The sequence below is a fragment of the Saccoglossus kowalevskii genome, chromosome 14, assembly GCF_978046115.1.
Source record: "Saccoglossus kowalevskii chromosome 14, keSacKowa6.1, whole genome shotgun sequence".
Classification (NCBI taxonomy): domain Eukaryota; kingdom Metazoa; phylum Hemichordata; class Enteropneusta; family Harrimaniidae; genus Saccoglossus; species Saccoglossus kowalevskii.
Genome location: NC_140654.1, coordinates 32,673,524 through 32,919,316, shown reverse-complemented (window position 1 = coordinate 32,919,316; position 245,793 = coordinate 32,673,524). Strand labels below are relative to the sequence as shown.

Sequence of the window (245,793 nt, the reverse complement as noted above, 5' to 3'; positions counted from 1 at the left end):
TGTATAATAAGGGGTACACTTTTATTTCTCCTGGGATTTCCGCCGTGTCGTCTGATCAAATCGATTACTTTACCCTTCCTAGTGAACGTGTTTGCTGACCCGCGCCACAATTCATACAGGTTATTTTCATTCATAACCTATCTCTGTAAATATTCGAATGTTTCTATAGCAACCCCCAACAGAAGTGATGGTCCATCCCTAAACTAGCTGCGAAGGCCGCTAGGGAGTCGCATACTTTGTCGCATTTGTGCGCCCTCAGTCGACACGCATGAGTGAGCAACTAATACTTTGTGGCGTTGTACGACAATAGTTTAGATATCGCCGCGGGTGTATGAAGTAACTCAGGTGGAATCCGATTACTGACATCTTACTTACACCATTATTTGTAGCGAATTGCAGAGCATTGAAAGTGTGTAAATCAAGACAAGTGTCATTGTATGTGCGTTGTTTAGACGATATTCATTGTCGAATACTAGGTACGGCAACCGAGGAGGGTCACGACTACCCCTTTTCGTTTGCCATTCTATTATTTGCTTTTACATTTAAAATTTAATTTCAATTGGCATTTTCACTGAGATTTTGACTTAAATTAAAATTGTGACTTACATTTCTATTCAAAAGTCTATTTGCACTGAAATTTTGACTTGAATTTTTTTGCATTGAGAAATGATTGAGACTTGCATTTAGAATTATACTTGTATTGGAATTTTGACTTGTATTTCAAAGTTCATTTGCATTGGGATTTGATTTGTGTTTGAATTTAAAAAAAGTCATTTGCATTGGGATTTGATTTGTGTTTGAATTTAAAAAAAGTCATTTGCATTGAGATTTTACCGTAACTAGCATTTGAATTTTCACTTTCATTGGGATTTTGACTTGCATTTGCATTTAAAACTTTATTTGCATTGAGATTTTGACTTGTATTTGCATTTAAAAGTTCATTTGCATTGAGATTTTGACTTGTATTTGCATTTAAAAGTTCATTTGCATTGGGATTTTGACTTGTATTTGCATTTAAAAGTTCGTTTGCATTGAGATTTTGACTTGTATTTGCATTTAAAAGTTCATTTGCATTGGGATTTTGACTTGTATTTCGACTCTCATTTGCATTTTCACTTTCACTTGCACTGGGATTTTGGCCTGCATTGTGATTTTGACTTGCATTTTCATTTGTTGCGCTTTGACCCTTGACCCCTGATCCATGACCTATACAGCTCGACCAATAGGGGAGTTCCATTTTCGCACCTCAGAGTAGCGAAGCGTATTCGTGTTATCTATATTATTACTGTGCTGGTTATGGATGCAAAACTATTAGGTACAGGTGAGTTAACATAATTTTTTATCGTGAGCGCATTTCAAGAATACACGCTTATATTGATGGCGAGTTTGATGCATTGTACTTATTTGAAATTCATAGACAAGGCTGCCAGCCGTATAGCCCTGCGTACAGTGCTGTGTGTAAGGGGACGCGTTCGGTTGATAGTGGGGACATCTATCAACCGAACGCGTCCCCGTACACACAGCACTGTACGCAGGGCTACCAGCCGTAATGTGAAGTACTTGGATGAATCCGCCAGTGTTGGAGAGTGTTATGTTACAATCGACAGGCAATACGTTAAATACGAACGGAGTATATCAACAATATTTCAGTGATATTTAGTCCATTCTTAAATTAATACTACTATAATATGTATAAAGATTTAGTGGTGACGGTGGCCAGTCGACTGTGCCCGGAGAATGGGTAGTAATGCAAAATTACCGGTAACATTTATTATTGATTTTACGCCCTCTGGTGTCAAGATTATCAAAATACTACATTTACGTGTATATTATGAAGTGTTATCACGTAATGAATATGTTGATGCTTTTGACCGTTGCCGTTAAATGTAACTAATAAGAACACTGGCATGTTCGGTATCAAGTCACTTGGAATAAATTTGAAATACAACATATTTTTTTTTTATTTCAGACATGGAAGATTATTTACGAACACTTGTGGAGCGCGGTAAAGACAACATGACACTGTTGTTGTATTTGCAAAAAGATTACTGTGTTTCCTGGAGGTAATAAATGTTTATGGGTTTTACTGCTAGACATTGGATTGTTTTATCTTTAAGTTAGTATGTCTAAATGTTAGAAATGTGTAATCATTTACTCTGCACATAAAGAATAATCTTTGTTTCTCTTCAATTCTTAATAATTGTTTTTAGTCTTAGTACATTAAAAAGACGCTTGAAAGATTGGAATATTAAAAGGCATGGAGAATATACACCTGATAATGTTCGAAGAGCAGTGCAAGTAAGCATAGTTTTTCATCATAATAATTTAAACAATCATATGATGTATGAGGTCGGATAAAATAATGTTATACTAAACAAACTACATTTTGTACTTTATTATAATTGAGTATAGTTTGACACAGCATATGAATGTTTTGTTTTTTTTTCAGAAAGAATTGCAAACAGCTAGAAAACTTGTTGGAATAAAAAGAATGTACCAGCGATTGAGACAACATCACCATATGCTAGTTAAAAGGTATCTTCATTCATGACATATGATGTTGACATCCATAATATTGTGTCTAGTATATAGATATGAAAATTGTTGTTCCATGTAACTGTTCATTGTTTTCCTAATGTTATATCGTATTTTCAAAATAATGATATTGCTGCATTTAATTGTTTCACAGAGATCAAGTTGAAGCTATCATGGTGGAGCAGAACTATAGTGCGATGCTTAAAAGACGCTGTGGCAGATTACAGATAGGGGAAAGGCGACGTTTTTTTTCAAAGGTAACTAAATACAAGTAATTTACTGGTTGCTACCAATGCATTTCATAAAAAATGCTTTCTTAAAAAAATCACATTTATTCCATATCAAACATTATAACTTAATTATGCTATTAAATTGCATGTTCTACTGTTTGAACACATAGTAATTTTAGGCATCTGGTATACCTTTTATATTCTTTGTAGGGACCAAACTGGTCTTGGCATTTAGACGGCTATGACAAATTGCTTGGATATAAACGGAATAAATTTCCCTTTGCAGTACATGGATGCATTGATTCCTTTTCAAGAAAAATCTTGTGGATGAGAGTACACCTTTCTAACAAAAGCCCAAATCGTATTGCACTCTATTTTTGGGAAACTGTAATTGCAGAAAATGGTAATTGATTTGTTTTATTGAAATTAACATAATGATAATATGGCATCTTGATAGAAAATAATCTCTTGTTCATCTACACTAATTGATGTGACATGGATAGTTATTAGACAGTTTTAACTTTTTAAAGCTACAAAGCTGATATCAGTGATATCATAAATGCATTCCTAGTTTATCCAAGAAGAACACGGTCTGATGCCGGAACAGAAGTTGGTCTACTTGCTCAATGTCAGATGTTTCTGCATCGAAATACGGATGTCAAGGATGTACATGTATACGGGTCTTCAATAACCAATCAAGTAAGCAACTTAGTTATTTCCTCACCAGTATATATCACATTTTTTTTGTATATGATTGTTCGTGTGTAAATCTTACTGTTATGAACCATGAGAAATTGAATGACTAATGCTTGTGTATATTATAAACATTAAGCATGGAATACACAATTTACAATTCTAGTAGATAGCTGTAAAGAACTGCTTATTAATCATGTGCAATAATTGCAGAGACATAACATTATATTCAGACAGACAGCTTGAATGAAAAATGTACCATCATGTGTCATCATACTACACCTACTATCATAATAATAGTACATCATTATGAGAAACTAAATAAGTGTTTATAATGGATGGTCACATGTGACATTTGTGTGATTACCGGTATATTGGTAAGCACAGAATCATTCTGAGACATTGTATGATAAATTTATAAAGCATGTGCTTTGAACAGTGTCTTTTCTATTTATCTTTCTTTATAATTAAATTATGGTTAAAGCTGTTTCATGATACTTATCAGGGTCTAGAAAGCAGATATCACCACCAACAATAATTGAAAAAAAAGGATTAATAATTTTCTGTTTTCTAATGCCTGGGAGCACACCTGTATGTGATTTATCCATAAACAGGGTTGTTTTAATTTATTTTACTTCACACTATTTTAACAGTGTATAGAAAGCTGGTGGGCACAGCTAAGAAAATACAATGCTCAATATTGGATAGATGAATTCAAGGTGAGATTATACTAAAAATTGTTGTATGTATGCAAGGGGTAGGTGACTAGTTTAATACCATTATAGTGATTGCTGTTTAAAATAGAATGCAACTTGCGCATTTTTTACATGTGTACATATTTTAACAAATATAACACTGGCACTATTTTGTGTTAAAATATGTATACAATTAATCATTGTTAGTTTTTAATTAATAGTTTATGGGTTTTTTTTGCCCCATTGTTAATCTGTTTTTGAGAAAGTGTTAAATAATATATGCATAAACGGGTGAGCAGAATTGTTCCACGAGTTCAGAAAGTATGAAACCATTACCAATCAATGTAGTACTTTAGACAAATCCACAAAGTATTTTATGAATTGTTTGTTGGAACACTTGTTTGATAAGAAAACAGGTTTTTCAATCATTGAAGTTTTATTTACATTTACAAATTCACAGTTTTTGTGAAATAGTTTGTCTCAACAGAAAAAAAAATCTACTTGGCATCAACAATTGGCTACTATGACAATATTTTTTACCCTAGGCCAACAATCCAAATTGTGATATATTATGATATATCTGTACCAAAGTGGTAAAATTCACAGTTATGCAGTTATCATTTATTTAATGACACCCTACCAAATAATTAAATATCACACTCATCACCTGTAGGACCTGGAATGCAGTGAACTTTATGACCCTGATATCAGCAACGACAGGTATGATGCATTATGTTGCTTTTTTCGGCTCCTAAGTGTCTCCAATTTCATTCAACAATGTGTAAATTGTAGAAGTGTCTGTATGAAATTTGTATTACTGTGTGTCCTAATCATGATGTAAACATTATGTAGGTAGAAGCTTTGGTTGCTGTGATAACTGGTTTATGGCTGCAGGTATACATGCCTTTATCTTACTACCTAAATTATTATAATTACCTATACAAATCATTCTGCAGCTTTCCTCTGTCAGTCAATTTGAACACATCTTGAAACAGTCTATGTATCTTGCTGTTTTCCTCTTAGAATGTGCCTCACAGCTGTATATATGCCTTTGATTAAGAAAGAGTTGGATGATTTTGTAGATGAATGGAACACACATCGTATACGTAAACAAAATAGAGTCCTAAGACCTTGTGGTATTCCTGAGGACATATATAATTTCCCTGAGAATCATGGTGAATATGAACTATTATAATAATACAATTGAGTACCGGTATATTTTTAAAAAGCAATACGACTTTATTCTGGGCATGGGAACTGTTATATATGCAATGTCAGTTGACATATTGTTCAATATATAGGAAGGAGATATATCTGATAAGTGGACCTGGAATATAAGATTTATTAAAAGACTGTAGTCATTTTCATTTAATTTGTTATGAGCACAGATTCAAAACATAGTAGAGCAGTGATTTGCATAAAAGAAATTGTCTATTTTGAAATTATGTTGCTCTCATTATCTGAAACTACAAGAGTTATTAAAATTAATATAGTTCAAGGCATATTGTGTAAAACCAGCAATAACTTTAGATATTGGCGTATTTTGTGATACTGCTTGCAAGGACCAATCAGATTACCACTACTTAATACTCTGAAATTCCAATAATTGATTCATACAGGCACCACATATTATCGATTACCTTTATTTATTTTAGGGGGAATTGAATGTGGTTTCAAACCTCGTCAGTCAGACATTGATGAAATTGAAAGAAGACACAATTTTTATGAACATACAGATGGTTATCTACCGGAAGATTTTAGAGAGAAAGTTAAACAATTAAATTTGGATGTTAACATTTCAAATGCAAGAGAATGTTATCTTGAACTTAGAGATCATTTTGCGTCAACATGTACATAGATAGTATAAACCATTAGCCATGGTTTTACCTTCAAATTCAACAGAATGCTGATTTAAGCACATATTGTGGTGAAAATACTTCAAAATCTGTCTAAAATTATTTGTTTTTAGTATTAGTGAACAGTATGTAAACTTTCTTAGTTCACTGTCAATCTATATTTTTTAAACCTGAAGATTTCTAAAATACCAATTTTGACTGGTTACAATAAAGTGGTATATATATATAGTCATCTGAAACTGAAGTGACTTTCGGCGAGTAGCAGTTTTTTGTAAAGTTTGATTCACCATCAGTCAAAATTAGTTTAAACTGATCACAGGATTTAATCAGGTATATTTTTATCAGTCTGCAGTAGTGGACACAGTTTAATATTTATTTGTTTACAGTTTTTAAAATTAGTTTACTTCAGATGGCAGTTACCTAGTTTAACTATTCAAAACTGAATTACAGTGTTCATGTATGGTCATCGAATCAGTCATTTCATTTTTGTGTCAATCTTATAAAGCCACTATACCCTAATCTGATCATTTCAAGTTGATTATATTTATTGACAGAAGTTTATTTCCCATGTATTAATTGCCAGTGATTAAAGTCGATATTACTGAAATCTCCAATATGATTAATTCATGTACAAATTCTGTCCTTCACTTGTGTTCCAGAATGTTAGCCTATTAATAAACAATATATCTTGTGACTATGCCACATTTCTTTATAGCTAATTTACCTACTATTGGTTGGTGTTATGTTTACACAATGACTAGTAAGGGTGCAGTTTAGTGTACGACAAGTCATTGTCAATGACATAGTCCCTGTCTAGTTTTTATACTCTTAATTGTAAACAATGAAAGATGTTGATAGAATATAATTAATGTTGCTGAAGGTCAAATGAAAACAAATCAATGTTTTGGACTCATTCAGCAGAGACTTAAAAACAGTGCAGGTTAACATACATGTATTCCACACAAGTCACAATAAGGTAGCAATAAAATAAGGGATTTATTCTAACCAAGTTTGACACGCTATTTAATAACAAATTACAACAGTTTGTAGGTGTACTTCTGAGATCAATAAACAAACACATTCACTTGCATGAACAATTTATTTCAATGAATATGTAACACATTAAAATGGAGTTTGTTTAAACAAATGTGTCATTTTATTCATGTAATACTATGAGTATGTATCTCGTATATAAAACAAATTCCATAACAATTTCAGCGATATTTCCAACATTTGATGTGGTAAAATGTTTTAGAATATATAACATATCAGGAACTGGACTTAAAATAAAATTACACAGTCCCCATTAAATTTTTGAAAGTTCTCTTTGTGCTTGTCATATAAAAGTGGAGGGGTTGTCGCGAGCATGTCCTTGAAACTAGAGTTTCTAGTGGCGTATACAACAGATTGTTTATTTACATCAAATTCGAACATGTGTTGTGTAACGACCCCTCCGGTTTAAGACATAGCAAAGAAAAAACATAGATCACAAGTAAAAGCATGTCCAAGTTGTCACATTTTAAACAAACAAGATGGCCGCCAGTCAGCCATATTTGATCAAATTGAATTGACATGTACATGTATACATTTATGACATGCTAAATATCAATGAAAATGATACATGGGTGACAGAGATATAGTAATAAGGCCAAAAATAAAAACAGTCGTTATTCTGCCATCTTTGATCTGATTATGAAACAATTTGACATGTATGATGTATGTGCCAAATACGAATGAAAATGGTACATAAATCTTGGAAATATAGTAGTAAGGCCAAAAAATCAGATGGCTGTCAATCGGCCATCCTTGATCCGATTTTGGAACAAATTGTCATGGACATGTATCCTAACATGTATAAAGTATGTGCCAAATTTGAATGAAAACTGACAAAGCATTCCAAGATACCACATTTAAAAAAAAAAACAAGATGCCTGCCAGTCATCCATCTTTGATATAATTGCGAAAGAAATTGTCATGGACATGTATTCTAACATCTACCAAGTTTGAATGAAAACTGACAAAGCATGTCCAAAATACATCATTTTCAAAAAACAAGATGGCTGCCAGTCGGCCATTTTGAATCAAATCGCTAAACCACTGCATGTGCATATTTCCCACATAAAGTACTAGGCACATGCAAAGAATGAACTGAATCGGTCCAAAGGATTCTGAAGTATGACTCCGGACAGACGGACACATGCATGGACGCACAGACGGAGACCGAATTATAAGTCCCCGTTTTCAGACTTCGTCCGAACGGGACTAATAATAGAAACATATGGGTATGTGTTTAGTAGTTATTTGGTTCTCAGTATTGTATTTGAAAGGTACAAAGGTTGGAAAATGCACATTTTGAACAGTTAAAGAGTTATTTAGAAAATGAAATCAAAGACTTTCTAATGCAGAGTGTACTAGAGGCAACAAAAACATGGTAAAGAAATAAACAATAAGTTTGTCAGCTGAGATTTGTTTACTTCTGTAAAACCATTTACAAAGGTCAGCCTTTGTCGGTCAGCCATTTTGGATTAGATATTGCAACAAAAATGCATGAACAATTTTCCAATATAATGTCTAATGTGTGAATTTGAACTTGATCGTTCCATTCTACAGTTTTGGACTGTATCCAAAAGCTGTAAATCGGGTAATTATTATGCAAATTGATAATAAACCTTCACAGACCTCAATCACAAACTTATGTCTGTAGGTTATACCCTAGCAACTATACACTGACTTTTATTGGCAGATGAGGCAATTAACATGCATAGTTTCAACACAAATTTAATCACATATGTGGAGTGGAGCACTATAGTTTTGTTGAAATTCAATGATTGTGAATGGTTCTTCAGATCCAGGCACCAGTGTAAATCAGGCGTCAAGTAATAAAGATTTGTTCCGTTGTACTGAGAACTCAATCAACGATCTTATCTGGACTTCGGAAACCCTGCTTTGAAAAATAATATGTGTATAAATAAGAATCTTTATCTTTATTTTGCTTGTAGCATGTTGAATGAATTAAAAATAACAGTCCCGTCATTCTATTTGATTCATCACAATTTAGCAGGTATATCATATACAAAAATTGAGGCCATTCCTATATAGCAATTTTTTTTTTAAATTTAAACCACAGTTCAAATGAAATAATATAAATGACCGAAAGCTTATATTATAGATTGTATCCTATGCTATGATTTTCTTTCTGGACATTGATGTTATTACACTTTCGACAAATGTTTATGTTACCATGTGTTTAGAAAGCAGGGCAAACTGTATACTGCTACAAACCCACAATCTCTCTGATATGAGACAAACATGCTAGCCTCTGTACCATTGTTAACATATGGTATTTATATGATGAGCATGAAATTGATCTAGGTATGGAAACTGCAAGAAACAGTTCTTGATCTTTATAAACAATTGTGACTCATGCTAGTCATTCAACTTTTACATTTGAAGGTGTAATAAGATTTAACCCTTACGGCAATAGTGCCATTAAGTTTTAAAGGTGTACATGGTACACAATAATTTGCAAGTATATTTGAGAAAAGTTCTGAACAATAAATCATTCCATTTTGCCCAAATTCAAAAAAGAAGACATGTACAACATACAATCATCACTGTCAATTTTACAAGTGTTTATTGATTACCAGGTACATTATGGGACTGAGCTGCATAGAAGAACCAATTAAATGCTCAATGCTGGTTGGGGGTGATCAGGAATGCAATAACTTAACACACAGCTCTATAACACATAATCAAAATATTATAATAAAACATAATACAATCATGAGAAGTACTTACAATAATGTTTGACTCACAGTCCAAACCTTCACCTTTTAATTGCTCATCAATAAGATCCACAAGTGGCTCCATGTCTGTAGAAATAGATAGGTAAAGTAGTAATAACCGACCTAACCGCAGACAATTTGTAAACATACAAATAGATAATCGTAACAAATAGTTTTAATCTAATCACAAATGAGAAACAAGAAATATAACATAATAAACAAGTCATTGAAAATGACATACTGGTAGTCCCTGTTAAATTTTTGAAAGTTCTCTTTGTGCTCGACATATTAAAGCGGAGGGGTTGTCGCAAGCGTGTCCTTGAAACTTGAGTCCTAAGTGGCATATACAACAGATTGTTTATTTACATCAAATTCAAACACGTGTTGCGTGACAACTCCTCAGGTTTAGGACATAGCAAAGAAAAACATAGATCACAAGTGAAAATAAAACAATTTGAGGTGCATGTCTATGTTATTTGTTCTAAAATTACTCAAATCTTTTTATGAAGTTTTAACAATTCAGTGAAAAACTAGAGACTATCTGTTTTTGTGTGATAAAAATAGACATTTGGAAAGTTGAAAGGAAATTAAACTAAAAATGGATATTTTTAATTTTTTACAAATGATTTTTCATCAGTATTTGTTTATATTTTTTTAAAAATGTGCTGACAACACTTTTAAAAGTCTATAGAAATAACGTATATCAATCTGATTAAGTAAAATTTTATCTTAATATACTGGGAGTTTTTGAAGATGCAAGATGGATAAAAACAAATATAAATGCAATAAAAAACATGCCGTACAATACAACTGATTGTAATGAGATTGACTAAAGTTCAATTTGAAAAAAATGTTGACATCTTATGATAGTATACAATATTTTTGTAGGGGAGTGATATGAATCTAGGTAACTTACTCTACATGTAGAAATATCCAGTCCTATAGGACTGGCAGTGTAAAGTCCTATAGGAATTGTATAGTCCTATAAGACTTATGATCTCACACACCAGTCCTATAGGACTGGCAGTGTAAAGTCCTATAGGAATTGTATAGTCCTATAAGACTTATGATCTCACACACCAGTCCTATAGGACTGGCAGTGTAAAGTCCTATAGGAATTGTATAGTCCTAAAAGACTTATGATCTCACACGCCTGTCCTATAGGACTGGCAGTGTAAAGTCCTATAGGAATTGTATAGTCCTATAAGACTTATGATCTCACACACCAGTCCTATAGGACTGGCAGTGTAAAGTCTTATAGGAATTGTATAGTCCTATAAGACTTATGATCTCACATGCCTGTCCTATAGGACTGGCAGTGTAAAGTCCTATAGGAATTGTATAGTCCTATGAGACTTATGATCTCACACACCAGTCCTATAGGACTGGCAGTGTAAAGTCCTATAGGAATTGTATAGTCCTATAGGACTTATGATCTCACACGCCTGTCCTATAGGACTGGCAGTGTAAAGTCCTATAGGAATTGTATAGTCCTATAGGACTTATGATCTCACACACCAGTCCTATAGGACTGGCAGTGTAAAGTCCTATAGGAATTGTATAGTCCTATAGGACTTATGATCTCACACACCAGTCCTATAGGACTGGCAGTGTAAAGTCCTATAGGACTTGTTGATTCCTATAGGAATTTACATAAAGTCCTATAGGACTATACATGTCCTATAGGATTTCATGAAAAGTCCTATAGGATTTTTTAAAATCCTATAAGATTATAAAAATCCTATAGGAAACTTTTGTAAGGGATAGTCACTTATAAATAGTGAAAGTGTATCCAACCATGGAGGTATAAACTGTTTATACCTCCATGATGAACATAATCTCATCTTTATTTCCTGTACTACCAGAATAATGCATTTTCAGAGCTAGGGTGATTTACATATGTACAATGTCAACATTAGCAGATTACTAGTGTACATGTATGTATAGCTTCTGTTACTCACTTTTATAAAGACATAAATGAACTAAATATACCTTTCAGTTTCAAGAGTCTGCAATAGCTGTTGCAGGTATGCTCCTGGCAAAAATTGTTTAAAGCTTGTTGTGACATGTTGTCACATCCAAAGTACCTAGCATAAAAAAATTTAACAATTATTTTGATTGTAACTATTGTGGTTGCATATTCTAGAAATGAGTGAATGGAATGGCAAGGTATAATTCTGAGAGGCAAAATATGTTAATTTACAAGGTTATATATTGTAGTGCTAAACTATGAAATACAATATGAGGTTATTACGAGGATACCTCAAAGTATGCAAGAAGACAGTACAGTGCAACAGCATACTGTCTGAGTGCATACTTTGAGGTATCTTCAAAATAACCTTATTATTATACATCTTTTACTTCCTAAGATACATCATGGGAATGCAGAAATCCAAAAACAGAATCTGCTAACTTCTTTGTGTGGATCGAGTCCAGCCAAACCCCGGTGGCAGCCATGTTTGTTTTTATTATTAGAGGACGCTTACGCGCGCAATCATACCATATTTGGAATTCACATTTCCATATATATGGAAGGATGAAAATACCCTGTAAAATACCGCAAAATTACAACACGCTGTAAATTATGGCGTTACGGTGACAGATGTATAATAATATGTAATATAACTGATGAACAGTATAAGCAGAGTACTGTGACTTAATGCTTAGCACATATTATTTTGGTTATGTAATAATAATAAAATAATAATTTAGTGTAGATTTTGCGAGTGAAAATATATATAAAAAAAAAGTACTATAACTATATGTAAATAATCAAATATGTGTTTAACCTTAAAACTTTTGGGAACCCAACAAGAAGTAAACAAAAATATTTTAATAACTTCACTATACATAATGAGATAGTGACGGTACAAAACATAAGCTTACAGTTCTTGTGTTTCCAAATCACCAACTTCCCAAGTTGCCATTGAAATGTCAGTCAGTGAGAGACCAACGCCTGTAACAAAACATTAACATGTCAGTCTGTACTATTTGTTCTATTAAAGAAATATAGGACAATAAAATACTACCAAGATTTGAAAAGGCGTCAAGCAGTGTTCAGCAACATACAATCATCTACACATCATGATTCATTAATAAATTTAAAAATAAAACAAACCTTGCAGATCAGCCACCATCAATTTACGGTTGTACTTATGATATACAAAATGGCAAAAAGCTGATATTTTTTTGCCATGCTCTGTCTCAATTAAATCTTTGTATACTCTTCCGTCATTATTCATGTACTTAACAAATTTTCCTTTTAATTTTTCTTCTAACACGTACACATGATGACTATTGTTGTCTTGTATCATATAACATGGAATGATTCTGATAAGAAACATTAACAACAATGTGTTCAGTAAATAACATTAAAAAAATCTACATTATCATCACTTTTCATTCATGTTCACAACTTGTAATGACAACATTTCACATCTTTGAGTGGACGCCAGAATATGTTGCATGATGTGTTTATGAAAATTTTAAATAAATTGATCAGTAAAGGTAAGTCTGACACTAGAACCATTAAGATTTTCAGGAAATTAATCACAACAAAGTTTACAACATGAAGATAATACTGCATATGGTACTTGTAATACAATTACTGAATGTATATCACATCTCATTTGATAATACCTTGGCGCTTCTCCAAACTCTTTTGGGATGACGTCTTTGAAATTTAAAGACAACATTCTTGCTGACATTTGAGATTGCACTTCCTGTATGAAAAAGAATATGATCAAAATTAGATCCCATTCCACAGCCAATTAATTTTAAGAGCTGAAAAACTTTCCTAATAATAACAAAAAAAAGTTAATGACTAGATATATGATAATTTAATTGAGAAAATAATGGTTACAATTCACTATATTATTAAAAAGTTACACTTAGTAGTATAGCTAAAAACCAGCAATACAGGAAAAAGTCTTTACCTTTTTAGTCATAGAGATGATAGCTTCATTCTTCGATTTTGATAAATGCGGCTTATAGTGGATTTCATACATTGTTCTTATTGTTGAATCCTTGTAAGTCTTAACCACATAGGCCAGAGTTGTGTCCAACACATTTGATGACAACAAGTCACAGTTATAACAGTTTCTCATTCCCCCTTCTCCAATTAAGGAAGTTACTCTGTATTTGATGGGAAAGGAGGTTTCCTTCCATTTTATCCCATCAGATGTTATTTGCACTAAATACAGGGAACCAGTAGAATCTAGTGATAAAATATTCAAAAACAAACATACAAGTTAATTCACACTTCCATATACTGTAAAATGCTTTATGTTTGCTTTTAATTTTTTTTCATTATTTTCACTAAATTATTTTCATAAAATTCAGCGAATATACCTTTTTTCCTATATTTTACATTCAGCAAAATCAATGAAAATAAACTGTATACTAAAATAAAGTAGTTAAAATTTATTATATTATATCTACTATATGCTCTCCACCATCTATATTAATGCTAGGAACTGGCATGCAAATGATAATATAATAAATGTAGCAGATTTAACAATAATCACTATATAGGTCTCTCTTTATGTATCTATAGCCTTGTTCACACTTGCTGACAAATGGAGGGCACTTAAGACTACTTTGTACATATTTCTTATCAGTGGGCTGAATCTCTATTCTGTTCAGCATCATATGTGGTAATTTATGTTTTACATGGCTTTCACACCTTTTCACCTAAACATTGGGTTGCTATCAGGGATAATTCCCAGTGTTTAACACAGAACTCAGGGTTAAGACTAGCCTTCTCACTCTGAGCTATTGGGAAAATCTTAATAATTAAAAGTAAATGAAAAAGAAATTATATTTCATTACATGACCTGATAAAGAATGTAATAACTAGTATTCTAAATCAACATTTTACTTACAGTTTTTCTCAAGAGGAGTACATTGCAGGCTTTTGCCAAACTGCATGAAATGAGTTAACCCTACTGCATAACAAAACAGTAATTCAATTTTAAATTTAGAACAATTTTCTTCTGTTTAACAGCTGCATGCTCCAAATAATTATAATAATAAACAATAACAAAATTGATTACTAAAATATATTAACTGATAATCCAACTATATGAAATAAAATCTGCAATAATGTTTATAAAATGACATAAAGCCGATCTGGATGTGAGTGAAACATGCAGAAAAAAATGAAATTGGTTTGCAGGTACTCAGTAAAAACAACAATTTATGTGAAACTTATAAAATAGTAAATTACGTTACCAATTTGAGTTCGAGCCAAATTAAATTGTTAAACTACTGAACATGTTACTGCACATATGTGCAATGCATTATGGGAGAGGAATGTTTTCAGTATATAATGGAAAATGAAATATCATAATGAATAACTTAATTATTTTTTTTTTTTTGCATCTTGATGGTTTGAACCCATAATAATGAGCATAAAAATATAATGGGAGTAGTAAGTATGAAAAAGATGACATAACAACAGGGGAAAACATACTGTATTCACTTATACCCAAGCTTTCAGATGATGTATAGGTTATTATAAATGACAGATCAATTTTTAACTCAGGTTTTCCCCTGTTGCTACATTAATAGCTTTTCAGAGAATAGCAATTTGATTAGTCTTTCAATGTACTGGTACACTAAGTTGCATTCCAACTTTGTATTCAATGCAGAACACATCTTACTTAGATACTGAAGGGGAAGTTTAATTTTAGTAGGGATTACCGGTAATATTTGAGATACCATATATTCACAGGACTCTAAAATCACAGGTTTGTGATAGAAACAATACATTTTAATGTTCATTAAATTAAAATACGGTAGTCAGTGAAGCTAGCAAGCATTGAAAATAGTTGTGAATCACCAAATCAAACATACCAAGAATTTTCATTATTGTATGCACACAACAGTGTTTATAATACATCAGAAAAATCTTCTAAATTTGATTTCAGGATTCTGTTGGACAATATTTCTCATGGATTGTACAAAATTCAAAGTTATTATCAATGCTAACAGGCGTCAGTGAGAGGGTTTCTACAAATCATACAAAGTGATAATGCAATATATATAGATATCTCTTGGTGCACCTTGTTCTATTTATGCAAGCATCTGAGGTATCGTGTAATGGCAATGATTTGATTCTAGTTGCTCAGATTTTGCGCTCCAACTTCGTTTAATAATCCAAGCTCAAGTTAAAGCTCAGGATGGTGCTCAGGTTTACTCTGAGCAAGCTCAAGTGGAAGATCATTACATAACTGAACATCTGGGTGTCTACATCCATGATCATGATCGATCATGTTTTGACCATCAATGACTACAATTGTTGACTATAATCATAACCGAGAATGATCTGATTCCAGAAACACGCATGGTCATTGATGGTAAAACAAAATCTCCATATTGTTATGTGAGCAGCAAACATGATCCTTCATGGTCTGCTAACATTTATAGTTGTTTTGTTCCTGTCCCTGTATTGTCTAGCTAGTGTCTTTGGACTGGCTATAATCCAAATAAATTATGGCTTACTTGATGACTTTGGTACATCTTCACTAAGAACAGCTCTCTTGACATCTGCAATACAACAAGTTCATTAGTACTTTGGTGAGATAAACACCAGACATGCCAAAGAAAAGGATACATTATATGTGAAAGAAAACAATTCATGCAGTATTGCAAAGTTAGTGTGGTTATTATGACAGCCGATACAATACAAAACATTATGTCTTCATGACTATTATGGTAGACACTTATATGAAAGACATGCTATTCAAACTTGAGCCAATTTTCTGAATGAGATCAGTCAAGTCATGCCAAAAATACAGCCCTGAAACAGAATCCATAAAAACCAAATAGTGAATGCTGACTTTTCAGGACAAGAATAACCACATCTTAATATTATAAATAGTTTAGGCCATCCACAATGTGATTCCATGCTTTATTTAGATGAGGCATTGTGCATTGATTGTTGCCTCTTCACCAATTGTTCTGTTCTGCTTAATTTGTTTTATGGTTTAATTTAACTTACGTGATAATTGTTCTATTTCCAGTGATTTGGTGTTGGATCTTCTTTTCACACCTAAATAATTTACCACAACTTAGCTTATTCCTTTTACACATTCATCTAAACTTCATCATTATGTATTATGTATATGCAATGTTGGTTTAGAATAATGTAATAATAAAAGAGAATTGCCTGTTATTTTCTTCCCAAAGCATTTCAAATTGAATAGTATTTGTTCTGCTCACCTCAATGTACTTTATTCACAATAATAAGATCAGGACAAAATAAAAACATTCTTACCGTGAGTTTGACTTAAATGTAACAGCTGTGCTGAAGCTGAATGTTCTGTAAGCGGAAACAAAAATAATCAAAATGAAATTTTATCTTGAAAGCTATTACATACAAAATAAGGCAAGTTTCATGGAACATTTATGCTATACTCATTGAATTTATGCTATACTCACCGTTTTCAACCACATATGGATTATTGCTATTAACTTCAGAACTTGTGGGTTGAAAAAGAAAAATGTATTAGATTTAATATCCAATGAGACAATAAAGATTTTTATGATTGATCTTGAATAAAAGTCAAATTTTCAAACGTGCCCCAAATAATATCATTATTTAAATCAAATGAATATTGCTGCACACATTACTTATAACTATATAGTTAATACCTTAATAAATCATCATCATCGTCATCTTCATCTTCATCTACATCTTTTGATTCCTGAAATTGAATAACATGAATGTTACTCAAAAGTAAAAGGTTAGCTTCTCAATATGAAATTTTGTTATTTTAGGGTCATCAAAAAAAGGCAATGAACACCTTGCAATTGACAAATGTATGATGTAGGTTTAAATACATGAATGACCATCAAAATTATTTCCCTCAGAAAATACCTTCTTGGAGTGGTTTTTGTTCATGTAAAACATTATATTACCTTATAAAAATGAAAACAAGTTTTCCCCTGTATTTGATAATCTTCAGTGAATTCTGGTCCTAAGACCCCACCCATAATTTTACATGAGGTACCGGTAATTTGAGGAATATGAAAGTAATCACAGCAGCTTGATTTTACATTTTCTACTGTTAATGGCTGATTGAATGGGACCTATAAACAGAACATGAATATTAGTGCCTGTTATATATAGCATATATAGCATAAAAATAAAAACATTTTAAATAAACAATATGACAGACTGAATGAATGAAATAGTGAATGAGGTCTGACTGCTAGCATTAATAAAAGTTTAAAATCTATAGTTCCAAAAAAACCTTGAACCTGGTGCATTTTTACAAAACAGATACAAGCCAGACATTTTGAATCAGAACATGAATATGTGTAACACAATGTATGTATACACAACCACAATAAGTTAAAGCAAGCCTGCGAATAATATTCATTAACAAATTTGCAATGATTTAGTCATTTAAAATCAGATTTGTGAAACAAATTCACATGCATTATATACCAAATGTACCAAATTTGAATTAAATTTGTCCATACAGTTCCAGTATGATTGATCAATAAATTTTCAACATTATAAACTGCTAGTGTTCACCCATCATAGAACAAAAGTGCATACTGTGAGATGTATGAATGATGTTTAAATGTGATTGGCCCATATATACACTCAGAAATAGCATGTCTTAAAAACAACATTTTGAATCTGTTCTGAACAAACAGATGGACACCAAAACACACCTTCCTGATTTGCACCTGACAGGGACAAAAATATCACAAAATAAAAATCTTAAATGTATGGTGACACTGCCTGATAAAAAGTTTAAGTATATTTTCCAGTACAGGGCCTATTAAATTCCAGTGATTAAGTGAATAAAATTAGAGTTACACTGTATGTTGAAGTGACCAGTGACTAAACTGAAAATAAACATAGTAAAAAAAATTAATTGTTGATATGTGTGAACTACTTCTTTCTCACATGAAACTAATGGTAATAATATAGTGCACAAAAAATATAAATCGACCAAAAAAATAAAATAATTAAACTTACCAAGACCTTCAAACCTGGGCATTTGCGGTACTTTGACCCATCGAACATCAACTTTGTGATTGTCAGAGTCTAAAACAAAAGAAAATAAGGTACTAGTATATATTGTCATTGGTGGTTTAAACTGTCAACAGTCATGTACATCCAAGTATGACTTTGACTGTAGGCAAATCAAAACTAGCTTCCTATATATTGGATGACTGAAAAAATCTACAGTTTGTATTTAAATACTATTGCTTAACATTAACTGAAAGTTTTATCTATGCCAGATCATTAACATATAAACTAATTTGACCACTGAAGCATCTTACATATATGTCTTTTTTTTCTGCCAAAACTGTTGGTTTACCAAAAATCTAAAGGAAGACACACCAAATATGAAAGCATCTCAAATAGTTGTTTTAAATAGTCATTTAGGCCAGACTTTTTTTATTCCTTGTTTCTCAAGTTTTTATGAGGCAATTTTTTTGAGGAGGGCGAAAAAAAAAAAAAATTAATTCTTTTTTTTCATTAGATTTGTGTGATTCTCAAAGAATTGTAAATGAGATCATTGATCGGAGAGAAGAAATGAAATAAAATGTTATTCCATGTATAACCTTGTTTCTCATCTGCGCGAGACTTCGGTACTTTGATCATGATACTCCCACGCAAATGCAACTTGGATTTGTTAAGCGGCGAGCGGTAAAAATTACACTGAAATAAAATTTTATTTTTATTTCATTTTCGGCTCCTGTTCATTCGGCGGGTTCGCGAAATATGGGATAATAAAAGTCTGGCCTTATGAAGAATTTTGTTCCACAACAGCCAACATCTAGTTGAGCTAAAACAGTTACTAAATCTACTACATCAGATGTTTCTGGACACATTAGTGCTTATAATTACTAATTACCTTTGGACATTTCACAAGTTCTCGCTGACATGGTCTTCGTTTGGCTAAGTTTTTGGCCCGAATATTTTTTTGCTTATTTGCAATATCTCCCCATGTTTCTAGAATAATAATTAAAGAAAGCTTAGAAAGAACTCCGGTGTGCTGAGAGTATTGGAGATACATTAAAATTAATTCAAAATTTAAGATTTGCTTTTCAAACAAGAAGCTTGGCAACCAATTTGAAATTGCTATTTGAAATGCATAGCATGAAAAAAATGTGATTCACATTAATTATCAAAATTTATAATACATACAGAAAATACATTTGATTGTTCATCCATGGTTTTTAGTTTAATTAGTTCCAGAGCACCTCTGCAATGAATTCAATTTGGTAAATCTGTTTTTTTAGATATAAGAAATAGGCTAATAATAGATAATCAATATGCATGTTTATCAACATTAAACAAATCATGGATTACTTCAACGGACCAAATGAATTATTATACAAATTAAGCAATTATTATGCTTAGATTTAGGTCTGTATATTGTTTCAAGGTACACATGTACAAAGTTTCATTATAATGTGATGATTAATCCTAACTAAATTAGTGGAAAGCTGAAAAGTAAATTAGGTAAATATTATAGATTTATATAAACCTAAAACTAATTTGATCATCACATTGTGTTAGAGTAAATATGTACCAAGATTCATGAATTAAGACAAGTCATTGTCAATGACACGTCCCCGTTCCGTTCATATTTGAGTGACATATACATTCAAAGCAGATCATGACCGAAATGCACCTGCATATGTACAACACATTGTGCTAAATCTGAACAAAATCCATCCATGCATGACTGAGATCCGGTTCTGGAATTGTGAAAATACGTGATTTTGATGCATTTTCGGCCTTAAAATGGCCATCATTCCGCTATTGTTAAGCAGATCATGAAACAAATGCACATATCTATTTGTGACATGATGTACCATGTGTGTGTGAAGTTTGAACTTGATCAATCCAGACATGTCTTGGATACGGATCCAGAACTGAATTCTTTAACAAAATGGCCGCCAGTCGGCCATTTCGAACTTGATCCGAAAAAAAAAGACGTGCATCAAGGTCCTATTATGTTTAATGTATGTACCAAATTTGAACAAAATCCATCCATGCATAACTGAGATACGGGTCCGGAATGGTAAAAATGTGCGATTTCAATGCATTTTCGGCCTTAAAGCGGCCCCCATTTGGCTATCGTTAATGAGATCATGAAACAAATGCACATACATATTTGTGACATGATGTACCTTGTGTGTGTGAAGTTTGAACTTGATCAATCCAGACATGTCTCGGATACGGATCCAGAACTGAATTCTTTAAAACAAAATGGCCGCCAGTCGGCTATTTCGAACTTGATGCGAAAAAAAAATGACGTGCATCAAGGTCCTATTATGTTTAATGTATGTACCAAATTTGAATGAAATTTGTCCATGCATAACTGAGATCTGGGTCCGGAATGGTGAAAATGTGCGATTTCAATGCATTTTCGGCCTTAAAGCGGCCCCCATTTGGCTATCGTTAATGAGATCATGAAACAAATGCACATACATATTTGTGACATGATGTACCTTGTGTGTGTGAAGTTTGAACTTGATCAATCCAGACATGTCTCAGATACGGATCCAGAACTGAATTCTTTAAAACAAAATGGCCGCCAGTCGGCTATTTCGAACTTGATCCGAAAAAAAAAATGACGTGCATCAAGGTCCTATTATGTTTAATGTATGTACCAAATTTGAATGAAATCCGTCCATGCATAACTGAGATCCGGGTCCGGAATGGTGAAAATGTGCGATTTCAATGCATTTTCGGCCTTAAAGTGGCCGCCATTTGGCTATCGTTAATGAGATCATGAAACAAATGCACATACATATTTGTGACATGATGTACCTTGTGTGTGTGAAGTTTGAACTCGATCAATCCAAGCATGTCTCAGATACGGATCCAGAACTGAATTCTTTAAAACAAAATGGCCGCCAGTCAGCCATTTCGAACCCGATCCAAAAAAAAAAATGACGTGCATCAAGGTCCTATTATGTTTAATGTATGTACCAAATTTGAACAAAATCCGTCCATGCATAACTGAGATCCGGGTCCGGAATGGTGAAAATGTGCGATTTTGATGCATTTTCGGCCTTAAAATGGCCGCTATTCGGCTATTGTTAATCGGATCATGAAAAAAATGCATGTGCATATGTCCCATATAATGTGTGATGTATGAGTGAAGTTTGAACTTAATCGGTCCATGCATGTTCGAGATACAGGTGATCACGGACGCACGGACGCACGGACGCACGGACGCACACAGGGCAAAACATAAGTCCCCGTTTTCGGACTGCGTCCGAACGGGGACTAATAAGTACTGTCACAGACCATCTATGTACAAAGTTTCATTGAAATGTGGTTAGAACCAAAACTTATGATTTATTATGCAAATTAGGTAATTAATATTATCTGATTCTAACTCAAAACTGAACGGGTCTGTGCATTGTTCTGGAGCATCAATGTACCAAATTCCATTGAAATGGAATTAATTAGTACATGTGATATTAGTGTAAAAGCCAAAAATTAACTAATTATGCAAATTAGTTGATAAATATGCACACAGGTCTTTGGATTGTTCTAGGGCATCTATGTACCAAGTTTCATTGAAGTGTAATGATGTAATAGTACCTGAAATATCAAAAGCTGATTAATTATGCAAATTACGTAATTATTATTTCACATATCTGTCTGTGCATTGTTCTATGTATCTATGTACCAAGTTTCATTGAGATGTGATGATCAGTATCTGAGATATCAGTGGAAAAGCCGAAAATTGACTAATGATTATGCAAATTAGGTTAATTATATGCATGGATTTGTACCCAAAACTGATCAAATCTGTGCATTAGTCCAGATCATCTATGTACCAAGTTTCATCAAAATCTAATGAATGGCTCTTTAGATATCAGTGGATAAATTATGAATGATTATGCTAATTAGGGAATTAATATGAACAGATTTTAACCCCAAACTAATCAGGTTTGTACATTGTCCTAGAGTATCTTTGTACTACGTTTCATTGAAATGGAATAATTAGTACTTTAGATATCAGTGTGATAGCTTAGAATTGGTTAATTATGCAAATTAGATAATTAATATGTACAGATTAATCAGGTTTGTCTATTGTCCTACAGCATCCATGTACAAAGTTTCATTGAAATGTGATGATTAGTACTTGAGATATCAGTGTGAAAGTTGAAAATTAATTAATTAATATGCATAAATACTCACCATCCATCATTCCTGCAGATGTAGTTGTAGATGTAGCACCAGAAGATACTGTACAAAAAATAAACATTTTTACTATTACTGTCTTTTAGGTAAAATTATACAATTAGTATTATGTTTAATGCTTATAATATTCAAACCAAAGCTCCCAAATACATGCAATGCCGGGTATGTATTTGAAGAGCAGCAGTTTGAGTGAGAATGTTAAACCTTGGTCATTTGTATGATGCATATCTTTTTTGTGAAAGATATTTTTTTTTTATTTTAAAAAACTTTGAAAAATAATATTTTGCAGCTTACAAAAAGAACTGGGAAACTCACCGATTTTTTTCCCTGGTGTATGGTGATTAACTCCATGGCCACAAACAACACACTCTGTTGGAATGGCCACATTATTTTCATAGGCTTTGCATCGGCATTTTTTACATGACCCAGCACACTAATAAATACGAACAGACATATTGCACCACATAATTATCGATAGCCAAATAAAGTGTCTTTGAAATTACAAAGGACAAAAACCTGAAGTGTAATATACTTTTGTAAAGATATATTCATGAACTTACATGATCTCTCGCCACACATTCGCAAGTTCTACATCTATTAGATGCGGCACTTTTTCTGTACTGATTGCAGCCACATCCACACCCACCACGAGGGATACCCTCATGGTCCAAATCCATAATACTATGAAGCAAAACAAAATTAATCTAGTTGAAGTTGCATGTTGGAATATTTCCCAAAACTTAAAATAAAATATACAGTACTAGACTCAATAAAAGACATTAGATAACATAAAAAAAATGTTTATATTCATGATAACATCCAAAACCCCTTAACATATTGTGTATTAATTCATCATTCTGAGCATAATATTGAGAGTGATTTGTAGGTCAAGGTTAATAAACAATATTTGCAGATTTACTTATATAGAATCAACACGTTTGAAAGAACAGACAGAGCTGTAACAAAGGCAACATATTATTTTGGGATGGAATACAATGACCATGATTGGTATGATATTGTAAATGCCCAATTCATGAGTTATTGTGGGTTTCCTTAAATTTTTTGCCTACACAAAATTAATTATAATAATAAATATACATTGTATGTATCATTGTATTGAAATTTAAACAAATGTTGGCACAAGCGTGAAATACTCTATATCTATATCAGTTAATCATTATATGACAACACATAAATTATCATTTTGTGTACATCCACACTCGTACATCTATAGTATTGCTGCATTTCTAAGCTTGCCAAATGAGGGCGCTATATATGAATTGTAAATATGAATATATGAATTGTAAACTATTGAACACAGGAAATAGTAAATAAATAGTACAAATCACAGTTTTTCAACGGTAAAGATAAAATTTCGCACCAATTACGCCCATTTAACATCGGAGTGGCGGTTTACTTTATAGTAATATTATTGGCCTACAATGTCTTCGTCGGGGCCGTTTACCGGCTGTTGACGTGTTGACCAACATACCCAGCCTTATATAATACTTATTCAAATAATAAGTTGCAGATCTGGGTTTCTGAGATCACAGTCACCCTAGTAGAGTGACTGTTCTGAGATTGAACACGAAGCAGACTTGAATGTCATTTTCAGTTCATTTTGTTATCGCCGGCAGGGTAAATTATAGTTTTGAACGTCGTGGGATTATTGCCACACCAGATGAATCCCGACATACACGATCTGTCAATCACGCAACGATGGAATGGACAAAATAACTACCGCAACAATAACAAATAAAACAAGAGAAAAAAACACGGAAACACAAGAAACGACAAGTGAAAGCAAGAGCTACAGAACGGCAACCATGTACATTGGTTTCTGGCTTCATCAACTGTTATTACATAGATCGTCTCGTTATAAAAATAAATAATCGATTCAGCCTCAAATGGCGTGCACTCGTATTTGTACTCTCGCGACAACAAAATTGTGTTAACTCACCTATACCTAATCCAGAACAGTGGTTTACATACACAACACGAACACGTTTTACCAATCTTCAAAATGGAACTCGCCGATTGGTCGAACTGTATAGGTTAGGGGTCAGGGGTGAAAGTGCAACAAATGAAAATTCAAACGCAAATGCAAGTCAAAATCTCAATGCAGGTCAAAATCTCAATGCAAGTGCATGTGAAAGTTAAAATACAAATGCAATTCAAAATGCAAATGAACTTTTTCAAAATGCAAATACAAGTAAAAATCTTAATGCAGATGAATTTTTAAATGCAAATACAAGTCAAAATCCCAATGCAAATGAACTTTTAAATGCAAATACAAGTCAAAATCCCAATGCAAATGAACTTTTAAATGCAAATACAAGTCAAAATCTAAATGTAAATTAAGTTTTAAATGCAAATACAAGTCAAAATCCTAATGCAAGTAAAATGTTAAATGCAAATGAACTTTTAAATGCAAATACAAGTCAAAATCTAAATGTAAATTAAGTTTTAAATGCAAATACAAGTCAAAATCTAAATGTAAATTAAGTTTAAATGCAAATACAAGTCAAAATCTAATGCAAGTAAAATGTTAAATGCAAATAAACTTTTAAATGCAAATACAAGTCAAAATCCCAATGCAAATGAACTTTTAAATGCAAATACAAGTTAAAATTTTAATTTAAGTCAAAATCTCATGAAAATGGTAATTGAAATCAAATTTTAAATGCAAAAACAAATAATTGTATGGTAAATGAAAAGGTTTAGTCGTGACCCTCCTCGGTTGCCGTACCGTAGCTATCACCGAGGTAAATACTCTCTCACTCCTCGGTTATTATCACTGATTTGTTGTCACCGGAGTGATTCACGTCCCAAATTTTGGGCGTCTCTTATAAATAAATAACCTATTCTATTTTTGGCCTCGAGCTTTTTTTGCTCTATTTTCAAGGACGCAGGTCGTTTGGATCGGACTGTTCCAATTATATCGAGTTCGTAACATTGTTTTTTGCTGAATATATATGTTCCAATCAAGTTTTTCGATATGTATAACAATTTCTTACTGGAACGTCTCCAAAATTTGGCAATACCACCAGCCGAAAATTAACTTCCCGTTCAAATCATCTTTGATTGTAGCAAATAACTGTACGTAAAACACACTCTCGAACTTGACAACATTCACTTTCAGACAACTAAGCAAATAGATGGAAATACCAGTTACATCACTCATGACGATTGATGATTCGATTGCTTACCGGGATAGATGTATTTAATGTCCATTGCTATGCAATGTAAAATCACATCGATGCTGTGGACGGCGACGGCTGAAAGATTGTTCTGGTTCTGCGGCTCTCCCGGCACGGGCAACTGACTTTTAGCTGTTTAACTATTCTGACGTTTTCTTGACCGCATTTTGTATATATTAGTCGGACACTGACAAGTAATTAAGTGTTATAAACGGTCCTGGATATAGTCATAATGGTACTCTGAATCACTGGTAGGTCCTGAAAATAGCGTCATTATATAGCACGTTATTCACATTACAATCATATGCTCACAAATAATCCGATATTTATGCTGGAGAATACAGTACTGGACAACGTCAAGTACACAATGTAGTCAAATTAGTAAGAAAAGATACTATGGACCCAATGGTAGACATAAAAATGTAACTACAAAATAAATGTCAGTGAATACAATATTTTTTTACAAAATCCTGCAGCCAACATGGACAAGTTGAGAATCCCTAATATTGCTAAATCGATAGTTGTGAACTTTAAATCTCATTTATATGGTTTCCGCATGAAGTTACACAGATAGGGAAAAGTGTATCATTATAGCAAAGAAAATATTGATTTGTTTTGTCTAGGTTATATAATAAATTCTCTAAATTTCCATGGCTATTGTTGTGAGTATACTTGCATGTATTAAAATATGTCCACATTATATCTAATTGGTGGTGGGAATTGCCAAGCCAGTTTATACAATTGTGAATAAATATTTTCGTAAATAACAATGACCGCGAAAACGCCATCGAGAAGTGTCACTGATGGAATAATGAGGATAAATCTCCAAAGGATGGTATTCCCAAATAAAACCAGTTGTTAAAGACACATAACACTTTAATTCTCAACAACGATAAAAGGACCAATTACTGTGACAAAGCCCTACTCCCCGCGAAAACTACCCACTACAAAATCCAATTACATAATGTCGGATATTAAGCTTTTTCTTTGGAAATAGCGACAATATTCCCCATGTTTGCAAACGTGGCTATAGTCATGGCATGCTAAACAAATGATCATTGGAATGCAGAATATAGTATAAAAACAGATTAGATTATATAAGATAATCCTATTCATTTCTCACACTGGAAGAGTGTTAGCAAAAATGAAAAGGCGTCCATCGATACATGTTTTTAAACAAAATGTATTCACGAAGTTATCAGGTCAATGTGGACCGAATGAAATAAAACACTACATTGCGTATCAAACGTTATACGCGTTATAAAAGTATTCATTCAAAATAAATGTTAAATTCAAATTGACCAATCTTAAAATAGTATTGTGACATCAACAATAGTTCTAGACAAATGTTCAACGTTATCCAATCAACAAGAACCTTACTATGTATTTTGAATATATGAGCATGCGCAGTTGCCATGTCGCGTGAAGACTTGCCCGCGCATCATTGACATTGATAATATTAAGCTCTTGAGCCAATCACTATTGAATATTTGAATTTAACGTTCTTAAGCAAAGCTCTGGTTTTGTGCTTTTCACTGTACAAGTTTTGTCATCCAAAGACGTGCGTAGGATATTCATATTTCAAGTAAGGATAATCAGTCCGAGGATCGATCAAGTAATCGTCACTCAAGAAGCGCGAAGCATATGTGCGAGGCAGAATTTTAAACGTCAAACAAAGAAGCTGCTTTCTGATTCGTCTGTCAGTTAAGTGTTATGGCTGGTTGGCCAATCAGGCACAATCACATTGACTCGATAATCGTCATGGGGGGGGGGACTGTCTACATGTTACCATGACAACGTCCTAGTTTCACATATTTAACATAATGAAAACCGGCGCGCATTTAAATTCATGCGAGTTACTCCAAAGTGACCAAGTGGCGATTTCATGATTCTCAGTAAATTTGGGTCCATAGCCTGCATGTCACAGACGTCAGTCATTTCGTCCTGCTCTTCTATCGTGTACTGTACTTCATCTAGCATATCACGGTGTGCTTCGCAGCTCTGTTCCAAACGAAGACGTTGAATTTCACGATGAATATTCATGAGTTGACGGGCTAGGCTTTGGTCTTGTGTCCTCATGTCAACCTGTAAAAAGAAATTACATTTTATTTAATTGTCGATAATTATAATTCCTGTGATACTAAAAACGATTGTGATCAACTAAAAAACTTGATTTGAAAATTGTAAAGGCCCAGGATGCAACAATATGTTGGTGGAGTTGTTGAGTAATAGCCCGCGCGAGTTCTGTGAAATGTTAGTGAAATTGTTCATTCAATTACTCATCGCTGGTGTTTCCACGTATGAATGGGCAATCGGTTTGATCGTATTCCTTTATAAGAAGGCAGATCGAGATGATATTAATAATTATAGGGAATCACATTATTGCTGGGTAAAATATTTGCCTCCATTATTTACATCTTGAACAGATTTAAACAAATGTGTTCAGAAAACTACCGTCTATTATATGCAAACATGCCGGGTTCCGTAAATCATACAGTACAGTTTATAACATGTTTTAGGCTATCATCGGCAGATTATATGTCTGGTAACAAATTATTTTGAAATAAACCAGTGGGATTTAACTTTAGTGCGTTTCCTACACCGCCATCTTTCAACAAAAGCAAACAAATAGGAAATAAATACCAATTCACGTCTCAGCCAACTGAGGGCGTTGTCTATTTCTGCTTTCCTTTCTTGGTGTGATTTTCCGATAACGTCGTCTGACGAGTTATAATAAGCTAATGATGGCTTCTCGAGCTTTGATCTCCATTCGATATAAGATGGTCGTCTTGTTTGCAATTTCAACCTGGTTGTCATGGCTTTTAATTCCGTCATTTCGTCCATAGTATCATCTTCTTCGCTGCTTTCGGTGATGGTGGTGATTGGTGATGACGTCATCGTCTTTGTTAAATTAATTGCTTACTTATTATCGCAAAGTTTAATTTCGTAATCTCGGTCGTTCTGAAAAAAAAAATGAAAATTGGTTAATCATGTTAACATTATAAGTATTATTATAAACCAACAACTTTACATCGTTTTTCTCTAGAACCCGAACTATGTTTTTTTTTTCAAAAGTTACGGTTTAATTAAGCAATAACCCCCGCCGAAGGCGGGTATACCACGAGATATTGCACAATTCACGACATATATGCACGAGCCGCAGGCGAGTGCATATATGGAGTGAATTGTGCAATATCAAGTGGTATACCCAACTTCGGCAGGGGTTATTGCTATTATATTATACCAGTATATTGACAATTCGATAAAACTTGTAAAAAAAGAGTTTACTTTCATCTACTGAAAGATCATGATTATGGCCCTTGAACATGAATATTTATAAGAATAGTATGTAGTTGTACGCTGAATGCATACAAAAATTACATGCGCAACACAGTTCAAATTGAATACAAACTAATATTTATTCCACATGAAAAAAAAACATATCCACGTTGAATAGAGCAGCGTAAACACACAAATTAGCATAACAAAGGATGACCTTTCTGACCTTTTACTGACGCACAACGCGATTTGAAATACAAGGTCGTGTACAGTTTGGATCATTTAAACAACGGATTTTCCACGTTTTCATTCCGGTTTTTGTACAATTTGGACTGTAATTTGCCCATTGAAAGTACAGTTGTGAAATAAACCGGTTTTGTGACTCATCATACTACTTGTAACTGTGGATATTTGACGTTCAGCGGGACGCGGCGGGACGCGGTGTATCACGTACGGCGACCGGCACAGCGACCTCAGTTCCAATATCTGACCTGGATAACTTTGGTATAACCAAAGTTTTGTGATAGTATGACTGACAAGTTTTGTCGTTGTTCTGGGGTAAGTTTGATGGTGTAAGATCGGATTTTCGCATCGTTTTTGTGACACGTACATGATATGCCTTGTCTCAACTAAGGCCGAAAGACTTTGCACGCCGTCGCTCTAATACAGTGGTTGGTGTACACTGGGCACAAATCTGTAGCTTTCGAAATTACCTTCATCATCTCCTGTAATTTATTTACCCATAGTGAAGAAATACAATATCATATATCGTCGTCGAATCCTGCGTTGTCCCGTGTTTTTTGAAACAGATGGCAATTACCCGGGTGCACTATCACGGGGAAAATCTTTTCCTCTAGGGGTTCTCCACACGTGTCAGGGGGGGGGGAACTCGTCTCGTCTCTCTATCTCGTCCCCTTGAGGTACGGGATCGGGAAAGTCACTTAAGCTTTACAGTCAAATAAGACACACACAACGAAATACGTTTCAGCTCTCGTCTTAGTCGATCTGTGGAGCACTCTATAAGACACAGCGCCCTGGGGGGAAATCCCCAGGACTATCACAAGGCTGACCCAAGACTCTTTTAGACTGCGTCAAGGCTCGCCCCAAGTCTCTCCAGGACTCGACTCGACTCTCCAGGACTGCACTCTCTCTTGCTGTGCTCCCCAAGACCAACTCAAACTCTCTTTATTCATTTTCAAAACTCTAACCAATTACAAAACAGTAAAAAGACTCTAGGGCGTAACCTTCAATCATAAAGCCAATCAAACTAAGTACTGAATACGTCATATCTTTTGATTAATCGTTCACTACATTAATAACTATGAATATCAACTGTCAGAATCGCGACGGTTATCTGGTAATTAGTTCCAAATCACTGAGCCACGTTCCGTCCAAAACTTCAAATAGGCCTAAACGATGACAGACATAACACAGCAATTCAGCTAATAATCAACTAATTAAGTCGGTTAACAGATACGCAAAAACAAATTCATGACAGCACTGCAATTTTGTCAGCTGCCGCTACCGGACACCCGTTGTTATTGGTGGCATACATTTTTGCCTGTGACTCATAGTTTTTTTTGCATTTTTATGTCATTAAATCCTTCAATTATATCTTGTACTTAAAGATCATGTTTTCTTTGTTGGAAGTTCGCAATCCATCTCAAAGTAACAACACTGAGAACATAGCGTTCTGGCGTTCGTGTAGGCACCTCACGGTGTTAAGGGACGGTGGTTTAGGTTTGTGTGGCGAACGACAATCACCCAGCGACCGACGCTCACAACTTGGATCCCACCATTAACAAAAAGCAATATTATAGTTATATAACTTTTCAGATGTTTTTAATTCAGTATTTTTTTCAATATTCTTCTAAATTTCAACCACTATATTTCCCTAAAAATCAAATAATACCGGTTTTATGTATTTCCGTATTAAACCTGTAGTCAATTCATGTTCCAGAGCCACTTGGTTTAGCCGTGCATTATCAGCCAATATATCATGGATTGCATATGCACATTTTGTGTTTGGACCAATCAAATCAATGGATTAACACCATCAATATACTGGTATAATATAATTATCAATATTTACTATTCAGATTTCTGGTTTAAAAATAAACACAGTCTCACGAATAATACCAAGTTAGAATTGGTCTCGGAAGTCCAATCACACTGACTTAGAATAACATGTTAAGGGGAATGTAATTTCCAGCTTTTCTGTATTCAACTTAGTATATTATTTTGCGTTGTCAACTATTTTGATTTTCGAACAAGGCATTATGGGTAAAACAAAACAACACGACATCTGTTGCAAATGATTAAGGACATGATTTTATCCGTAAGTTCAAGTATGTATATTACTCGTGTATTTAATTATATTAATGAAAATTAGACAGATGGAACGACAAAAAACGTAAATATATTACGAAAAAAACGAAAACTAAAACTTAAATAAATAAAAATGGTCATTTTGGTCGTTGTCCTATGTTTGCGATCAGCATGTTATACATTGTCTCTGTCCGTCCGTCTGCCTGTGTGTATGTATGTCTGTATGTATGTCTATACGTGCGTAATATCTTTCCGTGATTTGTTTTTTCGTCTGGACCGATTACGTTCAAACCTGACAGGCAGATCACACATCTTGCCAATCAGCCTACCGACTTGTACATTGTATGAGCTACTCTTGTCGATAAATTATATAAAATATACGAAGTATTGAGCATTTGGTAGCAAAATTTTAAAAATGCAAAAATGTTCATTTCAGTTATCATGTTGCTAGGGCAACCATTTAAGTGTATGGTTGGCACCGGTGTGCTACCATGTTCTTAAAGCGGGAGGTTCGCCACCTGCGCACGCGCGGGAATTGGGTCACGACGACGATAACAACACACGCTAAAAACGCCAAGGCTCATGGGTAGACGCTTGTTGGTAAACAATAACACACTATGGCCATCTGACGCATGCGCAGGTGACGACTCCCCCGTTTTAACTTCCAACAAATTTAAAGTATTACTTCAGAAGTTATAAATGAAATCGTGTATGAACATCACGGTTAGCATATGTTTAAATGTGATACGAGTACAGCGTGGTATTCATACATCATTAGTTTCGTTGTATTAACACCACGAACAACATATGTTTAGTTACAATTCTGCAATTGTCTTTATCAATCTAGTTAGCGGGTTAGTCACGTGGTCGTGGGGGTAATTAGCCTTTGCCGTCCTTCCAAACAATCACACTTTGATCTCAGATGTTTTAACAAAGACATGTCATGCTTTCGTCGGCTGAATGGTCATTTGTAACTTGTACAGTCTGTGGGTTTTCCACGACATCAGAAGTATTGGCGTCATTAAGGCGTCTGCGCTGGAGGCGATAATGAATTAAATTTGAAAAACGTTGTGTAGTTCACACATTCTACGTAGTACTCAGACTGCTCAGTAAATTTATCAGGGGTTGATAGTAAGGCACCGTGAGTAATCAGGCGTTACTGTCTGTACTGTAAGATCTCAAACAAGGAAACCATTGTTAATTCTTATAAACTGCAATACATATATATATCTACTTATACACACTATGAGGTCAGGTACAATTAAGATTACATTAGAGTATATTTATTATTAAGTAAAATATTAACTACATTCTGTACGCAAAAATGGCCTAGTAAGGGGTGCCTGGCGATGTAATCACCCAAAGATGTTCGCTCGCTCAGTCGTGTAACGCACTCTGTATGTTTGACGTAATCGTCAGTAAAGTCATCAGTCTGTCGACAAGTCGCGGTTGTGGTTCCACGAAAGAAATACTTGTTTGCTACAACATTACACGGTATACACCCTTACTGTCACATATAATGTGTACAAAATACATAACCCTTGTTTAAAACAATCGTTAAACTCGATTTCTTATACTCCTACTAGAGAATTTAACGACTCGCATCATATTTAAATTGTAACATGTCGTTCGGACATAGCATCGATGATAACTCAGTTATACTCACCCGACGTATGGTGTCGTGACGTAGTGTTCACGTGACGGGGTGCCAGGTGAGTCGTATCACTGACGACAAAGGCGTGTATCGCAAGGTAAATTCTACAAACAGTGCGTTCTATAAGTACACACAAGTATTCATATAGAAACGTTTTAACTACTAATAGTCAGGAATTAATTGTATTTTGTCTGAGAGCATACGAGATAAAAGACAAACTGGTGGTATTGGTGTGACATGCCAGTACAACGTTCAAGGCTATTCAGTCTGCTCTAAAAAAACAATATAGAACCGGCAGGCGACGCGAAACCATCTTTCATGTCGACGTGCTTACTATAGATTTCCCGTCATGCATCACACAGGTTATTATCAAATTCACATTCCATCAAATTCACAATAATAATGGATATTTCATTATGTGCGGTATTTCAACTTGTCAACGTATTTGAAATATTACAGTGTTTAAACTACAATCTGACAGATCATGTGGAGAACTGTTTCCATAGTAACACCTCGCAGTTCGCATAATGAAACACTACCACGCCACTCTGTGGACAACAAGTGCCAGAGTAGTACGACATATAAATATGCTTCGACTTTTACATGTAAAATATTCCATGTACGCAGAAATTATAGTTTACTATCGTACATGCATTTGAAAGATTTATTGATTCATTTTTACATTTCCCATACATTAGACAATAGTAAATGTATATGAGAAATAATGTATGTACTCATCGTCATCATGTTGTTATCGTTGTCCTTGTATTATTACATTCCCCAACATTTATTTTGTTTATATCTACACAGACTCAGGTAATAATATATTACAAGATCTAGGCCAAGTTCGCTTAATGCCTGGCATGAACATTTTTAATAATATTGGTGAACTTGTAACTCTTCTTTTGTGGTCACAATAAGTATAACAATTTGTATCTGATCTTCTTCAAACTAAAAAATAATATTCATCACTATAAAATATCCACCAAGTTTAATTTTAGAGTGACTAGCATGTATTCTTTTCAAAATATACGTGAAAATTTAGCTAAACTAAAATAATCTGTTAGACGCAGTGAAGATTAAAATGGGGACATTTGTGCTGCTGATCATAAGAAACCAGATATTCTTTTTTTAATTTAATATAATTCACAACGAAAACAATTATGATAGTTAAGATGTGTATATTTCAAAGACAGTACGCTCTGTTTTGACTTACATTTATGCAATGAAAAATTCAGCATTGCGCCAAATATCAGGTCACGTGATCGAAACAAAATATCCAAAAGGTTAGTAGACATATTTTGTTGAAAAATACTGTATAACTTGTATATCTTTTCATTTTTACGGGAAATAAGGTGTTACCAATATTATTTTGATATAGTATAATTACACATACAAATATGAACACATTTGACAATGCAAACAAGCCATTGGCATTTCATTCTGTCAAAGTTATAGTTCCAACCGAATAGCCACCTGTCATTTCGTCGGTGCAACGCTGTTATTATAACGACGTTTAGAATGAGTTGACGCTTCATATGTACCACACGAGGGCATAGCGCATTGTGCTGTGGAACCAGGGACCTGGTCCGTTGCTCCTCGTTAACCCAACAAACGCCACTTGTGTTGATCACATTATAGTCATAAATGTCCTAGCCATGAACGTGCTCTTCATTTCTATATAGGGTGTTAGACCCACGCCTTGGGACAGCAATCTCCGGGAAAGCACGATTTAGTAGTGAATGGTGTATTTTACTAAATCACGTGGTAGACAATTACTACTACTATAAATAGTTCCAACAACACAGAGCGTGATTAATGGTCGCTGAAACAGATTAGAACACGAACCTCGATTTACAGGGAAACCAAGTGATTCGTATAAGCTTTTCTAAGCGAGTAGACTTCACGTCAATAATTAATAATTAAAACATCATTAGTATATTTTACAGAAATTTGCAAGTTGCAGCATTTTCGGTGCTTCGCTTCAGTGGCTCGGGCTGCTCATGTCACCACGGTGAATCGCTTCAATACGACACGACATGCGTTTACCTCCGCGTTGAAAAGTCATTATGTACCCCTGTACCCCGAGGTCCATGGCATTTGTTTCATTTAACATTTCTACGTGTGTTTAGCTGCCTATTAATTTTAGAACAGTCCTTATACATATACATTTGACTCTTTTTTGGTCCACCACCACCACCACCACCACCACCACCACCGCCGCCGCCGCCACCGCCACCGCCGCAACCACCACCACCACCACCACCGCCACCGCCACCACCGCCACCACCACCACCGCAACCACCACCACCACCACCACCACCACCACCACCACATTTGTTGGGGTTTGAGTTATTGAGGTTGATTACTGTTCATATTTTGTGCTCGATCCATTGTAAATTTGCCATTTTTACCCGACGTTTAGGGGAGACAGTACCATCGTATCCATAACTATTTACACAAAGACAGAATGAAATCCAGACCATTTAACAATCAAACTAGTGACACCTTTAGATCGCCTGGCATAATTTCAATCGCTTTTGGACAACGTAATTCAATGTATCTGAAAACCAAATAAAGATATCGAGACACGTGCACAAACTTAAACATCGCTGGCATCATACAACGCCATGTCAACATTTGTCACAACACATACCTTTCAATAAGCAATCTGTAAATTTAAACTCCTCGATATAGGTGCCTTTCAGCGTAATAATGTGTTCCGTGTGTTTGTAAACGTCGCATTCAAACACACTAAGTTAAGTGATAGAAAGTATACACTCGTACTCTACGGTTGAATTGACCCAATGTGACCTCATGACGTCACAAAATTGACACTTGGTAACAACACTATATTGCAAAAAAAAAACGTATAACACAGTGCGGTGCAATGTCAACTTAGAGAGCTATTGAGATTATTGTTGATTGCGTGTGACATATCACAGTAATACTGGGTATTTTGACTGAAACACGATTCCATATATCTGTGCAGCATTTCCAGGATCGTCGATGATCAACAATTAAACAGAATTAAGTTGTTGATAGGTGGACTAGATTCTTTGTATCTACATATCTATATATTCACGTATAAATGGTGTACTCGTTGGCGACGTCGACTGGCTTGTATTCATAGGGCTAACACAGGTAACACAATATTTCCCTCGTTCCTGATGTGGACTGGCTTATCCATATAGCTAACATCGGTGTCAATGGTGCACTACAGTTCGATCATTGTTCTACCGAACGGCATAGCAACGCATATATGAACTAAAAATAATAAAAGCATGTGTTCCTTACTCGCTACATGGGGGTTTATAGTTCCATGCTCGCTATAACGGATTTCGTTTCAGATGGTGCTCATTTGGATTTTTGGTGGGATACTAGTAGTACGAAGTCTGTTGAAAACTGGACCAAAAATGATCGACGTTGGGGTGCTTTGGGGTTCAGAATTGTTTTGTTTGTTTGCCCCGAAATGATTAAATGTTTGTTAGTGGCGACAACGGGGCTAACAAAATTTGGCGAGCCTCAAAAATTGATGTCAAAACCGTGGCGCATACATACACAACTTTAGAGTAGAAGTACGAATGTCAACGCGTGTAACTAAACGGTATCCATACCATACACAGGGACAGAACCATGGATTTAATATTGTGGGTTAAGAATCGCACTGACACGAGCCGCCAAACAAACAATTCGGTTTACGATAAATCATAATTAACTTAAGGAGTATCAAAATGAATTTGGGATTCAAATACTGACAGTTATCCCTATCGCCACTTAGAGAATCACTCTGTCAACTACTCTATCTGTATTTGTAGAGTAAATGTTCAGAAACGTGGATAAGTACGGTTTGCGACCAGAATAGGTTGCTGTACAACAATATCGTCTTGAAAAACAATTGTATATAGCAGGGTACCGTGACCGTCTCTGTAACTGTGGTTGTCATGGTAATAGCATATGTGGTTACAAATTATGTAAATAATACCGATAATACCGGTATGTACTTGGCACAGCAAGATTAGCGTGACGCGACTGTTACGTCACTAAAATTGAAACCAGGGTTTTAACGTTTACGCATTCATATCGATATACGCTTCGACATAACTGTACTATTTAGGAACCCGTCAAAATGTAACAAATACGTATTGCATAGGAATAATAGCGGTTTGTATCATCATATTTTAAAACTAGTTTTTTTGTATTATTTAAATTTCTTAAAAACGTATTGATTCCAATATGCTAACCACAATAATATAAGGCGTTTTTTACATACAGTAAATTGCAACATAAATTCGGTGTATGTTAAAAACGCAGCCTGGATTATTAAAGCAGAAAATATATATATATATAACATCGTGAATATAAGACAGTTCTGGACCCATAGAGGGGAAAGAAAGGCCACTTGTTTAAAACGCAACGACATCTGATAATCGACTGTCGGTTCTAAAAATAGGTATAACGATTTTATAACATCTGCTGAGGCCTAGTATTCTAATATCGAACGTCGCTAACTAATGCATGCTAGAAATTGGCGCGACTACACGGTGGTAAGTTCTGGCGCGTTGTGGTCGCCACCGATGCTCCGAGTCGGTGGCCAAATTACCATGGAGGCATTTGATTTTGACATAGTAAACGCACCCAGAAAACAACACTTTATAAATTATATTACTTGCACATGAGAAACGAAAACAATTATTTTCATGATGTCTATATCTCATCAGGCAAGTTTATAATATTGAAAAAGAGCGTGGTGATAGGGGAGGCAAATTAGCGAAGCTAATCATTCAACATGCTGTGACGTTGACTATACTCCTTTTCTTTTTTTTTCTTTTTACTTTATATTCGTATTTTTATAATTATCTCGTTACCATGGTTTTTGTGTAGAAATTTTACTCTTTTGATAGGATAATTCTATGTATTTATCTGTGTGGTTAACGTATAAATAAAATAAAATAAAATAAAATAAAATAAAATAAAATAAAATAAAATAAAATAAAATAAAATAAAATAAAATAAAATAAAATAAAAAATAAAATAAAATAAAATAAAATAAAGTATTACTTGCACTTTACCATTTTTATGCTGAAAGGTGACTTTAAAATATTTGATATAAAACTACTCGATCCAAAGAGATATCAGCGTCTAGAGGTAGCTACATAATGATTAAAAATGCATTTTCAAAACATCCATGCACTGTAAAATACATTAATTTCTCTTGGAATTAATTTTCGCCATTTTCACCGAAGGAATAATTCAGTGAAAATAAAATCCAGTCAATATGCCTTTTTTTCTATACTTTACATCATGATTCAACTCATAAAAAATCAGTGGAAATTAAATTCCATACAAAACATCCAAAAAAAATTTTCAGCGAAAATTTATTCCAGCTAAAATAAAATATTTTACAATAACCTTTTAATCTATCTATGGTGCAAATTCATTGTTCGTGGCATTTGGTGCGACATTTCAATGTGTTTTCCAAAACCAAATTGTGGGTAAACATCTTCCATTGTACATTTACACACGGTTAGTAACCGTGATTTACATAACGAGGCCGAGTAACGAAAGACAGTGTATTTGAATTGCATGGTTTAACATAACAAAGAGCCTTGAATGGTTAGTTCAGCATTATTCACGCGATACGCCATAGTATTTGAAACTTTCAAGTTGATTTTAGAAGATGGACTACCATTTGTCCACGGAATAAGATTCATCATAGTTCAGATACTTGTATAAAAAGAGTGATTATAATAGTATACATTGTATAATAAAGTAGCTTCGTTTCTTCGCGGCCAAATACAAATAAACTTGTTATAGCGTTTTCACGGAAACTGTCGTGACTATTCAATATATCGTCTTGTAAAACTGTTGTGAGCTTTTGTCAAAGCTAAAAAATCCGTAACCTAATTTTCTAAGCGAATAAGTTGAGAAAATACAGAAAAAGCGACAACGAAACACGAATTATTTGTTTTACTTTTATACTTAGAAATATTACAATGTATTAATCAGTGCTACTTCGGTGCTTACTATGTTGTGCAAAAGGTGCAAATTGGGGGGGGGGCTCGAACTTGTTTGGCGGTGATAGGTTAGTATCTATTGTTATGTAAATATAACAATGAAGGGATAATCCATTATCAAAGATTACTGTTTCACAGTATTCACTGACTTTTACAAATAAGACACAATAAACAATCAAATGCACGTTACAAGTACATCTAAGCCTTTTCAGAGGCAAACATGATGAATACCATAGGAGCTATAGTTTGTTTTAATGTCTCAAACACTCATTTGAGTTAGCTTTCCAAAGACATTCAGATGTTTTAATCTAATTATAACTCCATAGGAGTTGCATATAGTGTGATACATTTAAGAGTTTGGACATGAACGCACTAACGTGTTAATACGTCCATGGTTTAGCGGAACGGTTTTATGTATTAAAAAACCCTACAGTTACACACCCACGATATGTGATTCTCATATATCGTGGTAATGGAACTGACCCAGGCATGTCCACAAAACTGGCCAATATACGGGACTGCCTGGGGATACTAAAATAATCAATGGGCACCATGTGTTCAATAATCAAACAAGATAAAAGAAAAAATGCTAAAAATTGCGGAAAATATCAAATATCACTACCGCTTAGGGCTTACCAATAAAAGGGACATTTATGTTCATTGCACCGGTGTGTATCATTGTTACGTAGCGAACCCAAACACGGAGTTATCCAGTAATGTATAAGAGATAAATAGAACACGGATTCTATAAACCTCTGTTTTTTAGTCGAATTTCTGGTTGATTAAAGCGAAGTCAATAAAGTCAAAAACACATACCAAGGAATAAGTCTAGTAAATGTCTGCATGGCGCCATGTAAGCATAGATAGATAGTGCAAGATTAATATTATGAAAAATCAAGTATTTACCAAATCTGCTGTTTTCAATATGGCAACTCAGAATGGAGGACAGTTCTTCATAAATCTATCGATATTGTGATACTTTACACATGAAAGAAAACCGTCGTTACACCCTGAAGATATTTTGAACATATCCACTACTGACGTTTCTAATGACGTCATCACATCATATTCAAAGTATTAGTTTACACTAGAGCTTATTGGGATAGTTCAATGACCACTGGGCGAATTGTGAAGAAGACTGCTAATTACGGGAATAAATCTATATAAGAACATCCATCATCCTTGGAGTAGCATACTCATAAAAAGAATCAGCATTGTACTTCACAACGAATTGTGCTTTACATTGTTTGACTGCAAAATCAACCGCGTATTGGGTGCATGCGTGCAGGTTTAGTAGAAACCATTAACAATATCAGAAAGTGTTTTATAAAAACCTACGTAAAACCTGGCTTTATTTTTGTTTATTTTTGAAAAAATCGTCTTATGACAAAACATATCAGGTAACAGTTGTGACGTCTGCGTGTTACAATATTACCCGTGAATTGGAAAACATTGCATACATGTTTGCAGAAAACAATATAAATGAGTATATGTTGCATAGGGGTAAACATAGTTTAAAATAACTGACTCGTTTGATACACAGGCTTTCCTATCACATAATAAAATAGTGTAAATTCATCGGAACTTCCCCTTCCTCAGTTGTCCCAGATGGTAACATGGCACTCTTACCTTCGCAACTAGTGTATATTTTCAGTTCATTTAACGCATAGAGATGCTGGCGATTGTTCGGCTCGTGACGGTGTGTACACCCTGCGTTCCGTTACCTAGATTGGTCTCACTATTACCACTATGTCAATAGACGCCTAGTTTCAGTGGTCAACAGTCACATACAAATGTTGTTTTACAAACTTAAACAATAGTCTGAGTTGTTCACATCAATGTATTTGTTGATAGAAAGAGGAAGAATACTAATTAGTTTGACAACTCTTCGATACCATTGCTGGGGGGCAATTAAACCTTTGTATATTCTTGTTCAGAAGCGACGGGGATCTCGGAGTAAAGAATTCGGCACCAGTGCTTGTGATTCACCTGACAATTGAGAGTGAACTATTCATTCAAAAGAATTGTTAAGTTCATTATATAACAACATAGTGATAAAACGACATTCCGTTTGTGTGTTTTGAAAATGCGTCTATTCTCACGATGATATCAAACTCGGAGTCTCTCGTGAGTTGTTTTACAAGTAAATCAGAAGCGCATGCGCATTTATGTCTTTTCATTATTTTATCGAATATATACTGCTATTTTTTTATTAAAATAACGTGTTTTTTCATTTTACGATAAATCAAGATATATTGCTCATCTGAACATACATTAACAGAATTATTTTGACAAGCTCAAAGTTCTCCATGTTCTCTCTTCAATAGTCACTGGCAGTAAAAAGCAGTGTGGTATAACAGACTCAATAAAACCAAGATTATACCTGGTACTGCCCACAACTATTACATTTTGTATTTACGGTTATAAGAACTCGATGTAAGTTAATAACCATGGTTATCATTCTGAGTGCCAGATCATTCTCGCTCGGCAGAGTGATTTTCTCTGTTTTAAATATTTATAAATAACAGTCATAAAAACAAATGACCAATCAGTGCGAGTCTTAGAATCAGGACAACGATCGTTTACCTTTACATGTATTTTGATTGGTTCCTTGTGTAAAAGGGGACATGGTGATTGGTTAATTTGCAAGCTACTGAAGCAATGCAAGCAATGGCAACAATCAGATCAAAATCGTCACATGATGTCGAGATAAGTTCTATAAATAAATGCACGGGAAATCTGCATCGTTGGATCTTATATTGATGCCATAGTAACACGTTAAATGTATAACGTTGATTGAATCATAAATCTTCATCGAGACAGTAAAGATTTATAGTCTAATATACACTAATCCCGTACATAAGAGAAAAGGGGCTTACAACATCAAATAAATAGTGTTATACATCGCACTTCGAGATCAAGGGATTACTTTTATTAAGCCTGATTTGTACTAGCGTTGATGGATGTAATTACTTGGAAACAAATTGACCTTTCACGGTGTACTCCATATCAGGCACTACACGTGTAAATAGGATAAATGAGGATTCGTAGATTCGATGTAGGGCTTCTTTAAAATGAAGAATTTCATGACTTAGGTAGCCCGGATGTAATTATTTAAACAGGGAATGACGTAAGTGCATGACGTGTTAAAAATATACTAGTAATCTTCGATCATCGTAGTTTTAAAAATGTTGAATGAATGTAACGTAAAAACACTCGTCAGAGATCCATCATATTTACAGTGAATGGCAGAGCGCTGTATCTTGGTTTATAAATATATTTATAACAATTTATGAATCGGCTTTTATTCAAATTCAAATAATTAATAATAATTAATAATGGTTGGCTCGAGAGCTGCACACTATCTACGCCCATAATGTGTGTGCTAGCCTTCAAATGACATGACAACTGCGATGGCCCACTGGCACTTTTTTTAAAATGAAGGGGTTGCTGATTGGATGATGTTGACGTAGCCAACCAGTCATTTTGATTTATATATTTTTTTATTGATAAAACGTTATAATATCCCTAGCTCATGCCTTTCACTGAGACATAATAATGTGTTCTTTATCAAGTTATTCGTTTTAAAGACACTCACTGTTTTTCGGATTTATGTATATCATACAATTGCATATATGATTGAATGAAGTGTCTGAGCCGAACATTTTAAAATAGATTAGTACTAAATTACATTTAAAGATAAGACTAATGCAACTATAAAAATTGTGACTAAACATTGACAAATAATAATTTTGAAAATAGCATGCAAATTCGGCTAATTTTCCGTTTGTTTCTGGTCACTCAGCAGGAAATTCATTTTGAAATAGCTTCATCGCCTCATGTCCGATTTGTTTCCCATTTTCAAATACCCATCTCTCTGTAATCTGTTTCTGCATTCTTATATACCGAACATTTGGAATAAACGTAAAACATACATAAACAGGTAATTTATGCAAAACATAAATATTGTGTCTGGCTTACGTATCTAAATGAGGGCCATAAATAAATAAATAAATAAACGCTGCTCGGACTGATAAATATGATACATTTTGTATATAGAAGATAATATTTGGTAATCGTAGTCCTAAATAACTATTAAAAATAGCTAGACGTTTTGAGTAATGGCTCTTTATCGATAGCATAAATTCTTACCCGATGACATTAGTAAGATAGCAGCAAATAGAAAAATCGTAATTGTAGTTTATAAATAAATAAACGCTGTTCGGACTGATAAATATGATATATAGAAGATAATATTTGGTAATCGTAGTCAAAGCCAAAAAAAAAATTATTATTATTTGTTATTTGTTTTATTATTATTTGTTGTTTGTTCTATTGTGGATTTTTTTACGTTCCTATGTTCTACCTGTACGTTATAACACTTTCTTCTATGCTATCGATAAAGAGCCATTGCTCGAAACGTCTAGCTATTTTTAATAGTTATTTAGGACTACGATTACCAAATATTATCTTCTATATATCATAAATGAGGGCCAGTATGCACTAATGCCAATCCCATTTTCATCTCCGTGAAAAAGTGTTTTAAATAATAAGTTTTCATGAATCGGATTTAAAGCGTTCAGGTTAATTTATTTTGACCAAAATGCTGTTTTTAGACAAGAATCAATCCCATTTTATGAATTATCTAAATCAACCACATTTTTGACAAGGTCAAACAAACGTCTGGGTAGCATTTACGACATGTTATATATCAGATTCAGTAAATACCTCCCAGCCGTGTGACATTCTTAATTGTCAGTGGTAAATATTGCATTTTATTCTTAAAAATATATTTCTGACACCGTGTCCTAGCCTAATCTATGAAATACTAGTAAGTTGGATTGGTACATGTACAATCAAAGCGGTTAGGACAGTCTGCCGCCCTCAACGTCGCATATTTAAAAACCCGGAAGTGGCAATCAGCTGTTGTGTGCGCACTGTTTGGTTCCAAACGTAGATAATACATAATTCACTCCCGAATTTCAGTTCTTGTTTATGATTCTTTCAATGATTTAGACCAAATTCAGTCACCGGCGATGTCGTCCCGCAATAGCTGGGAAGTTGCACGGAGGAAAATAGCGGCGTTTCCAAGGCTACTGGCGGAGTGTTCCAAAGAGGCAAGTCACGTGTACTAGTATATGAAAACTTGGGACCTGGATGTTTCTTTTCTCCTTTGACTTTTTTTTTGGGCTTTTCACCAATCCTAACAATCCCTATCAATCCTTACATTCTCTATCAATCCCCATTTCTGTGTGTTGGACCGTTTGTATCACTGTTCAGTGTCAGACGATAGACGACAGACGACCGATTAGTATTATTTTAGTGGTCTGAGGACGTTGACCTCGCAAGGTTCATACCAAGCTCACCATTGAAATTTAAAGGGCGGTAGTCGTCGCGCCACGCATGCGCGAGATATATGGTCTCAAATTAACAAAGATGGCCACTTTGACTGTTGCGCAGATCAACGAGTACAAACTGAGACATTAACAAGCTTTAATTAGATAATTTTTAGGTGATTGGAAGGTATCGAAGAAGTCACTGGCGGTATTCAGTGCAAGTCACGCCCAGGTCAACCCTCATACTTGTGATTTTCATTTGAAGAGCGCATTGGACTATGGGAAAATCATGTTTATCAACACAAATGTCACACATGCGCAGTGCAATGACCACTGCACTATAAGCTTTTGGATTCAAGTTGAGTATGTGATCACTTGTGTCAGCAAACACTGGGACTATATGCTGTCATTCTGCAATTTCTTATATAACAGACTAAGTGAACTTTTTTGTGTGGAGTCCGGTCGAACCCTGGTGGCAGCCATGTTTGTTTTTATTATTAGAAGATGCTTACGCGCATCATTTAAAATTAGCATTCCCTAATATGGTAGGATGAAAATACCCAATGCAATACCACAAAATTATGGCACGCTGTAACTTATGGCGATATGGTGAGAGATGTATAATGAATCTACTTATTCGATTTCGGGAAAAAATGGGTTAATTAGAGTTTTCCTCAAAATCACATGACATGATTTCAATCCACTGATTAATTGTTAGAATATTTACTTAAATTGTTGTTGAAGCAGTATTTTCTGGCAGTTGGTCTAAAAATATATGATCCAGAACTCTGTAGTAATATAAAGCAGACGTACACGTTTCGTTCTTGCGCTTCACATTTTAATTTATTGTATTTCTGTGGTGTATACATGTGTATCATATTGGCTTACTTAAGTGAGAGAGGCATGTCTATTGTTAAAATAAATCATATTTTAATGGTCTGTTCCAGTATAAATGCAATATTAGGTACTTTTGTTGATGGTGCAATTTAATTGATCTAATGACACAAATATTGTGTTTTTAAATCTGCAATTTTGTATATTTTACATTGTTCAAAATATTATTTTAACTTGTTATCTGTGACATAATTTTAAAACTTATAAACGTAATTTACAAAATTATTATGTATTTGTATTTTAGGGGTCTGTTTATGCAAAATGTGTTTCGAGGAAAGAACATTTACAGAAAAATGACTGCAGCAAAGAATTTCAGGAATTTTACACCTGTATTCAAAAGCATGTAAGTCAGATATATTGTTGACTCCCATGTGCGAAGCACATAATGGGAGTCTTTGCAGTTAGTATGTACAGTTTAGCTGTTCTATGACTGTTCCACTGATATCTAAAGAACTACTCATTGGATTTTGATGAAACTTGGTACATAGATACTCTGAACATATGCACAGATTTGATTAGTTTTTAGTAAAAATCTGTGCATATTAATTACCTAATTTGCATGATAATTATTCAATTTTCAGCGGTTCCATGACTGTTCCACTGATATCTAAACAACCACTCATTGGATTTTGATGAAACTATGTACATAGATTCTCTGAACTAATGCTAGGTTTTGATTAGTTTTTGGTAATAATCCGTGGATACTAATTACCTAATTTGCATAATGATTAGTAAATTTTCAGTTTTTCCACTGATATCTCAAGTAGATGTCATATGACACTGCACAGACCTGATAGTTTTTATGGTAATATCAGTACATATTAATTACCTAATTTGCATAATTAATTAATTTTCAGCATTTGATATAAGTAGTGAGCATTACATTTCAATGAAACTTGGTACTTACATACTCAAGGACTATGCAGAGATTTGTTTCCGATAAATATTTGTGCATATTAATCACCTAATTTGCATAATTAGATAATTTTCAGCTTTTCCACGGGTACCTAAAGTACTAATCACATTTCAATGAATCTAGAATTATGCAGAGACCCAATTAGTTTTCTGTAAATATTTGTGCATATTAATCACCTAATTTGCATAATTAACCAATTTCCAACTTTCACACTGATATCTCAGGTACTAATCATCACATATCAATGAATGTTTGTACATGGATGCTGTAGGACAATAGACAGACCTGGATAATTGTGGGTTAAAATCTGTACTTATTAATTACCTAATTTGCATAATTAACCAATTTTAAGCTTTCACACTGATATCTAAAGTACTAATTATTCCATTTCAATGAAACTTAGTACAAAGATGCTCTAGGACAATGTACAAACCTAATTAGTCTGGGGTAAAAATCTGTTCATATTAATTCCCTAATATTTCATAATATTTTGGTTATTATCACATTTCAATTAAACTTGGAAACATAGATTTTCTGTTACATTGCGGAGACCTCATTAGTTTTACACTCAAATCTGTTCATATTTATTTTCTGATTTGCATAATTAGTTTTCAGCTAAGTAATTTCAAATTATATTTAATGTGTCTCCAATACTCTCAGCATATGGGAGTTCTTTCTAAGCTTTTTTTGATTTTTTATTCTTTGTCACCATTTTAGATATGCCATAATATTTTACTATTAGAGCAATTTACAGTATATTTGATGATAATTGAGCATTGCTCGTAAAAAAAGATATAATAACTGGCTTTCACTTGTCTTCCTTGACCTTTACTATCAGTAGATAACAAGTTACATGGAAACATTATTGACAGGAAGAGAATTAATTTATGCTCTTTTCCAACAGGCCAAGAAAACAGCGTAACATGATAGTAATGAAGTGTATACTGTGATTCATGTGTGTACAAGACTGCTGCAAGTCTGATGAAACAGAAAAAAACAAGTTTATTTCAAGTTTTGTAACACATAGAACTGTAATCAAATGTTATGAAGCCTTGCTTGTTCAGCTAGCGCCCTCTAGTGTCAGAATTGTTAAAACTTATACAGTATTACTGGTAATAATGACTTTTACAAGGGTTCAAAGCATGGTGCCAACCATTAATTAGGCTAATCAAATTTTTATTTTTGTTTGATTACGCCATGTAACATTTTGTTATAACCTGTTTTTTTAGGCATTATTAAAAAAACAAAAACATTTGAAATGTAATTCGTACCAACTTTTGTGATTTTAGATATGATCATGTTTTGACATCCTTGGGAATTATGAAACATGTACTTTTCCAAATGACAAATTAATCTTGTCATTGTTATAAAAAAGTTGCATGGCATAGCTTAAAATCACTCTTTACCTACTGGTAAGAAGTACATAGGTGATTTTTTGTGTTGATATTTGTGTCTCAGAATTCACTACCATGATTTCAATGATCTATGATGAGAGCAATACTACTGGTATATGGCTTTTAAAGAATGATAGCAGACATTATTATCACGCTGTACGGAATGATAGCATTTATTCTTAATTGTTTTGTATATCATTTTGTATTGATTATAATAAATGTTGAGTTGATATCTGATCTGAATGTTGTTTCTATGTTGAGTTGATATCTGATCTGAATGTTGCTTCTGTGTTGAAGTGATACCTGATCTAAATGTTGTTTCTATGTTGAGGTGATATCTGATCTGAATGTTGCTTCTGTGTTGAGGTGATATCTGATCTGAATGTTGCTTCTGTGTTGAGGTGATATCTGATCTGAATGTTGTTTCTATGTTGAGGTGATATCTGATCTGAATGTTGCTTGTGTGTTGAGTTGTTACCTGATCTGAATGTTGTTTCTATGTTGAGTTGATACCTGATCTGAATGCTGCTTCTATGTTGAGTTGATACCTGATCTGAATGATGTTTCTATGTTGAGTTGATATCTGATCTGAATGTTTCTATGTTGAGGTGATATCTGATCTGAATGTTGTTTCTATGTTGAGGTGATACTGTCTGAATGTTGTTTCTATGTTGAGGTGATATCTGATCTGAATGTTGTTTCTATGTTGAGTTGATACATGATCTGAATTTTGTTTCTATGTTGAGGTGATACTATCTGAGTGTTGTTTCTATGTTGAGGTGATACCTAATCTGAATGTTTCTGTGTTGTTTTGATATCTGATCTGAATGTTGCTTCTATGTTGAGTTGATACCTTATCTGAATGTTGTTTCTATGTTGAGTTGATATCTGATCTGAATGTTGTTTCTATGTTGAGTTGACATCTGATCTAAATGTTGTTTCTATGTTGAGTTGATACCTGATCTGAATGTTGTTTCTATGTTGAGGTGATACTATCTGAATGTTGTTTCTATGTTGACGTGATACCTAATCTGAATGTTTCTTTGTTGATTTGATATCTGATCTGAATGTTGCTTCTATGTTGAAGTGATACCTGGTCTGAATGTTTCTATGTTGAGGTGATATCTGACGTGAATGTTGCTTCTATGTTGAAGTGATACCTGGTCTGAATGTTTCTATGTTGAGGTGATATCTGATCTGAATGTTGTTTCTATGTTGAGTTGATACCTGATCTGAATGTTGCTTCCATGTTGAGTTGATACCTGGTCTGATTGTTTCTATGTTGAGGTGGTATCTGATCTGAATGCTTCTATGTTGAGGTGATATCTGATCTGAATGTTGTTTCTATGTTGAGTTGATATCTGATCTGAATGTTGTTTCTATGTTGAGTTGATACCTGATCTGAATGTTGCTTCTATGTTGAGTTGATAGCTGATCTCAATGTTGTTTCTATGTTGAGGTAATATCTGATCTGAATGTTGTTTCTATGTTGAAGTGATACCTGATCTGAATGTTTCTATGTTGAGGTAATATCTGATCTGAATGTTGTTTCTATGTTGAGTTGATATCTGATCTGAATGTTGTTTCTATGTTGAGTTGATACCTGATCTAAATGTTGTTTCTATTTGGAGGTGATATCTGATCCGAATGTTGTTTCTATGTTGAAGTGATATCTGATCTGAATGTTGTTTCTATGTTGAGGTGATATCTGATCTGAATGTTGCTTCTGTGTTGAGGTGATATCTGATCTGAATGTTGTTTCTATGTTGAGGTGATATCTGATCTGAATGTTGCTTCTGTGTTGAGTTGTTACCTGATCTGAATGTTTCTATGTTGAGTTGATACCTGATCTGAATGCTGCTTCTATGTTGAGTTGATACCTGATCTGAATGTTGTTTCTATGTTGAGTTGATATCTGATCTGAATGTTTTTATGTTGAGGTGATATCTGATCTGAATGTTGTTTCTATGTTGAGGTTATACCTAATCTGAATGTTTCTGTGATGTTTTGATATCTGATCTGAATGTTGCTTCTATGTTGAGTTGATACCTTATCTGAATGTTGTTTCTATGTTAAGTTGATACCTCATCTGAATGTTGTTTCTATGTTGAGGTGACATCTGATCTGAATGTTGTTTCTATGTTGAGGTGATATTATCTGAATGTTGTTTCTGTGTTGACGTGATACCTAATCTGAATGTTTCTATGTTGAGGTGATATCTGATCTGAATGTTGTTTCTATGTTGAGGTGATATCTGATCTGAATGTTGTTTTTATGTTGAGGTGATATCTGATCTGAATGTTTCTTTGTTGAGGTGATATCTGATCTGAATGTTGTTTCTATGTTGAGTTGATACCTTATCTGAATGTTGTTTCTATGTTGAGTTGATACCTGATCTGAATGTTGCTTCTATGTTGAGTTGATAGCTGATCTCAATGTTGTTTCTATGTTGAGGTGATATCTGATCTGAATGTTGTTTCTATAGTTGAAGTGATACCTGATCTGAATGTTTCTATGTTGAGGTGATATCTGATCTGAATGTTGTTTCTATGTTGAGTTGATATCTGATCTGAATGTTGTTTCTATGTTGAGTTGATACCTGATCTAAATGTTGTTTCTATTTGGAGGTGATATCTGATCCGAATGTTGTTTCTATGTTGAAGTGATATATGATCTGAATGTTTCTATGTTGAGGTGATATCTGATCTGAATGTTGTTTCTATGTTGAGTTGATATCTGATCTGAATGTTGTTTCTATGTTGAGGTGATATCTGATCTGAATGTTGTTTCTATGTTGAGTTGATACCTTATCTGAATGTTGTTTCTATGTTGAGTTGATATCTGATCTGAATGTTGTTTCTATGTTGAGTTGATACCTGATCTGAATGTTGCCTCTATGTTGAGTTTATAGCTGATCTCAATGTTGTTTCTATGTTGAGGTGATATCTGATCTGAATGTTGTTTCTATGTTGAAGTGATACCTGATCTGAATGTTTCTATGTTGAGGTGATATCTGATCTGATTGTTGTTTCTATGTTGAGTTGATATCTGATCTGAATGTTGTTTCTATGTTGAGTTGATACCTGATCTAAATGTTGTTTCTATTTTGAGGTGATATCTGATCCGAATGTTGTTTCTATGTTGAAGTGATATCTGATCTGAATGTTTCTATGTTGAGGTGATATCTGATCTGAATGTTGTTTCTATGTTGAGTTGATACCTGATCTGAATGTTGTTTCTATGTTGAGTTGATATCTGATCTGAATGTTGTTTCTATGTTGAGTTGATACCTGATCTGAATGTTGTTTCTATGTTGAGTTGATACCTGATCTGAATGTTGCTTCTATGTTGAGTTGATATCTGGTCTGAATGTTTCTATGTTGAGGTGATATCTGATCTGAATGTTTCTATGTTGAGGTGATATCTGATCTGAATGTTGTTTCTATGTTGAGTTGATACCGGATCTGAATGTTGTTTCTATGTTAAGTTGATATCTGACCTGAATGTTGTTTCTATGTTGAGTTGATACCTGATCTGAATGTTGTTTCTATGTTGAGTTGATACCTGATCTGAATGTTGCTTCTATGTTGAGTTGATATCTGATCTGAATGTTGTTTCTATGTTGAGTTGATACCTGATCTGAATGTTGTTTCTATGTTGAGTTGATACCTGATCTGAATGTTGCTTCTATGTTGAGTTGATACCTGGTCTGAATGTTTCTATGTTGAGGTGATATCTGATCTGAATGTTTCTATGTTGAGGTGATATCTGATCTGAATGTTGTTTCTATGTTGAGTTGATACCGGATCTGAATGTTGTTTCTATGTTAAGTTGATATCTGACCTGAATGTTGTTTCTATGTTGATTTGATACCTGATCTGAATGTTGTTTCTATGTTGAGTTGATACCTGATCTGAATGTTGCTTCTATGTTGAGTTGATACCTGGTCTGAATGTTTTTATGTTGAGGTGATTTGTGATCTGAATGTTGTTTCTATGTTGAGTTGATATCTGATCTGAATGTTGTTTCTTTGTTGAGTTGATACCTGATCTGAATGTTGTTTCTATGTTGAGTTGATACCTGATCTGAATGTTGCTTCTATGTTGAGTTGATACCTGGTCTGAATGTTTCTATGTTGAGGTGATATCTGATCTGAATGTTTCTATGTTGAGGTGATATCTGATCTGAATGTTGTTTCTATGTTGAATTGATACCTGGGCTGAATGTTTCTATGTTGAGAGTTGATATCTGATCTGAATGTTTCTATGTTGAGGTGATATCTGATCTGAATGTTGTTTCTATGTTGAGTTAATACGTGGTCTGAATGTTTCTATGTTGAGTTGATACCTGATCTGAATGTTTCTATGTTGAGTTGATATCTGATCTGAATGTTTCTAAGTTTGGGATTAGGATATTTACAGAACTACTACAAATATGTTCACTTCGTATCCCTAAATATTACACTGTATGCAAATTATTCTAGAACCCTCTTAATCCAGATTTAATTGCATGCAAATTATTCTAGAACCCTCTTAATCCAGATTTAATTGTATGCAAATTATTCTAGAACCATCTTAATCCAGATTTAATTGCATGCAAATTATTCTAGAACCCTCTTAATGCAGATTTAATTGCATGCAAATTATTCTAGAACCCTCTTAATCCAGATTTAATTGCATGAAAATTATTCTAGAACCCTTTTAATCCAGATTTAATTGCATGAACATTTGTTAAAGTATGTCCCCTGGACTAAAGCTGAAAAATGTATACGTGTATGTCATGTTGTGTTCATCTTCACATCTAGGGGTGTGCGTTGTGTGACGTGTTGCTAGCAAGAATAGCGCCCCTCGGCGGTAATATTATACATTCGCCCCTTAGTCACTACGACATGTCGGAGAAAAAAACTCACAGAATTTGATGCAGTTATCATGACTTTGAGATATTTATATGTTTTGTGGATTTTTTATGAAACGCAAATTGACCGAGCAATCAAAATAACTATGACTAGTATCGAAGTCAAAAATACAAATATATTCTCTGATGGAGGAAATAAAAATGGAAAACTTGCTTCTCGCCATGATGACAAAATATTTCTCTTTGCAACAGCTAATATGAGATTGGTCTGGGAGATAGTGTACAAATTGAGAAATAATACGTATTTGGGAGGTCTATTGTATTACGATTTTGTTCTACAGGAGCCTTCCACTGGCAGTTTACGTTTACGTCACGTCACGTCGGGTGTGGAATGACGCCCTCAGTCGATTACATTTCGACACATTCCTTTTAATTTGTTTGCGTTGATTTGAGAAATACTTGAAAAATTAATTTAAGATAACTTACGATGTTCGCACCAGAAAAACTCCTCCTGGCATAAGTTGCGCCCTTGGTTAAAAATAATGATGTCACAATACTGTGTTCATGTAAGCATTTCCTTTCTTTACAATAGGTGTAAACATGGCGGCCACCTTAATGCTTCTGGAGGAAGTTACCAGGGGGGTTGCATGACGCAATTGGTTGAAATAATCGTCTTATTTGCATAAATTAATATTCATGAGCAATGGAAAACTCGTCTTTTCAGTAAAATGCGCCAAAATGCTTTCCGATAGCATACATGATAGTTCTAAATTGACTGATTTTATCGTTACGAGCTGAAAAAGAATCGAAAAACTAATGTAAAGACGTTTTTTTAAGACACGTTTTTGATCATACTCCAGCAATTTGTTGAAAGTAACCACAAGTTTTTTTTCTTTACTGTGATCATAGCAAATTACGAAATTCATGGAGAATGCAGAGGCACGTTTATATTTCACTCTAGTACTATTGCTCAAAATTACTCAAAATGTTTTTAATGACTTTTATCAGTGACAAGTTACCTAATTAGTATGCATTTGGAGAAAGCACAGCATGCGCAGTTTGAAATGAAACAATTTCGAACGCAATAAAATCACGCTTAGAACTCGAAATCCAGCAATAAATTGTGGCGTCAAACTGGCTGTCGGTTGAATTGTTTTGCAATAGACATAATTTTAGAGCCTGTATTTTTCTATGAATTGTTTCTAAGTTTTGTTGAGGATTATTCTGTAAAGAAATTGTTAAACTTATTTCGTCTGTTCGTAAAAGGGACGTTGTAGCTTTGACGATGGGCTATGGACGACTGACATAGAAATGTTCCATTCATATCGGATGGCGCCCTCTCGTGCCAATCCCACCCTGGAAGTTACATTATGTTTAAAGTGGTAGTGTATGTATATTAATTACATAATTTACATAGATTAGCCAATGTTTGCTGTTCATCAGATGTTGCCAGTACTACTTCAACGAAACATGGTAGCCTCGTTATAACTGTAGCCTCGTTATAACAAACTCTTTGGGGGACATACAATTAGTTTGTTATAGTGAAATGTTCACTATAATGAAGCTCATAATACATTGGGTTTGTTGTGAGCGGGAGACACGTGTTCATTATATCAGGAAGTTCATTATAACGGTGTTCATTATATTGAGGTTACATAAACGTTCATAACAGAAGGACTAATTCAGATATTGTTGGTTTAAGCTGATATTGCTATGCACGAACGGAGAACAAAATAAAAATACAGGGGTTATCAGTAAAATCTACTTGTGTAGTTTATGTATGGAACTTATTGGTTTATGAGAGCTCCTCAAAGTATTATGTTAAAAGCTATTCAAAATAATTGTTTGGTTTCATCTCGTCAATTGATGCGAAATGCCAACCAAATAAAACCAAATAGAAATTATCAATAAAAAATCAGCAGTGTCTGTCTTGACTATTTGGCGGGGTGCAGAAACGTTGCCGCATCGTTTGTTTTATGTTACTTAAACTTATTTTCGCAGTGGCGGCGGCACGGGGGCAGAGGGGCGGTCGTCCCCTCGAAAAAAATGTTGGAGGCGTCGCCCTTCCAAAGTCAAGCTAAAACCCTTTGTGACAGCAAAATGTGCCCCTTAAAGTGCAGGAAATAGCGTTTCAGAGGGTCTAGATTTCGGCGCGAGGTCTGGTGAACAGATCTTGCTCCCATGCAAACTTCGTGCCGGCGCCTCTGTTTCGCAAGTGATATTACAGCCCCCAGTTACATGCTATATATCATTGCGTTGAATATTCAATACTTTGTTGAACATAAATTTACACTAATGTAGTGTTTATTACAGACCAGACACTATACTTCATAAGTAATATTTTTAATGTATTTTTCGAGTCTGTTCAGTTATATTCATGTAAATCCAATCCAAACACAAGAATCACCATCGTTATTGTTATTTTTGGAAGTCGTGAAAATGGTGATAATAAAAATATTTTATATAATGTAATGTAAAACAGCATCAGTATATTTATCACTCAATTTTATTTGTAGATCAATAAAAATAAATCATCCAGGGAAATCAGACGCAGTTCGGAACTCAAGAATAAATGTGTTATATTGTTAGTTTTCAATAATTATTTTTTTCCTCATTGCCATGGCATTAAAAAGTATGTAAAATTCTTGATTATGAACCAATATTCAAATTGTCATGAATTCCCCGTGTTCATATTTAACATTGATCATTTATATGTATATATTTTTCATTCACTCTCATTTAATTAGGTCGAAGGAAATTTTAATTTTTCGATTTCGTTGGCAAGTGATTTCCGAGTAAATTGTTGTTGAGGGGGTACTAAAGACAACATTGGATTTGTCAACATTTGTTCAACACAACTTAAACTTATTTTCATTCATAAACTTGTATTTGAAATTTCATTTCAATCATACTTTTTTCATTTTAATTAAGCTCTACGAAAGTGGGTGGGGTGGGGGTGCAGATACTATCGACTCTGACGACCGTCAGCTCACTAGCGTTTTCTTGCTGTCATGGAATATTTGTTTAAGAATTATTTGTTGCCTTTAATAGCAAGGAATCAAAATAAATGACTTTCTCTATTGTATATTCTTTTGTTATGCAAATGTTCATGTGGCTTTATACATTATTCCATGTAAATAACGGACATGGGCCAACTAGTGCGCCCTCTTAGAACAAAACTGTGATTTTGTCAGCTTTGCTTCGACTTCTGGAAAGCAAATCTCAAAATTCATAAAAAGAGGACATAATATCGAATTTATCGGAATTAAACCCATCCAGAGATTAACCCAGCCCAGCTAGTATTCTGTTTTATGTGGTTCGATACATTATAAATATACGGGTAATAAATGGTTGTCAACTGATAAAGACATTAACATTTGCGCACGATCAAAGTGAAGGTTTAAATGCTATAAATAGACACATTAGCAGAATTTTGAATAGATTTACAAAAGCCCAAATAAATGTTTACGAGAAGATTTCATGTGAGGGACGAAGAATACGACATCTCGTTACACAGGGTCAAATCAGATCACTTAGCTGTTATATGCCCAAACGGTCACAGTGTTATGGTTAACAGTGCATTAATAAATTAATCAAGTATGCATGAGGAAAACAAATGGATCAGTTAGTTTATAACGTACACCAGTAATACCATACAATAGTCCCTCACAGGACGTGCGTCACTACCCAGTTCAGAGAAATGGCATCACCCATAGCGGAGATAAACGCCACCCTCTATTGACAACAGATAGAATTTGGAATAGACTTTTGTGAAAGCTGGTTATTAGTGCTTTCATCGATGCTAATATTCTTTATATCCGTCATTCTCGTGACACTCCTGTCCTCGCAATCCGTCCTTTCATATCATTCTCTGTAGTATGCCGAGTTACCCGTTGTAATATGTATTTGGCATTTGCTCGAATGGATAGAACATGGTCGTCGCCAAGTCGTCTATGATGTGTCTTACATATAAACACGGTTCGCACTAAACAGTGTGTTGTCAACAACGGGGAAAATGTCGCTACCATTATTGAATACACCCGTTAGCTACGAGTCGGAGAAGCCGCCAGGAATCACCGAGAAATCTGGCACTATCGTCAGACGCGATAAAACTCAGGAGACCGTGCTTGATGACCGATTGAAATTAAGTCGACTGCCAACCATTGTCAGCATACAGGAAGCTACAAAAAACGATTTATATAGTTCTGATATTTTGGACACGAATTTACAAAAAGCGATACGGCGAGCAAGAGAGCGGATCGCGCGAGGAGAGCTACCCTACGAAGCCGAGGAATGGAGACTTCCTGGGGCACCATTACCCGCCAGACCGGATTATTCACGTGCCTGTCCACGGTTTATCCGTCCTCCTTTCACATCAAGCAGAAATCGCAATAGACATCATAATGTTGAAGACACATATGGTGTAGCATCTTCGGTAAGTTTATGTGTTACTATGGCAAACGATATTAACGCAATTTGGTAAAACAGTATTGTTGGTGAGAATATGTAAGAACGTATAATGTAGATTGAATACTTGAAACAATAATATTGAACTTGGCTGGTTATCTTTAATGACAATGCATTCAGCTTATTTTTAACGCTTGACTTCAGTTTGTTCATATATACCCTAGGGTTTGACCTGTGACCTACAGTGTCCTCCCTTGTTCCTAACAAACACCTGAAAATAAACATCAGGACTTTATTCGCATAGATCCCAGTATAGTCCCATGGTTTTGGTCACGATAACGATCAACAATGAACGCAAACAGTTATGTTGACGTCGCTGCTTTGCTAGACTGGCTAAACGTGGTTTGAAGGACAATTACAATCTAACTGTGTAAGCATCGGAACAGGTGCGTTTAAGCACCGGCCTCGGTTGTCGGAAACCTTGTTGCGGGAAATCAAACACATTTGTCGGTGTTTTACGCGATTTCCGTTAATACTGTGCCCAACCTGTTTAACAGTCATTGATTGTGAAGGGTGATTTCCGCTAGGTTAAACTACTATACAAACAACCAATCACTTTGCTTGATATTTCCAATTAGAGTGTTTCTAAATCAGAGCTTGTGTGTAAATTATTTTGCTATTAGCACAAGGCGGGAAACAGTTATGCGACACGGTTGCCCGTAACGATAGCCTGGGCGTCGTCCGTTTCGTGTCGAGTGGACGGTCGTTACTATAGTTATATTTAAGTCAATCGTCACTCGGGATGCATTGTCCAATTATATAACAAAGTAAGGCATGTTACTAGCAATATTGACATCGACGCTGTGACAATAAGAACGTTCAGTACTGCTATGACAATACAGTGAAGAGGCATACCCTTAAAGTCGTACTTAACGTTACAATGCTGCCAAGTGACGCGTTCGGATCCCACGGGGTTACTACATATGTCCGATTACAGGACAGATCATATCACAGTGTATGCGGCCTTATCTATACATTTAGTACGTATCTCGGCATTTATCAACAATTTAAGATCATTTTAATATTTTATTGACTTTTCAACTTGATCAGAAATCGATATCGACTTCACTGTGTTTGCGGTGTGTCCGCTGGACTAGATTATAATACAACAATCTCTAGGCATTCTCTCCACTATCATCACTGTATATATGGTGTGATTGTTCTGAACCCTGGGTTGTCACCATGGCAACGTGTGGTAGAATCGCGTGTACAGTTAATTGTTACGTTGAGCAATGACCCGGAACTCAACTTTGAAAGCCCTTTCCGTAATTGAAGTAAATCCTACAATAAGCATGCTTATATCATTAATCTGTAGTTTAGGGGGGTGTCCGGTGGGTAGGAGGATGTCCGGCGGGTATGGGGTGGATGATAAGCTTCTATGGATATGTGATATGAAAAGACAAAAATATTTAAAATTAGGTCTCGTTAAATAGGACTTATTTTCGGTCAGTGTATTATACTTTCAGAGCGTTGAGTAACCCGGCATGTAGCTGGCAATGCCGGAGAGACGGTTTGGTTTACATTGTGGAATGTCGACGAGACAGGTCTCTCCGCGTGTACAGACTATTTACAGAACCACATACCAATACACTTAATTTACCATCAAATATTGCGCTCTACTCCAGTATATGTTTGCTTTGCAGGTTAGCTTTTATACTGTCTTCAAACACAGCGTGTGTTGGCCAGTGTTGAAATGCATACATCGTATGTTTGTTTGCTTCACAGTTGTGCCGACGTGACAGTTATATTAATGTATTGAATAAAAGCTGGTCGAACCAATCCGTGTTGGTAGACTTCTGTTCAAATAAATCTATTAACGAATATATCACGATCGCATTCAGTTAAAACAAGATGGCTTCCCTGTATATGGAACATCCATCAAGGTAGAGTATATGAGAGGACGTCGTCTTGTTTTCATCATTTCGTCTCTATTGAAACAATGACAATCTGTCTGAGAAAAAAATTAACTGCATCACTGCACGTTCGTTTGAATGTACGCGAAAAGAGTACGGTCATTATGCTAAAATTACATAAAATATTCATTACAAGTAATCAATTTAGTATTTCATATATTAGTAGCATCCGTTGCTATAGCAACCGGTATGTGATTGATAAACATGTTTGCCGAGAGAAGACAGCGGATGAGAAGAACCTCTGTTAATTTCCCTTTTTATATTTGACCTGTATTCAATCGAATCCTCCATTAGTCATACGAACGGATTAACTGGCTTAGCGTCAATCACGGTTTATCCCGGCAACAAAATGAAGACTTGTGCGCTTGGGATCGGCCATTTACTTGATAGGTGAATAAGCTCGTAACATAAATAGTTCAAATGTGTTCTTGGGGTGTGTTGAATCTCGGCGTGGTCAATCGTATTAAGACGACAAAAAAAGCTTCCTACACGTCTATCAAACGAATAATCAAATAAAAGAAGTCCATTTAAACACAATGTAAAAACAAACAGTTTCACTGAACGAGGGATTCAGCGATAGTGTCTCATAAAACAAATGTGCTGAATGGGAATGGCCACAATAATATCAAATGCAGAGTTATTATATGCTTTATCTAATCCGAAATGATTATCGTAAGTTGCCATGGCAACATGATTTGTTGTCATTTGTGGCCATTATCGTGATTTGTTGGGCATGTTGAAAGCGTAATGACGTGTACTACAATGCATGTATTATATTTAAACATACATCTACGCACTCTTTTTAACGGCGAGATTTTGTTGAACAATAAACGTCGTCTGCATTTTAATGTCTCGGGATGAAAGCAGTGAAAATATAGACGCGGTAAATGGCATTCGAGACAAGTGTACGGCATATGTGAAGTGACGGTTATTGCTTCTTGGGAGCTCAGAAAATTTACTGGGTTTATTAATATCAGATTTGGCATTGCAGAGTTTTAATATCATTGGTTTATGAAGAAAACATTATATTGTGGAATTAGAATTTAATTGGGTTTTAATTTAGAGAATTTACTATATCAGTTAAATAAGCAAAAATCAAAACAGTAGAATTGTACACTCCGGAATGAATATTTTTGTTATATCATCATTTATAAATATTTATGAATGATGGTTAAAGTAAAAAAACGGCTTGAATAACTTACTAGAATCACAGTGCCTTAGAGAATGTACATCACTCGTATATAGTATCTTTCCATACATGTATGTTATTATTATTGAGATAAACCCCCAAAACGATCCAACAACGACCCGTCTATTTTTGGACTTGCATGAAGCGAAACATCTTCCGAGAATGTTTTATAAATATATCATAAATTGAAAAAAATGGCATGCCTTCATGAAACTGAGCGTAAACCAATAATATATTTTACACTCATTGTATACGTCGTATTGTTCCCATATCGAACAGGACTCTGGTTGGTTAAATCATTTCAAGTTGTTTGTTATAAATCCAGTAATTAATAATCCCGGTGATTAATGCATTCATTAATAGCGAGTTGTACGATGCATCCCACTGCATATATATCCGGTCCTGTGGGTTGGCCTCTGCTCTTAATTGATGTCCAATAGGGATGAATTACGGAGTTAAGACCCCGGGGTTAAGCCACTAAAGCAATAACACGACACGAGTCTATATCAAACGTATTTCCTTCTTCCGTTGTTATAATATTGTAACGTAGATACAAGTACCACATAATTAATTACGTGAACTACTACAGCTTGATAGCAATGATTAATGAGCAGCTATACGTTACGAAGTCACGCAATGTATTCATTATTCGCTGGATTTTAATTTCTCTATTTTCGTTAATAAGTGAAATTTGCTAAATTAAATCCTGGTGAACTTGTAGAATATTAACTCATTGGTTTACCTGTCAAGGTCGTGAACTTAAAACCCAGTACAATTGCTCACAACGTCAAAATAGTGAAAATAAATGGTTTTACAGTATGTATAGAGATGGCTATATTTCTTTGTGTCACTGGGATTTGTACGACCTGGTCTGAGTAATGTATGACAAATTGTAGTCATGTTAATCGAACACTATAAACCGATGACATATGTTATACATACCATACTAGAGATGGTACGGAGACAACAATAATATGCAGCATGTAGGATGCAATGAACCTCGTCAGTTCTAATAAATGTCATCTATTATTTATATAACATATGTGATGAAGACAACATCTTAATTACCTGACGTCCCGATTTCAAATTATTAATTTATAATATTATCACCTCAAACAGAATGACGTCAGTCTGACGTATCTGTTGGATTATATGCCATTATATGCAATCAAATGGTTCGTATGGCGAGAAATAATGAATTCATGGAATATATTTTATATGCTTCGTTTTCTGAACTGTTTACATATGTCCAGTGTAATGTTTGTTTGGTACACTCGACTTGCATGGTTACATCGGGTTGTTCTTTTCTCTCGTGGACGGTGCATTCAAATGTCGCAGAGAATTATTTACAGACACAATGAACGTCTTCCATTGGAAATGTTCAATTGTACTTTTAATTTCGCTTGAGTTGATTCAATTGTTACAATTAACTCAGAAAATGCTTCATTGATCTACAGTCTTGTCACTAAGCAACGCGGTCAATGCAATTTCAATTGCTTCATGAAATGGCGCGTGGAAATAAGGTGACGTCAGCGATGACGTTTGTAGCTGATAAATCTTATTCAAAGTGATGTAAACAAAGTTTATTAACTTATTCTTCGCATTGTGTCATGATCTATGTTTATACACAGTCCCTCTATCCTCTATCTATAGGGGAATGTGGTTTATACACAGTCCCTCTATCCTCTATCTATAGGGGAATGTGGTTTATACACAGTCCCTCTATCCTCTATCTATAGGGGAATGTGGTTTATACACAGTCCCTCTATCCTCTATCTATAGGGGAATGTGGTTTATACAACTATTGGGTGTCCATACATGTCTGGGTGAGATCGACGCCCGCCGTGGAGATGTCACCAATAAGCTAGAGGAATGCCGGATATTAAACATCAAACTTGGTCCTTGCTATTTGCAGCCAAGACAAACCCATTGCACCGATCACACACAGTTAGCTACATCAATGTACATTATGATTAATTCGATTAGGTATTCCAGTGGATTCGGAATAACCGTGGATGCCCTTTTTCTAATGGCGAGAGCTGACTGAGTGTAGTCCCTGATTAATGTATTCGCCTGGGAACCCACACTGCTCATGCTACACCCCGGAGCATCCAATGTGTAAGATAACGGCGAGATATCGATCGTATCCGTATTAAATACACCCCTGAAATTATCTTACGGCATTTTCCAAGTCTTGGCTACTTTTACACGTAACATTACTCTCTTTATTTCGATAATAATAAATGGAATCCGAATTGTTTTGTTCACCAGTCCCTCTGTCCCTCAGGAGTTCATGTCGTGTTGAAAATAATGGTATCAGAATAATACGGTCACATGAAAGGTTCTTACTTGGATTCAATTAAATGAAACTGCAGACCACATAAGCAGCTTATGCATGCATTGAATAAAACGAACAAGAAAGAGCAGTACAATTATTTAAGATTGGACTAATATAACTCGTACCGTGGTGGCTAAAACCGTATATATAATCCCTAGCGGTCAATAATGAACACAACTGTCCGCGGGACAATAAAATAAAACAACTGCGCAATTCACTTAGACTACCTACAGGCACACCTGTTTGTGTTGTCGCTCGGCTGTTTTATTTTGTTTGTTCTTTTTTTACTGTTATTTTGTTTCCAGGTCATTTCTTTTGACTTAAACTCTCGGTTGCTGGACAATAACTGGTGATTGCACTCGTTTTTATTTACTGGCAGTCGACGGGGTGTATCTTGTTATGGGACCACACAATACACGAGACACACACCCTTAGTATTAACTAGGTTCGTTGAACAGGTCTGAGTCACGTGTCTCGGACTTATTTATTATTTGTACAAAGCGTCCGTCCTCTATCTATTCTAACTGCTGTGTGAGAATGTAAATTTGCCGATGTTTCTGCTACTTAAATACAAGTACATGGAAATGTTCGGAAATGACGTGTTTTAACGTGAATGTTACCGCTAGTTTGATTTAGTGCAAAGGTCATTCATTCTTTTGGTAGAATGACAACAGTGTCAACTAAAAGAATGACCATTGTCTTTTAGAGATACATACACACAAGGGAGGGAAGAAAACTTGTCAAGTGGTTTTCATGTGTATGGTTACCAAGGACGCTATTTAGACTGGTTGCTGGGGGATCACCACGTGATATGGATGGCCAAGGGTCACCCTTCCTACACACTAAGGTGTGGTTGTTTACCTGGCACTAGTTAAAGTCGTATAGAGAAAATAATCGAGGTGATTTATTATTAGGAAGTCGGTAACTACGACTAGATAAGCTTGAAAATAGTCCTTGAATGTTACTTACATATTACATGATTGACTTGGTGACAATTACGTATAAGCACCGGTATTTTGCTCACTACTACAAGGGTATAAATAAAGTAAAATATACCGAGGTGGAATTTGTTAGATATACGACAAGGTTGCCTTGGGTTACATCACAATACCTCTATCTCGAGCGATGTGTTCACATTACTGCGATTAGAACAGTGAATTCCTCCAATATTCATGTAGTTATGATATACTGTTAAATAATAAAGTACAATTGAGTAGGCATAACAGGACACAGTACTGCCTGTACATACGTAGTGTCCTCTACAGCTGCCCGACTAAACTTACACTCCCATGGACGACAAACATCTGTAAACCAGCATTGTGCATATAAAATCAATGAGTTCACGTTTTATTTTTAAAAAAAAATATCTAAGCCATAAAATTACAAGTGTAACAATGAAGCTAGATCTACAAAAATAATGGAAAGTCGATCCAGCTGAATGAAGGTGAACATTTCTAATTACAATTATGCCTAAATATATTATCTGTTAGCAAAACCATGCATATATGGACCTAAATGTTGTGTACAATTTAACATAAAATGACCATGGTAGTGATGATACAAGCGTGTATGCATGGGTGCCTACAACACAATGTAAATCCTGATTTAACCCATGTTAATTGCCTTCGTTAAATCGTACTTGCCTTGAATACTTACTGCACCAGTTATCAAAACACTACAAAGTCGATATGTCGACCACATAGACTCATTCCTATGCGTCTATTAATCACCAGAATCGTAAGTAAAATGCACTAAAACACCATTGCTTATCTTTGGTCAATCCAGAAAATATAGTAAAATACACCACAGGTAACCTTTGGTCAATTTCATGGTTAAAAGTAAGATACAACACAAGACAAATTGTGTCAATGCAGAGAATTAAGTAAAAATACACCACGGGTATATATGGTTAACTCAAAGCATATGTAATAATACTGGTCTCTTTGGTCAATCAATAACATTTAAATGAATTGGATTAATTGAATTTCTTAATCCTAAAAGTGTTAGTAGACATTGTCAGTAAAACGATATTTCTTTCCACATTATCCACGTGCAAGTACAGGAGTAGTTAGAACTCACATATGTATTATGTATAGTGCTGGTAACAATCAGGAACAAAACTTAACTAAAAGCGAAAATATGACAGGGTGTGTTGGTGGTAAAGAATGTATGTATGGTTGTACAGACCCTGCTCACGAAAATACGCATGGAATCAAATACTGATTTATAATGGCAAACCTCAATTTTTTATATTGAAGATTTTGGTATCTCGTGTCACTTCGTACAACGCGTTCTCACATACCAAGGGAAAGTAAAGTACGATGACCTATGTGAACCAGTCAATGAAAGTAACAATAATGAGATTTATACTTTCCCGTTGGCTTAGTTCGTAATGTCTGCCCAATACAACATGTGTGTCCAATAGATTGGATAATTGTGAACACATCGTTGGTTATATTTGGGTGTCTTACAGTAACCATGGTACCAGCCATATTGCCATAATAATGAAATTCTTTTCACATCATCATAGCAGTATCTCACAGTGACCGTCATAATTTAGAATGCGTGACCGTGTTGCATATATTTTTGCGAGGAGGCGTCGGTAAATGTAAGCACCATGGAGTACGACTCATAGTTGTGTACCGTGTTAATGATAGGTGCCGTCATCTATTCTCGGGGCGGACATTCGGGCATTTCACCTAGCAACCATCACGGTGAAAACAAAGGCCGAAAACTCTCGGAAAACGGTTCATTGGCCCCTGCGTGTTTAACATCTATAAATTTGGTTGTTCAGGATTACTACAAAGTTAGGTTTGTGTTGTTTTCTGCACGGAATTTAGCTATTTTCACCGACGTAGCTTCGCTTTCGAAAATAACAAGAAGTTCTTCCTAAAAATTACGCATTGATTATCGGCGAATCACACGTATGTCATCACAAGGATACCATACACAGCTACGTAGCGATTGGGTGTTGGATGCAATATCTGAATACGCTAATGTTCAACTGCTACGTTATCGTCCTCATTTGGTATATAATAAGTTCAAATATTCTAAATTGGCGATAAATCAACTATCTTCAAATTAACTAATTAACTCATTATATGAATCGAATTATTAGTTTTTGTTACACTCATATTTCGCCACTTGGTGGCGCTACGTTCTGGTCTATTCTCCACCCGTTTCATGTAAAACGTTCCGGTTCAGAGTTACCGTGCCGTGAGTTATAATTATCGTTTGCCTTTACTTAAGATTTACATTTTAACGGAATTAATATTGGTAACACAACGAGAATGTTGTGAGGGCGTAGTCCAAAACAATTCTCCGTTCGTCCGTGATACACCCCGGCTGCTTAGATTTAGTATCGGATAATGCACAAGTAGGGCGCAATCATTTACACGAATGTCCTGTTTTCAAGTTTGACTAATTTTCTAAAGTGAAAACTCTTCGTTCTAAGACTTTATTAAGATTTAACGTATTAACGTGAATGCAATCGATAGACGGTATAGTTAACCTATTCTCTCTTTTTTTTTTATTTTAGGCGCCCGCTGAATTGGAATCAGCCGTTGGGGGCGTTACGTTCCTGCCACCACTCGGGGAAGACATGTGAGTTTTCTATTTTAAAAAAATATCATGAATCACTGACTATGGTATATTTACGTTTAGGTAACGAACTATAACACAGCGGCATAATTGGGTCACCAAGGGTCAATTACTTGTGATAAAAAGTCGAAACCTACGGTATAGTACACAGAAATTTCTCGGTTCGTTACGTAGTGAAGAATCTGTCACTGGTTGCAGACAGTTATTCACCATTACAGAATAATACAATTAATATTTGATTTGTTCACATATCTCGGATTACTGAGTTCCCTTTGATTTTTGGGCAGCGTGTCGAATTGGAAACAACCTGCACGGCTCCACGCGCTGACATGTCTTGTGTTGAATGACATTGTCATGACGTTTTTAACACTCAACAATTGGCCGTATCTGTACATGAATCTGGCAGTTAGACAATATGGGTAGCTTAGATGTAGTAATATTATTATTATTCGTGACCAAATGAATAATTTTTAAACTACTGAGTGCAATAACTCGCGTCTAAAGAGTGACATTTAATCATAAGTTTCATAATGGCGAGCGGACTGTCAATAGTAGGAAAAAAAGTTGAATTCCAGACACCGACATACTCTCCAAGACGCAACAGGTACGTAATAGACCGGCGGATGTAAAAGGACATATTTTGTGACAGTTGTGTCTGTTTCATAAGTCGAACAACGAAATCATGTTAATTGTGGAGAATTGTTGTTATTCGTGCTGATTTCGTCGAAGAATTTTTCAATTTTTTAAGGTTCGGGTGTAGTAATTTTAATGTCAAGCAGTTTCGTGTGCAACCATCGTGTGCAACGACGAACATTTGAGGTCGAATCGTCGTGCCTGGAAGAAAATAGTCCACAAAAAATATAGGATATTAATGACTATTAGCTTTACCAGAACACAGATAAGCTTAAGGTTCTGTAAATTAGTTTTCAATTAAAACGTACAAATTGAACTTCAGTCACGTTAACATAGTTTTACTTACAGTTTCAAAAAAAGTATTAGGTATAGTCATATGAATTTTTATTTTACTGAATTTGCCGTATTCAAAAAATAGGTTGGGTCGACAACTTTCCCGTTGTTTGAGCTATGCCAGCGGTAAGCCAACACCAGCCAGACATTGTTTCTGGAAGTTACCAACATTTCGTAAATATTTGCAGATTAGTCATAGACATAGTCATGACTGGTACTCTACGACGATTACAATTGACATTACACACATTATCACTCACACTACATACAAATTTATTATGAATTCACTGCAAATGCAATGATTTCCTATCTAAATATATTTTGATTATATTGGTTTATACTCATGTATATGCATTTGTATTGTATATTGAGTCGGATAATTACTATTTTGAATGTTTGTTTCATTTCAGATTTTTTGAAACCTTGGATAATTTTCCAACACTCTATCCCTTTCCTGTTGATGATTTTAAGACTATTGGTCGTCTACCTAAACAGAAAGTCTACTTGCCATTCGTGGACACAGCGGTGCTGCATCCCAAATTTGTTACCTCAATAGAAATTCGTGACAAGCAATATGAGATCCCCACGTTTTGCTACGGTTGCCGAGGCTTTGTCGATCCGTTCCACGAACACGATGGCGAGCATAAATCGAAAGACGACAAGGAAGAAATAGGGGACATTCATCTTCCACCTGGATTATGCTACGCGTGCGCTCTAAGTAATGTCCCACAGTAAGTATATTCGTTGTCATAACAACCATTGATTATTTTAAATCTGTATGCTCTTTACGACCCATCTTTTGCGACTTATAAATCGCAATGCATCATGGTCAGCGTTAACCTACTGTGAAACAAACACATAGTTCCTTTATTTTGTTAGTTGTTGAGTACACGGCATTATTTGACCCTTGTACATGCTGCCAAGTTCAGCGTGTTTGTGCGTTTGTACACCCTGAAAGTTGACATGAAATTGACACGTGACATATGTATGTAGCACCTGTACAGTACATGGTGGTGTGTTAATTTCAACTCCGTCTCTGCCGGTTACAGTTTTTACCAGTTTTTCGGGGTTTTGAAACGGATAATGGCCTCCCAACTAATTGTTCGTGGTTCAAATATGGTCATTGCACCACCTCGGTAGGTAGGACTCATGGCAAAGTATGTTGTAAACTATGGGGGGGGGGGTAAAAAAGATATCGTTGTAGGCTGCTGGGTCGTATAATCGTGACTTCGTACCGTACTTGGTTAATAAACACGTTGTACGATTGTTATGCGACCGTGAAATCGAGCATATCTTGCGATCACGAAGAGACACCTACTCATCTGTAACTTTATTTTATCGATTTAAACGAAAGATTTGGTCACAAAGCCTAATTACTTTGAGAGTTATGTTCTTCCTCCATGGTTGAAGTATGTCTACAGAGACAACATTATTTCGTGTATCTGAAACAAAGATTTGATTTGATTCATTTTATCTTTTCTAGTTTTCATCATGAACGACCTGTCAGAGTTGGTGGCGGTTTTTCGTATTTCCGACGAGACAAACCCATAGATTTTGGTATCCACATAACGCCACCATCACGTAAGCCTGTACCGGCACCTACACTAGTCCGTTATCAACGTAAGCAAAACACTACATACTCAAATATATCATGTAAAAAAAAAACTATTTTGTCCTCAATCTTTCTACAATTGTTATATCGTTGGTTGTTTTCTGTCATGCTGTGATGCAAGATAACAACAGTAATTCTCTCTTTAGTTGACCAGGGCAGTTACCAAGACAACGGACAAGGTGGTGTACAAGTAGATAAATTACAGGAACCCGCTCGCCATCCACCTACTGTAGCCAGAGAAGTGCCTCCAAGGTTCCCACAGTTTTTACTTGACGAAAACGCACAACCTAAGATATATGAAGGTTAGTTAGGTCACAATGATTACAAAGTAAATGGCGTATTAAACATGTATTTTCTATTCAGCAGTAATTTCTGAATTTATCGGTCGTTTTGAAAATATCATAGAACATTCTATCTGACCTAGTGTGTTGCCAATCACGTTGTATACAATACTTGCCAAATACAACTGTATATAGTACAGGGTAAATTAAAACATATGCATACTTATGTACGTACGTAAACAAATATAATAACATAAAGTTAAGAAATCATGATTTGCTTAAACTTAACTTTTGTATTATTATTGTTAATTCCCCGGACGTTCTCAGCTGTTTGCTACGCATGCTCCAAAGGTGATCATTCTATTTTCAAATCTCCTACGTTATGTGTCGTCATATAGTGACGTATCTGTTCTATCGTGACGCCATGTGTTATGATTAGTAAATATATAAATAAGTTAAAATAAATAAGATAAGATAAATAGGTTTCAGTGTTACATAGCTTTGTCTGACATTAACCTTGGCTGTATTTGTTTTTACCACGTGAGCAAAGATGCGGTTTCAGTAGTACCAATATTTCCGGTTTCCATGGACTAGTTAAGTATCAAGCTTACCGAACTAAATCATTATTGCGCTATTTTGAGTTGCGGCTATTGCTCCTATATTCACTGAAACGTGTTCTAAAAAATGTCCATTATAGAAGGAGGTATTGTTTCCGTGTGAATTAGACTGTAGTCGCATCTATGCTTGTATTCGTCACTGATTGAGAGAATTGTGAGTACTTACTCACAATTTTTATCATCCAAAACAATGTCAACTTATTTTCTTAAAACATAACAAGCCACAAACTAATGACAAGGCAATGTCATATTTTTTGAGTCACGATACATTCCGTTATAATACAGTGTTTCTCTGTGTAATGCACGTTTTTGTCGTTCTTTAAAAAGGTGACATCTTTCTTCAGTGTTTTGTGAATTGTACATCAACGCATGTATTAATACATTTTATTCTATTTTTTGTAAAAGTATGAAATTTATTTCAAGATAACATAAATATTTTAATTATGTATTGACAGCTGCGAATGAATATTATGTAAAACTTGCAATGACGTTCAGTTGTCAAGTTTGTAATTTCAGTACCACGTGATATGTATGTCGAAGTACGTCATCAAATTCTTCATTTTATTTACACACAATAACAATTTACTCGGCAGGTAATGTTTGAATCAAAATTTAATGCACGGCGACTTTGACATTGCCGGGTATGCACGGCGACTTTGACATTGCCGGGTATGCACGGCGACTTTGACATTGCCGGGTATGCACGGCGACTTTGACATTGCCGGGTATGCACGTCGACTTTGACATTGCCGGGTATGCACGGCGACTTTGACATTGCCGGGTATGCACGGCGACTTTGACATTGCCGGGTATGCACGTCGACTTTGACATTGCTGGGTATGCACGCCGACTTTGACATTGCCGGGTATGCACGGCGACTTTGACATTGCCGGGTATGCACGCCGACTTTGACATTGCCGGGTATGCACGCCGACTTTGACATTGCCGGGTATGCACGGCGACTTTGACATTGCCGGGTATGCACGTCGACTTTGACATTGCCGGGTATGCACGTCGACTTTGACATTGCCGGGTATGCACGGCGACTTTGACATTGCCGGGTATGCACGGCGACTTTGACATTGCCGGGTATGCACGGCGACTTTGACATTGCCGGGTATGCACGCCGACTTTGACATTGCCGGGTATGCACGTCGACTTTGACATTGCCGGGTATGCACGTCGACTTTGACATTGCCGGGTATGCACGGCGACTTTGACATTGCCGGGTATGCACGCCGACTTTGACATTGCCGGGTATGCACGGCGACTTTGACATTGCCGGGTATGCACGTCGACTTTGACATTGCCGGGTATGCACGGCGACTTTGACATTGCCGGGTATGCACGGCGACTTTGACATTGCCGGGTATGCACGGCGACTTTGACATTGCCGGGTATGCACGCCGACTTTGACATTGCCGGGTATGCACGTCGACTTTGACATTGCCGGGTATGCACGTCGACTTTGACATTGCCGGGTATGCACGTCGACTTTGACATTGCCGGGTATGCATGGCGACTTTGACATTGCCGGGTATGCACGTCGACTTTGACATTGCTGGGTATGCACGCCGACTTTGACATTGCCGGGTATGCACGTCGACTTTGACATTGCCGGGTATGCACGTCGACTTTGACATTGCCGGGTATGCACGTCGACTTTGACATTGCCGGGTATGCACGGCGACTTTGACATTGCCGGGTATGCACGTCGACTTTGACATTGCCGGGTATGCACGGCGACTTTGACATTGCCGGGTATGCACGGCGACTTTGACATTGCCGGGTATGCACGGCGACTTTGACATTGCCGGGTATGCACGTCGACTTTGACATTGCCGGGTATGCACGCCGACTTTGACATTGCCGGGTATGCACGCCGACTTTGACATTGCCGGGTATGCACGTCGACTTTGACATTGCCGGGTATGCACGTCGACTTTGACATTGCCGGGTATGCACGCCGACTTTGACATTGCCGGGTATGCACGGCGACTTTGACATTGCCGGGTATGCACGTCGACTTTGACATTGCCGGGTATGCACGGCGACTTTGACATTGCCGGGTATGCACGGCGACTTTGACATTGTCGGGTATGCACGGAATGGGGCAACATATCACGTGCACCACAAACCCCCACCAATGGTCTATATGAATGTATCTGTTCAACAGTTCGGCCGTTCTATTTGATGACGTACTTCAGTGATTTCAGTGAGCTGATGGGTAAATTAAATTGAATTTTAAATTTTTAAATATTTTCTTCAATAACTTTATTTTCAGCTGCTAAAGATCTTCGTGACTTTCGAGGAGAGGCGAATTCTGACAACTCCGAATCGGGCTTGGGCACTTCCCCGAATAGTGAAGGTTGAAATGTGACAATATATTTTACTTGTTGATAAGCTTTTCCAATAAATTCGCACACACCTCGACGATGACAAAAACGACGACAAGTACATTCTTTATCGCCAATTAAAACAGATTCTTTTGTTGAAATGATCTTAGCTAATGTATTGAATCGTACATGCGAATGATTCAATTCGCAAGAAACTATTTAGTTGACTACGAAAAGACATTGTCCAGTATATTTATATTGCAACAGTTAAAAAACAATACTCAAATCTTTGATAAATTCAATCTGACGATTATAGCTTACCGGGTTATGGAAACTATTTTGCCTGGTTTCTGATAGGAACTTTATCAGAGTGTGTCGACTGATTGGAAGAGCTCATCTTATGTTTCATTATACACTTTTATCCCAGCTATCTTAGTAATAATGGTGTGTGGTGTAGTATATGGGATTTAATCAAGGTTCCTAGGAAATATAATAAAGTTGTGTCAAGTCATATTCAAACTGTATTAACCCGTCTCCATAGTAACCAGTTATGTAAAAGTCCGTGTTTCACTGTGAATTACGTAATCATTAATCATAATAGATTCTAACTACTGGTCTGTACCCCCCTCGTAACATATATAGTTAGTTGATTCGATACATCTGTGACGACATGCGTAGTATGATGCGCATTGGGAAAGTGGCTTTATAATTTAATATACATGTTCTCGGGCATGCGTAGAATCATACCAATTCCAGACACAACCACCATGTGGCATTATAACCCAATTCATATGGTGGCGCTACTAACTGTGTAATATTATATGTTTATGTTTGTTTCCAGTTTGTGTGAAATATTGTCCTTGCTTAAAATTGTGAATGGGAAATATATAATTCGTTCTCACATTATTTGTGATTGCCGTGTCCATATATGGTTGCTATGACGACAATACTGCATCGTCGTTTACATGGTGTACGAAACAATTTGTCATCATACTAAGAAACCTTTTTTTGTTTCACTTTTTAATCAGATGTTAAACGATATTTTGATATGTTGAGAGAAGAGCAGGAAAAACCGAGAGTGGAGCCAACGCCAACACCTGAACCAACTCCACCAAAGCCCAAGCTTTGGAAAGGTAGGTTTGAACAAATAGTTTGTGTACTACAAGAATGGCTAAACTCGTTTTCCGCTTCAACAATTCCTGAAATTTATACGCAGTTGTTTTTGCTTTAATTACTCATTCCTTTAATAACTTGCATTTATTGACCTGACATTAAACCCCGTGATACGCTTCTAACCTACTGGTATAACCCATTTGTCGCGCGTCCTCTGTAGTCAACAACATCAATATTCCAAAGAGGGCGTGCTTCAATTGAATTTACCAATCATTTTCCATGTCGCTTTCTTCCTTTTGTGTTTCCCATCTCAGACGACATCGTGGATTCAGGATTATTCAATAAGGAAAAACGCAAAGGATTGTACAAAGGTTTAAAAGCTAATTTAGTATTGTTTAATGAAGTAATATAACACTTACATGTTCATAACATTACATCTATTCACTATGTACTGTAAATGTCATATTTCCTCGAACTAATAACATTTTATTCATTTTTAATTTATTAATTTGTTAATTGCACTCATTCACCAGAAAATGGCCATTGGAGATTCTTCTCTCTGATTGCTAAATTTAGTAACACATTCTATTCGTTATAGTATCCAAATAGAGGCACGTTGTGATCTGCATATTCGGGGCCGCAAATTATCGGCGAATACGAAACATTTGCCCAATAAATTTAATAACAGAAAACGTCATAATATCGATTTTAGAAAGAAAACATTGAATTATGGGAAAGTGTCAGAAATGATCAAGCGTATCGTTATACCGAGAACGTAACGATGGTAACTAACTTCATATCTCCAATGGCTTTCCCTTATATTAAGATATTCACTTTATATTATACTAGTGAACTGCATTGTTATGATTCTGTTAATTGTTCACTATTCATTCTACAGTACCCCGTTATTCTTGTTTTAACGTTTGGAGCAGTACGCCAGTCTTTTCTGAACGTGAATGTGCTTGTCCCGTAATCCGTTTTAGTTGATTATGTTCGACAGTTGTAGACATTCGTTTGTATTTCAGTATAAATTGTTTTATGCAAATTAAAGTATAGACGTTTGTCCACAACCGCCAACCGTAATTATGGGATCCCTCGAATGATTGTCAGAAATTAATATAACATCGAATATGTACATTACCGATTCTAACGTGTGTTATACTTTTACAAGTGTGGAATTGTTATTTCCAGATTTGTTTTTATTTTAGTTATATTCGGTGGACATTCAGGAGTATTTACAGTTATCCAGCGGTGGTCCGCTACTCATCGCGACACAAATATTGTGGTGTTTTACATGTATTTGGCACATACAATACAAAACATTACGTCCCCCCGACAATACGCCATTCTCACAACTAGAGATATCGCCAGTCTGGCGAAATATGCTTAGTTTGTCACTGTTGAGTGGACAGTCTAAAGACAGAATAAAATAAAATAAAACAAAATATGTCTATACTTTTTGGTGAAATTGACATGGTTTTTGAAGAAGAAAAAAACGGTTTTTAAAGGTGTTTTGATTATACTTTTGTCTGTCTTTTATCTACACTTTTATGGCGAGTTGCTCCAGTAGAATTTATTTCTATTTCACTTTATCATCAGCACTGAACCCAACTACAGTGTTTAATCATGCATGTCGTTCATTTTTAAATAAGGGCGCACTTATATCATGACAGATTTTAATGTTGGCTTCTTAATTATCATATTATACTAAAATATTATTCAATCCTCATCCAACAGCACCAAAACTTTTTGTTTTGAAAAAGAAGGAAAAAACGTTTACGGAAGCAGTCGATCCTTTCAGTAAAGACCGACAGCTGAACATTCCGAAATACAAAGCGTTCGAACTTAAGAAAAGCGACAAAGAAACTACGAAAGCTATTGATTTCCAGGGTAATAGGGGCGATTGGACTCCTCCTCCGAAGTGGGAACCTAAAAAACGGGAGACGAAGCCTCCAACAGTGCCATTAGAAAGGCCACATCGAACAGAGAAGCTGTATACACCCCCGCCACCACCAAAGCCTAGGCCAAAGAAAGCACCACCACCACCACCACCACCTCCACAACCTAAACAAAAAACAAAACCGCCGCCACCGCCTGCAAAAGAGAAACCAGTGATCATTCCACAACCGGTGAAGAGGTGATATAAATTTACTGTTAAATGGTTATAGTTTAAGGGCGGCAGTCGTCGTGCCGCGTCATGTTCGATACGGGACTTATAGCTACGTATACAACGCGTGTAAAATACATTGTTTATTTACATGAAATTCGAACACGCGCTGCGCGTCGACCACCGCTACAGTTTTTATAGCAATATTGCTTCTAAATGGTTACGAAACATCGAGAACTGATCAATGCCATTATTTTATTTCAGTCCTGAGCCGCGTCCAGAATCCCCGGATTCCGGTGTAGAGAGCGTACCACCAGGTAAATCGTTTCTAATTCATATTAAAGTGTGATGCCAGAGAGTCGGGATGGTGGGGGTCAACTTTTAAATGAGTCGAATCTTTTTGATCTTGTGCCAATACATCAGATTGCTTCCAGTAATATTGCCAGTACTGAGTAAGTTAGCATATTTTGCGACGAGTTACGAAAGTGTGACGGCAGTTTGTATCTTATCTGTCATTGGGTAGGAACAATGCGCCTATATATTAAGCGATTTGGTTTCTCGGTACGTTTGTATTGTATCATTTACATCATAGTGTCTCTCTTTAAACATATGTCTATTGTAGATGTAGTTACTAGTACTAACACTTGCACTCTCTAATCTCCCACAATAATATCCTAGTACAACTATCGTCGTCAGCTTTGTTTCTAAAGCTGTCTACACCATCGCTATGGCAACAAACTCCGTCACTGGAGAAGGAATCTGATATGGAAGGTACACGCACTATAGCTTTTTTTCTTGTGAAAGCATCGTAACATATTTGTTTGCTATAATTATGTGCATGCCCAGAATAGTCCAACCGTTTCAACATTTCATCGCAGATTTTCGCACCTTGTCTGGCGGATCACGGGGAAGGTCGTCCGTATCGCCATTCTCTTCGTCACTGGCAAGCCCTTCCCCTAAATACCCATGGACGCACCATAATGCAACCAATAAGCACAGAATTAACTCGGCATCAGACGACAACGATAATTTAGAAAGCGATCTGGACAACATATCAGAAGAATCGTATAATAAACACGATGGCAACAACTTTGTCAAAGGTTTCTTGTGTTGTCTATAGCATGTGCATGATGTAATGTGTTGTATGTCACGTGTTGCATGTCACGTGGGTTGCCTACCACTAAACTCTTTAATTTTGTATCGTAGCACGTTGTAATACATTGCATGACATTACTGTAAAGCAGACTTGCCTATATATATATATTTAAAAGCATGGGTTTTATTGATTTATTTCTTGCTGGTAACTATGGTTACACCTCTGCAGCGTGATTGTGTCTGCTATTGTCCTTTTATATTCCAGTAATACATCAGCTTATGTCAATATGCTGCAGTTTGTGGCGATATGCTGCAGTGTGTGACGATATGCTGCAGTTTGTGGCGATATGATGCAACGTATGGCGAAACGCTGCAATGTGTGGCGACATGCTGCAATGTGTGGCGTCATGTTGCAATGTGTGGCGACATGCTGCAATGTGTGGCGACATGTTGCAGTGGGTGGCGATACGCTGCAATGTGTGGTGATATGCTGCAATGTGTGGCGATATGTTGCAATATGTAATGATATGCTGTAGTTTGTGGCGACATGCCGCAATGTGTGGCGATATGTTGCAATGTGTGGTGATATGTTGCAATGTGTAGTGATATGCTGCAGAGTGTGGCAACATGCTGCAATGTGTGGCGATATGTTGTAATGTGTGGCGATAAGCTGCAGTGTGTGGCGGTATGTTGCAATATGTAGTGATATGCTGCAGTTTGTGGCGACATGCTGCAGAGTGTGACGACATGCTGCAATGTGTGTCGATATGTTGTAATGTGTAGTGACATGTTGCAGTGGGTGGCGATATGTTGCAATGTGTAGCGATATGTTGCAGTGTGTGTCGATATGCTGCAGTGTGTGGCGATATGCTGCAGCGTATGGCGATATACTTCACTGTGTGGCGATATGTTGCAGTATATGCCGACACGCTGCAATGTGTGCTGATATGTTGCAGTGTGTGGCGATATGCTGCAGAGTGTGGTAATATGTTGCAGTGTGTGGCGATATGCTGCAGTGTGTGGCGATATGTTGCAGTGTGTGGCGGTATGTTGCGGTGTGTGGCGATATGATGCAGCGTGTGGTGGTATGTTGCAGTGTGTGGCAATATGTTACAGTGTGTGGCGATATGTTGCAGTGTGTGGCAATATGTTGCTGTGTGTGGCGATATGCTGCAGTATGTGGCGATATGCTGCAGTTTGTAGCGCGGCGCCGCAGTATGTGACGATATGCTGCAGTGTGTGGCGATATGCTGCAATGTATGGCGATATGCTGCAGTGTGTGGTGATATGCCGCAGTGTGTGGCGATATGCCGCAATGTATGGCGATATGCTGCAGTGTGTGGTGATATGCCGCAGTGTGTGGCGATATGCCGCAATGTATGGCGATATGCTGCAGTGTGTGGCGATATGCCGCAGTGTGTGGTGATGCGCCGTACGGTACTGTTTTCCTTGCCTTTCACTGTGTGTATGTATCTTTTTGCTGTCATCGTTGTGTCAATAAAGTCACTGGAATATATGAGAACCGAGACTTGTTAATAGCCCCTCTCCAAAAAACACACCTAAACTGTGGTTAGTAAAATAAATAATTGGCATATTCAGCTATATGTGTGTGATGACTTATTCACCCATATCTGTGCGGTGACACATTCAGCCTGAGGCATCATGTGTGAGGTGACTTACTCTACTTTGCATAATTTACTGTTTGACAAATGACACAATTTAACATGTTTCAAGCTATGCAACACAACATGTTTGTTGCATAGTGTTGCATATCACCGTGGTCAAACGTAGCAAAGTTAATTTAGTATCGCTTTCCCAACAGCGCCAACTCCGAGGAAAGTACCTCCGCCAAAACCTAGAACACCTACTCCGCCTCCACCGCCAAGGGAGCCGACCCCGCCACCTCCGCCCTCACCATCTCCGCCACCAAGGGAGCCGACTCCACAACCCGAACCAGGTAAGTTTTTTTTTCAAAAGGTCAATGGTTTTCTTTTTAATTTGAGTTTTGACTTTCATATTGCGAGGCTAGCCGAATGGCATTTGTCTGTGATATATTCTCTATCATAATTTGTTTACACATTGACTTTCGCTTCCTATACATTACACATCACGTGATATAGCATTGATTCTTACGTTTACTCAGTGTCGTCATTATATTCTATATCGATCTCTCCACTGCATCTTAACAATGACAGAAGTGACGTCACGTTGATAACGAGTCTGAAATAAACACAGAGTAATATTTTTGTCATTCCTTAGTTTCGACTAGTTCGTCACTTTTCACATTTAAATATCACAACACGCAAGGCAACACTGTGTCTAATTAGACAGTCTTATCAACGGGATGTCTGGCGTACTACTTTGACTACGGCGCATTCTTACACTACTAACAACCTCTATACATCTGTGTACGATCACTTCGCTTTGCCATCTAGAAATCAAGCACAAACGCTCAAAGCTGCGTCGTAAGAAAAAAACTGCAATTTTGCAGAACGATGCCAAAGTGGATGACGCTGTTAAAGATGACGTCATTGACACAGAACCTACTGTTGCGATCAAACTTAAAAAGAAAAAAGAGTTTGTAAAACGGGTCGGTGGTAAACCCAGGGGTAAGAAACAACTCATCGTTTCCGATCGGTGTTGTTAAAAATAAGTATGACGCCCTTACGCATGTCACCCTGTAATTTCATTCCACGTTGTTACTGTATAATTATGACAGTAATTGAATTCCAGTTACTTAAATGACCACGTCCAATTTTCTTTACATGTTTGCACCTGGGTTAAGATTTTATTAATCGTCATTTTAAGACATGTTGGATCTCTTTGATTGCTGATTACCAATCACCATGGTAACACCTCTAAGTAGACAACAAAAAGTTTATACCATAAAACACACGTGGTCATGATGTCACTCGAAACTTAGTTGCTGTCGTAATGTGATTCCCGGTGACCATAGTTTCCTATTGGATGTTGGTGTCGTAATGTGATTCCCGGTGACCATAGTTTCCTATTGGATGTTGGTGTCGTAATGTGATTCCCGGTGACCATAGTTTCCTATTGGATGTTGCTGTCGTAATGTGATTCCCGGTGACCATAGTTTCCTATTGGATGTTGGTGGCGTACTACTGGTAAAGGCTAATTTCCATCAGCAAGCATTGGATACAAATAAACACTCTCTGTACTCCAAAAAATGGTGACAATTCTATCGAAACACACGACATGTAATTGCCATGGAAACTATCATGCCACAGTGCAACTGCTATGGCGGTCATGTACCTGTCATTGCAATGATGCAACTACCATGGCAACCGTGAGACTGTCATGGCAACTGTACAGCTGTCATGGCAATTATCATTTCATTGACATCATGGATTGATTACGGCGTGATAACGTGTAACATTGAATTAATACAAAGGGTCGGAAAGTGTCTTAATACTCAATCACGTGACATGAAATATTACCTTTCGGCCCCTAACCTGGCATTCCATCTCAGATACGTGTTCTGATGAAAGGCACTGAAAAGGCAGAACTGAGATTAGAGTTACTTATGAAGGGATCTAAGGAAACCTTACCGATGTTAAGTAGTCTTTACCTGTAGTATCGCTTTAGTATTACAAGATATGTTAGTGTGTTACTGTGCACATCGTAATGAGTGTTCACTGTTGTAATCACTGCCAGAAAAAAAACATTAAATCGAGTATATGTGGTGTCAACCCTGGTTTGTATAGTTACGGCATGTAACCAAGGTAACGAGGTGTAAAGGAGCAACATAATAACGCCCCTTTCAGCCAATATGGGATAATACTGTTACGTGTATATATAATGTATAGTTGCTAAGAATCCATATGTTGTCTGGTTGCTAAGTGTTCATATGTTCTCTGGTTGCTAAATATTCATATGCTCCCTGGTTGCTAAGTGTTCATATACTCTCTGGTTGCTAAGTAGTCATATGCTCTCTGGTTGCTAAGTAGTCATATGTTGTCTAGTTGCTAAGTATTCATATGCTCTCTGATTGTTAAATATTCATATGCTCTCTGATTGTTAAATATTCATATGCTCTCTGGTTGCTAAGTGTTCATATACTCTCTGGTTTCTAAGTACTCATATGTTGTCTAGTTGCTAAATATTCATATGCTCTCTGGTTGCTAAGTATTTATATGCTCTCTGGTTGCTAAATATTCATATGCTCTCTGGTTGCTAAGTATTCATATGCTCTCTGGTTGCTAAATATTCATATACTCTCTGGTTGCTGAGTATCCATATGCTCTCTGGTTGCTAAGTGTTCATATACTCTCTGGTTTCTAAGTACTCATATGTTGTCTAGTTGCTAAATATTCATATGCTCTCTGGTTGCTAAGTATTCATATCCTCTCTGGTTGCTAAATATTCATATGCTCTCTGGTTGCTAAGTATTCATATGCTCTCTGGTTGCTAAATATGCATATGCTCTCTGGTTGTTAAATATTCATATGCTCTCTGGTTGCTAAATATTCATATGCTCTCTGGTTGCTAAGTATTCATATACTCTCTGGTTGCTAAGTAGTCATATGCTCTCTGGTTGCTAAGTACTCATATGTTGTCTAGTTGCTAAATATTCATATGCTCTCTGGTTGCTAAGTATTTATATGCTCTCTGGTTGCTAAATATTCATATGCTCTCTGGTTGCTAAATATTCATATGCTCTCTGGTTGCTAAATATTCATATGCTCTCTGGTTGCTAAGTATTCATATGCTCTCTGGTTGCTAAGTAGTCATATGCTCTCTGGTTGCTAAGTGTTCATATGCTCTCTGGTTGCTAAATAGTCATATGCTCTCTGGTTGCTAAGTGTTCATATGCTCTCTGGTTGCTAAGTGTTCATATGCTCTCTGGTTGCTAAATATTCATATGCTCTCTGGTTGCTAAATATTCATATGCTCTCTGGTTGCTAAATATTCATATGCTCTCTGGTTGCTAAGTGTTCATATACTCTCTGGTTGCTAAGTAGTCATATGTTGTCTAGTTGCTAAGTAGTCATATGCTCTCTGGTTGCTAAATATTCATATGCTCTCTGGTTGCTAAATATTCATATGCTCTCTGGTTGCTAAGTGTTCATATACTCTCTGGTTGCTAAGTAGTCATATGCTCTCTGGTTTCTAAGTACTCATATGTTGTCTAGTTGCTAAGTATTCATATGCTCTCTGGTTGCTAAATATTCATATGCTCTCTGGTTGCTAAGTATTTATATGCTCTCTGGTTGCTAAATATGCATATGCTCTCTGGTTGCTAAGTATTCATATGCTCTCTGGTTGCTAAGTGTTCATATACTCTCTGGTTGCTAAGTAGTCATATGCTCTCTGGTTGCTAAGTAGTCATATGCTCTCTGGTTTCTAAGTATTCATATGTTGTCTGGTTGCTAAGTATTCATATGCTCTCTGGTTGCTAAATATGCATATGCTCTCTGGTTGCTAAGTATTCATATGCTCTCTGGTTGCTAAGTGTTCATATACTCTCTGGTTGCTAAGTAGTCATATGCTCTCTGGTTTCTAAGTACTCATATGTTGTCTAGTTGCTAAGTAGTCATATGCTCTCTGGTTGCTAAATATGCATATGCTCTCTGGTTGCTAAATATTCATATGCTCTCTGGTTGCTAAGTATTCATATGCTCTCTGGTTGCTAAGTATTTATATGCTCTCTGGTTGCTAAATATGCATATGCTCTCTGGTTGCTAAGTATTCATATGCTCTCTGGTTGCTAAGTGTTCATATACTCTCTGGTTGCTAAGTAGTCATATGCTCTCTGGTTGCTAAGTGTTCATATGCTCTCTGGTTGCTAAGTGTTTATATGCTCTCTGGTTGCTAAGTGTTCATATACTCTCTGGTTGCTAAGTAGTCATATGCTCTCTGGTTGCTAAGTAGTCATATGCTCTCTGGTTGCTAAGTATTTATATGCTCTCTGGTTGCTAAATATCTATATGCTCTCTGGTTGCTAAGTATTCATATCCTCTCTGGTTGCTAAGTGTTCATATACTCTCTGGTTGCTAAGTAGTCATATGCTCTCTGGTTTCTAAGTACTCATATGTTGTCTAGTTGCTAAGTATTTATATGCTCTCTGGTTGTTAAATATTCATATGCTCTCTGGTTGCTAAGTGTTCATATACTCAGAACTGAGATTAGAGTTACTTGTGAGGGGATCTAAGGAAACCTTACCGATGTCAAGTAGTCTTTACCTGTAGTATCGCTTTAATATTACAAGATATGTTAGTGTGTTACTGTGCACATCGTAATGAGTGTTCACTGCAGTATTAAGTGTTGTAATCACTGCCAGAAACAAACATTAAATCGAGTATATGTGGTGTTAACCCTGGTTTGTATAGTTACGACATGTAACCAAGGTAACAAGGTGTAAAGGAGCAACATAATAACGCCCCTTTCAGCCAATATGGGATAATACTGTTACGTATATATATAATGTATAGTTGCTAAGAATCCATATGTTTCTGATTGCAAAGTATTCATATGTTCTCTGGTTGTTAAATATTCATATCCTCTCTGGTTGCTAAGTATTCATATCCTCTCTGGTTGCTAAGTATTCATATGTTCTCTGGTTTCAAAGTATTCATATGTTGTCTGGTTGCTAAGTATTCATATGCTCTCTGGTTTCTAAGTTCTCATATGTTGTCTGGTTGCTAAGTATTCATATGCTCTCTGGTTGTTAAATATCTATATGCTCTCTGGTTGCTAAGTATTCATATCCTCTCTGGTTGCTAAGTGTTCATATACTCTCTGGTTGCTAAGTAGACATATGCTCTCTGGTTGCTAAGTATTCATATGTTGTCTGGTTTCTAACTACTCATATGTTGTCTGGTTGCTAAGTATTCATATGCTCTCTGGTTGTTAAGTATTCATATGCTCTCTGGTTGCTAAGTATTCATATGCTCTCTGGTTGCTAAGTGTTCATATACTCTCTGGTTGCTAAGTATTCATATGTTCTCTGGTTGTTAAATATTCATATGCTCTTTGGTTGCTAAGTATTCATATGCTCTCTGGTTGCTAAGTATTCATATGCTCTCTGGTTGCTAAGTGTTCATATACTTTCTGGTTGCTAAGTATTTATATGCTCTCTGGTTTCTAAGTATTCATATGTTGTCTGGTTGCTAAGTATTCATATGCTCTCTGGTTGTTAAATATTCATATGCTCTCTGGTTGCTAAGTATTCATATGCTCTCTGGTTGCTAAGTATTCATATGCTCTCTGGTTGCTAATTGTTCATATACTCTCTGGTTGCTGAGTATTCATATGCTCTCTGGTTGCTAAGTATCCATATACTCTCTGGTTGCTAAGTATTCATATGCTCTCTGGTTGCTAAGTGTTCATATACTCTCTGGTTGCTGAGTATTCATATGCTATCTGGTTTCTAAGTATTCATATGCTCTCTGGTTGCTAAGTATTCATATGCTCTCTGGTTGCTAAGTGTTCATATACTTTCTGGTTGCTAAGTATTTGTATGCGCTCTGGTTTCTAAGTATTCATATGTTGTCTGGTTGCTAAGTATTCATATGCTCTCTGGTTGTTAAATATTCATATGCTCTCTGGTTGCTAAGTATTCATATGCTCTCTGGTTGCTAAGTATTAATATGCTCTCTGGTTGCTAAGTATTCATATACTCTCTGGTTGCTGAGTATCCATATGCTATCTGGTTTCTAAGTATTCATATGCTCTCTGGTTGCTAAGTATTCATATGCTCTCTGGTTGCTAAGTATTCATATACTCTCTGTTTGCTAAGTGTTCATATACTCTCTGGTTGCTAAGTATTCATATGCTCTCTGGTTGCTAAGTATTCATATACTCTCTGGTTGCTAAGTGTTCATATACTCTCTGGTTGCTAAGTATTCATATGCTCTCTGGTTGCTAAGTATTCATATACTCTCTGGTTGCTAAGTATTCATATGCTCTCTGGTTTCTAAGTATTCATATGCTCTCTGGTTGCTAAGTATGAATATAATCTCTGGTTGCTAAGTATTCATATGTTCTCTGGTTGCTAAGTATCCATATACTCTCTGGTTGCTAAGTATTCATATGCTCTCTGGTTGCTAAGTGTTCATATACTCTCTGGTTGCTGAGTATTCATATGCTATCTGGTTTCTAAGTATTCATATGCTCTCTGGTTGCTAAGTATTCATATGCTCTCTGGTTGCTAAGTATTCATATGCTCTCTGGTTGCTAAGTGTTCATATACTTTCTGGTTGCTAAGTATTTGTATGCGCTCTGGTTTCTAAGTATTCATATGTTGTCTGGTTGCTAAGTATTCATATGCTTTCTGGTTGTTAAATATTCATATGCTCTCTGGTTGCTAAGTATTCATATGCTCTCTGGTTGCTAAGTATTCATATGCTCTCTGGTTGCTAAGTATTCATATGCTCTCTGGTTGCTAAGTATTCATATGCTCTCTGGTTGCTAAGTATTCATATGCTCTCTGGTTGCTAATTGTTCATATACTCTCTGGTTGCTGAGTATTCATATGCTCTCTGGTTGTTAAATATTCATATCCTCTCTGGTTGCTAAGTATCCATATACTCTCTGGTTGCTAAGTATTCATATGCTCTCTGGTTGCTAAGTGTTCATATACTCTCTGGTTGCTGAGTATTCATATGCTATCTGGTTTCTAAGTATTCATATGCTCTCTGGTTGCTAAGTATTCATATGCTCTCTGGTTGCTAAGTGTTCATATACTTTCTGGTTGCTAAGTATTTGTATGCGCTCTGGTTTCTAAGTATTCATATGTTGTCTGGTTGCTAAGTATTCATATGCTCTCTGGTTGTTAAATATTCATATGCTCTCTGGTTGCTAAGTATTCATATGCTCTCTGGTTGCTAAGTATTAATATGCTCTCTGGTTGCTAAGTATTCATATACTCTCTGGTTGCTGAGTATCCATATGCTATCTGGTTTCTAAGTATTCATATGCTCTCTGGTTGCTAAGTATTCATATGCTCTCTGGTTGCTAAGTATTCATATACTCTCTGTTTGCTAAGTGTTCATATACTCTCTGGTTGCTAAGTATTCATATGCTCTCTGGTTTCTAAGTATTCATATGCTCTCTGGTTGCTAAGTATTCATATGCTCTCTGGTTGCTAAGTATTCATATACTCTCTGTTTGCTAAGTGTTCATATACTCTCTGGTTGCTGAGTATTCATATGCTCTCTGGTTTCTAAGTATTCATATGCTCTCTGGTTGCTAAGTATTCATATGCTCTCTGGTTGCTAAGTATTCATATACTCTCTGTTTGCTAAATGTTCATATACTCTCTGGTTGCTAAGTATTCATATGCTCTCTGGTTGCTAAGTATTCATATACTCTCTGGTTGCTAAGTGTTCATATACTCTCTGGTTGCTAAGTATTCATATGCTCTCTGGTTGCTAAGTATTCATATACTCTCTGGTTGCTAAGTATTCATATGCTCTCTGGTTTCTAAGTATTCATATGCTCTCTGGTTGCTAAGTATGAATATAATCTCTGGTTGCTAAGTATTCATATGTTCTCTGGTTGCTAAGTATCCATATACTCTCTGGTTGCTAAGTATTCATATGCTCTCTGGTTGCTAAGTGTTCATATACTCTCTGGTTGCTGAGTATTCATATGCTATCTGGTTGCTGAGTATCCATATGCTATCTGGTTTCTAAGTATTCATATGCTCTCTGGTTGCTAAGTATTCATATGCTCTCTGGTTGCTAAGTATTCATATGCTCTCTGGTTGCTAAGTGTTCATATACTTTCTGGTTGCTAAGTATTTGTATGCGCTCTGGTTTCTAAGTATTCATATGTTGTCTGGTTGCTAAGTATTCATATGCTATCTGGTTGCTAAGTATTCATATGCTCTCTGGTTGCTAAGTATTCATATACTCTCTGTTTGCTAAGTGTTCATATACTCTCTGGTTGCTAAGTATTCATATGCTCTCTGGTTGCTAAGTATTCATATACTCTCTGGTTGCTAAGTGTTCATATACTCTCTGGTTGCTAAGTATTCATATGCTCTCTGGTTGCTAAGTATTCATATACTCTCTGGTTGCTAAGTATTCATATGCTCTCTGGTTTCTAAGTATTCATATGCTCTCTGGTTGCTAAGTATGAATATAATCTCTGGTTGCTAAGTATTCATATGTTCTCTGGTTGCTAAGTATCCATATACTCTCTGGTTGCTAAGTATTCATATGCTCTCTGGTTGCTAAGTGTTCATATACTCTCTGGTTGCTGAGTATTCATATGCTATCTGGTTGCTGAGTATCCATATGCTATCTGGTTTCTAAGTATTCATATGCTCTCTGGTTGCTAAGTATTCATATGCTCTCTGGTTGCTAAGTATTCATATGCTCTCTGGTTGCTAAGTGTTCATATACTTTCTGGTTGCTAAGTATTTGTATGCGCTCTGGTTTCTAAGTATTCATATGTTGTCTGGTTGCTAAGTATTCATATGCTCTCTGGTTGTTAAATATTCATATGCTCTCTGGTTGCTAAGTATTCATATGCTCTCTGGTTGCTAAGTATTAATATGCTCTCTGGTTGCTAAGTATTCATATACTCTCTGTTTGCTAAGTGTTCATATACTCTCTGGTTGCTGAGTATCCATATGCTCTCTGGTTTCTAAGTATTCATATGCTCTCTGGTTGCTAAGTATTCATATGCTCTCTGGTTGCTAAGTATTCATATGCTCTCTGGTTGCTAAGTGTTCATATACTCTCTGGTTGCTGAGTATCCATATGCTATCTGGTTGCTAAGTATCCATATGCTATCTGGTTGCTGAGTATCCATATGCTATCTGGTTGCTGAATATTCATATGCTCTCTGGTTGCTGAGTATTAATATGCTCTCTGGTTGCTAAGTATTCATATGCTCTCTGGTTGCTAAGTATTAATATGCTCTCTGGTTGCTAAGTATTCATATACTCTCTGGTTGCTGAGTATCCATATGCTATCTGGTTTCTAAGTATTCATATGCTCTCTGGTTGCTAAGTGTTCATATACTTTCTGGTTTCTAAGTATTCATATGCTCTCTGGTTTCTAAGTATTCATATGCTCTCTGGTTGCTAAGTATGAATATAATCTCTGGTTGCTAAGTATTCATATGTTCTCTGGTTTCTAAGTACTCATACGTTGTCTGGTTGCTAAGTGTTCATATACTCTCTGGTTGCTGAGTATTCATTCTTCTAATCATCATTTTCACATTATATTAGAACCATCGCCTCCTCCAAAGGAACCAACACCCCCTCCCCCATCACCAACGCCGCCGCCTCCAGGTGAGTAAACATATAACAATCATTCGCTTCCATTTTCTAACCTTCTCAATTCATGTTTCCATGGCAATCATCAGTTTACACATCATCTGCTATATCCATTGAAACTAGCTCAACCTCATTTAAGTCAGCCTAATCGACATTAATGCTAACATTGTCATTCTTGCACATATCAGTTGAGGAACCGCCGCCAAAAAAGAAATCCGAACCTAAACCCAAGAAAGTGAGAGAGCCGAAAAAGAAAAAGGAAATTGTGAAAAAAGAAAGAAAACCCCCTCCGCCAAAAGAAAAGGTAATATATCATAGTTGCGTCTGTTACAAATCGTCCCTGGTTATACAGTAGCGAAATTAAGTTGGTAAGTGTAATCGTGTTCTTTTGTACGGGTAAGCAGCGATACGTCAATACGAGGTCAATACTTTGACGCCAGATGTGACAACCCATGTTTAACTCAAGGTGATGCCGGGGGCAAACGCAGGCCATATCATATAAAGCGGCCAACCTCAGAGGACCAATACAGCGGAGTTGAATATAGTGCAATTTAGAGAAACACCCGTATTTAGAAAAGTTCCATTGCGATCGTCGTATAGATTTGAGGTTTTCTTTCAGCGATTCGAATTGTACTCGTCGTGAATAGAGCATTTGGGCATTATATTCACGAACGTGACAATGCAATCACAGTATTGCACTCAAGTCGCCATATAGACAATGTTTACTCTTTAGCAGATCTCAATAACTGCACAAACACAACAGTGCGTCTGTATCGGCTAAATGTTGTTTTACAAAGAACACTGATTTGAATTGGTAGACGGTGACATACTAGTATATCGAACAGCATAGTGCACAGTGTCAATGTCGCCGAAGTCCATTGGACGCTTGATGTAGGCAGAAAGCGGTTGGTGAAATTGTATGTAAATGTACTACTTAGTGACTGCTGTATTATCCTCATCAGGCTTTTAATTCAAACTTTATAGGAACCTGAACCACCACCACCACCGCCAAAGGAGCCAACACCGCCACCTCCTACTCCACCTCCGCCAACACCACCACCGGTTGTCGTACCACCTTTACCGGTAGAACTACCGCCGTTGCCGCAAACAAAAATACCAGCTTCACCGGAGCCTGAGCCAGAATCGGAACCGGAGCCAGAATCAGAAACTCCCCCACCGGAGGAACCAGAGGAGCCGGAGAGTGAGTTGGCGAAACTACCACCGCCACCACAAGTAAATGCTCCTATAAAGTGGAAGAGACGACCCAAGTAAGTGTGGGAATCACAGTGTCCTCTCATTCGGCGAGCTTCTGACAAAATTCACTTGTTATATAGTTTGCTATCCGTTGTTACAGTCGTGATTAATGCTGCTGTTTATACCGTAAATATCGGGTTTGTGTACCGAGTTATGAGGTAATTACAGTTAAAGAGACCTTCATGACGTAGATATGTTCTGTGGCTCTTTTTGTCAAGTTGTCAGGAAATCCACTGAGAAACTGTTCGAAGGTCACTGACACATACGATAATCAGCTCAAACGAGCCGAAATATTGTCTCGGGTGTTGAGTTTCGTTGTCTCCTTTTTTGAATCACTGCGCTTTTGTTTTCAGAGGGCCAAAACGGAAATGGCGCGGAATGAACCAGCCCGTACCACTGCCTAGACCCGAGGAATCTGAAGAGAGGCTTGCTATGAGGGACCCCTTGGACTACTTGGCAAAGTACTGCATTGTACAGTAAGTATGTAGTTTAGTGTATGGGAAAGCTTATCCTTAAATCATTTACTATTTTCAGCATAATTTAAATGCTACCGAGCAAATCACTGCTAGTAAATGAAATTCGATCAACTTCTTGAAGAATTACGAAAAGTTGCTTGGGGCGATTGTACTATGCATTGTTGAATTGATCAGTATTTAATTGTGAATATTGAGTCACATATGTTGTAGATTTCCATAAGAGATCGTAGAATGCATATTTTATGTTTAGATGTCGTTGTTTGTGCAAAGGACTTCTGATCTTAGCCGTTTTAAGAATTTGTTTATCGTCTGCGCATTGAAGCGCAACTGACAAGTTATTTGCCACCGAGCTGCAGCAATTCGGCAATGAATCTTTTCAAAATAGCGACATCGCCCAAGGGAACATTGTGAATACTCCATTCGAATAGAAAACGTACAACTGTGGAAATACCAGCTTAGGTTGAGTCAGCCATATAAATATGTTAAGTCTACTTCTTACAGCAAAGAAAGATTACCGGCTTACCAACGTGTTTTTAATGATGTCATGAAAAAGAAAGGCTATCGACCTGACCAACTATTGCCAACAGATCACCCGCCTCCCCCTCGGCCATTGCGTCATCGTAGAACCACTGGACTTCAGGACTACGTCGAAGATCAGCATACCGCTCCGGGGACAACGGTAGATGGAGATTACGAAACAATTAAAGGAACGTTCGCGCCACCAACGGTGACGGAGACACCTGGCTCATACGTCAGTCCACTTTCAATTACGTTAACCAAAGCCCCGGATGAAGACGGACGAGCAGACGGCACAGAAAGTCCCACCAGTGATTTGGGGACTCTCAGTCGTTCATCTAGTTTTGTGGGCTCCACTTCGGTGAGTAGAACATTATATTTGGTGAAAGTTTGTTTTGCATCTTTTTACAAAACTATTCCATAAGTCAGGGTACTTATAGTAGTAGAATTGTACGGAACTGATCCATACTTTCCAATCATGAACACCACTGTTAACTTTAGTGTCGTTGATGGCGGTAAACACGAGACGGTAATGCTAGTAGAGAAGAACATCATATGTTTTCGTACTGAAACCATTTGATACAAGTGATCCTGTCTGTAGATATCACGTGACATCCACGTACCTTAATAATCTATTGTGTGGATTTAATTTAAATATTTAATTTGGAAGACATTAAATTCCAATTGCCATGTCCTATCCTTGTTTCGCGAAGCACGTGACTGTCTCGCAATATATTATTTTACAAAACAAAATATGAACGTTTTACTGAAACTAAACATATTGATTGTATTAAAAGTTCGATGCCGACGATCACTATAGTCGAGTCAACTATATCATGAATAGCAACAGGGAAAAAGTTGCCAATCTGAAAAACAAAGTTCGGAGACTAGAAGGTGAGTACAAATAATTTCATTTAATTTGTTTTCCAATTTAAATTTTAGCCGATATGGTCATATACACATATATGGCATGAATGTGTATGGGTTTTGACTAACCGGTAACCAGTGACAATGAGCAGTGCTAACACTTCCAATACTAGCATTCTCTAAATAGTATTAGTACTCAAAATCATGAGTGTTTGCAGTGAGAACTCGTCCTGTTCTGTTCCCACCAGGTCAGAGAATACGTATCCTTGCCAGAGCAGCCAGGGAAGAATTTCCTGACATTTTACGTGATGATTACGCACCTCCAGTGAAAAAGGGGAAAGATGGTAAAAAGGGAGCAAAAAAAGCTGATAAAACAAAAGGTACGTTTAATTCTTTTTCGCTGTAATTTTACCAGTTTCTGTACTATGATGTTGTAGACCACGAACGCTTACACAATTGTGTGTGTCAACTGTGGTCGACCACTAAAAGAAGAATGTTTAGATAGGGTTGTGCAAATACCAATAGTACATGATAGACGTTGCATGCATGGACGAACTAGTACTAGTACTAGTACTAGTACGTCCATGTTACATGTGACATGTGTTCTTGTGTGTTTTTATTTCAGAAAAGAGCGGTCACTCACATGGTCCGAGCAGTCGTGGTAAGGTGATGTTCCTACCAGACCCCGTACAAACGGCCATGTCTCTTGACAATGCGGATGATGGCGTTCCGGCGAAGTCAAAACTCGATGCCAAATCTGACGAATTTGTAGTCAACAGATTACAGCCAAATCAACTAGCGATGGTGAGTTAACATTAAGCGGGGGAGTCGTCACCTGCGCATGCGTCAGATGGCCATAGCGTGTCATTGTTTACAACCAAGCGTATGTCAATGAGCCATTGCGTTTTAGCGTGTGTTGTTATCGTCGCTTGGAACTCAATTCCCGCGCGTGCGCAGGTGACGACCCTCCCGCTTTAAAGCAAAGCTTTACAATGTCCTCTGAAATTGTTGATCGCTGCTGTTGACGTTATGAGTGTCTAATTAATGTATTGATGAATAAATTAGGTTTTTGTTAATTGTGAAGATTAAATATTTCAGAAACAACTTTAGCGTTAAAATGACAATATAGCATGACAGTTTGCTGTGCCTACTGACTGTAAACAAGCATGTCGCACGCGCGTGTCAAATGTGTTTACGTCAACTGTGATTGACATCTAGACTCGCACGTTATAATTAGCATAAAAACCCGCATACAAATTTGCTGCGATCTGAGGGGCGCGGCAGAATAAACTATAAAACAATGATATTGACACAGCGGGGGAATTGCCGGTTATTAATAAATAACTTGTTTTTGCACTTGTATTGTTCACGCTATGTGGTTCTCGGTTGTAGTAATATGGTGTACATTTCCGTATAGTGATCAGTAACAAGAAATGCTAGTATCCTACTTTGTATTTATACAGTATTGACATAGGTTCAACAATTCTGTGATATCTGCTAACTCAAAAACATGAATAATTAAAACGTAACAATTTGCACGATGTTTAGTTAGAAAACACCAAATGTATCGGCCACATGTGAACGCACGAGTGCCTTTAGATGGACTTGACAATTGAGTGACGCACTCCGCCTCTGTTCATGACATGTTTGTTTTTAATTGTTAATGTCATTTATTTGTCATTAGTTGGAAACAATTCCAGATGTAGAAAGAATAGACTTGGAAATGGAAAGGGCTGTGGAAAAAGTCGTCGAGGCCGAGAACAGAATTGTAGAGTTGAAAGGTAGGACACGTTCATGTGTAAGAAGTTCTATCGAGAAATATCACAGTATTCTGCTGGTTGTTCACATAACACGTCATTTTGTCAGTGATGTGCCCATTAAATATTGTGTGTAATATTATAAAGTAACTTTTTCTTCAGTAACGCAATTGCTTTCATTCATTCATTCATTCAGAGATACGATCGGTCACATCGAAAGTACTAGTAGAATTAAAACGACATGAAGATGACGTCAGACCTGCCAAATCTCCGGATTTTAGAAGAAAGCAAAGTCCAAAATATAAGAAGATGAACCCAGTAACGGTACGTATTGGTGGATCTCGAAGTTTTGGAGATTTAATTACGAAGCTGATCAAATAAAACGCTCGAAATTCTGTGTGAGCTTACAATTGGGTATGACCTTAATGTCTGACCTAATTACGATTACGATTAGTTATCATAGATATATTCTTATTTGAATTACAGGACTTAGAAATGGACATAAGTGAGGTGGAGCCTGCACTTCGTCAAGTTAACAGTTATCTTATAACGGAAAAAGAGTGTGAATACGTATATCATGCAAGTATTGTTCTGTTATTATATTGTTTATATATAAGCTGACGTTTATTGTGCATATTTGAATACATATGCACGACCTCAGAGAACATTGTTTTAATGACAGACATTATTTACATTACGGTCTATCATTGTGGAAACTAAAATGCCACGTAATGTTTAACAGTCTTTCTCAAAATCAGATTTAAATGGGCATTTTTTATCCGGTTAAAATATTAATGTCATAAAAATAGAATATTTCGACGAATGAATAAATAATTAACATCCCGAAGTGTCCGTTTCATTTAGCTGACGTGATTCGTTATTTTATTATTCAACAGATATTGGAATTACCACAACGTGCAAAGCTCAACTTCAAATTGTTTACCGTGGTAGCAGCGTTATCGGAAAAAGTTTCCAGACTTGAGTAAGTTTCGTTATTTCACATGATTTATTCTGTTATTTGTTATTTATCCAAATAATAGTGGCACTCTTTGAGAAAAGAATATATGAAGATTGTTGTGTTATTCTTTGACACTTCATCTGCTTTATTTCAGTCCCTTTGTCCGAAAACTTATCAATAAATTGGATTTTGACGCACTAGACGTAAAACTTGATCATGCTAAGGTAAGTACTCGATATGATAAGTAAAAGAGTCACTGTGTGGGTGGGACAAGTGTCATGAATATATTTTTTTTTAAATCCTATATTTATCTAATGAAATTTATCACCAAATGAATCCATTTTAAAGTTTTAGTTATCCTTTAGGGCGGCACATTCTTTAGATGACCACGTGATACGAACACCATTAGTAACAGTATTGATGGAGTTCAATGATAACTAGCACAATGTATTGAAGCGTAGCATTAATTATAAAAGTAAGTAATCACTGTATGTATGTGATGCCGGTTGTAACCGTGCTTCATGTGTGTGTATATTGCAGGCGCTTTTCCGATTATTAGAAAGTGAAGAAGACGATGTTGATTTCCGTCCAGGTGAAGTCAGTGTACGAAGTCTGGCAATAGAGTGCGCAGCCGGTGGCATTACTAGAGAGCATACGCAATTTGTAAGTAAAAGTATAGCGCCATCTATCGACAGGACGCATCATTCAATATAGCTAATAAACAGCCCACTTTCCCGGTAGGAGTGAGACTCGGGGTGTAAACGCTCGTCTTTTTCATGGTGCAAATACAAACGTGTAAGTTTGGTGACATTCGGTAAAGGGGAATCTCATTTTTGTCACATCGATTGGTATACCCCCAAGCACAATCGCGTGTAAGTTTATGTTACCCCTTCAAACGGTAATAACCAAGCATGGTGGTCGTCGCGCCATGCGAAGATGCACAGACCAACGCACAGATCAACGAGTACAAACTGAAACGTCGCCAAGCTTTAAATAAGTAATTTCTTTGGTGATTGGAGATATCGAAGGTCAAAACTCGTACTCTTGATTTACAGTAGAAGAGCGCATTGGATTATGGGAAAATTAATGTTTATCAACACAAATGTTGTACTGGCACATGCGCGACGCGACGACCACCGCCCTTTAACCATGATGAGCTTGAATCAGGCATACATGTAGTTGCTTTCTGTCGAATGTTGGCTAATTTTTCGTGTATCGTTTTGATATCATCGCCATGCCAAATATAATTTATTACTGTTATCTGATACTAGTTCTTTTTTTTCTGCAGATTGTAGACAAATTTAACAGAGAAGGAAAGAACTTCGTGGATTTTCTTGACTATCTAACTTACGTGCCATTATTTATAGAAATTCATGATAATATATGCAAAGATCCTCTTAACTTGGATCGTACGAGGTAAAGCCAAAAAACCTTCCTAACTTGTATCGTACGAGGTAAAGCCAAAAAACCTTCCTAACTTGGTTCGTACGAGGTAAAGCCCAAAAACCTTCCTAACTTGGTTCGTACGAGGTAAAGCCAAAAAACCTTCCTAACTTGGTTCGTACGAGGTAAAGCCAAAAAACCTTCCTAACTTGGTTCGTACGAGGTAAAGCCAAAAAACCTTCCTAACTTGGTTCGTACGAGGTAAAGCCAAAAAACTCTCCTAACTTGGTTTGTACGAGGTAAAGCCAAAAAACTCTCCTAACTTGGTACGTACGAGGTAAAGCCAAAAAACTCTCCTAACTTGGTTCGTACGAGGTAAAGCCAAAAAACCCTCCTAACTTGGTTCGTACGAGGTAAAGCCAAAAAACCCTCCTAACTTGGTTCGTACGAGGTAAAGCCAAAAAACTCTCCTAACTTGGTTCGTACGAGGTAAAGCCAAAAAACTCTCCTAACTTGGTTCATACGAGGTAAAGCCAAAAAACTCTCCTAACTTGGTTCGTATGAGGTAAAGCCAAAAAACTCTCCTAACTTGGTTCGTACGAGGTAAAGCCAAACAACCCTCCTAACTTGGTTCGTACGAGGTAAAGCCAAAAAACCCTCCTAACTTGGTTCGTACGAGGTAAAGCCAAAAAACTCTCCTAACTTGGTTCGTACGAGGTAAAGCCAAAAAACTCTCCTAACTTGGTTCGTACAAGGTAAAGCCAAAAAACTCTCCTAACTTGGTTCATACAAGGTAAAGCCAAAAAACTCTCCTAACTTGGTTCGTACGAGGTAAAGCCAAAAAACCCTCCTAACTTGGATCGTACGAGGTAAAGCCAAAAAACCTTCCTAACTTGGTTTGTACGAGGTAAAGCCAAAAACCTTCCTAACTTGGTTCGTACGAGGTAAAGCCAAAAAACCTTCCTAACTTGGATCGTACGAGGTAAAGCCAAAAAACTCTCCTAACTTGGTTCGTACGAGGTAAAGCCAAAAAACTCTCCTAACTTGGTTCGTACGAGGTAAAGCCAAAAAACCCTCCTAACTTGGTTCGTACGAGGTAAAGCCAAAAAACCTTCCTAACTTGGTTCGTACGAGGTAAAGCCAAAAAACCTTCCTAACTTGTATCGTACGAGGTAAAGCCAAAAAACCCTCCTAACTTGGTTCGTACGAGGTAAAGCCAAAAAACCTTCCTAACTTGGTTCGTACGAGGTAAAGCCAAAAAACCCTCCTAACTTGGTTCGTACGAGGTAAAGCCAAAAAACCTTCCTAACTTGTATTGTACGAGGTAAAGCCAAAAAACCCTCCTAACTTGGTTCGTACGAGGTAAAGCCAAAAAACCTTCCTAACTTGGTTCGTACGAGGTAAAGCCAAAAAACTCTCCTAACTTGGTTCGTACGAGGTAAAGCCAAAAAACCTTCCTAACTTGGTTCGTACGAGGTAAAGCCAAAAAACCTTCCTAACTTGGTTCGTACGAGGTAAAGCCAAAAAACCTTCCTAACTTGTATCGTACGAGGTAAAGCCAAAAAACCCTCCTAACTTGGTTCGTACGAGGTAAAGCCAAAAAACTCTCCTAACTTGGTTCGTACGAGGTAAAGCCAAAAAGATGGTGGAGGCTGTACAGATGATATAAACCACCAGTACTATTGTAACGTTTTGATTGCATCCATAGAATATAATTGTATTTAGAAGATAGTTCATTGGTTAATTACAACTGCATATGCAAATATATGTAAATAATACTGTGGAAATATTATAAGTTGGGAAACCCACTATCAGGTGTCTGCAGATGTAAATTTACAGTGGTTTATCGACATACTAGTATAACGAAACAAACTCTTACGTATTAAAATCGCAATATTAGTGTAATCTCATTTCAAGATAAGTTATTTTTAACATAAACAGATTAATTAAATTATATGAAAAGACAATGTTTGCAATAGCTATGCAGCATCCGGACACGTTCAGAGTGGTGATTTTATGAGGGACTGCTTCTATGAAGCATTTCGTGCATAATTTATTGTACACACCCTGGGCGACATATTTTCTAAGGTTTTTGTATCTACATTTTCCAGAAAAAACAGCCATAGTCTACGTTATCCCATATAAGTTCTCTGTTTTCCCATATACAAATATCATTCCTCTGTATTCCATATAAAGATATCATAGTCTTCTATTACCATATAAGGATGTCATAGTATTTTTAATTTCTAGCGAGAGGAAAAAATCACACATATTTACATTTACAAATGTCGTGTATTTGCAGAGGTTATTTATTTCTCAACATTTATTTAAATTAAAAGTGTTATTTTGGTAATCATATCTGACATTCGTGCAAAAATAATATGTAAATATTTGGTAGTAATAATTGTATCATGTGATAGATTCTGACCAATCAGTACCGATCCAAGCCATTGCAATTCTAACTTTAATATTCTGTCACATTAAATCGTCCATTCATTTTCTGTCCGCCATGCTTTCTATTGGCCACAAAATTATTTACCTGTAGCCACAGAAATGGTGACATTATGTGCACAATATCTTTTCAGCAATTATTTCAAATCGATTTTTGTATTTACTAATTCAAACATTTGTATTACAGCACTCGGTCATTAAAATAGCTATTATAAAACATTTTTACATATTGTAAGATTGATGAACGGTTTTCATTGTAAATAAATTTGGCCAACTTTGCCATCGTAGCTGGAGACAGCGCCCTCTATTGGAAGCGAGAGAAATTATGTATGACGTCATGAATATGAATTAGGTTATGAACCAACACTGAATTATATATATTGTAAATAAACACTAGCGGCACTAATTTATTTTTATATTATCTGTATATCATAGTGTTGCATTTACTGAAATAAAGCGAGGCAGTTAAAATAGAGTTCTCTTGTTCATCTTGTGTAAAAGGCTTACTAGTATTACAAGTGTGTCGTCAGTTTATCAGCCGTGAGTATATTGAAAGTGTCGACGCCCCCAGAAGCTTTTCACGTATTAGCTGTGATGGGTTGCGTTAATGTGATAAGTTGTGGACCTGTGCCTTGAGACCGATGTCTGGTGAACTGAAAAAAAGTTGTATCGAAGTGTTTCTGTGATCTACGATATTGGCGAATACACCATTCATTGTTAGTTAGTGTACGTATATATCTTAGAGAACGTTTTCTAAGTTCTATGGTGTACGTCATTTTCAGAGTGGCTGTATGAATGTTTATTACAGTCCACAGTCAATACGCAATAAGAAACAATCGTTGATTGTTGTGTCTGTAGTATTGTGATGTGTAACATGTTATAGCTCTTATGTACTGTGGTTTTGGCAATACTGCAGTGTTTGTATGTGAACTTGGACTAGTTCGAGCTGGTTGCAGATTGGTTCGAGCTGGTTTCGGACTAGTTCGAGCTGGTTGCGGACTGGTTCGAGCTGGTTGCGGACTGGTTCGAGCTAGTTTCGGACTGGTTCGAGCTGGTTGCGGACTGGTTCGAGCTGGTTGCAGACTGCTTCGAGCTGGTTGCGGACTGGTTCGAGCTGGTTGCGGGCTAGTTTGAGCTGGTTGGGGACCGGTTCGAGCTGGTTGCGGACTGGTTCGAGCTGGTTGCGGACTGGTTCGAGCTGGTTGACAATAGAGGCGAGTGCTAATCAATGTATATTATATAATAGTGTGAGAATGCACTCTCGGTATAAATGTGCGATTGCGATTCCTTGTGCGTTCTCATTTCCATCAATAGGACGCCATCACTCGACATAAACGGGAAGAAGGCATAAATTAGCTCGTTGCAATGCATGAGACAGAACAATTATTCAAAATACGTGAATTATTAGAACAGAAAAGAGAAATGTTACATATAACTCGCGTAATAGTAAATAGATAGGACATACAGAAATAAAATGAAATTCGTTCTTTATATATATGTATCTCCCAATGTCCTGCAGTAGCGGCATATCCTATTATGTACAGGTTATTATACCTACCTACTTCAGTGCAATTGTATATTAAAGTAGAAATACTCAGCTTCAATACTTCTATTTTTATAACAGAGTTAAAGATACAATAGGTTCGGACGGATGAGGAGGTTATTATTTTTTCATGCAAATGTTGGTGTGAATTACCCAACATTTTCTAGGCAAATATAGACAGAAGAAGCACGTCAGTGTTACCTACACCTCTCCAAAGCCAGGAAGAGAAAGCAATTGCTTAACGTAATGTTAGCAGGTTCGGAGTTCGTTAGCGGGAATGATGGGTAAAGCGTGTGTACGTTATCAAAGGAATGAGTGACGTTATCTAGGTTGAATTGAGGTATTTTGTAAGGCTTTGAGTGTACTCGGGAATCGCATAAGTGATATTCTGGTGGTTTTACAATAATCGTTGTATGTATGTCGTTTTCATCATTTATAATATAACATACACCCAATGTTTCACGTTCCATGGCCGAATATTACATCAGCACAGAGCGGTGAGCCGTTGCTTTCCTCACGAATGTCCGATCGTCGCCCCTCTTCTCGTCGTCCACCATTGTGGGATGTATCATACTACGTCGTCCATTTGCGTAGTATCATACGAAATGATTTGCGCCCGCAGTGACTGATTAAGAAGTGAATACAATTTGTGTAGCAATGATTGAGCAATGATCTCAGACTGGTGACAGTGTTATGCCATGTTTACAATGATTGAGCAATGATCTCAGACTGGTGACAGTGTTATGCCATGTTTACAATGATTGAACAATGATCTCAGACTGGTGACAGTGTTATGCCATGTTTACAATGATTGAGCAATGATCTCAGACTGGTGACAGTGTTATGCCATGTTTACAATGATTGAGCAATGATCTCAGACTGGTGACAGTGTTATGTCATGTTTACAATGATTGTACAATGATCTCAGACTGGTGACAGTGTTATGCCATGTTTACAATGATTGAGCAATGATCTCAGACTGGTGACAGTGTTATGTCATGTTTACAATGATTGTACAATGATCTCAGACTGGTGACAGTGTTATGCCATGTTTACAATGATTGAGCAATGATCTCAGACTGGTGACAGTGTTATGTCATGTTTACAATGATTGTACAATGATCTCAGACTGGTGACAGTGTTATGCCATGTTTACAATGATTGAGCAATGATCTCAGACTGGTGACAGTGTTATGTCATGTTTACAATGATTGTACAATGATCTCAGACTGGTGACAGTGTTATGCCATGTTTACAATGATTGAGCAATGATCTCAGACTGGTGACAGTGTTATGCCATGTTTACAATGATTGTACAATGATCTCAGACTGGTGACAGTGTTATGCCATGTTTACAATGATTGAGCAATGATCTCAGACTGGTGACAGTGTTATGTCATGTTTACAATGATTGTACAATGATCTCAGACTGGTGACAGTGTTATGCCATGTTTACAATGATTGAGCAATGATCTCACACTGGTGACAGTGTTATGCCATGTTTACAATGATTGAGCAATGATCTCAGACTGGTGACAGTGTTATGCCATGTTTACAATGATTGAACAATGATCTCAGACTGGTGACAGTGTTATGCCATGTTTACAATGATCGAGCAATGATCTCAGACTGGTGACAGTGTTATGCCATGTTTACATTGTAAATTACTCTCGAATTCAGTGTAATCCGGAATTGCACAAGTACAGAATCAAAAAACATAAACCGCTTCGCAAAGAAAATAAATCCCAGTTTTCTAATTAATGTTTTTAGTTGAAATAACCCTGATTTATTTAGTCCAGTTTCTCAAACTCTGCCTCTAATAAGTCCAAAATATTTATACCGTGCTACTATTTTGACAGCCTGAGGCTCCTCGTCATATGACCATTTTTTCATACTTCTACCGTAAATACCTTCATCTACGGAGGACAAAAATCTGAACAACATTTGTGCAGTTGATTTACAGGAAGTTGACTCTGAAGATGTATAGCCGCGTCAGAAAATATTACCAGTTGATAAATTCTTTCAGACCAATGTTACATTCTTATCTGGAATGATGATACAGTTTTAATCTCCATTTGAGAGTGAGTATCACGAGGTTTTCTTAACAATATGCATTAATAATATCATAGTCACAATAGAATCAAACAAATCAATGAGGTAATCATCAGGTAATCAACATCATTTCTGATGATAAAGACCAAATTTTGTGTAACTGCAGTTATCACCATATACTAGATCGAAAGGCAGGATGTTTGCATAATATCTCAATATGGAAAATCAAATTTAAAAAAGAAAAAAACCTCTGCTCGAGTAACAAATTTCATGGATCAAAGTTGGTCAGGACCAACAAATAAGAAAAGCCATATTTCATATAGTAGCTTATCACATATAACAAATGATCGTAATTGATCTACTTCCACTATGATATAACCACAGTCATCTGCAATTATTATACTACAGAGGATTTGTGTATACTATAACTATCACTTCTATTATATATATACTTTTATCAGCCTGCATGGTATCCGATGAGCATGTACGCTGTACTTACACATGGATTTAGTAATATTGCTGTTAGATTCTTCATACTGTAAATAAAATCGGGCTGTAATTCATCATTAATAATCCAAAACACTAATACCCATGTGCAGGGATTATTGTTGTACGTACCAATAACCGGTAGCCATGAGTATTAGTAGATAATTGTATATACACGTTCATCGAACGTAAACTCAGAAGTGTGACACAAGAACATTGTTTTCATGTCATGACGGATACATCATAATAGCAAACAGTATGAAACAACAATATTAAAATGCACATGTATTCGTCCATATGGCATCTTTAATAATGTGAACATCTAGTTCAACTTCAGACAGACAATGAACAACATCCTTTTCAAGGACAAAGAAATGATTCACGGTGTTATTTTCATTTGGAGATGTAATGGCAATTATTTGAGAGTTAATATTGTTATTCTATTAACAATTGTGTTTTCAAGATTAAAAATACAAGAAAATATACAAAACATTGTTGTGGACGGAGGCAATACGAAATCCAATGTATTGTTGTGCTCATAACGCTGAGACACGCGCGTTGTGTATTTTCGCCCTCTATTTCCCTGTAGCTTCAATCCTCCAATCTGTCGACGAAGCATGCGCACTTCTATAACTCGAGAATCATATACACCTGCAATGCAAATATTGTGTTAAAATAGACTGGCGGAAATCGTGTAATCAGTTTCTATGGCAACGGAAGTTAATTAAGTACGCCAAGTAGACAGGACATTGTCGAATTCTCCATTTATATACAGCGCATTTATAGCAAATCAATATTACAGCGCGGTAATAAATGCGTGTTGTGTCAGGTTGAGTGACGACTCAGGGTCGTTTAAGACTACCTGGACACTGACAAGGTACCATTGAAAAATGGGAACGATGTTAAACAACAGTAGTGATGCGCTTCTTCGATACTTCAAATCTTAACGTATATGATACTGGAGTAAAATAACCCATTTATTTATATCAACCGTTGGTTGCTAGGTTGGATTAATTTGAGCTCTTGAGCCTACTGCTTTGTGTCATCGACTTCGTTCGCCAGACACTAAAATGTGATAGCTTTGACATTGTCATAGTGTCTATATGCGCTGCTAACATTAAGTGCCTGTTCTCGTTTTAGAACCTACTTAACGTCAATTATTGTACATACAACACACAGTAGATTCGTTTTATTGACGTTGTCGTCGTCATGTAGATACGAGTCATGTCTGCTCTCTCCGTCCGTTTAAATCTAGCAAGCCCCCTTTTTGATTAAACCGGAGACTTGGTAAATTGTGTTTAGAGATAATAACCTAGGTTACAATATGTCGCATATAAGCCTGACATATCATTTATTTTTTTCAATAAAGAACATTGTCGTCGTGTTTCATTTAATTATTTCGTTGGTGCACAACAATACATAAAACTATGCAGTTATTGTTATGACAATTCTTTCAACCCCTTGACCTCTTAGGCTAGGTATTATTGATTCATTTGTTGCAATTATTGAACTAATTTATTTATTTTTGATAATAAATACATTTTCTTTATGTTTAAGATTAACATAACACGATATACGTAAATCTATTTTCTTTATGTTCGTCAGTACATATTTTACAGTGTTGTTATTACCAAAAATAAAGTGTAGTTTTGTCCGTTCCTGGCAGATTTGTTATTACAATTAGCTCTGTTTGGGCGAGCCAGTTGCTCAATTCTATACATGTTTTGTCACCGCACCTTACCCCTGAAGTCACAGCATATGAACTCATTGTTTGCATATGGTTAGTCGTCATGGCTACACCGGTACATTGTTCTGCTGGCGGCGTTTGTGTCTGTCTGTCAAGCTCACTGTATACATACATCGCGATCACAGTCCTGCATTTATCTTGGAGACCGTTCTGTGTTCGAATGTCGCGTTTTGGATCTGGAGACCGACTAATGTATTAGTTTGTAGGTTACAGTCAAGATCGCCCATGCAAACGACTGCTACGCTGCGAGCAAGGCAACGTAACCACATAACATTACTCAAAAGTTAAAGAGTACTTTGTTGTGAGTACTTTTGTTCCTTTTCACGGATCGATTTTCTATTTCCAACATGGCCGTTCAGCAGTTACCTGATCAACCGCAGCCGTTCGCTGTGATTTCCGAAAAATGGCAGAACCGTTTGAGTCTTCCGTCTCTTGGAGAAGACGATAGATACAGTTTTGGCAAAGTTTACGAAGAAGCCTTATTTCAGCTCATACACAAACATTTAGAGCTCGATACAAGCGATCGGTTCGCGTATGTCGGTCCTGGGCGAGGTAGTCTTGCTCAAAAGATTAAGGAAAAGTTTTGCTTACTGGAACCAATGGTGAATGTATTTCCCGGAAAAACACATTATGAAGAAACACCAAATCAACGAATGTTGCCGTTTAAGATTGCACACGTCGGCGCGGAGGAGTATTTTCGTGAACTGGCGGCAGAAGATGATTCCGACAAGATACCGACATTCGATAAAATCTTACTCCGAGACGCAATGGAACACTTCACAAACCCACATGAGACTTTCGTATCTATGATGAAAAAGCTGTCCCAATTTGGAAAATTGCTGATTATCCATCGACCTGGGCCAATGAATACGTTGCCGTTTTTCAGCACAGCTAACGAGAGATTCAACGACAACGATGCGGGTTCCGAACCGTACATCAATATCATTCGCCATCTGCAGGCTATCAACGTCGACGTACAGTGGGAAATAGAAATAGTCCCAATTGTCGTACCGAAAGTCAAGTGGCTGTCCATGTTGTCTGAGAAATTCCCGCCGCAAATGGAGATTGTAAGCAATTATCAGATTTCCAGTGGAGTACGTGAACTCACCGAGGGAATGTTCAAATACCAGGGCGACCACGTCGAATTTTTTGATAGATTACTTTTTATCACGGCCTCTCACCCACTTGTTGATTGTGGCTACCCGAGTATACAACGCGCTGGCCAGGCAGCACACACCCCATACCCAGGACTGATGGACCTTAAATTTAGTCTTAAAGTAACGCCAGACATTCAATCATACGTTCAAAAAAGACAGAAAGAAGAGAAATCAATTAACGGACCTCTGTCATAGTTTCGGAGATTCCGTACGCGATGCAATACTATGTGTTAAAATATAGCTTGAAACCTTATCGGAAATGCGTAAATTTAGCCTTGATGACTTGTGGTTCAGAACACAGGGTGAAATCAATGTAAACAATATAGGGTCACGTGTCTGCAATAGTAGTTGCTTACATGTAACGCTAGTGTCAGCGAAAATATACGTGGAGTTATGCAGGTGGTTTGCATCAATATTTACGAGTTTAATTTTCATCGATTCTGTTGTATTTGTTATATATTCGAAATCGCGTTCACAATAGCCCTCAATCGATCACTGGTCTCTAAAAGCGGACAAAGGTCATTCTTATCTTGTTCTTAAGACTGTCTTTATTCTTTGCTGTTATTTGACCGCTATTCAAATTGAACATAATACATTGCAGCCATTCTCCGCTCGACTGCCGACCCCGATGTGTTTGATGTACCACACCGATGTCTACGTATTGTTGAGGTGAGCAGTAAGGGTCCAATATCCAATGTCGAATACACAGTCAGTTTGGTTGACACTTTATCGTTTATGTTTCAACTTTTCACGTGACGTGAGAGGTCAGCCGCTGACACAACGTATCAACTGTTGACATGGTTACCTTAGTATAAATATACTAAGTTGGTTAAATAATAACACGTAACCAGGTAGTATGTGTGACATCATAATATATTGATAGACACGTGACACTGATGTAACGTTGTTTCAATTTCCATAGCAACAATTCATGAATGATTTGAGTACATAATTTAATTCTGATGTTCAACAATTAGCATCGTATCTGTCACGTGACACCCTATTCAGCAATAATTCTGACAAGAAACAAGTATTGTAAAGTGACCCAAATCATCCAAAACAATTTTCTGTAGTATATTATTTAGTTCATTAGAGGTAACTGTGATCTTAATTTCTATAAAAACAAAGTTGGTATTCATGTCACGTACACACTTTGCATATGTGTGTATGTTCCCATGCTAATTGCATCACCATGATATCGTACTTTCATGTTTTGTATTTCGGATTTTGACTAGAATGGGATATAACTGTAGCTTGCATATTGAATGTCTAAGCGTGACCATGTGACCACCACAATTTTCCCAACTCATATTTAGTGCAATATTTTCCTTAATAAATGTATTCACTGTGAACCAAATATAAATAATTTACCACTGGCTACAAGTTTTGATCAAATCGAAAGAAACATAGTACGATGTCTTATTTTGTGGAAGGTGAAAACAGTTGATATTCAAAGGGTCAAAGGTCAGATCGTGCAGCCGTCGATAATATACAGAACAAGTAGACAGCTAAATATATACCGACTGTAATCACATGTCGATATACCCATATATGGACCACATGTTACAATCTATCACTCATTGTTCTGTTTCAAATAATACTCTTTTGGAGGAAGTTACCCATGACAGCACGATGTCACATTACTATTTAATTCAAAGCATGCAATGTAAACGTGTTTGATTGCGTGTTTATTCAGAAATTAAACAAGTGTATTTAGCTGTGTCGGATATATCGTATGTTTTGATTCATGCATGCTGATACAGCCAGGTTCTTCGAATAATATTTTGTTTTTACTGTCACGTGATACTGAAATAAATTACTTTAATTATAAACTTTTTATTATATATTGGTTTATTTTAATATTTGGGAAGGGGGCTTACAGTCGATGTTTTTGTTTCTGTAGATCACATTATTTAGTATTTACAAATAACGATGACTATTCAGAGACCCAGTGGAAGTGATAGCTTAAGAACACTGTACTTCGTGTAGCCTGCTATAATCATGTGATTTGGTCATGTGATTCACACCGGAAATATATTATAAACATAGTATAGGTAGAATGGTCCATAAAAGTAGCATATTTGAAAATACCGTAAGGTGTGCCCGTGATTATTTTCACATAATACAATATAATACCCTACCGAAATGTACCCCCCCCCCCCCACACATACAGACGCACATAAACTCGAGCAGATATCTGGTTTAAGTAGACACGTTATGGAAAGTGTATCAAGATATAATATCATTATACATTCCCTGTCTTCAAATACAACTTGAATAAATGGAATTGTTCGAGAGAGGTAAACAACTAAGGCCCCGATGGAGACACTTAGTAGGGTCGCCAGTTTTCAATGAGAAGGGAGCATTTTTTATCAGGTATCAGAGTCCGTAAATTGATGTTTTTCTTTGTTTCTCGAAATTTCAGGTTACAAGTTCAGAATAAAAGTGGTTGTATTTGGACGTCCTTCCTTTATTCGAGTATCAACAAAATAAGTTACTTTAGATTTAAACTCCTCGACCTTCTTTTTTCCAGATTAAGTATAAATAGGGATTGAAGTTTCTCCGAAAAGAGCATATATCGTAAGGGCGTTGGTAATCCCCCCTCCCGCAAAGAGTGCCACCTCTCGGACTGTAGCAAAGCTGTCATTTTCAAGTCAAAATAAGAAGATGCTTTAATTATTTCGTCACAAGCCCGTATTTGGACGCAATGGCATGGCAAATTGGTGAAATCCGTCACGTTTATATTTAAAATAGACGCTATTGTCATCTTTTAGTGCTGTACAAAGTGAAAATATACTGTGATGTTAGGGGTGACGGTAGTTGAAATGTGTCAGAAAGCATTCAAAGAACGTACATTCAGCGTATTCAAATTGACGACCTAGATTTCAATGAAACCCAGCTTACTACCAGAGTGTTTAATGTTGTCAATATCAGTGAGTGGGATTGATTCAGTTTAATTGGGAGTAAATTATATTTATTTAAATGTTGTACTGTTTGGTATTGGATTCAATTTAAATTAGGTAATAACAGAACTACGTCATCGTCTATGAAGAATCTAATGGTGGCGTGAGACCTGTATGACAACTTGAACATCTCTCCGAGGGCGCTGTTAATACAAATTGAAGTCACTGTTATTATACTATGTTCATACTAATATACGAATATATTTGTTTCTGTTTGACAGATTTAGACCATTCTTTATCTTATAATATAAAATATAGTCTATAAATAATAAATACCCGTACACCGTTTATATATTCAATATACTAGCAGTTTACGATACTGATGTGTGTGTCCTTTATCAACACGGTGTGGGTCGGTTGGCACGAAAAACTACTATACAGAAACTCCCTTCATCATTCTCTCCGTCGATTTGGCGATACCCTTGGCCAGCTGTCTGCAATTACGGTCGATTTCTTTGAAGATAGTTTTGGCGGAGTCCGATTTAAAGGAATAGACGGCTCGTTGGGATGTTCTTTGAAACTTTGATATCTCCACGGTCAATACGTCATCAGTGAGTGAGTGACGTATAATGTTTTGTAACGGTAACACGTACTCATCCCGGTCATCGGTGTAGGTCATATGAGATGACGTCACTTTTATTCGACCTGATAATGGAATAAATGTTAATATCAGTACAACATGCATATCAACAACGGTAGGTCATATGAGATGACGTCACTTTTATTCGACCTGATAATGGAATAAATGTTAATATCAGTACAACATGCATATCAACAACGTTAACGTTGAACAAATTATTAATAGTGTTGTTTATTTTAAACAAAACAGTGTCTCTTTTGAACGCATGCGCACTTGCTTTAAAATACTAGTAAATATATATTTGTAAATAGTTCCAAATATTCTATTATACTCATGTGTTACCGTGCCCGATATGTACGTACAGTTTAGTTTTAATAAAGGCATTTATTGTGTCTTTACATGTTATTTAGTTGTAGAGGTCCCTTTTCCGTCACGGTGAATACTAATGAAGGGGCTGTGAAGTCAGGTAGTACGGTAAAACCTAGCGACATCGTGTGGGTCAAACTGACAGTACGCAACATGATCTTTCCCATTATATACGGCTGACATAGTGTCCAAAATAAATCATCCCGACCTAAATTTTAATATTTATTGATGTACAATATAAAGTGGCACATGAGATGTCCGAACATTCATAATGATGGAATTATGGGCCGCCGCACTTACGTTTTGCGCGCGTACGCGTGCGCAGTCAGAAACCTGGTGTAACCGAAGATACACTTACAGTCTTGATCGCTGTGGCTTAAATTTCACTACAACAAGTTTATGCATAAATTAACACCAAGGCTAGTTGTCTGTACGATTGTTGTAACACTGTTCAACCAAAAACAATGCCCCGACGGCGTTTTGAAGATAAACACATCGTCAATCATTTGCAAAAATTTCAAAACAAAAGGTCTAGGAGCTATTTTTTTAAAGTTCTGGGATGTGTACTAAAAAGAAGCTGAGATACTTGCTAATTTGCATAATAACCATTCACTCAGTAAGAAGTTTGCTAATGCTCATAATTAAAATGGCTGTAACAGTTCCAAATTTAAATGTATTATCGTTTTGTTAAAAGTTAAATAAAGTGCATAATATGGAGATCCCGTCATTTCTTTTTTTCACCATGTTTCTTTTTATTATTATTTATGAACAGCCTTGCTAAGCATTCAAAAGAGAGAATGTTTGCACCGGTTATCTATATTTTAAAATCGTTTTTTGAGTATGTTCCACTATTAACAATTCTACAAAATTTTAACAGTCTATATCCAAGACTGTTTAGATAATAAAAAGCAAAAAAAAAAAAATCCACCCAAGAGCCCACGAACCTGCATGTCACATTAAATGTACGTGTCCCTGTAATAAAACAACTTATAAGCAACGTGTTCATACCAGGCTGTAATCTAGTGCTGATCAATGAGAGGCATGTCATAAGACGATCACAAGCTGGTTGAAAACATTTGAACATATGACGTCACAGTACGACGGCCTGTACATCGGATTGTAATTCTATGAATATGGTTGTCGATTTGAAAGCTATATTATAAACTAAAGATACTCAAACATGTGTTTTCAATTCTTGTTTCACGTCCGTTATTTGTAAATTATGTCATTAACAACCTACTGCATCCTATTGAAACTTATTTTTTGTGCTAATGCTGGTGATATCAAAGAAATAGGTGTCAAAAATAATGTCTGTTCTATTTATTATAGGTTGCTACGTGACTGTCCTTGTCAAGGCTGGGGTAATTTGCGATGCCAGCAAGTTGACAATGAAATTGCCAACATTGGGAATCAAGGCAACTGTGCAGGTTTAAACTGAAGGAAAGGAAACGCACTGGATGTATCGGAAATAACCAGACAAAATACTAGTAGTGTATGATTGTTAGACATGTACGTTCTAGTGATCAATGGGTAAAAGTGGGTATGGCGTGAAGGAAGAAAATCAATAGGATGTTAAATTATGACGCAGTGGAAAACGTTGTCAGGAAGAATTGTTTTGAGACGAAGCTTGGCATTATGCGTGTAGTTGAAATGTGTTTTTATGCAGGACTAACTCTTCGTTTTCGATGACGAGTGTACTCGATCTGAATAGTAATATTACACTGTACTTGGGAGCGATGCCAGTGTGGGTCGTTGTCATCACGGTATACTTGGCATAATCCTTTGATAGTGGACGCCCTACAAATTAACCCTTTTCGGCTAAGTACGCTGTAAACACGTTAATTTACGCTGTCACTTTCAATGCATAAGGCCATTGAATAGCTAGTGTGTGACGCCGACTTAATGAAATATTGTCGCCTGGTATTGACGAACTGATTTAGAAAGCTATTCGAATAATTGTGGTCTACTAAATAAATTATGTTTTGGGGATCAACACAATACATTAACCTCAAATAGCTATCAGACTTAGACATCGCTTAGGTGGTAGCACACATTCATAATATTAACCATGATCGTTATATTTTGATACATGGTGGTATTCAATGCAGGTCTACATGGCAATTCAATGTTATATGTGAACCAATACCAATATCTTATAGTGGAATAGTAGAATGGTAGTATTCACGATTCATTGACATAGTTGTGTTATTTGGGGAGTACAGCGCAGCGTCAGTCTGTAAGCGTGATAAAACAGGTGTCGAAATAAATCAAATATGACTTGATGTGTACGTTAATCAACAGTCTGTGTCCCCAGGTCTGTCTAAACTATTTTTGCAAAGGTTTTGTGACACCATTGAAACGTCACATTAAACCGACCACGCTTGACAATAATCCATTTTCAGTGGATGCTGCCTAGAACCGAATTTAGTTGTCTAGGCAACGACAATCAAGGAATTCATATTGAAATTAAATAAAAGGATGAAATGTATTACGCATGTATATGTCTCCCGTAGCTTACCTGTTGCCTGGACCAACTGGTCGTTATCTTTGTCTAGTATATGGACCTTATACCAATCAGTTCTCGCTCTAGCTTTACTACTTCCTGCACCCATGTTATCAAGCTGATGGGAACAACAAGTAGTAAGACAAACAAAAGCGACACTTGAATAAACTGAAACTGTGACACTGTTTGTGTTTTTAAAACGTAACCCGATACCAAGTGTTATACAAAAAAGGGCCATAGCTTGTCTCAAGTAGTCGTTTACAGTTGATTAACTGCGGTGCATGTCAGAAGAATCATCGAGCTAAATGCTCCATGCACGAATAAACAGTTTTCAGAAACTGGCATTTAGGTCAGTTACTCTGTTCCCTCGACAAACAAGACCAAAGTTAGGAGAAATCGCTAATATTAGCCTGATATTGTTCTTTTAGTGCATCATCGTACGTATGTGTTAACACACGGGCAGCACCTGTTAAACGACAAATCCTTTCAATTAGTGGTTTAATAAATAAACACGGGTTTAACGTGTTTTTTTTCTTTCGTCCGTCGTCGATAAAAAAATATACTTGTCAATTAGAGAAAAAAGATCACATTTTTACATACCTTTAAAATTACATCTTTAAAAAAAATCAACACGACGAACACACTGAGCCCTCACGCCGCTCTCGTTTGAACTTTGGACAAACAAATGGGCAACGGTGCGGTATGTTAATCGTTATTCCATTCCTCTGCTAAGTGAAACAATTGCGCATGCGTGTTAAAGAATCCGGAAGTAGGCTTCGAGGTCAAGCTAAGTGACTGCATGTGAGTCAGTGTGATATTTGTGTCGTTGTGGTAGATCTCTACTTCGGTGTGTGACGAGTTGCTGTAAAATCAAGACTATAACTTGAAGACTAATATTTGAAAATGCAGGTAGGTATCTGTGCAGACGTTTTATCCAGCGATTCAACTAATCATGTCGTTCAGAGGCCACGATCGGCACCCGATCAACTTTAATAGTCGGAGTACGGCGATATTTACTATTTCAGAAATGACCATATATGGGTATGGGTAGAACAGTCTTGGGCCGGCAATGTCACTATCAAACATATAAGATATAAATAATAATAATTGGCTTATGTTCGCATATAATTTTACTCACATATATTTACTTTTTATTTTTTGTGAAATCAAGATACTAATTACTATACCACCTCGGGATATTATAATATGTGTGAATTAATTAATTGACTCCACCTGCAAAACTCAGGACAACAAAAATATAAAATCAATCACAGGGATAATCAATTAGCAACTTAGATTTAGATATTTTATCAAATGTGTGTTTTTGCCCATATTTGGTGAGTGGGATATTGCATGACTTATGTTATTAATAATTAATAATTGTACTAGAACAATGTCGGTGACAGTATTCAAATATTATTGTATCTTTGGAAAAAAAGAACCTTTCTATCAGTTGTTGGGAATAATTAAAAATTTGAAAAGTAATACATGTAGAAGTAATCAAAAGAAAAATTGTTGTGAAGCTTCTGTTTACAAAACTTGCAATGCTTTTGATCATTTCCTTATCTCTATTTTCATAATGAATTGGGGATTTTAGCAGGAAATGCAATATCTGTCAGGATTTGTTGTTTGTCTATATGATATTTAGGACAAAGTAGCAATCTCATGTTTATGATGTGTTGATACTTATTCTAGGATCCCAATGCAGACACCGAGTGGAATGATATTTTACGCTCCAAAGGAATAATACCACCAAAAGAAGCAGAAGTCACAGAAGATGAAGTTGTGAATTTAGTAGAAGAAGCAATCCAAAACAAAACAAATCCTGGTATGTTGTCCTAATAAGGAAATTTCTGTATGACAATAGAATTGTTATTGAAAGGAATGTGAATCACTGGCCAAACATCATTCACTTAAAGATGGTTTTAAAGTTTTTTGCTTTGTTCGTATGGTCATGTATGTATCATTATTAAAGGGCAGTGGTCATCACGTCTGATATGTTCGATAGGGCACTCATAGTGCTGTACACAACATTTGTAAAATACATAGTGTGTTTAATATAAGGTTATTACGAGTCTGAGTATATTTCAGAAAGGCTGTACTGTACATTGTTTGTATTGGTTGATGTGTAGCGCATACAGTCTTATTTGTTGCCTCCGTCATTGTTCATATGGACTAATAATCTACCATATTTGAACATCCCATCCCGTCTCTAATTGAAGCACATATAAACCTAAAATCGCATTTGTTAAAATTAAAATATAACTTATTTTGACCATAAAGACACTTGTACTGGTAATTTGGGTAAGCACATATGCTACTAATAGCTAATAATACAGTGGCATTCATCAACAGATCTACTACCGGTAATAACACTATGTCATAGTATTTTTTATTTTCAGTTGTTAAATGAATAATGAGAATTTATTTTAATTTAGTGAAATCTTATGATGATATGACATTGGATGAATTAGCTGAATTTGAAGACGAAGAAGATGAAAGAATTTTAGAAGAATACAGGTAAAACAATATTTACATGTCAGAGAAGGTTTAGTCTATATCAGTCTCAGTATCACATATTGTTTTTGTGAGATCTTACTGTAATTTTTATTTATAATTTAACACGTCGTCATCTGAAAGTCTCCATGAATAGCCTAAATGAATGTGAAAAAACAGGGTCAGTGTTGACAGGGCTTTTATGTAAGCACAAGTGATACTAAGATGTATCACATACCAATTCCATGTGATATTTTTAATGTCACATATTTTACAAGCAATTTGATTGGTCGTTGCACATAATATTTCACAAGAGATTGTGTGAAAATTTGGGAGTGTGATGCTATAATTATTTTTTAGTCACAGGCGATAACTGTAAAACTGTGTAAAGACATTCTTGTATGACATTCACAGATATTTATGGTATCTGTTATATTTTATCATAGGCGACAGAGAATGGCTGAAATGAAAGCATTTCAAATGAATGCTGTTTATGGTGATGTTAGAGAGATTAGTGCACAGGATTATGTGGATCAAGTAAATAAAGCCGGTGATGGAGTTTATGTCATTCTGCATTTATACAAGTCAGGGTAAGTGAACACAATCAGCTGATTGGGTTTTACAGTATCTGCAAATTTGTTTCATCTGCTGGCTTACTGATGCAACACAGCTGTATTATCAGCCAATTAGATGATGATATTGCTGGTTAGGTGTTTGTAACAAATTCACAGCTACAGTGAAGTGTCATAGTTATTACAACACATGTAAATAGTTGTATATGTTGCATGAGACACAAAGTATGACCAATCGACTGCTCAATTAAAGATGTTAAATTCAAGTTTTTATCAAACCGCAAAAGTTCTCCTTCCACTTGCATGAAACTTTGAAATGTGGTATGGATTTGTAATATTGCAACTCATTTCTGTGTACATCATAAATGATATATTGAAACAAATTTACAAGCAAAAACTGTTACATGTATTCACTTTTACAACTTTTCATCAACTCATACATATCTGGATAATTGTCCGTAATTCAGATTACATGTACATCAAGTAAAGACAATCAAAACAGTTTAGTACATCAAACATTATTCACAACAATCAAAGTTAAATATTAATGTGAATACCCCTTTGACCTCCATCACTCTAAGTCTAACAATGTGTTATTACACATTTCAGTAAGATTGCATTTTCTAAGACAGGCTTTTATTGTTATGTTAGGTTCACATAATCCTTGGTGCATAGTAAAATTTTGCACCAAAATAAACATTGTTGACAGGAACATGTTAAATCAAAGGGAGACAGACATGTTGAATATAAATAGAATCTGCAATTACCTTTCAATTTATTTTATCTAATCATATTGTGATGATTTGCCTAGGTACATTATCATATCGATATCATAACATCATTATATCATCATCATTATACAGACACTATTCCCGTAACCTATCATAGCGCCCTCTTGAGTTTTATATTATCGAATGTAGTTTTATATTGTTTAGTGAGTCCGCCATGTTAGGCGAATAAATTTCTTCCTGTTAAAGTGTTATCACCGTATTGTTTATTGTGACCACTGCCCATCACACATATAATTGACAATGGCAAAATTATACAAACAAAATGTGTGTTTAGTGCATTGTATATTGCTAGGAAATGTGCACATTTAACTGAGAGGCACACTCTTGTGTTCACTTTGTTAAAAAATCTGTGTTTTATTGATGCTTGTCCTTGTGTTTGTTTGTTCGCAGGATTCCTCTTTGTTCACTCATAAATGACTATCTAATTCAACTTGCAAGTAAGTTTCCAACAGTCAAGTTTTTAAAGAGCATCTCAACTAATTGTATACCCAACTATCCAGACAAGAATTTACCAACCATATTTGTCTACCTCAATGGTGATATGAAAACACAGTGGGTTGGACCATTTGAATTTGGTGGAATTAATTTGACTATAGATGGTAGGTATCAAATTTGTTTTTTCGATCAAAAAACACCTTCTAATAAGTCTAGCGCCCTCTATAGTACCGTTAAAGTCCTAATATAAACCGCATACGTAATAGTAACCGCACCCCCAATTCTGGCTTCGGGGTTAAAGATTTCTTAACAAAAATTGAAAACTTGAAAAGTACCTATTACTAACCGCACCCCAATTCAACAAGACCGTGACTGACTTCATTGTTTCAACCAGCTGTTCCAAAACGGCATTGTTCCTAATCCTATTCATTTGTTTCGACAACATGCCTAAAAATATTCACACCTATTTATTGTTCAGCGGTGATAAGATGTCAGACAGGCAATGAAACTGCTTTTGTTCTGGCGGCGACCTCTGTCAATACTCTTTCTGAATACGTCTCTGTTTCGTAAGTTTTAGACAATGGGCTTTTATCACCGTAAAAGTGTTAAACTGAGCATTGAAGAATAATTTATCTTTCGAAAACAAATAATTTCTTGATTTAAAAAAAAAATCATGCCGTTTTCCCATGGAAATCAAAGGCAAAAGATCGCACTACATTATCGGTAAATCTCTTCCGTGTTGCGTTCACCATGAGGTCGCTGAACTGTCATTAACATATTTAAATGAGCTATGTAACTTAGACACGTGGGCACCATCCAGCATTTTGATTGGTTAATTGGCGACTTGACCAATCCGGTCAATAATACGTCACGTGAGCATTCAAAAATATGGCGGATATCGTATCGGCTGTTTACATGTGACTGAAATCATTCGCTTACGGGGAAACTAAGTTGAGTTTTACTTGCATTTTGTAACAATTCAACGAATTTATTTTTTGTGCGTTATTGTAATCACTACTAAATAATAATCACCAATATCAACACTTCGAAAACAAGTAAGTTATTCACTTGTGACCCGCAGCATGGCCGGATCGAGCTACCGTTATGTGATCATTTGCTACTAAGCAGTGCATTCGTGTTTTTATTTGAAACTTCTGTTAGAATATAGTTTTCGTTACCAAGAAAATTAAAAAAATAAATGCATATTACATTAAAAATACTGAGTATTTTTTGTATCATGTGGAATTTTTTTTTGATTGACTGTAATTTTTCAACATTTCGTAACGCCTATTTTAGAACCAAAATAAGGCCTTCTTCCCCGACGCCTATTCAAGAGATTGTTCGGTGTATTGTTTGTTTTGTGCATGTGTTGTGGACAAAAAATGACCATGCCCATTTAGTGATTGCAATATGTACGTAATAGAAACCGCACACCGAACTTGAGCTTTTGATCCCAATTTTTAAATTGATACATTGTAATATAAACCGCGGTTTATAATAGGACTTTAACGGTACTTCTTGATCCCCCTTTCATGAATCTAACGCCCTCTAGCACTTCCTGTTTCAGAATGAGACCAGTAGGTAGTGAACCTCTTCTGTATACCCGGTAATCACAGTAGCAGTACGAGTCATCATAAAATGATATTTGACTTTAAGACACTACATACTGGATTCTGCCGTAAATTCGCTCAGGGCCGTTAAAAGGCAGTTCAGGTTTATTAAAAAAAATAAAATGGGACCGAGAAACCGCCAAGGGTGATTTTTCGGCAGTTTCTAAGGTGTTATTTTAATCTTTTCTGATGCCTAAAAGTTTTGCCGTAGTCATTGACGTCTATTCAAGAGTATTGGTGTTTATTGCGACTAGCATGAATGGGTAAGCTTCGTTTCGACAATAAGCTGATATCGCTGTAAATAACATTAAATTATTCTTCAAATGCTCAGTTTATCTTTTGAAAACAAATAATTTTTTTATTTAAAAACAAATCATGCCACTTTCCCATCAAAATCTAAGCCAAAAGATCGTACAACAACATCGGCAAATCTCTTCCGTGCTGCGTTCAATAACATTAACATATTTAAATGTGCTATGGTAATTTGAACACGTTGGCATCATCCATCGTTTTCATTGGTTAATTATTGGTTTAACCTGTCAGGTCAACGAACATCATCTAGGGTCAAAACATTGTGGATATTTATTTCTACAGCATCGAGCAGAAAATTCTTTTACGATGGAATAAGTTGAATTTTTTTGCATTTCATAACAACTCAACGAATTTATTTTTTGCATGTTACTATAATCACTACTAGGTAATAATCAACAATTGTAGAACGCAGCATGACCAGATTGTGCTACTGCGATCATTCGCTACTAAGCAATGCAGTTGTGTTCATTGTTATTTGAACTTCTTTTAGAATATACTTTCGTTACTAATAAAATGAAACAAAATAATTGTATTTGGCGCACAAGGTTCCTTAATCGTTAGTCTACTTTTTAATCCAGCTAGAAAAAAATGTATACAATCTTAGATTAGCTTCTGCAATAGTTTCTTTTGTTTTAGGTGGTCCAACTGCCGGTGTTGAAAATGAAAATATAAGTCCCCTAAAAAAAATAGTTGATGATAATTTTTTTTAAATTTGAACCCCAAATAAGGGCCCACCAGCCATGAAACCGCCCAGGACGATTTTTCAGGTGGGCGAATTTACGGCAGAATCCAGTATAACACTATATGTTTGATTTCTGTCTCCCAGCTCTGTATGTATTAGTGTTCACACAAATAATTGTCTTTTCTACCTAAGATATCAATAACTATGCATGTATGTATTATTATAATTAACTTTGATTGCTATCAGTGTTTGTCAACATCAATGTTTACTGATAATCTAATCTCTATTTGTCAGTTGATATTAATTAATCAAAATAATAATTATACCAAATCAAAATCAATATTCAGCGAACAAGTGTTGCTGATATTCTTATAGTGTTTCATAAATTGGAGAATAAATTCTGTTTTAAGAAATAAAATGCTCAAAATGGTATCTAACCTAATTTAATGTATCTTATCCATGACATGGGTTGTTTCTATATGTAAATTTATGCTAATGATATGCAGAGCTGTAACAATGTACCAAATGCTGCTGTAAAGAAGAATGTTGATTTTTGGTTTTTAGTAAAACTGTGAATAATATGTTATATTTGTATCTTTTTTTCACTTAGAATTGGAATGGAAACTATCAGAAGCTGGAGCTGTGAAGTCATCTTTAGAAAGTGAACCCAAACCACAGACACGATCTACATTCTCAGTTCAGAACAAAACAAATGAATCTGATGAATCTGATGATGATTGGTAGACCCCCCCCCCTAAGATTCTGCTGCCCTCGTCTGACAATTTGTTTGTCTGTCACTTTCTGCATGCTTGCGTCCATATCATAATAGATGCATATAAGTCACACTTGACTTCAAAATTGTGGTTTGATTATGTTCATAAAAAGAAAATATTAGATTACATTCTAAAGTAAAAGTCAAATTAATGAAACATTTAACAAAAAAGTTTAGTTTTTTGTCAACATGTGTCACTTGAAAACCATCACCTGCTTGTGAACTGTGTGAAATGGAAAAATGTTTATTGCAAATTCTGCTGTTTTCTGTTGATCAAAATCAATTGAGAGAGATAGTATTTCTTTAATGCATGTGTATCACATTTGCTCTATTAGAAGCTTATCTCCAATAGAAGCACACTTGAACCAAAAATTGTTGTATAGTGGATCTGTAAATTATTTTGACCATAGACACACATGGCCTGCTGACACTGGTGTTTACCATTAATTTTGGCCATCCTTGAAGGCTTTCTGCTGCCGATGTGTTAACTAACAGAAACGCATACATTACTAATAAAGCAAATTTCATACTCATTAAATGTTCAACATTGAACTCAGATCTTGTTGCAGTATTCAATAATCTTAATACAAAAAAAAAAAACCACACCATTTTTCAAACTTCCCTGTTAAGAGACACAAACTGAAACCTTTGTTTTTTAGTCTTACATAGATATGCTAATTTGCCAGCATTCCTATAGACTTATTACATTTTGTGCAGATATAGACTGTAAGAAATTCCATGTTTTCTTTCAAATCACCTGTTGTTTAGAAAGTTACACAGCACTCACTGGATCTAATCCTCTTGAAGCATTGTTTTTTTACTGCGATCACAAGGTTTCAAATTCACTGATATTCCAGTAAAACTATCTGTGCTTTTATAATTTTGCTGAAATTCAGAAATACCAGAAAAAATAGCAAAATTAAAAACAAAGTGAATAAGTAAAATAATTACAGTAAACATATATTCTGACATTGCACATTTTATTATGAATGCAACTATAGGAACTCTGCGTAAAAACGACAGACACCCACAATATTCTATTTCATAGATTCCAGAGTTTCTTTTTATTATTTTACATTTATTTTAAAACATTCTTCATACAAGTTGTTTAATTCTAATTAAAATGCAACAGTGTGTTTTATTGACGTGTCATCTCTGTAAAAGTGACGTGTATAGCGTCATCTAGTGGCACTTTTCGATTTCAACATGTTTAGGTCAACTTGTTTTTGTTAAAAACATTAACTGAAACGTTAGTCTTAAGTGTATGTATATTTATCTTTTTCATGTTTCCAAGAATTCAAAGTTTTTTTTACAGAAATATCAGAAATTGAAATTTGTGAATTGTTTGTTTTGTTATATAACAAATAAATGTGACATACCAAATTACTGATTTGTGTAATTTTGTATTTGAACGCATTGCTTGTACGGAAGATTACTGTCAAAATAAACTTTCACTATTCAAAGGAAAAAAGATGACTCAATCCAAGTGATTTATTTCATGTGGTGGTTAGTGCGCCACCAACGACATCCATTCGAATGAACTGGAAGTCGGCAATGGAAGTATGTTAACATTTTACTCTGATTTGAACTAATCGTTACGAACGAAGTCGGGACTTTCCGTTTACATTCTAGCCGTAATCATGGTGCTGAAGGACGTGTGAATCCACTGTGCTACGTCTATTACGTAAGTACGCCACTTTTCTCTGCATTATTTTATGTTGAATTGTGGTGCATACTATATTTATACGAGACTCCAACATGGCGTACCATCGTCATGCTTTTGTACCTTGTGCGACTACACATAACTCGTGATCACCACTACAGCCGTTGTGTACGCTGTAAAAAACCCATTCAGCGTATCGTTTCCAGTTTGACCAACATTCATCCAGGTTAGAGCGTGTGAATGTGAAAGAAAGGTTCTCAGTGTTTACATTTTCGTTTCCCGGGTCTCCTTTGCGTGGAATATTACCATTGATGATCTGCCCCTTGCCGGACAGCACGGGGTCATGTAATTATTAATTTACATATAATTACATATATCCTTTCAAAGAAGGCCATTTCACGAATGACCCCCCCAAAAAAACTAGAACACATGCCGTTCGATTAGTAATATATGGATAATTTCCTCGTGCCATTCTCGGGGGCCGTGTACCGGTAATGCGTGACAGTGTTGCGCTTATACGACGTAATGAATACTGTCTCTTAAACGGGTTGGTGTACTACATAAATGTCAATAAACCGCGTTTTGTATGACCTCATTTTCAACTCGGTGGTTTACTGTAAAAGTACTTTATTTTCACTCGATATTTATTTCCGCAAGGGGGGGGGGGTGTCAGTGAAATACCTTTCCTCCTATATTTTACATTCAACTCACTAAAATTCAGTAAAAATGACCTTCATTCAAAACAGCCAAAATGTATTTTCATTGAAAATTAGAATAAAGTATTTTACTATAGTTATTCCTATGTTCATATATCAGTCTTTCTTTCCTTACAATTTAAAATTTTATTTTACAAATAAATTACTGTAGAACACTTTATTTTCATTGACAATTAATTTCACTGTTACGCTGTTTTCACTGGGTCTTAGCATGAACTTGGCAGGGGAAAAATAAGTTATTCTACTGTAGTACATGTTCACATGGATTTAATTTAGCAAATTGTACTTGGCGAAATTACAAACCAGTAAATAACTAATGCACTTACAGTACTATATTTTTTTGTTTTTGTTGCAAGAGGGATATAACCTTTTCAAACATTTATGTTTGTGTTAAAATTACCCCTTGGTATGTATTTCTCTAATCCTTGCTGTGTATGGAATATTAAAGATCTTGCTAGCAGAAAGTAAAATCTTATTTTGCCTTGCTTGTAATCAAATAAGATAAAGGTAAATAAGGTAAATACTCGTTTGACCCTTGTCATTGTTATATGTATTACAATTCTCAGGACCTCAATAATTGAAAATTCTGTTTTTAAACATTGCCCCCACCCCCTTCTCGATTTTATTTTGCAAATGACCTATTGAAACATTATTTTTCGTCTTTGAACTTGCTTTAAAATGACAAATTTGATTTAAAATCTGTGTTTTTTTTTTATTCTAACTGTACCGTAAAGCATTGCTCTGTAGTCTCATGAATATACAAAGATGGGTAGCGATGGTTTTAGATTTGTAATATCCATCATATCTAAATCTGATCAAGGGAAAAAGCTGTCATGTAACTTGAAAGTCTTGCATTGAATCAAGATGTTTGGGCATGTTTTTTTGATTTGTTTGAATTATTATTAAGTGTATCTAAATTTCTTAAAAACTGCATCAAATTTTTCATCATACAGACTGCTGGTTAATATCAAATGTGACTGTACATTTTAGCTTTCATATTTTCCATATGTCTGTAATTCTCCCATTTTTGGACATTTTCTGGCACCGTCTTGTACTGTCTCTTTTTTGTTCCAGATTTTATTAATTGACATGTGGGTGCCCCATGTTTCGTGTTATTTGAAAAATAATGCAAATACGCCATTTTAATTTTTTTAACATTTTTTTTTTACACAGTTGTAAGTTATAAAGTGTTACACATTGAGAGGAAGGCGCGACATTGCACTTTTTAACGTTATCCGATATTATCGTCTAAAAATGTCTAAGTTAGACAGGTTTGTCTGGGCAACTATTGGGACAGTTCGTTTTTCTCCGATATTATCGATAATATCGTCTAACAATGTCTAATAATGTCTAAAAATGTCGTTTTTCTCCGATATTATCAATAATATCGTGTAACAATGTCTAAAAATGTCTAAGTTAGATAGGTCTGTCTGGGCAACTATTGGGACAGTTTGTTTGTCTCCGATATTATCGATAATATCGACTAACATTGTCTAACATTGTCTAAAAATGTGTAAGTTAGACAGTTCTGTCTGGGCAACTATTGGGACAGTTCGTTCTCAGATATTATCGATAAAATGTCTAAGTTAGACATCTCTGCCAACATTTCATTAGATTTTATTAGACTTCATGCACATTGATTGACCAAAACTAGACTGTCTATATAGTGCATTACATAAAAAATCTGATGAAAACCATACCTGCCTACTCACAATATTGTTTTTCCTACGAGGATAGTATTCAAATTTTGTTGGCATATTAGATATGAAAAATAGTGATTTACTGAACAAAATATTATTATATTAATTGTATTGTAAGCAACCAGTCAGACATGTATTATATTTAATGTTCTATTTGTTTTATTTTTAGCACATTCACTTACCTTTAGAATTGGGTCATATGATACAATAAATTAAATTAGTATGCGTTTTTTAAAGCTTTTCTTGTAACCTGACCTTGCCTAGATTTTATTCAGCTATCATTGGATCACTGTTATGTTAACCTTATCTCATTTACCTTGTTGCATCATCTCAAGGTTGAAAACACAGAGTTAAGACCAGTCATCTGACTCTGACTCTGACCTAAACTAACTGACCGGATTAGCCTGTTCACACTTGTTACCGGGTCGAGAACAGGTTATTCTGTTCACACTTGTTCCCCAGTTAAATTAACTTTAGGTAGAACCCTGTGTTTTGCTACTTACTATTTGTGAATAACACATTAATGTCAAGATATCAGGTGACCAACTTTAACATTAATAATACATGTATTACAAATTAAGTTACTTTTTAGTATTCAAACAATATTTATCATCACTTAATATTATTATAAATTCATTTGACTACATTGACCTCTGTTTCATAGGGTATATATGTGTCTTGTTGATTGACCCCACTAAAAGATCTGTCATTTCATTTGATTACAGTGTATATGTATGGCTTTTGTTAAAATGACAAAGTCAGTATAAACATTCACTTACTTTGTATGTGCAAGAAAACACGGATATACAACTGAGTGTTCCTTTCATATAGCCTTTGTTATAATCCCCTGCCCAATTAACACCTTTCAGGGAATGACCACAGAGTTATATCAACACCAATGTTACATTCTAACCTGTTCCAGTAGCCAAACATTGCTGCCACAATGTAGCTACACGAAATGAGCCAATCTTGTGTTTAGAATATAATCAGAATAATATGAGTTTATTACAATTATACTGCAAGGTATGCACAGAGACAGTACAGCAAGGTATGCACAGAGACAGTACAGCAAGGTATGCACAGAGACAGTACAGCAAGGTATGCACAGAGACAGTACAGCAAGGTATGCACAGAGACAGTACAGCAAGGTATGCACAGAGACAGTACAGCAAGGTATGCACAGAGACAGTACAGCAAGGTATGCACAGAGACAGTACAGCAAGGTATGCACAGAGACAGTACAGCAAGGTATGCACAGAGACAGTACAGCAAGGTATGCACAGAGACAGTACAGCAAGGTATGCACAGAGACAGTACAGCAAGGTATGCACAGAGACAGTACAGCAAGGTATGCACAGAGACAGTACAGCAAGGTATGCACAGAGACAGTACAGCAAGGTATGCACAGAGACAGTACAGCAAGGTATGCACAGAGACAGTACAGCAAGGTATGCACAGAGACAGTACAGCAAGGTATGCACAGAGACAGTACAGCAAGGTATGCACAGAGACAGTACAGCAAGGTATGCACAGAGACAGTACAGCAAGGTATGCACAGAGACAGTACAGCAAGGTATGCACAGAGACAGTACAGCAAGGTATGCACAGAGACAGTACAGCAAGGTATGCACAGAGACAGTACAGCAAGGTATGCACAGAGACAGTACAGCAAGGTATGCACAGAGACAGTACAGCAAGGTATGCACAGAGACAGTACAGCAAGGTATGCACAGAGACAGTACAGCAAGGTATGCACAGAGACAGTACAGCAAGGTATGCACAGAGACAGTACAGCAAGGTATGCACAGAGACAGTACAGCAAGGTATGCACAGAGACAGTACAGCAAGGTATGCACAGAGACAGTACAGCAAGGTATGCACAGAGACAGTACAGCAAGGTATGCACAGAGACAGTACAGCAAGGTATGCACAGAGACAGTACAGCAAGGTATGCACAGAGACAGTACAGCAAGGTATGCACAGAGACAGTACAGCAAGGTATGCACAGAGACAGTACAGCAAGGTATGCACAGAGACAGTACAGCAAGGGTCACGGCGGAGATCAATCAGACTGTGTACTGTCTGAGTACATACTTTGTGGAATCCTTGTAATAACCTTATTATTATACATCTTTTTCTCCCAAAGATAAATCCAACCTGATAGCAGGTTGTTTTTATTAGAGGGCACTTACATGCGTAATCTGTCTATATTTGGAATTTGCATTTCCTAATATGGTAGAATGAAAATACCCAGTGTAATAAAAAAATTATGGCACGCTGTACTTATGGCGATACAGGGACAGATGTATAATAAATAAATTACATTTTATTAAAACTGAAAACTCAGTTCAATCTATTGATACAAGTGAAACCGAAAATTCTGACAGTAACAGTTTTTATACCATTATGAAAACAGAATTGGAAAACAAAATGGGAGAGTTTTTTCTATAAGGAAACAAAACTGCCTTAAAGTAAAAACCAATGCCCTGTCAAACTTTGTATTATTACTACAGATTGTATTTCTAAGAATGCAATGAAGATTATTATTATAAAAATTGGATTTTCCATTTTAGAAGTGATGTATTCTAGTTCACCCGATATACTGTAATAAATGTGAATAACTTATCAAACATATAAAAGCATATAAAGGTAATACCTACACTTGCAAGGTCAAAACTTCTTTTTTGTTTTACCGTATTACCCCGGACATGCGCCCAGGGGCCTGAACGTACAAAATCGGGAAAAATTGGGGGTGGGCGCTTACCCGAGGTCCACCCCAAAAAAGATTTAAAAAAGTTGTTTTTGTGATCGTATTATAAGGTCAAATAAAGGAATGCTTTCGTACACTTTGTACTACATGTACATGTACTTATTTCTTGATTTATGCGAGGTTTCAATAAACGTGAGCACTCGGTCAAGAACTGTGGGAACATAGGGTCTAATTTCATGAATAAAACTTGTTTTATGTCAGCGAATGAAGTTGTATTACTCACTGAAATTGGCTACAAAGTATGGTAAGTATTGTAATCAATGCACAGTTACTTTTTTAGTAACCGTGATCAGTGCAAGTCGAAACGGCCGGAAAAAACTACCACTTGTAATCCAAGATGGCGATGACCTCATTAGCATAATTCGCATCGTAATTACTGAAGAATAGCAGACAGGGTTATGAAACAAATAAACCTTTTATTACTGATGTGAAATGTTTACAAACTATTGTGAATACATAAACATATCCAAATGGTGATACATAAAAAACAGACTGAAAATAAACTCTGGTCGACCTCATTAACATGATTTATTCACACACCCACACACTTGACAAAATTACAAAAATCACGATGATGCAACAAATTCCCATCGTCGGCATGCCTCATTATGGTTATCGTAATGGACTTGAGGTCAGCTAAATGTTTTTCCTTCAACGACAGAAAAATAATCCACATGACGGTAATGCCATAGCTGTGATGAAGGATGGAAAGAAAGTAGCAAGTTTACGACGTGATGTCTCAAAAGTGCTAGCTCCCGTTATGGATTCACAGTCAGAGAAATGCTACGTTTTGAAACCAAAGCTAAGTGCTTCAAACCACTCACCAAGGTATGGATTATCGCAATATTCCAATATTGGATTCATCGTGAATGAAGAGAAAGCAGAACGTGTGCGCCACATGCTGCGTGGTTCATCTTATGTCGTTAAGTTCCAATGAGTTTTTATGTAAAAACACAAACAAAACGGCCCTTTTCAGGGCCACCACGCACTCCAAAAAGAGAACTACCGTAACAAGCACACTATTTAAATAAATCAAACGCGTTCGTTTTTGACAAATAAAACTTTATTGTTGACCCCGTTCTTGGCTAAAAATCACCCTGGGCGTTTAACCGAGGATGTCCCCAACATGTAACTTTTGTGAAAACAGGGGGGTGGGCGCGTGCCCGGGGTAATACGGTAAGTCCTTTTAATGTGACTGCAAAAAGTCCAGTCTAGGTACATGTAATACCTAAAACTGTTTCAGATGTTACCGGTAAATCCACCAGGTATAAGCATTAATGGGATTAACTGTACTGTAGATTATAATATACTGTTACTATATATACATACTGTGGAATACTTTATTTTAGCTTGGAAGTAATTTTCGCTATTTTTGCTGAAGAAATATTTCAGTGAAAATAAAATCCAGCGAATATACCTTTTTACCTATATTTTACATTCAACTCATCAAAAATCAGTGAAAATAAATTCCATACTAAACACCCTAAAAGTCTATTCAGTGAAAATTAATTCTAGTGTCTTACAGTAGTATACTTGCATACAGGAAGTTGGATTTTCCTTTGTTCAAAACATCAGTGTTTTCTTTAGATGAACGACCAAAAACACAACATGTCAACATGTGATTTTTTCACTATATGTGCAAGTACACAAATACAATTTTGAGATATGATCAACAATTTTCCCCAGTAGAACCAATGGTAACTGGCTCAAAACACGCCCTTTTCATGGAGGTTTGACATATTCATTGTTTGATTACCATACTTTTTCATCACGATTTTGTGAATTGAAGTCTAAAATTAAATCATATGGAAAGTTACAAATCAAACAATAAGTTTTAATGGTAGCTAGCCTCTCTGTTGGTGATCTAGTGAACCTTCAGACAGACGTAAATCATTTAATATGTTCTACACGTGTACTTAGTAGCAGGTGTTAAAGTCAGGTGGGATCCATCAATAATTGTCTTGTATAGCAATAAAAACCATGCTACTGTAAAAATCTTTATTTTAGCTGGAATTAATTTTCGCTGAAGAGACTTTAAATGTTTTGTATCAAATTTATTTTCTCTGATTTGAATCACCGAGTTGAATGCAAAATTGAAAAAAAAGTATATAATCGCTGAATTGTATTTTCACTGAATCATCACTGTAGTGAAAATAGCGGAAATAAATTCCAAGCAATATTCCAATCACATACTGTATATACAGATAATTTGTTTGTTTTAAAAATATTAAGATATAGTGTTACAGTCTTAGATCATGTCTAGAGTTGAATAGGGCAGACATGCATGTACTACCGGTAATCCCAAAACTCCTTAGGAAATAGAATTTGTAAACAATGCTCACATAATGAAAACTCAGACCTTGATATTCTGTAAACAGATTTATGTTCAGTGTTCAAAGTTTAAGGATTGAGAAATTACAAATTTCCCTATCATGCAAAATTGAAGAAAATTATCTGTAGAGAAATTAAAGCAGCTTGTACTGTACAAAATAGTGTCAGCTAATTTACATAACAATATAATATGTTAATTACCCATATTATATTCATTATTATGCTAAATTGTTTTAATTGTTGATCAAAAATTAAACACTTAGAAATCCCTATCAGGGGAGAACCCTGTTACTTAAAGGGGAACCGCTCAATCCTTTGGATGGCACCAAGTGCTCATGGGTAATTAACTCCGCCTCTGTCCACTGAGTATAAAATGAATGCTTATCTTTCCCCCTGTACCGCTAATCCCACAAAACAACAACTGATATAAACATCCTAAGTAAGAACGGATTACAATTTGCTTGTTTAAATATAACATAGCAATTGAATTTCAAACAAATACAGAGCAGTCTTCATGTGCCATGATTTGAAACATCGCGCACTCGGTAATGTATGCATCGTCGGAAAAATATGGCATGGAACTAATTCAAGTTGATGATGGCCAACAAGAAAAGGCAGCAGTCCACCGGCTGCACATGACCAGATTGTCGCGAAGAAAATCCGCCGACTCAAGTTTATTTGTCTGTTTCGGTTGCATCGGTCTATTGACGATACTGATCTCGTATACAATAAACCTGAGAACGAAACTTCCTATGCACATTCTGTATACATACAACTCCCCCAGACTACTAATATAACAAGTGTGAAAACACGAAGTCAAAGACTTCGGTTTTCATATTTTCATCACAAATCTGTAAACAGAACGTGTATTTACTATTGCCCTCAAATTTCCATATAATATTGACTAATTGGTAGAGGCGACAATGAAAAAGTTTACTGTATATTATAAGTACAGGTTATTACACGGTAATTCCCGTGATAAAATATCAAAATCATCACTAAAGAAAAGTTGCCGCAACATCACAGGCTTATCTTGTAACCTGTTTACGACACTCGTGTGGAACGTGTATTTACTATTTCCCTCAAATTTCCATATAATATTGACTAATTGGTAGAGGCAACAATGAAAAAGTTTACTGTATATTATAAGTACAGGTTATTACACGGAAATTCTCGTGATAAAATATCAAAATCATTAGTAAAGAAAAGTTGCCGCAACATCACAGGCTTATCTTGTAACCTGTTTAAGACACTCGTGTGGAAAATCAAAATGTACAGCCTTGTCTTCCGTGAAGCCTAGTTCGTATGTACACAGGTGGTATCGGCTTGTATCTTGTGTGAGATTTGAGTTTTGGTGGGTGAACGTCGGGTTGACTCTACAGTCAAAATCAAATGAGCGGTGAGGAGGAGAGGAGCGTTCTGTCAAAACAATTTTACCGTAGACTCAATTTTAAGGACCAATCTGCAGCGTTGTATTTATTATAAAATCAACGTTGTTTCAACCCAGCGTTACATCATAGACCCTCAACAAAGGGATAGGAAACAACATGAGACAACAAAAGATGTTTATTAATCAAGTGTACGCTGTTGTTTTGCATACTAATTATCTTGTCGTGTGCTTGACATCCGGATGACGTCATCAGCTGCGTGTACGTCCTGTCTCCTTATCAGTCTAGTCGATGCGACATATATGTTTGTCCACCCATTTTTTCCACAATCACCTACGCGACGCCTATAAAATTGACCAACAAATGTTTATTACCCGGTAGGTGTTTGCAGTCGCAATGATTGGCTGTATTTTGATAAATAGTGTGTAACTTTTCGGAAAAAAAACTTTTGATGAGCGTCTCGTTGCGACCGTGTTGTCAAGCTTGACTTCCGCTGTCGCCATGTTTACTATTTGACACGAGTTGAGGCGCTGCGTTGTCCACCCATTTTTCTCCCATCCATGAGTTCGACATCAATAAAACTAAAATATATGATGTCTGTATGTCCCCGTGCTCGCATTGACATGCGGCATTATTACAAATGTTTGGCAATTTTCTGAAAAAACGGCTGTCATTCTCCCTGGTGTCTCAATGTATACAGGGGTGTTTTATTTCAATCGCCATTTTGACCGTCGATGCGACATATATGCTTGTCCACCCATTTTTTCCACAATCACCTACGCGACGCCTATAAAATTTATCAAAAAATATTTATTAGGTGTTTGCGATCGCATTAATAGGTGGTATTTTGGTAAATAATGTGTAACCTTTAGAAAAAATGACTTAAATTAGCGACCGTGTGCTGACTTCCGCCATCGCCATGTTTATTTACTATTTGACATGATTTGAGACGTTGCGTTGTCCATCCATTTTATCCACATGCATGAGGTCGACATCAATTTAAAAAGTGTTTTTTTTTTGTATGAGTCCTTGTGCTTGCATTGACATGCAACATTTATTACAAACTCGAAAAACTCCTCGTCATCGCTAAAATATTCCCAAGCATTCTGATCGACCTCCATTTTGAAAATGACGCATGTAGCTATTTAGCATAATCTCGTTCTCGCGAAACCCCGTAAATCGTGAGAATTGACCTAATTACCATAATCGCGTTTGGGATTTTGCGAGATTTTTCGTGACCAGACGATAGGTTTACTAGTTAGTTTATTTGCGTTGTACACAGTTATGTAAACTCGCACTAATGTGTTTTTAATTATGCAAAGCAACATCGTACAAAGAAAATAGCCTTGTTTCCTATCCCTTTGTTGAGGGTCTATGGTTACATCCAGCAGGCAAAGCTAGCTGGGTGACAGTTAAAGTCTGTGCAACAACAACGCCGCTGTCAGACGTGGAAAAGTCTGTGCAACAACAACGCCACTGTCAGACGTGGAATGTATGAAAACACACTGGACAATGTTTGATAGACGCAATGCATGGAAAGATGGGTGATACCTCCAGCGTAAACAAAACCTGATGCGTGTTGAAGGCGTCGTTGTAACAAGACGAGAAGTAATGCTGGACTGTGTCGTTAGACTGGTTCGGTCAATGTACCCCAATCCACCTAGTTTACAGTATATGGGGAATTTGTGGGAGTAAGCCTACAACGCAAATGAGTCTGTGTCTCTGACACCAGCAACAAACGGCCCTTTTCAGGGCCAAAATGAGAATCCAAAATTAGAATATAAATACACACACACTCGATTTAATTTTCTTGACATACATCTGGTATATACGAAAAGTGGTATCAAAAAAAAAAAACATTGTCTTGAATATAAATACACACATACACTCGATTAAACTTTTATATATGCGACGTATGAACGAAAATGATCTATTGTAAAAGTTTGTGTTAATACATTTACCTGAATTACCTGGTACTTGTGATTATCCCAATCCCAGAGACACCCTGTATACCATGTACCACTCAGTAATAAAGTACATGTACAGTTTGTGTTAATACCTGAATTACCTGGTACCTATGATTATCCCAATCCCAGAGACACCCTGTATACCATGTACCACTCAGTAATAAAGTACATGTACAGTTTGTGTTAATACCTGAATTACCTGGTACCTATGATTATCCCAATCCCAGAGACACCCTGTATACCATGTACCACTCAGTAATAAAGTACATGTACAGTTTGTGTTAATACCTGAATTACCTGGTACCTATGATTATCCCAATCCCAGAGACACCCTGTATACCATGTACCACTCAGTAATAAAGAACATGTACAGTTTGTGTTAATACCTGAATTACCTGGTACAAAATGTACCTATGATTGTCCCAATCCCAGAGACACCCTGTATACCATGTAGCACTGAGTAATAAAGTACATGTACAGTTTGTGTTAATACCTGAATTACGTGGTACTTGTGATTATCCCAATCCTAGATATACCCTGTATACCATGTACCACTCAGTAATAAAGTACATGTACAGTTTGTGTTAATACCTGAATTACCTGGTACCTATGATTATCCCAATCCCAGAGACACCCTGTATACATGTAGCACTCAGTAATAAAGTACATGTACAGTTTGTGTTAATACCTGAATTACCTGGTACCTATGATTATCCCAATCCCAGAGACACCCTGTATACCATGTACCACTCAGTAATAAAGTACATGTACAGTTTGTGTTAATACCTGAATTACCTGGTACTTGTGATTATCCCAATCCTAGATATACCCTGTATACCATGTACCACTCAGTAATAAAGTACATGTACAGTTTGTGTTAATACCTGAATTACCTGGTACCTATGATTATCCCAATCCCAGAGACACCCTGTATACCATGTACCACTCAGTAATAAAGTACATGTACAGTTTGTGTTAATACCTAAATTACCTGGTACCTATGATTATCCCAATCCCAGAGACACCCTGTATACCATGTAGCACTGAGTAATAAAGTACATGTACAGTTTGTGTTAATACCTGAATTACCTGGTACCTATGATTATCCCAATCCCAGAGACACCCTGTATACCATGTAGCACTCAGTAATAAAGTACATGTACAGTTTGTGTTAATACCTGAATTACGTGGTACTTGTGATTATCCCAATCCTAGATATACCCTGTATACCATGTACCACTCAGTAATAAAGTACATGTACAGTTTGTGTTAATACCTGAATTACCTGGTACCTATGATTATCCCAATCCCAGAGACACCCTGTATACCATGTAGCACTCAGTAATAAAGTACATGTACAGTTTGTGTTAATACCTGAATTACCTGGTACCTATGATTATCCCAATCCCAGAGACACCCTGTATACCATGTACCACTCAGTAATAAAGTACATGTACAGTTTGTGTTAATACCTGAATTACCTGGTACTTGTGATTATCCCAATCCTAGATATACCCTGTATACCATGTACCACTCAGTAATAAAGTACATGTACAGTTTGTGTTAATACCTGAATTACCTGGTACCTATGATTATCCCAATCCCAGAGACAACCTGTATACCATGTACCACTCAGTAATAAAGTACATGTACAGTTTGTGTTAATACCTAAATTACCTGGTACCTATGATTATCCCAATCCCAGAGACACCCTGTATACCATGTAGCACTGAGTAATAAAGTACATGTACAGTTTGTGTTAATACCTGAATTACCTGGTACCTATGATTATCCCAATCCCAGAGACACCCTGTATACCATGTAGCACTAAGTAATAAAGTACATGTACAGTTTGTGTTAATACCTGAATTACCTGGTACCTATGATTATCCCAATCCCAGAGACACCCTGTATACCATGTACCACTCAGTAATAAAGTACATGTACAGTTTGTGTTAATACCTAAATTACCTGGTACCTATGATTATCCCAAACCCAGACACCCTGTATACCATGTACCACTCAGTAATAAAGTACATGTACAGTTTGTGTTAATACCTAAATTACCTGGTACCTATGATTATCCCAATCCTAGAGACACCCTGTATACCATGTACCACTCAGTAATAAAGTACATGTACAGTTTGTGTTAATACCTGAATTACCTGGTACCTATGATTATCCCAATCCCAGAGACACCCTGTATACCATGTAGCACTCAGTAATAAAGTACATGTACAGTTTGTGTTAATACCTGAATTACCTGGTACCTATGATTATCCCAATCCCAGAGACACCCTGTATACCATGTACCACTCAGTAATAAAGTACATGTACAGTTTGTGTTAATACCTAAATTACCTGGTACCTATGGTTATCCCAATCCCAGAGACACCCTGTATACCATGTACCACTCAGTAATAAAGTACATGTACAGTTTGTGTTAATACCTAAATTACCTGGTACCTATGGTTATCCCAATCCCAGAGACACCCTGTATACCATGTACCACTCAGTAATAAAGTACATGTACAGTTTGTGTTAATACCTGAATTACCTGGTACCTATGATTATCCCAATCCCAGAGACACCCTGTATACCATGTAGCACTCAGTAATAAAGTACATGTACAGTTTGTGTTAATACCTAAATTACCTGGTACCTATGATTATCCCAATCCCAGAGACACCCTGTATACCATGTAGCACTCAGTAATAAAGTACATGTACAGTTTGTGTTAATACCTGAATTACCTGGTACCTATGATTATCCCAATCCCAGAGACACCCTGTATACCATGTAGCACTCAGTAATAAAGTACATGTACAGTTTGTGTTAATACCTGAATTACCTGGTACCTATGATTATCCCAATCCTAGATATACCCTGTATACCATGTAGCACTCAGTAATAAAGTACATGTACAGTTTGTGTTAATACCTAAATTACCTGGTACCTATGATTATCCCAATCCCAGAGACACCCTGTATACCATGTAGCACTCAGTAATAAAGTACATGTACAGTTTGTGCTAATACCTGAATTACCTGGTACCTATGATTATCCCAATCCTAGATATACCCTGTATACCATGTACCACTCAGTAATAAAGTACATGTACAGTTTGTGTTAATACCTGAATTACCTGGTACCTATGATTATCCCAAACCCAGACACCCTGTATACCATGTACCACTGAGTAATAAAGTACATGTACAGTTTGTGTTAATACCTGAATTACCTGGTACTTGTGATTATCCCAATCCCAGAGACACCCTGTATACCATGTACCACTCAGTAATAAAGTACATGTACAGTTTGTGTTAATACCTGAATTACCTGGTACCTATGATTATCCCAATCCCAGAGACACCCTGTATACCATGTACCACTCAGTAATAAAGTACATGTACAGTTTGTGTTTAATACCTGAATTACCTGGTACTTGTGATTATCCCAATCCTAGATATACCCTGTATACCATGTACCACTCAGTAATAAAGTACATGTACAGTTTGTGTTAATACCTGAATTACCTGGTACCTATGATTATCCCAAACCCAGACACCCTGTATACCATGTACCACTCAGTAATAAAGTACATGTACAGTTTGTGTTAATACCTGAATTACCTGGTACTTGTGATTATCCCAATCCCAGAGACACCCTGTATACCATGTACCACTCAGTAATAAAGTACATGTACAGTTTGTGTTAATACCTGAATTACCTGGTACCTATGATTATCCCAATCCTAGATATACCTGTATACCATGTACCACTCAGTAATAAAGTACATGTACAGTTTGTGTTAATACCTAAATTACCTGGTACCTATGATTATCCCAATCCCAGAGACACCCTGTATACCATGTAGCACTGAGGTAACACAATGTAACATACATGTACATACCGTACTTATCCGGGTAAGAGCCCATGCCTGGACAAACGCCCATCCCCCACTTTTGACACAATAAAGAAGTTGAGGTCATATCTGGGCACACGCCCAGGGGGTCTTTTTCTACACAAAACAAAAAAAAAACTATTTTCTATTCGTTGACTGTGGTTGTATTAACAGTTGACTTTCTTGAAGTTTGTCGTGATACTTATAAAAATTGTTAATTTACGTAAAACAAGGGGTGAACGCAAAATAGCTGTGACAGCTTTCTGCCTTCAGGGCAGCGCGTTCACCGCTGATTTTTTTCAGAATCATAACAGTCAGCAAGTCTATAAAAATAAATATTAAAGCAGAAACAGTATTTCTCTTTGAAATATGTCGTGGCCCTAAAAAGGGCCGGCCGTTTGGTTTGTGCTTCCTTAGAAACGATTCAAGCAAATCGTATAAGGAGAGCCGCTAAGCAAGTGTCGCACTCGTTGGGCTTTAGCGTCGTCGACAATGAAAACAATGTTGCAATATTGTAGCAACCCGTACTTGGGAGAATGGTTGAAATCACGTTATTTTGGCTTTATAAATAGTTTGTAGCAGCTTGCGAATCCATAACTGGGGCCAGCAATTTTGCAATGTCACGCCATAGACTGCCAACTTTTTTACCATCTTTTATCACCGCTATTGCATTTCTGTCACGAAAACTATTATTCTGTCCATGGATAAAAAAAAACTTCCTATTTCAAGTCCACCGCGATATCCATATAGTGAGACATTCCAACCGCATTTTCACCGTGATTAATAAGCGTCGAGTCTGATAAGAAAGCAATGTCACGATTTGACCTTTATGATGAAAAGCAGATGCATAAAGGTCAAAGATGATTGCTAGACAGTAAACAAAAGCATCGTATGCCATCGCAGCAGAGCGACCCCATTTTTCTTGTCTCTTTATTATGATTAGATATGAATGAAAAGTGCCAAGCTGACAGACTGCAAAATCTGTTGATTAAAAGTGCTCAGTCCAAATTGTGTGGGACGATATCGACGAACTTCACGAATAAGTTGTAGGGATTTTGTTGGACAATTGAGGGTTTAGAGTTTGACAAAGATGGCAATGAACGTACAAATAAAGATCTGAGAAGTTTTTTTCAAACAGCTATGAATTTTTATAATTTTTACTGTTTAAATTTGTAAATTATTATTGATCTTGCATGACGGTTGATTCATAATTTGTCGAGACCGGAAATCATTTTACGCAGTTTAACCCCTGACATTTTAATTCATTTTGAGTTCACGCGTATTGGGTGTGTTTGTCGGCGGGAAAATCCTAATTCAAATGATTCCTCACTGTCGATTTTTATTACTAGGGTATTTCTGGTTTATTTGTCACATTATAAGCAATACATTATTTTTGTTTTACTTCTAATGTTGCATATTGTTCATTTATTTCCGTTGCATGTTTTCATTTGCCGTTCTATTCCCTGCCGCAGTTCGATCTGCGTGTTGTCAATTTTCGCAAATTTTCGGGGTGTTTTTGCCGGGGATCTCCTGGCAAACGCCCACCCCTTCTTTTTGGCAATTTTCCATGTTCAGGACCCTGGGCTTATACCCGAATAAATACGGTAATTTATTGAGTTCATTGTCTGACAGGATTATTATTGCAAACATGTACAGGATGTACATGACATATACAGTAGCAATATGTCTACTGCTCGTTTATCTTTGTCCCATGTTATATTCAGGAGATTATTTTAAGTGACACATTTCATTTTGAGTTCATTTCAAGTTTGGTATTCAAGTTTATTAAAGTGACATGCCCAAGTCATGCTGTATAGCTAGTTTGTATACATCATTACCTTGCATATTTTAATGTAAAATTTATTCAAGGTATCAAATTAGTAGTCATAGAGAAGTTAAAAATGACAGTATTTTATTACTATTCTTTGTCTGACAAGTATTGGTTGCTAGTTAATATTCATCATAATAGCTGCCTGTAGCTATAATTTTTATGGTTTTCTCATTTTCGTTATTGTCACTGTCAAACACTTTGATTGTTTCTGAACTTGGCATTACTATCACTCAGTTGGTTTTCCAGTTATATAAAGTATAAAGTACATAAAATAAAATATCCTGGGTTTGTTACTAGGTTTGGCTCAGTTGACATTACTTTATAATAAGAGATAAATTAAAAAAAATCATGTCACTATACTCTACTCTGCCCACCTTCATAAAGTTAACCTCATCTTCCATTTTATTATTCGATGTCGCCAATCATACATAAATCTCCATTGTAGGAGGCAATGGTAAAAATTCTAACACTGACAAAATACACTAAAATATAACCATCAATTTAAAAAAAAAATAGGCTGGTGACCAAACATATTTTCATTCATTTTATTTATCAAACACACATTGTTTTATTTATTCTTTTCTTTGTCATTAACAAAGCGCCCTCTATTGCATGAAGCTTTCAATGTCTCAAACCACAATTCATGGCTTATCTCCTGTATGACCTACTGTACCTATATTTGGGTTCACTACTACTGGATTCTGTCGTAAATTCGCCCATGGCCGTTGAACAGCAGTTTTTAAAGTTTTTTTTTTTAAATATTTTGGCGTAATTTTTCAGACATTTCAATGTTTTCTGACGCCTAAAATAGTCTATTAAGTTTTTAAACACATGTGGTTTCTATAGTTTTCAAAAGAAAAAAAGTCATTTGATCACATTGACATCACTTCATTTTGTGTGTGATAACTCATGAACATGCTGTGAAATGTAAATAAAAATTAACAAATTTGATTTATTGCCTTTAGTACTTACTGTAATGTCAAAAGCTTCTGAGGCATGCTCTTAATTTTTCCTCAAAAAGGGGGATGGTGGTTAAAAGTGTTTGTGTAGGTGGTGATCTTAAATTATTGTTAGTCTTTGTTTGAATGCAGTCTAAAATTGGCCTTGCATACATGATTGCATCTGACGTCTGTCTGTCTGTCTGTCCGTCTGTCCGTCCGTCTGTCCGTCCGTCTGTCCAGATCTGTATCTTGCACATATCTTGGCTGATCACATTCAATTTTCACACACATATCATTTAATATCTTGGGGGCTACATCTTATTCAAGATGGCCAAAATGCAGCCATTTTAATTTTAAGAATTCATCAAAATTAAGCACTTCTGCCATTTTGGTATCAAATCTGTACATGACTACAGTATATGGATAGATTTGATGCAAACTAATAATATAATAATTGAAATCACTTTACAAAGAATTAAGGTAGCGGGACTATTATTTGCATACTTGTTTTCATCTTCTAATTGTGACTAAATGACTACAAATAGACCCAGAAAAGTATATATTTTTAGAATCGCCAGACTTCAAGCTTTTCACAAGTGTATTTTGCATGCCCGTATCTGCATTCTACGACGCGTTACTCAATCAAAGGTGGAAAATTACTTTTTCTGTAAAAAAAAAATTGCGCATTTATGCTGGCGATAAGAAGTATTTTTTTCACTTTTCCTAGTTGTTCAATAGTCTGGTAAATTGAATGTGTCTGGTTAGTTTTATTCAAGGTCTGTTTTACCATGTGTAGGGACATCCAAATGTGTAAGGCTATTGGAAACCAAAAAAATAAAGGAATGGGATAGCTATAATTGGATAAATTCGGCATATGAAAACACCAAAATCAATGATTTTTTTCAATGGCTGTGTGACCTTGTGTCTGACACATTCATATGCAAATGACTAATCTGTGAAACAAACAGGGGCGGAGACAAACCACTCAAATGTTTGGAAACACTCATTGTGTGTCAGATAGCTACTGATAACACATCCTAACATTGCTTTGTCTTGAGTTTATCTTTGAAACTTATAGGCACACAGATTAAACCTGTGTTGTTGATTTTGGAAAACACTACTTGCTTCCCTTCAGAAAATCTACATTTTAACCAACTTACATGACATTCTATGTTATATTGACTTTATCATATGAAAGTTTATGGTGCATTTCATCAATTAATAAATAAATGTGAAAATCGTAATTTTCAACACAAATAATAGTCTCGCTACCTTAATGTAGCAATGCTACAGAAACTGAAATAAAATGAAAATTGCTTATCCTAATTTAATCTCGTAACTGCAATGCTATGAATACATGTATGTTCCATAGATCATGGGTTGCTCACACAATTTCAGGGATATCATTGATGAATACTGTGCAAAGGTTTGCTGCATAGATATAGCATGTTGTCATGGAGATGAACATTGATAGATAGTATTGATTTACACCAAATAATTAAGCCTATTGTGCTTTTATTCTACACACTCAGTGCAAGGTGGTGTCATGCCTAAACAGAGATATTGGAAGAAATCAGGCACAAAGAGAAAGGTGTGTTGGGTTGTTGTTTCTTTGCTCAGATCAATTCTGAGTGAACTTTGTAGGAAATAAGGTCAGAAAAGACATGAATAAGTAATAATAATAAGTTTGAATATTAACATGTAATGTAATCAGTGAAGGTTGATTAGTTCTAATCATTTCATCAATGTTAGTAGTACATGTATACATTGACTTACTTACATTGTTGTTTACAAACAAGCCATCCCTACATTGCTCTGAAATTAATTTCTGTTATTGAAATAGATGTATTTGCCTTTCACGTAGTAATGCCGTATTTATCCGGCTAAGAGCCCATGCCTAGACAAATGCCCACCCCCCACTTTTGATAAAATAAAGGAGTTGAGGTCATATCCTAGCAAACGCCCAGGGGTGTTTTTTCTACACTTGTAATAAAATTAAAAAACAATAGCCTATTGTTGTTCATTGTTTTAACAGTTTACTTCCTTGCAGTCTGTTGTGATTCTGATAAAAAAAATTGAAAAATAAATGTCAATTGCATAAAAAGAGGAGTGAACGCGAAATAGCTATGACATAAATAGAGCAGCGGGTTCACCACTGTTACGTAGTTTACATTTATTTTTTCTAGATTTTTTATCAGAAACATAACAGCAAGCGAGTAAAAAAATTTATATTAAAGGAGAAACTGTAGTTCTTTTTAGCTCCGCTGTCGACTTTGTCGAGCGGAGCTTATCATACGAGTGATTGTCTGTCGTCGTCCGTGTCAATGTTTTACTTTTTCGACTTCTTCTTGAAAACTACAAGCCTGAATGCTTTGATACTTGGTGTATATGTACCTTGGGTAGACCTCTCAGAGGTTTGTTCATTTCATCTTGATATCTTCAATTCTCTAATTTTGGTGAATATTTTTGTCATTTTTGGTAAAAAGTGATATTTTCGACTTCTTGTAAAAACCGCAAGTGCAATTGCTTTGATATTACATATATAGGTACTACATGTGGACCTCTCTCAGATTTGTTCATTTTGTAATGATATCTTTAATTCTCTAATTTTGGTGAATATTTTTGTCATTTTTGGTAAAAAGTGATATTTTCGACTTCTTGTTAAAAACCGCAAGTCCAATTGCTTTGATACTACATATATAGATACTACATGTGGACCTCTCTCAGATTAGTTCATTTCGTGATGATATCTTCAATTCTCTAATTTTGGTGAATATTTTTGTCATTTTTGGTAAAAAGTGATATTTTCGACTTCTTGTTAAAAACCGCAAGTCCGATTGCTTTGATATTAAATATATAGGTACTACATGTGGACCTCTCTCAGATTTGTTCATTTTGTGATGATATCTTCAATTCTCTAATTTATGGTGAATATTTTTGTCATTTTTGGTAAAAAGTGATATTTTCTACTTCTTGTTAAAAACTGCAAGTCCAATTGCTTTGATACTACATATATAGGTACTACATGTGGACCTCTCTCAGATTTGTTCATTTCGTGATGATATCTTCAATTCTCTAATTTTGGTGAATATTTTTTCATTTTTGTTAAAAAGTGATATTTTCTTCTTGTTAAAAAGCACAATCATTTATGGTGAAAAATGATATTTTTGAATTCTTGTTGAAAACAGCAAGTCGCTTTGCATTGATACTATGCATATTGTTCATTTTCTAATGACATCTTCTGTTCTTTAATTGAAATGTGCATTGCTAACAGCGGAGCTATCTCAGCCGAGAGGCTGCTTGTTTTGAAATATGTCGTGGCCCTGAAAGGGGCAGTTTATGTTTCCTTATAGAAATGATTCAAACAAACCTTACAGTATATCAAGAGCCGCGAAGCAAGTGTCGCACTCGTTCGACTTCAGCGTTGCCGATAATGAAACCAATGTTGCAATATTGTAGCAACACGTACCTGGGAGAGTGGTTTAAAGCACGTTGTTTTGGCTTTATAAAATATTTGCGAATCCATAACTGGGCCAGTAATTTTGCAATGTCACGCCAAAGACTGCCAACTTTTTCACCATCTTTTACCACAGGATATTCTTCTGTCGTTTGAAAAAAATCTTCCTATTTCAAGCCCACCGCGATATCCATATAACTTGCTGAATGGTAACTTTCATCTAATTGATGAACGAACGCCTAGTCTGATAAAAAAGCAATGTTGAATTTACCTCAATGATGAAACACTAGTAGTGATGTCATTCTTAGCCAATCGGTAAAGTGAATGCTTAAAGGTCAAAAATGTTTGCCAGACGGTAAACAAAAGCATTGTGCGAGTCGTTTGCCGCGACCCCATTTTTCGTGTCTCTTTATTCTGATTAGACGTGAATTAAAAGTTCCAAGCTACCAGACAGCGAAATCCGTGGATTAAATGTGCTAAGTCCAAATTGTGTGAGACGACATCGACGAACTTCAAGACGAAGCTTTAGAGATTTTGTTTGATCGCGACAGTGACACCGACTTGGAATTTCAGTGTTTTGAATTTTACGAAGATAGCAATGAACCACAGTCACTCAACACCGATCTTAGATGTGTTTGTTTTTTCTAACAACTATGAACTTTTGTAATTTTACTGCGTAAATTATTATTGATCCTGTATGGCTGTTGATCCGGTATTTGTCAAAACCGGGAAATAATTGACGCGTATGGAGCGTGTTTGTCGACAGGGATATTCTAATTCAAATGAATCTTCACTTTCGATTTTTATTATTTCTGTTTTTTTGTCACATTCTAAGCAATAAATTATTTCTTGTTACACTTCTAATGCTGCATATTGTTCATTTATTTTTGTTGCATGTTTTTATTTGCCGTTTTACTCCATGTCGCAGTTCGATCTGTGTGTTGCCAATTTTCGCGATTTTTCAGGTTTTTTTGCTGGAGATATCCGGACAAACGCCCACCCCTTCTTTTTGGCAATTTCCCATGTTCAAGACCCTGGGCTCTTACCCGGATAAATACGGTATTATTTTGATCTGCTGTATTCTAAATGAGTGATGACTTCACAACTAAACACAGTTGTCTATTTGCTTATACGTACACTTGATGACATTTTGATGTCACCTTATAACTGGAGGGCATGATGTACCATATATACTGTATATATAAGTTTAAACAAATAAAAATGCTCACATGAATGTTGTCAAATTTGTGAGTTCAGTACAGTGGCGTGAACATTGCTACAATCGCGCACTGTACAGGAAGTCTATTCTGGGCTATTACCATTGTCAAATTTCGTAGAGTCTAGGACTATTCGTACGGGAGACAATCCAATTAGGCATTTTTTGATTGGCAAAATCCTTTATTGGAACAAAAAATTTTATATATTCACCAAAAAATTATGCTATGTTACTGAAAATGCAACATGGAATAAGAAATGTGAGTGGACCAAATCTTTTATCTAGGATTTTCTTGGTTTTAATAGAGACAGTTTTTTTTCATATGACCAACAAATTCATGTATTGTTATCAATATTAATCATTTTCAGAAATTGTAATTTTAATTGAATGTGCAATATGGTAATTTTATACCCATAATATTCTTATAATTGTACAGAGACTTGGCCATTTACCCCACAAATTTAGAAATGAAACCTTTATAGAGCTTATTGTAACGTCATTGCATCGTTCATGGCAAGGCAGCTCAGTCAAGTTAATCCCGGTCAAAGCTCTGAGCTGGTACAACATTTCAACCCTGCCTACAGAATCTTGCATTAGTGAAAATAGATTCTTCTGCTATCTTGTGAGTAAAATGAGTTCACAGTATCAATCACATCTCTATTGCACCGTTTTTAGTTCCTGTTCGAACAATGTCGGCAAATTAGGACTTATAATTTCACCTCTGTGCATCTCTCAAATCAACCTTAAAAGTTGTCTTCTGTTCAAAATGGCTGACTTGGCGCATGGAGTCTGGAACAGCCACTGGTGGTGCTGTATACAATCAAAACCTATAATTGGGGCTTGGCTACGCCCAGACTTGAATGTAAAGGCCAGAAATAGTTATTAAATTTTGAGTTTAGTATGATAAAAAGCGTGTGGGTCAAGACCGTATATACGTGATTTCGGCGTTGCATACTAAATGCTTTCTATTAATAATTTCACTTTCAAATAATATTCATGAGTTATGTCTTTGTCTAACCTTGTTAAAGGTTATTAGCATATTGTGTACACAGTGCGCATACTTCAGCCCCCGTTTCGTATTTCACAACAAATTTGTCATCACACTTAAGTCAACTGCAATTAACGTTTTATGTATTAAGTGACATTCAGCACCGTCAATGAAGTTTGTCAGTCAAACCTGATTGACGGTGCTGAACATTGTGTATGTATTCAAAGCCTACACATAAGCAACGCTACCAGATATATACACAAGGTAACTAGCCACCCAAACCCAGCGACTGCATGCGTAGCAAAAAATTTGTACACACTCCGACCATGTCATACTCTGTAATATGCAATTACAATTCTGGTTCTCTGATAACTCTGGTTGTATTTGTGTGTACATACACATACACATACAAGGGCTTTGTCAGGTTAATCACTTGTCTATAATAAATTGTTCCTGATACATATATAGGCCAGTTGCAGGAATGGTTTGCTTTTACTTATCCTATTGGTTGTACTATGATATTTTGTATACCGACTTTGTTGTTTGTTAATTTTGTAATTTTTATCCCCATAGAACTTTGAAGATATGGAAAAGAAAAAAGAAAGAAATACAAGTATCCCCAGAGACTTGACTGCTAGAACTGTTTCTCAAGCTGATGATCCAGAAACACAAGAAGTGAAACAAGAGGCGAAGATCTCAGTAACAGAAAATGTAGCAGAAAAAGACATCGATGAAAGTGATAAGATTAGAAAAGAGACTGATAAAGCTGAGGAAAATAAGAATAAAATGGAAATTGGCAAAATGGGAGATAATACCAACCCATCTGATCGAACAGGAAGAATGCGTCATGGAAATAATAATAACACATCTGACCGAACGGCAAGACAACGCCAAACAGGTAATACCAACCCTACTGATCGAACAGTAAGACAACGCCAAGGAGATAATATTAACGCCACTGAACGAACGGCAAGACAGCGGCAAGGAGATAATACCAACGCCACTGATCGAACGGCAAAACAGCGGCAAGGAGATAATACCAACGCCACTGATCGAACGGCAAGACAGCGCCAAGGAGATAATAATACCAACCTCACTGATCGACCAGGAAAACAACGACAGACAGGAACTCCTAATAAATCCAAAAAAAAAATAATTGGCAAAACTGGTATTGTCTTTGAAGTTGGTACAAAAATTGAAGCAATGGATTACATGAAAACTTGGTAAGTCTGGGTTCTATATTAGTCAGTGTTCTCCACAATCCAAAACAGCTGGTGGGTGGCCTAATTAGCATAAATGTGCATATTAATTTGCATATCATTTACATACAACATTCTAGCATTTATGATATGAACTGCAATACACACTAAGTTATTTACTATTCTTTTTTTAATTTAATTGGAACATGTTACAATCTTTTGAAATACAAACAGATTGGTCAATACCAATATTAATGATATATCAATGTAAAGTTTGAAATTGGTGATTTATACGTTCTCAAAATATTCTGCGTTCATGAAATGCAATTCGAGTAACGAAGAGCAAGTACAAAACATAACTGAGTTTAGATGTAGAAAATATACGAGGTGATTTGTCCCCTAAGCCAAAACGGGCGGTTTGTCAAAATAAAACCCACAATTTTTTTTTTGTGTTTACAACATTTTTTTATTGGGCTTCTTTAATGAAGTTACATAGCATATAAAACTTATGAAACCTTAGTATTTTCTAAGTGTACATTATGTGATACAAGGAATCAAGGGGGACCACTTCTTGTAATGTGCCTCTTGTTTATTATTTTGTCTTGCAATTTGTCTTTCAATTTCAAAATATCTTTTCAGCAAATGCTTGAAATTTAGGTAGTTTGGCACTGTTTTTTTGAATTTTGAGAAATAGATATGTTTTCTAGCAAGTAGACTTATAAAGTTCACTTGCCAACTATATTCAGGATTCCCCAATATCAAACAAAGTTTATTTGGCACACTACTGAGCTGAAGTGCTTCCCCTAGATTTACAAAGATATCTTGCCATAGGGACACCACATACTTACATAACATAAAGAGGTGTTCAAGCGTTTCTGGGTGATCATTGCAAAAGGTACATTTTTCTTCTGGGAAGCGTTGTGGGTTAATTTTGTGCAGTTGATAATTAGTGTACAGAATATTGTGTAACAGTTTGAATTGAAATTCTCTGGTTTTCGTGTCTGTTGTTAAGTTGATGACCATTTTATACATTTGGTTCCATTCTATTACATCAGTGAATCTATTTTCAATTATTGACTGACTTCTGGGTTTCATAAAAATTCTGTTGATTAGCTCTCCTTTTAAAGATTTTCTTGTTATATTTTCTAGGTGAATTTGTTTATTTTCAACTCTAATTGTTATTTCTTTACGTTCCAGATTACTTGCCAGTTTTAATTCTTCTGGGATAGTGTTACACAATCCAATCCATTTTAGTTTGTCAATCATTGTTAGACCTCTCCTCTGAAAATCAACCCAAGGTTTCATTCTTTTACCACTGTATAGATCAGATATGTATCTAATTCCTAGTTCATCAAACTTGCGGTAATATATTGATTTTCCCCCAATTTTGATTAATTTATTGTTCCATAAAATCTGATCTATTCCTCTATGCTCGTTTATTTCTTGCCATATGTTTAAACAATCTAAAATAAATTCCGTAAATTTCACTGAGAGCAGTCTGGCTGAGAAGTTGCATTTTAATAATATGTACCCTCCAATTTTATTAATTTTGTCTTGTACAAAGAATTTCCAGGGATGGTGTATTTCGTCATTTATTAAACGTTTTATCCAAAGAATCCTTTGAGTTTTCTTTGTGATGAATATATCTAACATTCCTATGCCCCCACTGCCCACCTCCCCTATCATAGTTTTTCTTGCTATTCGGTCTGTACCTTCCCATATAAAATTGTATATTAGTTTTTGAACTTGTTTCAAAACATTATTTTGCACGTATGTATTAGATAGAATATATGTAAATTGAGATAACCCAAATGTTTTGATTATTTGAATCTTCCCAAACAGGGAGAGTTTTCTACACTTCCATAGATTAAGGATTCTTTTCAGATTTCTTAGGGGTTTTTCTATATTTTTTTCTCTCATTTCCACTCTATCGTATGAATAGTATACTCCTACAATCTTAATAGGCGAGGTGGGCCACTTTACCCCGAATTTCTCATCTTTTTTGTTTCTCCATTTTCCCAGCCAGACCGCTTCCGTTTTTTCTTTGTTTATTTTCAACCCAGAGCATGTCTGAAATTTTTTCATCTTGCTTAATAAAACTTCCACAGATTTACAGTCAGAGAGACAGCATGTCATATCATCCGCAAATGCGGATTCCTTAACATGCTGCCCTGCCACTGAAATACCAATAATATTTTTGTCTTCCCTTATTGCAATAAGTAATGTTTCCAGTACCAATATAAATAAAGCTGGCGACAAAGGGTCCCCTTGTCTCACCCCTCTTTGGACTTCAAAATATCCCGTGCTATAACCATTATTCATTATGCTGCTTTGAATGTTTGTGTACATTACTTTGACCCATCTACAGAAATTTTCCCCAAATCCAAATTTTTCTAAAACATGTAAAAGAAATTTCCAATTGACGGTGTCGAAGGCCTTTTCAAAGTCTATTGCCAACAAGATGCCAGGCAAACCCTGCTCCAGTGTATAGTTGTAAATTTCGTCTATCAGTCTTATATAATCTCCTGCAATTCTTCCCTTCACAAAAGCAACCTGAGATAAACCAATTATCTCCGGCAAGATTTGTTCAACTCTTTTTGCTAAACACATTAAAAGTGTGATTGGCCGCCAGTTTTTAAGTTGCTGTTGGTCTCTCCCTTGTTTTTCAATTAAAGTTATTATACCTTGACGTTGTGAGACTGAGAATTCCCCTTTATGGTACCCAGAATTTAGGGAATCAACAACCATTTTTCCCACTATGGGCCAAAAGGTCTTGTAGAACTCTGAAGTCAATCCATCATTTCCCGGGCTCTTATTTTTTGGAAGTGATTTCAACACATTGAATACCTCCCCAATGGATAGTAGTCCCTCACAAACATTTTTTGATTTTTCCTCCAGTTTGGGTATTTTGTCATTTAAAAATTCCTGCAGGTTTGGGTTCTCTTTAGTGATTGCCCTATAGAGATCTTCATAAAATGATTTTATTTCCAGAAGTACCTCTTTATGATTTTCTATAGTTCTATTGTTCTTTTTAAGTCGCGTTATAACCGATCTACTTTTTTTTGTTTTTAATAAACCCAGGAAGTATTTATTATTCTTTTCGCCTTTTTCATACCAGCTTGCTCTAGATCTAATTATTTGCCCTTCTGTGATGTAGTTGTATTCTTTTTCTAGTTCATGTCTGGCTTCCTCTAAATTATTTTCAGTTGGGGTGTTGCAACATAATTTTTCCAGGAGTATAATTTCCTTTTCACATTCTTTAATTTTATCTTTACGGCTTTTGGCCTTTTTTTTACAGTATTTTATAGAGAATTCTCTTGTTTTATATTTTATGTAGTCCCAAATAAGTCCCTTGTCCTTGTTTTCTACTTCCATTTTCCACACTGAAATTTTTTCTGTTAAACTTTTTACAAAGACTTCGTCATTTACAAGGCTAGCATTGAATTTCCAGTGTGATGGACCTCGATTTAATTCGACTAAGTTAAGTATAAGTTGAACTGCAGAATGGTCTGATTGCACTCCTGGAATAATCTCAACTTTATTCACCAGGCTTTGCAGGTCATTCGATATGAAAATGTAATCTAGCCTACTTTGTATTACATAAGGTTTACCTCTCCGCCATGTGAATCGCTTGTACCTCTGGGTTCAATAGACGCCAGATATCTACTACATTGTATTTTTCCATAATGTCGTTCATTTGGTTTGCTGATTTTTGCCAAAATTTGGGGTTACCTCCTCCTCTATCTAATTTTAAGTTCATTGCAAAATTTAGATCCCCTCCCCAAATTATCTCGCTTTGTGGTTCAAAGGGATTGTCCAACAGCAACTGGTCAATTTGTGACAAAAAGTGGTTATGTTCTATTTCTCTGTTAGGAGCATATGTGTTTAAAATTATAAAGGATCTTCCACCAAAACCCACAATTTTTGTATTTGTGGCATCAGTACTCACCCGTGCCGACGGACTATACGATACATTTACACATGTACAATCACATAGTGTTTTCACACGTTGTTTTGGAATTAAAGAAAAAATGCTAGCAATGTTCTCGAACGATGATTCAGCATAAAAAATCGATAAATTGAAAAAGTAAGTGCGAAAAACAATTAAAATATGTATTCAATTACAAATACTTGTGGTAAACTAATCCGGCAGCCATGTTTGATAATTTATTAGTCCCCGTTCGGACGAATTCCGAAAACGGGGACTTATAATTCGGTCTCTGTCCGTCCGTCCGTCCATCCGTCCGTCTGTGCGTCCGTGCGTCCGTCCGGAGTCATATCTCAGAATCCCTTGGACCGATTCCGTTCATTCTTTGTATGTGCCTAGTACTTTATGTGGGACATATGCACATGCAGTGGTTCAGCGATTTGATTCAAAATGGCCGACTGGCAGCCATCTTGCTTTTTGAAAATGTTGTATTTTGGACATGCTTTGTCCGTTTTCATTCAAACTTGGTACATAGATTATACATGTTAGGATACATGTCCTGACCGTTCGTGAGTTCCTGAGTCTGTCTGTCCGTCCATCCGTGTGTCCGTATGTCCATGCGTCAGTCTGTCTAGAGTCATATTTCAGAATCCTGTTGACCAATTCCCTTCATTCTTTGCATGTGCCTAGCACCTTATGTGGGACATATGCATATGCAGTGGTTGAGCGATTCGATTCAAAATGGCCGACTGGCAGCCATCTTGTTTTTTGAAAATGTTGTATTTTGGACATGCTTTGTCAGTTTTCATTCAAACTTGGTACATAGATTATACATGTTAGGATACATGTTCATGACGATTTATTTTGCAATTGGATCAAAGATAGTTGACTGGCAGGCATCTTGTTTTTTATGCGGTATCTTGGACGTGCTCTGTCAGTTTTCATTCAAATTTGGCACATGCATGTTTATACATGTTAGGATGCATGTCCATGACAATTTGTTTCAAAATCTGGTCAAAGCTGGCTGATTGACAGCCATCTGACTTTTTGGCCTTACTACTATATTTCCACAATTTATGTACCATTTTCATTCATATTTGGCACATACATCATACATATCAGTTTGTTTCATAATCAGATCAAAGATGGCCGAATTACAGCTGTTTTAATTTGTTGCCATATTACTACTACACAGAACACGTGTTTTGATGAAAATAAACAATCTGTTGTATACGCCACTTGGAACTCAAGTTTCAAGAACACGCTCACGACAACCCCTCCGCTTTAATATGATGAGCACAAAGAGAACTTTCAAACATTTAACGGGGACTGTGTCATTTTCAATGACTTGTTTAGTTTATACATGTAATTTATCTGTGATGCTTGAACATTTTGCTTGTTGGAACAATTATTTCACTCATTGTGATCTAAATTGTGAGTTAATTGCCGAAATATGTCTCGTATTAGTATTTAAATATTCTACAAAAAGTAAGTTAAAATTAGTAATGATGATTATCTCTTGATGTGAAAGTAAAAGCCATCTAAAAGCCAGCTCATCCTGTATTATGTCTCCATGGATACAAAATATGAAAAACACAATAGCATTGTTGAGTGATTAACCATGTGTATGTGAATATCAAAATACTTTTATAAATATTAAGAGTGCTGAAAGTTTGACTTTGAGTGGTAGTAGTGACACACTTGAAATGCTCAGTTTCACAAAAGTCTTTGGAACTTTTTAAAATTTTGTCAATAGATGTGATATTACTGTGTGTGGTTTTCTGTATTAATATATAAAACACTAAGGGTAAAAAAAATGCCATGTTTATGTCCCTTTTAGGTGGGAGTGAAAGAAAAACAGATTTGAACATGTTAAGATAGCGTACAGGGGCTAAGTCCTCTTGATGGGGTATAAACACTTTTGTAACTATTGAGTAAGACTTGTATCAGGTGTGGGTAATTTTATGCAAGTATTTAGCCTCCTGGGAAAGGGCAACACTGGTAACCATTTGAAATTCAGTACGACATCAACTGTATATTTATGATATTTCATTTCTAAGTAGGTAGCCGTAATTTTCAGGCTGTTTAGTTTGTTATACTGCCCTGTATACAGTATTTGAAATATATTGCTAGATGGTTAGTGGTCTCGATTTGTAAACAATTAGTACTCAATTGAAAAGACAAACCAAAACATTGCCTATCTGCGAATCACTGTTACCGTACTCTAGTTAGTGCATTATCCAGGTGCAGAAAAAACAAACCAAAACATTTCCTATCTGCGAATCACTGTTACCATACTCTAGTTACTGCATTATCCAGGTGCAGAAAAGACAAACCAAAACATTGCCTATCCGCGAATCACTGTTACCGTACTCTAGTTAGTGCATTATCCAGTGGCTGTTATATTCACGTTTCTTGCAAAACGATATTTACTTATCTCGTAAAAACGCTTGTGTAGCAACTTTTTTTCTACTGAGAACCTCATACAATTATACCAAAATATGCAATTCTCTGACAATGTTTTAATGAAACTGTATTGTTAAATCAGTGTTAATCTCTACATCAGATTTATTTACATATTTAATCAATGTTAATTCCATTATCATTCATTGCTGTAATTTTAGCATGTGTTCTATTCCACTCTCTTCTCCAGGTATCCATCCAAGATAGTCTATGTTGATGAAGAGGAAAGTGAGGTTCTAATACATTTTGAAGGATGGAATCAACGGTATGATGAATGGCTTCCATTTGATTCTAAGAGAATTCGTCCAATACATAGAACATCTACAAGAAAAGAGACTGTACAACATACTCGTGATGTGGTCAAGGTTGGTGTACCATAAAATACATAAATCAATCAATCAATCATACTCATCTCTGCTATATATCATAATTCATCATACACAACAGACCCCTTATCAAACACATTGATGTGCTTACTGGCGCTTTGAGAAATCAGAAACTTATGTTGAGAATATTGAACATAAACCTGAGAAGCACTGGCTCATTACATTCACATTAAGTTATTGCTGAAATTGATATTCAAATTTGTGTACCTTGTCGATTTAATAACAATATACACCGTAATTGTTCTATTAGAACTCCATCTCCATTGGAAGTGCATGGTTATTTTAATATGACATATTTTCACACCTCCATCCATCCATCCATCATCCATTTGGGTGTAAAAGAAGTATGTACTGGCTAGTTACAAAAAGCATGTAGATACTGACTGTGCATTGGGTATATTCAGACAATTATGAATTATTGTTATAATGGCAATAATTTGCAATTAGCATATTGACTGGTTTGACCTACAGCTTCTAAGTTTCATTGGGTGATTAGGTACCATCAGTGTATTCTCTTCAGAATACAAACAGGATGGGGTTATCGTCATAGTGTTCAGTTTTACCACACTGCAACAGTCAGTATCCCAGCTACCACAGTGGTTCATTTTCGCTCTCGTTAACTGAATTCAAAATTGAATACTCTTGTTCAGTTGTATCACATTGTTGATGCAATAAGAGTTTTCTAGAAGAATATTTGTGTGCATTATGTACTTTTAACGAGTATATTAATCATCACAATTTCTGTTTGGAAGAATTATGCTTGTACAATACAAGTGTTATTGTTATAAATTAATATGTAAATTGTTACCAGTACAATGGTTTAAATCTTTGAGAAGAACACTACTTAACTGTTGATAATATATTACAGGAGTATAAGGCAGGTGATGTGGTGCTAGCAAGATGGTCAGATTGTAAGTTCTATCCAGCAAAAATACTGAGTGTCAAAGCAAGTGGCTCATATGGTGTTGTATTCTACGATGGATTACAGAAAGTTATACTGCCTCTCAATGTGAAAACATTGCCTGAGGAAATGATGGAGGAATCTGAGGTAATCACCGATGGTTTGGTTTTGTTAATAAAAATATGTTTTTACAAAACTGTCAATGTTTGAGTGACACACTGTGTAGTCAGTAGAACACGACATAGTTCTGTATGAATGAGTATGTCCATTCAATGGTTACTCTGAGAGAACAACATTGTCCAGCTCAAACTTTACAAAATAGGTGAATCAAAAACACCGTTTTCAATATGTCTAGCTCAAACTTCACAAAATAGGTAAAACAAAAACACCATTTTCAATTTGTCGAACTCAAACTTTACAAAATAGGTGAATCAAAAACACCTTTTTCAATTTGTCCAACTCAAACTTTACAAAATAGGTGAATCAAAAACACAGTTTTCAATTTGTCCAACTCAAACTTTACAAAATAGGTGAAACAAAAACACCGTTTTCAATTTGTCCAATCAAACTTTACAAAATAGGTGAATCAAAAACACTGATTTCAATCTTTCTACCTTGTATCAAATTGGTGCACATTTATTGTGCTTTGCCAATAAACAATTGACATTCACCAGAATTGCATTAAAGTGACTCCCCTCACAGATGGAAAATAGCATACAAATTTGCTGATGTTGTATTTATTTATTTCATACCACACACAGGTAACAACAAATTATCGTGTTTGTTTTAAAAATGTGACATAATTATTGATTTAATAATAGACTTTTAGGATTATTCACCCAGTACAAAATATTTTTTCTGGAGTAGTCAGAAAACAAAACAAAAAATGGGTTGTTTGGAACTATTTCCATCAGAATTTGTTTTAAAGTATTCGTCAAAACTTTTCAGTATTATGGGACAACTCTAAAAAAAAAACTATCTTATAAGTACATATTATTTTTTCAGTATTTGTACTTGAACGAAACTTTGTGATATTACATAATCTTTTTATATAGGAGTCAATTGCTCATAACTCACCATTTGTATGGGTGTTAAACACATTTTTTGTGTGTGTGAAAAGTATGTTAGTTTTTGTAAGCAACCGCATCAAATCAAACCGGGGATAAGTTTTAATGATACCCAATAATAGGAGGTACATGTACAGACAGAATTGAATATTGTCTTGTGTTACATGTACTTTCATTATTATAATATTGGCTTATGTCAAAGTCCTTCCGTATTTGACCAACTTCAATGGTGCCCATGCTTCGTTAACCCCCCCCCCCCCCCATGTGTAGGTTTTTTTTATGGGGGGGGGGCTCTGTGTTCCAAATTTGTATCATTTGTAGACATTGATTTAACATTTCTGAATAATCAAATAACATAGCTATTGTGAATATTGACTACTGTCAAACTACTATTTGACTTGATTCTGTTGACGTCTGTAAAGGTCATAAAATATTACTTCCACACTCTGTTTATCTAAAATTGCAAAAGAAATCACACCATTTTTTCACCAAAATCATTGCCAACAAATCATGCTTCAACATGGGTAATTCAATTTTGAATTGCATTAACAATAACACCGTTGACAATATTCATCAGAATTGATTTCCCACAGTGCATTGCCTATATGCTCCGTAACATGTGAATTTGGCTCAAACTTTCATAAAAATCCTATCATACGGTTTTACATATGTAGTCTAGGGAATAGTAGGTATGCTGAAAATACTGTAATATGGGTAATGTGATATTGTGATGTAAAGTGAGACTAGTATGATGCTGTTATGAATCTATCATTGTTAGATTGCAAACTATTTGACATTCATATGTGTAATAATAAAGTTTCTTTTCTGTGTTATTTATTATTATGCTATATCAATTACTTTTCTTTTTTTGTGTACCCATCTTTAGAAATACATGTACTAATAGCAGAATTCTTTTCACCTGTGATCTTAACTACAATGTGCTATTAGTGTAGAACTTGGTTGATTTAAAATATTGTCATTATAAATGGTGTTCCTATGGTAATACTAATACATCTATACTACAGATTTTGGCAGGAATTAGTGCACACAATATTATTTTTAATATATGCATGGTCCTAAAAGCTCACTCATCCTGGTTGGTAATGAGATATTTTTGCCTGATAACGGTAATAAAAATTATGCTCACTATGCTTAAAGTTGCATTTCCACTTTTTAAGACATCACTCCCAGAACAAGATTAAATACATAAAACAAGTTAGAATGAGACTGTTTTTGCTAAAAATATGTTTATATTAAAAGTAGATATCCTGTTCTCACTTTCCCATTCATTTCACCCGTACTGGATGGTCTTAGCCTGTAGACAAACATACATACAATGTAATAACATTCAAGGATGAACAAAATGTAGCTTAATTTAGGGGAACTGCTTAAATATTCTGCAGTTACTTTCTCCCTGTCCATCCACAATCTCAATATGTCAAGGTGTTTATATATGTCAGGATATGGTACATCATAGATTTGCAAAGTGGAAATGCAACTTTACCTGTTCTTGAACTTTAACAACAAATAATTGAAAACTTATACCCCCGGAGGTCATGCATTGCATTGAAATTATACCCCACTGATTCTATAACTCACTATCCCAGATCATCAAAAAATACAAAAAATTCATTTGTCAGCGAAATAAAATTCAGCTTACACAATATACCAAGAAATGAGAAACATTTCCAATCTACGCTGTGGAAATAAGAACATTTCATAGTAAAATTGAACTTGTATGTACACTCACCATTTCTGCTTCACTGTAGTGAAAATTCTGATGAAATTCTATGAGCAATGTCATATAATGACTGACAATGTTGAGAACTATTTATCGGAAGTGTTTACACTTGTACTCCGGCAGAAAAAAGTGATAGAAGCAGTCATCCCATGCAATTATGCTGTACTGAAGACAAAATCATTTCACTGGGCTGTATGCAGCTAATAATGTATGATTTGTCAAATTCATGATGCATTTATTTCATAAATGATGTTGTATGTTGCAGCAAATTCATGATGCCATTAATGTGTAATGCAGCAAATCATGATGCATCTAGTTTATGGTGCTGTTTATGTATGCTGCAGCTAACATAATAAAGCTAATGTATTATGCGGTTGATGTGTAAGACAGCAAATTCATGATGATTCTATATATTATGCAGCTAATATAATGTAGATGCATATAATAATATAATTGAATGTATTTGCATCAAATTAATGAAGCTATCCACTTTTTTTTCTCTGCTTATTTGGCTATATTTTGCACCTTCATGAAAAGGTAATCCTGAATTACTCTTAGCTCTTTTTTCTCTCTGCATTATGCTGGAATAATTAATAATTAAGTATGGAATAATTAATAACTATATTATGTGGAGATTATGCTGAGTACATTATCTGATTCTCTGGCATAGTTGACTCAATTTAAAATTTTAGAATTCATCACTTCTGTAAATATGATTTATCCAACCTATAAAAACAAATTTAGAATTCATCACTTCTGTAAATATGATTTATCCAACCTATAAAAATAAATTTAGAATTCATCACTTCTGTAAATATGATTTATCCAACCTTTAAAAACAAATTTAGAATTCATCACTTCTGTAAATATGATTTATCCAACCTATAAAAACAAATTTAGAAAAATGTTATAAACATGTTATAGAAAATAAAATTATATAAAACAACAGTAAACAGTAAGTTTATGGCTGAGTGAATCTGCAGCTTCAGGATTGTAAAATCGAAATAATACCAAAAAAAATATCCAGCATTAAATTGTAGTTCTCTACAGTTATTTTTATTTCAATTTTGCTTTCTTCACGTATCTTGATTCAACCAAATAGTTGAGGTGTTAAAACGTCGCCTTGAAGCCCTATTCAATATTTAGTATTCACATGCAAATAAGCTGAAAGAATTCAAGATTTGCGTTACTGAGCATGCTCTGTGACCTTTGTGCAGTGTTTAATGAATAAATTATCTCAAAATGGCTGCTTGGATTTCGTGAAACTGTGAGAATGGCAGGCAGTGAACTTTCACCTTGGTTTATGGAAGTACTGAAGCTTTGTTCTTATTAATATTTAGAGAAAACTGCTGTTATCATACTTTTCTTTGTCTTGACAGTGTTCAAATATTTGCACATTACAGCCCTGGCTAAGTTTAAAGTGTTTATTAGCCGCAAGTTACCACGGCTTGGGCGACTTGTACATGTTTATGATTTTTTGGGTGTATATTGGTCAAGTATTCTTGTTTATATATTTTTAGTATTTGTTTACCTTGCTGCATTAATTTATATAGTATTATTGATATATGCTTTCCCATGTAATCAACTAAACCAAAAGGTGCAGTCACGGAACTGGTCGATTACTGACTTTTATTGTTGTCAACTTTCCCTATTGTTAAAAATACAACTAAACAATCTGATTTATTACAATATTTGCCTACTTTTTTATGGTTTCAAACATGTATGTTATTATATGTCAGTGGATATACTTTCATCCATTCTGATTGTTTCCTTAAAGAATTTACTTGTGGTAAAGTGTCTGCAATTCTCTGACTTGAAAATTGAAAAATTACTGTTGTCAAGTACAATGTACTACACGGTTTTGAAATTCTTAAAAATGCCTTGTTTTACTTGATGTAGAATTAGCTCATAATTTTCTAAAAAGATTTCTCATGTTTGTGTACGATATTTAGACAAAGACACTACTTGTCTTTGATTTACTGTCACTGATGAAATCTATATTATGATGATTGCTCTGTTGATTTTAACCACAACTTTCTATAACACAACTGTGCTGTGTGTAATTATGAAAATTAATGTATACATTTTCCGAAAGATCAGATATCAACAAAAATGGGTCAACATGTCTTGTTGCATGGTGTTCTCTGAGTTCACAGTAGAGAGTCTCAACAAATACAGCATCAAGAAATCTAATGTTTGTGTCTATTAGAAAACAATGCAGACACTTCAAATAATCTATTGGGCAAACAATGTAAGAAAGCATCTGTTTTTCCATATCTAAACTTCAAGAAGATGTATACCTTGATGTGGATGCGAGTTGAGTGCCAAAAATAATTTGATTTTGTAATTGTGTAAAATGGGAGTAATTGCTGGAGTCACACATTGACATAAACTAGATTGTCTAGGCTTAAGGTTTTGTTTGTATGATTACATAATGTCACAGTTAATCTTTGATTCTATCTGTATTAGTCTGTATTATTATTGTGGCTTTCATTATGAACACTACCTGATATGGAGGGAAACATAAACTAAGGAATCAATATTCAAATTGATTTTGTATACGATTGCTGCACTACATTTCTGCTATAAAATGTTTCAGATTCCAGTATCTGTAAATGCCATATATTATTTCCATTGTACAGTGTTTCTAATGATATTTGTCTTACAAAGTCTAACATTCCAGATCTTAGATGTGAAATTTGACTCTGACTATTGAGATCTCAACTTGTGCATTTTTTGCAGGCGTTGTTTAAGGATGTGCCATGTGATGTCGACAAGGAACGACCAAGAAGTGGTACTCCAAAAAAAAGATTAGGCAGCAGAGATTTTGAGGGTAAAAAAAGTAAATTATCTAATAAAGGTAGTGTATTGTGTTACGCATGTACTTGCTATTCTGTATCTCCAATGTTTCTACTCTCTATCTGTATAGTCAATATTTGTTATCTACCGTCATCCCGGCCTGGACTGCATTAATTCTGCTACCAGACTTGTCTGTGATAAAGGCACAAGTAATGCTTAGCTCGTGTAATTTATGTAATCTCTGTTCTAGCTCTGATAACATAGGTATTGATAGAGCAGTTGCCTATGTATACTATATTCATCTGTACCATGCTTTACTGCTTAGATACATAATCTTTCCTGCATTTCTGTATGTGATTATTTTCTCAATTCTTTCTTGTTTATATATTCAGGTGATAAAGATGCAGAGAGTAAGAAACGTAAAACTCAAAGTCCATCTTCAAATTCAACACCAGCATTTCAAGCTAAGAAAGCTAGATTGGATCAAATAACTGGTAAATTGGTATTTAAAGCAACAACATCTCCTGCAAAGAAGTCAACATTCAAAGTGAAGAGTGAACGTTTGAGTCAGATAACTGGAAAACTGGCCCACAAGGCAAAGGTAGTTTATAAGTACACAATGCATTACAGTAATTGAACAAATTCAATATGATGTATGTATGGGAACACCAACCCTTGCCATGAGGCTTGTGTAATAACTGGGCTATTGTAGACATGACTCTATTTTATTTTTATCCAACTAGACTCAGCAAGCTGTAAGAAGTGACAAAAAGTCTAGACATATTCATCGGCAGCAGCAACAGCAGCAGCAACAACAGCAACAGCAACAGCAACAACAGCAGCAACAACAGCAACAGCAACAACAACAACAACAGCAGCAGCAGCAACTACTCCTACTACAGCAACATTATGAGCAAGAACAGTTAACTGATTTACCACAAGAGCATCCAGGACATCAACATGGCTCAGTCATTGCGTCATTATTGACACAAGGTGCCTATGCTGGAAATACAGCTGCTGTCAGCCAATCAACATCTAGCAGTGGGGAAGGTTTATATTCTCAATCATCCATGTGTGGTCCATTGACGTCAACGGGACATATGTGTATATCACCACCACAGTCTCCATATGGTACACATTATGCAATGCCACAGTCATTGTCACCATCTGCAGGATTTCATCATCTTCCTCATACAGGTATGTATCATTTGACCTGCTATAGTTAGCAATCTAGTTGTGATTCATATTCAATTCTGACTTCAGGGTTGATGTACAAATTACTTGATCCATTGTGGTCCAGATTCATATTCAATTCTGACTTCAGGGTTGATGTACGAATTACTTGATCCAATGTGGTTCAGATTCGTTTTCAATTCTGACTTCAGGGTTGATGTACGAATTACTTGATCCAATGTGGTTCAGATTCGTTTTCAATTCCGAATCCAGGGTTGATGTACAAATTACTTAATCCATTGTGGTCCAGATTCATATTCAATTCTGACTTCAGGGTTGATGTACGAATTACTTGATCCAATGTGGTCCAGATTCGTTTTCAATTCTGACTTCAGGGTTGATGTATGAATTACTTAATCCAATGTGGTCCAGATTCGTATTCAATTCTGACTTCAGGGTTGATGTACGAATTACTTAATCCAATGTGGTCCAGATTCGTTTTCAATTCTGACTTCAGGGTTGATGTACGAATTACTTGATCCAATGTGGTCCAGATTCGTTTTCATTTGTGACTTCAGGGTTGATGTACGAATTACTTGATCCAATGTGGTCCAGATTCGTATTCAATTGTGACTTCAGGGTTGATGTACGAATTACTTGATCCAATGTGCTCCAGATTCGTATTCAATTGTGACTTCAGGGTTGATGTACGAATTACTTGATCCAATGTGATCCAGATTCGTATTCAATTCTGACTTCAGGGTTGATGTACGAATTACTTGATCCAATGTGGTCCAGATTCGTATTCAATTCTGACTTCAGGGTTGATGTACGAATAACTTGATCCAATGTGGTCCAGATTCGTATTCAATTGTGACTTCAGGGTTGATGTACGAATTACTTGATCCATTGTGGTCCAGATTCGTATTCAATTCTGACTACAGAGTTGAGAAACTGACAATATTCCTGCATTCACTGGTAACATTGTTTTTCACATCTCATCCAAATCTTAACCCTGGGCTTCAGCATCTTTAGTTGGAGTTTTTTTTTAGGTTAAAAAATGTTTAACTTCACCATCATTGATCCTACCCTCAACCATATAGTTTCACTGGCATTTAATTTTTCTATTTTGAAGGTATTCCCTGGTTTTTAAGTTCACACAATTATCAGGGAAAAGTTTTGAGCATATTCACTGTGTTTTATAATTTTACAAATTTGTCAAGGAAAAGTTAGTTTAGTTTAGGACAAATTGTTACTCTACTTGTTCACGTAGATTTAATTTAGTGGATTTTACTTACCAGCAAAAATAGTGAAATTAATAATTAATGCATTTGCAGTATATAGTTGTATCAGTAAGTGATGTTAACACTGAAGGCAAATTGTAATTCAGATCTTCAGCACAATGTGAGTGGAATTATTTTCAAAGGCAACCAAACTGCCATTGGTAAATTATGCTTTCACTGTCTGTTTTTCTGTAAAAAGTCTACAAGCTTGGAACCCTATAATGATTTAAATAACATGGAAATGTTTTCTGATGTGTCTACATGCCACCACACTCCTTTTGTGTAGGAGCATTGGTGATCAACTTTATTGTGCTAAGGGTTGCAATCTTTACAAGACATGTATGCTATATTCTTTAAAATCCAGAATTTAAAACAATCACAGCTATAAATACCGATAGATTAATTAGCAGGAAATGATAAAAGTATAAAACAGTGGTGGTCTAGGGTGTAATTTAGATTTGACAGATTGGTGGATACAAATCTACTGACAAAGTAATCTGATCATATTGGCAATATTTAATTCTACTTACAATTAAAAACTTCCATGCTGTGGTGTGACTTGATGTGCCCATCCTTACATGTAACTCACTATGCCTCATAACATATAAGCTTTATCACTATCACAAATATACCCAGGTACAGTACTGATGATAAACCCACCCTCCCACAGTTGTACCACCAATGTCTCCCAGGTACAGTACTGATGATAAACCCACCCTCCCACAGTTGTGTACCACCAATGACTCCCAGGTACAGTACTGATGATAAACCCCATCCTCCCACAGTTGTACCACCAATGTCTCCCAGGTACAGTACTGATGATAAACCCACCCTCCCACAGTTGTACCACCAATGTCTCCCAGTTACAGTACTGATGATAAACCCACCCTCCCACAGTTGTACCACCAATGTCTCCCAGGTACAGTACTGATGATAAACCCACCCTCCCACAGTTGTACCACCAATGACTCCCAGTTACAGTACTGATGATAAACCCCATCCTCCCACAGTTGTGTACCACCAATGTCTCCCAGTTACAGTACTGATGATAAACCCACCCTCCCACAGTTGTACCACCAATGACTCCCAGTTACAGTACTGATGATAAACCCCACCCTCCCACAGTTGTACCACCAATGACTCCCAGGTACAGTACTGATGATAAACCCCACCCTCCCACAGTTGTACCACCAATGACTCTCAGGTACAGTACAGAATATAAACCCCATCCTCCCACAGTTGTACCACCAATGTCTCCCAGTTACAGTACTGATGATAAACCCACCCTCCCACAGTTGTACCACCAATGTCTCCCAGTTACAGTACTGATGATAAACCCACCTTCCCACAGTTGTACCACCAATGACTCTCAGGTACAGTACAGAATATAAACCCCATCCTCCCACAGTTGTACCACCAATGTCTCCCAGTTACAGTACTGATGATAAACCCCACCCTCCCACAGTTTTACCACCAATGTCTCCCAGTTACAGTACTGATGATAAACCCACCCTCCCACAGTTGTACCACCAATGTCTCCCAGGTACAGTACTGATGATAAACCTCACCCTCCCACAGTTGTACCACTAATGTCTCCCAGTTACAGTACAGAATATAAACCCACCCTCCCACAGTTGTACCACCAATGACTCCCAGGTACAGTACTGATGATAAACCCCACCCTCCCACAGTTGTACCACCAATGACTCCCAGGTACAGTACTGATGATAAACCCCACCCTCCCACAGTTGTACCACCAATGTCTCCCAGGTACAGTACTGATGATAAACCCATCCTCCCACAGTTGTACCACCAATGACTCCCAGGTACAGTACTGATGATAAACCCCACCCTCCCACAGTTGTACCACCAATGTCTCCCAGGTACAGTACTGATGATAAACCCATCCTCCCACAGTTGTACCACCAATGACTCCCAGGTACAGTACTGATGATAAACCCCACCCTCCCACAGTTGTACCACCAATGACTCCCAGGTACAGTACTGATGATAAACCCCACCCTCCCACAGTTGTACCACCAATGTCTCCCAGTTACAGTACTGATGATAAACCCCACCCTCTCACAGTTGTACCACTAATGACTCTCAGGTACAGTACTGATGATAAACCCACCCTCCCACAGTTGTACCACCAATGACTCTCAGGTACAGTACAGAATATAAACCCACCCTCCCACAGTTGTACCACCAATGACTCCCAGTTACAGTACTGATGATAAACCCCATCCTCCCACAGTTGTACCACCAATGACTCTCAGGTACAGTACAGAATATAAACCCACCCTCCCGCAGTTGTACCACCAATGACTCCCAGTTACAGTACTGATGATAAACACCACCCTCCCACAGTTGTACCACCAATGACTCCCAGGTACAGTACTGATGATAAACCCCACCCTCCCACAGTTGTACCACCAATGACTCCCAGGTACAGTACAGAATATAAACCCACCCTCCCACAGTTGTACCACCAATGTCTCCCAGTTACAGTACTGATGATAAACCCACCCTCCCACAGTTGTACCACCAATGACTCCCAGGTACAGTACTGATGATAAACCCACCCTCCCACAGTTGTACCACCAATGACTCCCAGGTACAGTACTGATGATAAACCCCACCCTCCCACAGTTGTACCACCAATGACTCCCAGGTACAGTACTGATGATAAACCTCACCCTCCCACAGTTGTACCACCAATGACTCCCAGGTACAGTAATGATGATAAACCCCACCCTCCCACAGTTGTACCGCCAATGTCTTCCAGTTATAGTAATGATGATAAACCCCACCCTCCCACAGTTGTACCGCCAATGTCTTCCAGTTATAGTACTGATGATAAACCCCACCCTCCCACAGTTGTACCACCAATGACTCCCAGTTACAGTACTGATGATAAGCCCACCCTCCCACAGTTGTACCACCAATGACTCCCAGGTACAGTACTGATGATAAACCCCACCCTCCCACAGTTGTACCACCAATGACTCCCAGGTACAGTACTGATGATAAACCCCACCCTCCCATAGTTGTACCACCAATGTCTCCCAGGTACAGTACTGATGATAAGCCCACCCTCCCACAGTTGTACCACCAATGACTCCCAGGTACAGTACTGATGATAAACCCCACCCTCCCACAGTTGTACCACCAATGACTCCCAGGTACAGTACTGATGATAAACCCCACCCTCCCACAGTTGTACCACCAATGTCTCCCAGGTACAGTACTGATGATAAACCCACCCTCCCACAGTTGTACCACCAATGACTCCCAGGTACAGTACTGATGATAAACCCCACCCTCCCACAGTTGTACCACCAATGTCTCCCAGGTACAGTACTGATGATAAACCCCACGCTCCCACAGTTGTACCACCAATGACTCCCAGGTACAGTACTGATGATAAACCCCACCCTCCCACAGTTGTACCACCAATGTCTCCCAGGTACAGTACTGATGATAAACCCCACCCTCCCACAGTTGTACCACCAATGTCTCCCAGGTACAGTACTGATGATAAACCCACCCTCCCACAGTTGTACCAGCAATGACTTCCAGGTACAGTACTGATGATAAACCCCACCCTCCCACAGTTGTACCACCAATGTCTCCCAGTTACAGTACTGATGATAAACCCCACCCTCCCACAGTTGTACCACCAATGACTCCCAGGTACAGTAATGATGATAAACCCCACCCTCCCACAGTTGTACCACCAATGACTCCCAGGTACAGTACTGATGATAAACCCCACCCTCCCACAGTTGTACCACCAATGTCTCCCAGTTACAGTACTGATGATAAACCCACCCTCCCACAGTTGTACCACCAATGTCTCCCAGGTACAGTACTGATGATAAACCCCACCCTCCCACAGTTGTACCACCAATGACTCCCAGGTACAGTACTGATGATAAACCCCACCCTCCCACAGTTGTACCACCAATGTCTCCCAGGTACAGTACTGATGATAAACCTCACCCTCCCACAGTTGTACCACCAATGTCTCCCAGTTACAGTACTGATGATAAACCCCACCCTCCCACAGTTGTACCACCAATGACTCCCAGGTACAGTACTGATGATAAACCCCACCCTCCCACAGTTGTACCACCAATGTCTCCCAGTTACAGTACTGATGATAAACCTCACCCTCCCACAGTTGTACCACCAATGTCTCCCAGGTACAGTACTGATGATAAACCCCACCCTCCCACAGTTGTACCACCAATGTCTCCCAGTTACAGTACTGATGATAAACCCCACCCTCCCACAGTTGTACCACCAATGTCTCCCAGTTCAGTACTGATGATAAACCCACCCTCCCACAGTTGTACCACCAATGACTCCCAGTTACAGTACTGATGATAAACGCCACCCTCCCACAGTTGTACCACCAATGACTCCCAGGTACAGTACTGATGATAAACCCCACCCTCCCACAGTTGTACCACCAATGACTCTGAGGTACAGTACTGATGATAAACCCCAACCTCCCACAGTTGTACCACCAATGTCTCCCAGGTACAGTACTGATGATAAACCTCACCCTCTCACAGTTGTACCACCAATGACTCTTAGGTACAGTACAGAATATAAACCCACCCTCCCGCAGTTGGTACCACCAATGTCTCCCAATTACAGTACTGATGATAAACCCCACCCTCCCACAGTTGTACCACCAATGACTCCCAGTTACAGTACTGATGATAAACCCCACCCTCCCACAGTTGTACCACCAATGACTCCCAGTTACAGTACTGATGATAAACCCCACCCTCCCACAGTTGTACCACCAATGACTCTCAGGTACAGTACAGAATATAAACCCACCCTCCCACAGTTGTACCACCAATGTCTCCCAGTTACAGTACTGATGATAAACCCACCCTCCCACAGTTGTACCACCAATGACTCCCAGGTACAGTACTGATGATAAACCCCACCCTCCCACAGTTGTACCACCAATGTCTCCCAGTTACAGTACTGATGATAAACCCCACCCTCCCACAGTTGTACCACCAATGACTCCCAGGTACAGTACTGATGATAAACCCCACCCTCCCACAGTTGTACCACCAATGTCTCACAGTTATAGTACTGATGATAAACCCCACCCTCCCACAGTTGTACCACCAATGTCTCCCAGTTACAGTACTGATGATAAACCCCACCCTCTCACAGTTGTACCACCAATGACTCTCAGGTACAGTACAGAATATAAACCCCACCCTCCCACAGTTGTACCACCAATGTCTCCCAGTTACAGTACTGATGATAAACCCACCCTCCCACAGTTGTACCACCAATGACTCGCAGGTACAGTACTGATGATAAACCTCACCCTCCCACAGTTGTACCACCAATGTCTCCCAGTTACAGTACTGATGATAAACCCCACCCTCCCACAGTTGTACCACCAATGACTCCCAGTTACAGTACTGATGATAAACCCCACCCTCCCACAGTTGTACCACCAATGACTCCCAGGTACAGTACTGATGATAAACCCCACCCTCTCACAGTTGTACCACCAATGACTCTCAGGTACAGTACAGAATATAAACCCACCCTCCCACAGTTGTACCACCAATGTCTCCCAGGTACAGTACTGATGATAAACCACCCTCCCACAGTTGTACCACCAATGACTCCCAGGTACAGTACTGATGATAAACCCACCCTCCCACAGTTGTACCACCAATGACTCCCAGGTACAGTACTGATGATAAACCTCACCCTCCCACAGTTGTACCACCAATGTCTCCCAGTTACAGTACTGATGATAAACCCCACCCTCCCACAGTTGTACCACCAATGACTCCCAGGTACAGTACTGATGATAAACCCCACCCTCCCACAGTTGTACCACCAATGACTCCCAGGTACAGTACTGATGATAAACCCCACCCTCCCACAGTTGTACCACCAATGACTCCCAGGTACAGTACTGATGATAAACCCCACCCTCCCACAGTTGTACCACCAATGTCTCACAGTTATAGTAATGATGATAAACCCCACCCTCCCACAGTTGTACCACCAATGTCTCCCAGTTACAGTACTGATGATAAACCCACCCTCCCACAGTTGTACCACCAATGACTCCCAGGTACAGTACTGATGATAAACCTCACCCTCCCACAGTTGTACCACCAATGTCTCCCAGTTACAGTACTGATGATAAACCCCACCCTCCCACAGTTGTACCACCAATGACTCCCAGTTACAGTACTGATGATAAACCCCACCCTCCCACAGTTGTACCACCAATGACTCCCAGGTACAGTACTGATGATAAACCCCACCCTCTCACAGTTGTACCACCAATGACTCTCAGGTACAGTACAGAATATAAACCCCACCCTCCCACAGTTGTACCACCAATGACTCCCAGGTACAGTACTGATGATAAACCCCACCCTCTCACAGTTGTACCACCAATGACTCTCAGGTACAGTACAGAATATAAACCCACCCTCCCACAGTTGTACCACCAATGTCTCCCAGGTACAGTACTGATGATAAACCTACCCTCCCACAGTTGTACCACCAATGACTCCCAGGTACAGTACTGATGATAAACCCACCCTCCCACAGTTGTACCACCAATGACTCCCAGGTACAGTACTGATGATAAACCTCACCCTCCCACAGTTGTACCACCAATGTCTCCCAGTTACAGTACTGATGATAAACCCCACCCTCCCACAGTTGTACCACCAATGACTCCCAGGTACAGTACTGATGATAAACCCCACCCTCCCACAGTTGTACCACCAATGACTCCCAGGTACAGTACTGATGATAAACCCCACCCTCCCACAGTTGTACCACCAATGACTCCCAGGTACAGTACTGATGATAAACCCCACCCTCCCACAGTTGTACCACCAATGTCTCACAGTTATAGTAATGATGATAAACCCCACCCTCCCACAGTTGTACCACCAATGTCTCCCAGTTACAGTACTGATGATAAACCCACCCTCCCACAGTTGTACCACCAATGACTCCCAGGTACAGTACTGATGATAAACCTCACCCTCCCACAGTTGTACCACCAATGTCTCCCAGTTACAGTACTGATGATAAACCCCACCCTCCCACAGTTGTACCACCAATGACTCCCAGGTACAGTACTGATGATAAACCTCACCCTCCCACAGTTGTACCACCAATGTCTCCCAGTTACAGTACTGATGATAAACCCCACCCTCCCACAGTTGTACCACCAATGACTCCCAGGTACAGTACTGATGATAAACCCCACCCTCCCACAGTTGTACCACCAATGACTCCCAGGTACAGTACTGATGATAAACCCCACCCTCCCACAGTTGTACCACCAATGACTCCCAGGTACAGTACTGATGATAAACCCCACCCTCCCACAGTTGTACCACCAATGTCTCACAGTTATAGTAATGATGATAAACCCCACCCTCCCACAGTTGTACCACCAATGTCTCCCAGTTACAGTACTGATGATAAACCCACCCTCCCACAGTTGTACCACCAATGACTCCCAGGTACAGTACTGATGATAAACCTCACCCTCCCACAGTTGTACCACCAATGTCTCCCAGTTACAGTACTGATGATAAACCCCACCCTCCCACAGTTGTACCACCAATGACTCCCAGTTACAGTACTGATGATAAACCCCACCCTCCCACAGTTGTACCACCAATGACTCCCAGGTACAGTACTGATGATAAACCCCACCCTCTCACAGTTGTACCACCAATGACTCTCAGGTACAGTACAGAATATAAACCCACCCTCCCACAGTTGTACCACCAATGTCTCCCAGGTACAGTACTGATGATAAACCCACCCTCCCTCAGTTATACCACCAATGACTCCCAGGTACAGTACTGATGATAAACCCACCCTCCCACAGTTGTACCACCAATGACTCCCAGGTACAGTACTGATGATAAACCTCACCCTCCCACAGTTGTACCACCAATGTCTCCCAGTTACAGTACTGATGATAAACCCCACCCTCCCACAGTTGTACCACCAATGACTCTCAGGTACAGTACAGAATATAAACCCCATCCTCCCACAGTTGTACCACCAATGTCTCCCAGTTACAGTACTGATGATAAACCCACCCTCCCACAGTTGTACCACCAATGTCTCCCAGTTACAGTACTGATGATAAACCCCACCCTCTCACAGTTGTACCACCAATGACTCTCAGGTACAGTACAGAATATAAACCCCACCCTCCCACAGTTGTACCACCAATGACTCCCAGGTACAGTACTGATGATAAACCCCACCCTCTCACAGTTGTACCACCAATGACTCTCAGGTACAGTACAGAATATAAACCCACCCTCCCACAGTTGTACCACCAATGTCTCCCAGGTACAGTACTGATGATAAACCTACCCTCCCACAGTTGTACCACCAATGACTCCCAGGTACAGTACTGATGATAAACCCACCCTCCCACAGTTGTACCACCAATGACTCCCAGGTACAGTACTGATGATAAACCTCACCCTCCCACAGTTGTACCACCAATGTCTCCCAGTTACAGTACTGATGATAAACCCCACCCTCCCACAGTTGTACCACCAATGACTCCCAGGTACAGTACTGATGATAAACCCCACCCTCCCACAGTTGTACCACCAATGACTCCCAGGTACAGTACTGATGATAAACCCCACCCTCCCACAGTTGTACCACCAATGACTCCCAGGTACAGTACTGATGATAAACCCCACCCTCCCTCAGTTGTACCACCAATGACTCCCAGGTACAGTACTGATGATAAACCCACCCTCCCACAGTTGTACCACCAATGACTCCCAGGTACAGTACTGATGATAAACCTCACCCTCCCACAGTTGTACCACCAATGTCTCCCAGTTACAGTACTGATGATAAACCCCACCCTCCCACAGTTGTACCACCAATGACTCCCAGGTACAGTACTGATGATAAACCCCACCCTCCCACAGTTGTACCACCAATGACTCCCAGGTACAGTACTGATGATAAACCCCACCCTCCCACAGTTGTACCACCAATGACTCCCAGGTACAGTACTGATGATAAACCCCACCCTCCCACAGTTGTACCACCAATATCTCACAGTTATAGTAATGATGATAAACCCCACCCTCCCACAGTTGTACCACCAATGTCTCCCAGTTCAGTACTGATGATAAACCCACCCTCCCACAGTTGTACCACCAATGTCTCCCAGTTACAGTACTGATGATAAACCCCACCCTCTCACAGTTGTACCACCAATGACTCCCAGTTACAGTACTGATGATAAACCCCACCCTCTCACAGTTGTACCACCATTGACTCTCAGGTACAGTACAGAATATAAACCCACCCTCCCGCAGTTGGTACCACCAATGTCTCCCAATAACAGTACTGATGATAACCCCACCCTCCCCCCCTCCCACAGTTGTACCACCAATGACTTTCAGGTACAGTACAGAATATAAACCCCACCCTCCCTCCACAGTTCTTTTACCTGCATTAAAAATTCCACATCTGATATACCAGTATGTATATATGAATCATCGATTGTAATTTCCAAGATATTGATCTTAAAAGTTAAACCAAACCCTACTATGTGACTAATAATTCATGTTTTGTGCTTTGTAGTAATGTTTTATGTATCTTTGTTGGTTTAATTGCTGCTAAATATTTCGCTGAAATTTCTGTTTTGATTGAATGACTAAATGAATTAATTTGTTGATTTATGTGTCTTTTTGCTGCCATATTACTAACTATGATACAGTAGTGCCACCTCATCTTTTTCCACCACCACTATTACTACCACCTCATCATCTGGCTGTAGGATCACACCATTATACCATGGGGATGCCAGGTAAGGTTGTGAGGGATTCTATTGCACTAATGTAATTGTGTTCCCTTTAAGCATCTGTCGTATACCAGTAATTGGTTTCATTTTATAGCACGAATCATTGAATGCATTTAAAATGTAATGGTAAATTATATCAACAAAAATTGATATAGTGGTTCTAAACTTGGATGCCATGTACCATAACTGTTTACATAACAAGGGAAGGCATACATGGTACATCTGTACTGCAAAATATTATTCAAATATCAACACTTTTAAATGCCATTAATTGTTGTCTAATATAATTTTTTTCAATTCTGCCTTCGCCAGAGTTTCTAATGGCCAACCCCTTAATAAACCTAATAGCGTTATATGACGTCCCACTAATGCATAAAAGTTTGCTGTGACAATTAACTAGTGTGTCAATCACACAACAGAAAATCAGATATAGATGTAATGATCTTGAAATGCACTAAACCTATGGAATTTGTAATTTGATAAAAAGAAATTCACTTTTTATAAACATAGTATGTGCAAATACCAAGGAAATCAGGGACCACAACATTTTTGTTTGTGTATCAACTCACCTGTACAGTCATATACAATATCATTTTTGTATTGACTGGGGGGGGGGGGGGGGTTTCCCATTTTGACTCCTTTTAACTCTTGACTAGTTCCTAACTTGTTTGATATCATCAAGGGTTGAGTCACTAGCCCTATCACTCAACTATCACCATTAACTGACAGCACAGCTAAGACGAGGTGGCAACTACTGATACTGCTTTATTTTGCAAACATTACATCAGCATTTCCTTTTTGTTTTACTAACCTGTGTTAACCAGAAAGTATGCATTGCCTTATAATATGTAATTCCTCTTTATTTTTTCTTCAGGACTCGCTAAACTAAAATGCTAATGTCATCTTTTGTATGCAGTTTTGAATCAGTTTATTTTGTATGCATTAAATGTATACCATGCTTTCATACCTTACATTGTGATACACAATCCTAAGTTGCATACTTTGTATATTTCTACTGTTGTGGAAATGTGCATATATCTCATGATTTCTTGTTATCTTTTAAACCTTCATGACACCGTAGTTTCTCATGTTTTATTCCTATCTACCTAAATACATATACACAGTGTTACCATTGAGTGTATACAGTATTGTATTATCTGCGTATATATATGATTTCTATCTAGGCTTACATGAAACACCACCTGATACCCCTCAATATCATAGTACATTAATGCGCATGTTACAAGCTAATAACCAAACATCTGCAGCTAGTACTACACCAACCGGACTATTGGCTACTCCAGCAATGTTGTCAAGTACACCAGGTAAGTAAACTAAGGATACATTACGCTTGGATACAGTATCAAACAATTTTTTAAAACATGTTGTATAGACTACAAAAATCAATTTCAAGCATGATATTTAGCATAATGTTCGACGCAATACTGATCACAATAAAACAAAATAATTTGCCTATTATTTATTATGTGATAATAATTACTGTAAAACATGTCTTTTTCGCGAGCATGTCTTTTTAGTGAATTTAGTAAGAGAACTGATTCCCTAATTCAAAATGTTGCTAATGACTTTATTATAAATTCAAAATGCCCATGGCTTGGAGATTTTTATACTTTAAAATAATTTATTTTAGCCGGAATTAATTTTCACTGAAAAAATGTTTTGGGTGTTTTGTATAGAATTTATTTTCACTGACTTTTGATGAGTTGAATGTAAAATATAGGAAAAAATGTATATTTGCTGGATTTTATTTTCACTGAATCATTCCTTTAGTGAAAATAGCCAAAATTAGTTCCAAGCGAAAACATAGTATTTTACAGTATATACCGTAAAATCTGTATTAGAAGCCGCATCCCTAATAGAAGTCGCACCTATTCTTTTTGAATAATTGAGAACCAAAAATTCATCATTTCTCATATGTGTAGATGCTCTAATAGAAGCCGCATTCCCTCTGTTGCATTGTACCATTTTAATAGAAGCCGCGGTTTCTAATACAGATTTTACAGTAGTATTCTGGAACATAAAAAATCTGGGGCCTTTCCTAATTACACTTGACAGTTTTTCTTGGTTTTTATGGAGGTGATAACTGCACATTTGTTTTGGCACGCGACAGAGAAGTGTTGTGAAAACAGGAAATCAACAATGACAAGATAGATTCGCTAAATCAACATTTCGCCATTACATTATTTTACCACAATTCACTAAAATTGCATGTCGCTTTTTCAACATGTTTTACAGTATATCTGCCTAACTAATGCTATAATTTTTGTGTTGGGAAAATGCCAACTAATATATTTATGATTCATTTATAGATGTGTTGCCAACAAAATCACCATCTACAATACCTCCAGTCCATCTTCCAAAAGCAACAACCAAAAAGGGTAAGAAAGTGAAAGGAAAGACCACAGCAGAGGCTAACCTTCACCTTGCAGCTGAGTTAGCATTAGAGATGGCAGAAGGGCGAATTCGATCTCAGGACAAAGCTAAAGTTATTGCACATAAAGAAACTAGTAAGTATGGAACTTATAACTTAATAGCGAGGTTGGAACCCAAAAGGGCAATTCAGTTACCGTATTTTCTCCTATGTAATTTACAAAAGTGTAGGAAGTTCAGGATTGTATTTTACATCAATATTATTGACACAAATAGTTCTATAAACTGATCAATATTTTATCACTCCTTTATTCTAGAGAAATTAACTCTAACCAAAAAAGGTCTGTTTTAGTTCTTCATTTTAACTATATGTACATTGCATCTGCTATCATGCTGTGTTGTGTATTCTTTGAAATGCTTCATATTTATTCGTTGTGTTGTAAGCTAGTTGCTTGACCTTCATGAGGTCACACATCCTGGCATTTTGTGTAGTTATGTGTTTTTTTTGTTCATATCAAGTTAAAATAATTTATGATTATTTTTTACATTTGAAAAAACTTGTTCATGCATGTCATGTGTTACCAAGAGATGTCACTTAATTTGTTTAATATTTAAATTATACCTGTTTCCTTTTGCTCTATTAGTAACGCATGTGTTAACATTGTGTGTATGGTCTAAATAAGTCATACGGTATTTTAATGATCCAAACGACAGTACATGCAACTGTTGATTTACACATACATCTGTTATGAATGCGCTTCTAATAGAGTAAATACAATATGGGAATTCCTATGATTTTTTTCTCACCTTTTATTTATCTGCTCTTCTGATTTCAGCAATAGCTCCAAAAGAGCTTGTGATAGACTTGGACCATAAGAAATTCAAATGTGATGTTGCTGGCTGCGACAAGGCATTTCGAAAACAGAGTGGTCTTGAATATCATACAAAATATTACCATAACAACAAGTCAAAATCAAGGAATTCATCTGCGACGTCAGCAGCATCCACGTCAAATACACTGAGTAAAAGTAGAAAAAGATTATCAACATGTAAGTACATGTACAATGTAATGCTATTAATGGAGTATTTCTGTGGTGTCAAAATTACGTGGATAAGAGCGAGCAGTGTTATTCAGCAAAATGCGCTAAATTAAAACCCAGTGAATATGTGAAATTTAGCATATAGAACACATTATCAAAATGATAAAACTGTGAATTTAAAACTCATTGAATATGCCTGAAATGGTAAATCAGTGAAATTTAAACCCAGTGAAAATTAGTTATTTTACAGTAGCAAAGCTCATAACTCATTCCTTACACCCATTACATCACAGAAACAATTTATCAACTTTTAGAAACTACTCCAAAACTGATAACTCATTCCTTACGCCAATTACATCACAGAAACAATTTATCAACTTTTAGAAACTACTCCAAAATTGATAACTCATTCCTTACACCCGTTACATCACAGAAACAATTTATCAACTTTTAGAAACTACTCCAAAACTGATAACTCATTCCTTACACCCGTTACATCACAGAAACAATTTATCAACTTTTAGAAACTACTTCAAAACTGATAACTCATTCCTTACGCCCATTACATCACAGAAACAATTTACCAACTTTTAGAAACTACTCCAAAACATTTCTTGTTAGCTAACTAATCCATAATTTTGCTAATTCTTGATGTCACTATTTTAAAATAAAGTATATTCTCACAATTAGATTGTGATTGTGTATACACTATATACCGACGCCCTGGGCAGAATGTCAAATACTTCTTTCTAACATTGATGAGTATACAAGTCTCATTTTCCATAATAGAGTGCAACGTGCATCATAATTTTCTGTGGTTCCCACCATGTGACCGATTTAAAAGAACGCCAGCTAAGATACCGGCATACTAAGTATCAAAGCTTTTAGTTTTCAAGAAGAAAAGAAATCAAAATCACAGCTATCCCCATTCATGCATTGAGTCAAATTCGCTAAAATGGCGTGTAGCTGTCTCAAAGTGGTTTAAATGTATATTACACTGCCTTCAAGCAGATTTCTGTGGAAAACTGTCTCTGTAAGGTTGTCATAGTAACAATGACTGGCCAATCACTGATAGTATAGTGGTTGTTGAAATCTTCCACTAGCTGCATAGTCAGATCCTACTTTGAGAAGAATGGAACAAAAACTATTTGCATATTTCTGCTGAGTGAGTGAGCCACAAATTTCTCACTGGAAAACCAAAGCCACAGGCCACAAGTCATTCACTTATCATGCATGTGTTAAAGCAATACTGGTCATAATAATAAGGAAAGTGATCAAAATAAAATCACTTGTTTCTGGACAATCTCCACCAAGCAAACAACTGATTTGATTTGAGATAATGACTTTTGGAGGAATGTTGGGTAAAGTTCACTGGTGTTCAACTGTGCCTGCTTGGCACCTGAATATCACATTGTTATTTGATAGAGAGATTGCTACACAACTTTGTCATACAGTATTGATCTCTGTAGCAAAATGCACTACACATTATATACTATACAAGTTACTCCCCACATGGCTGTGTGTTAGCCAGTTGTTAGCTGACAATATTAGCAGACTGAAATGAAATATGAAGCTTGGTTTGTGTTCAGGTCAAAAGTTAAAAGCAGGATAATAAACATAGCAATTCACTGGATAGAATTCTTGACAATAATCACTCAAGATTGACCAATCAAAACTTACTTGGAGGCAATGATGAAATAATTTGGCATCAATAAATCTATCATCACTTTTAAATTAGTTTAATATAGTACCAGAAAAACGGTGTTGGAAAGGTCAGATGACATCCATGAGGGACATTAATCATTGAAAGTTGACAAGACACATCACAAAGTTTATCAACCAATCGTTAATCTTTGACACTGGAGGCACATTTTCATAATCAACTGTTTATTCACTTAATGATGACAGAAATACAGTTGAAGTACAATTAACCCCAATTTTAAGCAAAGAAAATAAATCACTAACAGACTCTGACTGGGTTATAGTTTCTCCATGATTTTTGTTTTACAGTTGACATGTGGTATGCAAACTACCAGGACATGTGCAAAACTATTAAAAGAGCAGTAAACATAGAATATGGGAAGGGAGTTAAATTAAGCAAATTATTATTGAAATAATATAATTTTGGTAATGTATCACATTTTTAGCTCCGCTGTCTATGAAGTTGAGCAGAGCTTATACTATTACTGATTGTCTGTCGCCGTCGTCAACTTTACATTTTTGACTTCTTTTTAAAAACCACAAACCGTATAGCTGTGAAACTTTCTAGGAAGGTACCTTGGGTGGTTCTCTCTCAGATTTGTTCATTTCGTGTGGATATGTTCAATTGTCTTATTTATAGCGAATATTTTTGTCATTTTTGGTCAAAAATGCTATTTTCAACTTCTTCTTGAAAACCACTAGCCCAAATGCTTTGATACTTGGTACATGTATGTATTTACCTTGGGTGGACCTCTCTCAGATTTGTTCATTTCGTGATGATGTCTTTAATTCTCGAATTTTGATGAATATTTTTGTCATAGGTACTACAGGTAGACCTCTCTCAGATTTGTTCATTTTGTGATGATTTTGTTCTTCATCTAATTTTGATGAATACGTTTGATAAAAAGTTATATTTTCGAATTTTTTTTGAAAACAGCAAGTTTGATTGCTTTAATACTATACATGTTCATTTTCTGATGGTATCTTCAGTTCTTTCATTGAAATGTGCATTGATAGCAGCGGAGCTATCTCAGCCGACAGGCTGCTAGTAATTAAGTAATGTTGGCACTATATACAGTAAATCAAATTACCGTACTCGACCGCGTTAGCGCCCATGCCTGGGCAAGCGCCCATCCCCCACTTTTGCGCAATTTTTGACTCCCATGTGCGAAGCACAAAATGGGAGTCTTTGCAGTTAGTGTGTCTGTATGTGTGTATGTGTGTGTATGTGTGTCCGACTGTTCCACTGCTATCTCAAGAACCATACATCGGTTTTTGATGAAACTTGGTGCATAGATGCTCTGGGCCAATGCGCAGATTTGATTAGGTTTTGGTAAAAATCCATGCTCGTTAATTACCTAATTTGCATGATAATTAGCTAATTTTTAGCTGTTCTATGACTGTTCCACTGATATCTAAAGAACCACTCATTGGATTTTGATGAAACTTGGTACATAGATGCTCTGAACATATGCGCAGATTTGATTAATTTTTGGTAAAAATCTGTGCATATTAATTACCTAATTTACATGATAATTAGCTATTTTTTAGTGGTTCCATGACTGTTCCACTGATATCTAAACAACCACTCATTGGATTTTGATGAAACTTGGTACATAGATGCTCTGAACTAATGCTAGGTTTTGATTAGTTTTTGGTAATAATCCGTGGATACTAATTACCTAATTTGCATAATGATTAGTCAATTTTCGGTTTTTCCACTGATATCTCAAGTACTAATCATCACATTTCAAATGAAACTTGGTACATAGATGTCATACGACACTGCACAGACCTGATAGTTTTTATGGTAATATCAGTACATATTAATTACCTAATTTGCATAATTAATTAATTTTCAGCATTTGATATAAGTAGTTAGCATTACATTTCAATGAAACTTGGTACTTACATACTCAAGGACTATGCAGAGATTGATTGTTTTCGATAAATATTTGTGCATATTAATCACCTAATTTGCATAATTAGTTAATTTTCAGCTTTTCCATGGGTATCTCAAGTACTAATCATCGCATTTCAATGAAACTTGGTACATAGATCCTTTAGGACTATGCAGAGACCTGATTAGTTTTAGGGTAAATAATTGTGCATATTAATTACCTAATTTGCATAATTAATTTTCAGCTTTTCTACTGATATCTAAAGTACTAATCATTTACATTTCAATGAATCTAGAATTATGCAGACCCAATTAGTTTCCGGTAAATATTTGTGCATATTAATCACCTAATTTGCATAATTAACCAACTTTCACACTGATATCTCAGGTACTATACATCACATATCAATGAATGTACATGGATGCTGTAGGACAATAGACAGACCTGAATAATTGTGGGTTACAATCTGTACATATTAATTACCTAATTTGCATAATTAACCAATTTTAAGCTTTCACACTGATATCTAAAGTACCGTACAAACTCCAAAATTTCGACCGGTTTTAAATAATTGGCGTTAGAAATGTGACATGTTTTTAGAGTCGTGGCCGAGTTGTAACTCAAAATCTAAACAAAGTCATCAATCAGTGAGTATTATGACAAGCAAAACAAAACATCAAGATGCGCAGAAGAGGTCAGCACAAAACTAATAGGTCAAAAGACAAAGCTGTCTCGCACTACCTAGGAAAACTTGCGAATGTTCGAAGTACAGGTACCCATTGGACAAAAGATACATGGAAGTTTAGCAAACTATCTCCCCGACCCAGTGCAATGTATCCGGTTAGAATCAAAGCTCACGTGTCCCTTATTTGAGGGACCAAATTCTGCCGTAAATTCGCCCTTGGATTAAAAAATAAAATGGGATTTAAGAAAATAAAATGGGACTTTTAAGGTGTATTTTGGCGTAATTTTTCGGACATTTCAATCAATCCTGCCGGCTAAAATAGAGTAAGTTTTACCGTAGTCATTGACGTCTGTCTATTCAAGAGTACCCGTGTATGATTTTTATCGTGACTAGCGTGAGCGGGTAAGCTTCCTTTCGAGAATGAGCTGTTATCACTGTGAACAATGTTAAATTATTCTTCAGATGACCAGTTTATTTTTTAAAAACAACTAATTTTTTTATTTAAAAAAAAATCATGCCGTTTTCGCATCAAAATCCAAGCCAAAATATCGTACTACAACATCAATCTCTTCGCATTGCGTTCAATAACATTAACATATTTAAATAAGCTATGGTAATTTGAACACGTTGGCATCATCCAGCTTTTTGATTGGTTAATTAGCGATTTGACCTATTTGACCTAAGAGAACATGGCGGATATCCTACAGCATCAAACGTTTATACGAGACCGGAATCATTCGCTTACGATGAAACTTAGTTGACTTTTATTTGTATTTCATAACCATTCAACAAATTTATTTTGTGTACATTATTATAATCACTACTGAGTACAGTAATAATCAACAATTCAGAAACGCAGCATGCCGAGATTTTTGTGTTTGTTTTTATTTGAAACTTCGTTTATTTAGAATATATTTTCGTTACCAATAAAATAAAAATCTCTCAGTCAATCAGAAACCCGGATTCATGCCTTCGAGGAAGGTCCCGTTTGAACGCTCACATCGGTTTTTTTTTTCGTTTGGGGGAAAACTAAAACTGGTCGCAATTTTCGAATAAGAATGAGTCGGCAATTTTCAGTGGAGTCGAAAATTTGGAGGTAAATAAAACACCGAAACCCGGCAAATAAATAGCCAACCGAATTTTCAGAGGGGTCGAAATTTTGGAGTTTTCACGGTACTAATTATTCCATTTCAATGAAACTTAGTACAAAGATGCTCTAGGACAATGTACAAACCTAATTAGTTTGGGGTAAAAATCTGTTCATATTAATTCCCTAATAAGCATAATAATTCATAATTTTTTGGTTCTAATCACATTTCAATTAAACTTGGAGACATAGATTTTCTGTTACATTGCGCAGACCTCATTAGTTTTACACTCAAATCTGGTCATATTAATTTTCTGATTTGCATAATTAGTTTTCAGCTAAGTAATTTCGAATTATATTTAATGTGTCTCCAATACTCTCGGCACATGGGAGTTCTTTCTAAGCTTTCTTTGATTATATTTGGGGTCACATTCGGCAAAGCACCCACCCCTTCAAAATGCAACTAATTTAAAACTTGGTCTTGCGTAACTAATTTTGGTAATCGTTTTTATATGATACAGCGTGGATATCAATCGCTGTGAACATGTTGTGAATGCGTAGAATACGATAACCGTGTGTAAACTACGCTTCGACAATGACCTGTTAATAAAAGTAAAATGCGATAAATATTTCATGCCCTATTCATTTTACCTCTCAAAAATGGCTAGTTACTAGTTTTTTGGAAAAACCATGTCGTTTATTCGCTGAAATCAATTCCAAGAGATAACCAACTTGACCCATTAGGTCAAAGGACGCTGCTGTAGGTCAAATCTGCAAATGCATCATGGTGGAAATAATGACAATTTTGACTTTGACTGTGTTCCAACTAACTCAAATGTTTTTAATTCCGTAAATTATGGTGGTACGTAATTAATATTGTAATAAAATGTGCGTATTTTTTGTGATCATTTCTGTTTCTTCATTGTGAAAATCAATGATGCAACTAATTTAGTAATTTGATTTTCCCTCAAAGACGTAATTTGTCACTAGATGAATCAACATTTCTATTTGCACTCTTTTTCTAGGGGGTGCTCGGGTAAGCGCCCACCCCTAAAAAATCATGATTTTCTGAGTTTAGGCCCCTGGGCACTAACGCGGTCAAGTAGGTAGTATAAAACATTATATTAACTTTTTTCACCACAAGTTCTCTTTTCATCACAAAATATTCTGGTTATAGACTGCACTTTTCTTCAGAAGATTGGGACAAAAATAGCCAAAATTGACTTAAATTTTGTCTGTTGTCTCCAAAATTAAGGTTCATTTCCAGGAATATTAAAGTACTTCAAGTATCTACGTCAGCATGTTCATATTGAATTGCATATTGTATATTTGTGATCTTATCCAATCATGTATGTCCCTCTGATGGCCATTATTATTTCCCAGTTTGTTAACCCAGTAAAATTGCTCAAAACACGTTGGCAATCATTTGCTAAATTAATATTTTGGTTAGAGGTTGGTAAAAATGCAAAATATATAAAATTAAAATAAATAATTTTACCATTAAATAAATGACAAAATGCAAATAAACAGTAGGAGTGCCCAACTAATTTCCATAGAAACAGATTTTCCTATAGCATTAACGCCTACTCTGGTGGCCATTTTGAATTAAAACATTTTAAAAATACAGTGTTCTGAGCAGTTTCCAGAAAATAGTTTAACAAAATTTCCAGTGTGCCAGCTAAATGTAGCATTGGATGTATTTTAACTTGCCAAAATAAGAAACTTTTCATTGTTCATCATGGTTTTATATTTTCTTGCATTGATAACGACTAAAATACTGCTTTTCTTCCCTCAACAGCTTCTTTGCCTTCTGTGCGATCCAGTGCTTCTCCTACTTCTCCATCTGTAAGCACCTCAGATGTTGTTTCTATGGAAACATCATCATCAAGCACTTCTTTAACTATCGCCACTACTGATACTGTTGCAACAACAATAAGTAATGCTAAATCAGGTAAATATAAACACAAAATATTGCTTTTTCACAATTGTAGAGTTGATGTACTATGCAGGCTTGTAAAACCTGTCCAATTATTCTTGCAAATTGCCAGTAAATGACAAAATAACCATAAAAAAATCAATTGTAAGTCCATGATTACAGACTAGGTACTGCTATTTTTCATTTTAATGAAGTTTTCAGGCATGCACTTTCTACTCTCTAGCCATAACCTTGATACCTTGACACTCCCATACTAGGCAATTCCATTCACATTGGTTCTGTTTAAAGCACATCTCCACTGACGGCACATTATGTAAAATAACAATCATTTTTGGCTCTTGTAGTTATATGAGCTAACACCGTCATGTGTCAACTAATATTTTTTTCTTGGGATTCTTGGATTGAAAAACAACTATAATGCACTTTAGAAATGCACGATTCAAAAACCTTGTTTCTCTCTCTCAAATATTAATCCATTCTCTTCTGTCATCGCATCCACTGTTTCTTAAGCTTTGTAAATTTGGTAAAGTGTGCACGATAACGAAAGAGAATAAAACACCATTTTTGAGGGGGTAAGTCTTGTGTTGTGACTGACTGCCAAGAATTTCTCTGTGGTCTTCAGTGCCTGAGGTCTATTTATTCATATGTGGCAGATGTATGACATTGTGGAACACTCTATTGTGGATAGTGTACTTTACATTAAGATATAAATATTATAACCTGAGTTGATGAGAATATATATTAGATCTTGTACAGCTCAGTATACTGTAAAACATTTCTTTTTAGCTAGGTTATTTTTGCTAATTTAGCTGATCTGTAATTTCCCTAATTTAAGATGTATTGTTAGCAAATTTAACAGAAAATGTATTCTCACAATGAGATCGTCGACTCTTTGTCTAATTCAAAATGCTGTTTATTCATACATTGAATCAAATTTGTCTCCCGGTCACTTAATTTAAACATAGTTGTATTTTCTACAGCATCTGTTGGGAGCAAATCAGGTGGGCATGGGAAACCCAGCCGACTTGATCGAAAGAAGAGATGTTCTGCACCTGCTGCATTGCCAACAGCTCAGGAACAAACTCCAGTAGCCTCAAAGCCACCAGAAATGCAGGAACTAATAGTGGAAGGTATGTCATCAATAATAATCATCCATATGCTCTGTAACACACCTAAGAACTTATCTTGTCCCTAATCTTCACAAAGCAAACTGTTACAAATTAAGTTACAGTGTGAAGTTGTTTATACATTTACAGTTTTGCATACATTCATGATAGCTTTAAAGTACACTGTGTTCAGTGACTAAGTTTCATGACCTTACGGTCACATTTTTAGCTCCGCTGTCGACTTTGTCGAGCGGAGCTTATCATATGAGTGATTGTCCGTCGTCCATGTCAATGTTTTACTTTTTCAACGACTTCTTGAAAACTACAAGCCTGAATGCTTTTGATACTTGGTGTATATAGGTAGACCTCTCTCAGATTTGTTCATTTTATGATCATATCTTTAGTTCTCTAATTTTGGTGAATATTTCTGTCATTTTTGACAAAAAGTGATATTTTTGACTTCTTGTTAAAAACCGCAAGTCCAATTGCTTTGATACTACATATATAGGTACTACATGTGGACCTCTCTTAGATTGTTCATTTTGTAATGATATCTTTAATTCTCTAATTTTGGTGAATATTTTTGTCATTTTTGGTAAAAAGTGATATTTTCAACTTCTTGTTAAAAACCGCAAGTGCAATTGCTTTGATATTACATATATAGGTACTACATGTGGATCTCTATCACATTTGTTCATCTTGTAATAATATCTTTAGTTCTCTAATTTTGGTGAATATTTTTGTCATTTTTGGTAAAAAGTGATATTTTCAACTTCTTGTTAAAAACCACAAGTCCAATTGCTTTGATATTACATATATAGGTACTACATGTGGACATCTCTCAGATTTGTTCATTTTGTAATGATATCTTTAATTCTCTAATTTTGGTGAATATTTTTGTCATTTTTGGTAAAAAGTGATATTTTCAACTTCTTGTTAAAAACCGCAAGTCCAATTGCTTTGATATTACATATATAGGTACTACATGTGGACCTCTCTCAGATTTGTTCATTTCATGATCATATCTTTAGTTCTCTAATTTTGGTGAATATTTCTGTCATTTTTGACAAAAAGTGATATTTTGACTTCTTGTTAAAAACCGCAAGTCCAATTGCTTTGATATTACATATATAGGTACTACATGTGGACATCTCTCAGATTTGTTCATTTTGTAATGATATCTTTAATTCTCTAATTTTGGTGAATATTTTTGTCATTTTTGGTAAAAAGTGATATTTTCAACTTCTTGTTAAAAACCGCAAGTCCAATTGCTTTGATATTACATATATAGGTACTACATGTGGACCTCTCTCAGATTTGTTCATTTCATGATCATATCTTTAGTTCTCTAATTTTGGTGAATATTTCTGTCATTTTTGACAAAAAGTGATATTTTGACTTCTTGTTAAAAACCGCAAGTCCAATTGCTTTGATACTACATATATAGGTACTACATGTGGACCTCTCTTAGATTTGTTCATTTTGTAATGATATCTTTAATTCTCTAATTTTGGTGAATATTTTTGTCATTTTTGGTAAAAAGTGATATTTTCAACTTCTTGTTAAAAACCGCAAGTCCAATTGCTTTGATATTACATATATAAGTACTACATGTGGATCTCTATCACATTTGTTCATCTTGTAATAATATCTTTAGTTCTCTAATTTTGGTGAATATTTTTGTCATTTTTGGTAAAAAGTGATATTTTCAACTTCTTGTTAAAAACCACAAGTCAAATTGCTTTGATATCACATATATAGGTACTACATGTGGACCTCTCTCAGATTTGTTCATTTTGTAATGATATCTTCAATTCTCTAATTTGGGTGAATATTTTTGTGATATTTTCAACTTCTTGTTAAAAACCGCAAGTCAAATTGCTTTGATATTACATATATAGGTACTACATGTGGACCTCTCTCAGATTTGTTCATTTTGTAATGATATCTTCAATTCTCTAATTTGGGTGAATATTTTTGTCATTTTTGGTAAAAAGTGATATTTTCAACTTCTTGTTAAAAACCGCAAGTCAAATTGCTTTGATATTACATATATAGGTACTACATGTGGACCTCTCTCAGATTTGTTCATTTTGTAATGATATCTTTAATTATCTAATTTTGGTGAATATTTTTGTCATTTTTGGTAAAAAGTGATATTTTCTCTTTGTTACAAACCACAATCATTTATGGTGAAAAATGATATTTTTGAATTCTTATTGACAACAGCAAGTCCCATTGCATTGATACTATGCATATTGTTCATTTTCTAATGATATCTTCTGTTCTTTAATTGAAATGTGCATTGCTGACAGCGGAGCTATCTCAGCCGAGAGGCTGCTTGTTGGTGTTTCGTAATCTACTGGTTTCCAATCACTGAAAGAGATGTAGATTAATACAGTAATGCTATATTGGGTTCATTATGAGTAATAACAGAAGCCATACACTATGAAATTTATGCAAGAGAGAAGAACCACTCTTTGGATTTCAGTAGAACTTTCTGCTCTGAGACAATGTGCAGACCGTGAAGTTTTTGGTTGAAATCTGCATATTAATTATTCATTTTTTACCAATATCTCAAGAACCACTCAACTGATTTCACTGAAACATGTCAAATAGGTGCTTTGAAATAATCCCCAGATATGTTTATTTTTAAGTTCAAATTCATGAATATTAAATATTTAATTTGCATAATGAAGCAATTTTCATCTGTTAATTTTCTGATATGTACCACTTGGTACATAGATGCTTTGGGGTACGTGACAGATGTGACAGCACACTCATTGACATACAATTACTGCATTCTGATTTGACAGTGAAAGAAGAGAAGGAAGAACCAAAAGAGAGAGAAGAGGAATTCAAGGAGGAGACTGTTGTGAATGATGTGACTACACCAATCAAAGTAGATGAGGTGAAAGATGAGGTGGCAGACATCTCAATGGAATCGGTTGATGATCCGGCTTTGACTAAAGAAGAAATAGTACACTGTCTTTGTAACATGGATGAAGAAGATGGATTCATGATACAGGTAACGTACAATATCTTATCTTCACAATGAGTTGTTCACACCATTAGTAACATGGATGAAGAAGATGGATTCATGATACAGGTAATGTACAATATCTTATCTTCACAATGAGTTGTTCACACCATTAGTAACATGGATGAAGAAGATGGATTCATGATACAGGTAATGTACAATATCTTATCTTCACAATGAGTTGTTCACACCATTAGTATATAGCGTATATTTTGTTACTGTTATGTGTACATGTGGATTCATGATACAGGTAATGTCCATTAACATCTTATCTTCACAATGAGTTGTTCACACCATTAGTATATAGCTGGCATTATGTTACTGTTATGTGGATTCATAATACAGGTAATGTCCAATAACATCTTATCTTCACAATGAGTTGTTCACACCATTAGTATATAGCTGGCATTATGTTACTGTTATGTGGATTCATAATACAGGTAATGTCCAATAACATCTTATCTTCACAATGAGTTGTTCACACCATTAGTATATAGTGGGCATTATGTTACTGTTATGTGTACATGTGGATTCATGATACAGGTAATGTCCAATAACATCTTATCTTCACAATGAGTTGTTCACACCATTAGTATATAGTGGGCATTATGTTACTATTATGTGTACATGTGGAATCATGATACAGGTAATGTACAACATCTTATCTTCACAATGAGTTGTTCACACCATTAGTATATAGTGGGCATTATGTTAATGTTATGTGTACATGTGGATTCATGATACAGGTAATGTCCAATAACATCTTATCTTCACAATGAGTTGTTCACACCATTAGTATATAGCTGGCATTATGTTAATGTTATGTGGATTCATAATACAGGTAATGTACAACATCTTATCTTCACAATGAGTTGTTCACACCATTAGTATATAGTGGGCATTATGTTACTGTTATGTGTACATGTGGATTCATGATACAGGTAATGTCCAATAACATCTTATCTTCACAATGAGTTGTTCACACCATTAGTATATAGCTGGCATTATGTTACTGTTATGTGGATTCATAATACAGGTAATGTCCAATAACATCTTATCTTCACAATGAGTTGTTCACACCATTAGTATATAGTGGGCATTATGTTACTGTTATGTGTACATGTGGATTCATGATACAGGTAATGTCCAACAACATCTTATCTTCACAATGAGTTGTTCACACCATTAGTATATAGTGGGCATTATGTTACTATTATGTGTACATGTGGATTCATGATACAGGTAATGTACAACATCTTATCTTCACAATGAGTTGTTCACACCATTAGTATATAGTGGGCATTATGTTAATGTTATGTGTACATGTGGATTCATGATACAGGTAATGTCCAATAACATCTTATCTTCACAATGAGTTGTTCACACCATTAGTATATAGCTGGCATTATGTTACTGTTATGTGGATTCATAATACAGGTAATGTACAACATCTTATCTTCACAATGAGTTGTTTACACCATTAGTATATAGCGGGCATTATGTTACTGTTATGTGTACATGTGGATTCATGATACAGGTAATGTCCAATAACATCTTATCTTCACAATGAGTTGTTCACACCATTAGTATATAGCGGGCATTATGTTACTATTATGTGTACATGTGGATTCATGATACAGGTAGTGTCCAATAACATCTTATCTTCACAATGAGTTGTTCACACCATTAGTATATAGCGGGCATTATGTTACTGTTATGTGTACATGTGGATTCATGATACAGGTAATGTCCAATAACATCTTATCTTCACAATGAGTTGTTCACACCATTAGTATATAGCGGGCATTATGTTACTATTATGTGTACATGTGGATTCATGATACAGGTAATGTCCAATAACATCTTATCTTCACAATGAGTTGTTCACACCATTAGTATATAGTGGGCATTATGTTACTGTTATGTGTACATGTGGATTCATGATACAGGTAATGTCCAATAACATCTTATCTTCACAATGAGTTGTTCACACCATTAGTATATAGCGGGCATTATGTTACTATTATGTGTACATGTGGATTCATGATACAGGTAATGTCCAATAACATCTTATCTTCACAATGAGTTGTTCACACCATTAGTATATAGCGGGCATTATGTTACTATTATGTGTACATGTGGATTCATGATACAGGTAATGTCCAATAACATCTTATCTTCACAATGAGTTGTTCACACCATTAGTATATAGCAGGCATTATGTTACTATTATGTGTACATGTGGATTCATGATACAGGTAATGTCCAATAACATCATATACCATATTTGATATTGCTGTTGAAATTAATAAATCTATTTATTGTATTGATTTACAGTGTGAAACATGTCTTTGTTGGCAGCATAGTGGATGTGTTGGATTGAATGAGAATACTGTTCCTAAGAAATATATTTGTTGTTTCTGTAAAAACCCAGCAGGTTTGTCATAATGTTATTTCCTAACACGCTTATTGTACAGAAAAGGAGAATTTCACCTAAAAGAAATAGTCAAACTATTCTAGATGTTGAATATGGTTTCTTTTGCAAAATGCACTTTATGTACCTTTAAGCATGTGTACATGAAATTTGCACATAAACAAGTCGGGAGCGACAAGTGGAACATTCAATGTTAGGAACTGTCAGCTGACACTAAAAATTGATATTTTGTCAAGATTTTATGAATTCAAGGTAGTGTCATTGTAAATACACATGTATGAGATAAATTTGGTTTGGTTTCAGGTCATCGTAGTCATACTCGATATAGATATGATCAAGAATGGTTTAAAACTGGTGAACTAGCTGGTTTCCCGTCTGTACCTGACAACTATTCTAAACATGTATCACCAGCTATATTAGCAACACATGACTTGGTCAGTGATATGCACATTGTTAATGAACTACTCCATGGATTACAGAATAAACTCACTGTACTACAGTAAGTCATCACATTATAACCTTGCTTTTACTTTTATTAGGTAGCTCTAAAATTATTTAATGTATTTAATTTGCATATTAAGTATTGTTCAACTGTAATACAGGTACTATTGAAGTGTAATGTGCAAAAATTTGGCATTAGTCCTTGATTGAACGAAGTCCAAAATCAGGGATTATTATCGTAAAAATTTCAACTGGTTTTAAATAGTTAGTGTTGAAAGTCTGAGATGTTTTTAGAGTCAAAATTAAGGTGCATTTTCGAACGGTTGAATTTTTCAGAATACAAATCCGCAAATGAAAAAAATGGGGATGATAGATAGTGTGCTTCATTAGTTTTTAAAAAATGGAATGTCCGTCAAATTGACGTAAACTTCCCCATGTTTCACGGTAAAAGCAAAGGTCGTGGCCGAGTTGTAGGCTAAACAACTCAAAATCAAAACAAAGTCATCAATCAGTAAGTATTATGACAAGGAAAACAAAACATCAAGACCGGAGAAGAAATCAGCACAAAACAAAATAGGTCAAAAGACAAAGCTGTTGCGCACCACCTAGGAAAACTTGCGAATGTTCGTAGTACAGGTACCCATTTGACAAAAGATACATGGAAGTTTAGCAACTGTTGCAGTTTATATCTCCCCGACCCAGTGCAATATATCCAGTTAGAATCAAATCTCACGTGTCACTTATTTGAGGGACCAGATTCTGCTGCAAATTCGCCCTTGGCCGTTAAACAGTCGTTTGGATTAAACAAGTAAAATGGGATTTAAAAAAATAAAATGGAACTTTTAAGGTGTATTTGGCATCAGTTTCAATCTTTCCTGATGCCTAAAATAGAGTCTAAGTTTTACCGCAGTCATTGACGCCTATTCAAGAGTATGATGTTTATTGTGACTAGCGTGAATGGGTAAGCTTCGTTTCGACAATGAGCTGTTATCACTGTAAAAATGTTAAATTATTCTTCAAATGCTCAGTTTATTTTTTGATTTAAAAAAACAAACTCATGCCGTTTTCCCATCAAAATCTAAGCCAAAAGATCGGACTACAACATCAGCAAGTCTCTTCCGTGTTGCATTCAATAACATTAACATATTTAAATAAGCTATGGTAATTTGAACACATTGACATCATCCAGCTTTTTGATTGGTTAATTAGTGATTTGACCTAAAAGAACATGGCGGATATCGTACAGCATCGAGCGTTTATATGAGACCGGAATCATTCGCTTACGTGAAACTAAGTTGAATTTTATTTGTATTTCATAACAATTCAACGAATTTATTTTGTGTACATTATTATAAATCACTACTGAGTAATAATCAACAATTGTGAAATGCAGCATGGCCGGATTTCGCAACCGTGATCATTTGCTGCTACGCAATGCAGTTGTGTTTGTTTTTATTTGAAACTTCGTTTAGAATATACTTTCGTTACCAATAAAATAAAAATTTCTCAGTCAATCAGAAACTCACGCCTTCGGGGAAAGTCCCGTTTGGACGCTCACATCGATTTTTTTCCCGTTTGGGTGAAAACCAAAACTGGTCGCAATTTTCGAATAAGAATAAGTGAGCAATTTTAGTGGAGTAAAAAAATTTGTAGGTAAATAAAATATTGAAACCCAACCAAACAATTAGGCGACCGAATTTTTAGAGGGGTTGAAATCTTAGAGGTTTTACGGTAATTTGGGTTTCGTTCATTTGTTCAAGGCCATTCTTAAACATGCTTTGACCAATCAAATTCAAGCTCAGGCACAGACCATATACTATTTTGATATGACTGACTGGCGGCCATGGGTTCTGTAGATTGCTAAATTCTGATACTTAAATGTACCCAGAACCATGTCTTGTAAATGAACAGGGCCATTTCATTCAAACTTTGTGTCAAGATCATACATATTAGGTTGCACATGACATTTTAACAACTGGCTTGCATTATAATACATTGCCAGCAACGACTGATATCATCAAAACACTATCTAGTAAAATATATCCCACACTACAGGATCTCTTTTGGTGATGTAATTTGGCATTAAATACAGAACAGCCAATGAGCATTGACAATTCTTGTTGGTTAATATGTCATTTGCATAATGTAGTTTAACCTTTTCATCACAAATTCACAAAATAGTCCTGTTTATAGTATGCACTTTCTTTTTTTGACAAAGTTGCCAATTTATTTGAGTAAAAACTGAAAATTTACTCAAATTTTGTCTGTTGGCTCTAAAATTTTGGTTTATTTCCAGAAATATTGCAGAATATTATAAAAAAAAGTGCAGAAAAATGTGGGCGAGAAAGTGTGGTGGTGAAAAAGGTTAATACTTGTAATAAAACAATTGACATTTAATGTCTGTACTGCTGGTTAGGTTAGAAAGCCATACCCAGTTCAATCATGTTTAACAACTATACAATATTATATTGTGGTTTTTTTTTATTCCAGAACTCCAAACCATCCTGATTTACGCTTGTGGTTGAAACCTAAAAGGCTGAGTGAAGAAGACATGGTGGCTAAAAAACAAAATGAAGATCAACCAGGGTGTTCAAATATTGAAATGATACATTCTAAAGACACCAGTGATTTGGTATGTGAAAAAACACCACATATTGATGACAGCAAGAATACTGCGCAAAGTGATGATGTAAGCATAAAGTCCACACAACGTGATGATATCATACAGAGTGAGAACTGTAGCAACAACAATGCAAATATTATACCTCAAGGGGAAAAAAATACAAAGGATGATAATAGTGACAGTAAAATTGAACTTATGACAGACAAGGTTTCCAACTCGAAATTAGAAAATAAACAAGATGGTGTGTCGTGTGTTGAATCTTGTACAGAGATTTTAGAATCACAAAGTAATGGAGCTAAAAGTAAACCAGAAATCACAACATCGCTTTGTGAACAGCCAGTACATGAGACTATAGAAAAAATGGATGATAAAATCATTACAGAGCAGAATATAAAACAAGAAATGCTGTCTGGAGTTAATGATGAAAAAGAAATAAAATTGAAAGACGATGAAGACATGGAAGTTGATGTAGTCAATGATGATACAGTGGAACAAATCACAAACAAACAAATTTCAGAACAAGGGATGCTGAGCACTGATAAAACTGACTCTTGTGAGGTGAATGAAACAAAAGAAGTAAGAACAGAGTGTGTTTTCAGAAAACCTGCTGATGTGGCAGATGACAAGGCTGAAGTAAGTCAGTTGCCGGAAATCGTTGTTCCTGCTAAGCATACACTATCATTAACTACAGACGAACTCAGTGAACAGGCAACGTCTCATGTGTCTGTGAAAGCAAATGAGGAGAAAAAAGAAGAGAAGAAGGACTACTTGACTCCGAGCGTTTCCAAGATACCTGGCAGTACTGGAAATGTGTTTACACCTGTTGGGAAAGCAAAGGTATGTAATCATAGTTTGGGAAGCAGCTGTATATGACTTTAGTTGAACTGTAGAACTTTACTGGGAGTGAATGTCATTGCTACACAACCTTATTTTGATATTACTTCTCTTAGCATATGCAGGAAAATGCATTTTTTTTAAATCAGGATATCACTCTCATCAATGCATGTGATTAAAAAATATAAGAAATGGTGGGCCTCCTATTTCTGGAGTCAGGACCTAGTGACTGGTATCATCAATACAAGCTGGTATGTGAATGTGAAGCTAACTTCTGTTTATAACTAAAACCAGGCCCCATATACAAAGTTCACAAAGAACATTCAGTCTTGCGAAAGCACTTCACTTTATTGCTAACGCATCTTTGGTTGTTATTCGTCCCTGTTTGGACGCAGTGGATTGACCTTTGTGTGTCTGTCTGTCCGTCCGTCCGTTCGTGTCCAGACCTGTATCTTAGACTTCATACATGATATTATACATATGCACATCAATTTGTTTCACGATCTGATTCAAGATGGCCGAATGGTGGCCATTTTTGTGCTGGAAAATCATCAAAATCAAACATTTACGGATTCTTTTTACAGATGAATTTTGTTCAAACGTATATGCCTTGATACATATCATTTTTAGTCCCTGTTCGGACGAAGTCCAAAAACGAAGACTATTAATTTGGGTTCATTCCATCCATCCATATGTACGTCCGGAGGTATATCTCGGACACCCATTGACAGATTTTATTCTAACTTCACATGAAGACAATATATAATGTCTTGCGTATGCACGTCAAGTTACTTTATGGTCGGAGCAAAAATGGCCGACTGGCAGCCATTTTGGATGTAAAATTTGCTATTTCTGATACCTAAACGTGTCCGCAGCAGTTTCTCGGAGATGACTGGGCCGATTTGGATCAAAGTTGGTATGATGATCATACATATTGAGTTGTAGGTGCACATCATTTTTTTTCGTGAATCAAACAAATATTTTGTTTTTCAAGGTACCCATGCTACTTTCTCTTGAATGCAATGAATGTTTCTCTTTAAATTTTGTACAAAGATAGTATATCAAGGGATACATTTGTTCCAACATTATTTTGTGATTCAATTCAATATGGCTGGCTGACGCTCAATTTTTAGCTCCGCTGTCGATAAAGTCGACACTGTTCATATTACTGATTGTCCGTCATTGTCCGTCATCAACTACCGTATTTGTCTTCAGTTAAGCGCCACCTTCAATTAGGCGCCAGTGCCACAAAAACTTTGTATTTTACACCTCAATTAAGCGCCAGACAAAGTTGAAATTTTGGCACGTAATGATCGTGAATTGGGCGCCGGCGGATCGACTACAGGTTACCGGTTCGTAGCGATGGACGTGATCGCGGAAGTCCCTCGCTGTTACTGTACGAATGGCTTTTATGTAAAAAAAATTGGTTTTGTTTCTAACAATTTTTAAGAAATCGGTCTATAATCTCTTGAAACATGTCTTTTTAGTCTACTGTAGAAAATATCAGTGTGGTTTTTAATTTCGCAGTAAGTCCATAAAAACGAAATTAAAACAATGCGAAAATGTTCTGTTTCAAATGCGCTGTTGTCACAGTAAACAGTGTTTAATTATTCTTTAAATGCTCAGTTTACTTTCCAAAAATAACTAATTTCTTGATTTGAAAAAAAAATCATGCCGTTTTTCCCACCAAAATCAAAGCCAAAATATCGCAAACATCGGCAAATCACTTCCGCATTGCGTTCATACATTATTTAAATGAGCTATGGTAATTTGATCACGTTGGCATCATCCAGCATTTTGATTGGTTAATTAACGACTCGACCTATCTGGTCAAAAAACGCGTTCCAGGTCAAGACAGGAAGCATGGCAGACATCGAATCGCGCCGAGCGTTTACATGCGACCAGAATCATTCGCTTACGATGAAATTAAGTTGAATTTTACTTGCATTTTACTTTTTGTACGTTATTATAACTACTACTGAGTAATAATAGTAACCGTGGAATGCAGCATGACCGGATTTTGCTACCGTGATCATTGACTACTAAGCGTTGAATTTGTGTTTTATTTTTCTGTTGATTGTACGACAAACTGCGAATGTTTTCTAAAGAATGATAATTTTTGTATAACTTTCTAAACTGTCTGAAAATGGGTCATTTACTCAGTATTTAAAATAAAGGCTACAGTGACTAAGCGTCAGACTGTAATGTAAAATATTGTCAATAATCTATCACCAGAATGGAGCAAAAACAATGGCTTGTAACACAGTTACCGGTACTAGAACTTGAAGTGCTTGAAATAAGCGCCATTTGAAACAAAGTTGCTCAAATTTAACCACAAATAAAGCGCCACCATGACATGAAAGTGTAACAAAGTGGCGCCTAATTGAAGACAAATACGGTATACAATTTCATCTTCTTCGAAACTGCAAGTCAGAATATTTTCAAATTTAATATGCATGTACCTTGGGTGGTTATTTATCAAATTTGTTCCTTTCATGTCAAAATCTCTATTTCTATATTTTGGCAATTTTTGGTAAAAAGTGATATTTTCAACAACTTGTTAAAAACCACAAGTCTGATTGCTTTGATATTACATATACATGTACCGTACTACATGTGGACCTCTCTCAGATTAGTTCATTTCGTGATGATATCTTTAAATTCTCTAATTTTTAGCCCCTGTTCGGACAAAGTCCGAAAACGGGGACTTATAATTCGGTCTCCGTCCGTGCATCTGTGCATATCTCAGAATCCCTTGGACCGATTCCGTTCATTCTTTGCATGTGCCTAGTACCTTATGTTGGACATATGCACATGCAGTGGTTTAGCAATTTGATTCAAAATGGCCGACTGGAAGCCATCTTGTTTTTTGAAAATGTTGTATTTTGAACATGCTTTGTCAGTTGTCATTCAAACTTGGTACATAGATTATACATGTTAGGATACATGTCCATGACGATTTATTTCGCAATTGGATCAAAGATGGTTGACTGGCGGGCATCTTGTTTTTGTTTTTTATGCGGTATCTTGGACGTGCTCTGTCAGTTTTCATTCAAATTTGGCACATACATGTACTTTATACATGTTAGGATGCATGTCCATGACAATTTGTTTCAAAATCTGGTCAAGGACAGCCATCTGACTTTTTGGCCTTACTACTATATTTCCACAATTTATGTACCATTTTCATTCGTATTTGGCACATACATCATACATATCAGTGTGTTTAAAAATCAGATCAAAGAATAACGGCTGTTTTTATTTTTGGCCATATTTACGACTACACGGAACACGTGTTTTGATGTAAATAAACAATCTGTTGTATACGCCACTTGGAACTCAAGTTTCAAGAACACGCTCGCTACAACCCATCTACTTTAATATGACGAGCACAAAGAGAACTTTCAAAATTTTAACGGGGACTGTGTCATTTTAAATGACATGTTAAATTTAAATACTAGTAGTTTGAAGTATAATATATATGCATACTCAAAGTCTGATCCAGGCAGTTAGTAAGACACATACACAAGCTTGTTTAGAGTGTTTTCACCAACTCAATAAAAAAACAATAAAAAGTCTAACCCACATATGCGCAGGCAACAACTTCGCGGCTTCAAGTTTGTGAATAATGAAAGTAGGTTGTTGTTAGCAACATACCGCAGGACTACAGCCGCTATTTGAGGTCAATTCGCGTGAATATAATTATAACTCGCCTCTTCTGCGGCAAATGCGAGTAACTTCTCGCTGCCTTCATAAGAACACCCAGGGCGGTTGGCTCCTGTTCAACAGGGTTATGCACGTTGACATAATACTTAGTCCTGTAAACAACATCAATGTATTTCAGGCCGTGATCGGTGCGCTAGTAGCAAGTACTGTTTTGTCAGATTGAGGCGACTGCAGCCCATCAATGCACACAATAGGCCGATCTTCCCACTCCTTAAGATCTTCTTGGTTGGCAATGTCGCGAAACAAGGGATAATAAAAGTCTGGTCTAAATAACAGAATAGAAAACGTGTGAACTATGTACGTTTGCCCGCCGTACACTCTTTTGCGAGTTTTCTCGTAAAAGCTGGAACCAAACTACCATACCAATCATGATTTTTATGCAATGAAATACACTTTTTACATGCATATTTTAATAAATGTTGTCGACGCCCGGTAAAAACACCCCGGGCCTATACTCGGGGATGCCCTCAACTCGTTAAGTGGGCTTATACTCGGAGGGGCTTATACTCGGAAGTACGGTATCTTAAATTCGATAACTAATGGCGACTGTGCCATGCATGGCTTGTTATTATATTCATGGGGACCCTTTAATCTAGATTTTTATAAGATGACAAACTTTATATTTCTTACCACTTTCTGTATATATTTTGATTGCGCACAGCATTTACAGTCACTGTTACTTACGTTGATACAGTGTAACAGTGTCTGCGGCGATATCTCTCGTCAGTACGCAACTTGGCCAAATACATTTGGCCATGGTTACTAACCGTGAATCTGCATGAAAGTATTCAAAAATCAGTTTTTGAGTTGTTGCCATGGCTAGTTTTTACCACCCAACTAGAGTGAAAGTGTGACATGCCTATCAGGCATGACTGAAATTGGCCAAGCCAAATAAAAATACAGAAGAGTTAAAAAGCTGTTCCTGGTAAATTAGTATTTCAATTAACAGTGACTTTGGCATCGAAAGCAGCCATCCCACCAGAAAAGTTTTATAAAAAGTTCCTCAGGTTTGGATGGCCTTTTGAGGGTATTGATATTGGTATACTATTGACCTTTCATAGTTAAATACTACACTCTCCACTGATTGCAACATATGTTTAATTTGCCGTGAATAAACATTTATTTTAGGGGAGTAGAAAGAGAACTGAATCGCTGAGATCAGAGATATCAGATATTGATGTGATGGATGAAGTTGAACCACTACCACCACTGGTCTGTGAATGGAATCTACTGCAGCATATATCTCAATTACATGATCAGTTGGACAATAGAATGGATTTAATTGAACAAGAAATTACTGGTAAGTTAAACTCTTATAGGTAGCATAGGGGTGATGTGGGTCGGGTGACATAGGGGTGATGCGGGTCGTTGAAATAGGGGTGATGCGGGTCGGGTGGCATAGGGGTGATGCGGGTCGGGTGGCATAGGGGTGATGCGGGTCGGGTGGCATAGGGGTGATGCAGGTCGGGTGGCATAGGGGTGATGCGGGTCGGGTGGCATAGGGGTGATGCGGGTCGGGTGGCATAGGGGTGATGCGGGTCGGGTGGCATAGGGGTGATGCGGGTCGGGTGCCATAGGGGTGATGCGGGTCGGGTGGCATAGGGGTGATGCGGGTCGGGTGGCATAGGGGTGATGCGGGTCGGGTGGCATAGGGGTGATGCGGGTCGGGTGGCATAGGGGTGATGCACGTCGGGTGGCATAGGGGTGATGCGCGTCGGGTGGCATAGGGGTGATGCGCGTCGGGTGGCATAGGGGTGATGCACGTCGGGTGGCATAGGGGTGATGCGCGTCGGGTGGCATAGGGGTGATGCGCGTCGGGTGGCATAGGGGTGATGCGCGTCGGGTGGCATAGGGGTGATGCGCGTCGGGTGGCATAGGGGTGATGCGCGTCGGGTGGCATAGGGGTGATGCGGGTCGGGTGGCATAGGGGTGATGCGGGCCGGGTGGCATAGGGGTGATGCGGGCCGGGTGGCATAGGGGTGATGCGGGCCGGGTGGCATAGGGGTGATGCGGGCCGGGTGGCATAGGGGTGATGCGGGCCGGGTGGCATAGGGGTGATGCGGGCCGGGTGGCATAGGGGTGATGCGGGCCGGGTGGCATAGGGGTGATGCGGGCCGGGTAGCATAGGGGTGATGCGGGCCGGGTGACATAGGGGTGATGCGGGCCGGGTGACATAGGGGTGATGCGGGGCCGGGTGGCTTAGGGGTGATGTGGGTCAGATGTTGGTGTCAAACAGTCAGATTTTTGTACACATTCTTAACACTTAATTGTACCAGCCTCAGATGTTTTAAAGATTTGATACAATATTGTGAGTGGATGTATACCAGAATCAATGCAAGACCAGTACTCCTTGCTCTTCAGTTTTGTTCTCTTCACATTATAGAAAAGAGTCTATTATAGAGAAGTACATTTTCTGTGGTGAGAATGAAAACTACTGGACTGTAAGCTGAATTACAATTAGGCAAACATTTCTTAGTAGTACTATGTCATTGCTATTGTAAAAGTACCGGTAAGGTTTGCTTGAAACACTTTCCACCTTTTAATAAAAATAATGGTTTCTTTCTTTCGTTCTTTCTTTTCTAGCATTGGAATCAACATTTTTTTGTCAAGCATCTGGGGATGATATTGCCGAAGAGCTGCCACATATAAAAAGAAACATTCGCAGACTTGTACATGATTTGACAAAAGTTCGTGACATGGTCGTTAGGTGATAGTAGTCACTCTGACTATTCTCAGTAGCTTGGTTATTGTAGCATAATACTAACAAAGATGTGTGTTGATATGCCAAGGCATTTAGTTTTGATTTATTCCTTTTATCTTTCCCAAGAGTATTTTACACTAGTCAAGAACCCGAGTCAACATTCCATGTATTTCATTTATAGATTTTAAGTTATCTTTTGTTGAGTTGTCTCAAATTTATTTTGTTGTGTTATTCAAAATATGGTGATTGTTTATGTTGTCAAATAAGCTGTGATCTTTGACAGCCTTGTGTTAAAGTGTACATATGAATTTATAGCGTTATGTAGCATCTTGTGTGTTATTTTGTTTTTACTCAAATCAGTTTGAATCATGTAAACGCTTTGTTGCAATTATCTCAGGAATCCACATAATCCATTGTGCTAATTGGCTACCTGACCTTAACACTTAACAGTCTGACCAATCAGAGAGCAGCTTGCTTGTTGACACGATTTTTCAACTTTTAAAATTCTGCCTTATATATATGCTGAGCTGTATAACTTGCGCCAACCTAATTTTATGCAAAACTGATATGAACAAAATAATGATTTGTTTTTGTTTATTTAAAATGTTTATAAAGATTACAGTAGCTGAGTTGAATTAATTTGAGCTGACATAAATTAGTACATTTTCATTCTAGCGTTACCAGTATATGGTAAAGAACCGCTACCTTTGATGATTTCACTTCTGTGTAAGAATTACAAATCACATGTATACTATCAAATGATATTTAAAGAAATATCATAACTATGGGTAAAATTCCTAGAATGTTGATAACAATTAGACCATATGATGAGGGGCACATCTTTCAATATTATTGAATAGAAATGTAACCAGAACATATTTTTATCTGTAATAAATAAAGAAATACCGGTACATTGTATTTGACCGTATTTTGAAATTTTGATTATTGAAGAAAATAATACTCACTAATATTAAATTTGTATGAAAAGGCAATACCAGCTCAAACTGAACTGTAACTTAGAACCAAGAGGAAGAGGACTGTGTGTAGGCAACGCATTAGCTTGTATTCAGAGGAAGTCGGGGGAATAGTAGTAGTTTATCATAGTAACGTACTCAGGTCACTTTAAGAAAAAATATTTGTATTTTATGCAAGAAAAATTGCACAAGTGAAGATACAATATCTCACCACCACTGTACAGTGATGTGCTATGCATTGTTAACGCTTAAATACAATTCTACTAATGCATACACATAGTTTCTCAATATACCAGGTCAGAGAAATTAGAATTTATAAGCATGGGCCAGTGAAATAATCCTCTGTGGCAGAAGTTACATTTCCTTTCTAACATTCCTGTCCCATAAATCTACCTGTTTCAATAGACGGTTCTCTGTGAGATCCTTAATTATGCGTGAAATCGAACGTAAAAACCAGGACACACAAAGGTCAAAGTGGCACCAACCTTTGCGTGAGATTCAACATATGCGAAAGTATTTTGGGGGATATTTCCATGCTTAATGTGCTGTACACATTTAATGGTCAATTTCAATGAAGCAAGGGTATTCAAATGCAATAATCGCCCTTTCGATGTGAGCTACGAAATCAAAAAAATTATTTCAAAATCAAATAGTTCGATTTTTTTGCGGCAGATGTTCAGCACGTGTCTTTTACGCATCTCGCAGTTGAACAGAAAATCATCTCTTGCCAGTGGCAATAGACCTGTACAAAACATTGCTTTGACAGAATGTTGTCTAAAAAGAGGCTTACCCGTACCAACATGTGGTTCACAACTGTAGAGGTCTTTAAATATTCTATAGAACTTAGCCTTTGTCAAGATAGTTTCTGTATATCAGAACCACTTTAATAAGTCTGTTAAATAATATGACAGAACCCCACACCCTCCCCGTGGCTTTCGTTGCGTATGAAAGTTATTTTCACTCGAGATGCGGTGTATTCTGCTGTACTTTCACTCGCTTCGCTCGTGAAAGTACGGCCGCAGGATACACCGCATCACTCGGTTCTGTTATTATTACATATGTTCCATACTTGATTATTTCGTATTAAAGAAAGAACGTGCAAACCAGGATGGAATTTACGTCGGGGAACCCCATTGCCCATTAATATGTTCCAATATAACTGTTACGCCCTAGCAGCGCGTGTCAGTGTAGAACGCGTGTCACTGTTTGTATGAAATTAAAATAATCAGACGTCTAATCTGAGTCACTGTCCGAATAAATAACTCGTTGACGTTTAGTTGGGAACACGACAGAACCAGAACTTGAACTGGACGACTATGATACACAGTTTATGTTGAAGTTAAAAGTTCCGCAAACATGCCGTGCAACTGCGGTACTCCACTGACGGGATGACTTTCGTCGACAGCGGTTGTCACTGAGCTGCACGCTACAACTTCGTGTGTGATGTTGCTTGCTGGTCGTGGATTGACTGAGTCTTGATTACCGGTTAAAATGTTGCTCTTTTGGCGTTGGTAATTTTTATTTGGAACTGAGTAACGCCGCAACGTCGCCAGCAGAAACCTGGTATCTCGATGCTGATGGTTGCGGCTGCATAGTAATCGCTGATTTTACTGCGGGTGGATCTTCTGAGAGCCCTTCAAGGTTTATAAAACTCAGTTTCCAGGTGATCAATATACATTAAGTTCTCCCAATCGTAGTATTCCATGTGATGTACACCTGACATGCCAAAAATGCTGTTGAACGATTTGAACTGGATAAAAATAGCAGACGAAAATGTGTTTACAAAATAAAAATAGTTCGGTAGCCAATAAAAATACCATGTTCATTTGCATATCGACCGTGAAAATACCGAAAACATTATTGCATGGGTATTACATATGTAATAATGCAGTTTATTTTGATTCGTCCATGAAATCAAAATCGGTATTTCCACAACCCATATGCAAATGAGGTCTGAGAGCAAACAAAGTAGTCCCTTCAGGAGTACAGTTTTTCGAAATAAACAATATTTAGAAGTATGATATTTTCCCCTTGGGGTACATGAATATACTTGCCGAGTGAAATGAAATTTGAACAACAGTAATGGTACTTTTAGACAGTCACTTATTTTGGCCCAAACTAATTTGCATATCACCCATGCAATAATGTTTTCGGTATTTTCACGGTCGATATGCAAATGAACATGGTATTTTTATTGGCTACCGAACTATTTTTATTTTGTAAACACATTTTCGTCTGCTATTTTTATCCAGTTCAAATTGTCCAACAACATTTTTGGCATGTCAGGTGTACATCACATGGAATACTACGATTGGGAGAACTTAATGTATATTGACCACCTGGAAACTAAGTTTTATAAACTTTGAAGGGCTCTCAGAAGATCCACCAGCAGTAAAATCAGCGATTACTATGCAGCCGCAACCATCAGCATCGAGATACCAGGTTTCTGCTGGTGACGTTGCGGCGTTACTCAGTTCCAAATAAAAATTACCAACGCCAAAAGAGCAACATTTTAACCGGTAATCAAGACTCAGTCAATCCACGACCAGCAAGCAACATCACACACGAAGTTGTAGCGTGCAGCTAAGCGACAACCGCTGTCGACAAAAGTCATCCCGTCTGTGGAGTACCGCAGTTGCACAGCATGTTTGCCAATGCACAGTTCTATGGCGGAACTTTTAACTTCAACATAAACTGTGTATCATAGTCGTCCAGTTCAAGTTCTGGTTCTGCCGTGGTCCCAACTAAACGTCAACGAGTTATTTATTCGGACAGTGACTCAGATTAGACGTCTGATTATTTTAATTTCAAACAGTGACTCGCGTTCTCCGGGCGCGTTCTACACTGACACGCGCTGCTAGGGCGTAACACTTATATCGGAACATATTAATGGGCAATGGGGTTCCCCGACCTAAATTCCATCCCGGTTTGCACGTTCTTTCTTTAATACGAAATAATCAAGTATGAAACATATGTAATAATAATAATAACTCGAGATGCGGTGTATTCTGCTGTACTTTCACTCGCTTCGCTCGTGAAAGTACGGCCGCAGGATACACCGCATCACTCGTGAAAATAACTTCCATACGCAACGAAAGCCACGGGGAGGGTGTGGGGTTCTGTCATAGTACATATGTAATAATAGTGGTTGTTCCATAGCGCGCGTTTGAATTCCACGTAGACAATGTATTGTACATTGCTATGAATCGCATATCTAACAGAACGCAGTGCCATGACCACTGCCCTTTAAATGGGTCTACCATGCAGCTACCTGGGTAACTGCAATAACTTGAAGACAAAACTGTTTCACAATTCTATTTTTCCATGAGAATTGACCTATGTATGACAGCTTATAGCATGGTGTACACCCAGAAAATAACAGATGGCTGTATTCTGTATTAACTTTGAATTTGTTAAAGCCCTATACTAGTATTCCAAAATAAAGGAAGCGTAGGATAAATTTACAATTGGTTACCCAATAATGCTGCCATGTTCACTAACTGCTGCTCGGGCTTTCTTTCTCCCGGTGTTATCTATGGTATGTGTAGGTAGAACATTACCCTGGACTAGAAGGAAAGTCTGGCAATGGTATGTGTAGGCAGAACATTACCCTGGACTAGAAGGAAAGTCTGGCAATGGTATGTGTAGGCACAACATTACCCTGGACTAGAAGGAAAGTCTGGCAATGGTATGTGTAAGCAGAACGTTACCCTGGACTAGAAGGAAAGTCTGGCAATGTTATGTGTAGGCAGAACATTACCCTGGACTAGAAGGAAAGTCTGGCAATGTTATGTGTAGGCAGATCATTACCCTGGACTAGAAGGAAAGTCTGGCAATGTTATGTGTAGGTAGAACATTACCCTGGACTAGAAGGAAAGTCTGGCAATGGTATGTGTAGGTCGAACATTACCCTGAGCCAGAGGGAAAGTCTGGCAATGATATGTGCAGACAGAACATTATCCTGGACTAGAAGGAGAGTCTGGCAATGGTATGTGTAGGCAGATCATTACCCTGGACTAGAAGGAAAGTCTGGCAATGTTATGTGTTGGCAGAACATTACCCTGGACTAGAAGGAAAGTCTGGCAATGGTGTGTGTTGGCAGAACATTGCCCTGGACTAGAAGGAAAGTCTGGCAATGTTATGTGTAGGTAGAACATTACCCAGGACTAGAAGGAAAGTCTGGCAATGGTATGTGTAGGCAGAACATTACCCTGGACTAGAAGGAAAGTCTGGCAATGTTATGTGTAGGCAGAACATTACCCAGAGCCAGAAGGAAAGTCTGGCAATGGTATGTGTTGACAGAACATTACCCTGGACTAGAAGGAAAGTCTGGCAACGGTATGTTTACGCAGAACATTACCCTGGACTAGAAGGAAAGTCTGGCAATGTTATGTGTAGGCAGAACATTACCCTGAGCCGGAAGGAAAGTCTGGCAATGGTATGTGTTGACAGAACATTACCCTAGACTAGAAGGAAAGTATGACAATGGTATATGTAGGCAGAACATAACCCTGGACTAGAAGGAAAGTCTGACAATGGTATATGTTGGCAGAACATTACCCTGAGCCAGAAGGAAAGTCTGGCAATGCTGTGTGTTGGTAGAACATTACCCTGGACTAGATGGAAAGTCTGGCAATGATATATGTAGGCAGAACTTTACCCTGGACTAGAAGGAAAGTCTGGCAATGTTATGTGTAGGCAGAACATTACCCTGGACTAGAAAGACAGTTTGGCAATGGTATGTGTAGGCAGAACATTACCCTGGACTAGAAGGAAAGTCTGGCAATGGTATGTGTAGGTCGAACATTACCCTGAGCCAGAGGGAAAGTCTGGCAATGATATGTGCAGACAGAACATAACCCTGGACTAGAAGGAAAGTCTGACAATGGTATATGTTGGCAGAACATTACCCTGAGCCAGAAGGAAAGTCTGGCAATGCTGTGTGTTGGTAGAACATTACCCTGGACTAGATGGAAAGTCTGGCAATGATATATGTAGGCAGAACTTTACCCTGGACTAGAAGGAAAGTCTGGCAATGTTATGTGTAGGCAGAACATTACCCTGGACTAGAAAGACAGTTTGGCAATGGTATGTGTAGGCAGAACATTACCCTGGACTAGAAGGAAAGTATGGCAATGGTATATGTAGGCAGAACATTACCCTGGACTAGAAGGAAAGTCTGGCAATTGTATATGTTGGCAGAACATTATCCTGGACTAGAAGGAAAGTCTGGCAATGGTATGTGTAGGTCGAACATTATTCTGGACTAGAAGGAAAGTCCGGCAATGGTATGTGTAGGCACGACATTACGCTGGACTAGAAGGAAAGTCTGGCAATGGTACCGGTATATGTGCGTAGAACATTACCCTGGACTAGAAGGAAAGTCGGACAATGTTATGGTCCCATCCATCCATGCACAACCAAAGGTTCAGGAAAGTAGCCTGATTAATGAAGAGTGTTCTGAATGAACAGAAAGCCATATAGACGAGTAATGTGTTTAGGAATGCAGAAAAGTAGGTTAATAGATATGTCAGTATGTATAAATAGGCAGAATAACAGTTAGGAATTATGCACCAAAACAAAGGTCACATGACAAAATTTCTCTGAACGGATTTAAAGGGTTTCTGATGAAGTGTGTGAAACAAAAAAGTTTTATATTATAAGGCACTTGGATTTCAATCAAGTACTTTTCGTCAATATTCTATTTTATTTTTGTATCAAACCATTGAAATATAAAGTCTCACGAACTGGCGTTTTATGCGTTTCAGTTCGATCAGGAACAGTTTGTTTCGTTGTCAACAAAGTATATGTATAGTTACGCAAAATAGTTGTTATACAAACGTCTTGGACACAATAATTGAGTCATGCAATATATACGGACTGTGCCCATAAATTTAGAAAAATATTACAAATGATTATGAAAATATGTTTTACATTAGAAAAACCATAAATAAATCAGTTGCTTCCAGTGATGTAACATTTGTCAAAGTGGCCACAATCTGGATCGGTTTTTCCTGGCACAAATCGCACATGTTGTTAACATCAACACGTACGTTTAAATGTTAAGTTAATTATCGATGAATTGCAGTTTCGTCTTTGATCCAATATAAATGACCACTAACACGTGCGTATACGCCATAGGAGTCTGGCGAGGCACATTCTCCAGGGCGCCCCCATGAGACCAGTCCGTAAACGAAGTACTGAAGGGTGTTCGGGTCTTCGAACAAAAGAGGGCCACCACTGTCGCCTCTGCACGCGTCTCTCCCACCTGGTCATACAAAGAAAAACAATAAATTAAAAATTAATTTCGATGTTACAGCAATGAACATGTAAATTTTCTTTTTTTCTTATTCTTCTTTGAATAAAGCGGTGCTACCGAACGACACAGATGGATTTGAGATGCTGTGTCCTCGAGGACATTGACACATGACGTAGATATGACGTCATATTCTACTGTTGCGAACTGTGCGCTGTGTTCAGGGAACTTTGACTCGCTTGGCACATAACACTCGCACGGACAGATACAGGGTCTAACCCCAAAAACATGCACATTAGTTCATTACAGATAGTCCAGCTTTATTCATCCAAACAGTTAGCTGAGGTAACTCCTCGCTGCCACCTTCTTTCCTCCTCCTCCTTTCGGTATTCGTAAATACATCATTCCAAACTCTACAGCAAAACTTAAAGCGCGGTAGTCGTCGCGCTGCGCATGTTCGACATTTGTGTTGATAAACATTAATTTCCCCACAATCCAATGCGCTCTTCAAATGGAAATAACAAGTATGAGATTTAACCTGGGCACGACTTGCACTGATTACCGTCGGTGACTCCTTCGATACCTTCCAATCACATGAAAATTACCTAATTAAAGCTTGGAAACGTGTCAATTTGTACTCGTTGATCTGCGCAACAGTCAAAGACGCCATCTTTGTTTATATGCGACCCATATATCTCGCACATGCGCAGCGCGACGACTACCGCGCTTTAAAGGCGTGCATGGCAGACTGATTATGCGATCAGCTAATCGCGTGATTACCACTACTGAATACAAGTTACTACTACTACTGATTCATTTATGTTTGTTTCAATGTTTTTGTTTACGATTTGTAAGCAATCATAGGGTCGGTGCCGTATTGCTTTATAGAGAAATGAATAAAATCTATTGGTTACCAAGTAGATTGAATTTTCCTGGAGAACTAAGAGTCACAGTTTTACAATATTGTCTGTTTTATTGTTATATCACCCAACACGGAAAGGTTTCCAAAATGATTTCACATTTGTACATTCCTATTTATCATTTCATTTGTTTACAGTACATATTAACGCGGATACTAATGTTGAGAAATATAATCCGATAAATAAACGTAAACACGATGTAAACGGGAAATACGCATATTTTTATAATTGTTGACAAGTGTGGCAGATTCCATTTTCCCAATCTGTTCTGTCTCCCATATATATCATTTTATCGTACTTAGACCTAGAGGTAGGAGATCCAAAACCAGTAAATGACATTAGTATCTTTATATTTATAGTACCTTGCAGTTATTGCCAGATTATAGTTTTGAATTTCAATGAAGTATGCAAGAAAAGCTACAGGGTCAATTCTGATTGCACACTTATCTAGCACACAGATTCCCCAATAAAAGGAATATCTCATACTATGATATATTTCAAACTGAAGTTAAAAATATACTACAGGCCTTAAAAAGTTGACACCATGAGAAAACATTACTTTCCGTATATATAATATAGAATGTAAAAACGAGCCCAAATTAGCGAACCACTTATTGTGTCATCGTGAAATTTCATTTTATGAATGTGTGTGGACGCTCCAGGCCAATTAATGTTTGAATTATCTGTCGGTGTTTTGGGCGTTAAGTAGGGTGTGGGCATTGAGAGACATACATCTCCCTAGGGGTAGGGGCAGGCATCACGGGAAACGTTGATTTTAATTATATGTGGGCTGAAATGAAATCTGATTACTGTGATTGTAAGGTCGGTTATCGTAACAGAAAATTTAGTTGATTTTAATGCAGTTTGTCTTGGCGTACCAATCACCTACCTTCTTCATACCCTGCACACAACATGCTTGCCGTTATATCCCAGCCATTTGGGGCATACACATCTCGGCATATTTCTTGCTCGACTATTGGAACGTAGGCCTCTAACAGACTGTCAGCGCGACTACCTCCGTTGGACGTTAGCCCCCAGCCCAGAATGATAGCCATCTCGTCCGGTGGGGGACGGGGAATTTCATCTTCAAATTCCATACCAAATTCCGATGTGGTTATTAGGTCAGTTGGCGGGAGACAAACAGGTCGAACATATTCACTGAATTGGACTGGTTCGCTCACGTGTAACAGCGCAATGTCATTGTCAAAGGTCACGGGATTGTAACTTGAATGACGAATAATCTCTGATACCCTTCTCTACAGACAGAAACAAGATAACAGTTAGGTTTTTTTTGTCATTCAAGTAATTTAAAATACACATAACTGTACTTAAATATGTTTCCACAGTTAAAGTGATTTCTATAATATGTTAACCGTTGTCGTTCCCCGCTAAATTAATTGCTATACATAGCACCATCTGAAGAAGCTAGTCCCCACCAACAAAAGCCTTGTCCATTATGACGCGGCTTGGTCAAAAGCATCTCACAAAATGTTATAACATATCTTATAATATGTGGCAATGATTCTGATAAAAATGGAATATGCAATTGATATACTAGTATTGTATACTTTATATACTAGTATTGTATAGTTGATATACTAGTATTGTATAGTTGATATACTAGTATTGTATAGTTGATATACTAGTATTGTGATTTTTGATTTACGGGTATGTAAAAGGAAATTGCATTAACGGATGTAACTGATAAATTTTCCAATGAAATCCTTAGCACCCCGTTGGCAGGCCAGTCACACCACAAGAGGTTACGATCCCCCCTGCCAAATGCTAAGCACAACTGAAACTAATATCTACATATTTACATGAAAATTTTTCCACCTGTGCGGATCTGTTTGTGCAGGAGTTTTACGACCGTATGCCCTTACTGACATCAACCAAACTTGTTATGTGGAAGTTGGCACCCAAGGCTCACAGGTGCTACACCTTGCCCAAGGGTTACCTGGAGGTAGTTGTGGCAAAGGGTAACCTCATTCTCCCACGTTCATACATATTTAAATATTTAATACCTCTCACGTGAGGCTGAGTTTTTGTATTGTATAGTTGATATACTAGTATTGTATAGTTGATATACTAGTATTGTATAGTTGATATACTAGTATTGTATAGTTGATATACTAGTATTGTATAGTTGATATATTAGTATTGTATAGTTGATATACTAGTATTGTATAGTTGATATACTAGTATTGTATAGTTGACATACTAGTATTGTATAGTTGATATACTAGTATTCTATAGTTGATATACTAGTATTCTATAGTTGATATACTAGTATTCTATAGTTGATATACTAGTATTCTATAGTTGACATACTAGTATTGTATAGTTGATATACTAGTATTGTATAGTTGATATACTAGTATTCTATAGTTGACATACTAGTATTGTATAGTTGATATACTAGTATTCTATAGTTGACATACTAGTATTGTACAGTTGATATACTAGTATTCTATAGTTGATATACTAGTATTGTATAGTTGATATACTAGTATTCTATAGTTGATATACTAGTATTGTATAGTTGATATACTAGTATTGTATAGTTGACATACTAGTATTGTATAGTTGACATACTAGTATTCTATAGTTGATATATTAGTATTCTATAGTTGACATACTAGTATTCTATAGTTGACATACTAGTATTCTATAGTTCATATACAAGTATTGTATAGTTGATATACTAGTATTCTATAGTTGATATACTAGTATTCTATAGTTGATATACTAGTATTGTATAGTTGATATACTAGTATTCTATAGTTGATATACTAGTATTGTATAGTTGATATACTAGTATTGTATAGTTGATATACTAGTATTGTATAGTTGACATACTAGTATTGTATAGTTGACATACTAGTATTGTATAGTTGATATACTAGTATTGTATAGTTGATATACTAGTATTCTATAGTTGACATACTAGTATTGTATAGTTGATATACTAGTATTGTATATTTGATATACTAGTATTGTATAGTTGATATACTAGTATTGTATAGTTGACATACTAGTATTGTATAGTTGATATACTAGTATTGTATAGTTGATATACTAGTATTGTATAGTTGATATACTAGTATTGTATAGTTGACATACTAGTATTGTATAGTTGATATACTAGTATTGTATAGTTGATATACTAGTATTGTATAGTTGATATACTAGTATTGTATAGTTGACATACTAGTATTGTATAGTTGATATACTAGTATTGTATAGTTGATATACTAGTATTGTATAGTTGATATACTAGTATTGTATAGTTGATATACTAGTATTCTATAGTTGGTATACTAGTATTCTATAGTTGATATATCTTAAGTTACTACTCATTTAAAGATTTTTTTCTGGTTGCGAAATTTTCATGTCCGGACAACAAATAAAAGTGAATTCACAATAACAGAATAAATGCTATATGATATGTGTTTTTTTTTAATTGTCTGCGTCACACATACCTCCATAACGTGTTCACTTGGCTCTGATTGCCGATGAAGTCCTAACCTTACTCTGACTGATGTTGATTCAATAAGTTGACCAAATGTGTTTCTGTTTGTTCCTTTATTGGTCACACAATGCGCCGCGGTGATTATCCACTCCTCGTTAATTAGCGACCCACTACAGATACCACCATGAATATCGTGAAGTGGGGCATCGATGTCCAGGAATGCCACCCACGGCCACGATCCTTCGTTCGCTTCGTGGCCTCCTAGTAAACGTCCACGTGGTCGATCTCGGGGAGCGAAGCTTGCCTCTCCACAAACTATTCCCCGAAAATGAAGAATAAATGGACAATATATATAAGTGATCAAAACCAATTTTCATTATGAAAAATAAGATTGAAAAAGAGCCTACATTCTACTCAGCACAACGCGACAAATAATTTGCATAATATTGCCCGCGTGATTTGGTTACACTTACTTGGCTTACAAAATGGATTCTCGGAATCCCATAATGCATTAGGGCCACACTCTCTAATACTGGGTCCGACTAATTCATAGAATTCATCACAGTAATAAACCACTACGCTGGTATACGTGAAGCCGTCTCCCATGACTTCAAAGCGACCATGACTAACATCTGGTGGTGGCCCGCAGTTCACAACTATCGTTGGACATAAAGAAAGTCGCGGTGAGTTTTGTTTACATGTGAGCAGTAGTATACGGATTGTGGAATGTGAGAGTGTAGTGTCTTGCTCTACTCATTCAACGGACACTCGTTTGCAGGGAAAGTGCGAACATGTGCAACGCATATTAGTCGATTAACCTTTCGTTGTAACTCAACAAACGCTGACACCTAATATAGGAACGCCGTGAGCGAACAGATTTAATGAAATCTAGTCGAAACAAACTATAATCGGACGTGGATAGAGATAGAATAGTTTACCGAAGAAATAGAAATTGAACACACATTAAGAGTTATAATAAATTGACAGTCTTCTATTACAACCGGCATTATTAGTGGTAAAGATTTGTAAACACAGTCATGTACCTTTGCATTGTGGTTTGACTCCTGTCCAGCTGCCATCGTCTTTACACGTGCGTGTTTGTGAACCTACCAAGTAATAGCCGGTGTCACATGTGAAATGGATGTTTTCTTTGAACGTGAAATTACCCCCTCTCATCTGCCCATTGACTGGTGGATATAACGTCTCACAAGGCTGGGCTAGAAAACAAAAATGCAACTGTGTGAAGGAGATATAACACCTAAATACGTAAGAAATATAGAAACGGGAGGGTGCCAATCCGTCTATACATAATATATACTTACCGATTGTTGAATATACAGCTTTAAATCCGACATTGTTTCCAGAATAGTCAGAGTGAAACATTATCTTCATTTTATTACGAACAGAAACGATGTCAGATGGTGGTACATCGCCACAAAAAGGCCCCATGTAGTCGTCTCCATTCCACACCTGTATGCGGAAATACGTATGTCATATTTAACATTAATTATTTCTGTGTCACGTGACGCCCAGTGCTCATCGGTTGGTAGACTGGCAAAGTTAGGACTTTTTTTTGTTTTACAAAATGAAATAGTTAATTAATTGTTCTTTTAGTCCTTCTAGCGTGATCGCGAAAATTAACCTGACCGCAGTCACGCTAGTTTTCGCGATCACGTTAACAAATTGACAATTAATTATATTTTTTTGTAAAACAGAAGTCAAAACTAGAGAAAATTAGAACAGAAGCCAAAATTCGACTTTGCAAATCTAATTGGTTGGTTGCACTAATTGTCTGAGCTTGTTCACCAGTGTCAAAAGCGCCACCGTAATACATCACAAATTATTCCTTGACATACCGCTACACCTGAAATCTTCTGTTAACGTGTATTTGTAAAACATGTCTTTTCAGCAACTACGTAATCTCAACACTTTTTCTAAATTTAGAATAATGTTAATTCATGAATATATTGTATTAAATTCACTAATATATCATTTGACTAGCTGATGACGTATATATAAAATGTATTAGAATCTGAAAGTCTTACTGTAATAAAATCGTAATGTAACTGAAATATTACTTAAATGAGATCAAATCTGAATGCCTTACCTTAATAAAGTCATAGGGACAATTTACTTCCGGGTGAGACTCGATGTCAAACGTATCAAAATGTAAAGTAATGACGTAACCATCTTCAACATCAATTGTCCAGTCGCATTCGGAACTCTTCGGGTAATATAGAGGATAATCTGGTGACACTATAATGCCTTCGAGTTGATTGAACACGTGACCCGTACATTCAACTATTATAAATAGAAAGCTATGACGTCACATTGTAAACAATGCAAATGATACGATATCTTGGTGGAGCTGTACTCGGAACTAAGAAGCGAGTTTTGTTTTTAATTTATTTTGCATTATAATGCATCTTCCAAAATTATTTATAGCAAAAATTATTTATATTCAAAAATGAAAGTGACCTTATAGTTGCAATGTGAAATCAGGATTGGTTATGGCGCCCTCACCTCTGCATGTTCGTTGATCAGTGTGCAATATATACTCAGCACGGCATGAACAATAATACCCACTGAGGTAATTATGACAATAATGATCACAACCACCATTTTCAGTCGCACATTCGTCAATGTCTGGAATATAAAAATGACATTACTACTAGTATACTTATTTGTCAATAAATTTAATTTGCCAATGCTTCAATCATTTATTTCACGAATTTTGTTATTGACGGAACATATTTTTTTTCCTTACTTGAACTTGCTTTGATTTATTTGATTTTCTCACCATAGGCCTTCCACCCCCCCATAATACTCACCCTCTGCGTAGTAATGAGCCTTGAAACCAATAAATCTCTCTTCGTTAGAATAATCTGAGATGAACATTACTCGCATACGGTTGCTAGGTGACCGCACAGTTAGGTCATCACTCGTGACAAGAACTGAGTCCTTGTTCCCACAATGTCTTGCGATTTCTTGGTCATCTGAAAGCACCTCAAATAAATCAAAATGACAAGAGCGTATAAGTAAACTGCGATCGTTGACCGCTCTATAGCGATAAACCACTAATGTAACGCACCATTGTGATTGGATGACTGCGACCTATGACCTCGAATCTGCAAATCACAAAATAGCGATATAAATGAGCACATCGATGACCATGGATCGAAAGTTTTCTGAAAAATAAATCATCAAAGGCTTACGACATGTAGGGTTTATAATAGACTCCAAGCGATGGAGATTATTTTCTAGACAAGTTGTTACAAAAAAACTTCGAAAAGTCGTTTTTAATGACTTTTAGGTCACTACGCAACCCCAAATTTTATATATGTATAAATTGTGTATATGTGGAGATTTCGTCGACGAAAATTTAAATATACAACGCACGTACACGTACACACGTACATATCAAATAAATAGAAAGTGGTAATGGGTAATCGGAGTACTTGGTAATTATTCAATATAACCAGATGTTTGTGGTGATGTACACGTGAGTGGAATATTCGAATTGACTAAGAGATCGTACATAGTTTCCCATCAAATGCGATAAAGTGATGTAACACAATTTAATGGCGTTTTCTCTCTCTTTTAATTTTATCGCCATTAAATGAGGGTTAACGACCAGGTCGCCTGGCACGGGGCTTTACTGTTCCATTTGAATAATTCGAAGTAATAACGGTAGAATGTGTTAATCGACTGCCGCCGACTGAATTCTCAGCGAGTTCGTCGTACTGTGTGTCGTGTTGGGGGATACCAAAGAAAAAGATTGTGCTGAGTTAGAATTTACGTCGATCGTCGAAGGTGCAGTGCCATGGTAAAATATTTGCTGATCACTGCCAACTTCTTTGTATTCATAATCGTTTCCGTGGCGACAATTTCTGAGAGAAGTGGTATACATTCACGTTTGAGGTCAAAGGTGAAAATGTTAGTTTTATATAGCGGTCCGTGAAATGATAAATGATGAACCATTTACATAACATAGCGCAACCGTTTCTGTTGAGTATATAGATATTAAGCATAACGATGTACTTGCTTACTGGTAAATCCTTTCTTTGAATGACAAATATTACATTACATTACATTACATTACATTACATTACATTACATTACAACATAAGATCAATATATTTTGTGAGGTATATGGTTTGCTATGAAATATTTGCAAATATAATTTTATCATGAGCGAATGTTTTTACATTAGTTAGTTTTTGGCGACGGAGGAAAAATACTAACCAACATTTTTGCAGGGAAAGTACTTGGTAATTTTTGGGCGGAAAGCACGATGAACATAACATTGAAACTTGAGATCGGATAAAAACTGTTTGAGTTATTCAACAAAAACAACAACAACGAGGAGAAGGCGGAGGAGGAGAAAGAGGAGGGGAGGAGGGGGAGGAAGGAGGGAGGAGGAGGAGCACAATAAGCACAAACATGTTCTCCTCATATACATTTCCCCTCATCTGACGATGATCGAGCAACGTAAAAAAAGCATAGTTGAACTTAGGTGAAATTGCCCTTTGTTGTATAATATTATATATTATAATATTTATCATAGTTTCATGTTTCAATATGAATACGCATTGACTACAAACAAGTGTTGGGATTGAAACAGCAGTGGGAAAGCAGTCCGTCGAATGTCACTGATTGATGTAAATATCTTACAAAAATATTAGTGTCTAATTTGTTTAATTCAGATATTTTAGTATAAAAACAAATGCCTCATCTAGATTCGTAAAACATGTAAGAAAATATTAGCTGGCTTTTGCCCAAGTATTTTGTACAGCTGTCTGTCAAAGATTAATGATTTACTGAGACAAATACGACCTGCCTTATTGTGTTTAGTGTGTGACTACTGTATTATTTGAAAAGTAAGGAATAACTACCATGTTGCAAATTACCTCTGATAGTTAGTTGATGTCCAGTGAAGAGAGAAGTCACCAGTATTGTTGCCTCCTGAGAATCTACATCTTCAAACACTGCAATCTTTGTTTTTTGTGAGTTTTTTTAATTAGTATTATAAAAGCTCTATAATTCTGTTCTGATAACTAAGGCAAATTCCAGTGAATTTTGATTTTCAAAATTATACACTTCAACAATAACAATGTTTTGTCAAATACAGAATACATATGTTTGAGTACAATTTTCCTTTCAAAATGTGGAATCGATACAATGTTTTGATTTTTATGTATTTTTGCATTGTTTTTGATTTGATAACTTTGGACTAAACAGATTTTCTATTGGCTTCAGATCTTGATCAAAAGTTTGGCACCCAATTCATAAGAGTGCTTATATTGTTTTCTGAAAAGATTTTAGGCTTGCAAATGTTTATCAGACTGCGCAAAATCCATGAGTTGGTTTTGAAACCCAGTCTAGTATTCCCATGGGATGTGGAATATACGTTACCAATGATATTATTACAAGATAAATGATTTGCTTCATTGAACACATACAACAATGTGTATCACCAGTGATCAGTCTAGTAGAAACAGTCAAAATATTTTATCAGATTTTCTCAAAGTAAAAACTGCAACCATCAACGCTGACGAAAGACTAAAGTTGTCAGTCTGTATGCCGCAAATAGTTAACTACAACTATTTATTTCAAACTGAATTCAAAAACAACTACGACATTACAAATTGTCGTGGGGTCCTCTAGCCTGGAAATCGTCCCGGTTATTGTGAAGTAAAATAAATACAAAACATATATCGAAGAATAGTTTCACGCTTAGTTGAAACGTGCTGTAGACTATAACTATATAATATCTAGTTGAAGAGAGAATAATTGCCGCACACTAGAAATAGAATGAAATGTGGGCGGTACTTACTCGTATCATGTCGTATTCACACTGATAGGAGAACTCTATGTCAAATTCAGTGAAATACAACACTATTCGATAACCATCATCCACTTCGATATTCCAAATATTTTCGGCGTGGTTCGGATACATCCCGGGGAAGCTCGGGGAATGAAATGTTCCACCCATTCCTCCTAAATTGGTTTGGCAATTCACATCTTTAATACATAAGCTGAGAAGTGCCGTGGTGTAAAACAGTCCACCAATCACAATCTTCCTGTGAAATTTAGGGAAACAATTTCATGATTAGACATTCTACAGATTTGTATAGCAATAATCATTGCCAACTGGAAAATTGTCTTAGAATAAAGACGTGAATCCTCGAAGAGCCAACATTGCGAAACCAATCTACTACGTTACAGAAGATTTTACATCAAATATATGTCAATATACGCAATCTGATTAAAATCCGATGTAGGTATGTGGCTCCATTTTTTTTATATAACCCTTTATATTATATTTATTTGTATTTTAGTTTGAGTATGTCGATTTTTTTGGTTTTTCTTGCCGTTAATCAGTTCTTAGAAAATTGGGACACAATTTTCTAAGAACTGATTAACGGCAAGAAAAACCAAAAAAATCGACATATTCAAACTAAAATACAAATAAATATAATGAATAAGAGTTATATAAAAAAAAAAAATTGGAGCCTCATACCTACATCGGATTTTAATCAGATTGTCAATATACGTTGATATTGATTATTTAAATCCAAGCCAAAGTATCGTTAGGCGAGCATTCGAGTACCGTCACACCCGTGCCATACCAATGATGACGTCGTAAAACGCTCTTGCAAACATACCAAAACGGGACACTGCACGATACCACGGATATTGTGTAGTTAACGTGTATAGTCTTTTCCAATCCAATAAATTAATACGGCGGGCGCGAAAATTCCTAGTTGCGATTATGTTTTTAACACTGCCCTCAGCGGCATTGTCAATACACACAGGGACACGCCCGGACCGACTAACTATCATTTGCAAAATACTGGAACCGAATCTTGACAAGTCAAATGTTAGTACTGCATTTACGTCACATAATATGTTTGTTTTGTAGCATTTTTGAATAGCTTTGAGATCTATCTCTTTAGGTTGTTATTTATACCGCTATATGTTGTGGCAATTTCGCACCAAAATAGTAAAATGGCCTCGTAACAATATTCTAAATAGATAAATCTAAGATCGTAAGCAGCTTGCCAAATCGTTACTTTCTAAAGTTGTACTACAAAACATGTATTTTGTTAAAGTTTATACATTTAGGTCATTTACAATATCAATCAGAATTAGGATCTATTACTGCATTCAGACTAATGTATTTGGTACGTGCATCATCAAATAAAATAGTTCCACGGTACGTGTCAGCCAGCACGTACCCAATTATGCCCGTCTGAACGTTCGGCTCGATTGTTGGAAAAAAGATGTAAACCAAATAATTGCAAATAAAGTATACAAAATTAAGAACTCCTAGCTGTATTTGCATAGGTAAATTACCATCGCGAAACAACACATTACTGGTGACCCGTTGGCCTGCCTTCTTCACTGGAGGCTACTGGAACGTGGCTACTGGAATAGTGTTTCATCACGTTTTTATATTCCGTCTTTTTAATGTATACTCTCTCACTGCAGTTTTAACGGCGATTATCCGATATTAACCGACACACTAGTATTAATTATTTTTTCTCGAATTCCACGAGACGACACATTGTACTTTATCGTCGACACTGGCGCCAAAAACAAAACAACAATTTTGATATGTTCCTTATTAATTCTTCAACTACAATAAAACATGCTTTGTACACGTGATAACAATGAATGCATTGTGGTTTGGCACACATTGGTACGTCTCATCATCTTGGATTCTTTGAGAAGAACGGAAATCACCTGACTTATACACTGACTTATACACTGACTTAAACACTGACTTATACACTGACTTATACACTGACTTATACACTGACTTATACACCGACTTATACACCGACTTATACACCGACATATACACTGACTTATACACCGACTTATACACCGACTTATACACCGACATATACACTGACTTATACACTGAATTATACACTGACTTATACACTGACTTATACACTGACTTATACACTGACTTATACACTGACTTATACACTGACTTATACACTGACTTATACACTGACTTATACACTGACTTATACACCGACTGAAACACTGACTTATACACTGACTTATACACCGACTTATACACTGACTTATACATTGACTTATACACTGACTTAAACACTGACTTATACACTGACTTATACACTGACTTAAACACTGACTTATACACTGACTTAAACACTGACTTATACACTGACTTATACACTGACTTAAACACTGACTTATACACTGACTTATACACTGACTTATACACTGACTTATACACTGACTTATACACCGACTTATACACTGACTTTTACACTGACTTATACACCGACTTATACATTGACTTATACACTGACTCAAACACTGAATTATACACTGACTTATACACTGACTTATACACTGACTTATACACTGACTTATACACCGACTTATACACCGACTTATAGACCGACATATACACCGACTTATACACCGACTTATACACCGACTTATACACCGACTTATACACCGACATATACACTGACTTATACACTGAATTATACACTGACTTATACACTGACTTATACACTGACTTATACACTGACTTATACACTGACTTATACACTGACTTATACACCGACTTATACACCGACTTATACACCGACATATACACCGACTTATACACTGACTTAAACACTGACTTATACACTGACTTATACACTGACTTATACACTGACTTAAACACTGACTTATACACTGACTTATACACTGACTTATACACTGACTTATACACTGAATTATACACTGACTTATACACTGACTTATACACTGACTTATACACCGACTTATACACTGACTTATACACTGACTTATACACCGACTTATACACCGACTTATACACCGACATATACACCGACTTATACACTGACTTATACACTGACTGAAACACTGACTTATACACTGACTTATACACTGACTTATACACTGACTTATACACTGACTTAAACACTGACTTAAACACTGACTTATACACTGACTTATACACTGACTTATACACCGACCTATACAGACTTATACACTGACTTATACACCGACTTATACACCGACTTATACACCGACTTATACACCGACCTATACACCGACTTATACACCGACTTATACACTGACTTATACACTGACTGAAACACTGACTTATACACTGACTTATACACTGACTTATACACTGACTTATACACCGACTTATACACCGACTTATACACCGACTTATACACCGACTTATACACCGACTTATACACTGACTTATACACTGACTTATACACTGACTTAAACACTGACTTATACACCGACTTATACACCGACTTATACACCGACTTATACACCGACCTATACACCGACTTAAACACCGACTTAAACACCGACTTATACACCGACTTATACACCGACTTATACACTGACTTATACACTGACTTATACACTGACTTATACACCGACTTATACACCGACTTATACACTGACTTATACACTGACTTATACACTGACTTATACACTGACTTATACACCGACTTATACACCGACTTATACACCGACTTATACACCGACCTATACACCGACTTAAACACCGACTTAAACACCGACTTATACACCGACTTATACACTGACTTATACACTGACTTATACACTGACTTATACACTGATTTCCGAGATTGCAAATTATTTGTATTTCATGATGTAGTGTCGAGATGATTATGAAAACTTCAAAAGGTCGTCAACTGAAGATACGATATCGCTGCGAGCTGAGTGGGTCCAGTTGGCATCTCACCGCTGTTTGAATTAACACAGTTTTCGGCACGTGCTGAAAGTCCAATATGAATCTTGCCAACATTTAGTACTTTCACTTTTATAATTTAGCTTTCCAAATTTGCATATATTTGTAATATGGCTAATAGACAAATAGACACAGTAAATTTGCATCTATTTGTAATATGGCTAATAGACAAATAAACACAGTAAATTTGCATCTATTTGTAATATGGCTAATAGACAAATAAACACAGTAAATTTGCATCTATTTGTAATATGACTAATAGACAAATAGACACAGTAAATTTGCATCTATTTGTAATATGGCTAATAGACAAATAGACACAGTAAATTTGCATATATTTGTAATATGGCTAATAGACAAATAAACACAGTAAATTTGCATTTATTTGTAATATGGCTAATAGACAAATAAACACAGTAAATTTGCATCTATTTGTAATATGGCTAATAGACAAATAGACACAGTAAATTTGCATCTATTTGTAATATGACTAATAGATAAATAAACACAGTAAATTTGCATTTATTTGTAATATGACTAATAGACAAATAAACACAGTAAATTTGCATCTATTTGTAATATGGCTAATAGACAAATAAACACAGTAAATTTGCATCTATTTGTAATATGGCTAATAGACAAATAGACACAGTAAATTTGCATCTATTTGTAATATGGCTAATAGACAAATAGACACAGTAAATTTGCATCTATTTGTAATATGACTAATAGACAAATAAACACAGTAAATTTGCATCTATTTGTAATATGGCTAATAGACAAATAAACACAGTAAATTTGCATTTATTTGTAATATGGCTAATAGACAAATAAACACAGTAAATTTGCATCTATTTGTAATATGGCTAATAGACAAATAAACACAGTAAATTTGCATATATTTGTAATATGGCTAATAGACAAATAAACACAGTAAATTTGCATTTATTTGTAATATGGCTAATAGACAAATAAACACAGTAAATTTGCATCTATTTGTAATATGGCTAATAGACAAATAAACACAGTAAATTTGCATTTATTTGTAATATGGCTAATAGACAAATAAACACAGTAAATTTGCATCTATTTGTAATATGGCTAATAGACAAATAAACACAGTAAATTGGCATCTATTTGTAATATGGCTAATAGACAAATAAACACAGTAAATTTGCATTTATTTGTAATATGGCTAATAGACAAATAAACACAGTAAATTTGCATCTATTTGTAATATGGCTAATAGACAAATAAACACAGTAAATTTGCATATATTTGTAATATGGCTAATAGACAAATAAACACAGTAAATTTGCATATATTTGTAATATGGCTAATAGACAAATAAACACAGTAAATTTGCATCTATTTGTAATATGGCTAATAGACAAATAGACACAGTAAATTTGCATTTATTTGTAATATGGCTAATAGACAAATAAACACAGTAAATTTGCATATATTTGTAATATGGCTAATAGACAAATAAACACAGTAAATTTGCATCTATTTGTAATATGGGGTAATAGACAAATAAACACAGTAAATTTGCATATATTTGTAATGTGGCTAATAGACAAATAAACACAGTAAATTTGCATATATTTGTAATATGGCTAATAGACAAATAAACACAGTAAATTTGCATATATTTGTAATATGGCTAATAGACAAATAAACACAGTAAATTTGCATATATTTGTAATATGGCTAATAGACAAATAAACACAGTAAATTTGCATCTATTTGTAATATGGCTAATAGACAAATAGACACAGTAAATTTGCATTTATTTGTAATATGGCTAATAGACAAATAAACACAGTAAATTTGCATATATTTGTAATATGGCTAATAGACAAATAAACACAGTAAATTTGCATCTATTTGTAATATGGCTAATAGACAAATAAACACAGTAAATTTGCATATATTTGTAATGTGGCTAATAGACAAATAAACACAGTAAATTTGCATATATTTGTAATATGGCTAATAGACAAATAAACACAGTAAATTTGCATATATTTGTAATATGGCTAATAGACAAATAAACACAGTAAATTTGCATCTATTTGTAATATGGCTAATAGACAAATAAACACAGTAAATTTGCATCTATTTGTAATATGGCTAATAGACAAATAAACACAGTAAATTTGCATATATTTGTAATATGGCTAATAGACAAATAAACACAGTAAATTTGCATCTATTTGTAATATGGCTAATAGACAAATAGACACAGTAAATTTGCATCTATTTGTAATATGGCTAATAGACAAATAGACACAGTAAATTTGCATTTATTTGTAATATGGCTAATAGACAAATAGACACAGTAAATTTGCATCTATTTGTAATATGACTAATAGACAAATAAACACAGTAAATTTGCATCTATTTGTAATATGACTAATAGACAAATAAACACAGTAAATTTGCATTTATTTGTAATATGGCTAATAGACAAATAAACACAGTAAATTTGCATATATTTGTAATATGGCTAATAGACAAATAAACACAGTAAATTTGCATCTATTTGTAATATGACTAATAGACAAATAAACACAGTAAATTTGCATTTATTTGTAATATGGCTAATAGACAAATAGACACAGTAAATTTGCATATATTTGTAATATGGCTAATAGACAAATAAACACAGTAAATTTGCATATATTTGTAATATGGCTAATAGACAAATAGACACAGTAAATTTGCATCTATTTGTAATATGGCTAATAGACAAATAAACACAGTAAATTTGCATCTATTTGTAATATGACTAATAGACAAATAAACACAGTAAATTTGCATTTATTTGTAATATGGCTAATAGACAAATAAACACAGTAAATTTGCATTTATTTGTAATATGGCTAATAGACAAATAAACACAGTAAATTTGCATTTATTTGTAATATGGCTAATAGACAAATAGACACAGTAAATTTGCATATATTTGTAATATGGCTAATAGACAAATAAACACAGTAAATTTGCATCTATTTGTAATATGGCTAATAGACAAATAGACACAGTAAATTTGCATCTATTTGTAATATGGCTAATAGACAAATAAACACAGTAAATTTGCATCTATTTGTAATATGGCTAATAGACAAATAAACACAGTAAATTTGCATCTATTTGTAATATGACTAATAGACAAATAAACACAGTAAATTTGCATATATTTGTAATATGGCTAATAGACAAATAAACACAGTAAATTTACGCGTTTATAAACAGTATACTTCTAGTGCGCCTTCTCCGCACAAAATGTTACGTCATCGTAAGTTGCGTCGGGTAATTAAAACTATAAGGATCTTATAATCTATGTTGACGTCAGCGTTTTCGATGTGTAATTTGAATACTAGTAATGTGCACAATGACTCAATTCTACGCCACGTGGAATGTTATAATAATAAACATAAATGATATACACTTGCTGGAACCGTGATGGTAATCTCCTTTTTACTTAATGTTGGTCCGAGTTTAACAACGTTTATACGTAAATATAACAACCTGAACTGTCTTATATACCGTGTTCACACACGGTTACTAGTAACCGTGGTTCACATCTGTGTTTTGTGTCACTTTACGTCGACGTAACTTACGTCGACGTAAGGGAAAAATGATGTGAACGCGTAAATGACGGAGTTCAAATCCTCCACGAAGGAGGTATCAGCACTGGCGTAATATTACTATTATGTAATATTTACGTCAGAGCATGGAAGGTAATAACGTTAGTATCTCCCATGGTCAGAGTGAGAACAGAGGGGCTTAAATACGGTAGAGACTAAAGCGGCGACAATTCGCAAATGTTATGATGTTGTAAATGTATTGACATTCTGAACTGAATTTCAGTACTCAGTTGAATGTATGTAGGCTTATCTTATTACAAAGTAGGCAGATCGCAATGTGTGTCAAATTTGAAGGCTGTTTAGGTTCGTATATTGACCTGTATATGTTGTTAAACTCGAAATATACCGACTGGTTCCAACCTGAGTTCCAACATAGCTAAAAGGATATTGGCTCAATGTTTCAACATGTGTGTATATTATGACATTTGTCATGACGCTGAATGAATTGTTAACCATTACTACTCAAATAAAGAATACACAACAAAACATAAATATATGGACAGTCAACAGTCCTATGATAGAAACGAAACAATGTCTACGTGTTAGCGCTATTGTGCGCATTATCCGATGGCCCCTAGATTTGCATACGGTCTCTTGTGTATTTTCTGATATTTTTTTGCAGGAAAATAAAATATCATTTATTTATGTTATTTCATTGGATACAAAAATACCCCAATAATGAATTAAAGACTGACTGTATGTAGATCTAGTGGCCGCCATAATTACGTCATTTGTAAGAATTGTTGGTGTGAACGCAAGATTATGAAATTGCTTTAAAGCAACTTACGTTGATGTAAATTTTGTTAGTGAGAACACGGTATTAAAATCCGACAAACATTATGAGTCTCAACTTTGGAATGAGATACATGTAATTACAATCGACTGTGGCAGACAAATTAAAATTAACAATCAAGGCGCTTACAACACCCTGTGAATGGTCGTATTAACGCCGGCGTAATATTACAAGTTCACCGCCGTTTTTTCTCTCACACTACCTTAATTATGCCGTTGTAAAAGGACCAAAAAACACAAATACGATACAGATACGTTTTATGTAGTGATTTTACAGGAAATTGTGAACAGTTATTTGACCTTTAACCCCGTACCTTCTCTAGCGCTGAGTGTTATCACAAGATAACGTATGATAACACACTCCAAACATCGCTCAAACTCAGACCACAAGAGAAAGGTCTGAGGCTCAAACAAAGGCCCGGAAATTACACACACAAACTTTACTTAAGTCTACCAATCAAGTATCGTTTAGGAAGACATTATAAACCAATCATAGTCTACATAGTCCATGCATAAATGCAATATTACTGTTAGTGACGACACATCCTTGTCTTAGAATAACTGCCAACGCAACTATTTCTTTCGCACTTATACCCAATACTTCAGTATCCTTGTAGATACGAGACGTACTGACATTAGACTACTTAGTGAAGTTTAGTTAACACAATCACATAGATGAGAAGCAGGATTGAAGAATGGGTGAATTTACCTCGAAATATTCATGGTTTTTTCGTGCCAGGTCGACCACCACTCGGAGATTAACAAGCAGCAACTTCCTGTTCTCTGTCGGGATTCTCCTGTTAACATATAATACTTAATCACGTGATACACTGATATGCGCGTTGTGCCATATGATACTGTGGGCGGCGGGGATCCCAACTGTACAAATATAATAACTAGTATTTCAGTATTCCGTTTTGTAAACGTATACACTGACATAATATTAAAGAGGTTATTTTGCCAAATTAACGTTTTCAAAGACCCCTTCAATTTGGCATCAATGAAAATGAAATATATCATGTGACTCCAGATAGCGTAGAATCAAACGCCACTTGCAAATTTGAGTGTCTCTCTATTTGGCTTGTCAATTTATTTACCCTTATTATGCGTAATATTCAATATGATATCTATTATATCAGAAGCAATGTTCCATCGCGTCTAAATAATTACAATTCCGAATTGCTGTAGTATGTATTAGCGACTGCTATATTTATATGACTCATTTTTTCAAATGGACGGATCGTAAGTTGAAAAAGATTATTTGTGTTTCCACGGAAAGGAGTCATTACTATTTCACAGACGGATTCCCAGAGGACGTAGAACACCTCCTCTTTATTTCCAGGGTATCGCGAATACAGTGTATATGTATTAGCCGATCACGTTTGTTATACTGCCCTCTACGGTATTTTTATTAAACTCCTCACGGGGGCACATCTATAGTGTGCAGCACACAGGTATACACCGCTGTTTTCACCCGTATTTTCACAGTCGATTGCATTGTTTCATACCCAATTTTAAGATCTTCAGCAACTTCAGCTTTAGGGCATTTTTTGGCGAAAAAGCAATTTTTCTTAGTCAGTTAGTGCCCTCAACGTCGATCTTTCCACTGGCTACGGAGCACTCTCACCCAAAATCCAGGTGAGTACACCCGGGACTGCCAGTCAACGTTCGGGTGCCTGCTTCACTGCAGCGCCAAGGGACTGGAACTGGGTCTACTCCGCTTACTACGGTTGATACTGTGTCTTTCATGGACTTTGAACCCAGTCATTCGAATCAGCTGATTGGAAAGATGTCGGACACGAATAAACCGTACGTGTGTACACTGAGCAAAGAACTGCAGGAAAAGGCAAAGAAAGAACTTCACGAAACACCAGAGGGTCGGGAACAAGGTCTGAAAGCATTACGAGAGAAAACTCACACACGTCCAGATATCAAGTTCCGCACCGATGACGCGTTCCTGTTGAGATTCTTACGAGCCAGAAAGTTCGACGTAAACCGAGCGTTTAAAAATCTTGTTGCCTATTATGAAATCCGTCACGAGTATCCAGAAGTTTTTGACAACCTGGAAGTGGACAAATTGAAATATATCTGGGAAGGAGGGTTAGAAGGAAGATTTGACGGGAGAGATAACGAAGGGCGTTTTATTGGTTTTTTCCGGCCAGGTATGTAATGCGATTGCACGAGACAATGTTCTTACAGTTTATATATAACCATGACAGTTTGGTATTGACGAGACTAAAATAAAATATAATTTTCATATTTATTCTCATTGCACTGAAATGACATATTTGAAGTTAAATCTTAATAAATTGTAACTTACTAACTACATTATCATGATTACTCGTAACCTAGTACAACTACGTTTTCCTTTGTTAGTCAAGTGACTTCAAGTTTTCAAGTCTTGTTACTCATACGCTTTCAATCAATATGAACATTTCAAGAAAAAAAAATAGTTTTACAACTATTTTATGAAAATCAAGTTGGAAGGAGCGCCCTCTCCCTAACCGAAACCCTAACCCTAACAATGCACCCCAATGTAATTGTATATGCCCCCCTCATGCGTGCTTTGTAGAGGTGTATGTATAATTAATTATTGGGAGGAGGGGCACTGAAGGTTAGGCTTAGAGTTACTTCGGGGCTTTAAGAAACTCTCATCAAGTTGACGAAAAACGCGTCAAGTGAACACGTGAAATTATATTTGTTCATTTGTGTGTCAGTTGAATTGTGTACCAGTACATTGTTGTGATTCAAAAATAACTTTACAAACTGATTAGTTTCTCCACACGGTTGAGGTGATATGTACATCACTGAGTATTATAGAGTTGTTTTGTGAATTCAGGTCAACGTTACGAAGAAACCTTGTTTAGAGTCGATACATGACGATACATGAATAGTTGCCACGACTGCAAGGTAGTAAAACTATTTATGGTGACGGGAGGAAAGCTGTAAAAAATGATTTATTTCCAATAAATATCATTCGCTGTGGTGAATGTAAACAATCTACTTTATTATTTATTCAGACATAGAATTATAATTAATCTATTCGAACAACAATTGTATGCGTTTTATTGTATTTTATATTTATCGAGTACCATTTACACTGGAATAAAATACACCGGCGTAGATTTGAAGCGGGTATTGTAAATTTTATTGAAGTCTCAATTTGAGTGCCAGACTGTATTCACATTTATCTAAGTAGGTACTCTTAATTTGTGTCCATTTGTCAGGTAGTTTAGGTCGTTATATTGAGTAGTGTAATCAATATATGCTGCTTGGTTCCAAGTTTATGTACATATAATATTATAATATTTTACTGGCCAGGAATTTTCAAATTTTAGTGCTTGATTGAAAAAGTACATGTACATAAGACAGCGCTATTGTGCACATTAACCTGTTTCTTGTAAAACACGCTAGAGCGACCCACAGTTAAAGACAATTCGCTAAAAGAACAGTCCAATTATATAATACAAAATAAAGTAGATAAAAAACAAACTAGATTATTATTAGTGTGTTTTTTTTCTCTTACTTTTTCTAGTTGAGTACACTAATTGTCACGCAGGGCCAAGATTAATGAACAACGAAGAACAAGAGCATGTATATTTCTTGTATGACTATGGGAACACCTGCTACGCACGCCCACTGCCAGGGGTGTGACATTATTTGTTATGTGTGTGTGAGCGGGTAATAGTAATTCATATAGCTTGAAATTAGAAAATCCTGACAATGTAATGAGGCTAGACGGTAAAAAATAAAGCAAAGCGCGTTGTCTCTCGACTCGCAGTATACATGGAGCGACACACTATTACGTTTTCCGTTGTTTATCTTTACATTCATTTTCTTCACAGGAAAACTAGATGTTGACAAATACAGTGTGAAAGACATGGCTCGTGCTAGCGTCTTGTCAACAGAGAAACTTTTAGAAAACGAAGAGGCGCAAATTAGTGGCGTCGTAATGATTGGCGACTTTGCTGACTATACTGCAAAACATGCTATTCACAATGGACCGTCATTTGCTAGGATGATGATGTCAATTTCCGAGGTATGGGGTAAAAGGTCACACGCATAAATTACAACATGTCTGCACACATTCAAGCAGTAAACTATGAATAGTGTTACAAAGCATTTTTGAAATCTTCAATTCAGTTTATCGATGAATATCTATTAATTTTCATCGTAACTACGATGATGACAATTTGAGACACTGTTATAATGTGTTATTATTTTTATTAATATACCACAGTCGTACTCTGAACAGTTTGGTTCATAATATTAATAAGTATCATGTGGCCTACAAACAAAGTGTTCATTTCATATAAATGACCAGTACCTATTTTTGAACAACGATACCTTACTGTTGGCCTATTTGAACAACGATACCTTACTGTTGGCCTATTTGAACAACGATACCTTACTGTTAGGCTATTTGAACAACGATACCTTACTGTTGGCCTATTTGAACAACGATACCTTACTGTTGGCCTATTTGAACAACTTACCTTACTGTTGGCCTATTTGAACAACGATACCTTACTGTTGGCCTATTTGAACAACGATACCTTACTGTTGGCCTATTTGAACAACGATACCTTACTGTTGGCCTATTTGAACAACGATACTTTACTGTTGGCCTATTTGAACAACGATACCTTACTGTTGGCCTATATTTGGTGGTGATTGTTAAATAAATGCTGCATTCGTGTTCGACAGAACAAATATGACACGTGCACGATATTGTATTTTACTGTGTTTCCTATCATCCTTAGAGTGCCATGCCAATCAGAAGTAAGGGAGTTCATTTTGTCAACACGCCCTCAATATTTGAAGCAGGTATGGCGATATGGAGTGTGTTTATGACTGAAAAGATGAAGAAAAGGGTACGTGTGAAATCGTGAACAGATTTGGTAAAATCATTTTTTTTTATAGCGGGTTGAAACACAATGTTTTGTCTGTTGGAATACCAGTATGTAACATTCGAAACACATAGATGATGCATACACCTAGAGTGTTTACTCGCTTCCAAATTGTACACGCATTCGATGGGAAAATGCTAGCGCCAATGCTTATCTATTCTTGTTTTCACAGGTCAAAGTTCACGGGGATGAATACGGTACGTTACATAAATACATTCCCTCAGCAGCCCTCCCATCGGATTACGGAGGAACCCAGCCAGAAATAACAGAATGTTCGAAGAAATGGATGCAAGAGTTACAAGCTTGGGAAAAGAGATACCATGACGAGAATGCCATGTATGGTATCCCCAAGATGAAGGACGCCCTTGGTAAAGACAAGACTGTCGATCCAGGAGGAGGGCTAGTTGGCACCTTCAGGAAAATAGAACTCTGATTGCTTCTACATATATGATATTATAATACATTTCTCTGTATTTCATTTCAAAATACATTGTTATTTCATTGTGATTATATTAACAATCACGAGTATATTAGCCACCACTGACACCAGGCTTTGGAAACAAAATGTGGTTGAGCATATAATCGGTTTAGCAACTGTTACTATTTTGGACAACTAAAATACTTTGTATGAGATTCATTTGACTTCATTCAAAACATTCATCTAAATACGTCTTGAATTAAATCATTGTAACACTGGGTATGCTAGTAATGTAATTATAAGTAGTTTAAATCATTGTAACACTGGGTATGCTAGTAATGTGATTATAAGTAGTTTAAATCATTGTAACACTAGGTATGCTAGTAATGTGATTATAAGTAGTTTAAATCATTGTAACACTGGGTATGCTAGTAATGTGATTATAAGTAGTTTAAATCATTGTAACACTGAGTATGCCAGTAATGTGATTATAAGTAGTTTAAATCATTGTAACACTGGGTGTGCCAGTAATGTGATTATAAGTAGTTTAAATCATTGTAACACTGGGTATGCTAGTAATGTGATTATAAGTAGTTTAAATCATTGTAACACTAGGTATGCTAGTAATGTGATTATAAGTAGTTTAAATCATTGTAACACTGGGTATGCTAGTAATGTGATTATAAGTAGTTTAAATCATTGTAACACTGAGTATGCCAGTAATGTGATTATAAGTAGTTTAAATCATTGTAACACTGGGTGTGCCAGTAATGTGATTATAAGTAGTTTAAATCATTGTAACACTGAGTATGCTAGTAATGTGATTATAAGTAGTTTTAATCATTGTAACACTGAGTATGCTAGTAATGTGATTATAAGTAGTTTAAATCATTGTAACACTGAGTATGCTAGTAATGTGATTATAAGTAGTTTAAATCATTGTAACACTGTGTATGCTAGTAATGTGATTATAAGTAGTTTAAATCATTGTAACACTGAGTATGCTAGTAATGTGATTATAAGTAGTTTAAATCATTGTAACACTGAGTATGCTAGTAATGTGATTATAAGTAGTTTAAATCATTGTAACACTGAGTGTGCTAGTAATGTGATTATAAGTAGTTTAAATCATTGTAACACTGGGTATGCTAGTAATGTGATTATAAGTAGTTTAAATCATTGTAACACTGGGTATGCTAGTAATGTGATTATAAGTAGTTTAAATCATTGTAACACTGGGTATGCTAGTAATGTGATTATAAGTAGTTTAAATCATTGTAACACTGGGTATGCTAGTAATGTGATAATAAGTAGTTTAAATCATTGTAACACTGAGTATGCTAGTAATGTGATTATAAGTAGTTTAAATCATTGTAACACTGGGTATGCTAGTAATGTGATTATAAGTAGTTTAAATCATTGTAACACTGGCTAGTAATGTGATTATAAGTAGTTTAAATCATTGTAACACTGGGTATGCTAGTAATGTGATTATAAGTAGTTTAAATCATTGTAACACTGGGTATGCTAGTAATGTGATTATAAGTAGTTTAAATCATATACTGATGATGTGTTCTCTAATATTTTTGTTTATTCTGTAATCATGCAATAACATTCTAGACAGACTATTCTAGGTCTCGGTTTTCTGAGTGCCGATTCTGGATTTGAGTTGCGTCATTCTAACATAACGGTTAACTCCTACCCAAATGAGTCAGACATAACCTGTTTGCTATAGTTTGGGCAGTGCTGCTAACATCGTCGTAGTATCTCCCAGAATTTCCTGGAATCGTTCTTAATATAACATGATATGAAGTAAGATATGAATATTATTATCGTACTCTGAAATAGTGGCTATAACAGAGATACCTTTAGATGTATTGTCGTTCGATGAACCGACGAAACCATACCGATTCGTTACATAATTTTACATTGTTTCAACAATAATAAAAGTCAACTAAACTCAAAAACAGCTTTTTAAATGCAATGCAACGAGTAATAGTAAAAAAATGTTTTTAGAATAATGTATGTGATCTATTTACGAAAACAAGTTTTTCATTTATTTGCGGAGTAAAACAGTATAATATGTTGTGATTCAAGTTGGAATAATGACACTGAAGTTTACTTACGAGTGTCAAAACCTGGATTTGTTATTGGTTACCTTGATTTAATTATAGACCCTCTAAATTATTTGTTTATAAGATTATTGATTATTTTTATTCAGATTTGCATGTAAAAATGTGACGTATATGGCCATGGGAAATAAAAGAAAACTGAGTACATAAATAAATATCTGACTTAATTTAAAATTAACAGCCACTCAATACAAAGTCTGCAGCAGTTTTGATCACTATGGAGCACGTTATAGGGCATATCGTTATGGCAACAACACAATCCATACAAATTACTACCGGATTCTTTTTGTATTTTTGATATATAATCCAATCGGTACAATACGTAAACTTTTAAAAAACGATTTTTTACAAAATTTTGATTTGAGGGGGAACAAATTGTGACTTTTGATTTGAACATAATTTTGTGTGGCGCGAGGATTATTTTGAGAGGGGACATATTGAAGACGTTTTAAAGGTGGTATTCAGTCACTTATTGTGGCATAACTGAACATATCAATTGTAATTATATACATAAAAACGGTCTGATGGCATGACGTAATTCTTCCCATATTTTGCATTTTTCAAATGCGGTCAGCATATTACTAATGTCACGTAGACATGCATGGCGTGACTGAATTATACACTGATTCAATGCACGTGATTGTGCGAGATGTTTTACCAAAATACCGGAATTGAATTACACAACTGTTACAACTAACGTCCAATCAGGGAACATCTCTGTAAAAAATGGGGAAACGAATCAATAAAACGGGTAACAACACGTGACGTAATTACGGGCAATACTTGTGATTGAAAACAACACGCAATCACTATGACTGTAATGTCGAAACAATCGTCTTTCAGATAGCCCATCATCTTTTTAACGTTGATTGGTGCATCGAAGTACATAGAACGAGTAAACGTTGTTATCAGTTGGCAACCCCCATACAAGATAGAATAGATTGACCCGTACTCAAAGACAACATGTCGGACACGAATAAACCGTACGTGTGTACACTGAGCAAAGAACTGCAGGAAAAGGCAAAGAAAGAACTTCACGAAACACCAGAGGGTCGGGAACAAGGTTTGAAAGCATTACGAGAGAAAACTCACACACGTCCAGATATCAAGTTCCGCACCGATGACGCGTTCCTGTTGAGATTCTTACGAGCCAGAAAGTTCGACGTAAACCGAGCGTTTAAAAATCTTGTTGCCTATTATGAAATCCGTCACGAGTATCCAGAAGTTTTTGACAACCTGGAAGTGGACAAATTGAAATATATCTGGGAAGAAGGACTTGACGGAATGTTTCCCGGGAAAGACTCCGAAGGCCGCCGTGTTGGCGTATTTCGACCAGGTAATTACAACTATCAAAAAAACAACTTCTGTTCAATGACCAGGAATTCTGTCTTTCCTTCGCAAATTTATTGGGAGTTGACAAAGGCCGTTTTGATTGTTCAAAAGTTTAGTGACTGTCATGTGACCTTGATAATTGTCGAAGTCTGTGTAGAATTATGCAATGATTGAATGAGGTTGAGTTTATCGGTTCATTGACCTATCATCGTTATATGGCATGTTTATTTTGTCCAGTCTTATGACATATTTTCTAAGTACGATGAAATATCCTACATATTATACCTTTTCAGTCTTGTTTTGTACATCGATTAACTGGAGACGTAAAGCCCCCGGTGAAGGGGTTAAACGACTTGATGTATACGAACATAAATGAATGTAGTACACGTGCATGAGACTCGTGTTTACGGGTAATCTGCATATTAAAATGCGTACAGGTGAACACGGACAACGCTTTACATAATGACCTAGTCCACGTCAATTTCCAGAACATCGTCGGTGGACAAACTTTATCTGACACTAGACCTTTGATATCAACTCGGTCAACTCATGGTTTATTGCTTCTTGTTCTGAATAAAAACAATGATATGACTTGCATTAATAATCAAATAGCCTTAACATTGTGACAGAAATTTCCAATTTGTCGATCCCGAAAAATATTTAATACTAGTTCTGGTGTACATATGCGTAGGCGTGTCGGTGATATGCGTAGGCATGTCGGTGACCCAGAAAAGCATCATACGACTTATCATACGCCGATAATTTACACGATTTCTTGAACAACGAATATGTTACTTATAAAGTACATAGTGATTAACCCCACCTGCAACGAAGGTGAGTCTTTGCACGCGATTTGGTCGCTTTGGCAGAAACCTTTAGGTCACGTATTCGTATGGTAGACATTGTCAAATTTCGCTACCATGGTGACAATTCTCCGTGCAACGAACATTTTTTGGGTACTTCATAGGGAAATGTTAATTACATTTCTGTTTGCAAGACAGAGCATAAACTGAATAAAGTCTGAATAAAATCCAACTTGTAGATTTATTTTTATATTCCACGATTGTCTACGAATATCAACATCCTAACTTTACAAAATTAGAAAATGGACTTTGTGTTTAGAAACTCCATTACATTGCTGTATTATAAATGTGTTTTTTTTTATCACAGGAAAACTTGACGTTGATAAATACAGTGTGAAAGACATGGCACGTGCAAGCGTGTTAACAATCGAGAAAATGCTAGAAGACGAAGAGTCTCAGATAACTGGTGTCGTAATGATTGGCGACTTTGCCGACTACACTGCCAAACACGCTCTTCATAATGGACCGTCATTCGCCAAGTTGATGATGTCAATTACCGAGGTATGGGTCAGTCAATGTTGTCTTAGTAGGCACATTTTGTAACAACACCCTGATCCCGGTATGTTAAGCGAAATTCCAATTAAAGTCAATTAATAGTGAGAATCACTTTCAAAACAAACTACATTGTACTATGAATTAAAAAAATTAAAATGTGAGGTTATGGCTTTATGGACCCAAACTGATTATATGATCCGGACGCCGTTGCCAATTTGCCCCCTAAATTGTATCGTCTAAGGAGAATGCGGCGTGGGTCATCAGGGTAATGTAATAAGACAATACATTATTGTATACATTTCAATTGAGTGAACTTCCAGCAAAACAAGAACACACTATTAAAAGATGAAAAGTTGTGTTTATTTGCCAAAGTGTTGTACATGTATATAGTTAAAAGATTCCCAGGTCATCGGTTCTTGTAATGATAAACAATTCACTATACACAAGTCTCATTGACGCGAGTAAGTATGGCCTCATTCATAGAGTTCAGATGTCAAATGAGAAACAGCTCCATGATATCTGACTTTAGCCACGGTTATTTGAGAATATTCTAAAATAATAATAGCACGAAAATTGATAATATAATGTTTTTTCGTTGTTAGAGTGCCATGCCAATTAGAAATAAAGGAGTTCATTTTGTCAATACCCCCTCAATATTTGAAGCAGGTATGGCGATATGGAGTGTGTTTATGACTGAAAAGATGAAGAAAAGGGTAGGTATAATGATTCAATAAAGTCAGTTCATTGAAATAATTTGGTCTAAACGTATCCCAACAAATACTAATTCACCGTCTGCAGCAAGGCATGGGTTTCAACGAAATCGCCACCACATAACCAAAGTAATATAAACTTTCGGAGTTTTTTTCAGATCAGAGTACATGGCGACGAGTATGGTACATTGCACAAGTACATTCCATCAGCTAATCTGCCGTCAGATTACGGTGGAACCCAGCCAAGTGTGACAGAATGTACCACAAAATGGATGAAAGAATTACAAACATGGGAGACAAAGTACATCGCTGAAAATGATAAATACGGTATTCCGAAGATGAAGGACGCCCTCGGTAAAGACGCCAAGACCATAGACCCCAGTGGAGGACTCGTTGGAAGCTTCAAGAAAATAGAACTATAGTCAGATTAATCATTCAAAGTCATAGCATACAAAACAAACTTGTCTATTGTCACTTTTAAAATGTGCAAAACATTACATTACAAAATATATAAGACTAAAAAATGGAACACGATATATGTTTAATGAAACTACTAATTCCTGGACTTGCATGCGTCAAGACGCTTAGCTGAATCTACGAACATCGGGCATGGTTTTATTGCTTTCAGTGTTATTGACGACAATACTTAAGAAAGAGATAATTAAAGTCGTATTCTTTCCCATTGTTTTGGAGTTACTAGACACTGGCATCGCCAGCCGTTAACGTGAAATTTGCAAATGCGTGACTCGTAGTTAAGAAAAATAACAAACATTATGCAGTTGTATGAGCCACTTGTATTCACGTTTTCTCTTGGGATCATTGGTTTGTTACATATTGCAGCGTTACGTCATTCCTAGATGGCTCTATTGAAACGACCACGCCATGCCGGAATACGTAAGAGTATTTGTATACTGGGTAACTTGTGAATTAAACTTGAATGAATTGATCAATCAAAACGAATGGATATGTATATGGGGATTATTCATATAAACGACATCACACTTGCTAAGTTAAAGGGCGGTAGTCGTCGCGCCACGCATGCGCGAGATGTATGGGTCTCGTAGTATAAACAAAGATGGCGACTTTGACTGTTGCACAGATCAACGAATACAAACTGAGACGTTACCAAGCTTTAATTAGGTATTTTTTGGTGATTGGAAAATATCGAAGGAGTAATCAGTACAAGTTGCGCTCATACTTGTGATTTACATTAAAAGAGCGCATTGGATTAAGAGAAAACCAATGTTTATCAACACAAATGTCTCACATGCGCAGCGCGACGACTGCCGCCATTTAAGCCTAAGATTGTGCAAGTCAGTAGAAAATGGACAAGCGTGTCCACCAGACTCTATTCCTCTATCAGAAAATGTTTCCCCCTTCCTAAAACAGGTCAATATCAGTTTGGCTAACATTAAAACGATTGTTGATTGATTGACGTGCAGTAAGACTATTTTTGATCACAAATTGCTGTAGTTGTAAGTAATGTTACCATTGAATTATTTTTAATTTCTTTACCGACTATAACTGGGATCAAGTCTCAGAGCATGTTGATGAAGTGGGTGCTGACATAACAGCAGGAACGGCAACATTACATCCCGTGATGAAGTGGACGCTGACATCACAGTAGGGTGCCCAACAACAACATCAGATCCTTGTCAACCATTTCAACTGCTCGTAACAGTTCCATCAACGCTGGACGCTCATTTTGCTTTTCCATTACAGATATCCATGCCGTAAGAAACCTCTTGGCCGCATTTTTTTCATCCCAATTATGGACTGTTTGCTCCCGTCTCACTGCGGCAATCTCATCCTCAGTAAATTGCATATTACGCGCCACCACGGGCCATATATCGGCGATGACCTCTGCTACTTCAGCCGTTTGCTCTAATGTCAAGACAGTACCATCGTAGAGGACTTGCTGGGCATAAATGTTGCCTATATTACCCATCATTCTCCACAGTTTCTCAAGAATCTCAGCTCTACACTTTTCAGCTCGCATCTCTTCAGAAATAATAAAATGCAACAACCTCTTGGCCGGGTTCTTCCATCGATGATCGTTGTCCAAGCTTTCTCTTTCCCCGAGGTACGTCGCACAGTGTTCATTACAGCTTGCAGTGTCGACGCGTGGACTTCCAGACTGGTATCTAGGAGTGTATCTCTTATTGGGGTTATAGCTATTTTGATCCAATTCAAACGAAATACTTTTCCCGCTCCTGGACGAGTTGACTCTGTTGGTAGAGTGAGGACGACTATACGATAGTACTCCGGCTTTTGAACCTGAAATATTCGATAACAATTATTGAAAAGTCACAATTGTGATATCCAACAATATAACGTTAACCAGGGCGCATCGGGTGAAAGCTGTTTCTGGTCTTTACATTCCCCCCCCAAAAAAAATGGTGCGACATGTATTCGTTAGATACACGAGTGTATTTAATAGATAAATATTGGTGTCATTACGTGATTGTGATATGTTCGAAACACATCCGGGCAATTGCTATAAATCATTCCACGTTACATTACCTGCTACGTGGTTACTCTGAACTGTGGTGGCGCTATCAGTTCTACTTCCAGGTCTGACCCCATTCACCGGTCTGCCGTATCCATTCATCATACTGCTCCGTGAACGAATTGGAGAACTAAACATGTTGCCATAACGACCACTGCTGTCCCTGCTCGTTACGGAAATCGGCCTCTGAGTGCCTAGAGCCTCCCAGCCATGTATGTAGTACGTTGTGGTGATGCTTGCGCTACTGCTAGACCTTGATGACGCGGGGTTCTTATCTCCACGGTGCTTACCCTTTCTGAAAAAGTTCTTGGTCAGCGGCTCTGGGTTCTTCCAATACTTGTGAACGCTTACATTAAATGCCATATCTTTCGCCAGACATCTGTAATCCATGCATTTAACAGCGCCATCAACGATAATAACCATATCACTTTTTTTGTCCAATGCGTTACAGAGTCTGTCAAATACCGCATCCGGCATTATGCGAGACGTTCTCGACTTTATTATATCGACGATATTTCTGTCTGTTTTTTCATCACGCGGTGTTGAATCCGTTAAGCTGATTTCATCTTTCTACAGAAAGAAAATTCGTATATATATATATATATATATATATATATATATATATATATATTAGGAGACGTCACTTCCCACAACGTGCATAATTACTGTGAAGATACTGCCATGTGACCGGGTAACAATCAACCTCGGGTCAGAAAAGCCCCTTAGTAAAACCCGTGCACCATATTGAGCAATTAGCGATGCAATCGTTTAATAGACTAACGGTAGTCCAATACGACAACCGGATATGATGATGTATTCGTGCGTCATTTAGAAAGGAGTAAATCACCCAATAACAGTATGATTTAGCATGGACGTAGGGACACAGTCACTTGGGGGCTGAAAATCAATAAATACTAATTTTCAATAAAAATCATCCGCTATACGTATATAAATAAACAAGTTGTGAAACACGGCACCGAGTAAATCGACACTCTGTCGGTTTCAAATGTCGATTTCTTACCTTAAAATGCGAAACAAAAAGTGCAGAGGGGGTCAGGTGTTAGGTTAATAACCATTGTTCATAATCGCTAACTTGGTTTTATTCAAAACGGCACAAATCGCGAGTTTTTTGGTGATATCCGACAATTTCATGATCGAAAATGGCCAGCAGCCAGAATCAAGGGGGATTCGCGCAGAGTTATGGGTAAATCAAGTGCGCATACTCATTTTCAGCCAATCAGGCGTGCCGTAACAGCGAGTATTTCCGTGATTTACCCAGAACTCTATGCGAATCCCCCTTGATTCTGGCTGCTGGCCATTTTCGTTCATGAAATCGTCGGATATCATCAGAAAACGCGGGATTTGTGCAGTTTTGAATAAAACCAAGTTAGCAATTATGAACAATGGTTATTAACGTAACACCTGACCCCCTCTAAAATTTTTGTTTCGCATTTTAAGGTAAGAAATCGACATTTGAAACCGACAGGGTGTCGATTTACTCGGTGCCGTGTTTCACAACTTGTTTGTTTATATACGTATAGCGGATGATTTTTATTGAAAATTAGTATTTATTGATTTTCAGCCCCCAAGTGACTGTGGTAGGGACGAGCGATCACAGATTAGAACGGCAATATGAACACTGTCCACCTCTCACAATGTATCCTGGCGTGGCGTGTTGTTTTTGTTTTGTAACTTGCAAATTCACTATCGACATTTCAACTTGTACAATAAATATATTAATTACATTGTGGAACACTCTGATAACACTTATTTTATACGTTGTTTCCAACCAAAATGGTTGAATTTCTCGAATGAATCATGTTGACAATTTTTGATTGATTTACAATATACGTTACTCCCAACAAAAATGTTTAAATTTCTTGAATGAACAGTTTTTGTAGATCATATGTTGATAATTTTTGATGAAAGATTTGCATTGTGAGATTTTTGGCGTCGATGGGTCGTCAATTTCGAAGTTTCATAAATTTTCTTACGTATCAGTCGTAGGTCGGTAGTGAAATTGACAAGAAACAAGAAAAAGGCAATTGAGACACACAGACAAATTTAGATTTAATACGAGGACGACACACAGTTTAGTGAGAAGGTAATATATATATTTTTAAACTTCACCTTTACTGGAGTCGGCTTTGCCACGTAGCGTAAAGAGACAGCATTCTTTGTTCTAAGTTGTCGAACATTGACAGTTACATTGGCTGACCGCGGTGTACTTGTCTTCGACAGCGATGCTGCTCTACGACAGTAAATCCATCCGATCTGACAGCCACCAATAACACCCATGGACATCACGGCTTCCAATGCAACTCTCTGACAAACGGCCAAAAAAACATGATTATAATTAGCACAAAACTGTGATGACAGTGCCGCCAAAGTATTGACGAGAAGACTTCACTTTTAAAAGGTGACAGTCTTTGTGCCACGCATGCGCGAGATATGTGTCTCTTACAAGCAAAGATGGCGACCAATGTTGTTCAACACAAATGTCGCACATGCGCAGCGCGACGACCACCGCCCTTTAAGGTCGTATTGCGTAAATTAGTTTTCATCCGAATTGTTACTCCCTCAATACCCAAGTTTAAATTGTTTTGATAACTTTCTTGTTAACCAACCTTTCCATTATTGGTGCATTTCCAGCCGTTTGGTGGTGTTACCATGACAATCAACTGTTTACCGGTACGGTTTACAACCATGTAGCCCGTGTCAACTAATTGTAATTCGCCATGTTGTGCCGCCACCTGCTGTACAGCCTGCAATGTAATATACAAATCACAGTCGTTTGTTGTGCCAAGCCATGTAGAATATAGAACAGAACTGAAAGGAAATGTTCAGATGCAGAGAACGAAATAAAACATAAGCTGATATTCAAACAATTCAGTAGACGTGGACACCATTCGTATACGAGATACTCAATTGTTCGAGTTACGAATATCGAGGCCCATATTTTAAAAACCACGCCCACTTTTGAGAAACCAAGCATAAATTATAACTCGATGATCAATTAAAAATTAACAGAACTTCGAGTTACGGGCGACATGAATTTTTGTTTTTGTTGAACGTCCACGTTTAGTAATTGACTCGAACTTTTATTGATAATAGTTAACCAAACTTCGAGTTACGGGCGACACAGATTTTTTATTCTGTTTAACGTTTTATGTTTCCCGTAACTTGAAGTTCAGTTAACAGTTAATTAAAATACTAAATTTGAACGTTAAACAAAACGACAAATTTATGTTGCCCGCAACTCGAAGTTCGATTAACCTTTAAAATACGAGTTACTTAATGTGGACATTCAACGAAAACAAAAATGTATATTGTATATTGTAACTGTTGAGTTACAATTTGGGCGTGGCTCCTCAGAAGTGGGCGTGGTCTCTAAACTATGGGCGTGGTCATTTTTGTAACTCTCTGTTTTCGTAACTCGAATGATTCAGCAATCATAACTAACTCTTTCGACCCGCAACACTATCACGCTTTGCTCCGCATAATATTTATGATTTAATAGTTGCCGTTTTTCTACACGTTTCTGCGATTTTTTATACTTTTTTACGTTACTTTTTTCACGATTTGTTATGTGTCGGGAAACAAAGTGCGACAAAAACGTATTGTGAGTACTAAATATCACAGAAAAAAATAATACGTTGAAACCAATGTAGTTATCTACCTCTCTATCAGCCACAGTGGCGTTCCATATATACACCTGTAGTTTCAAAACATCCGGTCTCATAAAATCTTTGATTGGGGAAGAGAAAAGACCAACGCCGACGATTTTCCAAACGTCTTCATCGTCGTTGCCATTGGATTCCACTTTCACCTGGTAACACCCTCCGTATTTGACCAGCGCCACCACGCTGTTGTCATTAACAACCATCTGTAGCTCGTGGCTGGCAAGCATTCTCCAGGTACTCTTGTCACCTATTCTGTGACTGCTGTACGCCATCTTGAATTTACTAGCTGCCACTCTTTTTGCGCAGTGCGGGATCGTCAGAAGTAATGGTTCGTTCATTTTGAGTCGAACAGGGCCAAGCCTTACTACGGGAGAGACAGTCAAAAACGGAGTATTCCCGTCATCTATTCCATAAACCATTTTATCTGCGGATTGTGAATCTGCTGATTCAATATTGACGTATAACTCCTGGACGATGTTTTCTGATATTAAAGCCTGTGGAACGTAAAGTTGGATGCCGGCGTCTTTTATATGTAAGATTCCGCCTTCTCGTCCGATGTACCCCAAACACACTGGCCAGGTGGAGAAAGTGAACGACTCCAGATAGCTGTCACCTAATTTTGACGCTTCTCGACGACATTGTTTTAACGACGATACAGCCTCTTCATGGTCTTTGATCACTAAAATAAAACGTGAAAGTAAAATAACGAAATTTAACACATTGCTTTGATTTAAGCAAATGGGTGATAGTCTTATTCGGTTGCCTGAGAGTGTCTTCTGAACATCAACTGTGGAAGTTAAAGGATGATGGTCATCCCATATCGAAAAGAACGCGACGTAACGACCACCAACCTCTATTAAGAAAGGACAATTGGTAGAATCGCCTTGAGCCTGCCTAACAAGTTTCATAGGAGAAATAAAAATCTTCAGATTTGCTAAGAATGGCTCTACTTTCTACATATCTTAGAAACGCCCGTCGGAGCAGTAAATATCACCCAGTCATACACAACAAGGAACAGTTATTATCTATTATTAAACTACACTTGTATATAATATTCTAATATTAAAATCTACTAGTGAGAAAATATCAGTTTTTCAGTACAGACCAGTCGTATTGGCGTCTAACATCCATGCATTTACGGTAGGCCCAAGTACCAGCAGTACATCTTTGGCACAGTCTATAGCAAATGAGATATGACTCAAAAGCATTCCAAATCGCCGACACTTCAAAGGCTCGGCAAGAATATACACGAGATCTTGATGGAGTGCCTCGTGGCCTCTCTCAAAACGAAGTTTCTTCTCTGTTGGCCAGTCCCTGTAGCGTTCCAACGTCTCCATGTATCTCTCGTTGTGTGTCTCAAATGCGTCTGTTTTCTTTGTCTCTTCTCGTTTCTCGAAAGCACTAAACTCTGCAAGTTGGACCAACAGAAATCCGAGCCAGTCTCGCATATCCTCGACCGCTGCATAGATATTTTCGAATTTCTTGAATGCCAGCAGGATAGCTTTTGAAGGGTACTTTTTTGTAGGATCTCTCCTTGGTGATATCAATATCTCCCTACAGTACATCGCGTCATCAAAACTAACAACTTTCGGTCTGTAAATCGGGGCATACCCTTCTTCAATTCCCATAGCAACTGCTTTAATGAAATCCTGAACATGATCATCCAAGAATGTCCGCCACTTGGCTTCGAAAAGTGTAACTGTTTTGTTTAATCTTCCAATGTTATACAGGAGACTTTTTCTATTTACTCGGGAACCCATCACTAAAAACAAAAAAATATGTAAATACTAGTAATGTTGAAAACAAACCTGTACATGCACGGTATCCCGCAGCAATAGCCTCGCTGTATAAGTTTGTGAACTTGGCCTTTATTTTATAAATCAAAATTAAGGGTAATTATATTAAAGTCAGCAAATAATAATAATAATAACAGTTTATAATCGAATTGGTTTATTTGAAAAAAGTGTAATTCAAATCCAAAATAGATTGATTTCAGCAGGTATCTCCTCATTCCGCGAAGCGCTCACACGTTATTCAGATTACTAGTATGCAATATGTAAATTAGGCAAATAACGCCGAATAAACGGCAAGGCAAATGTAAATGTCGTTTGTGCTTGTAAAGTTGAGGTTGATATATAATTTATAGCGCAGTTGCCTTATTTGTCATCATTATACCAACCTTGCAAGTTTAGCCGAATATAATTACACTAGTTACAATGACCTATAATTATTTCGCTGTGAATATCACATAACACGTGTTGCTTGTAATCGATTACACCGAACAATGAGGTCGACCGATCGTAGTAATATTCCCAAACAGTAGGCGTATCTTTGAGACAAATTATAGGTAGCCACTTGTGATCAAAACAGCAAGAGGGAAACACGACACCGTATGTCAAATATTCCGTAATGGTAGAACTAGTACACAGTTGTGTTGATTAGGTATACTGACATACTATTTTATCCTATACTATGTATGTACATATATCTCCAGGTTCATCTGAATATAGAGTCAAATAGGGTTTACAACGGGTGCCAAGTAATAACAAGCACTCTTCAGACCCCCCCCCTGCAGTATACATATTGACGGACACGTAGCTAGATATAGTTGGGGTGGTTGTCATGCCAGTGAGTGTGATTTATGTACAAGTAAACAAAACTAATCCGTACCTTCCTCCGCGGTACTTCACAATTTTGAACTTTGCCCGTAGCCAGATTTTGTAAGCAGATATTTTTTTTAATTTTTTGGCTGGGTAAATATATAATAAATATCAATTGTGATCGTAGTTGTTACTGTAACATGCGTGTGGAGTGTGCAATGTTTTGCTGGAGTAAAGCTGATATAGACATACATAAACACGTGTATCTAACACACTGAATAGGCCATGCAGGATAAGCTATCACGAAAAGAATTCATAATATAAACTGATGAGTCGAGATTTTTGAAAACTATTTTATTTTATCACCGCAAATGACAGCAAACAAGGTTCAACGTGTGCAATTACTTGGTATAACCCATGAATTACTTGGTATAACCCATGAATTACTTGGTATAACCCATGAATTACTTGGTATAACCCATGAATTACTTGGTATAACCCATGAATTACTTATTTTAGATTTACTGATTACGTGCACATAAGTATTGTTTATTGCAGACATCACTAAAATCAACGCAGCCATGCCTCGTCTAAATTGTGAGCATCTGAAGTCCGTAGACGACTAAGCTACAAATTTCTATTCAGGACAAGCTGTTATTTTTGGCCACGAATATATTTGATATCATCACATTGGTTCATTCATACATATATACGCCAGTTTTAATCTGACATGGTCGATGACACGTCCAGTTGCTAGAATCGTAGTGTATTATTATTCAAGTTGTGCTACCCACATTGAGGGAAGCCACTGCACACTGAGTATAGTTTGATTAAACGTCGTCTGTTGTTGTTTATTTGTTATCAACGATGTGAACTAAATAATACACTGTAATCAATATATTATTTACTAGAAATGTTTAGATAAAATACTATTTATTAAAAAAATGTTCAAAAATACTTGTATTTGCATAGTATTTTCCACGGCGACCCAATAACATTACGATTATAGACCAGCTGGATTGAATTCAATGAACTCGGGGAGGTGGGGGGGAGGGGGACTATTCTTAGGATTATAAGATTGTCCTGGAGCATAGTTTATTTCATTATGCCATGACACGCTGGTCGCCATTTATCGCAAAGCTAGCCCCAAGTAGGGATTATTCGACTCCACAGCTACATGTACTGAATGCAAGAATCTGCCCAACTTTGGTAAACGAGTCATGATAGCAACCAAGAAATCATTCACCGAGGTCAGTAGCCACAATTCAGCCATTTTGTTTATTTTAACATGTAGTGCAATAATGTTGTCATGACAGCGACAACACAACTTTGCATATACTTCATTACAGATTGATCATCTTCTATTTCGCTCGACACGTAATATTATAGTAGTTTTCATGTAAAAGTACCCAACATTTCGTTCGTCAAATTTTGTTGTCAATTTATGCAATCTGTATGTTCGATTATTCCCTTTCTCATCTCTGCAAATTGAGTTCACATATATGAATTGTTCGTAAGTGTTGTTCTGTTTATTTTTGGATCGCTTAACAGATTTCAGGATACATTTGAAGTTCTATTAATAAGTAAAATTTGTAAAAGGCAATTTGGCACAAACGGCTACATTTAGTGAATAATGTTGAACTCTATCCAGAGTAGCGACCAACGAAGCTAACTTATAGTTGAGTCAGCGTTGCATGGCATATGAATGGTGGGCGTTCGTTGTATGTATTACGAAAACTGGGAGATAGTGTACAAATCAGAGTCAGTCACTAAATTGGTCAAGTTCATGAAACATCGTTATGTTCAATCAAGTAACATGATTACTGCTACATAAAAACACACATCGGAAACTAATTCTAAAAATTAGCTTAGACTACGACGTAACCTACCTGCAATTGCAAGTCCACGATGTTAGTATGGCTACAGTCCAAGTCGTGGCGGCGCAGCTGTAACCTGAAATTGCTGCCGGTGTCGTGTGTCGTATTAAACAACTGTAGACGCCAAGCAACGTCAGTTCTTAAATAGTGACAATATGATATTGATTTCTGGGTAGCTGTTCGTGTTGTGTCGTAACCCATCGCTTTAGGCAATCAATATTATTACTTGTCAAAACAAAATCGATTTTGTTGGGGGATGTATGAGCATCACAGGTGTTATCTTGACGATTTTTACGAGACATTCCGTGAACATAGTTATCCCTCCCGGGACCCTCCATTTATCACCGTATTAAGTACCCGTACGCCATTGAAGCAGCACCGACGCCGCTGGTACCATAGATACCATAATATCCAACTTAAAGCATGACAACGGTATGCATTCATCGGTGAAACCATCAAGCCAAAGCCTAGGCCGAACTCGAATACTTACTTGACGAAATCAAACGCTTACTTAAAATCCAAAACAATACTTTAAACGTATACTAATATGGCATTGCA

At 36.4% G+C, this 245,793-nt stretch overlaps 12 protein-coding genes across 26 annotated transcripts; 7 read left to right on the top strand and 5 right to left on the bottom strand.

Annotated features, from left to right (window-relative positions):
* Positions 1 to 517: 517 nt before the first annotated feature.
* On the top strand, positions 518 to 6,616 carry LOC146734688 (uncharacterized). 2 transcript variants are annotated; one of them, XM_085508163.1, is made up of 11 exons: positions 518 to 1,321; positions 1,970 to 2,063; positions 2,211 to 2,298; positions 2,450 to 2,535; positions 2,690 to 2,792; positions 2,976 to 3,168; positions 3,337 to 3,464; positions 4,112 to 4,177; positions 4,827 to 4,873; positions 5,177 to 5,328; positions 5,809 to 6,616. In XM_085508163.1, the coding sequence occupies exons 1-11, from the start codon at positions 1,297 to 1,299 to the stop codon at positions 6,009 to 6,011; spliced, it is 1,185 nt and encodes a 394-aa protein (XP_085364289.1). In that variant the 5' UTR covers positions 518 to 1,296; the 3' UTR covers positions 6,012 to 6,616. The 2 variants fall into 2 exon arrangements, with proteins under 2 accessions (XP_085364289.1, XP_085364290.1); XM_085508164.1 differs by lacking the exon at positions 5,809 to 6,616 and adding an exon at positions 5,006 to 5,047 and having other exon boundaries at positions 619 to 1,321; positions 5,177 to 5,216.
* A 365-nt stretch (positions 6,617 to 6,981) lies between these two features.
* Positions 6,982 to 26,643, bottom strand: LOC146734687 (uncharacterized). 5 transcript variants are annotated; one of them, XM_085508158.1, is made up of 20 exons: positions 24,956 to 26,643; positions 23,556 to 23,676; positions 23,311 to 23,428; positions 22,993 to 23,040; positions 19,679 to 19,776; positions 18,793 to 18,861; positions 17,718 to 17,888; positions 17,451 to 17,503; positions 17,238 to 17,278; positions 17,074 to 17,118; positions 16,798 to 16,848; positions 16,299 to 16,343; positions 14,678 to 14,740; positions 13,730 to 14,010; positions 13,434 to 13,516; positions 12,913 to 13,124; positions 12,681 to 12,750; positions 11,787 to 11,881; positions 9,808 to 9,881; positions 6,982 to 8,953 (listed from the first exon to the last, which is right to left on the bottom strand). In XM_085508158.1, exons 2-20 carry the CDS (start codon positions 23,670 to 23,672, stop codon positions 8,918 to 8,920), a joined length of 1,770 nt encoding a protein of 589 aa, XP_085364284.1. In that variant the 5' UTR covers positions 23,673 to 23,676; positions 24,956 to 26,643; the 3' UTR covers positions 6,982 to 8,917. The 5 variants fall into 5 exon arrangements, with proteins under 5 accessions (XP_085364284.1, XP_085364286.1, XP_085364287.1 ...); XM_085508160.1 differs by having other exon boundaries at positions 6,982 to 8,950; XM_085508161.1 differs by lacking the exon at positions 14,678 to 14,740 and having other exon boundaries at positions 24,956 to 25,917.
* A 407-nt stretch (positions 26,644 to 27,050) lies between these two features.
* Positions 27,051 to 40,500, bottom strand: LOC100377839 (protein FAM167A-like). Of its 2 annotated transcripts, none has more exons than XM_078012482.2 (3): positions 40,380 to 40,500; positions 28,839 to 29,156; positions 27,051 to 28,280 (listed from the first exon to the last, which is right to left on the bottom strand). In XM_078012482.2, exons 2-3 carry the CDS (start codon positions 29,091 to 29,093, stop codon positions 28,011 to 28,013), a joined length of 525 nt encoding a protein of 174 aa, XP_077868608.1. In that variant the 5' UTR covers positions 29,094 to 29,156; positions 40,380 to 40,500; the 3' UTR covers positions 27,051 to 28,010. The 2 variants fall into 2 exon arrangements, with proteins under 2 accessions (XP_077868608.1, XP_077868607.1); XM_078012481.2 differs by lacking the exon at positions 40,380 to 40,500 and adding an exon at positions 36,113 to 36,222.
* Positions 40,501 to 44,373: 3,873 nt separating this feature from the next.
* Positions 44,374 to 47,619, top strand: LOC144359232 (NADH dehydrogenase [ubiquinone] 1 alpha subcomplex assembly factor 8-like). Its single transcript, XM_078012480.1, has 3 exons — positions 44,374 to 44,590; positions 45,948 to 46,046; positions 47,524 to 47,619. The coding sequence occupies exons 1-3, from the start codon at positions 44,510 to 44,512 to the stop codon at positions 47,539 to 47,541; spliced, it is 198 nt and encodes a 65-aa protein (XP_077868606.1). The 5' UTR covers positions 44,374 to 44,509; the 3' UTR covers positions 47,542 to 47,619.
* Positions 47,620 to 56,736: 9,117 nt separating this feature from the next.
* Positions 56,737 to 95,180, top strand: LOC100377985 (uncharacterized). Of its 2 annotated transcripts, XM_085508156.1 has the most exons (29): positions 56,737 to 57,302; positions 66,313 to 66,377; positions 67,751 to 68,071; positions 68,824 to 68,960; positions 69,099 to 69,254; positions 69,561 to 69,584; positions 72,135 to 72,218; positions 73,215 to 73,319; positions 73,614 to 73,670; positions 75,037 to 75,436; positions 75,671 to 75,723; positions 76,085 to 76,177; positions 78,324 to 78,458; positions 78,937 to 79,110; positions 87,708 to 87,770; positions 87,944 to 88,059; positions 88,740 to 89,023; positions 89,363 to 89,485; positions 89,987 to 90,362; positions 90,799 to 90,895; positions 91,117 to 91,248; positions 91,494 to 91,672; positions 92,553 to 92,649; positions 92,822 to 92,949; positions 93,112 to 93,204; positions 93,522 to 93,607; positions 93,738 to 93,807; positions 94,124 to 94,246; positions 94,872 to 95,180. In XM_085508156.1, exons 1-29 carry the CDS (start codon positions 56,883 to 56,885, stop codon positions 95,001 to 95,003), a joined length of 4,323 nt encoding a protein of 1,440 aa, XP_085364282.1. In that variant the 5' UTR covers positions 56,737 to 56,882; the 3' UTR covers positions 95,004 to 95,180. The 2 variants fall into 2 exon arrangements, with proteins under 2 accessions (XP_085364282.1, XP_085364283.1); XM_085508157.1 differs by lacking the exon at positions 69,561 to 69,584 and having other exon boundaries at positions 94,872 to 95,179.
* An 11,742-nt stretch (positions 95,181 to 106,922) lies between these two features.
* LOC102801763 (uncharacterized) lies at positions 106,923 to 111,506 on the bottom strand. The gene is made up of 3 exons (XM_006821146.3): positions 111,415 to 111,506; positions 110,830 to 110,932; positions 106,923 to 108,010 (listed from the first exon to the last, which is right to left on the bottom strand). Exons 2-3 carry the CDS (start codon positions 110,921 to 110,923, stop codon positions 107,739 to 107,741), a joined length of 366 nt encoding a protein of 121 aa, XP_006821209.1. The 5' UTR covers positions 110,924 to 110,932; positions 111,415 to 111,506; the 3' UTR covers positions 106,923 to 107,738.
* A 52-nt stretch (positions 111,507 to 111,558) lies between these two features.
* On the top strand, positions 111,559 to 119,867 carry LOC100378284 (phosducin-like protein 3). Its single transcript, XM_002738519.4, has 6 exons — positions 111,559 to 111,723; positions 112,510 to 112,642; positions 113,253 to 113,334; positions 113,757 to 113,900; positions 115,064 to 115,272; positions 118,323 to 119,867. The coding sequence occupies exons 1-6, from the start codon at positions 111,718 to 111,720 to the stop codon at positions 118,454 to 118,456; spliced, it is 708 nt and encodes a 235-aa protein (XP_002738565.1). The 5' UTR covers positions 111,559 to 111,717; the 3' UTR covers positions 118,457 to 119,867.
* Positions 119,868 to 119,972: 105 nt separating this feature from the next.
* Positions 119,973 to 198,752, top strand: LOC100378435 (PHD finger protein 20-like). Of its 8 annotated transcripts, none has more exons than XM_085508140.1 (21): positions 119,973 to 120,168; positions 139,228 to 139,286; positions 143,930 to 144,579; positions 151,137 to 151,311; positions 152,201 to 152,380; positions 157,784 to 157,874; positions 158,233 to 158,441; positions 158,584 to 159,037; positions 170,105 to 170,194; positions 171,373 to 171,513; positions 172,519 to 172,716; positions 172,897 to 172,920; positions 173,416 to 173,628; positions 180,792 to 180,944; positions 181,910 to 182,059; positions 184,852 to 185,063; positions 187,413 to 187,512; positions 187,813 to 188,008; positions 190,441 to 191,410; positions 196,262 to 196,433; positions 197,717 to 198,752. In XM_085508140.1, the coding sequence occupies exons 2-21, from the start codon at positions 139,242 to 139,244 to the stop codon at positions 197,842 to 197,844; spliced, it is 4,551 nt and encodes a 1,516-aa protein (XP_085364266.1). In that variant the 5' UTR covers positions 119,973 to 120,168; positions 139,228 to 139,241; the 3' UTR covers positions 197,845 to 198,752. The 8 variants fall into 8 exon arrangements, with proteins under 8 accessions (XP_085364266.1, XP_077868602.2, XP_085364268.1 ...); XM_078012476.2 differs by having other exon boundaries at positions 157,784 to 157,901; XM_085508142.1 differs by lacking the exon at positions 170,105 to 170,194 and having other exon boundaries at positions 157,784 to 157,901.
* A 5,740-nt stretch (positions 198,753 to 204,492) lies between these two features.
* On the bottom strand, positions 204,493 to 224,496 carry LOC100378733 (mannan-binding lectin serine protease 1-like). Its single transcript, XM_085507744.1, has 11 exons — positions 224,416 to 224,496; positions 215,293 to 215,539; positions 212,288 to 212,462; positions 211,980 to 212,102; positions 211,564 to 211,757; positions 210,779 to 210,926; positions 210,500 to 210,673; positions 209,930 to 210,112; positions 209,467 to 209,771; positions 206,874 to 207,240; positions 204,493 to 205,076 (listed from the first exon to the last, which is right to left on the bottom strand). The coding sequence occupies exons 1-11, from the start codon at positions 224,427 to 224,429 to the stop codon at positions 204,880 to 204,882; spliced, it is 2,127 nt and encodes a 708-aa protein (XP_085363870.1). The 5' UTR covers positions 224,430 to 224,496; the 3' UTR covers positions 204,493 to 204,879.
* A 796-nt stretch (positions 224,497 to 225,292) lies between these two features.
* Positions 225,293 to 230,594, top strand: LOC100374572 (alpha-tocopherol transfer protein-like). The gene is made up of 4 exons (XM_002734063.3): positions 225,293 to 225,868; positions 227,552 to 227,745; positions 228,470 to 228,580; positions 228,789 to 230,594. The coding sequence occupies exons 1-4, from the start codon at positions 225,454 to 225,456 to the stop codon at positions 229,047 to 229,049; spliced, it is 981 nt and encodes a 326-aa protein (XP_002734109.2). The 5' UTR covers positions 225,293 to 225,453; the 3' UTR covers positions 229,050 to 230,594.
* Positions 230,595 to 231,998: 1,404 nt separating this feature from the next.
* LOC100374725 (alpha-tocopherol transfer protein-like) lies at positions 231,999 to 235,248 on the top strand. The gene is made up of 4 exons (XM_002734064.4): positions 231,999 to 232,502; positions 233,669 to 233,862; positions 234,459 to 234,569; positions 234,725 to 235,248. The coding sequence occupies exons 1-4, from the start codon at positions 232,130 to 232,132 to the stop codon at positions 234,986 to 234,988; spliced, it is 942 nt and encodes a 313-aa protein (XP_002734110.1). The 5' UTR covers positions 231,999 to 232,129; the 3' UTR covers positions 234,989 to 235,248.
* LOC102801002 (uncharacterized) lies at positions 234,195 to 245,342 on the bottom strand. The gene is made up of 7 exons (XM_006815653.3): positions 245,248 to 245,342; positions 241,864 to 242,520; positions 240,755 to 241,437; positions 239,703 to 239,840; positions 239,206 to 239,400; positions 237,090 to 237,645; positions 234,195 to 236,843 (listed from the first exon to the last, which is right to left on the bottom strand). Exons 2-7 carry the CDS (start codon positions 242,516 to 242,518, stop codon positions 236,185 to 236,187), a joined length of 2,886 nt encoding a protein of 961 aa, XP_006815716.1. The 5' UTR covers positions 242,519 to 242,520; positions 245,248 to 245,342; the 3' UTR covers positions 234,195 to 236,184.
* Positions 245,343 to 245,793: the final 451 nt, after the last annotated feature.

What these genes read in the sequence shown, in the direction of transcription:
- LOC146734688 (XM_085508163.1), top strand. Translation starts at nt 1,297, where the DNA reads ATGGATGCAAAACTATTAGGTACAG. An exon ending in CACCATATGCTAGTTAAAAG is followed by an intron (nt 2,536 to 2,689) that starts GTATCTTCATTC and finishes ATTGTTTCACAG; the next exon opens with AGATCAAGTTGAAGCTATCA. An exon ending in GGTCTTCAATAACCAATCAA is followed by an intron (nt 3,465 to 4,111) that starts GTAAGCAACTTA and finishes CTATTTTAACAG; the next exon opens with TGTATAGAAAGCTGGTGGGC.
- LOC146734687 (XM_085508158.1), bottom strand. Translation starts at nt 23,672, where the DNA reads ATGGATTTGGACCATGAGGGTATCCCTCGTGGTGGGTGTGGATGTGGC. An exon ending in GCCCAGGTTTGAAGGTCTTG is followed by an intron (nt 17,889 to 18,792) that starts GTAAGTTTAATT and finishes TTCTGTTTATAG; the next exon opens with GTCCCATTCAATCAGCCATT. An exon ending in CAGACTCTTGAAACTGAAAG is followed by an intron (nt 9,882 to 11,786) that starts GTATATTTAGTT and finishes CTATTTCTACAG; the next exon opens with ACATGGAGCCACTTGTGGAT.
- LOC100377839 (XM_078012482.2), bottom strand. Translation starts at nt 29,093, where the DNA reads ATGACGTCATCACCAATCACCACCATCACCGAAAGCAGCGAAGAAGAT. An exon ending in GTTGGCTGAGACGTGAATTG is followed by an intron (nt 28,281 to 28,838) that starts GTATTTATTTCC and finishes TTCTTTTTACAG; the next exon opens with GTTGACATGAGGACACAAGA.
- LOC144359232 (XM_078012480.1), top strand. Translation starts at nt 44,510, where the DNA reads ATGTCGTCCCGCAATAGCTGGGAAGTTGCACGGAGGAAAATAGCGGCG. An exon ending in TGGCGGAGTGTTCCAAAGAG is followed by an intron (nt 44,591 to 45,947) that starts GCAAGTCACGTG and finishes TTTGTATTTTAG; the next exon opens with GGGTCTGTTTATGCAAAATG.
- LOC100377985 (XM_085508156.1), top strand. Translation starts at nt 56,883, where the DNA reads ATGTCGCTACCATTATTGAATACACCCGTTAGCTACGAGTCGGAGAAG. An exon ending in GCTCTAAGTAATGTCCCACA is followed by an intron (nt 68,072 to 68,823) that starts GTAAGTATATTC and finishes TATCTTTTCTAG; the next exon opens with TTTTCATCATGAACGACCTG. An exon ending in GCAAAGTACTGCATTGTACA is followed by an intron (nt 89,486 to 89,986) that starts GTAAGTATGTAG and finishes TACTTCTTACAG; the next exon opens with CAAAGAAAGATTACCGGCTT.
- LOC102801763 (XM_006821146.3), bottom strand. Translation starts at nt 110,923, where the DNA reads ATGGGTGCAGGAAGTAGTAAAGCTAGAGCGAGAACTGATTGGTATAAG. An exon ending in CCAGTTGGTCCAGGCAACAG is followed by an intron (nt 108,011 to 110,829) that starts GTAAGCTACGGG and finishes TTCCATTATCAG; the next exon opens with GTCGAATAAAAGTGACGTCA.
- LOC100378284 (XM_002738519.4), top strand. An exon ending in AGAATTTTAGAAGAATACAG is followed by an intron (nt 113,335 to 113,756) that starts GTAAAACAATAT and finishes ATTTTATCATAG; the next exon opens with GCGACAGAGAATGGCTGAAA. An exon ending in CTGCATTTATACAAGTCAGG is followed by an intron (nt 113,901 to 115,063) that starts GTAAGTGAACAC and finishes GTTTGTTCGCAG; the next exon opens with GATTCCTCTTTGTTCACTCA.
- LOC100378435 (XM_078012476.2), top strand. Translation starts at nt 139,242, where the DNA reads ATGCCTAAACAGAGATATTGGAAGAAATCAGGCACAAAGAGAAAG. An exon ending in TATTGCACATAAAGAAACTA is followed by an intron (nt 172,717 to 172,896) that starts GTAAGTATGGAA and finishes CCTTTATTCTAG; the next exon opens with AGAAATTAACTCTAACCAAA. An exon ending in TAGAAAAAGATTATCAACAT is followed by an intron (nt 173,629 to 180,791) that starts GTAAGTACATGT and finishes TTCCCTCAACAG; the next exon opens with CTTCTTTGCCTTCTGTGCGA.
- LOC100378733 (XM_085507744.1), bottom strand. An exon ending in CAAGTGAACACGTTATGGAG is followed by an intron (nt 207,241 to 209,466) that starts GTATGTGTGACG and finishes TTCTGTCTGTAG; the next exon opens with AGAAGGGTATCAGAGATTAT. An exon ending in GTGTGCAGGGTATGAAGAAG is followed by an intron (nt 205,077 to 206,873) that starts GTAGGTGATTGG and finishes TTGTATGACCAG; the next exon opens with GTGGGAGAGACGCGTGCAGA.
- LOC100374572 (XM_002734063.3), top strand. Translation starts at nt 225,454, where the DNA reads ATGGACTTTGAACCCAGTCATTCGAATCAGCTGATTGGAAAGATGTCG. An exon ending in TGATGATGTCAATTTCCGAG is followed by an intron (nt 227,746 to 228,469) that starts GTATGGGGTAAA and finishes TATCATCCTTAG; the next exon opens with AGTGCCATGCCAATCAGAAG. An exon ending in CTGAAAAGATGAAGAAAAGG is followed by an intron (nt 228,581 to 228,788) that starts GTACGTGTGAAA and finishes TTGTTTTCACAG; the next exon opens with GTCAAAGTTCACGGGGATGA.
- LOC100374725 (XM_002734064.4), top strand. Translation starts at nt 232,130, where the DNA reads ATGTCGGACACGAATAAACCGTACGTGTGTACACTGAGCAAAGAACTG. An exon ending in TGTTGGCGTATTTCGACCAG is followed by an intron (nt 232,503 to 233,668) that starts GTAATTACAACT and finishes TTTTTATCACAG; the next exon opens with GAAAACTTGACGTTGATAAA. An exon ending in CTGAAAAGATGAAGAAAAGG is followed by an intron (nt 234,570 to 234,724) that starts GTAGGTATAATG and finishes AGTTTTTTTCAG; the next exon opens with ATCAGAGTACATGGCGACGA.
- LOC102801002 (XM_006815653.3), bottom strand. Translation starts at nt 242,518, where the DNA reads ATGGGTTCCCGAGTAAATAGAAAAAGTCTCCTGTATAACATTGGAAGA. An exon ending in CCACTGTGGCTGATAGAGAG is followed by an intron (nt 239,841 to 240,754) that starts GTAGATAACTAC and finishes ATTACATTGCAG; the next exon opens with GCTGTACAGCAGGTGGCGGC. An exon ending in TCAGAGTAACCACGTAGCAG is followed by an intron (nt 236,844 to 237,089) that starts GTAATGTAACGT and finishes CGAATATTTCAG; the next exon opens with GTTCAAAAGCCGGAGTACTA.